The sequence below is a fragment of the Daucus carota genome, chromosome 3 (assembly GCF_001625215.2).
Source record: "Daucus carota subsp. sativus chromosome 3, DH1 v3.0, whole genome shotgun sequence".
In the NCBI taxonomy this organism is placed as follows: Eukaryota; Viridiplantae; Streptophyta; class Magnoliopsida; order Apiales; family Apiaceae; genus Daucus; species Daucus carota.
The window spans coordinates 44,567,423-44,855,780 of NC_030383.2; the positions used below are offsets into that span (position 1 = coordinate 44,567,423).

A 288,358-nucleotide genomic window follows, 5' to 3' on the forward strand; every position below is an offset into this window, starting at 1 on the left:
CCTCAGTCGAATACCTTTACAAAAAAACTCAACAAACCCAATTTCGAATCATAAAAAAGATTCAAACTTTAACATCAAAAAAATGTGGAGGGGGGACAGACAAATGAAAGTTGAGAAGAGCCATTGAAGTCCAAGAACAAAACTATGTCCAGGTCAAACACCGACTCATGGGATATAAGATCACGAAGAAGTTTGTGCCTTTTCCCGCCATTTCTCACGGTTGACTATTTCTTAGAGCTTTCAAGTAAGTTAAACCAAAAGGTACGTAACCACGAAACTAAGAACGAGTTTCACATACGTAGCAGCCGCCTCCCTCTTCTCCTCTCACCTAGGGTTTCTCCGTTTTCAAGTAAATCAAGAGGCTTCCACTGGTTTTCTTCGGGCGAAAGCCCCAACCCCTTCATTTATCCTTTGTTCTTGTTAATTTCCTTCCAATGAAACCCAAACTTTTGGGTTTTTCTGTGTCTCTCCTTTTTGAGTCTCCTTTTTGAGTGTGTGTTTTGTCTCTGCTTTTGGAGTGTTTTGTTATGTTTTTGTCTAGTTGTGATTGGGTTTATTTGGTGTTGGATCTGTTGAGAACGAGTTTATTGATATTTTTTGTGATCTGCAAAGACTGTATCGATTCTGGGACGATGGTGATTATTGCAAGAGCTCACCTTTCACAATCAAAGATTGTTCATCCTTCACGGATTTACACTTTCGGCATGTCTATAGCTGGTATCCGGCATGTAGATAGTTGGGGTGCCTTCGGCATGTCTATAATTGGTGTCCGGCATGTAGATAGCTGGGATTCCGTTTCTCCAATCTCAATTTATGCGATTGGTGTTTTTGAACATTGGGATTTGGGCTAACAATGGTTTTTACGTAATATGGTCAATTGCGATGTTACTATTTCCAGAGATGTTGGTGCAAGTTGGATCGCTTGGGATGTCTTTGATTTCGTTTTTAACTTCAAGAATTTTTAAATTTTATGTGTTAAACGATCAGGAAACAAATCATCTAATTGTTTTTAGTATGTTATTTGTTTTACCACCCAGTTGTATCGACAGTTGAGGATTTGTCCCGGCTGTACTATATTCAAGTTAATGAAATCTTCTTGCCTTTGTCAAAAAAAACCAAAAGGTATGTAACCGATAATAATTAATAAAATGGGTAAACAAAAAGAGTTAATTAGTACTAAATAAAAGAAAAAAAAATAGGAAATCAGAGAATTAATAAGAAAATAGGAAATTTAGATAGGAGAGATTTGAGAGATACCCCGTCATCCCGGTCAGATCTGGAATATAATAAGCAGTGGCATCTAGGGGAAGAAATTCAGGTTGTATTCGTGAACATGTCAATATTGTGCTACAGTTTAATGAAAAAATATATATACAAGTTCAAGGGAAAAATAAATTGATAAATAGTAATCTTGTGTCATATTCAGTTTGATATGATAAATGTCATAGGATTTTCATTATGTAAAAATATTATTCATGCAATTAAATTGTTATATTGTTTTTTTTAATTTTCAGTTGATTTTTATTATTTCTTGTACTTTGTGAGGACTTTTTTTAGATTTTACAACTCTGACTGCACAAGTCATATAAGCTCTTCTACTTTCATTCACGGCCTCCATCAATATCGAGTAGGATTGTAAATCATGCCGAGTCAGTTGAATTTCGAGCAGGGCGCAATTTGAGTTGAGGGTAATCAAGTCGGGTTAGCCGACTCGTTTAACTTAATCAAGCTAAAATCTCTGTTGAACTCGACTCGTTTAATTTCACGAGTCTAGCCGAACCGGCTCGTTTAGCTAAAGGAGTCGGTTTGAACGAGTCGGTCGAGCCGACTTATTTAATTTTACACTTAATCGAGTTTAAACCTCTACACAAACTCGACTCGTTTAATTTCACGAATCGAGTCGAACCAGCTTGTTTAATTAAACATATATGAAATTTTTTTTGAACTCGACTAGTATACGTGCTCGAACTGGGTCAGGTCTAATTAAACGAGTTCGGGCGCTAAAACTGATGACGAGCGGTCCGACTCGAATTACAAGTCTAATATCCATTTGAGTTCCTTCAAGCTCTCCTCTCCTTTTTCTTTTTTCGGATCTTAATCGAAAGCACACAAATGAAAGACTTTAATGGCACCACCACTTCAGGTCTGACTCAAACAAGGTCCCAAAATACTTCACAAATTCAACAACCTGAAAAATACGATAATTTTCCAAGACAAATATACTATCATTTTAATATTTAATATATCATGACAAATCAACATAGTGAGATTAATTTACCCAATTTCATTAAAGAGCCGGGAAAATCAATAGACACATCCATGAACTATTCATGTTTTATTATCTAAGTATATCCTTGTATTTCGAGTCATTTATGTTTATAACCTTTTTAGCTCAGATCCTTCCGTCAAAAAGATTCTGATGTCCGTTGACTCTTGCTGATGCTCCGTTACTTTTATACGTTAGTAACTGACTTACAAAATTTTTTTAATACCCATTATTAACATACCAATACACACATATACACACATTATTATATTTATATATATCATATGAGTGTTTATGATACAAATTTGGGATTTTTTAAATCAGATGAAATGGACAATGAATGCCTGATAAAACCCCATAACTTCTGATTGATTTGGGAAGAAATTAGAGGAATTTATGGGTTTGTAACTCAAAAATGAAGAGATAGGTATAGCCGACATTAGGGGGAGCGCGGACGGATGGTTCGGTTTTAGCCCGAAACCGAAACCACGTATTCTTGATTTTTAAAATCGAAAACTGAAACCGCAATCGTAACCGTAATTGATGATACAATTTTGGATTAAAAAACCATGGTTCGGTTATCGTTAGATCGGTTTCGATTTTAAAACCACATCAAACAAAAAAAATCACAATATAAACGTTGCAGTAGATTTTAGAAGAAAATATGTAAATACATTACATGTTAGGCATGGAAAATTTCCTTTTACTAATACACTCACGCTTAGAAAGAAAGGACAGCCAAAACCACACTAATGCTGAGTACACTAAGTGGTTTCTGGATATGAAATAAGAAAGTATGGTTTATCCGGTTCAAAAAGAATATGGAACCAGGTTTTAAAATAAATTCAGTGCACAAACAATATAGTGAACCAAAAGAACTTAAATCAAAGAAACTTGCTCTGACATCGGGAAAGTGCAGTGTAACTTATAACTTATAATAAATATTTATATTCCTTTTTGTAATCGAGTTCGGTTATTAACTTTCCGGTTTCGGTTCGGATTTGGATGGTTCGGTTTTTATCGGTTTTGAGCGGTTTCAGATTCGATTTCAGATTTTTTCAGTTTTTTCCTCACCCCTAGCCGACATGACTGAATTCCGATTATCGAATTCCGATCACTGTCACAGACAAAGATGGTTACAGTGGATAAATGGAAAAGAAGAAGATCATGTGTATGTATATATATATGATATGTATAATATTTAAAAACAAAATTAAAGTTTTATTTTTATTACAGTTTGTTCCACGTCAAAAAGATACTAACATCTGTTAAAATATATTTTGACGGAACGACCTGAACTAGAAATTTCAAAAACCAAATGATTTTAAATGCACACAATATTTTAATGATTAAATGTCCTTTTAACTCTCAATGTTTGGGGATGGGTGTGTACCGATACGGTCTCAATATTTTAACTCGGCCGATCCAACCCTCTAAGTATTCGATATGTTCCGGTTAGCCCTCATACCAAAAAACGGTTTATAAAGGATGAACAGCCGTGACATATCACACTCGTGAGGGTTAAAAGGACATTAAATACTTATGTTGTTTTTGGTTGGAGTGAATGGAATGGAATGAGTAAAAATAAAAGAAAATAATAGAGTGTAGGAGGGAGGATTTTGAAAAAAAAATGAATGAGAGCAAATTTTGTATGATAAGATTTGGGTAGAAAATAGGTATGATAAGAAATGGACCATTCCTTCACAAAATGGAGGGTTTGAGCTAAGGGTGACATGAATGGAATGGTGTAAGGAATGAAATTATTATACATTCAACTAAATTATAGTTCAAATCTCATTCCATTCCCTCCATTTTTATTCACCCCAACCAAACACAACATTAGGGTTAAAAGGTACGTCTAATGTATTCCAATGCATTGTTTGATAGTTAAAAGGAACGTCTAATGCATTCTTTAAGGGTTAGAAGAAACGAACAATTTTACCTTTAATAGTAATTGTCAAGTTTACCCTCCGTTATATACCGTTTATTGGCTTTACATCGGTATAAGGGCTAATCGGAACATATCAAATACTTGGAGGGTTGAATCAGCCGAGTTAAAATACTGAGGGAGTATCGGCACACACCCCTAGATATTAAAGGTTAGAAGGATATTAACCCTATTTTAATCAGGAACTCGGAGAATAAGCACGGACAGTGTTTCATAATTTTCCTTTAAAGAGCCTAATATTGTTTGAGCTTGTTTGACTAGCCCGGTTTTTAACAAAGGAATGCTCGACTCATTTTCAACCACATAAGAAGAGTTGATACATGGATATTAAGTGAGTGTAGTTTGTTAATGTGTGATTGTAATAATCTTAAAAAGATATTATAAATAAAAGGTTCATTTTTTTAAAGAAAAGTGGTCAAAATAAAATGAGACTGAGAGGAGTGGATACACAGAAATGGATACAGAATTCTCTACAGAATGAGGTGGCTAGTCTGATGTGTAAAACCCACTAACCTAAGTCTCTTCATCAAATGGCATGGCTGATGTGTAAAGTTTGTACGCCACTAAACTAATCTCCCCTCTTATATTTCATTTTTATTTTTATTGTTCCTTATTTATGAACCTCTTTTTCATGCTTTTCAAAATTTATCTAATTATTAATTTCTCTTTTTCTTACTACATTTTATTGTGAGTTTTTAATCTCATTCGTATTATTTTTCAATATCCATTCACTATCTACTCTCTCATTTTGTTTGTCATCAATTTTTTCCTAAAACTTATGTTAGATATAATTGATGATTACTAATGTTCTTAAAGTTTGTTTTAGAACATGAGTGATCAGAGTTTAAGCTGGAAGCTGATCAGAGTTTGATGAAGCTGATCAGAGTTTAGTAAAGTCTGACCAGAGTTTGATAAAGTCTGATCAGAGTTTACATAGTCAAGACTCGTCAGAGTTTACACGTGGAAAGAGCTCAGAAGCGGATATACTTCAAGGAAGGATAGAAGCGGAGGAGTGATTTGCTGACTATGGAAACTAAACAGAAAACTGTAGCAATCTTTGATTGATAGAATACATAGCTGATTTATAGGATATCAAATCAGAGATTGATTTTGTAACTGTGTCTATATAAACACAGAATAGGGTTACTCTATATGAGTTGAGTTATCGAGTACATTGTTAAGAACCCTAGCAGCTCTTAGTGATAATATATAAATCACTGAGAGAGTTTTTGTAACTATTCAAGCTTTGTGAATAAGAGTTTATTGTTTTCAATCTCTTATATTGTCATACTGTGTTACAGATTGTGATCACTATATCATCTTATATAGTGAGTTTATAGGACCTAACAAGTGGTATCAGAGCCAGCTCTGTTAAGATTACTACAGTGAGATCTTAATCACAATCATGTCTGAAAAATCACAAGCTTCATCCTTTAGAGTTCCAATCCTTAAGGCATCTGAATATCCAGTCTGAAAAGAGAGAATGATCATATTCTTAGACTCTGTTGATCCAGAATACCTAGACAGGATCTATGATGGACCACATATGCCCACCAAGCTCTCTGTTGGACTTGCAGATGAACCTCAGAAGATGGTTCCAAAAGAAAAGAAAGATTATACCCCTGAGGACATCCTGTCAATTGGTAAAGACTCCAAGGTGAAACACCTTCTGCACAGTGCCCTTGATAATGCAATGTCTAATAGGGTGATTGGGTGCAAAACTGCTAAACAAATCTGGGATGCTCTGGAAACCAGATGTCAGGGAACTCAGGCCATAAAGAAAAATTGAAAAACAATCCTTACACAGGAGTATGAGCACTTTGACTCAAAGTCTGGTGAGTCCTTGACAGATCTGTATGACAGATTTGTCAAACTGCTGAATGACTTATCTCTGGTGAACAAGGAATATGATCTTGAAGACTCAAACCTCAAATTCCTTCTGGCTCTTCCTGAAAAGTGGGATTTGAAAGTCACCACAATAAGAGACAATCTTGATCTTGGAGAAATGTCTCTTGATGATGTTTTTGGAAGACTGAAGACCCATGAACTTGAGATGGAGCAAAGAAGCAAACGTCATGGAGGCAAATCAAAGTCTGTTGCTCTGAAAGTTCAAGAGGAAGCTGCTAAGAGCAAAGAAAAAGCTCATGTCACAAAGTCTGACATTGAGTCATCAAACTCTGATGACTCAAACTCTGATGTCTCAGACTCTGATGACAGTGATGGTGAAATGATGCAGTTAGCAGCATTGATGGTGAAAAGCTTCAAGAAGTTGGCCTACAAAAAGTTCAACAAAGGCAAAAGTTTTTCAAGGAAAGACAGAAACTCTGACAGAGTTTATGATAAGAAGAACTTCAAGAAGAATGAGGGCAAGGAAGGGAAAGATGGAAAAGCTGACAAGTATACCTGTTTCAACTGTGGTGAAAAGGGTCACTTTGCATCTGAATGCAAGAAAGCCAAGAAGGAAAAAGAAAAAGCCTTTATCACCAAGAAAGGAAACTGGACAGATACATCTGATTCAGAAGAAGAAGTCAATTATGCTCTGATGGCAAACACTGACAACAACTCTGAATCTACTGCAAAGGTACCTCATTCTACTCTTGCCTTTGATACTGAAGATATAACTGAGTTAAGATTGTTTCTTAAAACTTTGCATATCAGCTTTAGAGATCAGACTTTAGAAAATGAAAGTTTAAAATCTGAAACTCTAAGTGTAAAGAAAAGGAATGATTATCTAGAAAAAGAATTAGTTCAGATGTTAGAAGTTCAGAAAGAAAGAGATGATGCTGTCATTGTCAAAGATGAATTATTAAAAAGGTATGCATCTCTTCAATCAGAACTTGCTAAGGAAAGGGAGATCATTAAGACATGGACTAATTCAGGCAAAACTACTCAGGATATCTTAGGTAGTGGAAACTGGAAGAAGGGACTAGGTTACACTGATAACTCAGAAGCTGAGTCATCAAAAACAGAGTTTGTTAAAACTCAAAAACCTAAGGTTAAACCTGTTAAATTTGTTGCTGAATCCTCTAAGTCTAAACAGAGTAGACCAGAATCAGAGATTAACAACAATTTAAAAACTGTTAAGCCCAAACAGGTTAACATAGGACTGATGACTCAGAAACAGCTTAAGCATAAGCTTAAAGAGGTAAAGTCTGATAGCAAAGACAAGAAGCCTAGGAAGAATAGAAATGGCAAGGTTGGAATAGACAAGAGTAATAACTACATGCCTGTTCCAAATGCACCTAGGAAGACATGCCATAACTGTGGAAATACTAATCATCTTGCTAATTTTTGCAGGAAGAACAAAGACATTAACTCCTTACCTACAAAGTCTGGAGTTAGAAAAAGTAGTATTAGATATAAACCACAAGATCCATGTTTTCATTGTGGTAGTTTATGGCATTCTATTTATACTTGCAAAGAATATCATAGTTTGTATTATGATTATTATCAATTGAAACCTTCTTTGAGAAAAGGTTAATAAAAACTCTGCAAGTACAAACTCTGTTTCAAGTACAAACTCTGATCCAAAGTCTGTTAGCTCAAACTCTGATAAAAATAATTCCGCTGCAAAAGCTAACAAACTTAATAAGGCCAAAGGATCCAAGCAAGTCTGGGTCCTTAAAACTAACAATTAGTGGTCTTTGTGATTGCAGGGCAACAGGAAGAATATTCTAGTCTTGGACAGTGGATGTTCAGGACACATGACTGGAAATAAGGCCCTGCTGTCAGAGTTTGTGGAGAAAGCTGGCCCAAGTGTTTCTTATGGAGATGGCAACATAGGAAGGACTCTGGGATATGGCAACATCAATCTTGGAAATGTCATCATATCAAATGTAGCTCTTGTTCAAGGGCTAAAGCACAATTTACTCTCTGTCAGTCAGATCTGTGACAGAGGATATCATGTTGATTTCTATGAAGAACACAGTGAGATAGTAAGCAAGTCAACAGGCAAGGTGGCAGTGATTGCTCACAGACATGGAAATATTTATGAAATCCACTTGCCTACAAACTCTGAAGGAAAAGCAATTTGTTTATCTACAAGAATCTCTGCAGAAGAAAGTTGGAAGTGGCATAAGAAGCTCTCACACCTGAATTTCAACTCCATAAATGAGCTTATAAAGAAAAAGCTTGTGAGAGGACTCCCTGAATCACTACTCACATCTGATGGATTATGTGATTCATGTCAAAAGGCCAAGCAGAGAAAGACATCCTTCAAGAGTAAGATTGAATTCTCAATAAAGAAACCATATCATCTTCTACATGTTGATCTATTTGGACCAGTTAATGTACCATCCATTGCAAGGAAGAAATATGCTCTTGTCATTGTTGATGAGTATACCAGATACAATTGGGTATATTTTCTTCACTCTAAAGATGAAACAGCCTTGCATCTGATGGATCATGTGAAACAACTGGATCATGGATCTGAAGACAAAGTGAAGATCATTAGAAGTGATAATGGAACTGAGTTCAGAAATTCAACAATGGAAGAGTTCTGCAAAGAAAGAGGTGTAGTGCAACAATTTTCTGCACCTGGTACACCACAACAAAATGGTGTAGTTGAGAGGAAAAACAGGACTCTTATAGAAGCTGCCAGAACTATGCTTGATGAGGCTAAATTGCCTACTTATTTCTGGGCAGAAGCTGTTCAAACAGCTTGTTTCACTCAAAATGCAACACTGATTAATAAGCATGGCAAAATCCCATATGAGATGGTGAAGAAAAAGAAGCCAAATCTGAAGTACTTTCATATATTTGGGTGCAAATTCTTTGTATTGAAGACTCATCCAGAACAGCTTACCAAGTTTGATTTAAAAGCTGATGAAGGCATTTTTGTAGGTTATCCTCTGATAACAAAGGCCTTCAGAGTCTACAATCTAAGAACCAAGGTGATCATGGAATCCATACATGTGTCATTTGATGACAAAAGAATTATGGGTTTAGCAGATATGAATGATCATGAAAAACTGCATTTTGAAAATGAAGAAATATTCTCTGATTCAACAAACTCTGATGAACAGTCAAACTCTGACTGTGAGCAAAATTCAGCAAACTCTGGTGAAAACTTACAGGTTCATGATGATGAAGCAAATGTTGAGGGGGAGCATCAGAATGTTTCAGACTCTAGCTCATCAGAGAATGCTGACTTAAACTCATCAGAGAATACTGATTCAAACTCTGATAGCACAAATTCAGGTGGAGCTACAGAGAATGATCAACAGAATCAAGAGAGCATGGATCAAGGGGGAGGATCCAATAATGAGAATGGCCAACTTCCACATGCTAGGAAATGGACAAAATCTCATACACCTGATTTAATAATTGGAGATCCAGAAGCAGGTGTGCAAACAAGGACAGCTACAGCAAATGAGTGTTTACATCATTGCTTTCTGTCACAAACAGAACCTAAGAAAGTGGAGGAAGCTCTTCAAGATGCTGACTGGATTCAAGCAATGCAAGAAGAGCTGAATGAGTTTGAGAGAAACAAAGTGTGGACCCTAGTACCAAGACCTAAAGATAGATCCATAGTTGGTACAAAATGGGTTTTCAGAAACAAAACTGACAGTGAGGGTGTCATAACAAGGAATAAAGCAAGGCTTGTGGCAAAAGGGTATTCACAACAGGAAGGTATTGATTATGATGAGACATTTGCTCCAGTTGCAAGATTGGAGGCAATTAGAATCTTTCTGGCCTATGCTGCTCACAAGAAATTCAAGGTATTTCAGATGGATGTCAAAAGTGCTTTTCTAAATGGGAAACTGGATGAGGAGGTATATGTTGAACAACCTCCAGGCTTTGTGGATCCAAAGCATCCAGACTATGTCTATAGATTGGACAAGGCACTTTATGGACTAAAGCAGGCTCCAAGGGCATGGTATGAAACTCTGGCTCAATTTCTTCTTGAAAGTGGATTTACTAGAGGTACCATAGATAAAACCCTGTTCTATTTGAATCATGGTAATGATCTGCTTTTAGTTCAAATCTATGTTGATGACATTATTTTTGGCTCCACTAATGCTAAACTCTGTCAAAGATTTACCAAGCTCATGCAGTCTAGGTACCAAATGAGCATGATGGGGGAACTCGGTTATTTTATGGGTTTACAAGTTAAACAGACTGAAGATGGGATTTTTATCAATCAAGCCAAGTATACCAGAAATCTCTTGAAGAAATTTGGTATGCAAGACAGTTCAGCTGCAACTACTCCTATGGCAACAGCAACCAAACTAGACAAAGATACTGGTGCATCAGTGGATATCACAAACTATAGAGGAATGATTGGATCCTTGCTTTATCTGACTGCAAGTAGACCAGACATCATGTATGCCACATGTCTATGTGCAAGATTTCAGGCAGATCCAAGAGAGCCTCATCTGATTGCAGTAAAGAGGATATTCAGATATCTCAAGGGAACCACATCATTGGGATTATGGTATCCTAGAGAATCAGATTTTAGTCTAATTGGATACTCTGATGCAGATTTTGCAGGTTGCAAAATTGACAGGAAAAGCACAAGTGGGAGTTGTCAATTTCTGGGTGGAAGACTTGTTTCTTGGTACAGCAAGAAGCAGAAGTCCATTTCAACATCAACAGCAGAGTCAGAGTATATAGCTGCAGGCAGCTGCTGTGCTCAAATTCTTTGGATGAAGAATCAACTGTTGGACTATGGGTTATCCTTTTCTAAAATTCCTATTTATTGTGATAACCAAAGTGCTATTGCTATGACAGGAAACCCAGTTCAACATTCTCTGACAAAGCACATCAGTATAAGATATCATTTTATAAGGGAGCATGTGGAGGAAGGAACCATTGAACTTCATTTTGTTCCCACAGAACAGCAGCTAGCAGACATATTCACCAAACCACTAAGTGAAGCAACCTTTACTAGGCTGGTGAATGAGCTAGGAATGATATCAGGAACTGAGTAAACATAATGGTCAGATCTTTCAAATTTAAATTGTCAAATTACCATATGTATTGCTCACACATCTGCTATGATATACTCTGATTGTTAAACTCTGATGACATTCTCTGATGATATACTCTGTTTGTTATACTCTGATTGACATTCTCTGACGTCATTCTCTGACGATATTCTCTGATGTTTGTAAACTCTGAATCTTGATAAATTATCTCATTTCTATTTCTCTGAGACAAACAACCTGTGAAGATACTATGAAGCATGATCTGAATTAGTAATCATGAATCTCAGTTAAGTTCTTTAATCCTGATCTCAATTTTGTGCTGCAATTTGACACTATATGCATGTTAATGTCATTGAGACTCTATTACTTCACATATCTTAATTATAAGTGAGACTGATTAATTTGAATTTTCTCTCATCAATTAGACAGTAATTATAAACTCTGATGTTTTTGTTACCTATACACACCCCTGCAAATAAGCATGGTACTCCTTTGAGATCTTAGATGTCTATATGACAGTGACTGGGAAGACCCAAACATTTACTGGTATTAAGTAATTGCCAAGATTTTATAATCTATGGTGACTAGTCACAATCTCTGATTACTGGAGAAATACTGTTGCAAAAATATATTTAAAGGTCGTGATTCATTTACACTGAAAAGCGTCCTTGAAAAAAAAAAAGGGGGGGGGGGTTAGTTTATTTTATATATTTCTCCATCAGAGTATGTCTGTTGTCTATGCCTTGAGAGTTTAAATAAATTATTCTTGTCTACCTTATAATTACGAAATTGTGAAATTCTTTAGTCTCTGATCTCATATGTTAAATCACACACATTATTTCACAAGCACATTATTGAGCTATGGATTTTATGACAAACTCTGATTTTTCGATGAATTTTCTATAAATTATGTCTTTATTCTGAGGTATTAAGAATTAATTTTCTTTGATGTAAATCTCAGAGTTTAAAATTCGAGAGATTTGATCTTGATTTTTTTTAAATCTTGTAAATTTCAGGAGTTCAAATATTCAGAGAATGTGAAGAGAGTATTCCAAACGGATGTATTGTTAGTGGGTTTACATGAAAAACATTTTAATAGGAGAACGTGTAATCAGCATTTATAACTGCACATGTTTTACTGCGCTCATGATTATTACTCTCTTTTCTCCATGCCACTAACTCTCATCTACCAGTTAAAATCTGACAGGTGTCCAAGTGAACAAAGAGCCATGCGTGTACAGCTAAACAAAATCTGAAGAGTTTATCACATCAGATTTTATTGCTTATTATTCACTTATACACTTAATCTTTACACACACTCTCTTCACAAACTCTTACTCTCTTCTCTCTGAAATTCAAATATTCTCTCACACACCTTCTCAAACACCTTCCTTCACAAACTCTGTTCTAATGGCCACTACAGCTTTTACCTTTGCAGGTGTGGAATTTGTTACCAACAACCATGCTGCCATTCTAAACACTGCCGACGCTCCAAGGGATTATCATCCCATGCAGCAATTTCTGGCACAGAGTGCCCTTGCTACTGCCCTTACCGCTCCTGCCAGACTCTCAGGAAGCCAAATCATCAATTTTTGGAGGACGGGTCAATACGACAATGGTGGTGCAGATGGATCACCATCAATTGTGTTTTCATATGAAGGGGAGGAGTATTCTGTTACTCCAGCCACAGTCAGAGCAGCATTCAATTTGCCAGAGCATACTGCTTACATCACTAATGGAGATGCAAATCTTCGAACAATGATGACTGATTTGGGCTACAGTGAATCACTTGACAAATTGGGACAATTGAAGCGTCCAGGGCTCAGAAGGGAATGGAGTTTCTTCTTCGACTGTATCACCAGGGCCTTTCAAAAGAAGTCTACAAACTGGGATGCCATACCAATGGACATGCTGCAGATTGGGTATTCTCTGATCTACTCTACTAATTTTGATTTTGGTAGATTAGTTCTTAGAAATATTGGTGAAAGAATGCATGAGAATAGACAAGTCATATATTTCTCAAGATTCTGTCAATTATTGTTTAATGCCACTGTTGGTGAGGTGGATTTTGATGTTGATGATGAGATCAAGCCATTCAGGCTTCATAAAAGGGTGTTTAAGGACCTCATCTCCAAAGATGAGAAGTATCCAATTCAGAGACCCCTTCTAATTCCAGCTCAGGTTAGAGTCAGGATGGATATGCCCCCAGTACAACAACAACAACAACAACAACCACAACCACAACAGCCTCAACCTCCAGTCTCTCCTACAATCCCCAAACAACCCAGAACTTCTGCATCCAGGTCTAAAAGGGCTACAGACTCTGAAGAAAACCCCTCTACTAAGAAGACCAGAACCTCTGTTGCTACACAAGTTCTGAAGACAAAGTCTGATAAACCAGCAAACTCTGATGCTGTAAACTCTGATGCTGTAAACACTGATCCTGTAAACTCTGCAGCTGCTTCTCCTCAAAAGCAGAAAAGAAGGAGACTGGTTGCTGCCTATGATTATGATGATCTTGAACCTTCTCCTACAACAAACTCTGAACATCTACAGACCAGTCCTCAGCCAAAGACAGCTAGATTCAAAAGAAGGGCTAACAAGCCTAAGAGGGCAAAGGTACCCATCACAGAGATCACAGATTTTACAGTTGAGGAAGAGCAAGCACCATCCACTACAACTCCTGATGATCTATCTCAAGCTCTGATGGTGCATCCTATTCAAGCTGTTCCACTCTCAACTGCTACTGCATCTTCTACTTCATCTGAAGTAGATGAGGAAATTATATGCAAGGAACAAGCTACAGCTGAAGCTGGAGCAACAATGTCTGATTCTCAAATCCCAGTATCTGATCATGGACCTTCCACTCCAATTCCTCTTTCTCCAATGAAAATTCCTGAGGGTGCCATTGTTCATGATACAGCTCCAGAAAACTACAAGTCAGATGTTGTAGTTGAGGAATCTGATAAAGTAGCATTGGAAGCACTGGAGTCCCTTGCTAAGGCTGGTGAAGAGCCTAGCAAATCAAAAGCTGATGCTCAAGAAAAATCTGTTCAAGATCCTGTTGAGAAAGTTGCTAATCCTGCATCTGATAATGATGAGGATGATGACAGTTCAGATGATGACAATGATAAAAATGATGATGAAGTCCCTCTGTCACATCTACAACAAAAGTGGGAGTCTACGAGCCAATATAATGCCAGGCTGCAAACTCTGGACACAAACTCTGAGCCACTTCCCAGGGATCTTCAGGTTGATCCACCAAGTGAAGTATGGGATAAACTTTGGCTGAGCCACCAGCATTCTCTGGAGCCAACTAAAGCTGAAGAATTCTTATCTATGGCAGAGAATAAAATCTCAAACTCTGATGTCATGTCAAGCCTCAAGGCTATAGTTCTTTATCTAAAGACATTTCATCCTGCTCAAGCTCAGACATCTAAGTCTATAGATGGTCTCAGAACAGAGGTAGCCAGTCTCAAGGAAACTCACACTATGGAGAAGAAAAGGACTCTACTACCTCTGAAAGATGATGTTAAGAAGCTGGTGTCTGCAAATGAATCTCTGGAAAAGAGGATGACCACCATTGAGTCTACTCAAGAGAAAATGTCCAAGCAGCTGGAAGCCATCCAATCTTCACTTTCTCTGATCACATCAATTCTGATTCCTGATGAGGATGATGTCAAAAAGGGGGAGAGAGTAGCTAAAGTCAAATGCAAGACTACTTCTCAAACTCTGAAGAGAAAGAAGAAGGATGATGATGATGATGTGGATGACTTCACAAAGCACAAGAGATTTCAAGCAGGAACTGGTGGAAGAGTTTCAAACTCTGACAGTTCAAAATCTAAGCAAAAGTCTGTTCCAGTGCCAACACATAATGTCACATCTGGATCAAAGCACAGACCAGTGGCTGGATCAGATAGACCATTGACTGATGAAGAACTTGCTAGATTGATCTTTGAACAAGAAAATCCAGAAGCCAAATTGGATTTGGAGTTGATTGCTGCAGAGGAAGCTGAGCTGAAGAAAGAACATGTTGAAGCTATAAACTCTGGAAAGATTCAAAAGCCTGCAAAATCAACTACCAAGCCAAAAGAAAAAGGGATATTGATTAAGGAAGCTACTGTTGCTGATCAGAGTTTACCAGTCAAAAAGGTATACTCTGAAGATGAGTATACATCCAAGGGAAAAAGCAAAGTAGATGAACACCTTGAAAAAGGATTAATTAAGAAGAAGCCTACAACCTCTGACAAGGCTCAAGTTGTAAAGGAAAAGAAATCAGAAGCTGCAATCTCTGACAAAGCTCATGTTGCAGAATCACAAAAAGGAAGATTAACCTCTGACATAGCTCAAGTTAATAAGGAAGCAAAGAAAGACACAACCTCTGATAAAGCTCAAGCTGTGTTCAAACCAACAACTACTCCACTGGCAGGATTTGCAAAGCCTAGTCTGATGACTGAGATAAACTTTGAAAAGGGCTCAATTCAACCAATCTCTCGTCAAAAAGCAGGAAGAGATAAAGGAGGGCTGGGATCTAAATATGAAAAATTTGATCAGAGTATAGGATCAATGTCAACAGACCCCTCATCTCTCTGTGCTCCCAAGACTGGAGCATTGCAAGAAAAAATGGACAAACTTGATTCAGTCCAGCTGGTGAAGAATGACAGAGGAGATAACATTCTTATCTACTTCATGTCTGATGGAACAGTGTTTAGAGTAATTGAAGCTGATCTGTATGCTAAACACTGGGAGGAATTGAGATATGTCTCACACATATTTCAAGTAAAGAACAAGTCATGTCAACACATCTCCAATCTGCTCAAAGATCAAATCAGAAGAAAGATGGGTATTACAGGAAACAAAAATGCTGGACCTTTCATTCCTAAATACTCTAATCATCAAGGAAAGCTGGTTGAGATGAAGAAAAATTCAGCAAAAATAGTAACAATAGCTGGAATCAGAACTCTTGCATTTAATGAAGAGTCTGATAAAGCTTACAATATCAGGCTGGATAGAGACTTGAGAAGAAATAAGATATATGATCTCAGAGCTGCAATTTACCAAACTGGAGTTTCAGATCCAGAGCTGAGAGAGATCAAGAGACAGATGATTACAGTACTTGAAGAAGCTGAAAGAGAACTCCTCAGAGGATATCTAAAGACAGCAAATGGTGTCTATGAAGCTAAGGAGTAAAGTATCTGTAAGTTTTAAAAGTTTTCTGTTATATAGTTAAACTCTGTTGCATTTGACTTAACTGTTTTGACATCATCAATTATCTGTTAACTTGCACATAACATATTTATGCACAAGTTGGGGGAGATTGTTAGATATAATTGATGATTACTAATGTTCTTAAAGTTTGTTTTAGAACAGGAGTGATCAGAGTTTAAGCTGGAAGCTGATCAGAGTTTGATGAAGCTGATCAGAGTTTAGTAAAGTCTGACCAGAGTTTGATAAAGTCTGATCAGAGTTTACATAGTCAAGACTCGTCAGAGTTTACACGTGGAAAGAGCTCAGAAGCGGATATACTTCAAGGAAGGATAGAAGCGGAGGAGTGATTTGCTGACTATGGAAACTAAACAGAAAACTGTAGCAATCTTTGATTGATAGAATACATAGCTGATTTATAGGATATCAAATCAGAGATTGATTTTGTAACTGTGTCTATATAAACACAGAATAGGGTTACTCTATATGAGTTGAGTTATCGAGTACATTGTTAAGAACCCTAGCAGCTCTTAGTGATAATATATAAATCACTGAGAGAGTTTTTGTAACTATTCAAGCTTTGTGAATAAGAGTTTATTGTTTTCAATCTCTTATATTGTCATACTGTGTTACAGATTGTGATCACTATATCATCTTATATAGTGAGTTTATAGGACCTAACAACTTATTTTTATTTATTTATTTTGTTGTAAAAATTTATCAAATTCGAATAATTTTATATAACTTAGTTTACGTTAAATTAATAAGTAAGAAGTCACTTATATTTAAAAATTAAAAAAATCTAGTGTAAAATGAATTGTACTTGTATTTAAAAATAATTTTAAAATTTCATACCAAATAATGTTAGAATACTTTTTATGTTAAACATTTTTCAAAAAGAATTATGCACGCTAATATTTTTTTTTGGGTGCGTTTCCTAAATAATGTTCGTTTTTTATAATTTTTTAAATGTGGTTTGTCATTATTTATGTTTAAGATTAACTAAGTATATGACATTATATCCACTTTGAATAATAATATATTTAACATATATTCGTAATTAACAAAAATAATAAAATTCTTGATTTAAATACCAAAATAGAAATGTCAAACAATTTTTGCTATAGGGGAGAACTACTATAAAGATTTTCAAATTTCAACATTATTTAAATCTTTATTTGACATTAGCATGAGTTAAATAATATTGAAATTTTAATATCTTTATTTGAGTTCTCCCATGTAGCAAAAATTGTGATAATTCAGTTTTGCTACTTAAATCAAGAATTTTATTATATTTGTCAATTTTGAATATATGTTAAGTATATTTGATTTAAAGTGGATATCGTATCGTATAGTTAGTTACTCTTAAACATAAATAATGACAAACACATTTTAAAAAAAATCATAACAAAAAATTATAAATATTTTTTTGTCATAGACATTATTTAGGAAACACACACAAAAAAATAAATTAGCGTGCATAATTTTTTTTAAACATATTTAACATAAAAAGTACTCTAAGATAACTTTAACGTAAACTAAGTAATATAAAATGATTTGAATTTGATAAATATTTATAACAAAATAAATATAAAATATATGTTTTGTGAAAAAATTGATGACAAACAAAATGAGAGAGTAGATATTGAATGGATATTAAAAAAATAATATGAGTGAGATTAAATAACTAACAACAAAAAAAGTAGTAAAAAATAAGAGAAATTATTATTAAACAAATTGTAAAAAGCAGGAAAAAAAGGTTCCATATAAATAAAAAACAAAGTAACAAAAATGAAATAAGAGGGGAGATTAGTTTAGTGGCTGACAAACTTTACACATCAGTGAGACCATTTGATGAGGAGATTAAGTTTGTGGCAGACAAGTTTTACACATCAGACTAGCCACCTCATTCCCTAAAGAATTCTGTATACATTTATATGCACGTAGCATTTTTTCGAGAGTAATACACCAAAATAAGGAGAGGGGAAGTTGATGTTTTGGCTGCTAAACAAGGACACGCAAAAATACTTGGTGTATTACCCTCTGTCCAAAGGCCAAAGTAAGGTGACGTGGCAGCAAAGAAGTGCAAAGTAAGGTGACATGGCAGCAAAACAGAGAAAATCGCAGGGACAAAACTGAAGAATCAATCAGTTATCAGAGCAAGTTCTATTATTACATTGATGAGTTTATTGCATCACACAGGCACTCCGCGTCCTCAACACAGCATACTATTATACCATCAATTATCATAATATGTGATCATACTCTCATTTCATTCCAATGCTACTAATAAGTGTGTATATATATAGTATGCTCCCACTCTAAACATACTAACATTCAAGTTTAAATAGTCCCACTCTCATATATACAAACAAGTCTTTAATTTATATTATTGACCCACCTGCCCTCCTCTGTTTTCTCACACCACTACTTATCACTTAGCAATCTATATTGATGGATCATTTTTTCTCGTCCTCCACCTCATCTTACTCTGCCCCACAACATCCATATCACTCCTCCTCAGCTCATTCCCAGTCTGAAAACACAGGCAATGGCAATGCGAGTGCAGAGCCTATTTACATCTCGGACGAGGAAGTGCTGCTGGCTTCGAGTAATCCAAAGAAACGCGGTGGCAGGAAGAAATTCCAGGAGACACGCCACCCTGTTTACCGAGGAGTGAGGCGGAGGAATCACGACAAGTGGGTTTCTGAGGCGAGGGAGCCGAACAAGAAGTCCAGAATCTGGCTGGGAACCTTTCCAACAGCTGAAATGGCGGCTCGGGCTCATGATGTCGCAGCCATTGCACTGAGAGGCCGAAATGCGTGCCTTAACTTTGCGGACTCTGCATGGAGGCTGCCGGTTCCTGCTTCTTCCGATCCCCAGGACATTCAGAGAGCTGCAGCCGAGGCAGCAGAGACCTTCAGGCCTTCTGAGAATGAGCATGCAGTGCAGAGAACGAGTCCAGAGCAGAGCCTGATGATATCGCAGCAGCAAAGTGAGGTGTCATACGTGGATGAAGAGGAGTTGTTTGGAATGCCGGAATATATTAATGATATGGCTCAAGGAATGATGCTCCCTCCGCCTCAATTTGGTCCGAGTGACGTGTATTATGGGACGGAAGACGACATGGAAGGCACAACCGACCTGTCCTTGTGGAACTACTCATTCTGAAGTACCCAACTATGCTACTACTACTGCTCGATATCATCTTGCACTGTTCCATCCTCAAAATAAATTTCTTTTATAAAAAATATGAATGATGTGTAACCTACGAGTGTAATAATTAGCTGCAGACGTGTGTAATGTATTTTCGCTACATGTTTATGTCCGTACTCGTACTTTTCCTCGATCCAAATTTGGAATGTTAACATAATATTATAACATGGTGTGTTTTTCCTTGGAATGAGAATTGAAGATAGGTTCCTTGGAATGACCCCATAGGCCATGGAACCTATCTTCAATAGAATGTGTTAGAACATTCAAATCCATCACTAGAGGACAAGACAATTAGTAGGGGCGCTCAAATTTGTAGCCACAACTCAACTCAACAACAGCTATACCAATGATAATACAATGATACATATAATAGCTACACTAATGATAATTCATCATTCACTAGCCATTCCCCATTTATATTGTTCAGAATACTTTCATATCTTTACACTGATCATGATTTAAGCTTGGTCATCTAACCCATGAAGTGGAATCAGAACCTTCCCAACTTAACTATTTCATCATCCTCTTCTTTGTACAAAAAATACATTACTCTTAAAAGGACAACAGGGATGTAACTGCGACAAATACAGTGCTGTGTCACTCATTTCAACCAAAACCGAAACATGTTTAGTATTCAGTGTCTCAGCTCTTACCATCAGCATCCTAAAATCATATTCTTTTTCCCCTTTCAACTTGAATCGATACCCTTGTCTACAGTCATTTCTACTACTAGAGTTTATGAAGAATTATTGACTGTAATCTCTTTTCTCTTTTCCTGCTATCTCATTCTTGTCCCATTGTGAAACGCCATAGATACAACACTTGGGGCAGCTTTCTGATTTGTTTATATGACACAAAACTCTCATCATATATTAGTTTGCTACTAGTGATTGAATTTTTAATTTCTTCGATTAACTGAGGTGGAGCAGCAGCAACGTGGAGACAGCAATATCTGTATTTTTAGAGACTCTTGGTTAAAAGAGATATGAGGACCCTGATGGTAAGAGTTATATTCTGCTAGCAAAACTGTTATTTACAAGCTAAAACCTGGTCTATTTGTCAATTTCCACTATCATTTGCACTTCAAGTTATAGATATTACCAGTGAAAGACCAAATATAAAGAGGAGATGAACTTAGGATGCAGAAAGTAAAAGAAGATCATCTACAGTTTACAAATTGCTGATCAAACCCTGTATAATTTGTTTTATTAAATTTTACGAGGTGTTGGGTTCAGTGTTGCAAATTTTAAAAACGATCAAAATTAGGATATGGTGTAGTAAAATTAAGTCGCACAATAAGATGGTCATATGCAATCTCAATTTATAGATTTATACTCTGTGCAGGCGCCACTTTGACAAATCATCAGCAGAACCTCATATTGGATCTTCCTGAGAATTGTGGTAATAATTTTTCATTGGTATAGGCACCATGAGTTAGTAGTTCTATTTTTTCATTCGTTACTGACTACATGAGTTGGATGTTTCAATTGCAATACAGGGTCTGTGGTAAGAGGATTCGTACGCATATTTCTTAGTACCTACTTCATTACAATTTTCTAATCCTACTTTCAAATATTTATAACACACTATTCTATAACACAGTTATAAATTTTATAATTATTTTGTAAATTCAAATTTCCTAGTCTAATTACAATCATATCTTAGTATAATCATTGGGTTCACTGCTAGAATTCCTATTCCATATGGGAAATATATTCTTATTCAATTTGAGTTGAATATCTATCATCTGTGAAAATAATTTTCCTCTTCGATTTTAGCTGATATAGTAGTGGATTTGGCAAAACTAACCAAAAATGTTTCATTACTCAAATGTGCATTAATTGGAATTCCATTTACATTGAAGTTCAAGAGCAACCTATTTTGTATCCAGTACATGTAGTTCTACATACATCATGTTTTGTGTAATTTTGGAGACTAGCATTTCTATATAACTGGAATTTTGTCAGATGGGGGCATCAATTCACAAGTCATGCGCACATTGATCCTACATTTGAGCTTCTTGATGACTGTTTAGATTTATTTTTATCTCTCTCCGCCACTGTGACAATAAATCCTGTTCTCTTATTTGCTGGAGCTGGTTGCTCGTTGAAGGTCAAAGACGATGGTATCTTTACCTCAGAATTGAATCGAGCATTATTTCCCTAACTCCAGCTCTGTTTTCTCGATATGACTACTCTGTCACAACTCTTGTTCTCAGCAAAAGCCTAAACGACGAAGCCTTGAATTTGATCTCCATTAAGTGCCCGACTCTTGAACACCTCAGACACTACGGATTTTTCAGCAAGGTGACAGAAGTTGGCATTGCTGCTTTAGCCATGCAAGCAACACGTTTGAAAAAATTGTTGTGTCAAATCTCATGTTTAAGGCTAAAAAATTAAATGATTTGGTAAAGAACGGTTTGTCACGAAGTGCTCATATTTGGCTATTGGTACTGAGTTGATTGGTCTTCCTTAAAATCTATATGCTTGAAGGATTTCTATCACCCTCCGTGGTGCCTAAAACACTTTCCAGCACTTATAATTGAGTCAATAAATCTGAGGTCAATGAGATTGGTGCACTGCTCTGGTGATTGGGATAGAGTGACAGTCACTGATTCTGGCCTTTCAACTCTATGTAATTGTTCAAAATTGGAGGATTGACATATCAGTAGAACTCCCAAGTGCACAAAGAGGCGGAACTTTATCACTTGTGAAGCACTGCAAGTTATTAAGGAAGCTTTGTGTTGAGGTGAAGTACACAACAAAATATAAGAGAAGATATCCTTGTTGCCATTGGTATAATTAGTACTCTACAGGTTTCTGAATTCCCGAGAGAGATCATAGTTTTTGGCGTGCTGAAAACGATTGCCAGATGTCACTCATCTGAGGATGGGGCGTGGAGATGGCTAGCTGATCTTTGGTGTTAGTTGCAAAGTATATCTAGTTATATATTAGGAATATCTAGCTAGTTTCTGTTTAGTATTTTCCACACACTTTTATCTTTGTTCAGCCTACCTATGCTGTGTTTGATTTGGTTTTCGGCACTATGAATGGAGCCCTCAAACTTGTTGGTACAATATAGGTGACCGATGTTGGCATGGTCTCTTTAGGCAGGATTGCCACCCATTTGAAAAAGTTCTTGTGTCGAACTTGTTGGTTTGGAGCTAAAGCATTGAATGTTTTGCTCTCTCAGTCCTCTTCTCCCGAGATAATCACTGTCCAAAAACTCTATGGTATGGTATATTGATTCCACTTCAGTTCTCGAGGTAATCTCTGTCCGCAAACTCAATGATATATATGATTCTGAGGTGATATATCCTTCCTGGTGCAGCGGCTTCTTCGTTAAAATCAATATACTTGAATAATATCCATGACCCTGCCTGGCCTCGATGCTTTCCACTACTTATAACTGGATCATGGAATCTTATATTACTAAGATTGTTCTGATGCTAGGGTGATCGGGCAACATGTTGAATATGCTTGCAAATCGAGGTAACAGTTTGTCTGGATATGGTGCTAGCCAGTGATGCAGTACTATCAAATTTATTGTATTGTTTGAAACTTGCTTAAATTAAGTGAGATCCACATTGCAGGGTGGAACTGAAGGAACATGGTTTTGTTGAAATTCCTAAGCATAATCAATGTTAAAGTTGGAGACTTTATGGTTGTCAAATACCAGAAAGATGTTACTCTTGTTGGGAAGATTTGCTGATGGACTAGCTGTAAAGAAATTGTGTTAAATCCAGGCATTACCTGGTTCTCGGCACTAGCATGATCTAATGAAAATGAGGGTGAACAAGTGTAGAGCAGTGCTGATCTGAGTAGAGTAATTTAATTGTTGTGGTAGAAACTATAATTACATCCCAAATCACATGAGCACTGCATTATAATTAGTTGAGACATGAGACTAAAAGTACTGTAATTTGCATTCGTGCTTTTATTCCTTTTGTTTCAAGTTTCACTCTTGGTCACACTATTGCTGGATATTCTTAGGAGGAGGTGCATAACGGTATTGTTTGGCGATTTATAAAGTAAACAAAAGGTAAAAAAATCTCAATATCAAAAAAGGGCGGTAATTTAATTTTTCACAGTAAATTCTTTAAACACTAATAATCTTTCGAGAAAATCAATTAGTGTTATAACTATAAGCACGATTGTATAAGTCGGAAATTGCAACTAACTAGTCTGCTGATAATAAAATTTATCAGGAATTTTTCTGATAAATTGATGATTTTAGTAAAATCATAATATAATCAATAAATTGATAAAAATACATTTTAAGAACTAACCGCAGATTTTTAAATAAATTAAATTAATTTAGAAAACTAGCAAGATAATCCTATACTATTTCTATTTCCATCAAAAGGGAAGAAAAATGGAACAGGGGATGTGTGTTCACTGTTCACAATTCTGACCCGGCCCATTATTGTCCCGGGCAGAAAACATAACCAAATACTTTGAGGTTTATTAAACCCAAAGCTCCGAAGTAGAAACCCTAAAACCCTTGGCTTCTTCACTAGCCACACACACAATGGAAGGGAAGCTCGAAGCTGCCGGAAAAGATGTAAGCTTTCTCCTCTTCTCTCTATACCTTTCTTCGTGCATATACTTGCATTTTTTACAGCTATATTTGCAAATTGTGATATATTAATTTGTTTCTGTATTTAGATTAACTAGCCAACTATCATTTTTACATAACAACAACTTTTCTTTTACTTCTCAATAGATGCCAATTTTGTATATCAGTACATATTCAGCTGCTCGTATTTTTCGATACTCAATTGAACATTAGAATGTGTAGGATATGGAATTTTGATATTCGACTTTGTTAGGTTCTTGTTGATATTGTCAAGTTGGCTCAAAAGAGAGGAATGGAAGGTAGTAAAGGTGGGTGGAAGCAGTTTTTGAGTTCGTACGATAAGCAACTTGGGTCTAGTTTAAGTGATCCTTCGAGGAGGAAACCTGAAGTGTTGCTTGCTTTCCTCAATACGTTTACTAAGGAGGAGGATTTGAAGGTAATTATGTTAAGAAAGGACGTAGTTTGCCATTAAAATTTTGAAATTTGACGTGTTGGTGAGATGATTGGCAATGACGTTGCATCTATTTTGCAGTACCTTGAAAAATTATTGGATTGCCATGCTAATCGTGACAATGTGTTGAAAGACTTGAAGAAATCGGCTGGTGCTGAATCTCCGGAACAGGTCTGGTTTTCCTTGTTTATCACAAGTTTTTTAGTTATTGGGATCCCTCTGTATAAAATTTGCTTCTGGATACTTCGGCCATTTTGATTATGCTATTGTCACATTAATTCCTTAGAAGTATAAAGTGTAAGGCTCTGTCTGTTTGCCAAAAAATAATTTGATTATGAAATATTTGTCCAGAAAATGAAATCATTTTCCGGAAAACAATTTGTGGCAAAATATTTTTCCTGGTTGAATTTTGTTTTGATCTGTTTGACTGTCTTAAATTTGAAAAATGTTTACTTTTTGAAAGGGGAAGGCCTTTTTTTTACAATCTTAACTTTTTTCAGAGGACCTTTGCTCCCTTGTAATTTTTTATTATCTCTCCGAAATTATCTTATGAGCTATATATCACCGGGCAAGTTTGCAATCGAGTACAATTAATCTAGTGGTTTAATATCAAGCACATTGGGGGTGAGGGAGGGGGAGAGGAATATGTTAGTGGCTTCACACAAGTTTATTTTTTTTAAAACCAAAGGACACTGATTTTATGGTTTTTGACCTTTTTCTATATAAGATGTTAAGCCTTGAGACACAAATCTCCTATAATTATCAGGCATTAGGAACAGATGAAATTAACAGTTAAGCTATAACTTAAATATAACAGTATACAAGTATGACTATAAATACTAATATGATGCTATCTGTCATTTTGTATTGGTTTGTAAGCTGTAAAGGACCTTTGTATTCAGTTATTCACTGATAGGCGAAGTTGTACAACTGTTTTAAATCCTTATAGAATGTATGTTGGCTAGTGCAGAAATTGGTCCGGCTAACTCTGGAACACCCTCACTACCCATCCAGTTATTCATTTCCATCACACGAGGAGGTTTGGCTATAAATCCTTTCTTACTTCTATAAATCCAATAACTATGCTCAAGTTAGTCACTGGGAGTCAACTGTAAATTCTAACATTCATGTCTTCACATGGTCAATTTTAGGCTCTACTCTCTTCTATCTTCGGGACTTAATATACTATATACAGATAGTGCATTAAAAGCTTTATAATATAATTGTTAGTAATCTGCGTGTCATAAAGCAATGCATCTGAAGTTTATATGTTGAATAGTTTCTACTAATAAATGGGGCAGGGTTGGGAGGTTACAAAGAAAATCAAGAAGTCCAAGGCAATGAGATCAACTGATATGATATCTGTTGACTGTGAGATGGTTCTTTGTGAAGACGGTACTGAAGCTTTGGTGAGGGTTTGTGTTGTGGATCGCAATTTAGAGGTATTTTAGCTGCAGATATTTATTGGCGATATGAAGCAACACCAACTGGTGGTTCCTCGTAAATTAGTATATTGTTTAAAATTTTCTACCTTTAATGTGCCTATGGTTTTACTTTGGTTTTATTCAGGTAAAACTTGATAAGCTTGTAAAACCTGATAAAGCAGTTGCAGATTACAGAAGTGATATAACTGGTATAACTGCAGAAGATTTAGTAGGCGAGACTTGTTCGTTGCTATACGTGCAGGTCATAACCAATATTTGGTGGGTAATACGTATCGGATACCTGTATATGTGCCATTCTGATCATTTCTTTTGCATTTTGCAGAAATCATTAAAGAACCTATTAAAAAACGGAACAATATTGGTAGGCCACAGTTTGAATAATGATCTGAAAGGTTAGAACATCAATTTAATTACCTAAATAAATATTTTAATTCTAATTTTTATGTGATTCAATTATGTATACATGGTTTTGCTAAACATATATACCATGCTTTCTAACTTTGATGTTACAGGTTATAACTATACGCCAATACGCCATGTTCTATATTTCTTTCAACATATTAATACGTTTTTCTTTGGCTTTTTCTTACATTTGCAGCACTAAAGCTAGATCATGCAAGGGTTATTGATACTGCCCTTGTCTTTAGATATGCTAATGGATCTAATTTCAGAAGACCTTCTCTGAGTGACTTGTGTAAGGTAAACCTTAAGAATGTCCATATATATAAATATTTGGAATATTAAGTTTGTTTGGGCAAGTGTGAATGCTATATATAACAATGTCCTAAATCTTTTGGTTGATTTGACTTGCACACAAATACCGTTTTTTTTTTAAAAACTTTTCTCTTATATGGACTGTTATACTCTTGGAAGTGCATTCATATACAATTGCCAAATGAATACTTGGGTTAGTTACTTAAAATGAGGATGCCTTCTCATGCCAATAATCATCATTTTGAAGCAATTAAAGGATTTTTTTTTAATAATTTAGTATACATACTTATTGAGAAAAGGAAATCAACTTTTTCATTTTTTAATCAAGGTAACTTAGCTATACAGAGAATAAAGAAGTTTAAGTGAGGCCGAGATGGATATATATAGGAATGGGATCAAACAAAAACTTTTTAAGTAGCTAACTTACAAACTTTATTTTTATTTTTCCTACATGTTAATCATTAGTTATATAAAGTATCCATGTTGAAAATTATTGGAAAAACATCACCATATTTAAATATAACGCATAAATAAATTGTGCTTTCAACACATTTATAATTAGGGTTCAACGACGTTTGTTGAAGAATAACTATTATTGTGTTGAATAAATTTATTTTAATATTTAAAGTATTCTTCTTGGGTTCACCAATACCAAACTAAGGTATAACACATGAAATTATTGATTGTATAATATATTTACCTTAGTTCTACCAATGGAAAATTAGTTTATGTATTTTTTTAAAGCAAGTTAACAGATGTTCAACAAAATATGTTAGAAAATGTTGAACCCAAGTTATATATGTGTTGAATGCACAATTTGTTTATTTTATGATGAAATGCTGGTGTTTTTCTAAATACTTTCAACATGCATATTTATATAACTTATGATTAAGACATAGGATGATTAAAAAAAAGTTTGTAAAGTTTTGTAACTTAAAAAAAAATTATCGGAACCCTCACCTATTTACAGTAAACTTACCATTGCAGCCTATGCATTTACTCAAGAGAGGTATTGTGGAATCAAAATATATAAAAGGAAACTTTGACATATTTCTGGGACAACTTAAAATGGAAACTCAGCCAAAAAAATTGGGCAGGGGGAGTAATTGGTACTCCGTATAATATTGTAAGCATGCTATCAGTTCATACTTTGTCAAATCATCTTCTGGGTGAACAATTATGTTTTTGGTCTAAACTCAACTTTAAATTTCTGTAGAATAATATGTCCCCATCCTCGCCATTTGAAGATTTAGTTTGTATTAGTCAAGTCACGCTTCTGTATTTTTAATTCTAGAAAGTTTTATTCCAAGAACTAAAATCCTTGTTACATATGTCCTGTTTTTTGTTGTTTTGTTTTCATAGTTAGTGTTGGGATTTGAACTTCGGGAAAAGGGTGCCCCACACAATTGTCTAGATGATGCCAGTGCTGCAATGAAACTCGTTCTTGCTCAGATAGAAGCTGGTGTGGAGAATCTTGTACGGCTACCTGAAAAAGACGTAAGTTGAATATTTTTTGATTTTTGAATTATATTAATTTTTAGTTTCTTGACCCTTCTTTGTTAAATTTAGGTGGCTGAAAAAGATATGGCAAAGTTACTTGTACACCGTATATCAACCAGTTTACCTGAAGAAGAGTTGCATAATATTATTTCTGGGGAGTTTACAATCGAAGTGAAGGTTTTTCAATAGATTTTGTTCCTATACAATTCATGTCAACTTCTTGTATAAATTCCTTCTGTTTAAAAAGTGAATAATCCAAGTACCTATTTATGAGCCTCCATAGGAATTTTAGAAAAACTAGCAGTTTGTATTTGATTGTCAAGTACTCAAATTGAATGACTAAATTAGCAAGTGTTCAAACAGTATATGGCCTGTAAGGAAAGGGCTATGTAGGAAATTACGACTAATGAACATGTAGAGAGGTCGGAACTGCTGAAATTGAAAGGGGTGCAAGCTAGAGCGTTTATGCAAAAACATTTTACTTTAAAATGGTGGCAAACGCATTGCAAATTAAGCAATTAGTGCTTGTTAATAGTACGGGCTCTGCTGTGCCACGAGGAACCTTACTGTTTTACTTGCTCTTGACCCATATGTTTAATTTATGGTTTTTTTAGAAAACACTCTTGATAAACAAGATAGTTCCCAACATAGAGCAATCTGTCGTGTCATCTTGTTTAAGGGTGACCAGAATGTTATTGAAGTATGACTGGCTTCTAGTCTCAGAAGCTCTATTTTTATTTAATATATCTCTTTAATTGTGTCTTGTTTTCATGACTTGCAATGTACTCACAGACTGGTAATAAAGCTGGAGGGGGGGTTTATTCGGCTTTCATTATCTTTGGGAATCAACAGCTGGCAAATGAAGCGTATGAAAACCTTGACGGGAAACAAGAGCAGGTACAATGTTTACAGTTATATACATTATGCATTTTCTATACCTACTCAACAACTAATATCTGTTATAGTTTTTTTAATCTTTGACATGAATCCCTATCCGAAACAGTTAACATAAGCTTCTGGCAAATTTAGATGAAGTTTGTTCTGCAGAGAGTTGTTCTATGGTTTAGGGTTAAAACAAACAATAGTATTTCACTTGGGTTTTGATGTAACTTAGAAACAGAGAGATACTCCCCGTGTTGATATATATATTCTGTTAGAAACTATGATTCAGTAATTTATAAATTTTTTTTAAAATTCAGGATTCATCTGGGCGACCACAGAAGTTGGTTTCGTATAAACTCACAACTGGTGTAACTCATAGCTTATATGTATGTAAGATAGTTCATGACAGTCAAATTGGCCAAACTGTGTCAAAGAGGTCATTAGAAGGCGAGGTGCCAGTTAAGTCTAAGAAGAAGTCAAAACCAGACCCAGTAGTTCAAGAGCCAGAGCAAAACCAGGTAGATTCGGAGATTGAAAAATTGAAGCTACAACTTAGCCTCAGAGACCAGGAAATTTCGAATTTGAATAAAATAATTGCTAAGCTAACAAGGAAACAAAGACGGTGATCAGGTCATCAGATGTTGACAACGAGAAGTTTTAGCCTGCAATTTCATGTTTGTGCTTCATCTCAAATTATACGCTTCCCTTCAGAAGCTGGTAGTCCCTTCTAATTTTAGGGAAGCTACTACTGAAAATTGAAGTAGATAATTAAGCTACAGTCACGAGATGGAATTTCGTCTGTGCTATAGAAGTTCAGACAAATGAAGAAAGCAAATTGTATCAGTAGAATATTGTAATTTTGTATTCAATACAACAAAGTAATGCAACTTTTCCCATATTTTATTTATTTTAGTTAATTGTTTTTTATTTACCATATCAAATTCATTCTAGATTTTCACTCCTTCCTGGTATCAGATGTAAAATCTTGGGCTTGCATCATCCATTTCGGTGGTTATAACGTCTTGAAGAGCTTGTAAGTCTTAGGGAAGTGTCATGATATTTTCCTCACTTGTCAGGGTCTTGTTTTTAATGTTATGGAAGCACTTATACGGCTATTCAGTTGAAGATAATATATCATTCGTTATTTCCTCAAATATGATCATTTATCAATCAATATATCAATATATATATATAAAGGAGGATGCGGGCGTCTCTAGGATTGTTCGATTCAGTCTTCTGATTTTTCTTGAATTTCGGAGATAAAATATATTTATAATTCAAAAAATCAGGTCCAAGAATTCTAAAAGTAATACAATTCTTTTCTTATTTAATTCTAAAGATGATACAGTTCTTTTCTTATTTTGTATTTCTTATTAAATTCTAAAGATGATACAATAGTATTTCTTATTGAATTTTAAAGATGATACAATTTTTTTCTTATTTAGTAATTCTAAAAGAAATAGGATTATATTTATTCAAACTAATAATAATAGATAAAATACAATTTATATTTAAGATATGTAAAGTAATATATACAATTCTTATTTTCGATAAGATATATTGAAGATATATATAAAGGAGGATGCGGGCGTCTCTAGAATTTTCGATTCAGTTTTTTGATTTTTCTTAAATTTCGGATAGAAAATACAATTATAATTTAAAAATCAAGTTCAAGAATTCTAAAGATAATACAATTCTTTTCTTATTGAATTCTAAAGATGATACAATTCTTTTCTTATTTAGTATTTCTTATTGAATTCTAAAGATGATACAATTCTTTTCTTCTTTAGTAATTCCAAAATAAATAGGATTATATTTATTCAAACTAACAATAATAGATAAAATATAATTTATATTTAAGATTTGTAAGGTAATATGTGCAATTCTTATTTTCGATAAGATATATAGAAGATGTAATTGAATTTTACATTATAAAATTTATTTTCAATGAGATATATAGAAGAATAATCTAATATTAGGTCCGTAATCAAAATTGTGTTTAAGAGTCTAAATAATAGACACAGATAATAAATTAGAGAACACGATATGTTCGAATCATAGAATTATTGAATTTAGTCTTATAATTTTCTTAATTAAATTTCAAATTGAAAATAAATTATAACCTAAAAATTAGGTTAAAAAATACCATTCTTATTTTCAAGAGTTAAAAAACTTATAGTCTTATTTTATTAAAAATTTTCAAATCATATATCTAACAAATAATTTTCTTAAATTTTGAATAGAAAATAAAATTCAAATCTAAAAATGAGGTTCAAGGGTTCCAAAGGTAATACAATTTTTTTTTCCATTCAAGAATAGTAAAAGGAGTATGATTTTATTTATTGAATATAACAATCATTGAAAAAATATAATAAAAAACATAATTCTTATTTTCGAAAGTTATAAAATTATAGTCTTATTTTATTAATTATTTTATATATATATATATATATATATATATATATATATAATAATTTTCTTAAATTTAGAGTAGAAAATAAAATTAAGAATATTGAAAATAAAAATATAATCTAAAAATCAGGTTCAAGTATTGTATAGATAAAAGGATTGCAAAAATATTACAATTCTTTTACTTATTTAGGAATCATAAAAGAGTAGGGCTATAGTTATTCAAATAACAGTTATAAACAAATATAATTCTTATTTTCAAAAGTTATAAAATTTATAATCTTATTTTATTAGTTTTTCTCAAATTATATATCTAAAAAAATAAAAAGCAGTATCTTCCGGAATATCAAATTGTAGGTTCGTAGCCCTAAACTCACGTCATTCCATAATATCTAAAGATAGCATCTCTGACATGAAAACATCTTTGAGATGTGCGCAACCTCATACAAATAGTATGCATGAACTTACAACCGATCTCGATATTAGTTCGATTCAGTCTTATAATTTTCTTGAATTTCAAATAGAAAATAAAATTATAATTCAAAAAAATTAAGTTCAAGGATTTTAAGTAATACAATTCTTTTTTTTATTAAATTTTAAAAATAACAAAATTCTTTTCTTATAATTTTCTTAAATTTCGGATAGAATATATAATTATAATTTAAAAAATCAAGTTTAAGGATTCCAAAATTTAATACAATTCTTTTCTTTTTGGATTTCAAAAGTTAATACAATTCTTTTCTTTTTGGATTCTAAAAATAATACAATTCTTTTTTTTATTTAGGTTTCCAAAAAGTAATAGGATTATATTTATTTAAACTAACAATCATAGATAAAATACAATTTATATTTAAGATTTGTAAGGTAATACGTACAATTTTTACTTTTTATTTAGTCTTATAGTATTCTTAAATTTTGAATTTAAAATAAAGGATTGTAACGATAATAATCATTAAAAAAACTAATAGCAAAAAAATTAGAACATAAAAGAATAATAATTTTTAACAAATAAATACGAATCATAAAATAAAAATAATCAACAAATAAAATAAGATATATAAAATAGGAATTATATATTGATTTTATGACAATGTAAATGATTCTTGATTAGTATTGTGTTTGACGGGCACGGGAGGCGGCCCAAACCAATTTTTATGTAAATAATAATAAATCTTCTATTAGTATTATGTTTGACGGGAAAGTGGCTAAAATAATTTTTTATCTATGTTATAATATATTCTTTAGTTAAAATGGAACCACGGTTCAAAATAATTTTTATCCAATTATAATCATTAATTTATCATAATTAGAATAATTTTTATTAGTATTGTGTTTGACAAGACAATACTAAGGCGACTCAAACTAATATCTAAATTATAATGTTTTGCTATTAGTTATGTGTTTGACAAGGGAACGACTCAAACTAATTTTGATCTAAATTATAATATTTAATTTTATCATAAAAGTAATAATTATGGATTAATATTATCTTGACAGGAGGGGGGTTCGAACTAATTTTATTATTAGTATTGTGTTCGACAGTATGGCCACACAAACAAATTTTTATACTAATTATAATATTTTTTTTAATTTATGATATGTTTAACGGGAAGATGACTCAAAATAATTTTTATGATATTATAATATTGATTCATATCAAATTTTATAACGCCGCCGCGAAGCGCGGCTTTATCAACTAGTTTTAATATAATGCAGAAAAAATAAACTAGAGAGATTTTGCAGCTAATTTCTGCTCTATTTTATGAACTTGACGTGAAGCTAATACAGTAGCAACAAATGACGTGATAAACTTACAACAAAAAAACTAACAAGTTTCTGTTTAACGTTACAATCACATACGCTTTAGGTATTTCTCCATTTTTAGCTGCTGAGAAAATATTTGATGAATTCATAGTTCTCGGAATACATTTATTACTCACTTTCATAATCTTCCTCATCTCCAAATGAGAACACTGAAGCATCAGCAGCAATTGCCTTGATATCACCAGAATTAAGGTTCGGAATTCGTGAAGACTCTGTTTTCTTCGTGTCTGCTTTCTCGTCATCTGAAGCCTTGCCATGCCTCGAACCATCGCTATACGTAGAAGGTTGTTTGGTCCTTTGTGTTACAGTTTGCTGTTCGGTGGTGGCTGAATCTTGAGGTTTAGCAGCAGCCCCTGTCCCAGAGGTGCCTCCAGATGCTGCTGCCTCCTCTCCGTCACTATCTGAAAACACATCGTCGTTCTCAAATGCTTTGCTTTGGTTCGAAGGGGTTGCATCCTTGTTACTCGAGGTTCCATCAGATTTACTGGTTTTGTACCGTGCTGGGAGTGTGCCATCGTAATCTATCATTACAATCTCAACCTGGAATCCTGGAATGGGTACTTTCCGCTGAACAAGAAATATGCATAAGAACAATGTCTAAATCACTACAGAAATAATGATGAAAGACACTTTAGCAGAAGAAATTGATGAGGGCAAACACAATAACTTGTAAATACAATATAATGCAGAAGATAAAACGATACCTTGTCGAACCCATCAAGATCTTCAGGATTAAGAAATTCTCGGTTTTTCATCATTGTTGTATTTAGCCAACTGGTTGCAAAAGCATCAAACATGTATTAAATGAAATGATTGCTTCGTTGTTATACAAAAGAATGTCGTATTTCTGAGAGAGGACTTATAGTATGAGCAGAATGATGATTTAAATTATATGCAGCCTCAAATACTAATATAGGAATCTCAATAATATAATGCAGACCCTGTAACTCTATCAGAAGCTTGGCTGAAGCTGAATTATCAAGTGCTCAGCTCAAGCTCAATTGTCGGAAACTCGGGTTGGCTTAACTGAAGGGTCCTATGATTTTGAGATGCAAACTATACTTAATGAAGCCAAGGTAAGAGTTACAGACCAGGAGAAATCTCCATGGCTGTCTTGGAAATGGATCTTGAAGTCTCCTGTCAGTTCTGTTAGCCCGGGTTCACCTGGTAGAGCAAAAACGACAACTCCCTTGGATGTTGCACGAATCCAGAAATCATCTGGCTGCAAAAAGCAAATACACATTCTAGGACTTTGAATATGCAAAACATGAAACAGATAGCATCAACAATAAAGTCCTATAATATAACCATCAGTTTGGAGAAGATTACCATGAGGTCTTTGGTCTTGGGATGCTTTTTTGTTGAAAATAAAATTCCTGTGGATAAAATCCAGACATCAATCACCTTTATAGAAACATGTGTAGTTTTGTAGAAAACTTCATAGAAACATTATCTGCCTCGCGAGAAGAAAACAAAAATTTACCGGTATGATCGGATATTGTAATGGAAGGCCTGACCCAGTAAGGGCACTGGTGAAACCGGAATCCTCTTAGCATGCACCTGCAGAAAAATCAATCTGTAACTTGTTGATTATATGAACACTTCTTCTTCAAAGTGAATAAGAGGAAGTATAGTACTATACCTACGTCCAGGTGGGGTTTCGCCGTCAAAGTCTTTTAAGATTCTCTCAAAATACTTTACATATCTCTAGAGCAAGAAGAACACAAAGAGTTTAGTAAAGGATGAAATAGAGATCCAGAACATCACTATCCAAAAAATATGACTCACAATCTGGCTCGGTTTTATCAGACCCTTGCCGTCCACGACTCTTTTCTGGTTATAAAGATCAATGCATTCCTCAGCTGTTGCAAACAACTGCAGAAAAATATTACATGGTATAATTAGAGTCCTGTGGTTAACATGATATAGCTAGTTTAAGATGCTGCAGTTTCACCCGTGGATTCGAGGTCTTGGACACAGTGAAGTAAGGAAGCAGTCGATAAGTTTACCTTTAAGTAAAGAAGAAGGCTACAGATCATCAATCCTGTTCTTGCCCTGCCAGCTTTACAATGAACAACCACCACGTTCAAAATATCCTCCTTCAACCATGAGTAAGCACTTTGACAGAACAATAATATGAGGTGAATAGGAGGGCAATTATGATCATCAAATGGGAAACATGCAACCTGGTCAGTGGTTAAATCAGATCAGTTGAATACTCAAGTTGAACAAGATCAGTTATAGAGCTAAATTATGTGCAAGCTGAGAAATTTATAACATAAAATTGAAATGATGGCATAGAAACAAGTCCCTGGCATAAGATACAGATCCTATATTGAATTCCATGTTAAAAATAGATGTACACCTTTCCGCCAAATAGTGCTGCATCGTATAGCCTCTCTGTGCAGAGATTAAATACTTTATACTTCCCCTGCACAAGAGTGGCCGTTACAGATGGATTATCAGACACGGGACAAACATACTGATTGAAAAAATGACAAATATCAATATAAAAGATTTCTAGAACCCAATCAGCCAGAAAAAGACACACATAAACTGGCTCTATGAACCATCTTAAGGGTTCTCCAGGTTGCAGTTTAGATATAGATTACATAGTTACCTTGTGATGAGTTTCGAAAAACTTGATAACTTCTTCCATGTGATTTCGATAAAACCCCTATGTGTCACATTATAATACGTGGTTGAGGAAATGATATATACATGGTTGAACTTGACAGACTTATCCCAGTATGCAACCTGACAAACTACTTACCTCAACAAAGCCAAAGAAGCCAGAACTCATATCACCAGCAGGAAAACCCATTGCAATTATATTGTCAGTGATGTAACTCAAATCCAAATCAAATTCTCCCTCCTGAACCATGAATAAATCAGTATTATGCAGGTAACTGACAGAATCATGACTCGAGAAAAGCATGTTCAAATTCTTTGGCATGGGAAAAAGAAGAGAATACTCAAACATGAATGAGATTCTTGCATTCTAAGTAAATGAGGATGAATATCTTCAAACTGCATAAATTTCTTAATGTGATATATATTTGATCTGTGATATCAAACAGCAATACCCTGATCAGGTCAACTACAGTTGTGCTTGAAGCTCAAGTTGTTTATAATAGCCTTCTTATAACAAAGGTTATGTAGTGCATAATTTAGCAACGCTGATCATGTATCGTGTGAGGATTTCACCCTAGTAATGCCAATCCTTCAAAATAGACATCTGATTCTCTACCTTGTCTCTTCTACACATTGGTTAGCCATAGCATCTAAATTTGTAAGTAAGGCATCCCTGCCATAACTTAACGATTATGCTGGATATAAACCGACCCTAATAAATACTCCAGCTAAAATGAACGACCTCTGTCAGGACTCATTAACATTAGCAACAAAGAAACCGTCTGACATTTGGGAGGAAAATGAAAGAGGAGCTCTAACTGAGACTAACATGACAAAAAGATTATACTGGGATACTAAATTGGCATGCAATTAACAACTCCAAAGCAGCAGCTGGAGAGATATAATATACCTGGTATCTTCGCTTGTTTTGAGAGACAATACGACGCGCCTTAAGCTGAACTGCCCTCACTGCACTCCAAGATGAATCAACTAAACCTTTTGTGAAAGAACCAAAGATACTTGTTTGAGTGACCGATGTACCATCTGCACTTTCATTGGGGTCAGATTTTTTTGCTGCATTTTCAGTTTCTGATTCTTCCTGAGCTGGCCTTTTGCTTACACTTTGTTCAGGGTTTGTAGAAGAAGGTAACACAATATCAGGAGTTTCAGCAGGATTTGCAGATCCTTTGTTATCAGATTCTGCATCCATTCTGTCAACAAAACAGAAAGGTCCATAAGTGGAGGCATGAAATCCTAATCGTCAATTACACAGCAAGAATCACATGAAATAAGACAATGCTCATGTAATATATTATAGTACTCCATACAAATCCAATAAACAGATCTTTTTCCTGGATAAGACAAGGTACATAGCAAATCTTATTGCATTGATAAGACAATGTTCAAATTCAATATGTAACTTATATATATAGATCAACAGGCAAAGATTGACACATACTTACATTCTTGTCGGGAATTAAGATAGTGCAATCGGCTCGTGTTACATTTCCTTAATATCGTTATTAATGTTCAGTAAATCACTGGCTCATTATAACAGAGAGGTGAGCACATGATAAGGGGAAATATATATAGTAACATCAGAATGTGCTTATGTAAATGTAATGAATGTATCTGCCGGGAGATCTGTATCAGCTCAGATGAGGGAAATGAGGATACAAGAAGGGCCTTTTTGTTTGATGGTTATATGTCACACATTGTAATATTTTCCGGTCAAATTACTCCGGCCTAGTAATATAAGCAACCATACCGAAGAGTTATAATGATATTAATATTCACACAAAAAAATATATAAATGCCAAATTTGTTTCTGTTAGTAACATTTGTAACAAATTTTGTTTCTAAATGATTTAATGAAAAAATATGGGCTCCTTAAAATAAAGTTTAAGCTGTTCATAAAATTTATAACAACAAAATAACAGAAACCATTTAGGCAATCAAAGAAACTTCAACTGTAAATCTTGTAATGACACAAACTGCAGATGTGCTCTCAGCCTCTCAGATGAAAGATGGTAGCAAGTCATATACAAGTCACTGGTTACAACCCATTTTTCGAGCAAATAACATACAGAGTTGCATTCATCACTAGTACTGCAGAATAATTAGATAGTTACAAAAATGCTTACACACATCCAAACAACAAAAGAATAGCCTAATGGAAAGGTAAACACCAATAACCTGTACAGAGGTACTTATAAGAACACCTTGTAGTTTCTACTTGCTCGAGTAACGGTTTAACTTTGTGATTCAATGGCTGACAAGAACAGAGGCTTGCTAGTCTCAGTTACTCGGATTGTAAAAACCAAACACACCGTAGATGGTCTGGGCGAAAGTAAGAATTAGCAGAACCACAGCTGCAATAAATGAGATGATTGCCCAGGGATTGTTAAAGTAGGTATGCTTCAAGGTTGCCTGCCAGGTGTTCCACCTGTGGTCATGAAATTTGTTTATCTCTGCTGACAGACGCGAATGGTAACTGTGATTGATATCGAAAACGACCTCTTGACAGAGCTTATTAAAGAGTTGAGCAACTTCATGATCACTACCAAGCCAATGCTCAATGATCCCACAGTAATGGAGGTAACCTACATCAGCAGTCGTGTTAATCATATTGTTCATAAAGATCACGTATGATGTTATTTCATTGCCACAGTCCAGATGACTCTGCTCGTATGCTATGAGGTTGAGAAAGAGTGACTTGGTACCATCATGGATCAAGAGCCTAGGAATCTCAAGGAGGCCATTACTGAATGTGATATCCCAGAAGCGATCCGTCTTCCTTTTCTTGAACATGACTCCAGACTCTCTTAGGTCTGTTACGCAGTGTGTCAACTGTTGCCTGCGCTTGTCTGCAACACGACAAACATGTGACCATTGCTTCTTCCAGACCCGTGGCTTAGGGGAAGCCCCTTTACGCAGCAAACTGTGCCTGAAAACGTCCAGGCAATGAAGTCCTTGACCTGATAAAGAGTCAAGGGTATTTGTAGATCCTCTTGATGACTCTAGTTTGTCCCGGCTACTCTTTGTCAATGGCTCATCCGTTGGCATTAATGGATCAAAAAAGCCAAGGGCCAGCCTTGCCACAAGCCCTACCTGATCAGGATAACCTAACTGAAGGCCTAATAACCGATCAAGAACGAAAAGGGGAATCTGATTTTCAAGCATAATCATGTCACGCTGAATAGAATGTATCGATCCACGCATAGCAAACACAGGATCATTTGGAGAGTAGCCAATCTGCTGGAATCCCTCTGCAGCGCCACGAAACAGGTCAAGAATGAAGCATCCATCAAGCACCATCATTTCCACAAACTCATTGCTACTAAGATTAATCTTCCCTTCATAACAAGCCCGAGTTCTCTCTTCAAGTTCCTTCATAGAATCAAGATAGAATTTAACATCCTGATTAGTACGCTTCAAGACCTGGTACAAAGACCGCCACTTGTGGCGATCCATGTTCCTATGACGCCTCCTGCCATGGTGATAAGGCCCCAATGACACAATTTGAGGAATATAAGCCTTATTATCACCTCCCTTCAAATACTGAGGGACTTTGTAAATGGAAACTTTCCCCCAGGAACTACCCAAATCTTCTTGCCTAGCTTGTTCAAGCTTTTCACCGATATTGATCACCCATTCAGAGACCTCTGGCCTAGGCCCTGGTTCAAAAACAACAGCCTCCCGTGTGGCCGATGTCTCGACGTGATGTTCGAGAAGGTATGCTTGCTCTGATCGGTACAGCGCTGAAGCTTGTGGCGTAGAAACTCCAGATTCTACAGTTTCTTTGAGTTTCAGAGTGAGTAGGTACCAGCTTAAGAGTTCTTTGTTGAAAACTGCCACCATTTTTATTTTTTTTTGAAAGCTTTAATGCAGGGGGGCTCTCAGGTCTGGTTGGTTAATTGCAGCTGGTTGTGGTGAAGCAACTGAAAAACCGTAAAAGAATTTATAAAATTTGCAAGCATGCAAACAAAGAATTTGTGGCCAAGCAAGGGGTAGTTGAAATGGACCTCAAATAATTTGTGATTGGACAGTATATATAACCAACTGTATAGGAGTATCATTTTCACATGTAGCCGACTGTGTCTGAGCTAAGCTTCTCAGAAATGCATGGTCTCTCTTTTATGCACATACTGAATTATGGAAGAACCGACTTCTCACTGAACATAAAACAGTACGGCTTCACATGTTATGATTTACGACTCTTAACAGATAAGATGTGTTTCTGACTAACCAATTACTTATGTCAAATATTATATGATATTTATTATATGATATAAAAGCTTATGACAGCCAAGTTTCATTTTGACTTCGGCTATTTGTTCTTGCGACTGGTTATTAGTGTCAAATATTGCGGACAAATAAAATTGCAATGAATCCATTCTGGATTGTACAACTTGACCCACGATACCCAACTTCACATTCTAATTTTTACTCATCTTTTTCACTCTCTCATCTTATTTTATTCTCTCTCCCAACCTATCTCCTAAATTTCTATTCAAAACAAATTTATTTTTTTAGAAAAGAATAATTTATTAAATAGAAAAAATATCCGAATACAAAGACTCTAACACATCCCGAGGAGGAGGAGAGGTAAAAATTATAATGTTTTTTTTTTTGAAAAGCAGGACTTTTATTAGTAAAACCCAACTCCAACAAGAGAAGGGAGTGGACCTTGAGAAACAAAAAATTATAATGTGTGATGTTTATATTTCATAACAATATTATTTTATTTTTAAAATATAGTTACTATAATTATATTATTATTTCAAGTTTTTATTTTATATTTTAAAATTACTTAATTAATTTAAATTTCCATATGGACATCTCAATAATTTTTAAAAAGTTTTAAATTTAATGATTAAAACAATATTAATAACTTATTTTTGAATTTATAAATAAAGATTTTTAATTTATTGTTTTTTTTTTGAAGATATTTTTAAATTATTGTTATTACATTAATTTCTAGTGAACCATCAAATGCGATTTTTGAGTGAGTAGCTTCTCAGTAGTTAGTCAATTTCAAACATTTTTTCAAAAAATCCATTAGCTTTTCAGTGTATTATCACTTCAAACTGATTTATTTTCTACAATCCAATTAATTATTTTTATCTATTTTCTAAACTGATATAATAGGAGTAATCTTTAACATCTGGTATAATTACATTATCTTAATCGGTTTTTCTATGGTGTGTCCATGGGCACATGCTAAGCGCAGAAATTTTTGTGCTTAGATCATTTTGATTGGCTCCTACTTCTTAATAATGGTGGACCCCCTGCAAATGCACCAACCACACCAATCAAAATGCTTCAAATGCAAAAATTTTCGCGCTTAGCATGTGCCCATGGGCAGACAAACCCTGTCTCAGTACATGCCAAAATCTCTCATGGATAAATTAGTTTCAATTACCTATTTCCATTGTGGGTCCGTTTGGCTTGGTCAAACAGCATCACACCCCTACAAATTCGTGGCTATGGGTTTTTTCATTCTTAATCGGATGTCCCCCAAGGGACCTTTGTGGCTGTTGTTGCGACTGCAATGCAAGCAGCACCAGTCATTTTTAAGGATCCGTGGTAGCCGTTAATTAAAAATGACATGTGAAATTTATACTCATACAGTCATATATAGCGAGAATCTTTAGAATGGAAAACGGGCATATCGGCAGATTCCCTGTCGCGCCTCAACCTTTACCATCATTCCCTCTTCTCTTTTTGGACAATTCTTGCAAATCTATAATGAAACAAGACTTTTGAGCCAACAATGAAAAAGCTATGCCTCGGTGGCTCAAATCGGCAGGCTATAAGAGGAATTTGTGTAGGATTCCACTAACAAAGGGACTGATTTTTCCCCCCTCCCGACATATTTGGTAATAATACAACTCAACAACTATCATCTATAATTTCTGTTAATTATATAATTATGAATTTTAGAGTTTGTATGATTTTAATGTTTTTTTTTTCGAAAATTTTTTGAACATACGTTGTAACTATAATAAAATCAAATACAATTGTTTGAAAAGATAATTATTTTTTACTGGTTTAGACTCTAAATTTTTGAGTTCAATTTTGACTCGGATTATTTTATGTTTATGATATCTGCAAGAACACCATCTTATCTAAAATTATTTGAATAATAATTTTTCTTTAAATTGCATTTGTGATTGTCATTTCCAGCAACTTATATACAGTTGCAAAAGCTGTATAGAGTAATTTATGAAAAATGTTTAAAAAATAATACTTTTGTAATTCTTATACAATTTATATTTTTTGCAAATTTTTATAAAGTTACAATATTTTTACAAAACCATTTCCGGATTTAGATATTTGTGAACAAATCCCATTATATAAATATTCGTTGTGTTTTAAAAACTATTATGTATTTATTCAATTTATATACGGACTAATATTTGTCCACATAAATTTTAATAAATAATAATAATAATAATAAATAGTAATAGTAATCAATTTGAAGATAGAAATTAATATTTATTGTCTTCTAAAATTATTCTACCTTTACTCAATTTAAGCCTGAATGAATATATTTGTCCATGTGACTTTTGAAATATAAATGCCAACGCTAAATAGTCTAATCAATTTTGAGTATTTTTTCAATTTTAATATATATCTCTCAATCTCAATATATTATTAATATAGTATTAGATACAACCTATTTTAACCTTTGAAAAGTCAAAAGATAATTCATATCAACAATTTAGGATTCTCGACAAAAAAAATTGAAATTTAATTGTACATACATATCCTACTCGACTACAATCGTTAAAATAAAATAAAGTTTTGAAAACACATCTTCAGAATTTAACTATGATGCTCAACTATAAACGTTAAAATAAAACCAAATTTTGAAACACATTTCACAATTTAACCATGGGTGCTATATGTGTAATTGTAGCCAATGTGTAAAATATTACTCATATTTGACGTAGAAAGAGCATCTTTAAAAGATTAAAAATCGTTAATTTAAGTGTCATTTCAAAAGTTATCTACATTAGTTTTCTTTTTTTGATAACATGTAAAAGGGATTGTACTCCAACCATCATCTATTAACAATTATATTTTATAATTATAATCTATTTAGATAAACATTGAAGCTCATAAATTATGTGGGTGTTTGGGAGAGTGGTTTATGGGCTTAAAAACCTGTAAAACCTACTTCTGCTTTTGCTCCGTCCGATTGACAAATCTCACGAAGCGCTTTATTAAGCGAAAAAAAGCCCAGAAAAAAAAAGTTAGGAAATCTAATTTTTTTTCAAGACTCAACTTGTGCTTCTTTCTTTTTGACAGAAAACGACTTCAGCGGCGACTTTTCTTTCAACGGCGACAACGAGCTATTACCCTGTCTCTTCTTCTCGTAGCTGTTTTTCAAGTAACAAAATCACTGATGGTAATCGATTCAGCTTTCCTTCCCATCCAAACAACGGTAATGAATTGCTACACACTCTTTGTCGATCTGCAGCTTCAATTCTAGACATTTTTTGATTCAATCTGTATGTATATACTTGTAAATGTCGGGATCGTTTGAGTGGACGGAAGAAATTCACACCCTTTTTGTTGAGCTATGCGCCAGTGAAGTCGTTAAGGAAAATCGGGTTGGGATTACCCTAAACAAAGAAGGCTGGAGCAATGTTGAGCAAGGACTCCACACACAATTGAAAGTGGTGTGTACATAAACAGATGAAGAATCACTGGGAGAAAATGAAAGGGGATTTTGAGATCTTCAAAAAACTCAAATTCGGTGAAAGTGGCCTTGGATGGAATGAGATGAAGAAGACGATTGAAGCACCTGAATCATGGTGGACACATGTTATGTAGATTTGCAATTAATTTTTTGTGTGTTGGTTGGGTTTTTTGTTGTGATTTATTTCTACATCCAATCGGAAATAAATATTATCTTGTTGATGCAGGTTATGCACATAAAAAAAGATATATGACTTCGTAAAAGGGTACAAAAATAAGATACTATCATTTACAAGATTTTCGTCGCGTTAATAGTACTACACCTGAACCGTGAAACGCAAAAAAGAAATATAATCATTTACATTCATTGTGGAGAATGGTTATCAAACAGACATTCGGAGTGTGGAAAGCTACATTTGTTATTTTAGCAAATATGCCAATTTATACAATAAATACGCAAACAGATATCGTTCTGGCTACAATGACAGTTCATAATTATATCAGGAAATCAAATGTTGCAGATAACTATTTTCAAACTGCTGAACAAGAAACTTATATGCCGGAAAATTGAATTTCAAGCACCAATATTAATCGTGGAGAATCCAGCAACGAAAGCAATAACGATGAAATTTGAAATGCAAAACGTGATGAAATTGCCGGTGTTATTAAATAAATGATGCACCTTTTTACTTGTATTATTTGCAGTTGCTAATTTTTTTCTTTTATTGCAAGAGTGAAAATTTTACACTTGTAAAATATTTCATGTATTAACAATAAAAGATTTTTTATAATTATAATTTATTTTTTTTAAAAAAATAAATTATTATATTACAAAATTACCAAACTAATACCAACTTATAAGTTAAGTATCCAAACACTTGAAAACTTCCGATATCTTATAAGTCACGGTATCCAAACAATTATGGTAGCTTATAAGTCCAAACCAACTTCTTACTTTTAATCTATTTTTTTATTTTAAACAATAAGTTATTTCTTTTAAATTCAGCCAAACGGTCCCTATATCACCCTTCGATATGCTCAAAGTCAATTATAATGCATTTCTGAGTTTATCCTATATTTGAATGTAAGGGAAACTATTCAATTGAATAGTAAGGCCTTTTTTACTGTAGTATTTTCCGAATACAGACAAATACATATTCATACAATTATATTATTGCTCGAGTGAAAGAAATTTAACTTCTCCGTGAGATTTTTAAATCTATGGAAATTTTTGTTCCTTAAATCTGTTTGCGGCATGGGTGTCGTGTTATTGAAGTAGAAGACGAAACCATTCCATTAAACTTACAAAGGTGAAAACCCCACCATTTATATATTATATAATTTTATTAAAAAGTGACCAATATTTTTCTCTAATTTGGTGGATTTATTTAATTTTCTTTGCTGGAGTTGAGCGTTGACCCACTCTCTGATTGGCAATTCGGAAGGCCATATTATGACATTTTTCATTTTTCTGGTTTAACCTATGAAGGCCATATTCGAAAGTAGGTGAATATAAAGTGAAGACTTTGCCATGTCTGTTTTCATTGTAACGCTACACAAATGCTTAGATAACTGCTAACAGAAAACATGAAAAGTAATTTCAAGTTTGAATCACAGTTGATCAACAACAAGTTAGACAGTGCAAGCATACTAAGCTCATATCACCGACGAAAGCTTGCATTCATTACTACAGAATGTGGAGTAAGGGTCCACGCTAAAACTAGGTCCATTTTATAAGAGCAAGTAACTTAGAGGAAGTGTTCACTATTAGATTGCTGCAAAACCAATTAGACAAATCAGCTTGTAAAGTAACCTTCCAAGTAACCAATGCAATACACATACAGTCTAATAAACGTTCAAACCATTCAACATCTTTACATTTCATACTCACTAAACACATTCAACATAGAAATAGCTCCAGTGATATGTTTATTTGTGGCTCAAAAGGCGAAAATAACAGGGTTGCTGGTTTCAACTTGGATGGTAATAACCGAACACGCCATAGATGGTTTGTGCAAACGTAAGAATCAGCAGAACCACGGCTGCAACAAATGAGATGATTGCCCAGGGATTGTTAAAATAGTTGTGCTTTAAGGTTGCCTGCCAGGCGTTCCACCTGTGGTCATGATACTTGTTGATCTCCGCTGACAAGCGCGAATGATAACTGTCATTGATGTCGAAAACGACCTCTTGACACAGCTTGTTAAAGAGTTCAGCAACTTCGTGATCACTACCAAGCCAATGCTCAATGATCCCACAATAATGAAGGTAACCTACATCTTCGGTCGAGTTGATCATATTGTTCATGAAGATCACATATGATGTTATTTCATTGCCACAATCCAGATGACACTGCTCGAATGCTATGAGGTTGAGAAAAAGTGACTTGGTACCATCATGAATCAAGAGCCTGGGAATCTGAAGCAGCCCATTACTGAATGTTATATCCCAGAAGCGATCTGTCTTCTTCTTCTTAAACTTGACTCCAGATTCTCTCAGCTCTGTTACACAATGTGTCAACTGCTGCCTGCGTTTATCTGCGACTCGACAAACATGAGACCATTGCTTCTTCCAAACCTGTGGAAGTGGTGAAGGCCCTCTACGCAGCAAACTCTGCCTGAAAACATCCAGACAGTGAAGGCCTTGATCAGATAAAGGGTCAAATGTGTTTGTATATCCTACTGAATGTTCCATTTTGTTCCTATTACTCTTTGTCAAAGGCTCATCCGTCGGCATTAGTGGATCGAAAAAACTAAGGGCGAGCCTGGCAACAAGCCCTTTCTGATCAGGATGACCCAACTGAAGGCCTAATAACCGATCAAGAACGAAAAGGGGAATCTGATTTTCAAGCATAATCATATCGCGCTGAATTGAATGCATTGATCCACGCATAGCAAACACAGGGTCATTTCGAGAGTACCCAATCTGCTGGAATCCCTCTGAAGCGCCACGAAACAGGTCAAGAATGAAGCATCCATCAAGCACCATCATTTCCACAAACTCATTGCTACTAAGATTAATCTTCCCTTCATAACAAGCCCGAGTCCTCTCTTCAAGTTCCTTCATAGAATCCAAATACAGTTTTAAATCCTGATTAGTACGCTTCAAGATCTGGTAAAAAGACCGCCACTTGTGGCGGTCCATGTTTCTATGACGCTTCTTGCCATGATGATAAGGCCCTAATGACACAATTTGAGGAATATAAGCCTTATTATCACCTCCTTTCAAGTACTGAGGGACTCTGTAGATGGACACTCTGCCCCAAGAACCAGCCAAGTCTTCTTGCCGAGCTTGTTCAAGCTTTGCATTGATATTGATCACCCATTCAGAGATCGCTGGTCTAGGCCCTGATCCGAAAGCATCAATTTCGCGTATAGAGGAGGACTCTTCATGATGTTCCAGGAGGTATGTTTGTTCTGATCGATATAATGCTGAAGCTTGTTGAGTTGAAACTCCAGCTTCTACAGTTTCTTTGAGTTTGAGGGTGAGCAAGTACCAACTTAAAAGCTCTTTGTTGAAAACTGCCACCATTTTTTGGTGTCAAAGCTAATCTCTGGTTGGTTTAGTTGCAGCAGCTGGTTGTGGTGAAGCAACTTTTATTTATTAAGATTTATATAATAATTTATGACAAGCAATGACCGTTGGTATAGCTGCAGCTGGCTGTGGTGAAGCAACTCAAGTTTAATTAGGACTAATATAATTGCAACAGGACAGGCAATGAGCGAGCAAGCAAAAACAAAGAAATTTTGGGCAAGCATGGGCCGGGTGATTAGGATGATATATCTACTTTTGGCTATGAAAACGAGATACAAGTTGGTGGGGGCGGTGGGGCAGTTGAAATTATTTGAGATTAGAAACATTTGTAGTACATCATTATCACTGGTTGGAGTGTGTTTTCAATGGCTATTAATGGCTAATCTTGATTTAAAAATGCATCTTTTGAGTGGTTTCACTTGTGTGTTTTATTCAAGTATTCAGCTCGTATCATGCTGGCGTCTGACTTGTTTCTGAACAAAGATTGTACAACTCCGCAAGTTGCGGTTCACGAGCACAATAGCGAGACCATATCATGAAATATTGGAATTCAATGATGGATAAAACACTACTGTATCACTTTTTTTACCAAGTAAAGATCAATTTAACATTGATGAGATATGAAATTTTGTTTTTTCTTTAGGAAAATGGTCAACCTTTAAAAGTTTTGTTTCTCATGATGTATTTTATTCGTCTTTTGTTTTTTCTGAAATGCAAATAGCTTTGACCAACAAATCTAGCATAAATGAGTAGAAATTTTTATGATACAAAATTGTTATGTTCGAACTAAATCAGCCCCGTCAGATGCAGGTAAGGTCCAATTTCCAAACACTACGATTGTTTCTTCTCTTATCTTCTAAAGACATGTGAATGAAAATCAGTTTTATAATCAGATTCTTACGTTTTGAGATTTGTCCCGGTCTAAGTGGCGAAATGCTAAGTGGGAGACATTGACATTTCCATCGGAGAGTGGGGTCATTACGAGTTAGGAGAGGTCTCCACCGTCCGATGAGACTGCAAGGACGAGTCTCACTTTATTTTCATCCTACGGAAACCGAGGACCCGATTGGTCTCCAGCGCCACCGCATTACATTTTATTATTCATCATAATTTATTTGACTTGTAGAGATTTCTATCAAGATTGTGTTTTTTATATTTTAAAACTTGACATAACTCATTACTTGACATAACTGATTACAAGCATACTGTTGTTTGTTGGAAATTCCCACGAATTTATATACTACTTCCACTGTTTATTTGATTTTTTAATATATATTTCAAAGTTTTTTTTATTGTGTAATTAAAATTATTATTTTAATTGTTTTCCTACAAAAATATATAACTAATACTATTATAATTTAGGAAAATATTTTTTTTAGAAAAAACAGTATTTTCTATCATACAATTTAAAATTTTAAAATGTGTGCTTAAAAATTAAACAATATAATATTAATTATCTGTACTTGGTGAAACCAGAACCAAGCATTTGGATTTTGGATGTGGCAGAGGATGAAGATGGTATCAACTTCTAGAAATGAAATTTAACAACAAATCCAACTAGGTGGGGGTAGTTTTATATTCTAAATATAGCATAGACCTCAATTATTTCATTACAAAACGTTTGCATATCTTTTTTTAACTTGGAAGGATTGTGTTTGTTGCTTGCTTCCTCCTTAAGTCTAATCTTCTACTATGTCTTATAATGCATCTTTAACATGATATCGTTATGATTCAAGTTCACTCCAGTATGATAAAATTGACTTGTCACACAGCATGAAGCGCACAGTTTCACAGGTTGAAACAGGACATAATACAGTACAGTAACTGGACAGTTCGGAGAATCCAATGGGAACCTAGTAGGGTCTGTTTGGCTTCGTGAGTTGGTCAATCTTACACCCAACACCTTTGCACCACGGTTCAGACGCGAGTTGTTGACAGTTATGACTGTTATGAGATGACTGCGAAGCAAGCAGAGCCAGTCTTTGCAGGAATGCATGATGGCCATGAATTATCAGAGGCGTGTGAATTGTACAACAAAAATTGTTTGTGAGTTTGGCAAATCAACATCAGCCAATCAGATTCATATCCAGAATTCTTATTCCATTTTTTATATATCTCTTCCGCCCATTTTCTGCACAATTTGTTTTTTTTATCCAAACGATTCTTTTACTACTGTGAGGTAACAATTCATAAATTAGTACATTTTTTTTGCTATTTAATTACACACGCACACGCTAGGAGTTGAACTCTGATCTCCCGCAAGGGGATCAAGAGTTCAACCACTGCACCAACCTTTTTTGCTATAATATACAACATCTCTATATTTATGTCAAAAATTTGGTCTTAATATCTTTAGCTGAGAAAACAAATGTCGATGATATGCTGCAACAATTGTTTATCACCTCTCCTCGTGTTTAAAGAGTCCATCGCGACTAATTGAACAAAATAGCCCATATATCAAAGTTGTATTACATATCAGAATTGGTTTTTGACAGAGAGCCCATGTATCAAAGTTGTTCTGATTTTTCTTATGGGTGGTTCAGTGAAGGCTAAATTTTTTAAAGACTTGCCATCCAGTGGCATTCCATATGCCCACGAAATGCTTAATAACTAGAAAACTGCTGATACAAAATTTAGTACATGTTAACTTGCGAGTCTGCACAAGATCAATAACATAAAAGCCCATTTCGATGATATCAGAATCACAATTATTTTTCAGTCACAAATCGTTCGACAATTGGAAGATTATGTATGCTAAATTGATTATCCGAATGATATCAATAACAAACATGTTCATCAAACAATAAATGCAGATCACCCAGGAAAGTTTACATGTACTAAATGAAAAGCATAGGAAGAATATTGTTGTATTGTTCCTTTGATTGGTAAGAGCTGCTTATAACTTGTCCTAGTCTTATTTCACCCCTGGCCTGGCCTTGAGCTTCGGCTTTCTTGGTCGGGTAAGAAGGCTGCATCGCAATTCCACACTTGCCGGCGGATGTATCAGCCACATTACGCTCCATTTTGAAGTATCCGTTTTCGCCCCAATGGGTGCCCCAGGAGTTCCTCACCAGCCAGTAATCTTTTCCATCTTCTCTACCATAACCAACCACAACTACTCCGTGATCTAATGCAGTACCGCATGTTCCACTAAATATTCCCTGAGGAGATACTTAACAATGTTAGACTACAAGTTGTTGGACTAAAGACACTAAACATATGACAGATACTATGAAGAGCATAGTTACAGAGGTATAGAGTTGTAGTCCTCTGCCCGCGGCTTCTATAGCAACGCTAACAGGTTGATGTGCCACGGCCTTTTTCAATGCTTTCTCGTTATTGACTGGAACATCTTCATATCCATCTATGCTTACAACCTTTGAATTCTTCTGCAACATTTCAAAGTTAAATATTAGTAACCATTTCCATTTGAGACAATCTGATTAAGGTTGAGGCTAATAGTTGCATGTAAGTTTGGTTGAATTTGTTGAGGTACAATACTGACCCGGGCAGGATCACACTTCAAATCAACACCACGGTAAGGGTAGTCATCTTCAGTATCCATGCCACCATTAGAAACGATGAACTCAAAAGCATAGTCCATCAAACCTCCACTGCATCCAAGGTTATAGGATTTGTCACAATCCACCAGCTCTTGCTCAGATAATGAAATAAGCTCTCCTGTCACTATTTTGTTAATTCCTTCCACTGCTGCCACTGTCGAAAATGCCCAGCAACTCCCTGTTTCATATATCTAGTTAATTTTTATGGCTGCCTGTATAGTTAGACATGTTCATTTTATACTAATTTGGGTTCCATCTACAATATTATGCAGTAATGCAGTATCTCATTTCATGAAAGCAAAACTGATCGATTATTATCATAGTCAAATTTACGTGAAGTAGAACTAGGACATACGCTAGTATCCTCACAATTATTAACAGATCCATTGATATTAAAGAGCCCGTTTGACTGAAATTATGACTTATGACTCAACGTGACTTGTGACTTAACATGACTTATGTGAAAGGGAAAAAAAATTACCGCAGCTTCCTTGATCTTTAATAGGAGTGACAGCACCCCTCTTCCTCCAATCCACAGATTCAGGCAACATGCCATCCTCACCAATCTTGACAGCATAACGGTTGCTGATCGCGCCATTTTGAGACTTTGCAAACCTACGTTTAGCATCCGTCCTGGTGCCCAGATAAATGGACCTGTACTCCTCATTACTCAGATCAGCAAACTTGTTCAAACCCACCCTATAACTATGATTACCCGAGTTGTGTTCATCAATAAACTTTAAATTATCCTTAAAAATCTCGAACCTCCTCTTCTTTTCTATTTCCAAACCATTACTACTGTATGTTTTTCCATGCTTTTTCATCCACCATTCGAATATGTCCTTAACCTCCTCTTCACGCCTCCATTTCGATTTTCGAATTATCCTATCTTCTTCGAATTTGATGATGGAGACCTTAGCTGCATGGGATAGAGAAGCAAACAGCAAGAGCAAAAGAATGGTGCTTGTTGTGGCTTTAGACATGGTTGATGTATCAAATTAAAATAAAATAATGTGCAAACAAATTAAACTTGTATAGTTATGAAAGTATATGTGTGTGTGAAGTAAAGGCAAAAAGAGGAGGAAGAAAGCTTGAGAAAGTTGCAGAGGGAAGAGACATCTCATGTGCCTATATATAGCGAGTATTTGTGAGAGATCATAATTTTCTAATTGAGAAAAAAAATAAAAAGTGTCCAAGTAGTTTAGTTGTGCAACGGAGAGATAAATTAATGAATGGCATGCAATATAGGTAGATATCCAGGGAAAGAGCATGAGAATCGGGGAAGACACTGGCCTAGTGCCTCGTCATTGTTCGGTCAATAAAAATAGTGTTATTAAAACTAAACCTTCAAGTTTAAGCTTGTTAGTAGTATGATCAGAGAGTTACATTAACCCAATAACCCCCAATAGTTGTCATCATAACAATTCCTGGAAATGTTTTATACGATGTCCTAATTTATAATTTAAGTGTGTTTGATGGAAAAGTCTAACAATAATTTATTATACATACTCTTTCTCTTTCTATTTATATTATAATTAAAAGAGAAAAAGGAATATCAGATTAACATGATGATTCTTATATCAGGTTAAACCATGTTTGGCTTTCATTTGCATGATACAAGAAGTGTACATTTTGATCCCTCTTAATATCATAAAAGTATTCTTGTATTTACAGGAGTATATAATGATTAGCCATATTTGTATTAACATGGGCCTCGTAATGCTAAAATGAAAAGATGATATCTTCTTTCATATCAAACGAAAGGTAAAGAAAAAAATGAGATTGAAAGATCTGAATGAGTGCGAAAGTGGACAACGTAAATTTGATTTATACCCGTAAAGGAGTAAAATGCTGCAGTCTAGCCTGATACAAGTCTAATAGTGGTATTAGATTACTCTGACATTTCTTTTACTCTAATTAAAATACTAATTTGCTAATGTTTGGACACACTAATATCATTTGGGACTTTTATTATCTCCAATTTCATAATAATGACAATTATTGTGTAAACACACACACATATGTATATGTTATACTCCCTCTGTTTTTTTTTATATGACGCTTTGACTTTTGGCACACATTTTTAAGTGTTTTGACCGGGTAGTTAAAAATATTATTTTTAAAATTTTTTTTTCTGAATAAAAATTTTGATTATATATTATTATTCAGAAAAAGAAAATTTAAAAAATAATATTTTTAACTACCCGGTCAAAGCACTTAAAAGTGTGTGCCAAAAGTCAAAGCGTCATATAAAAAAAACAGAGGGAGTAGTAAATTTTTATTTGGCAGAAAAACCCTTTAAAATGCTAACAATTGCATAACTAGTACTCGTATCGACCTATGAGCATTGTAAGCGGGTTGTGCATGAGCTATGTAAGTGGATCTTTGACATGTTGGAAATAAGTTAACTCTAAAATTTGAGTTACTTTGTTTAATAACTTTAATTTAAATAACACATAATCAAGGAGTTGGTACATGTATACAGTTGGAAAGCCGAAGTAGCGGTACATCATCAGTAACTTGAAATCATAGTATATGCACACATCTCGTGATTTGAAATTACTGATGATATGTACTCCCTCCATCCCATTTTAAGTGTCCACTTTACCAAAAAAAAATCCCAAAATATGTGTCATACTCTTTAACCCATGCAATTTTTTACTAGTTTCAATATAGCATTAAATACAACCAACTAGTTCCAATATGAAGAAAGGTCATATACACACTAGGAGTGATGCTATACGTAATTAATATTTATAAAAATCAAGGTGAATAGGTGTGTGAAGATAATGATAAAACATTACATTAATTGTTTTTTAATATGTGTGAAATTTGCAAAGTAGACACTTAAAATGGGATGGAGGGAGTATTAAATAAAGTACATAAGTGACATGATTTGTCGAATACATGAAGAATATTTTAAATAACTACGCTGGTGATTTCAAGTCGCCGATTAGTGATCACAAGTCACTGACATTTCGCCAAAAGTTAAAATAACAGTATTGTCTCTCGCATCTTTAATGACATGAGATCAGATCGTTAATATCTCTCACCATCATCATGAAAGTGTAGGTTAAGCGTACCAAACAGCCTATAAGTATACAACCGACCTATACTTGGTCATACTGAAATTACGAAAGTTGTCCAAGTCTTGTTAACTTGACCACTAAGAGACGTTTAAAGGGGACCCGTTTCTTGGTTATGGTATCGGCCTATCGGGGAGGAGACTGGGGAGGGATTGTGTTGAATCCATAAAACTCTCAGTAGTCGGTGATGTCATTAGCATTAATGAAAGCCATGTATTTATATAGCTAGGTCACTGAATCATAACCGAAAAGAAATCCCATTAGGCCACGCCTCTCTTATGACGGTCCAGGCCTTGAATCTTAACCACAGTCTGATGCATGCAGTTTGAACGGCCATCCAGAGATAATATACATGAAATTTCCGTCCATGTACATTGATACCTTGTATGATTCCTAGGCTGCTCCCCCTTAACATATTCAAATGAGACCGGCGCCGATTACCATAGTATAATAAGTGAACATCAAATCGTAATTCTAATACTACATCACCAGTTTCTGAATGTTTATATATATATAAATCAATACTGTATTACTTTTCACCGCAGATACTATATACTATATTGGGGTTAATTATCAAGTTGGTCACTGAATTGAGTTTAATTTATCAAATTGGTCACTAAACTGAAAATGGTATTAAGATGATCACTGAAATCACGATAAATATCAAACAAGTACCTCGAAATATGAGTTCAAGTATCAAAAATACGATTTCTAGAGTTTTACACATTATTTTTAAATGTTACCACAACCAACCAAAAGGTTATGACTTCTAGTATGATGATAATATATTTAGATTTTATAAAGTTTATTTATTATCTATTTTTATTATATAGTTATTTTTTTGGTTTTAATTAAAAATAAATTATAAATGAGCTTAAAAAAGTACTCCTCTGTTACTCTATGTTAGTCGTTTTGATTTTGTGTACGTATTTTGAGTTGTACAAATAACTTACTTTTACATATTATTTTTCAAAATTTCTTTTTCTGAATAAAAGTTTAATATCTATAATTTTATTCAGAAAAAAATTGAAAAATAATGTGTGGAAAGACTTTTTTTTATACCTCAAAATACGTCTAAAAAATTAGAACGGAAGAGGTATATCATCATTTATCATCACGCACATGCATGCATGAGCTGATCTTACAAGAGACTGGCCTATTTACCGAGACTTAAAACCAGGATTTTAAGTTATCTCTGATTTTAAACTAAAAAATGTTTTTTGTGATAATTAGGAAATTGGCTTAACGTCAGAAATATGTCAGAAGCTGATTTAATGTCAGAAATTAGTTTGAGCTAATTTTGTCAATGACTATTTTTTTAGAACTTTTTTTGATAAAAATCACTCTTAAATCATAAATTACTCATAAATCACTTTTATTATTATTATATTTTTAATAACTCATAAGTTATTAATAAGTTAAAATTATCCAAACAAACATTTTAAACTCTCAACTTATAAAAAAAATTATGCTAAACTATAAATCCCGTTAAGTCATAAATCATAATCTCAACCAAACGCGCTCTTTGAGGACTAACCATTGGGCAATGGGCTACATATACACTTGTTTAAAATGTAGTGTGGTGTGTTTATTTTGTTTTTGTTTTAGATCAATACATTGGTTCATTTGGTTTGCAGCTTATTACGTAAACTCTAGGAGTTTATCCGATGCGCATTCAAAAGGGTACGATTGCGGTTCCTACATTAAGAAAAAAAGGGTCATTCAATTTTCCTCATTTTGATCTTAGGTGTATATATTAAATTTGAATATTTATTTAATAAAGTACGTAAAATTATTAACATTCAGTAACAAGAAGTCTTGTTCGGTCCATAAATTTCACAGTATGAATAATTTAAAATTTAAGTTTGCATTAACTCATAAAATATCTGAATAACTCACCTTCATCTAACGGAAAAGCATGCAAAGATATCTCCGGATATTTAGATAATAATACCTTTAATAGCAATAAGAAAATACTCATTTAAATCTCTACAAGAATCCTAAAAAAACAGACGAAATAAGAAGAATATAAATATATATATATATATATTATATAAATTATAAAAAAGTATAAAGGATAATATATGCAATGAAAATTATTTTAAAAAGTGTGGGTATATATCCTAAAAAATAAAATAAAAAATAAAGTATAAACCAAAGAAGGAACTTTGCTTACACACTAAAGTAATTAAAATTAAAATTAAAATACATTTAATTATTTTTTACAAGCCAAAATATACATCACTCCTACCCATAAATGGTATAAATTAGCTGAGACACAGTTAATCAATTAATACAATTTAAGAAGTTCAATGCTACTATTTAATATCCTCGAAATAAAGGTTTGGAACTTCGAAGTGCACGGGCTGGGCCGTTGAGATACTAACCATACATACGAATGCCCGGGACTAGTTTACATATCCATGTTGGGCTATCATGCTAGAGTTATTTTGTGGTAAAATGATAATCTTTTCTTATTTAATGAAAATCTGCAAGCAGATATTATTATAATTAAATTGCTAATTTACCATATCTACTCCAGATTATAAAGCATTACTATATATTTTCAGAAGTTATAGTCAAACTTAATTACATATGTAAAATTTACTTTATTGCATATACTAGCCTATAACCCGTGCGAAGCACGGGCTACCATATTATTTTAATTTTATTATTTACAAAGTTAATATCATTTTATTAATATTTTATTATTAATTAAACAAAATGGTATTACAATCAATAACGTGTGGATGTGTTGAAAAATAAATTTTGCATTAGTTGTGTAAGTATTTTTATGACACAATATATAAAAACCGCGCCAAATATTATAAATGTTTTAAGACTCAATTTTTTTTTTTGAAAATTAGGATTATATATACATATATAATATATCACATGTGGTTAATTTTTATTTAAAATTTGGTCATGAATATATTTAATACAATTTTTTTTTGAAATTAAATACTTTATGAATCAGAATTATCTGACATTTGGAAAATTTGAAATCAGATATTCTTGAAAAAAAATAATGGTTCAATAAAAAATTATGAAAAATAAATTTGAAATAAGTAATATGACTTTTCTTTCTTCTAATAGAAATTATGAAAATACTTTTAAAACAATTAATTAAAAAAAGCCAACACTCCTTGTAAATAATTCATTTATCCATAAAACATTGAAAGTTTTCTAACAACGTTGCACGACAAGAACTTGTAAAATTAAATTGTAGTTGGAGATAAAAAAAAAACATCTCTTTTCATCAGGCCTTAATAAACCTATTCACACTACAATTTTCTTTATAAATCACACATTACATCTTGCAAGAGGTTGTCAAAATGACCAACGGCCATATGCACAACCATAGCATTAAGCAACTGCACTTAGGAACTAGATGGATGATCCCGGGTACCCACATGAAAGAATTGCAGCCTTAGGTGTCAACTTTATCCCTGAGATGGTCAAAAGATAGCATGCTTGTCTAAATTTCTCAAACCCATGCTTCTTGTAAGCAGCCTCCGAAAATCAAACTTAATATGGCTGCATCGATGTTACCTTTGTAGCAATGGTATCATGGTTGTAACCATTCTACATAGGAAAGCTTTCCCTTACCGGTTGATTTTCTTTTGTCCCAATCACCCTCATAATCTGTTCCGCCTGACCAAGCGTATTTACGACTTTCATGAGGGAGCATCCCTTTTAGTCTGCCTAAATAGACATCTCCATTAAGAAATATGTATTCCGTAGTCCTGAAAGGGGGAAAGATAAATAAATTAAACATCGTTGATCACATGAAATCAATAAAGCCATCAAAAAAGTAAGGTTGTAAAACAAAGAATAACAGTTAATACTAAAACGCAGAAGTATATTCTCCATCACGGATGACAAAATGACCTAGGGCTTTAAAATGCCATTAGCTGGCTGACGATACCTTAAACTAAAATTGTTTTGAAGACCACTCTCCCAATCTGAACAAATAGTAAAAGTATCAATCCATTCAAACAGGTGCTTATTCTGGATAATCGGAATTTCCATAAGCACAAATGTACTTAATAGTGAACTAATTATTCCAAGGATTAGACTGATTCAACCGGAAATAATAGTTATATCATAATCATACCTCATTTTTTGTTAAGCATAATCAAACTTTTTCACATCAACAAATCAATATTTGTCATTCCTGTTGCTCCTTAACTCCAATTTAGTCTTTCTTCTCCAGCTTCTTAATAAAACAAAAGCTTTATAAAAGAACACCCGAGATTGCATAAACTTCAAAGTAACTTAGATATGCTCTATAAATTAGCAAAAAAATAAACTTTCAATATTCTTTACATACTTTGTGCATAAACAGAAACAATTTATGGTCTTTCACTACCCTAATAAAAAAGAATCTTATAGTTCACAAACCTTTTGAGGGAAAATTAAAAGTCTATTTTGTTCCCCAATTTATATCCTTTTATGGATGAAAAATTAAAAAGCAGATTTCACAATTCAAATCAAACAATTTTAACTGTAAAAGCATGCTATAGTTAGGAATTTTTCACATTTCACTACCATTTACCAAGTATAAAAGCAGAGAAATATTTCACAATATTGCGGATTCAACAACCTAACTAAACCATAAGTAAAATATGCATATAAATATACATGCCTGTATACGTGCCTGTACTCCAGTTGCAACCGTGGAGAGTTATTCAAAGTATTTTAGCATTTCTCGTATATATAAAGAAAAAGACGATGTGCTAACAACGCAATAATAACCAAAATATTAAAATATCAATAGAAAACATACATCAATTAAGTTCTAACATACATGTGGATCTACAAACTGACCGGATAACTCACTTGTCATCTATATATACTTGTCATCGAATTTGTAGTTTGCTTGTTCACTTTTAGCTTAAATTAAGATTAACATGTTAACACTTACAGTTTCTTGCCATTGTTATATGTTCTGCAGGACCAAGAAAAGTTGCACTGTATTATGATAATAAACGATTTTTTATGTGCTTTATCAAATATACTTTTATTCATTTGAACTACTTGCTCAAGGGCTTCGAATTCATGTGCTTGTAAACTGTAATTACTCTGTCTTGTCCTTGGATCTCCAATGGAGAAACTATGTTGTATGCTGATGAGTCTGGAGTGCATATAGATCAGAGGGAAGTAAAGTCTGGAGTGCATATAAATCCAGGGGGAAGTAAAGCATTATAAGTAATGGATTAGAATCTAAATCAAGAAAAAGATTGGCCGTGCCTCTAAGGGGTTTCGGGGAAGATTTGCCCCTACCAAGACCTTCCTATAGAATTTGCCCCTGCATAGAAGAAAAACGTAAGGGCTGTTACAAACCTATTTTCTCCTACAATAAAATTCCAATTTAGGTTTCTTATATTTTTAATTAGTTGTTGTAACGACCGCAAAATTCTAAATACGTAATTACGTGATTATTTAAACTCTTATAGGGAGGTTTGATTATTTAATTATCTTATAAAATGATTTCGGATTTCAAAAGTCGGAAATATTAGTTGAGAATTAGTTAGTACGATAATTTTTGAAGATACAAATTAGTTGCTGACAATTTATTTTAGTGCACGTTGCTATTAGACTTCGTTTAACGCGAACATTACAAAGACGCGAATTTTTATTGATAGATAATTCGTGACTAAACATATATATAAAAATAATGTTTATTAGTCGTATCTATTATCAGTATTATTATTAGTTATCAATGCGGGATTTGATCGAAGAATATTTATTAAGTCCAGAAATATTCGCAACGATTAAATTAGATTCACGAAAATAGAATTTTACGGGTTATCGGATTAAACATTTCTTTAAGCCCAAATATTGTAGCTTGGTGGCCAAGTAACGAGACTTGGTGCCCAAGTAATGTTACTTGGTGCCCAAGTAACGATTAGGACTAAGCAATGTAATGATTGGTTGTTAAACAAATAGTTAGCCATAATGACAATTAAAAGGAGTGCTATATAAATAAAAATGTTGGCTTACTTAAAAAGTTTAGTTGGAGCAGAGGAGAAAATTGTGGAGATTATGAAGAGAAGAGTAAAGAGGAGGAAGCAATTAAAGAGTTTGAGAATGAACAATTTTCTACACTTAAGGTAAGATTATTCAATTAATCTCTTAGATTTTATGAGTTGTTAATTTAAATATTACATGAAGGACCCAATTGAGCTTACATTGATGTGGTCCCAATTCTTTAGATTTTTCTACTGTATCATTTTCTTGGAAGATGCTTGTTTTAGTAAGAAAAATGCAAGTCCATACTCCATATACATATATATACACATGAGAATTGGGGATTTTTGTTAACATAGTTATAAAATTAGGGATTTTGTCATTTGGGGTTTGAAACTTGACTTTTGCTTGATGTGATGAGGGTTTGAATTGATTGAGGGGTTGGATCGTTTCCGGGTCCGGGTAATAGGATGGTGGTGGTCGGCCGGAGCTCCAATCGGCGTTGCCGACGGAGCCTCGCGGCGGAGATGAGCAGAGGGGAGGAGCGGCAAGCGAGAGAGGGAGAGATAGCAGGGGAGAGGAAGGAAAAGCAAGGGAGAAGAAGGAGAGAGAGAGAGAGAGAGAGAGATCGGAGAGGGGAGGAGGAACAATGGCGGCTCGCCGCCGGAGTTTACTCCGGCCGGCAGTGGTGGTGATTGGTTAAAGAAGAGGGAGGAGGGAAGATGAGGGAGATGAGTGTAGGTAGTTTAGTGATTTAATTTAAGAAAAGAAAATCTGATAAATAATTCGTTGTGCATAAATTTGATGTCGAATTGTAAAATAAATTACGTATTTGGATTCCTTGTGAAAAAAATACATGGAAAGGGCTCTTTAATCAAGTGATTTGAGTGAAAAATGAGAGAGTTATAGATGGTCAAAGTTAGCCATGGATGTTGACTTCGAGGAGAGAGAAAACTTGATTGGTGTGTTGGAGAAGATGATGATGTGGCAGTTTCTGATTGGTTAGAATATTAAAGATTAGTATTTAATTAATTTGAGTGATTAAATGATGGAATTAGTAAAAGTGTAAAATATGAAAGTTTAAGTAAATGATTTTTCAGATTTAATGGTGAAGTTTAATTTTGGGTTCGAGATATATTAAATAAATTTATATTTTGGATGATTTAATAGGTAATATTTGAATTTATGGATGTGGTCAATAATTGGTTAAGGAGACCATTTAGAATAAGTGAGAAATCGGGAAATCGATATAATTATAAGAGTGGAACAAATTAGGGATATTTGTGAATTATTTGTAAGTAGAGATTTATAATTCTAGATTTAAAGATTGGATTAGCAAATAATTCAAGTGGATTTCTTAGATTAATAAAAAAAGAGATAATTATTTAATTAAAGTCCATTATTTGAGGATTTAAGGGATAATAGAAAAACAATTTAAATATTATCAAAACGAGGAACTATAAATTATGAATTTATAGTAGATTATTCGAGATTATTTAAAGTAAAGACTACTAAATTCACTATTTTGTGTGACATAGAATATCTACTATCTGGAAAGGCGAGCTCAATTTGAGACAAGAATATTTTATATAAATATCAAAGGACACCAGGCAAGTTCACTTAATCCTTTCTTTGATGTGCCCATGATGTGCAAATATTTGTCGAACATGATTTCATTTGATATTTAAATCTGTGTTTGAATCCCGATATTTTGACACGTATTTAAATATTTGAGAAAATCGGGAAGAGACGGATACTAGAAGATTTGACATTCGTTCAGAATATTATTCAAACAGTTTTCTACATTGCTGAGTCCACCTATTGTTCAGGATGACTCATTATTTTGTAAAATCACAAATATCGTCAATTTTCAAATCTTTAACCTATCACTCCTTTTGAGATGATTACCCTATTTTGCAATCTTTATTTCGTTACAGAAATTCATATTCGATATTTAATTCTAACCTTGCTCATATTCGAGAAGTCTTGTTTATATCTTTGAGTTATTATATCAATGCAAGAATAACTCAGTTGAATTCTCTCTAAACCTTGATTGTTCGCTAACATCGACATTTTAATTGTCGAGACCCCGAACTTTGATTCGTATTTCTTGTGAATTTTATGCTTTTGATGTTTTCTTCAGATAACTGATTATTCTTTCTATATACTTTAAAGGGGATAATTTGCTTGATTATTGAGTTCCCCTCCTCGTTTCTTATTCTCGTTCAATCTGTTAAACTTCTACTCTTTAATTAGAACTATGATTAATCGATTTTATACAATGATCGTTAACCATGTTCGCTTCTATGTTATTGTTCTTGGGATGTTGTGATCGGATTACTGTTTCTTTGTAATTCGGCTGAAAAGTATTTAATTCTGAATTGTGAGGATGCATTTGTTCGAATTCTTGTGAGAAAGGGGAAGATTTATTCAATATGAAGTGAGCCAATTTGTACTCGGGGAATGAATTTCATAAACTGGTCAACACGAATGATTTGCATTCGTGGAAGAGTGGAAATGTCTGTTGGCCCTATGTGTGGGACAACTTTAAGGGTTGAAAGTGATAACCCTTATGCTAGCAAATAAACGGGGGAAACTGTGTGCCGCCATTCGAAAGTCGCGATCAGACTGCGAAGGTGACACGGGGTGGTATCTACTTAGTGGCGGTGATCGAGCCATATGGTGGAACCATCAAGGATGGAGACCAGTATTATTATTATTCTTTGATTTCTTGAGTTCAATATGTGATTATCTGCAGCTCTCATTTTGAATCTGCTTAATTGTTATATCTGCTTAAATTCCTTTACCTAATCTATGATGTTTGCACTTGAACTGTGAACTTGCTGAGCATTAAATTGCTCATACTTGCAACTCTTTATTTCCTTTAACAGTAAAGACAGAAAATGACACAAATGAGAAGGGTAATTCGGAAGCATATAACAGCAAAAATCAAGGGCAAAGCCTGAGGCGGTGGCACGAAGGGTGCGAAGACTTGTTCCTGTAACGAGAATGTTTTAGGATTATAATAATGGTAGATTGTACTTTTGAACTTATCATTGTAATATTATAATAGATTGCGTGGAAGTGTAAGTTCGACCCTGGACTTGTGGGGCGAGCTATGTATTGGAAGTCAGGTATGCTATAATAATGTGACGGCCTAGATCCGGGATATATGGATCTGGGGGCGTTACAAATGTATCTAAGTTGTTCCAGACAGATTGAACTATAATATCATGTATCTATAAAGCTTCTGCTCAATTCATGGCAAGACCCTTAAAGTTTTGTGCTTGACTGTTTAATTAATATGCTATTGGATTTAACTGAAATGTCTATCAATTGAATATCAAGCACATCTACAAAGAGAAATGGCTACAGCCTACAGATTGCAAACCTGTGAGCCTGAGTGAAAAATTTTGGTGCACCTATCACCACCACCTCCTCCAGATGCAAGCAGATTTGTCTGACCTTGGTGTAATCTTGTAGTCTAAGCTCAAATGAACAAATTCACTTGGGTGAACAGGTTGTGCCTGAAAATTCAAAATCAAATAACTAAAACACTGGTAATTGCTACCTTTAACGCGAAGCTCCAAAAGCATCAGCAAAAAAGCTGAGGTCGTCGATAGGATCCATCTCAAATCCTGCTACTAAAGATCGTGCATAAGCCATTGCCTCTTCTTTCTAGAGCACAAATTTTTTAGATTGCTGGACATGCTTAAGATGATTCTGTCATTAGCAAGACAAATAGTTGCTCCAGAAGAACTTATAGCTTTCATATTGCAATAGGATAAACAGAAAGATGATCTTACCTAGAATTTTCATCTTGCATAGCATTATCAGCTTCATATGAACTACCACTACACTGAATCATATAAAAAAAACATAGGCAAAATTTTGTAAGCTTTCAGTTTTTTTACAATATTACATATGTAGTAATGTTTATATGCAATAATAATAAGAAGATCCCTTCGTGGATCCATTTGATACAGCAGAGTTTTAATCTGAGCAAACTCTTGCTCTAACGAAACGAATCTCTCAAGAGCCTCAGGCGTGCCAACAAAAGCATAATCATCCAAGTGATAGGTCTAAACAGTATCATTGTTCTGTAATATGATTTCCATAAATCCTCTATATGTGCAATTAATTAAACAAGTGTCAAATTCTCCATATATCTCCAACAGTAAGCCTGTCGAAATCATTTCGCATGCTAAGATAAGATCATCATATAAAATGTTTTATAGTAAAGATAAACACAAACTTTCATAGTAAAGGTAAACACAAACGAAAAGAAGATGCCAAATATGTAACATTTCTTGGCCCCTATTTAGTGGGTAAATTATAAAAATGAATTAGAGACAAAAAAACATTAACGGATCCCAAACCGAATTAGCTGTGAACTAAAAATTAACGTATGTCACTCAACTGAGCTATAAACTTCGAAAAACACGAATTACAAAACCAATTTTCCGAAAAATCGAATTGATGCAAAGAATCGATATAACACAAAACGACATATACACATATTAGAATTAAAAAGGGGGGGGGGGAAAGGAAAAGGTGAGTGTAATAGTAACTTTCTTCAGGCTGAAGCTCGATTAGTCTATATAATAGAAGAGAGCGATTAGATAATCTAGTTACATAAAAATATATAAATATGTGTTTCTGCATTCACGGAGAGAATTGGTACCTTTGCCTGAAGAACTCGAAGTCAGTACCTCTCATTTCCAGCCTTCACAAATATGTAACCGAAGTAGTAATATCAGTAATGATTAATGAATAATGAGACCTTTCGATTTCTGCAGGGCACCCTCTTTGAGTCTCTTTTCTCTGCCATCTTCATCCTTTAAAATTTGTTGAGCTTCATCTTGTGTAGTGTCTGATCCTTCGAAGTTTGGCAGGAAAAATGGGAGGTTAGTCCTCCACTCAACTCTTAGTCCCTACCCAATTGAAAAAAAGTGCAAGTCAAAATTTCAAAATAGAAAGTACACATTTAACTAAAAAAATTATTTCTTATTAAAATAGAGCTTTCCCACAGCACACTCACTCACAAAAATATTCAAAGTTCTAATTAAGGACCAAAAAATTGTTCATAGTTAAATTCATAATGTAACACCAATTATAACCGTCCCATTCAAAATCCTTTAAAAGCATTGAATTTTATAGAAGAATCATACAATCATGGTCAATACAAAAAACACAATTCCATACAAACATATACCTTATTAGAAGTGACTGGCACAACCTAAGAGTCTGTGTCTCCTTATCGAGAACCCCGAGTGCAACCACCTGGTATGTACTGTTCCTCTTCACATTCTGGTACATAGTAACCTCCGAATCCTCATCCACAGATGACGAACCTGAGCCCATTTTTAGATAGTGAAAGCATGAAAAAGTAGTGTATGTGCTGATATTTTTAATACATGGTTGTTCATGTATACTTATTAATAACCTGAGCCCATTTTTAGATAGCTGCACAGCCCCTGCACTGGTTAATATTCTCTGCAGTGAAATTATATAAAATCTAGATTATCATAAATCTCTCTAAAGGATGTGATTCTGCTGCAGCTCACACCTTTAGCAGGGCATTAAGATCGTCGTGAGGATGTGTATTTTTCATATCAAATTTGGCTGGCTCTTTCAGGTTTTTCTGGCCATTAAATCTACTCATTTTATCTTCTGAAGCATAGGGTGATACGTCAGGTTTCATATTTTTCTTCTGCGTTGGCTTCTTTGGCTCATAGCTAAACGGTGTAGAACTGCAGGCTAATGGATGGAACCAACTAAACACTTAAAAATAGATAGATAAATGTAGATTATACCATGTTAGATGTAAAGGTGTAATACGAAAGCGTTAGAAGTTTAAATATCTAAATCAACAGTACTTTGTTTACCAGAATCGATTGTACATTGCAACAATAATTATTTGAGCAGCTCTTAAGTGTATCTTGACCAACAATTGAAACTCAAAAAACCAAGCCAATTTTAGGTCTAAGGACATCCTAAGTGTGAATATGAGTAAGGTAATTAAGCTTACCTATTTTAATTATTTCTTCGCTTCTTTGTATTTGTGTTGTATGTCAAGCTACCAATCTCTCGCCGTACTACCTTTGCCTCTTCTCAGATGATTGCTGCATCTCTGTGTTCGTGCTCAAACTTTTAAGGTTGATTTTCATCAAAAGAAATTAAAAGGAAAAAATGTGCTAGGTAAATACTTCACCTTTCGGTTCGACTTCAGTGACCGCGCCTACTGGCTCTGGTTCAATAACCACAACAACCGTATTTGATTGGAATACAGCTCCCAGCTTTGATGCCACTACTTTACAGCTTAAACCACTTAAAATACAATTGTCGTTTCTCATAGAATTTCTGATGACATAGGTGAACATAAGCATAGGAGCAGGGCGATCTTATTTTGCCGAAAGAGATTGATATTCAAGAGTAGACGGTTAAAAAGCAAACCTTCTTTTATTATATCTAAAATAGTAAAATACAACCATATATGATAAATTACCTGTAAAGCTTCTTGCTCTGGTGAGGGGGACAAAACTGTCCTAAGAAGTTCAATACTGTTTCTTGCAATGCTCGGGAGAAAAGCTTATCACAGGAACCTCATTATACATTTTTTGTGCCAAGCTCGCATTTGGCTCCGGTGCTGTGGTCGAATGAGGAGGAGTGAATATAGGAGCCAAACTCTCACCATCACGACCAGGAAAGCGTATACCTCTGGACCTCAAGCTCTGAAAAAACCAAGGCCCCAAAAAGAACATATTTCCAAGGTGATAAGTTAAGTAAATAAAACTGAGGAAACAGTAAAGAACACAGAATCTGAAGCATTGAATTAAAGATTCTGCATGTTTCTGACACTAAGCAATCATTTTTGGCGGTACGAACATACCTTATACGTCTCCTCATAAACACGCAAATAGCGAAGCTCACTCCCGCCACGCTTCAATCAGAATCAAAGCCTTATTGCAGTTATTAACAATTGTCTGAGGATCATGATGAAACTTTCTACAGCCCAATCAAGCAAATACAAAAACAACATTCCAATCTAGCAAAATAAAGAACCAATCTTTACCATCATCCAGCAAAAACACAATCAAAGAAACTCAAGTATATCAAAGAACGGCTCAATCCTATCCTTCTTCCCACTGAAAACCCTTAAAATGACCAGAACCTTGACAAAACACTGTAAAAAATTCTCAATACACATAAATTTCAAATGGGTCTTTCAAGAATCACCAACAACAATAACCATTCATCTATAAACACCCAAATTAACTACCAATAATCACAATACATACACACAATATCTTAAACCCCATTGATTCAGTTTAGTATATGAGAAAATAAGATATAGATGTAAAATTGCTTACATAGAAGAGGATGATTTTAAAGAACCCAGATGGAATTGAGGGCCGGAAGGAGAGTAAATCAAACTTTGCTATTAGGTTTTGATCAACTCACTTCAAGAGGCAAGCTCGACTTGTGCGGGAGAGAGACCCCTTGTGAGACACGGTTTTTAAATACCAGCGCGACGAGACGAAACCAAAAAACATGAAGGAAAAGTGGGACTACAAATTATACACATGTTGGCTTTTTATAGTATAGTATAGATTTTATTAAAACTAGTATAATGATTTTAATAATTATATATACTATTATATTATTTTAGTTTATATATTTATGTCCCGATTAATCATTCGCTTAATCGCTGGACAGTAAACTCCATCAATTAGTTCCGATTTTCGAGGATGCGTTTATATATTTATATGAACTTTGTTCAAAAAAAGCATGCAATTACCGGGAAAATAGAAAACAAGATGGATTAAATATAACAGAGGTACATAAAACTCTCTTCATCTCATTTTAAGTGTTCACGATAAAATGTGATGGAGGGAGTACTACTTTCAGATATCTTCTCCTAGAAACGAATAAACTCAAATAATAACTCCATATGGATGGCAATAAGCTATTAAGGAAAAATGTGATATAGATGGACTCGGTTCAGCCACCGTGAACGAGGAACATGTGTCCGACTACAGTCTACATGGGTGTTTGAAGACCAGATTTGTCTGGCGAAATTAGATAGGGAGTAATCGAAGACGAATTAGTTTATGGTACACAGTAGTTCTACAAACTAAATTAAAAAAAAGACCTAATATAATCAATAATGATGTTAATAGATATTTGTTAGAAATTTTTACTAATTCCATAAACCTAGCACTAAATCGTTTTAACTTAATACTCCCTCCATCTCAAATTAGATGGCCCCGTTGACTTTGGACACACGATTTAAGGTTCATTGACCGCATAGATACGTGACTTATTTTAAAAATTTTATTTTTGCAAATAAAAATTAAAATATGAAATTTTCATTTACAAAAGAAAAAAAAAAAAAAAATTCGAAAGTAGACGGTTACGTGCCTAAAGTCAACGAGGACATCTAATTTGGGATGGAGGTAGTATTTTGAAATTTAAGTTCCATCTGTAAATGGATCAACGGCGCAGACGCTAAGAGACAAGGAGGCGGCATGTCACTATAGATTAGAATGCCCCCGATGTATATAACCGTAATCCAAGCTGAATCGGGTCATGAATCATCATCTGTCTGTTATATATCTTGTCAGATAGATTCTAGCCTCTGAGTACTTTTTCGGTCAAGAATGGAAGATCTAAATATGAACAATTTAGTTGAGGTGGATGAGATATTGTGGATCAGTGGCGGATCGCAGGCACGAGGTGGCTATTTACCTCGTTAGTTTATAAAACAGATTTTAGATACACAATTTGATAAATTTCTCTTATTTACTTAATAACAGTGAACACTGTGTATTCACAATAAACACATCAATCAAAAAATCCAAATTCATACTCCCTATGTCCCATTTAATTGTATACGTTTCTTTTCAACTGCTCGACACGCATTTCAATGCTCTTATAAAATATAGTTCCGTAACTTTAATTCAGAAAAAGAAAATCTTAAAAATAAATTACACAACTATACTTTACAGGAGCATTAAAGTTCGTGCCGCATCCCCGTCCCCCAATGTATACTACTCAGGCGGACGGAAAGAGTATACTTTAGTGTTTAGCATGTGTTCACACATGAGACAAATCCTTTGTACAATATTTGAAATGTAAAATATTACGATACAAAGAAAGATTCGTGTTAGACTGATTTTTCTCTAACCGGTCGATTTTAATAATATTATAATTTTAAAAAATATTTTATGATTTTTAAATATGATGATCACGAATCTTTAAATTGTTTAAGAAATATAATTTTCCATTCAAACATTACGTTTATATTCTCTATTTATATTCTTTTATTATGTTTTTAAAGATATTTTGATTATAAAATCAGAGATGTGTTTGGATTATTTTATTAACTTTAATTTTCACTAAAATTATCCAGACACTAATCTATGTTATATATTTATCATGTATTTATTATATTATTATAACTTACACAAGTGTTTTATCCGAATTACGTATCGAGTAGTTATTTTTTTGTATAAAATAATTTTATTAATATAAAATTGCAAATATGAATTAGGGCTTTTTTTTGGTACATAACCAAGTTTTAAAGAATTTTTGCGAAAATACTATCACCTTCTAAAACAAATTGTAAAAATACAATTTTTCTGAAAATATTTTCAAAAATACGGTGGTTGCATATGTGATCATATCCGTAACTGCTAGCAACCATATGCAACTTTGAGAAAAAGGTTAAAAATTATATTTGTTTGTATAATCAGTTGCAACCGGTTGCAAAGATTGAATAATAAATACCCCTACGGGGCCATACTAATATTACAAAAATAACCACAAAATAAAAATGAACAAGTATTGCAATCAAAAAATCAACTAAAAATCAACACAAAAAGCAACCAACTTAAAAGAGATAAGTGGGATGGTGTATAGTGGGCGGCTGTTGATGCCTGAATCGCCGACCTCAGGTGCAGCATAAAGAAGGTGAAGCTCGGTAGAATCAGGAGAAAGTTAGATTGGTGTTTTGTTTTAAAAGGATGCGATTGAACGGCGATTGCAAAGCCGTGTCTGGCTGATTAGAGATGGTAAAGACGGGAGTTGTTGAGCGACGGCATAACCGCGTTATTGATCGTCGATGGCCGATATCATGACTAAAACAACGGAGTGGCAAGTTAAAAGAGAGAAAGGGATGCAACATATTGTTGTAAAAGAATAGTTAATATATCATATATTTAATATTTGTAAATTATTTGAGCATACCGTATTTTCGTAAATAATTTCCAAAATTATGTATTTGAGAGAAATTCTTAATAAATTATTTGGATATCAATTATAAAATTTTATTCATGAATACACACACTCATATATATACTACACACACTATTTAAAATATCATATACTATAAGACTATAAATGTATCACAATTTTCATACTTGTTAATTGTCGTTGGGCATTTTTACAAAAAATACTCAAGTTGTAAATTTTTCAAAACCACACCGTATATTTATGTAACATCATTTGAAATCCTTTGTTGTGAAAATTAACCACTTTCAGCTAAGTTGGAATCTCATGTAGGACAACGTTTTTGGAATTATATAAAGTTGAAAATAGGAGTATATTTACAAAAAAATTTAAATCATATCCTTCTTTTCAATCACATATTATATATAAGAGCTTGTTTTTTTTAATTTTTTTCAAAATAATATATTTAGATAATTGAACAATTTTGAATTGAAATTTAGATAATTGAAATTCAATATTTTAATAATATTATGATAAATATATTCAGAAATTATTATGATGAGTAAATAAAATTTCCAGTTAAATTTTATCTATTCATGCATTTTAATAATCATATTATGACCATTTTTCACGTATCTAACCGTATGAATATAAAGATTGTACAAAAGTATATGGATATATAATTTTCTTAAATTATGTGCTATGAATATAAATATTTTAATATTTAAAATCTAATATATTTTAGAAACATAACTATAAATTTTATAAAATTCCAACCTTTATGTTATTATTAGAAATTGCCCTAAATCACTGTAAGTATGCAATCTACCTTCCTCTTATCCTCGTTCCATTCATAAATGAAACCAATTTTTATTCATTAGAAAGCAAGCTGAAAAAAAATTAGTATAGGTAAACAAAAAATTAAATGAATAATGGAATTCTGTCAATTATAAGTGTGAAAGGGGGAATGTACCAAACGCGGTGCTAACACAAATCTTGGATGGACAGAAGTCAAATTATGTATGCATAATCAAAAAAATAAATTAGTCGTGGTAGAGAACAATTTAGTCCTCCATATTTCAACGATTAATAAAATCAATCGGACGGCAGAGGTCTCTTCTTCCCTCCTGGACCCCACACATCACAGAAAAGGTCAATGTCTCCCACTCATACTTTCAGACCAGGACAAAACTTACAACATAAGAAATTGAGTAAAACTACTTACAAATGAATTTCCTTCACGTATCTCTAGAATGTGAGAGGAAACACTCATAGTGGTTGGATCTTTATTCGTACCTCTGTTTGACGGGGTTGATTTTTGCTAATCTAACTGCCTGTTACACAACTTGTGATTTAGTCAAATTATTTGGAAATTGATAAATAAGCTCCACATTTTACTATTTAAACTTCAATTCCATATTTTATACCACATTTACTCATGTTTTCTACACATGTTTCATCCATATTATGGTTGATTATGCTATTTGGGTAGAGGAAAAAATTGAAATGGAGCTTATTTATTAATTTCCAATTACTTTTACCCGTAAAGGAAACATTTTCCACCATGTTAGTAGTATTAACCACTGACCAAAGTTATGCAATTTGTCTTCTTAGACTATCTAGATGAAATGTGTTTATTACTTGTAATTAAAATTTATGATTATAATCTTTACGTAAAAAATAATTTATAACTAAAATATAATTAGACAGGTTTGGACCGGTTTCCACCATTAAACTTGCATATTTATTATTAATAATATTAGAAATTGCAGGTTTTACTTAATTAATTTGATTGTGTTTTATTTCATATATCGAATGTGTTTGCTTAGACATTACTCACTCTATACCCCTCAATTGTTTAATTGGGAGATGGAGGCTCTGCATTATTTTAATACTCTCATAAAATGTAGTTTAATAAATTATTTTAATTTTTTTTCTATTCTGAATAAAAATTTAATATATAAATTTTTATAAAAAAGATAGACATTTTGAAAATAAATTATGAAATTATATTTTATATGCGGTTTAAAATGCGTGTCGAGTAATGTAAAAAAGCCGTAAAAAATGAGAAGGATACGGGGAGTATATGTTTATTTGGATTTAAGACTACAAATTTATTTTCTTGAATTATAACTCTATCCGCAAATTTGATAAAAAAATTTCTTGAAACTAATATGTTTATAGCAGTCATCTTATTGAGCGAAAAGTCATAGACTTTTGCATAAAATATACAGTACATCAAATATTTTTATCTTAAAATTTAATAAATCACTCCATCTCTGCTCTTGCTCTTTTATATGCACATTTTAATTTATATGTGCATTTTAATTTTTATCAGTCAAATGACTATATTTTGATAAAAATTTACTTATATCATATAGTTAAAAAATGATAAAAATTATACCATTAAAAATATATGTAGTTTATTTAATATACAATTCTCGGATCTTAAAAATAATGAATAAATGAATTTCAATATCTAGTCAAAAATCGATCTATTTGACTTTATGAAAATTAAATTGGACATATAAAAAAAGAGAAATGAAGTATGATATTTTGTTACTGCTGGGTAATTTCTAAACAGCTTCATCACCCTTTCCTATGTCATGTAAAAGGAACATTAATTTTAAAACATTAAACCTTTAAAAGACCTTATATCAATAAATTTAAAAAGACATACCAGAGGTTTATATGACTAATAGTAATAGTTTCTCCTATTTGTTACCTACCGTCTATTTATCATTGTCTTAGTTAACCATCTCCACTGTCACCATTTTGACATATACACAAGACCTTTGTGCTTGTATATATACACACTCTCCTGTATGTATAAAAAAAACCGGCGACTCTTCTCCCACCTATTCTCTCCTCTCTGGTTTTCTTTCCCATGACACTTTTCTAATTTATCATGGCAGCCATTGAACTCATGCCTTTCGGCTATAACAACGGTAACAACAACTATATGGACGAGAAAACCGCGGTTCAAGAAGCAGCATCCGGTCTAGAAAGCGTGGGAAAACTCATTAAATTGCTGTCTCAACAGCAACAGCAACAAGGCCAAGTTGAAGAGAATGAAAGTAGCGATGATAAGAAGATTGAGATGGATTGTAGAGCGGTTGCTGATGTGGCGGTGACCAAGTTCAAGAAAGTTATTTCTTTACTAGACCGGACTCGAACCGGTCATGCCCGGTTCAGGAGGGCCCCGGTTTTTTCTAAACCGGTTCCTGTTTCGCCGGAGAATAAAGTGTATTGTCCGACGCCGATTCAGCAGATTCCGCCGCCAGGGAATTATCAGATGGATCAGAACAGTTATGGGGTTTCGAGGAATGGAGTGATTGATCGGAAAGAGTCGGCGTCGAAGACGATTAGCTTCTCGTACTCGCCGGCGATTTCACGAGCTAATTCTTTTATGTCGTCGTTGACCGGAGATACGAGTGAGAGTAAGCAACAAATGTCGTCATCTTCTGGGTTTCAGGTTGGGAAGCCGCCGCTTTCGGCTTGTTTGATGAAGAGGAAGTGTAGCTCGTCGGAGAATGGAGGTTCCGGCAAGTGTAGTGGGAGTTCCGGCCGGTGTCACTGCTCGAAAAGAAGGTAAAAATTGGTTATACATGTGTGTATGTATGTATGTCTTGTAATGGGTTGGTGTTGGTTTTTGTAAGTAGTTGTTATAATCTAATGTTTTAAATGAAATGTTGCACAGCAGGAAATTGAGGATGAAGAGGGTGATTAGGGTTCCGGCTATTAGTATGAAACTTTCCGATATTCCACCGGATGATTATTCGTGGAGGAAGTACGGACAAAAGCCGATCAAGGGGTCTCCACATCCGAGGTAATTTCAGCTGAATTAGTGCTTGATTAATAATAATTTATAAGGTTTTTGTAATTAAGAAATGGATTAGTTTTGGCTTATGTTTATGTGTTTGTCTTTGTGAATTGTATAGGGGATATTACAAGTGTAGTAGTGTAAGAGGATGCCCTGCTCGCAAACATGTGGAGAGAGCTTTGGATGATCCTAGTATGCTAATTGTTACTTATGAAGGCGATCACAACCATTCTCTTTCACTTCCGGATTCATCTCCGGCTCACATTTTAGAATCATCTTAATTTACTTTCGAGATCATGTCATCGGAGAATAGATGAAACTTCCCATCACCTTGCTAAGTGCGGAGATGGTAAACAATCAATGTAGACTTGTTAGTTATATTACTACTACTATTATCTTTATTTCTTTCTTTTTTAGTGATTATGGATTTGTAGCATTAGAAACAATCATTTGTATGTTTAAGATCTCATGGGGGTGTGAACTTGTTATGGATGATTGGTTAATTAATTGGTTTCATGTAAATTGCTAAACTTTTTCACCTCTTTTCCTTTCTAAAATCATCATAATTGTGTGTTTTTACTTGTCAACTTTCACAAGTTTAGCATCCTAGGAAAAGAGAAAGGGAAAGAAAGTGGTGTGTCTCCCTCCATTTGTTGATTGCTTTACTCTTGGTCTTTGGTCTATTATGATCTAGTGCGTTGTCTTTTTTGTATTCTTTTGATGACTATAGTGTCATCACCTAGAGCCCTTCTTTTCTGTTCAAAGGAGTGAAATAATCGCAAAACAAACAAAGAAAAATACAGGGAGGGAGAAAAAAGGGAGAGATGGAATGGTCAAAAATGATGGGTGCGTTTGTGGACCCAATGGTACTAGATAGTCTTTAGGGCTGTTGACCAAAATCAAAATAAAGACAGAAAGGGTAAGCTGAACAGTTGAGTTGGGGACGGCTTATTTATTCTTGATGCTGATGTATGATGGGGCTTGTCATTTCATGTAATGCAAGTCTTGTGAGTGTTTTTTGAAGATGGGACTCAAAGCAATGTTTATTTTAAGTTTGTTTGGTTTGATTTTGTAGAAATATATGTAGGTGGGGGTTGGGTTGTACTACTATGTTACATGAACTGAATTAGGTATGCATGTTGGTCTAGAGTCTAGACTAATCAGCTATGTAATAAAAGTAATTTTTCTCTTAACCATATTACAAGTTATTGTTTTAGAATACTTATATGAAATAATTTTTCTGAATGGAAAATAACTCACGTATGAAATTATGGACAACAATAATTTGGGAAAACAAATATTTATTTTAGAGAAAATAATAAATATACACGAGGAGGATAGCAAAGTCAAAAGAGACGGATTTGAGATGTATAAAAAGGAGACTTGTAGTGTCCGCTGCCAATTGCCTTTACTTAACGTCAACCCTCCTCCACTCAATTCTCGCGTTTTCTTGCTTGTTTTTTTTAATGTCTAAAGTACTTCGTTTATTTATTAAGTAGAAAAAAAGTACTACTTCGTTTATTTATTTTATTATTATATCTATCATATGGAAAATACTAGATGTTAACGGAGGAATCTGGTGATAACAAGATTCGGGGAGGGTTGCTGGAACTTGTGGCGGACGACGGGGTATGGGTGTTGTTTTTGGGTTTGGCTGAGATCGTTCAGGGAATCAGGGTTTTCTCACAAGAGCGAAGGAGTATTCGTTCTTGCAAGGGTTGTCACTTATCCCCAAACGATGTGCCTACGTACCTTATTTATAGGGATCAAGCCAGACGTAGTTCTTGGGGAACAAGTAACCTAATCAGAATAGGTTTCTTATTCCCTGGTTCCAGCTATGGGCCACCGCCTCAGATCAGACGGATATGGGCTTCTGGAGCCCAGCCTCCTCCGAGGAGCATGGAACTAGGTGGGCTGACCAGCACTAGCCCACGTGGACCTCCTCAGACTCAGCTGTTTGGGCCAGCCCTCCGTCCTCTCTTAGGGCGAGGCTGATGGTGGGCCTGGGCCCTAGATTAAACAACAATAACCAGGCCTGAGACCCAGGTGTATTAGGCCCTTTTCAGTATTGGGCGAGGAAGGTAAGCAGTGGGCGAGGTCCTTCAACAATGGGCGAGGACTCTCTCTTGAAGACCTGGGCCGCTAGTCAATGGGCCGTGTAGCCTGATACATGCCTAGGACGAGGGTCCATACTGGGCGAGGACAATAACTGGGCGAGGACCGTCCCGTTGACCTGGGTCCATATGTTACTGGGTCCTCACTTCTTGGGCTACATAGATGGCGAGGACTATATAATGGGCGAGGACAATCTCGGAGATTGGTTCCTTCCGTGAATTGAGGCGAGGTTTACGCAATCATCTGCCGAGTTGATATTTAGCCATAACACTAGAGGCATAGAATTGGATAAAAAAACTTTCACATAATGAGTATGTGTCAATTTTTGGTTGAAATGGCCTCGTATATGTATTAATAGTACCAATTAAAACTTTCCACCTCAGTTGCCACATCATTTTGTACAAAATTTTGTTTCTAATTTTGTGCATGTAGCACTACTCTAGTCTATATTATATATTGTTGTACCAATTAAGTCAAAATATGAACATTGTAACAGACTTTGTCGCTGTTTTATGTTCTCTCTTATCATCTCACGTGATGCAGCTTCTATCCTCTGCTCCAAAAAAATCGTTCGAATCCCCTGTTGCTATATACACTTGTGAAGTTGTGATTTACATATAATTGAAGTATTTCAGATCAGTAAAAGCAGGGGATAAGTATTTTATGTGACATCCCGAGTCTTTTTTCCAAAGATCGGATCAAGTCATGAATTCCAAATCCGAAAATAAGTCGAAATAAACTGGTCTAATTGCAGCAAATTAGGTACTCCACAAGCCCACAACAGGCTCTCGAAAGATCATGATTTGTTGGTGCAATTGGTAGTAGTACTTATGCTTATAAACTGGACAAATGTCTCCGCTCTTTTCGATGTGTGACTGAGGTGTTACAAATTACCCCACTTAAATTCCTGACGTCCTCGTCAGGCCGTAACGGATAGCCCAGATCGAATCTCTCTAGCCATTGTGGGATAATACTGGCTGGCTTCGTGTCCCCGCCTCCGGATCTCTGTCCATTGCAGGATAATACCACCAGCCTTTGTGTCCCCACCTCCGGCAACTTAACGAATCAAGCTTTCGAGAGCCTTGCTCGGATATCATATGTGACAACCCGGGTCAAATCCTGAGTCTTTTTTCGAAAATCGGGTCAAGTCCCAAATTCCGAATCCGAAAAATAAGCCGAAATAAACTGGCCTAATTGCAGCAACTTGGATACTCAAAAAGCCCACAACAGGCTCCCAAAAAATCATGATTTGTTGGTGCAATTGGTAGTAGTGCTTATGCTTATAAACTGAACAAATGTCTCCATTTTTCTCGATGTGGTACTGGAGTGTTACATTTTAGATCTCATGAGTCGAGTCGAGTCTAAAAATAATCGAAATTAAAATGTATGTTTGAGCTCGACTCATGGAATGTACGAGTAGAGTTTGAGGCATTTGAGATTTTTTTGAATTTTTTTGAATCTTTTTCAAGATTTTTGAACTTAACGATTTCTTTTCAAGTTTATCGATTTTTTTTAGTTTCGGGTATATAGAGTTTTTGAGATTATCAAGTGCTTATCGAGCCAATCGAGAATATGAGCCTTATCTTCGAATTTATACATTCTATGGAAACCACTTTTTTTTGGAGACCGTGTAGACCACTTATGTCCTACAAGTAAAAATTGCATAAAAACAATTCAATACTCATAAGTTTACAAATCATGTTGTACATAGATCACCGTATCATTTAAAATCTTAAATATCATATATGTTTTGCATGTAGAATATTACAAAATATGTTATCCTAAAAATATGTTTAGTTTGCAGAATATTTATTCAAGTTGCAAAACATACACATTCCACTTATTAAACATAAATTAATGAATTAGTGATATTTATAAAACATACTTCACAAAATAATATATTTTATAACATTTTAATTTTCAAAATTATGAGTTTTGCCATGTTTTTATGCAAAATTTTACTTGCTGAACATAAATGGTCTTCATGGTCAAAAAAAATGGTCTCCATAAAATTTTTCTCTGCTAAAATTATTTATACATACTATCTAATTAATTATTGTATAAATATTTAAAATATACGTCAAATTTAAAATATACATCGAATCATCACTTGTCACATGTTAGCAATTGAACGAAATCGTGGGAGTAGCAAGGAAAAAAGGTTCATGTGCTTGCACGCTTGGGACACCATCTGTGCAGGGGATGTTTAAACTAATATCGTCGATCACGTTGGACCCTTGTATATCACACAATATTCTGTTCAATTGTTTTCTCAGTTCATCAAAATACTTATGTAATTTATACGAATCATGTCAAGACTCAGACGGAACAAAGTTTATTATATACTATTTGAAAAACCGCGCGTTGCGACGGCCTACAAAAATTATATTAATAATTTAATATTAATATTTGTAAGATAAAATAATTTTGTGGCTGTCTATAAAAAGTATATTAATAATTCAAAATTAATATTTGTCGGATAAAATAAATTTAATATTATTAAAATCTTGATGTAATACCAATAATAATATATAAAATTGCAAAACTGGACTATCATTCATGGTGAAAAAATGAAAATAAATTTATACACGTAATTAACAATTTAAAGTACGACGAATCTTAATTTTATTTGTGTTTTTTAAAAAGTAATGATGTTCTTACATCGTCACCTTCCTCCAATTTTTTTGGATTGATTGTGCACAAATACATCTAACTTAAATCCGTGAGATAGTGGTTTATAACTACCCTTACTTGTAACAATCTTTATTTTTTAATACTGTATAAACAACCTTCACTTAAAAGTTGCTTGAACAGAGCAAACAGATAATGCATGAATATTTTTTCCTGTATACAAATTTTCATATAAAAATTAACAATAACAAACATGTCTGATGAACAAAACATATATTATAAAAGAATAACTAATATAAAAAAAAACCAACAAACATACATCACTAATAATTAACTCATTGATATCATCCATCAATATCATGTCAAGATTATATTCTTTCCTCATGTTTAGATTTGTCGACTCCCACATAGCGGAGAGAGGCAGGGTTGTGATATTGAGAGAGAGGAGGTTGTGTTTAGATGATCCAAAAACCTACAATTTATAAGGGTATTTATAGGTGCAGAGAGACTTGTGTGCTACTCTTTCCCATAATTAAATAATTTGAAACAAAATCAGATTAAAATTTTCAACCTACTATATTCCATAAATAATCTGAAACAAAATCAGATTCTAACACTTGCTTCCAATATACTCAAAATTAAAAAAGGCGGTTCTAATTTTTTGATATTTTTCATCTAAAAATTCCAGAAAATTAGAAAAATAGAACGGAGCGATGTGAGAGTCATACACGCCCCTCGCTTCTCCTTTATATAAATATATTGACTTTTCCGAAGTCTCGGTTTTTATATCATTTTTTTCAACCAATTTATAGCACTAGCTATTTTGGTTGAAAGTTGAAATTTTTAAAGGAAGTTGTTGTTAGTATTGGTGTCCTAGAGACAATGCTATTGTGTTCTATTGTAGACATTTATGGATTATGTTATATTGATTATTGAATAAATATTTATTATGTCTTTATTTACTGCGTAATAAATTGAAAGCATAATAAATGTCCTTGGAATATTATATGTAATTCTATATCTCTAAGTACGTGACTTAGAAATGAGATTATGAGAATAATATCAATATTCCTAAATGTCCCTAGTCGAGTATCATTGTTAAGGGACAATAATGATGCATTAAGACTAGTATGTTTGTTGACTGATGATCACATCTCATTGATCATAGGTATAGTGATGCTAAAGTCAAGAACATAAGTGAATGTATCGACACATGGCACTGGAATGACCCACCGTGAGATTTTACATGTTAATAAGTGTCATTGGAAATTCTCACTGTGATAATGATGTAATGATCCTCTGACTTGATATCATTATATTTCTATATGAGAATTAATATACTTTGGTTGCACTAAAAGTTACCTTTGACCGGGTGATGATGAAATGTACATTGGGTATATTATGAATCGTATGAGAAATATGAATGATCTAGAAAGGATTTAACCCTCCTATTTTAGGAGTGATATTATTGGCCTCTTGATTGAGTGGGACTATAAAATGCATGGCCGTGCTCAAATATTGATTTGTTTAATAGTCTACTCATTGATCAAGGAAATTCGGATTAGACGATGAAGAGGATGACACAATACATGCCTTGAGTCTGATCTATAATATAAGGTTAAAGGGATTATATTACATTGTACATTATTCACAAAAGGTTTAATTGAATCACCAATTATTATTATTACTTGGGTAGCAATGATGTATTACTAGATACCGCTCATTGTTTATAATTTTATTATTGGATATTAAAATTATTGCCAACGTAATAATAACCTAAAGGGTCACACACTTTGAACGTTTAAAGGAGTTTTAATTTAAATTCTGAATTTAAATTAAATGATTAATTCGAAATAAATTATTTAATTGAGCCGGTCTTAATTAAGTCATTAGAATTTCGAATTTAATATTAAAACCAAAATCGGATTAGGTTTGGAGAAGCCCAAATCCGATTAGGGTTTGGCCCATCTATCTCTCTTCCCTATAAATACATAATGATGTATTGTTTTAGGGTTAAGTGTCAAAAATCGTTTTATTAAAAACCCTAGCAGCTCCAGATCAGGAGAGGCTAGAGAGAGAGAGAGAGGCTGCATCGGCTAGTACCGGCTCCGGTGATCTTTGGCGTGATCCTTAGACCGAGGGCTGCGTGGTGATTGCTCGTTCCGGAACTCCATCTTTCGCTAACGTAAAGCTTCAACAAGGTATTACTTCGTATCTCCATGATCAGCCGTACTTTATAGATGGATCCTCGGGTTAGGGTTTCGGAATTTTTGATTTTACGTCGATTATCCGCTGCGTTTGTTGCCCCGAAACCCAACAGTTGTATCGTGAATTGATGATCAAAATATACAGACCTCGTCTCAAATTTCGATTTGGTTACTCATACTCTTAAAACGGACACCGACAAAATGATCAAAAAGTTGTTTAATCTCCAAAAACTCAAGAACACAAATAAAAAATACGGATATCAATTGTATTTTATATATTTTTTTAAAAAAATTACGAAATAAATACGGCCAACTAACATTTTTAACGTTTTGATGGACGAGATGATAGTATCGTTAACAGATCATAAACTGAGTGTAAGTCAAAAACACGAAATGATACCATTTAGATAATCCAATTACAATGGTATCATTCATAATTTCCCAAAAATATTTAATTCAGATGATTAATTTTGAATTTGTACATTCAACAACCACATGATATTAATGTGTTCCATCCCATTTTAATAAATGCTTGAACTTTTGGTACTTATATTAAAATGTGAAAATAATATTCAATAAAAAATCAATTTTTTTAACAAATTAAACTTGAGATTGTAAATTTCTATTTAGATTTATATATGGAAAATAATTATATATGTTTTTTTGAAAAATAATTATATTTAGATATGATATTTTAAGTACTTAAAACATGTCAAAAAAATCAAATATAAATTAAAATCAGATAGGAGAAGCAACCAAATAATATTTCTTGTACACTGGGCAAGTACAGGACCATAGCAAGATTTAGAGCTTGCTAATCTCAATTTTAATTAAAGAATTTAAAGTTACATAGGAAAAACTTTAAATCACGGAAAAAATCCTAAACTAATTTCTCATTTTAACTCCTTTTTATAACGTATTTTTAATTTCAAATTAATTTATAACTTATTATACAAACAAATATTTTTTAATTAAAAATTAATTTTATGTGTTAAAAGAAACAGATCATCTAATTATTTTTAATTTTTAGTATATTATTTATTTTACCACGTGCTTATATCAGTGGTGGGTTTGTCCCTACTATATTACATTCAAGCCTGCATTTGTCAAAAAAAATTATTTGTAATAAAGAATTTATACCCATACCAAAAGGCTCAATTCAAGCGATATCTTATTAATCTCAGTCATATCGCTCTGGAGTCTTGACACCGAAGCGTCAAGGCTTTACAAAGGCCCAAGGACTCGCACTTTGCTAAACCTTTAACCCCCTCCTCCACCAATCATCACTTTAACTAGTATAATCTTAAGTCTCTGTAACTATACCTATGAAATTTAAACCATTCTTTACTAATCTCTCCTTTAATATTTTTATCAAACACAATAATTCTCTTTATATCAAACATAAAAACCCCACCTTTCTGCTATCCCAAAACCCCCGTTTTTTCATGGCTCAATCTGCTACTCTTTGTGATAACGTCGCCTCCGTTGAGGAGGATGATAATCTTTGTGCAAACCCCACCAATAATCTTGGCTTAAAGATTGAAAAAGATGAAATCTTGGAAGTGGGTAGTCCAAGATTAGGCCCAAACTTGAGCGGGGAATCAAGAATTGAGAGGGCTTGGGCTCATTGGAAGAAATTGGGGGAACCCAAGCTGATTGTGGCTCCAATGGTTGATAATTCTGAGCTCCCTTTTCGATTGTTGTGTAGGAAGTATGGTGCTACTGCTGCTTATACACCTATGCTTCATTCTCGTATTTTTACCGAGAATGAAAAGTATAGGCTTCAAGAATTTACCACTTGCAAGGTATATCAATAGTATAATATTTTTTTTATATGCCTAACTTGTTGCTCTGTCAATCATATATTTAACTAACTATATGCAAAAGACGAAATAATGTACTATACTACTATACAATAGCTGAGTTTGTATGCCATATTGATAGCAAATGCTTATGTTGACTTTGTTCGGGGAAAATGGGATGGAATGACTCTAAATGTATGAAAATAATAGAGGCAGGAGAGAAGTTTTGAAAAAAATTGATGAGTGCAAAATTGTTAGAATGAGATTTGAGAAGAAATTGAGTATAGGAGGGAATGTCTCAAATTAGCGGTGTGATCCTAGTAAGGAATGGAATGGAGGAAGGAATGAAATTTATAAACAATTGCTTGTAAGATAGTTCAGATTTCATTCCAGACCATTTCTTGCAAATTCATCCACCCTGACCAAACACAACATTAATTTGTCGAATAATGAATGTTTTCTACTGTCGCTTTTTTTGTGTGTGTCTATATAAGTAGATGCTAAGGAGATGATAATGTTGTGGTGAATGTGTTTGTTGCTTGATTTTTTTTGACACTAGTTGTACACAGGGCTCCTATCACCTGAACTATTAAGTAGATTTCTTGGACTATTAACTATTAAGTAGATTCAGGTGATAGTAGCCCTCTACAAATATGGAGTATTCAATTAAGCTATGAAATTGTGTTTGTCAACTTAGTTTGTCGTACTCTTACTTTGCTTAAAGTATCAATGTGTTTGTTCTCGAAAAATGGGGGGCTATTTAGTTACTCAAATTTCTAACTAATAAGTAGATTTCTTGGACTTTTTTTTAATGTCGTGACATAACTTCATTCATTTCACACTGTATCTACTTAACAATTCAAACATCTCCTCTACTTAGGCTATTACTGGTTGCTAGGATTGTAATTCATTTTGTTTTTTAGAATTTGCACTCATTCCATCATATGCTTAATCTGTTAGAATTAATGGACCATCTCTTTTTTTAACACTTGCTAGTTCTTTTCAGGAGGGCTAATAGGTTGCACCTCTCTTAGGCATAAGTAACCTTTTTATAATGAACTTAAAAAATCATTTAAAACTAAAGCAATGGACAATTTATAGACCTAATGTAGCGTAAAGCTATACTGTGGGGCCGTTTGACTAAGCTTAAAATAAGTTACTTATTGCCCAAAGTAAAAAAAATGGATTACAAGTAATAAGTAGATTATGATTTATGAGTTATTAAAGTGTTTGGATAATGTGATTTATAAGTTATTTAAGTGTTTGGATAATTTTGATTAAAATCTTCTCTAATTTTAAGAAGTAGAGTGTTATCAAGAACTAGAAATTGTAAAATAGAAATTAGGTTTTTCAACTTCCTACTTCTCTCTCACGAGCTTCCTAGAAGTGCTTCTCCTTCTTTACACAAATGAGTCAAGAAAAACACAAACCCACCTTTTAAAAGAAGTCTGACTTCTTGCCGACCAAGCATGCACATTATATATCTCCCCCTTTATCCTTCACAATAATTTACAATTTCGCACCCTTTTTAGTGCCTTTGAAGCAACCAATGTTAAATAAATGAGAAATCTAGTTAAATCTTCCAGGAAGTATGTAATTGCAAATTGATGCCACATTGATAATTTTGTGGCCTATGTATGTCGAAAATTGGGCTTTTAAACACGACAAGAAACATTTATTTGTAAAAATACGTTGACCATTACTTTTCAGCTATACGGATGGCTTAGACCCTTGTCATTCTTTTGCCTTCTATTTTACCTCTTCAATAAAAACCATCATCTGCACTATATCTCCCTTATCACCATCTTGTTGTCAACTTTTCTTTTATCAAAATTACTTCCCGAGGTACATCTTTTCATTAGTATCAATTTTAAATCTCTTGGAGATTAAGTAAACGAGTTCAGCACCAATAACAAATTAGAGCCTTGTAAAAAAAAAATCTGAACTTTGAGTTGAGTGATAAAATTTGAAAAATGATAAGTATATGAATAAGGGTGCATCAACAATCCAACACTTATCATTTTGATTAGGCTAAATTGTTTTTAAATGATTGTTTTAGTCATCTTAGTTCAATGAGATGCACCAAAATATGTATAGATATTTAGCAAATTAAATAACATATATACATACATATATATATATATATATAGAGTCCCACTCTAATACAAACCAAATCAGCCTAAAAACTAAAAACCAGTTTCTGGACAGTTTTTTATCATTATTTTTAACTACAGAAATCACTAATTTGTACATAACATATCACTAATTTATATATAGCATATCTTGCAAATATAAATATATATATACACTTATATGACCATCATCTTCACCCAAATCGTAATAATGGACCTCGTACCACCATTACCAAACGTTTCTATGACTTGCCACCATTGTCTATCATCACCAATAGTCACATACACTTTCCATCATAACTTACAAAACTAACGACTACTTACCATCATCATACAACTTCTCTTGCGGCTTCCTACCACCAAGAACCTTCCTACAGATGAAATTAATCATCTATAATCAATTATCAATAATTTAGATAAGTAGATTTTCTCAATTTTGATAATAAAAATCGTTGTTTACATACTGTATAAAAACAGTGATTAGTGCAGTATAAATTAGTGATACCCGTAGTTATAAATAGTGGTAGGGAAACTGGTTTCTAGTTTTTATTTTAAGAGTGGTTTCTATTTGATCATGAGCATATATATATATATATATATATATATATATATATATATATATATATATGGGTGAGTTCTTGTACAAACTTACAAACTTACAAACTTTTTGCGTTCAACACATATATAATTTGAGTTCAATATTTTTTTAACATATTTTGTTGAACATCGATTAAAATTGTGTTGAAGAAGTACACAAACTAATTTTTGAATGTAAGAACTAAGTTAAACGTATTATATAACTAATATTTATGTTTCTAAACCCCACCCAAACCCTAGAGGTATAGTTTAAGCATCTTTATAGATATATTCAACATAATGATAATTAGTGTTCTACACCCGATGTTGAACCCCAGTTACAAATGTGTTGAATGAGCGATTTATTTATGCGATATTTTTTAAAATTGTGATGTTTTTTTAAGAATTTTCAACATAGATACTTTCTATAACTAAGGATCAACACGATGGGAGAATAAAAAAAAGTTTGTAAGTTTATAACTTAAAAAAGTTTTTATTTGATCCTATCCCTATATATATATATATATATATTAGTCATGTTCCAGAGAGAACCATTAGGGAGAGAACCCTTAGAACAACCACCTTATTTCTAGTATTAGTTAGGGTTCTGCAGCAGAACTGCACATGAAAAAAATGTCTTATCAATGTATTATATTTTGAAATTACTTTTGAACACACACAACGATGCAAAAAAAAAACACGTATTTAGATTTAGCTCCTGAAAATCAATGAAAAATATAGGGTCTGCAGCAGAACCTTAGTGGTTTTATGGTTCTATTTTAAGCATTTCTCTCTTGAGCGCGACCCTATATATATATATATATATAATATATATATATATATATATATATATGTCCAATAATATCTACACTTACATAGTTTTGTTACTTTAACACAGTTCTTAAAGTATAAAAACATGTCCTTTATAGACTATATCAATTGGTATACTTACTTTTTATGTTATGTCATATTCTTTTAAGGCTGCATGTTTATGAATTATATGTATGTGTGTGTGTGTGTGTGTACTAATTGAAATAAAATTTAAGAACTACAACATTTTAGTACTCTTTCCGTCCCAACCAATTGTGTACATTTTCTATTTTTGGATGTCCCTCTTAGTTTTATAAAAGTAATGAATTTTTGTGATATGAAAATCTCACAATACTTTTATGATTTGACTAAAGACATATATGGAAATGGTCATTATTAATGGGCACGTGAATATAACATTATGGGAAAGAACATGCCCAATCCTAAAGAGGATTACCTTCCGTAAAAGGTGAGAATTTAATAGAGGCCTTATCCTGAAGAGGCGCGTCCTCACCTTCAAAAGACTTGCCCTTACCCCGAAGGGGTGTGCCCTTGCCTTCAACCTTCAAGGACTAGCCTTTACCTTCAAGAGTTTAGTGCTTATCTAAGGTGAGCGGAAGAGACTAACATGTACCTTCAAGAGGCTAGCTGTAACACCCCCATCTTAAATTAAGACGAGAGGTTACCCACAAATCCAAAACCTGCAAACAGAGCACTAATATATATTCCAAACGATGATAAACAGTTCTAATAAGTTTTAGAATGATATAAATCCTCCAAATTAATTTAATCCGAATGATGCAAATAAATAGAATCTCTAAACAATAAAATCCGAATAAATGCTAGAAGTCCATAAAGTCCTAAACAATGAAAAGAAAAGGGCTGCTCTCCATCACACAGTCCCGAATCCCCCTAAGAACCTGCCAGAAGAAGAATACGGCATGAGCCAAATGCCCAGTACGGATTGGAAACATTTATAAAACAAGAAACATTTAAAATATTTTGACAGTACCGAGATCAAATCAGAACATATACAGATACACACATCATAGGGTACCTAATGTGTGCAACAACCCGGATGAATAGAAAATGAAGAACTATGAGCCTCTGTCAATATTGCCTCACGAATTGTCGAATCTGAAGGAACACAAAGTTTACTACCCAACCATACCACACCCTCGTCATCAACACGAAAATCGGTTTGCTTCCCATTCACCAGCTCCAATCTAATAGCATCCAACTCCGAATCATTCTTTTGAGCATCCTTAATCTTCGAAATAAGATTAGGTTCCACCTTTAAGCTTGCTACACTGCCATCTGACCCTCTAACATACAACTCCACATCTAAGCGCTCTAAATCTGAAATAAGGTGCGGCTGAGTAACAAGAGATGCCACACTCCCGAAGTTCTTCCTACTAAGAGCATCCGCCACCACATTAGCTTTTCCCGGATGGTACTGAATCTTAGCATCATAATCCTTAAGAAGTTCAAGCCACCTCCTCTGCCTCATGTTCAACTCCTTCTGCGTAAAAATGTACTTAAGACTCTTGTGATCAGTGAAGATATCACAAGTCTCTCCATATAGATAATGTCTCCAAATCTTCAATGCAAATACCACTGCTGCTAACTCCAAGTCATGGGTCGGATAATTCACCTCATAGGGCTTAAGCTGTCTAGAGGCGTAAGAAATCACCTTCCCATGCTGCATAAGAACACACCCCAAACCTCTCTTAGAAGCATCACTGTAAACCTGATATCCCCCATTGCCTGATGGTAAAACAAGAATAGGAGCTGATACCAACCTCGTCTTTAGCTCTTGGAAACTCTTCTCACGATCATCATTCCACTCGAACTTAGCACCCTTCCTCATTAGTTGAGTCATTGGCAAAGCTATGGACGAAAACCCCTCAACAAACCGCCTGTAGTAGCCTGCCAAACCCAAGAAACTCCTCACCTCTGTAAGGTTGCTAGGTCTTGGCCAATTAGTGATAGCCTCGACTTTCGCAGGATCCAACTCAATCCCCTTACCAGACACAATATGCCCCAGAAATGCAACCTGCTCCAACCAAAACTCACACTTTGAAAATTTGGCAAACAATTTCTTCTCTCTCAAAATTCCCAACACGATGCGCAAATGCTCCTCATGCTCCTCCTTACTCCTAGAGTATATCAAAATATCATCAATGAAGACCACAACAAACTTATCAAGGTAATCATGAAAGATCCGGTTCATCAAGTCCATAAACACGGCTGGTGCATTCGTCAACCCAAAAGACATCACAAGAAACTCATAGTGACCATATCGAGTGCGAAAAGCTGTCTTAGGAATATCCTCATCTCTTACCCGTAACTGGTGGTAACCCGATCTCAAATCAATCTTTGAAAAATACTTCGCCCCTTGCAACTGATCGAACAAATCATCAATACGTGGCAATGGATACCTGTTCCTAACAGTCACCTTATTCAACTCCCTATAGTCAATACACAATCTCATAGACCCATCCTTCTTCTTCATAAACAACACCGGAGCACCCCACGGAGACACACTAGGCCTGATAAATCCCCTATCCAACAACTCTTGCAACTGCTCTTTCAACTCATGCAACTCTAGTGGTGCCATCCTGTACGGCGTCTTAGAAATAGGCTCTGCACCTGGAACAAGTTCAATACTAAACTCCACTTCTCGATGCGGTGGCAAACCTGGTAACTCATCGGGAAACACATCTGCATATTCACTCACAACTGCATAATCCTCTATACGAGACTCAACCCTGGATGTATCCTTTACAAAAGCAAGATAACCATCACAACCCTTAGACAAGAGCTTCTTCGCCTTAAGAGCTGAAATCAACTTAACCTCCCCTTTTGGCTGAGACCCCTGGTATACATACTCTGGCTTATTCACATCCCCAAAGATAACCCGTTTCTCCTCACAATTAATCGTCGCCCTATACTTACTCAACCAATCCATACCCAAAATAATGTCAAAGTCATGCATCATCATCGGAAGCAAGTTGACCTTATAATTTCTATCCCCCACAACTATCAAACACTCTCGGTACACATCAGATATAATAACAGAAGTCCCCATAGGGGTAGCAATAGACATATGCGGAGATAATAATGAAGGTAAGACACCAAGATAACGAACATATGATAGGGATACCACAGAATGAGTCGAACCAGTATCAAATAACACATAAGCATCACGTGTACCCACAAAGACCGTTCCAGAAACAGTACCTGGATTAGTTGCTGCCTGAGAAGAAGTCAATGCGAAGACTCTACCTGTAGGATTCTGCTGATTCGGCTGACCTCCACTGCCACTACCTCCATCACCATTATTACGTGGACAGTCCTTTAACCTATGATCCATCGAACCACACGAGAAACATGCCCCAGTCTGTTTATAACAAGCTCTGCCCGGATGGTGTCTACCACATGTAGCACAAGGAGCCACCGGAATCATATTGGGGTTACCCCCATACGCTGGATAACGTCCCTGTCCCCTTTGACAAGAAACATTTATAAAACAAGAAACATTTAAAATATTTTGACAGTAATATAAATCAGTTATTTTAAAATAATAGGCTGAAGCAACAAGGGGTTAGGATATTTCATACCGAGATCAAATCAGAACATATACAGATACACACATCATAGGGTACCTAATGTGTGCAACAAATCGGATAACGTGTACGGCATATACAACGTCACCGTCAAATCACAAATCATATCAAAACTGAACTGGGTGCACCCACGTATCCTGAACATATAATCAAAATGGCCAAAGCTCCTCCCAAGAGCTAACAGAAGGATACGCCGTGACGAATCACACTGTCACGGAAGTGTCATGTCAATGGTGCCGCAAAGACATGGCTGTAGTACCCCTACAGCTGGGTAACTCGGTATACCCTATATCTCTCTAAGGGTTCAAACAAAACAATTTTCACAACTTTAAAATCACATGGTACATATATTTCAAATAAACTGAACATATCATATTTTGTAAAATCTTTGAAAACCGCATAACAAATATTTCAAAACAGATTTTTAAAATATTTTTCGGAAATCAAAACAGTCAATGAATAGCACAGAACAAACTTAGCAAGTCGGACAGATCAAAAGAGGACAAATCAAAATCATTTATTATCGAAAGGAGTAGCGCTGAATAAAAGGAATAGAATCCGTACCTCGAAAATGGCTAATCGAACACTCACGAAATTCCGCAAATAATTCGCTAAACTCCCGGCTCCGCACCTAAATATAAAATTATAATTTATTATCTCTGCATACGTTGACCAGCAAGCATATTAGCCATAAATAAATATATCCATTAAATATATTAACTCTTATCGTTGGTTAAGCTATTATTTAAATAATATTAGTTACGCGACCAAAACCAGAAGCACACTACACGTGAACATAAAACTTAATCAAACTAATAACCTGGTCAGGCACTACATCTAATTAGGTGAAATCAGAATAGATTATAATGGTCCATGACCTCCGCTCCAGTCCTGAATATTATTACTTTTCATGCGCACTTGGCTACTAAGTTTTACAATTCCATCACATTATACTATCCACCAAATCATGCAAACGGAGAGGGTTCTTGTAGTCACCTAAAATAATAACATAAATCTATATACAGAACAGACCCGACTGCAGGCTCATGTACGAGAGATAAAACGCGAACACAGTACATAAGTCACACTTATTAATCCTTTGGCGCACACATATAACACACAACAATTAGTCAATTACCTCCTCTTTTGCGACCTACAATTAACGCTCCGAAAGTGACAGCTGTTATGCGCCTCTGTTTTCACCCCTTTTCCTTCACTCTGCTTTTCACCCTTTTCCTTCACTCTGCTTTTCACCCTTTTCCTTTACTCTGCGGCTGCTTCTCTTATTTAGGGTTATTAATAACTGATATGTTTTTATATATAGGCATCTAAGTATCCTATAACTAATATAACTCTAATTATTAATGTTAACCTATTGTATAATCTAATTACTAATTCTATTTTAAATCAAAATACTAAACTAATATTAATAATTCTATTCTAATTCAGATTTATTATTATTAAATAATTAAATAAATAAATAATACGAATATTACATATATACTCCTTTAAAAAGGATTCCGTCCCTGGAATCTAACGAAACTAAGACTCGTACCTGAATCGAATAAGTGCGGATATCTCTCACGAATAGATTCCTCTAATTCAGATTTATTATTATTAAATAATTAAATAAATAAATAATACGAATATTACATATATACTCCCTTAAAAAGGATTCCGTCCCCGGAATCTAACGAAACTAAGACTCGTACCTGAATCGAATAAGTGCGGATATCTCTCACGAATAGATTCCTCTAATTCCCAAGTAGCCTCTCGCTCCGAATGATTCTTCCACAAAACTTTGACAAACACAATATTTTTCTTCCTCATCACTCGCTCCTCTCGATCTAGAATAGCTTCCGCTTCTTCCTCACAAGATAAATCCTCCCTAATCTTATGTAATGGATACTGAACCACGTGAAACGGATGATACTTATAGCCCTTCAGAACAGACACGTGAAACACATTATGCACATGAGATAACTGTGGTGGCAAAGCAACTCTATATGCCACCTCACCCACTCTCTCTATAACATCAAAAGGACCCACATATCTCGGACTAAGCTTTCCCTTATACCAAAACGCTTAACACCCTTACAAGGAGACACCTTCAAAAACACATGATCACCGGGTTCAAATCCACCAAACTTTCTCTTCTGATCTGCATAAATCTTTTGACGTGATTGAGCCTTCTGTAAATTTTTTCTAGCCTGCGCCACCTTCTCATTAGTCACTCTAACCAACTCCGGCCCTTCAATATCTCTCTCTCCAACCTCATCCCAACAAGTCGGTGCTCTACACCTCCTACCATACAAAGCCTCAAATGGTGGCATGCCAATACTTGCGTGCCAGCTGTTATTATATGCAAACTCAACAAGATACAAATACTTATCCCAATCGCCTGTCCACTCTAAGGCACAAGCTCTCAACATGTCCTCCAATGTCTGAATCGTCCTCTCTGACTGTCCATCTGTCTGCGGATGAAAGGCCGTACTAAAGTTAAGTTTTGTTCCCCAAGCTCGCTGAAATCCCTTCCAAAAGTGTGATGTGAACCTCGTATCTCTGTCAGAAACTATAGACACAGGCATACCATGAAGTCTAACAATATCCCTCTGAAAAATCTCCGCCAACTCATGAACAGGAGTAGTCTCTCGAATAGGCAAGAAATGAGCAGATTTAGTAAGTCTATCAACTACCACCCATATGACATCATTCTTCCTAAAAGTCCTTGGTAAACCAGTCACAAAATCCATGGTTATGTTTTCCCACTTCCAAATCGGAATATCTAACTGTTGTAACAATCCACTAGGTCTCTGATGTTCAATCTTCACCTGCTGACATGTAAGACACTTTCCCACAAACTCCGCTATATCTTGCTTCATTCCATTCCACCAAAAATGCATCTTCAAGTCCCTATACATCTTAGTAGAACCCGGATGAATAGAAAATGAAGAACTATGAGCCTCTGTCAATATTGCCTCACGAATTGTCGAATCTGAAGGAACACAAAGTTTACTACCCAACCATACCACACCCTCGTCATCAACACGAAAATCGGTTTGCTTCCCATTCACCAGCTCCAATCTAATAGCATCCAACTCCGAATCATTCTTTTGAGCATCCTTAATCTTCGAAATAAGATTAGGTTCCACCTTTAAGCTTGCTACACTGCCATCTGACCCTCTAACATACAACTCCACATCTAAGCGCTCTAAATCTGAAATAAGGTGCGGCTGAGTAACAAGAGATGCCACACTCCCGAAGTTCTTCCTACTAGGAGCATCCGCCACCACATTAGCTTTTCCCGGATGGTACTGAATCTTAGCATCATAATCCTTAAGAAGTTCAAGCCACCTCCTCTGCCTCATGTTCAACTCCTTCTGCGTAAAAATGTACTTAAGACTCTTGTGATCAGTGAAGATATCACAAGTCTCTCCATATAGATAATGTCTCCAAATCTTCAATGCAAATACCACTGCTGCTAACTCCAAGTCATGGGTCGGATAATTCACCTCATAGGGCTTAAGCTGTCTAGAGGCGTAAGAAATCACCTTCCCATGCTGCATAAGAACACACCCCAAACCTCTCTTAGAAGCATCACTGTAAACCTGATATCCCCCATTGCCTGATGGTAAAACAAGAATAGGAGCTGATACCAACCTCGTCTTTAGCTCTTGGAAACTCTTCTCACGATCATCATTCCACTCGAACTTAGCACCCTTCCTCATTAGTTGAGTCATTGGCAAAGCTATGGACGAAAACCCCTCAACAAACCGCCTGTAGTAGCCTGCCAAACCCAAGAAACTCCTCACCTCTGTAAGGTTGCTAGGTCTTGGCCAATTAGTGATAGCCTCGACTTTCGCAGGATCCAACTCAATCCCCTTACCAGACACAATATGCCCCAGAAATGCAACCTGCTCCAACCAAAACTCACACTTTGAAAATTTGGCAAACAATTTCTTCTCTCTCAAAATTCCCAACACGATGCGCAAATGCTCCTCATGCTCCTCCTTACTCCTAGAGTATATCAAAATATCATCAATGAAGACCACAACAAACTTATCAAGGTAATCATGAAAGATCCGGTTCATCAAGTCCATAAACACGGCTGGTGCATTCGTCAACCCAAAAGACATCACAAGAAACTCATAGTGACCATATCGAGTGCGAAAAGCTGTCTTAGGAATATCCTCATCTCTTACCCGTAACTGGTGGTAACCCGATCTCAAATCAATCTTTGAAAAATACTTCGCCCCTTGCAACTGATCGAACAAATCATCAATACGTGGCAATGGATACCTGTTCCTAACAGTCACCTTATTCAACTCCCTATAGTCAATACACAATCTCATAGACCCATCCTTCTTCTTCATAAACAACACCGGAGCACCCCACGGAGACACACTAGGCCTGATAAATCCCCTATCCAACAACTCTTGCAACTGCTCTTTCAACTCATGCAACTCTAGTGGTGCCATCCTGTACGGCGTCTTAGAAATAGGCTCTGCACCTGGAACAAGTTCAATACTAAACTCCACTTCTCGATGCGGTGGCAAACCTGGTAACTCATCGGGAAACACATCTGCATATTCACTCACAACTGCATAATCCTCTATACGAGACTCAACCCTGGATGTATCCTTTACAAAAGCAAGATAACCATCACAACCCTTAGACAAGAGCTTCTTCGCCTTAAGAGCTGAAATCAACTTAACCTCCCCTTTTGGCTGAGACCCCTGGTATACATACTCTGGCTTATTCACATCCCCAAAGATAACCCGTTTCTCCTCACAATTAATCGTCGCCCTATACTTACTCAACCAATCCATACCCAAAATAATGTCAAAGTCATGCATCATCATCGGAAGCAAGTTGACCTTATAATTTCTATCCCCCACAACTATCAAACACTCTCGGTACACATCAGATATAATAACAGAAGTCCCCATAGGGGTAGCAATAGACATATGCGGAGATAATAATGAAGGTAAGACACCAAGATAACGAACATATGATAGGGATACCACAGAATGAGTCGAACCAGTATCAAATAACACATAAGCATCACGTGTACCCACAAAGACCGTTCCAGAAACAGTACCTGGATTAGTTGCTGCCTGAGAAGAAGTCAATGCGAAGACTCTACCTGTAGGATTCTGCTGATTCGGCTGACCTCCACTGCCACTACCTCCATCACCATTATTACGTGGACAGTCCTTTAACCTATGATCCATCGAACCACACGAGAAACATGCCCCAGTCTGTTTATAACAAGCTCTGCCCGGATGGTGTCTACCACATGTAGCACAAGGAGCCACCGGAATCATATTGGGGTTACCCCCATACGCTGGATAACGTCCCTGTCCCCTTTGACAAGAAACATTTATAAAACAAGAAACATTTAAAATATTTTGACAGTAATATAAATCAGTTATTTTAAAATAATAGGCTGAAGCAACAAGGGGTTAGGATATTTCATACCGAGATCAAATCAGAACATATACAGATACACACATCATAGGGTACCTAATGTGTGCAACAAATCGGATAACGTGTACGGCATATACAACGTCACCGTCAAATCACAAATCATATCAAAACTGAACTGGGTGCACCCACGTATCCTGAACATATAATCAAAATGGCCAAAGCTCCTCCCAAGAGCTAACAGAAGGATACGCCGTGACGAATCACACTGTCACGGAAGTGTCATGTCAATGGTGCCGCAAAGACATGGCTGTAGTACCCCTACAGCTGGGTAACTCGGTATACCCTATATCTCTCTAAGGGTTCAAACAAAACAATTTTCACAACTTTAAAATCACATGGTACATATATTTCAAATAAACTGAACATATCATATTTTGTAAAATCTTTGAAAACCGCATAACAAATATTTCAAAACAGATTTTTAAAATATTTTTCGGAAATCAAAACAGTCAATGAATAGCACAGAACAAACTTAGCAAGTCGGACAGATCAAAAGAGGACAAATCAAAATCATTTATTATCGAAAGGAGTAGCGCTGAATAAAAGGAATAGAATCCGTACCTCGAAAATGGCTAATCGAACACTCACGAAATTCCGCAAATAATTCGCTAAACTCCCGGCTCCGCACCTAAATATAAAATTATAATTTATTATCTCTGCATACGTTGACCAGCAAGCATATTAGCCATAAATAAATATATCCATTAAATATATTAACTCTTATCGTTGGTTAAGCTATTATTTAAATAATATTAGTTACGCGACCAAAACCAGAAGCACACTACACGTGAACATAAAACTTAATCAAACTAATAACCTGGTCAGGCACTACATCTAATTAGGTGAAATCAGAATAGATTATAATGGTCCATGACCTCCGCTCCAGTCCTGAATATTATTACTTTTCATGCGCACTTGGCTACTAAGTTTTACAATTCCATCACATTATACTATCCACCAAATCATGCAAACGGAGAGGGTTCTTGTAGTCACCTAAAATAATAACATAAATCTATATACAGAACAGACCCGACTGCAGGCTCATGTACGAGAGATAAAACGCGAACACAGTACATAAGTCACACTTATTAATCCTTTGGCGCACACATATAACACACAACAATTAGTCAATTACCTCCTCTTTTGCGACCTACAATTAACGCTCCGAAAGTGACAGCTGTTATGCGCCTCTGTTTTCACCCCTTTTCCTTCACTCTGCTTTTCACCCTTTTCCTTTACTCTGCGGCTGCTTCTCTTATTTAGGGTTATTAATAACTGATATGTTTTTATATATAGGCATCTAAGTATCCTATAACTAATATAACTCTAATTATTAATGTTAACCTATTGTATAATCTAATTACTAATTCTATTTTAAATCAAAATACTAAACTAATATTAATAATTCTATTCTAATTCAGATTTATTATTATTAAATTATTAAATAAATAAATAATACGAATATTACACTAGCCATTGCCTTTAAGGGGCTAGACCTTACTTTGAAGGGGAGTAGGGCGCAACCTCATATCGCAAGTCATAACTGTGCTAGATTGTTGCTTTATGGGCCTGATGTTATTGACAACTTTGGTAGTTGTGATAAATAATGAATGAGAATAAAGGAGTCAACTTCCACAACAGAATGGCCAGACCCTGATGGAGTGGGTTCTCCTTCCGAACTTGTCGGAACCGCCCCAGTAAAAGACTCCTGAGGACTCTAAAAGACTCGTTTGGACCATGGGCCACCGCCTTGGCCATGGTTCATCCACGAGAGATCTACATCTAATTGATATAGGTTTATTGGCTTTCAAGAATTACATATAGCTTGATTCCTACAAATACAGGGTATGTAGGCACATTGAAGGGATCAAAACTTGAAAGCAAGAAAACAACATGTAATCCTTTTGATCTCAGCCACCAATTATACACAGCCACCACATTCAGACAGATTCTCCGTCGATAAACCATCATCTCATATCTTGATTCGAGCGACAAACCTCGTTTTGTTGGTTACCAAATTTCTGCACAGGTCCCTCCAGCCTCCATTATATTTTCTTTTCCACTACTTTATACATTTTTCATTTTTCTTAACCTCCGTGCCCAATTCAAATGTAAGTGAATGGGAGGGGTGGAAGGAATATTAGAATAGAAAATGAATAAATATTTAAATATGATTTGTCATATATCCAAATTAATTTTAATAGTGTTCCTTGTTTGAGGGCAGATGATTCACACCACCCTAACTTTCTTAATAATTGATATATAGTGCTCCCACTCAAATATATTCCTAGATTATCATTTATATAAGTGTTAATATAAGGATATAATGGTTGTGTGTATTACACATATGACTTCCGTTTAAATTTGTAAAATATATATTCATGTAAGTATGCACATGTACAAGTACAACGTTGAATTGTTGTTCATTCTGATGAGTATTGTTGATTTGTTTTTGGTAATATCCGATATGTTTTTTAATCATATCTGTGCCTTACTTTCTTCTATTTTAATTTTTGGATTGTGTACCAACACTTCGATACCCCTCGATCCCAAATTGCTAGTCATTTTGGTTTTCCGCATGTATGTTATTTTGATGTGCATAGAATAGATAGCTCTGGTAGTATTTACTTTTTTGCAAAGAAAAAGAAAATTTAAAAAATGACTATAGAAATACCGAGTGTCTAGAATATTTACTAGTCTTGTTCTTGCACCTTAGAATACATGTAGAAAGTCCCAGGGACTACTGATATAAAACAGAGTGAGTTTCATGCTACTAAAAAATATACACTGCGTGTTGTTCATTTTGCTTTGTTATGAAGTGGCATAGGGTTTATTTTAGCTTCTTATGAAGTCGCATTTGGTTGGTTATGGTAAGAACCTGAATCAACTTAAAAAATTGCAGCAACTAATAAAATCAACTTCTTATATAAAATGAATTTGAAGTTGCATGGTTGCAAATCATTTTATATATGAATTTTTTATTTTGTTATAAAAAAATTAAAACTATATTTTTTGTAGTTTTTTGTTTATAAAAATAAATGTTACTAAAAAAAGCCCTCTAATTTTGATTTTTTTAAAAATACTATGAGTTTTTTCTGGTTTGATAAATTAATATACTGAGTTTGTTGCCTCTATTTTGACAACAATGACAGGAAGATCGACCTCTATTTGTTCAGTTCTGTGCCAATGATCCAGATACGTTACTGGAAGCAGCTCAAAGAGTGGCACCTTATTGTGATTATGTGGACATTAATCTTGGGTAACATCTATCTCTCACACTCATAGTTTATTTACTTTGGGATTGTCAAATATACATACTTATAAGTTATAAAGCTTTTTGCTTAAATTTTTACATTTTCATATCCACTGATTCTGATATCGACAATCACATATGCATCAGTATTACAGTCCCGTCAAGTCATCCAGTTTTTAGTTGGAAATACATCAAAATTGTTTGTTTTATTTAAGTAATAAGTCTCAATTCATTGACTTGTAAACGCACTTTTATGGACTGGCTTCAAAATATTCATGAATAATTGAATATCTATTAGATTAAGAAAGAATAAGATTTTACACATGTCTGGATTTATGTGTTCGATATTTATGTGTCATCATTTATATGCTTTCAACATATTTTTTTGTTCTTTCTAAATCACAAATACAAGCTGCTTGTTCCGATTAAGAAATAGCTGCATTCAGAAACAGATACTGATTTATTGGTAATTATTTCGATATACAATCTACACTCTCCGCAGATGTCCGCAGAGAATAGCTAGGCGAGGAAACTATGGAGCATTTCTTATGAACAATCTTCCTCTTGTTAAGTCATTGGTAGAAAAATTGGCATCGAACTTGAGTACTCCTGTGTCTTGCAAGATCCGCGTCTTCCCAGATTTAGAAGACACTTTAAATTATGCTAAGATGCTGGAGGATGCAGGTTGTGCTCTACTAGCAGTACATGGTCGCACAAGAGATGAAAAAGATGGGAAAAAAGTTCGAGCCAACTGGAATGCCATTAGGGCTGTGAAAAATGCTGTCAGGATCCCGGTACTCGCTAATGGGAACGTCAGGCACATGGATGATGTCCAGAGTTGTTTGGAAGAGACGGGGGCGGATGGGGTGCTTTCAGCTGAATCACTCCTTGAAAACCCCGCTCTCTTCGCTGGATTTCGTACAGCTGAGTGGGCAGTGAACTCTTCTGATCGAAATGAAAATGGAAAAATAGACCAGGGTACTTTGTTGGAAGAATATTTGAAGCTGTGTGAGGAATATCCTGTGCCGTGGAGAATGATCCGTGCACATGTGCACAAGATGTTGGGCGAGTGGTTTAGGATTCATCCACACGTGAGGGAGGATTTTAATGGACAAACCAAACTTACTTTTGAGTATCTTTATGATATGATCAATCGGCTTAGAGAGCTTGGTGTTGAGAAACCACTTTATGTGAAGAGACTAGCTTAAGCAAAACATCTGAGAAAAAAGTTGGTGTATGGACATGATGATTCCAAATTAGCGGTAAGAGGTAACAAACTACGTAATTTTAAGCTGTGGCGAGGTGTTTTGCATGGAATATAAAGTCAATTAACGGAACCACATGGAGCCTAGCTCCGTCACTTAATGAAGTCTTTTTTCTAGAGAGTGCATGGTTTTAAAAAAACAGGCACTGTATTTTTCTTTTCTTTTTATTCAATGGTTGTCCTGTTACACCTGATACATATATTTAGTTAGACACAATTATATGTACCATCTCCTGCTTAAGGATTGAGTAATTTTTTACCTCGATTCAGGAGTTATAAATCCTCGCATTGTAATCTGTAGCTATCTATGACAATCACTTTATTATTCTGTGGTAGTTGATTATGTGTCTTAACATTATCATAAGAGCTAATTTGTGTGGTGGATGAGAGAAGGAAGGATGCTGAGCGAGAAAATGAGCCGAATTACAGGAAAGAGTAATCTGATGCAAAAATGTTTTGGCTATAAGCATATAGAACATCAATTTAAAAGTTCAGTAACTTGTGGATAACTTTGCTAAGGATTATTACTTCTGTGTAGTTGGTGATATATTTTTTTGGAAATAGTCGTATATCTTCCTTGTGTGAAGTTGATTTTGGAGAAGTTATATATGGTTTTTACTGATTTGGAGTATTGAACTTCCCATTGAGGGCCTAACAAGCGGGTATGTTGTAGCATTTGTATATGGAGGTCTAGCAATGGAGGTCGAAGCCAGCCTCTATGAGATTGCTGGAGCTAACAGGAAAACGATGGTTTGGTGACTGGTGAGTCTCGTTTTAAATTGATGCATGGTCACAATGTCCTTAGAATCGTTGAATAGTCCTTCAGAGAAAGTCCTTCACATCTCATAGGACGAAGACAAAAACTTATAGGCGATATTTTCCTTTAGTGTTGATGGAAGACGATGGTTGGTTTGGAACACTTACCTTAAATGCCCCACTTACACATGCATATAGGAGTATCTTTGAATAATCATCCCCGCTTAAGTCCAGTGGCCTTCCTATCAAGTTCAGGGCCCTAGGATTAAAGCATTCTTTGTCTCTGCCTGAACTTTCTTTTCCTAATGAAAGCATGGAGACAAAACAAAGCTCGGGAAAGAAATTAATAAAAATGCTACGTATAATGTATGATCATGTTGGTCATGTTCAGTGAAACGATTGAATGTATTCGTCGTCCGATGAATAAAGCAAATGTAGGAAGCATATAATCAGGTCCTTCAAATTTTCTTGTATATGTTACTAGTACCAAGAAGCTGAATGTTTTGTTGTGTTGAGAGTGGAGTCATGAATTGAGCTCGACTAGTTTGCTCAATTGTATTTTAAACATGATGTAGAGAAAATCTTAATTATGAATAGACTAGTTTGCAAGAGAACAAATGTTTTGAAGATTTATAGTACTGGGAGCCAGTAGCCACAGAGTTGGAGGGAGACTTTTGATCAAAGTCTTTGCGTTTTTGTCCCATGTAAAATTCCAGCTATATGATGAGTAAAAACAAGGTTAATAATTAGCTTTCCTTCGTAAGGGGGGGGTTTGAGTAGCCACAGATAATTCGACTCCACACAATTTTGATTAGCCATCTTCTCATCTCCTCTTGCTTATCTCTACGACAAGACACTATGAATCCACTACCATTTCTCCTGCCACTTTATATTTTCGACAAACAACTTGATTCCTTTTTCATCTCCTGTTACTTGCTTAAGGACGAAACGCTTATTTAAAAAATAAAATCCAATAAATAAATAATGCATTTTTGCACATCATGGAAATATAACACATTTTCAACTTGCTTTTTTCTAGGGGCACAATTCTTACTTGAATTTTAAGAAATATGTATACAACATTTATCTACATAGACACCATGAATGCGCTAAAATAAGTTAATTTATTTTCAGTAGGCTTAAGTTTTTTTTATAACAATGAATAGTTCGGTTTAAAGTATCTTTAATTAGGTTGGCTAAATTGCAACAGAATAAGTATGTTTGAGTTTGACTAAATCATGAATGTGCTAGAACAGACCACAGACCACAGACCGGTTAAATTATTTTCAGCAGGCCAAAGTTTTTTCGTAATAGTATTTATTATTATTATTATCATCATCTTCTTTTATCAAAACGGTGAATTGTAAACACTTACCTCTCTATATACACGACTTTTCAACAGCATGAATATGTTTGGGTGTCTGTAATGTTGTGTTTGGTTGGGTTGAATGAAAATGGAGGGAATGGAATGAGATTTGAACTATAATTTAGTTGAATGTATAATAATTTTATTCTTTCCACCATTCCATTCTTATCACTTTTAACTAGAGTTCAAACCTTCCATTTTGTGAAGGAATGCTCCATTCTTTATCATACCTATTTTTTACCCGAATCCTAATATCCTATCATACAAAATTTGCACTCACTCATTTTTTTCCAAAGTCCTCCCTCCTACACTCTATTTACTTCTTTTATTTATACTCATTGCATTCCATTCCATCCATTCTCCCCAACCAAACACAACATAAATTATTTGGGTCTCTATAAAAGGGTTAGTTCAAGTGACTCATAATCGCAAAGACATGACGACCAACCTCAGTTTCTCCACGGCAATATTACTTGTCATAGTTTCACAATCATTCTTTCACAACTCACTCACTTGCTACGCATTTTCCCATGACAAGACCAGAGAGGCTCTGGAAATTATCATCGGAGGTGGAGGTTATGCAAGCCCTGCTCAACCTCCCGAATGCCCTCCACCCCCTCCCCCTCCCTGTTTACCCCCCGCTTCCCCAGCAGTACAAATAAAACCACCACCGCCGCCACTTCCACCTTCACAGCCACCAAAACCAAAATATACTCCACCATCAACCCGTCCTTCCCCTGGTATAGAAGATCCCTCTGGAATTAAGTCTATGAAATATTTTGCAACGGTAATCAGAGGAGTAGGAAAAAAAATCGGGTATGACCCACAGCACATCACAGATAGCTGGACAGGTGACAACCCATGTACCTTCAAAGGCGTCGTCTGCCACCAGTTTATGAACCGGAGCGCTGTCGTTGGCGTCGACTTTAATGGCAATCACTTTAATGGATATGGAGGCCAACCAGTAGACCTCAATATATTTCTCACCCAGGACCAGGATCTCATGTTCTTCCATGCCAACAGTAACAACTTCACAAATCTTCCCAACAACATTTCCAAACTTCACTACTTGTTCGAGCTGGATTTGAGCAACAACCAACTCAATGGCTCATTCCCAAAAGATGTCTTGAAATCACCTTCGCTCACATTTTTGGACCTGAGGTACAACAAATTGCAGGGAGCGGTGCCACCTGAAGCCTTCACAATATACCTCGACGTTCTCTTCCTCAACAACAACAACTTCAGCGGAAACTTACCAGACAATTTTGGTAAACTTCGAGCACTTTACCTCACCTTCGCCAACAATTTCTTCACTGGCGGCATCCCTAGTAGTATTGGCAACTGCTCCGAGACACTGGTTGAAGTGCTTTTCTTGAACAACAGCCTCTCCGGATGCCTGCCTTACGAGATAGGGAAGTTGAAACACATGACGGTCTTTGATACGAGCATAAACAAGTTTACAGGTCCGATTCCACATTCTTTCGGATGCCTGAAAAATCTGCAGTTGCTGAACATGTCGCATAACTACTTTTATGGACCGGTGCCAGAGATGGTCTGCAAGCTAGGTAATTTGGAACGGCTTACGTTGAACAATAACTATTTTACGCAGGTTGGTCCAGAATGCAGGAAACTGATTATGAGTAACAAGCTTAACGTGAAAATGAACTGCATATTAGATCTTCACGACCAGCGAACTCCCTCTGAGTGTGCGACTTTCTTCTCACAGCACAGGACTTGTCCTAATGAGCGTTCACTACAACACATACCTTGCACAATAGAAAATGCAGAGACGACATCAATGGAAGACGTACTCAGACCAGCAATGGCTCCGTCTCCTACTTATGCTGCTCTCGGAATCCACCATTAGTGTACCAACAAGTACATAATCTGGCAAAGATGCTGCTGGTGTATATTTTTCATGTATTAATGTTGTAAGGTCTAGATGCAGCAGTGTCATAATATAAGTATATAATTTATCTTCTAGTTGCAAGTATAAAACTCTGACTACATCAGTAGATGCTGATGATTAGAGTCTTATCAAGATTTCCATTTCCATAAGCAGGTGGGCAAGTGCAATATGTACTAGACTTTCCTCAGTTACAATATATGTACCTGGTGTTCATTCTTGACTTGGACTTATAATTTTACCAACTGCCTTTGTTTCTGCTTTGAGAAAACGTATAAAACTTACAAGAATATCCCACATTCATCCCATCTATTCCAATACTAACAGGCACAACAAACTTCCAATAGAACAGGAACTTTGTTAGCATGTCCGAGGTTCGAGAATCATGAAAGAAAATCAGGAGAGGTGGTGATCTGTTCTTGCTTACTGAAAAGCTTGTGAACCAGAACCACCCATTCAAGCCAGATATCGGACAATGAGTCAACTAGAAAACAGACTGAAAGCTACCGGAAATTAGAACATATCACTACAATTCCTGAATCTGTTATCTGTGCCTTAGACATGAAACGACGGTGTTCATACTACGGGAAGCATATGTTATCAGAGCTGAGACATGCTTTGTTCTGCTCTTCCGTCCAAAAATAAATTCTCAAGTGACAGGGAGTATTTAAATATAATAATAAGCATGGCAAATATTCTTTCCTAAACATTTCAAAACTTTAGGTCAACTGATCATATATCATGTCGTCAAAACATTGATCATCCCAAAAAGCTTACCAAGACAAGACCCGTGAATATACAAAGTAATTTTCTCAGTGATATAAAGGTACTTAGTACTTGCTACCAAAAGATGGGTGGGTCTGCAGAAGTTCGGCAAACTATGTCCACACAACACAATGTAATACCGTATAAAATCATGAAGAACCTGGTGATGAAAACTTATCGTACCACAAATTTTATTCACTGAGCTATGATGGAATGATGGTATTATCAGCTTTTAGCATTTGATTGCAAAATATATTTTTAAGTGCAACCAGTTATACATAAAATTTGAATTAAAATACAAAAATACTTTGCTTCACACTTCATTCGAAACACAGGCGTGGAGCAAGACTTTCATTTTCCTCCTTATTACAAACTAAAAAGTATTTAAAAAAAATAATCCCCATTTGACCAATTCTCTATGCTAATACATGAGAACAGTATTAAGATTCACATCAATAACGGGGAAAAAAGGAAGAAAAGAAAACAAAGATTCACATCATTACATCACAAAGTTGGTTAGGACTTTACTAACAAGATGCTTCCCAAAAACAGCTGGCTCATATTTCTTAGTTCCACCAGCGTCATTCGTGCATATATCCAGGGGTTCAATGGCAGCGTCGAAGTTTGGCTGAAGAAATAAAGCGTTATGCAAAACAATCACTAAAGAAAGGAAATTTTTTATAAATAAAACAGGAAAAAGAACGGAAAATATGAAAAACAATACAGGGTAAGAGAACAACCTCGTAAAAATAAGCGACACAAACTCGATATTTTGGAGAGCTATTCACAACCCGATGCAAAGTTGACTCGTATATTCCATTTGATAGAATCTGGATTTAAATTAGGGTTAAAAATAATATTTTTTATACAGTCGGGTGTACTATATGTAGCAGCCTTTCTTGCAAATCGATAGTACCTTCAGCATATCACTTATGTTGCAGACAAATGTACCCGGGATAGGAACTGCTGATATCCACTCACCAGACAGGTTCCTCACCTTCAGAAGAACAAATATTATAAGGGACACACATTAATTACTAAAGTCCAGAAGCAACGCACCAGCATATATTATAGTTCTTGTACTATTTGAAACAGGACTGTCAAATTTGCTTATTAAGCTCGCTTCTGGAGCTTTGCGCGAACAAGAATGAAAGAAGTAAAGGCAGTTTAGTCAGAGCAAACTCCCAAATCTAATCGTATGATAGCACAATTATAGATGAAGCTTAATATTATGAGTAGTAACTATTGACTGTGCATGTGGGAAAAGTATCACAAAAAATTTTAATTACCAACCTCGGATTCTAGCTTTTACTTTTTATATAAAACCAAAATGTAGTACTCCTATTAATTAAATTACTAGCAGCTTACTGGATAATGGTGCAGACCAATGCCTACAAAAGAACAAAGCCCTTCATTTACCAGAAACCTTTCAGAAAAAAGAAAGAAAGAAAAAGAGTACCTAAATCAAGTTCCAAAAGCAAATTTTACTACAAAACACAAGGGGCACAATGGATCCTGATACACTTGTAATGCGAGAAGGGAATCATGTTCAGAAAAAATTACCATGAGGGGATTTTCCTATTGATTTCCAAGTTGGAGTCTTTTGCACCTTCCTATTTGTACTAGTTAAATGGTAAAATTCAACAGATTCTAGTGCTTTCTCTACCTTCACCTTGTAAGAAGCCTATAACATCTCACATCTTCATCCTTTTCACCATCCTCACTGGCAGATAAGTCTTTAATTATCTTAGATATAGATGTCCCTTTAGACATGAAGCATGCCGAGGAGGATGCAACACACACGTACATATGCCACTTCAGGACCTTTTGTGCAGAACCAGGCAGTCACTTTTCTCCTCTACACACTCACAGGTCTGGCAACAGCCAACAAGCCTATAGCACAATAACTCAGATCTACTGTAACAAATTCTCTGTAGGTAATCACCCAGATAATTAAGCCACCCTCAAAGGTGTCCCCACCTTACAAATGCTTTTCTTGTACTAGCTAACCCCGTCATCATAAATCATTAGCCAACGGAAACCCGCTACAATGCTTTCTTTATTTGATTATTTCCCATGTAAGTATAGTCATCTATTCCTTCCTTTCTACCTGCTGACAAAATTTTGTAAATAATCTCTTTTATTTTTTGGTTTTTATACTACTATTTTAGATTTTTAGTTAAAACATTTCCTTATTATGTTCTATTTTTCACGTTGTCATAATGAGTTTATTTTTAGCTTGCACAACATAGAAGGGATGAACATGTAAAAATGAAGAAGTATCAATATTACAAGACCATTAAGGTGTTGAAAGTAAGCAGAGCTTACAATTGATCACCACTCTTATTTACTAAATTTGTATTATTATTTTAACAGTAGGTGGTTGCAGAAGCACAATTAGCTTACGAATAATAATATTTTTTGTTTGTTGGTTTAACTTTGTTAATTCAACAATAGACATAGTTGGTATATGTATCACGATAAGGTTATCAAAGATATAAATGCACGCAGACACCAGCAAGCAAGCAAAGAAGTTTTTCAAAGAGAAATTTACACAAAACAGATAGAGATGGCACCTGTAATGCAGTGATATCATCATCCTGATTAACCAATGTCAACAAACCTGTGCCGCAGAAGACAACTAGAATTAACAAACAAGATATTCAAACTATTTACTACATGGGCAACTAGCGATCTTACCATAGTCTGTATGAGCTCCACTGAGTCCATATTACCAATGCACAAAAGGGAAGTGTAAGCTATAAAGACAATAGAAAGAAACGTATAACTTAGTGAGTAGCTTTACTGTTTACCAGCCAACGTCATTATTAGGCCCGTGTAGCCCATCTATACTGGATACACCAGGGTAACCAATAATACGTAACACCCAAAATGGATCTCCAGCTCTTTCACCCTCTAATTCATTCAAAGATGCACCCAAGGCTAGAGCAATCCCTCGCATTATTTTCCTAGACAAGGCTGTTGGCATTAACTACCAATGGGTTAGAACTTGCACCATTCAAATTACCGATATAAAAAGAATATCCGCATAGAAACTGAAACAGTTTAGTACATAAAAAAAACCTGTGCATAGGCTGATATATTCCTCCATTACTTCTTTAAAACTTGGAGGATCAACTGGCCTGCACAAGGAATGAACGATACAGAACATTAATATCTTTACATCCGTATTCCAACTGTGGTATATATTTTAATGGAAAAGGTTCAATGGAGCCTCAACTTTAATTGGAGGCTCGGAGACTGAATAGAATCCTTTAAATCAATATAAAATTGATAGTCTAGATTTCACAAAATTTTCATCTCTCTTCCTTATTATATACAGACATAAATACACGACCTCATATTTACTCATAAATGTTTATACACATACACAAGTTTGTTACAAAACTTAATGCTACATATTAATTTGAATCCTAAATTACTCCCTCCGTTTCAATTTACATGTCCACTCTTGAAAAAAAAATTTGTTTCAAATTAGTTGTCCACTTCAACTTTCAATGCAAAATCATATTTCCAAAGTCAATTCCACTCCACATATCTCTTATTTATATTTCCTAGATCAACCTAATACCACACATTTGGGTCATTTAATGCAGTTAATTTGTAAACAACTACTTTTCTTAAACTGTGTGATTTTTTTAAAGTGGACATGTAATTTGAAACGGAGGGAGTATTATTTTTGATGCGATATAAACATTTAATAGGAGCGATAAAGTGAAAGATGACTAGAGTTAAAAGAACTTAAAATTTTGCTTCATTTTTGCAGCTAGAAAGTATTTGTTGTGCACTACTGTGTTCGTAAATTTTGTAGTACCTTTGTTCTGCAATTGAATACTCTCTTTTCTGAAGTTATAAAATACCTTGTTCCATAGTTGAACATAGTGTTCTAACAAGCAGAACATTCTTATTTTGATTTTTGATATGTTGTTCTATAGCAGAATACATTTTGAGATATCATATTCATTTTGACAATATATTTTTGAAGAGGTATTGCATTAGTTGCGGAACATTGTACGAAAAACTGGTAGAATTATGAAATTATCCGATAAAAGCTCGACAACAAATTACAAATAAACAGATACACATCATATTTATAGTACAAAATTTTATAATAGTATATAAAAACATAGATATGCATTACTCCAATATTAATATAAACTATACAGAGTAATATATCATAAATATAGGAAAATCTTAAGGTCTCCATAGACCCAATACAATATTTATATATAAACTTGGATATAATTGCCAATTGGACAAATAAAGCTTCTTCTGGTTATTATCATAGAAAATTGCATGATCTTGTTATGAACTTAAACTCGGTAAATGACGGAGGAGTCTTCTTGAATATATTCACATTTAAGGTATTCTCTCGTTAGTTTTGAAACTTTTACACCTCTATGTTAATTTTAAGTCCAGCTTCTACAATGCATTAGAATATACAGTATACCTGGTGGGTATATAAGATAATAAGATAAGTAAAGCATTACTGATTACCCCATAAACGGTAGGGACCTAGTGTGTGTGTGTAGATAAAGAGAATTCAATATTTATTAGATAAGTGGATATTTTGATTTTCTTATTCAAGTTCAGTTAAACATTTTTAATATTATGTAAATTATGTTTGCTAGCATATGAGTAGTTTTCTTATTCTAGTCGATCATTTTCTTTTTGTTTTTGAAACAAAAAATTCCCTCTGAGGACTATGGACAAACAAATCTCTCACACCAATTATACATGGCATATAATTAGCAAATCTAAAATAAAAAAAAATCACTAGTTCAAAAAACATATGCCATTGTTTCCATAACAAAATTAGATTTTATATAAATGATAAGGCACAACTAAAATATTTTTTGGTGCTTTGATGTAATTTATTGGGATGAATAAGATTTAAAGGGGTGTATTTAATTCAGATTTTAATTGATTAATTATAATATATGAATTTTAAAAGATTTTAGTTGATTTTATTATACACTGATTTGGCAGAGTTGGTGGAATCTTGTAGAGTGTCGCATTTTCAGCACAGATCCTTTAAAATCTCATGAGGGATTTCTAAAAGCACAAAAACCTTAATCAGCCTATCGCAATCCACCATTTTACAATATAACAAAAGTTAGTTTTAAATACTACTATATTTTATGAAATTTAAAAATTCTTAACTGAATACCTCCAGATTTTCAAAGATAATCTTAAGTTCTTGTTAAAACCACTATATTTTAATAGATTAGTGTATAATTTTAAATGAATATCATGTTTAATAGATATTTTTTAGATCATAATTGAATACACATGGACTCTTAGAATTAAAAAAAGAAGTTTGAGATTGAATTCAACCCTGTACACTGTAAGTTATATTTTTCTTAAACCAAGTGATGTATTTCTAAATATGAATGTAGTTCTATCACATATAAGCTTATATGAGTAAGACGTACAAATTTCAATTACTCTTTATGCCATCGAAATATAATATACAGTACTAATGTCTAAACACAATTCGAGTGCTCGTGATCATTACTCATATTTTTCGATATAATTGTGTCAATGTTTTTTGGTGATACTTAACTTATTCAGTATTTAAATTAAAATTATATCATTTAATATTAATCTATTAAAATTATAAAGCCTACTGCATATTTTGGTATGAAAAGTCCAGTTTGTCCCTTTGTTTTTTCTGTATCTTCAGTACTTTGCCACTGTATACAGGCGTATTATACCGTATAGACAGGTGGCTGTCTCTAAGCCACACAATCTGTCATGTATGTACAGAGGCCATGTACACACCAGTACCTCCTTCCAAAATTCAAAAACACCGTGCCCTAACCTCTCCCGCCTCAGATCCAATTATTTCCGTCCCCCTTTTACGAGATTTGGGAGCTCTTTCGTTTTCTTTTTCTCCGACATGGAAGAGGTTCGCTCTATGTACTTTCTTACATTCTTACATTTCGATTCGATGTCTTCCTGTATTATTACATGTATGTATCAATTTGACATTTGTTCATTTACTATGCATTTTAATGGTGTTCAGTTTTCCGACAAAGATACTGTCTTAAATTCCTCCTCGCCTAACAACTGTTCCCCGTTTGATGTCTGTAAGTATTTCAAACCTCCCCATCTTCGCATATATAATCTCTAAGCTATGTAATCTTAATAGATTTGTATCGACCCTTTTTCAGTTGATTATGATTCATGGTTGAGGAGGGAGAGGATGAGAAACCACGAATCAACTTTTGGAGCTGCCCAGTGTACATGTCTCCATCTTTCTTTCATTTTCTGGATTTTTGTTAGATAAAAAGTGTTCTGTTTTTTGTAAATTTGTTAGATATTTTTGTTACATGAAATTTGTTATAATCAGCTTTTGGAGATGCCCAGTGCACATGTCTCTATCTTTGTTTCATTTTTTGGTTTTTTGTTACATAAAATGTGTTCTTTTTTTTGTAAATTTGTTAGATAATTTTGTTACATAAAATTTGTTATAAAATTTGTTATTTTCAGTAGTTTAAATGTGTTAGATAAAATGTGTTCTGAGGTTATGTTTCTAAACAATGTTGGCTTCAGTTCCACACATTGGTCATCTTTGTCCTGCCGAACAAACCAGCCCCAAAAATGTGTTGGATGACAATGTGTCATCTTCTTATTCTGATGTGATGTGGAACAATGTTTTCAATTATTCATGGATGCAGATGGTATTGAGACTTGCCTCAGCCACACAACACAGGGGACATGTGGACTGTCTACCGAGGTTACAAAAAGGAAAAGAAAAACTGGAAATCGTGATTGTAAGTATTTTTTGTTGTCAGTGATTATATTGTCGAGTCAATCACTATGCCCTGCTTTACTGATTTCTGATTGGACTAATTTTCTTATACAGCACATTCAAACAAAGAGAACGTAGGATCCTCGCATTTAAACATGTGGCAGTCCCCCCCCTTCAAGAAAGTCATGGATGATTCATCCACACTGCATTCACCACTGTCTCCGATGAGTGTGAAAGGCATATGTTCAGCCTATTTGTATTTAAAGAGGTACAACTCAACTCAGATGAGAAAGCTCAGTAAATAGCAAGTCATGGGAATCCGTACGAAGAACGTCAAATGATTTATGGGAATTATATGTCAGATAAATTCCAGGATGCTGCTGCACACCACTGAAAGAAGTTCATTAATATGTTCAAGCCTCAGTGCACAAATAATCTTTTGTGGCACGTCCAGGAGTTCAGAAGATATAAAGTTTCTATACTTTATTTTATCAGAAGATTCCATTTAATGAAGAAGTACTTACAAGACGAAGACTCGACGAACAAATCAATTTCTTAATGTTTATTTGACAAAGAATATTTGATTTAACTAGATACAGATGAACCAGACAGTACATCTGTGTATCAGTTATTCAAATTAAATATTTGAAGTCAAGCAGAGTTGGTGGTTCGTTCGTTCGACTGATCAAGACGGAGTTATTAATGTTTAGAGAAAACGGGAAGCAATTCTACTGCTGAATGGGTGATTAAATATTTAATAGATAATTATTTCACTTGTCAAATAATTAAATTAATTATGTAATTTATTTGTTAAATTAATTCACTCTCGAATTAATTTAATTTATGAATTTATATGATTAAATTAATTAAGTGGATAATTTTCTATTTAAATATAATCTACAAATTACATTTCAATCCCCTACACTTAAGCAACAAGACAATCTGATTTGTCTTGTTAATTTGTAAAGGATTCGGCAAGACAATCTCTTTAGATTGTCTTACCGAATGTTATGAAACTTACAAGACAATCTCAGTTGTCTTACTGGGTTCCTGAAACACTGCCAAGACAATCCCTTATGGATTGTCTTACCGAAGAAAAACCAAGGTCTGCAAGACAATGTGAATTGTCCTACCGATTACTTGGTATTGCTGCAAGACAATGTCAAGTGGATGCCTTTAGACAATTAATTTGTCTTACCGAATGAAACTAGCCTGCCAAGGCAATTGTCAATTGTCTGGCCGAGTTTAGAATTGTCTTACGGGCTTTTAGATTGTCTTTCTGCTATGTAAATGGCTTTGTAAGACATTTAAATTGTCTTTCCTTCCTAGATTGTCTTGTCTTTCAATTGTCTTACAAGTACAAATGCTTTGCCTATAAATATGGCATTGCATCCTTCATTTTTAGTGTTCATTCACTTTGTAAATCAAGGCATTTGTAAAGCTTTCAAGTTGTTCGTAACTTGCTTGATCGTTATATCCACAGTTTTCTGTGCTTTGATAACCCGGTTGTTTTAATCACTAAATCTAGAATATACCCTGTCAAATTTATTCTACGAACTTTAGTGGACATTAAAACTGAACCATTTTAATTATATAACGACGTCAAACATTGTTATATTAATTAATTATAATCTGATTAACAAATCATATTCAATCAGATTCACTTCCGCGACGATTTGGTACTGATTGTATTCAACCCCCCCCTTCTACAATCATATCTGGACCTAACAATTGGCATCAGAGCGGTTGATACCATTTTTCCGTATCAGATCCTATACACACTCTGTAACGTTCAAATATTTTTTATTCGAATTAATTTTATTCCAAAAATTAATTTTGATTAAAAATATTTTTCTTTCAAAAATCTAAATCTCTCCAAACACTATTCATTTCAAATCCTTAAACATGAGTACACAAAAGATCAGTAGCATCAAAATCCCACCGTTCAGCCAGGAACACTTTGGCCTATGGAAGAGGCACATGTTCCTATTCCTCCGCACTGCGAACAGAAAATACATTGGGATTTTAGACAAGGGTGTTACTACTCCGATGAAGGTCATATTAGCACACGAAGAGGATGGTGTGTTGATACCTCATCAGGTCATTCCGAAAGAACTTTCTGAGTACACAGATGAAGAGAGTGATCAGATGAACTTAGATGATGCTCTTCAACTAATCTTGGTTGAATCTCTAAATCCAGTGATGTACAATGCTGTTGTAAATTGTACGAACGCCAAGCAAATCTGGGATACATTAGAGATTATCAATGAAGGCTCAGAGGAAGTTAGGGAAAACAAGAAAGAGATACTGATGGCTCAGTATGAACAGTTTGGTTCCCATCCTGGTGAAGGGATTTCAGAAGTATTTATCAGACTTAATAATTTGATAAATAATTTAAATCTGAATGGGAAATTCTACGACAAGAAAGAGGTCAACATGAAGTTTCTCTTAACCCTTCCTGAACATCTGGAACACAGAATCACTGCCATCAGGGAAAGCAGAGATCTGAATGAGATTTCTCTGGAAAGACTCTACGGAGTTTTGAAAACTTATGAACTGGAGCAAGTTCAGAGTAAACAGAGATATGGCTGGGGTAAAACACAGAACCATTCGAGAGCTCTAGTTGTTGAGTCACCTGTACTGGAAGAAAAGAAGAAGGATGTTGTTGTTCCTTCTAAGACTACTCAGGAATTTGTTGTACCTGAGATGGGTCAGACTGCTTCTACCAGTGGTGACGAAGAGTTCTATACAATGGAAGAGCTTGAACAGTTAGAAGATCAATCCCTATCACTGTTTGCCAAGAAGTTTGGAAACATGAGATTCCGGAAGAACCCTTCCTATAAATACAAACCTACTGTTAGTAAGTTTCAGAAGGGAGGCTATTCATCTTCTACAAGCAAAGGAGGATACAAGACTGGGATGGTGGACAGAAGCAAGTTCAAATGCTTCAATTGTGGTGAACCTGGACACTTTGCAACTGAATGCAAACAGCCCAAGGTTCAAGGAAAAAGAAAAGATTCGTATGATGAGCTGAAGCAGAAGTATGATGCACTGGTTAGAAAGCATCATGGTACTTCTAGAAGTCAAGGTTTCAAAAGCAAGTCTTATCTGGCAGAAGGCAAAAGCTGGGATGATACAGATAGTGATGAAGAGGAGCAGCTAGGGAATGTTGCTTTCATGGCTACTACTGGATCATCTTCACCCCCTCCTGCTGGAAGCTTTCAGGTAGATCCTACATGCCCTAAACTGTTTATGCAATTAGGACTTGAAAGAGATGATGCTATTAAAAGGATGAAAGCTGCTAATCTTAAAATTGATACTTTAGTCTTAGAAATTCATGCTTTTAAAATGAATGAGATGAAAGTATTAAAACCTAAAATAGAACAATTGACTATGGACTTAGGATTACAATGTGCTAAAGTCAAAGTTCTAGAGAAAGGTGAGATTGCCTTAAGACTTCAGCTAGACGAAGAGAAAGTGAAATGTAAAGCCTTTAAGGATGCCTCCTTGATAGTCAAAGAACTTAATGATAAACAAGAGATCAAGAGAACTGTTGGAATAGGCTTTGACTATAACAAATCTGTAGGTAAGGCTAGTAACATTACTCCTTTTAAGAAGAGTGCTGAAGAGAGAGGGATTCCTTTTGTTTTGAAAGATTCCCTTAAACCTTTGTTTAAAACCTCAGAAGCTGAACCTCTTTTAGAGACTCCTGTTGTCATTAGATATGAACTAAAACAGGAAGACCTTAAAATGAAAGAGAGTAATGAGATGAGAGATGAGATTCTGACAAACCTGAAACCAATTAAAGTGAAAGGCAATGTTAGGTTGCCTAAAGCTGGTTTGGGTGTCAACTCTGAGAGAACTAAATTCAACAAGCCCAATAATTTTGTTAATAGTAAGAACAAGAACAATAGGTGTCATTCTACTGAGAACTTTAAATCTGATAACAAGGTTAGAGTAGAATCTATTGATGTTCCTACTACTATGACTGATACTTCTGATGTTCCTGCTTTTGATGCATGTCATAAATCTTGTAGTGTTGATAATTGTATGACTTGTGCTTTCAATTTGATGTCTGCTTATTTTAAAAATTTGCATGCCAAAAATGAAAACACATCACCTAGACAACACACAAACAACAAGCATGCTAGATCAAAGACTGCTAGTCCTACTCATGTTAGGAAGGAGACTTATGTTCCAAAGTCTAAAACTAAGGTTTATAAGGCTGTTGTTAAGGAAGTAAGTTCAGTCAAGTCTGAACCAAGTATCAGTCCAAGAGGCTCTGTTGTATTACCTAATAGAAATCAGTTCTTTAAGACTGCAGGACCCAATCAAATGTGGGTCCCAAAGACTGTCTAATCAAGTTGTCTTTTGCAGGGTGCCAGTGGAGTTGTTCGTGTTCCTGGGTGCTTGACAGTGGAGCGTCAATGCACATGACTGGCAATAGATCCCTGCTGGAGGACATAAGAGAAGGAGCTGGCCCTACAGTCAGTTTTGCTGATAATAGCAAAGGTCGTACTGTGGGATATGGCAAGTACAAAATTGGAAGGATCATCATAGAAGATATTGCAATAGTTGAAGGACTTCAACATAATCTCCTGAGTGTCAGTCAGTTCTGTGACAAAGGTTATTATGTTCATTTTGAAAAAGAGATATGTATCATTAAACATATCAAGGATAAGCGTCCTTCACTATGTGGCATAAGGAAAGGCAATATATTCGTAGCTGATTTGTCTTCAGGCCCAGGAAACGAAGTTCACTGTTTCTACGCCAAAGCGTCAGCTGAAGATAGTTGGTTATGGCATAAGAAGCTCTCACACCTCAACTTCAAAACCATGAACTCTCTTGTCAAGAGAGATCTAGTGAGAGGTTTGCCTTCCCTGGAATTCTCAACTGATGATCTTTGTGAAGCTTGTCAGAAAGGAAAAGCGAAGAGAGCATCTCACAAAGGCAAAACCATCAATACCATTACAGATCCACTTCATTTGTTGCATATGAATTTGTTTGGCCCCGTGAATGTTGCATCTATTGATGGAGGAAGATATGCCTTAGTCATTGTGGATGACTTCTCGAAATTTACTTGGGTTTACTTCCTGTCTTCCAAGGATGAAACTCCCCTGACAGTAATTGATCATATCAAGTTGGTTGAGTTGGAAAAAGGTGTTCCTGTAAAAGCTGTAAGATCAGACAATGGAACTGAGTTTAAAAATCAAACTCTAATCAACTTTTACTCTGAAAAGGGAATAGGAAGGCAGTATTCAGCACCAAGGACTCCTCAGCAGAATGGAGTCGTCGAAAGAAAGAATCGTACACTGATCGAAGCTGCAAGGACTATGATTGCTGAAGCAAAGCTTCCTCTGTACTTTTGGGCTGAAGCTGTGTCTACTGCCTGCTATACCCAGAATAGAACTTTGATCAACAAGGATCATATGAAAACTCCTTTTCATCTGTATAACAACAAGAAACCTTATGTCAAACATCTTCATGTCTTTGGAGCCAAGTGTTATGTTCTCAAGGATGGTGAAGAGAACTTGAACAAGTTTGAGCCAAAGGCTTCTGAAGCAATTTTTGTTGGTTATACAAATAATGCTTATAGAGTTTTTATAATTGATACTCTGTCAGTGAAAATTAGTGTCAATGTTACATTTGATGACACTAAACTTCCAAGTATACAATCTGCTGATCCATCTGAGTCTCTGAAGTTTGACAACTATCCAGACTCTGATTCAGATGATGATATTCCACCTGAGGTTGCAACAGGAGATGACAACAATGATAATGATCCAGGCAATGGTGGAGGAAATGGCAATAATGCTGGAGATTCCACTGATGCCAGTGGTGGATCATCAAGTCAACCTGGCAACAACTCAGGGGGAGCTGATGGATCAACTAGTCACACACTTCAGCTTAATGATAATACTGCTGAATCATCAAGGACACATCTTCCAAGGGAAAGGATTTGGAGCAGAGATCATCCCTTTGATCTGATTATTGGTGATCCTGATGTTGGTGTAAGGACTAGAAGTGCTACAACAAATAAATGCCTATTCTCTGGGTTTCTATCTCAACAAGAACCAAAGAAAATAGAAGAAGCACTTGCTGATCCTGATTGGGTTCTTGCCATGCAAGAAGAACTCAATCAATTTGAGAGACAAGAAGTCTGGGCCCTGGTTCCAAGACCAAAAGGAAAATCTACAATTGGAGCTAGATGGGTCTTCCGTAACAAGTTAGATGGTGATGGCATTGTTGTAAGGAACAAAGCCAGACTGGTTGCAAAAGGTTATTCACAGGAAGAAGGAATTGATTATGATGAAACCTATGCTCCAGTTGCTCGTCTTGAAGCCATCAGAATATTTCTTGCATTTGCTGCACACTCCAACTTCAAGGTTTATCAGATGGATGTGAAAAGTGCATTTCTGAATGGAAAGCTGGAAGAAGAAGTATATCTGGAACAGCCCCCTGGCTTTGAAAATCCAGAGTTTGCTGATTTTGTATACTTCCTATTCAAAGCTGTCTATGGACTCAAGCAGTCACCAAGGACATGGTATGACACTCTCTCTGAATTTTTAATTGAAAACAATTTTACTAGAGGTGTCATAGACAAAACTCTCTTTTACAAATTGCATGATAAAGATATGATATTTGTACAAATATATGTTGATGATATTATATTTGGTTCTACTAACGATAACTTGTGCAAGAGATTTGCTAAGTTAATGCAGAGTAATTATGAGATGAGTATGATGGGTGAGCTGTCCTACTTCCTTGGTCTTCAAGTAAGCCAAAAGGAAGATGGAATATTCATTTGCCAATCCAAGTATGTCAGAGATCTCCTTCGAAAGTTCAATCTAGAAGACTCTTCACCGGCAAAGACACCCATGGCCACTGCCACAAAGCTTGACCAGGATAAATCTGGTAAGAAAGTTGATATCACAAGCTATCGAGGTATGATTGGCTCTCTACTTTATCTTACTGCAAGTAGACCAGATATCATGTTTGCAACATGTTTGTGTGCTAGGTTCCAAGCTGATCCTAAGGAATCACATCTTATAGCCGTCAAAAGAATCTTTAGATATCTTAAGGGTACACCTGGATTAGGTATTTGGTACCCTAAGAATACTGGTTTTGACTTAACCGGCTATACAGATTCCGATTATGCAGGATGCAGGATTGATAGGAAGAGTACGTCTGGAAGCTGTCAATTTCTAGGACGTCGGTTGGTTTCCTGGTATAGCAAGAAGCAGCACTCAGTATCTACCTCTACTGCTGAAGCTGAGTATATAGCTGCTGGTAGCTGCTGTGCTCAGATTTTGTGGATCAAGAACCAACTGAATGATTATGGTGTTGTAGTAAACAAAATTCCCATATTTTGTGATAATACAAGTGCCATAGCCATTTCCAACAATCCGGTTCAACATTCTAGAACCAAGCACATTGATATCAGGTATCATTTCATTCGAGAACATGTCATGAATGGTACAGTGGTGTTACATTTTGTACCCACGACTGAGCAAATTGCTGACATCTTCACTAAACCACTGGATGAATCCACTTTCTCTAAGCTGGTTTGTGAATTAGGGATGTTAAATATGACATAGTTCTCTTGTATATATTTTTCATATGCATTATATGTTTTTGTATATTTTTGTGAATTTTCTGTATAATTATATCTATTTTATTAGATTTTATATGATTTTCTGTATGTTATCTGATAATATTCTGAGTAATTATGCATGTTTGTATATTAGTCTGTAATTTTCTAAGTGCTCATACACTCCCCTGTAATATTCCCTAAGCATTTAGATAATTATTTGTAATTATTTTGTATTTTTCAAAATTAATTAAGCATAAATATTTGATTTTAAGTTAATTCATCTTCTTGAATTAAAGATAAAGTCATAAGTATTTATATTTAATTAAAGTTGAAATTTACAAAATATTGGTGTAATTTATAGTATTGTTTTTATTATAGATTTTTGATTTTAATTGCAAAACGTTTTATCTTTTAAATTAATCAAAAAAAAAATCATGTTATTATTATTTGTTTTTCTGATTGGACAATTACATTGTCTACTGATTGGCTCGGCAAGACAATTAAATTGTCTTGCTGAACCGGTTTTTCCGTATTAGTTTCAAACAACTCGGCAAGACAATTAGATTGTCTTACCGAGCATGCATTGTAACCGCCTCTTGTATCAGTAAGACAATTGACATTGTCTTACTGACACCTGGTTTATCTACCTGGTATCAAATCTCGGCAAGACAATTCAAAATTGTCTTACCGAGACTTTAATACTCTTGTAAGACAATTCCCGATTGTCTTTTCTTTTAAACCCACTTCAAACCCACAAGACAATTTTAGTTTGTCTTGCCTCTTCACTTCATCTTCTTCACTGCATATATACATACACGATCGCATATATACACTCTCGGTTGCCTTCGTTTTTCAAGTTTAATCGATAAAAACTTGCTTTGATCACGTTTTCAAGCTTAAACGCTTGCTGTGTTACTCCAAATCACTCGATTTAAGCCGGAACTCTGCCGGTTTTTGATCGGAATTTTCGCACCTCGACTGTACTTGCTTGGAACTTCTTAACTTCGCTTGTTGTGGCTGTTTGTGACTCGTTACCGAGTTTGTTTGCTTGGATTTTGGGTTTGAAATCTAATTAGGGTTCTTTGGCTAAGGCTGCGTTTGGATTGAAGATATTTGATTTTGGGGGTTTGTTTTTTGTTTGGACTACTAGTTCTTGGATTAATTGATTAAGTGCCATTTAAGTTAATTAACTTTTAATTCGATTTTACTCTAACATTTCGAATTATTAATTAATTAATTAAGCTTTAATTAATAGTTGAAATTTGCGAGACATTTGAGAATTCACATTTAATTTGAAAAATTCTCGCTTAATTCAATTTTTAATTATTAAAAATGGCCGGAGAATTCGTGGTTGCTGAGACTAACTACTGTGCCAGTCTCAACCCTGATGATTGCTCTGATAGATTCCGGACTTGGGTCAGATTCCTTTCGAGACAGAGTTTAGTCAGTACGGCAATGACTGCAGATATTCCGATTAAGCTGCAACCTCTTTTTGACTTCTACTCAAATGCTGTCAATTCTACAACCCTGGAAAACTACAAGATAATAGGGGATCTACCTAACCGGAAGAGGATTGTAATAACTGTAGATGATGTGAACCGGATCTTAGGACTTCCAAGGGACAATTTTGAGCCAGATCCCTCGGAGGATGAATTGAGACAGTTCTTTCAAGATATTCACTATCAAGGTCAGATTTTTCTCCCGAAGATGTCAAAGGGAAATCTGAAAGCTGAATGGGATGTGTTCTTCGACACCCTTGCCAAGGTGTTTGCTCCCACTAATCGAAAGAACTTTGGGAATATATCTTCAATGCTGCAAATCTTTGGATTCAGCATAGCTTATAACCGTCGAATCAATTTTGGGAAGATATTGCTGAGAGAGATCATAAGGAAGATGGGGTCTGTTTCACAGAGATCAATTCAGAGGAATGACAAAGTTGAATGCTTCTACCCCAGATTCCTGATGTTGTTTATGAATGATAAGATGAATGCTGATGATAGGCACATGTACGTCGATTCTCCTGTTGTTCCTATTCAGAGGACATGTGCCAAGATCCAAACTAGGCTGGTCAACAAGAAAAAGCATGATAATGTACCACTTGTGGTGACTCCATTCATGCTCGAGCAATTCAGCGTTCCTTTTCAGCCTGTACAAGTTCCAGAACCACTACAACAGCAACAATATCAACAACAACAACAACAACAACAAGCAGCTAATCCAGAACAACAACAATCACCTCCACGTATCAATCAACCACTTCAACTCCTCCAAGACTACCAATCATCCAGCCAATCCTCACATTACTCTCCCTACAACCCTCCTTACAATTCACCACAACAATCACCTCACCAATCAGATTACAATTCTCCTCACCAATCTCAACATCAATCCCCTCCACAATACAACTTCTTCCCAGACCAACAAGCCTCCATTCTTCCCTCTCAATCTGAACCAATACCTTCACCTACACATACACATGCCATTCCTCAACCACAATCCACTTCTCAGCCTCTGCCTGCTGATTCTGCTATCAATCCAGAGCTACAGGACTTCAGGACAGATTTACAGGTAGCTCAGGTACTTTCTAATCTCACTGATACCTTTAATATTGATATTGCAGATTTTGATTGTGATATTGGATTTGATTTCCAGACTCCCAGCATTGAACCTGAAAACACCCAGGTTCATATCCAAGCTGATGTTTCCGCTTCAACTACTGATTCTTCTTCAAACACTTCAAACAACACTACTTTAACCCCTGTTGTTAGAAAGGTAGCCCGGAAACGGAGTGGGAGTGCACTTTTACGAGATCCCGCAGCTCTGTCTCATAAGAAGCAAAGGGTGGCAGAACCAGAGACAACTGCAGCTGCATCCATTTCCTCCCAAAAGGATTTGGACTCTGAAACGGTAAATATACAGTCTCTAGATTCATTCTCTCCACAGAATGCATTTATTGAAATTGGCCGTCCGACCGCGGTATCCTGTAAAGAGTCAAGCACACAACTAGCACTCACGCTAGTACACACTGAACCTGTGTCTTTTGATTCTTCACTTAGAGAGAGCACAGAATTTCAAAACATGTTATATGAAAATCTTTCTGATCACTCTTTCTTTTTGGATCAGGATCTACTTGGCAACCTGCAAGTACATCCGCCTTCACAGGCATTCGGAGGACAATTTGTTCCTTCACAACCTACAGTTCCATCTCAGGGAACTATGGTTGTATATACAGGTACTGGTGACGGTGTGACAAACACGAGTGAAATCAGGCAAACACCGAGCGAAACACATGCACGAGAGGATAGTGAAAAATCTTTGAGTGTTCGTGAGGTGAGTGCACACACCAACACAGATCTGTTACAGGAACAAATGGCTGCTCTCAGGGCTGAGATAGAAAGGTTGAATGCTGAGAATGCCAGATTCAGAAGTGGAGAGTTGGTGACTCTACAAGAAAAGGTTGTTGATCCTTCATTTTCTTCCCTCAAACAGGAATTAGATGCTCATGTCAAGGGTATTCACTCTCGGATGGACAAATTTGATACAACTCAGGAGCTCTGTCTGACGAAGCTAGACAACTTGGAGCAAACTTTGGCTCAAGTTGTTCAACACTTAAAGATCAATCCGTCAACATCTCAGTCTACTCCAGAGGATCCCTCAACTAAGGGGGAGAAGGATAAGGATGACAAAGATAAGGATGACAGCAATGCTGGTGGTGGTGGCAATGGTGGTGACAAGGGTGGTGATACTGATAGAAGTGATAAGGGTGGAGAAGGAGCAAGTGAAAAAGACTCTTCTGCAGCTAGCAAATCTAAAGGCAAAATGCCTGAAACTGAGAACATCTTCACTAATCAGGATTATGACAACATTCCTGAGGATGTTGATGATGATGATGCTTTTGACTCTGCTTATTTTGAAGCTGAGGAAGAAGGTCGTTTCGAGGAAGGCTTTCTTTTCAATGAAGATCAGTCTGTAGATCCTGAGCACATGGAAAAGGTCAAGATGTTCAAAGCTCAACATGAAGCTAGCAAAGCAAAGCTTCAGGAACTGCAGAAACTGGTAGATGAAAAGAGGACAACTGATGAGTTGGTTAAGCTGGAGAAACAGAAACTGTGGGATGCTAAGTGCAAGGAAAAGAGAGAGGATATCTCCAGAAAAGTTGGTGAAAGCTGGGATATTGCAAGGCAAATCCTCTCTGGACCTCAAAGGGAACCTTTCAATGATGGTAAATTCAAATCCTTCATTTATGACCTGAGAGAGGCTAACCCTAATGAAGATATGTTTATGCGTGCTCTTGCTCTCGAGTTAGAATATATAACTATTGGTGTCAAGAATCTTCTCAATGAATGGGAGATCATTATTTCTACTCAGAGAAACGGAACATTCAGGGTTTCAATTGATTTATTCATGTTTCTATCTCTAACTGAAATCTGGGTGATTCGTAACAAGATCAGACGCAGTTCAAATCTGAATGAACTCCTTCGTGACAGACTTATGGATTGTGCTATTCATAACAGTCCACAAGTTGTCAGAAAGCCTTACTGTGTCAAGTTCATTCACGAGAGAAAATTTGGAACCTTCTACCTGGACCACCAACATCTTCTTAAGTATGATGTAAGTCAGTTGGTTCTTGTATCAACAATTCTACGTACCAAGGGCTTTGCTACTAAGGCCAAAGCTGATGCTGATACTGAGATTGTGAACTACTGCACAAGGAGAAATATTCATCAATACTTCAGGAAGATGAAGTATATCAACCAATCTCAGCCAGCAGATTTCATCGAAGACCCTGTGGATATTGAGGTTCAATATTATCTCTCATTGGCTCGTGAAAGAAAGAAGCGTGGAGAATCCACTGCAGCTGAAGAGCCTACTCAGAATGAGCCTTCTACTCCAATTATTCACTGTTCAGATGCTGAAGAAGGAGAAGTCACTCGTTCTGAGTGAATAGATTGATTAGGATATTTTGTTAGATATGTTCAAGGAACATCCTTTTGTAATCTATTATGAATATAGTTTAATGTTCAATGCAAGCCATAAACTTTTGCTATTTACATTCCTTTGTTTAAATCTTTGTCTTATCTGTTAGTTGAGTTATCCTCTAGGAAATTTGCATGTTATGTTAACAAACAAATAGGGGGAGATTGAAAGGCATATGTTCAGCCTATTTGTATTTAAATAGGTACAACTCAACTCAGATGAGAAAGCTCAGTAAATAGCAAGTCATGGGAATCCGTACGAAGAACGTCAAATGATTTATGGGAATTATATGTCAGATAAATTCCAGGATGCTGCTGCACACCACTGAAAGAAGTTCATTAATATGTTCAAGCCTCAGTGCACAAATAATCTTTTGTGGCACGTCCAGGAGTTCAGAAGATATAAAGTTTCTATACTTTATTTTATCAGAAGATTCCATTTAATGAAGAAGTACTTACAAGACGAAGACTCGACGAACAAATCAATTTCTTAATGTTTATTTGACAAAGAATATTTGATTTAACTAGATACAGATGAACCAGACAGTACATCTGTGTATCAGTTATTCAAATTAAATATTTGAAGTCAAGCAGAGTTGGTGGTTCGTTCGTTCGACTGATCAAGACGGAGTTATTAATGTTTAGAGAAAACGGGAAGCAATTCTACTGCTGAATGGGTGATTAAATATTTAATAGATAATTATTTCACTTGTCAAATAATTAAATTAATTATGTAATTTATTTGTTAAATTAATTCACTCTCGAATTAATTTAATTTATGAATTTATATGATTAAATTAATTAAGTGGATAATTTTCTATTTAAATATAATCTACAAATTACATTTCAATCCCCTACACTTAAGCAACAAGACAATCTGATTTGTCTTGTTAATTTGTAAAGGATTCGGCAAGACAATCTCTTTAGATTGTCTTACCGAATGTTATGAAACTTACAAGACAATCTCAGTTGTCTTACTGGGTTCCTGAAACACTGCCAAGACAATCCCTTATGGATTGTCTTACCGAAGAAAAACCAAGGTCTGCAAGACAATGTGAATTGTCCTACCGATTACTTGGTATTGCTGCAAGACAATGTCAAGTGGATGCCTTTAGACAATTAATTTGTCTTACCGAATGAAACTAGCCTGCCAAGGCAATTGTCAATTGTCTGGCCGAGTTTAGAATTGTCTTACGGGCTTTTAGATTGTCTTTCTGCTATGTAAATGGCTTTGTAAGACATTTAAATTGTCTTTCCTTCCTAGATTGTCTTGTCTTTCAATTGTCTTACAAGTACAAATGCTTTGCCTATAAATATGGCATTGCATCCTTCATTTTTAGTGTTCATTCACTTTGTAAATCAAGGCATTTGTAAAGCTTTCAAGTTGTTCGTAACTTGCTTGATCGTTATATCCACAGTTTTCTGTGCTTTGATAACCCGGTTGTTTTAATCACTAAATCTAGAATATACCCTGTCAAATTTATTCTACGAACTTTAGTGGACATTAAAACTGAACCATTTTAATTATATAACGACGTCAAACATTGTTATATTAATTAATTATAATCTGATTAACAAATCATATTCAATCAGATTCACTTCCGCGACGATTTGGTACTGATTGTATTCAACCCCCCCCCTTCTACAATCATATCTGGACCTAACAGAGTGGTAGCCGTTTTGCTGCAGTTTGTAAGTTGTTTTTGTATACTAATTACTAATTACATTCTTTGTTGTTTTTCAGAGAATATCATTAACAGCAAAACCCCGGGAATATTTGAATCTGCATATGACCTTACGAAAAAGAAGAGAAAGTCTGCATATCGTCATATTTACGCCAATGCCGAAAAGGATAACAAAGGTTTGCAATTTTGCATAACTGATTTATGAGAGTATTTTCTTTCTAGGATTGTTCAGTGGGTAACATATGTCAATTGTTTTTATTCTCTTTCCAGGCCTGTTCAAAGAACAAGATCCTACAAGTCATAGTAGGCCTAACAGTAAATCTGTTTGCACAGATGAGACTCCTGTTTCCACATTGTGCGATATATGTATGTTATTCATATTTTTCATCTGATGAAGCTTTGGACATAAGTTTTTCAATTTTTTTTCTTCTATTTTTCAATAAATAATTGTTTCCATGTTTTGAATTAGTTAATTCAAGTTGCAGAGAATCCAACAATGGTAAGAAAAATCTGAAAGATATCTTAGAGGTTCCCTCCCCTGTTGCTTTGGATTTTGAGATGAAAGATTCCACGGATGAAAATCTAAACAGCATAGAAGAAGCAGGTTTGTATACTTTAACGGAGGTTAAAATATTCTAAATATATATGAGAGTAATTTGTTTAATGTAGTGTTTGTTTGATTTTTTAGAGTTCTGTCGTGTTACGAATGTACTCGATGACCACGATGAATCTGATATATATGAGCATGATGGTAAGTGACATGTTTTAGGATGTATGTTGCCAATAAAAAAGTCACCCTCTGTGATTAATTTGTCATCAATGAACCATGCAGAGACCCCAGAGACAGAAGATTGCTTTTCATTTCAGAATTTGAGAGAAGCTGAGTCTCGAAAAAGTAAAATTTTTCATTCCCTTTTTTGCACTTACTGATTAATTTAAGCTGTTCATGACACAACCATCAATTTTGCAGTTCCTGCTGAGTATGACAGTTTGGGACCTCCCAATGTCAAGTGCACGAAATGCCAAGCTTGGATGTGGAAGGAGGAGCGTACAAACAAACACAACAAAAAAGGGATACCCCTGTTTAATTTGTGCTGTGCTGATGGTCACATTAAGCTGCCTAAGGAGAAACCGACTCCATCATATCTGTGGCAGCTTTTTAATGACAAAGTAAAGGGACCTAGATTTAAGGATTCCATTCGTGTATACAATAGCCTCTTTGCTTTCACATCTACCGGTGGAAGAGTTGACCATTCTATCAACTGTGGTGGAGCACCATATATTTATAGGTTAAACGGGGTAAACCATCATCTATTTGGTTCTCTTATCCCTGATACAGGGGAAGACCCCAAATTCTGCCAGCTTTACATTTATGATACCCAGAATGAAGTACAAAATAGGATGAAATGGGTTAATGTGAAAGATGGTAGTGCTGTACATGCTGAAATTGTTGAAGGTCTGATGAAAATGTTGGATGATACAAATGAGTTGGTACAAGAATTTAGAAGTCACCGTGATCGTTTTGAGCAAGATAGAGTAGCCGAACTAGAAATCACACTGAAAATATCTAGGGCCGAGAATGGTCGCGAGAATCATGTTTCAAATGCAGATGATGTTGCTGGTATTATGGCTGGTGACCTTGATGACAATTGTCAATATCGGGACATAGTGCTTCACTCCAAAAAAGAAGGCTTGGAAAGGATAATTGATATCCATCCTAAACTAATGGCTCTTCAGTATCCTCTGTTGTTTCCTCATGGTGATGATGGTTTCCACATACACCTGAGTTACGGTAGTGAAGACGGGAAAAAAAAAGAGGAACAGAGCTTTAGTTTCTCAGAAAGAATACTACTCATATAAGTTTCAAGTTCGACATAATGAAGGTATTTCCTGTAAATCCGGCTTATATTTTTTATTATTTGGACCAGTCTGCAATAATCTGATGATTCACAGTCCAGGTGTTTTTGATAATTTATATTAGGGGTGTGCATTCGGTTCGGTTAACCGAAAACCGAACCGAAAAACCGAAAATATTTCGGTTCGGTTAACCGAAATATAAATTTCGGTTCGGTTTTCGGTAGCCAAATTTTGAATTTTCGGTTTTTCGGTTATTCGGTTTTTAAAACTCGGTTAACCGAAAACCGAATGGTTAATCGATATTTTTTATATATTTTATAAAAAAATAGTATAGTATTTTAATTAATAACAGAGATATTCTTATAAGCGTGTGTATCTATCTAGTATCTACTGTGACCTAAAGAGTAAAGAGTAAACCTAAATACCAAATTAGACCAGTTCATTAAATATCTCAAACCCATCGCTGCGCTGCTACCCTCCCTAACTGCTTCCATCGGCCCATCGCTAGTCTGCTACGGCGAGTCGGCGAGTCGGCGACCAACCCAATCTCATCCAGGCTCAAGCAATCCGACCCAATCTCATCCAGGCTCAAGGTCAGTTTTGTTTCTTGAATCGAACTCTGGCCAATTGGGGGATTTTATGCTTGTGTTGTGTGTTTAAGTGTATTTCAGTTTCGTGTGTATATGTTACATATGTGTGTGTATCGTTGTATTAGTATTTAGTATACACAGCAGTTGCCAGTAGCCACTAGCTATTACTCAGTAGGCAGTAGACAACTAGACATCCACACAGTGACTTATATGAGTTGTTTGTTGTATTTGTAGATGGAAAACGAAGGAGATTATCAAGATGAACTCGAAACTCCAACTGAAACCGTAGCCAAGAAACACATGTATTTTGTTTTTAACTAGTTTGGCAGTAATATCCAGATTTTCATACACTATTTAGAAATTTCGGTTTTATAAAATCGGTTTTCGGTTTTAACCGAAATTTAAAATTCGGTTCGGTTACAAACCGAAATAATTTCGGTTCGGTTTTCGGTAGAGTTTTTTCATGAAATTCGGTTTCGGTTAACCGAAAAAAATTTCGGTTTCGGTTTCGGTTAACCGAATACTCACCCCTAATTTATATACATGTTTGTAGGTATGACTCCCCGCCTTGGTGGACGTTTATATCAACAATATGTTGTGGATGCATTTTCAACAATTGAGCAAGCACGTCTTTGGTACCTACGTACTCACCAGACCACCTTGCGTAATGAGCTCTATTCACAAATATGTGATTCTCTAAAAAATGGCAATGATGATGCATCCAAAGTTGGGAAAGGTATCATACTCCCTGCTGGTTTTATTGGTTCTCGGAGATATATGCAGCAGAATTTTCAGGACGCTCTAGCAGTATGCCGCTATATTGGACATCCAGATATTTTTCTTACCATGACCACAAATCCACTTTGGGATGAAATCATTCAGATGATGAAACTACTACCACATTGTCTTCCGCAGAATTCACCGGACATCATTGCTAGAGTTTTTAAATTAAAGCTTGAACAATTGATTGATGAAATAAAGAACAAGTCCTTCTTTGGAGAATGTCTTGGAGGTATGAAATCTAAATTAATATAGAATTCAGACGTTCCTCTATTTTCTTAATTTCCTGTGATGTGTGGTCTATGTTGTAGGTTATTTATCTTTCTTTATTTTTTTTTCTGTAACAGTCATGTACGTTGTTGAATTCCAAAAGCGTGGACTCCCTCATGTCCACATGCTTATATGGTTAGCAGCTGATGCGAAACACCATCTACAGAAGAACATTGACCAATATGTTTCTGCCGAGATTCCCGATCCAGATGTTGATCCTTCTGGATACGAAGCTGTGAAAGCTTTCATGATCCATGGTCCATGTGGTCCGGATAATCCAAAATCTCCCTGCATGAAAGATGGCAAGTGTATACGGCACTTTCCTAAGAAGTAAGTATTCTAATCCATGCTTTAGTTTCACTAATATGACTCCACACCCATTAAAACCAACACTGTGGTTTAATATTACATAATAACTTATCAAATAGGTACTGTGCAAGCACCACATTTGATGAATCTGGATTCCCCATTTACCGTAGACGGAAAACTAATGTCACCGTTACAAAAGGGAAACATCAATTGGACAATAAATGGGTTGTTCCTTATAACAGAGATTTATTGGTAAAATTTCAATGCCATATCAATGTTGAAATCTGCTGTCATGCAAGAAGTATCAAATACCTTTTTAAGTACTGTTTAAAGGGTCATGATCGAGCAACGGTTGAAATTCGAGGACGAAACAAAGAGAGAACAGATGTGGATATTGATAAGCCTGTTGATGAGATAAAGCAGTATTTTGATGGGAGGTATATATGTGCCTGTGAAGCAGCTTATCGTATATTTGGATTCAACATTCATTACCGAACCACATCCGTGCAACGATTGTCTTTTCACCTGCCTGGGGAACGCAACTGTACATTCAAAGAAAGTGAACCTCTGCCCAAAGTAGTCAGAAGAGAGAAGCACAAGCGTAGCCAATTAGAAGCATTTTTCCAACTGAATCAGACTGATGTTGAAGCTAGGAAATACACATTTGATGAAATCCCAAAGCATTATGTTTGGAATGAGGCCGAAACAGTTTGGAACATGCGTAAAAGAGGCACACAAATTGGCAGACTATTTTATACTCATCATTCAACTGGTGAGCTTTGGTACTTACGTCTGTTGCTTACGAAGGTGCGTGGACCATTGTCATTTATACATTTGAGGACAGTGAATGGTAGAGTCTTCCCCACCTTTCAAGATGCATGCAAGGAGTATGGCCTTCTCGATGATGATAATGAATGGCATCAAGTCTTGAGCCAGTCTGCAAGTTGTGGTTTTGCACCACAGATTCGTCAGCTCTTCGTCCACATAATTGTAAATTGCAGAGTCAGTGATGTTAATAAGCTGTGGAATGATCACAGTAATAATATGACTGATGACATTCTGATGATGCGCAGGAAAATTTCTCAGAATCCTCATTTAATTTTGAATGATAAGCAATTAGAGTACTATGCACTTGCAGGTAATCATATTCTTTTCATCTAATTTAGTAATAACAATACTTGAATCCACATATGTACTGTTATTAATTTCTTTAAACTTTCTGCAGAAATCCACGCATTGCTGAAATCAATTGGGAAATCCATCAAAGATTTTAAGCAACTGCCACAGCCTCCTGCAATGTATCTTGACTTTGCTGATAATAATCTGATCATCGAGGAAACCAGCTATGACACCCAAGAAATGGCGGAGCTACATAAATCTCTAATTTCAAGCTGTACTGATGAACAACTGGACATCTACAACACCATCATGAAGTCCGTTGAAAACGACGAAGGCCGTCTTTTTTTTGTTCACGGCAGTGGAGGTTGTGGCAAGACTTTTCTCTGGAAGACACTAATTTCTAAAGTCCGTTCTGAGAGTAAGATAGTTCTGCCAGTTGCAAGTTCAGGCATTGCAGCCACTCTCATGCCTGGAGGTAGAACGGCTCACTCAAGGTTTAAAATTCCTATTGTGTTGGATGAGTATTCAATGTGTAACATATCACAGCAGTCTGATATAGCCAAGCTTATCCAACAAACAAGCCTCATAATATGGGATGAAGCACCAATGCAACATCGTTATGCCTTCGAGTGTCTTGATCGTTCTTTACGTGATTTAATGAAATCAGTGGATGCCAAACGTTTTCAAATGCCTTTTGGAGGAATTACTGTTGTTTTGGGTGGGGATTTTAGACAGATACTACCAGTGATTCCCAAAGCTTCGCAGGCTGAGGTGTTGGCAGCATGTATAATACGATCAAAGTTGTGGACTAATGTCCACTTACACAGTCTCACCAAAAATATGCGCATACATAAAGGTACAAGTCCAGATGAGGCAAAGCGTATGAAAGAATTTAGTGAATGGGTTTTGAAAGTTGGTGATGGGAAAATAGAGCGAGCTCCTGAAGCCGAATGTGAAGATGATATTGTCATTCCACCTGAGTTCTGTAAGATCACTGAAGACAGTTGTATAGACGAGATGATCAGGACCACGTTTCCAGATCTGGGAACTCGGTACAAGGACCCGAAATACCTCAGCGAAAGGGCAATACTCACTCCAATGAATTGCACTGTAAGTCATGTAAATTCTGTGATTGTTGATCAAATACCTGGAGATAGCGTATCCTATTTTAGTGTGGATCATGGAGAAGACTTCCCTGGAACAAAGTCTGAGCTACAACATAGCTTCCCCCCAGAGTATTTAAACTCCCTGAATGTTCCCGGATTGCCCAGCCATGAACTTAAACTTAAAGAAGGTGTAGTTGTCATGTTAATGCGTAACCTAAATCAAACTTTAGGTTTATGCAATGGTACAAGGATGATGGTCACTAAGCTGCTTCCACATTGTGTCCAATGCGAGGTGATTTCTGGTAGTTATGTTGGTACAAGGCATTTCATTCCACGAATGGAACTGTTCCCCACTGATTCCACACTTCCTTTCAAGCTTCTAAGGAAACAGATGCCTTTACAGATATGCTATGCCATGACAATAAATAAATCGCAAGGTCAATCCCTTGAAACAGTTGGTTTGTTCCTCCCTAAACCTGTCTTCACTCATGGACAGTTATACGTCGCAGTAAGTCGTGTAACTTCCCCTGACGGCTTGCGCATATACATTGAGTCACCCAAAGGCGGAACAACGAATATCACCCAGAATGTTGTCTACCATGAAGTTTTTGAACGACTGCCCAGGGCTTAGTTTGTGTTGCATTCTTTTTTTGTTTGATCAGTATGTGACGCAACCTGAGCACTTTGTTTTATGTTCAGGATGTCTTTTCAGTTTGTTATGCTCAGCAAGATCAATTCTGAATTGGTGCACCAACTTGACATTCTCACAGAGTCTATTGTTGGAAGCTAATATATATTATGTCTTCACTGTGAAATTTTTTGACATTCACTTACAATGAGAGAGCTTCACTGTTCTTGATTTAAAGTTAAATATAATTCATTTATATTCATCGAAAAATATGGAGTATAATAGATAATTTAAACATTAGTAAGTAGTGCCATATATCCATCCGAATATCCATGATGAGTCTTAGAAAAACTATCATCCTAATAAAACCAACTGCAACTATTATCACAAATAAAAGTTATTTCAAAAGAAAAAGGAAACAATAAAACTAATAACAAAAACAAGTCAGGAATATCAAACTTAAAGTACGCAATCAATGCTCCTGCATACTCAACAGTAGTGAAAACCACACTTAACACAGTTCTTAAGATCAGGTACAGAACAACGCAAAGAGTCATAGTTCTTGGTTAAAAATACATGTCAGAATAAATTTGTCCCCCACATTGTCAAATGCTGAAAACAACCAGAATCACATTTTACTCTTCATCATTAGCCCTTGCCACAAGAATCTGGAATTGGTCATAACATTGGCGTGGGCATCGGAAAATACAAACATTCCCAACATTTAATCTCAAATCATCACGGAGTCTTTGCCACCCATCTTCAATAGTATAGCAATAGTGGTTTTCCCTTTTGCGGATTAGAAGCCTCCAACAGCCATTTCCTGAATAAACATTAATACATTGGAAGGCTTCCCACTGCAGACACAAGTCTGAGAACTCATTCGAGATTTCCTAAAGCCAGGAAGAAACAAACTAATTCAGCATAGAATCTGAGATAAAGGTAATGTCACAAACTACAAGTTAATGCCTCAATGCACTTACAACCATGAAGGAGTCATCAAACATATGTTTACTTTCGACAGTGATTCTAAACCATTTGCCAATGATAGGATAGGATCCATCTGCATCTGTAGAAGTAAGATATTTAGCAGAAAGGATGTCAAATTACCATATAATTCAGTTTATTACGAAATATGCACTATCAAATTTATGACTTTCTTTACCCATACAAACTGGTGTCCCAGGGAAGACAATCTCAGCATTTTCACAATCAAATGCACATATTGAAACAAATTTGGTACCGTCATAGGTAAATAAAAAACTTTTCACAGCATTCAAATCATCTTTTCCTATTATCTGAAGCATAGAACTGAAACCACTTAGCCGTCCGGTGTCTGAATTATATGCTCCAACAAATCTCTTTCCATTACAGAGAACAAATATGATACCCTCTGGCAAAGCAAAACCGCAACGAGCAATGAAGGCAGCAGGAGGATCCTACATAAAAGAATAGTTACATATATATATATGTATATTCTCCCAAAAAGAATAACTACTCATAACTAGCCATAACTCACAATTTCATCGATGATTGGGTCTACCTCAGAACGACCAATGACAAAACGCCACCCAGCATCACCAATTGTAACTACGATACAGAAACCAGTTAAATAACAAGTTTGTAAGTTTTGACGGACGAAGTCCAAATCTTTAAGAAAAGGACATAATCACCTATTGCAGGTAAACCTCCAGCTATTTCTGGGTATTGAATCTCCGACCCATTACTACCAATTATGTAAACGTTGAACTTCGAACGTCCAAAGTACTCAAACAGAATTAATTCCCCACCTCTCAACTCTAAATGCTTGAAAAAACATTTAACGCCCCTCATCTGGCTATTCACTAAATCAATCTCAACAGGTAAGGTATAGCCATTACGCAATTTCAGTTCCATATCCTTATGTAACAGATTACTGTACTTTGACGAGAATTTTGTAGGAATATTCTGAAACATATTCAGACACAAATTTAAGAATTCAGACAGTAGCGATGTAAGAAGACGACATCAAAAATAAAACATAATGATTTACATATTTTACCAAACTATTCGACAAAGTTTCTTCATAAGCTAGGAGAACGGCGAACTTATCCGCCACAAGACCGGTACATTCCATAGATCTGGAGAAAGGAAAATACAAAAAACAAAAATACATGAATAAGCAAGTGTGCCAAACACCACATGATATATCTACATCTGAACCAATACTCACCGCATAGCTCTGTTCAGTAAGTAAATTGCTGTACACTTCCGAGATTCTGCACTTCCGAGATTCTGCACTGTGAAACTAGATTGCTCTTAGTCTTAGACTTAGTTACTTACAAACTGAAGAAATGATAATAATTATATGTCTGGACAACACTTGAACATATAAGAAGACCATGTCCAGACCAGAACACCGTACTGAAAATTATTGGGCTTAAATGTCCTCAAATAAATGTTCGCGAAAAGAAAACTATTATTAAATAATTTATATTTATTTTGGAAAACAAATTCTTTGGGACATTCTATTTTCCCAGTTAAAAAATCATTATTTTCGTATTTGTTGCTTATATTGCCGGACATATTATGAGTTTCATACAGAATTTATGAACACGGTATTGGATAAAGTGGCTTACTCCTAACCTTAAAGACCCTCTTTTACCAAAAAAACTTTTTAACGTAATTACCAACAATATATTAAAAATGCACAACAATCCCGTTTCATGTAGACAATTATTTAATCCTGTGCATACATAATACATAGACAACTTTTTTGATATAAAGCAGGATTATCTTTTTATTACGCATTTCTAAATGTTCAAGACATTCTATTTTCCCACTTTAAAATTCATTATTTTCGTATCTGTTGCTTATATTGCCGGACATATTATGAGTTTCATATAAAAATTATGAACACGGTATTTGATATAGTGGCTTACTCCTAACGTTAAAGACCCTCTTTTACAGAAAAAACCTTTTTAACGCAATTACCAACAATATATAAGACATGCACAACAATCATGTTTCATGTAGACAATTATTTAATCCTGTGGACACATAATACATAGAAAAGTTATTTGATATAAAGCAGGATTATCTTTTCATTACGCATTTCTAAATGTTCAAGACATTCTATTTTCCCAGTTTAAAATTCATTATTTTTGTATCTGTTGCTTATAGTGCCGGACATATTATGAGTTTCATACATAAATTATGAACATGGTATTTGATATAGTGGCTTACTCCTAACTTTAAAGACCCTCTTTTACAGAAAAAGGCTTTTTAACGCAATTACCAACAATATATAAAAGATGCACAACAATCCCGTTTCATGTACACAATTATTTAATCCTGGGCATACATAATACATAATACAGGATTATCTTTTCATTACGCATTAATGGTGCAGGACATATTATGAGTTTCGTATAATAATATTAACACAGTGATTAGTATAGTGGCTTATTGCTGACATTAAAGATCGTATTTTACATTAAACGTCTTTTTAACGGAATTACGAATAATATATAAAAAATGTACAACAATCCCCTTTCATGTAGACAATAATTTAATTTTCTTCATACATAACACATACACAGGTCATTTCATCTAAATTAGACTTATATTCTCATATTAGTCACTTATGTCGAACATATTACGAGTTCTTTATAATAAAATGAACACAGTATTCCATACAGTGCCTTACTGGTATCTTATATAAACAATACCGTTTGATCTATACAATTCCTGAATTATTTGCATACATAACACATAGAGAAGTTATTTGATATAAAATAGGTTTCTTCTTAATTTAAAACTTTTAACAAACTAAGCATGTTTTTTGTAAGCTTTTATTTTTAAATTATATTATGAGAGCATCATATTTAAAGTAAGACCATCTACTCAAGAATATTCTTAGAAATATAAACTAATTATATTTAGACTAAGACCATCTACTCAAGAATATTCTGAGAAATTATTATTTTTTAATTATAATATGACAGATTATTTTTTTTAAAAATTAAAATAGGAAAATCTCTGAATTAAATCAATGAATGATCGATGTCCCGCCCAACAACTTGAAAAATATACATTGTACTCCCGCCGATTGCTAACTACAGACAGAGGAACACACTACTATTATCCTAAAATATTATATTCCTGCTTTGTGTACACTTCGGACAGCTGTTTAGATCTGAATTCATATACATAGGATCCCCTTTCAACCTAACCTTCATTTTCCCCTGTTCATCATCTGCAGCCTACTATCATCCAAAGGGTAAGTGTGGATTAACTATATGTGAGCCTTTTTTCGTTCGCTCCATAATTAATTTGTTTCATTTATTATCCTCAGAAGAGAACATGTCTTTCAATCAGCATTCACCTCTGTCCGAGTTACATCCTTCAAGGTATGACTGGAGCATCCGAGTACGAGCGCAATCAATATGGGAAAGCAGAAGCAAAGAAAAAAATGAGTTTCGGGGCTTTAATGTCATCTTGATTGATGATTCTGTAAGTACTACAAAACATTTTTTTGGATTAACACCATCGGTCATGTTACCCTTTCAGTATCTTTATATTTATTGTTGCTGTAGAATGTTAGGATACATGCCTTCATTGCTTCAAACATCTCCCACAACTATAAGGACTCTCTTCAAGAAGGAGCTCTTTACAGAGTTTATAATTTCTCTGTCAAAAGATACAATGGAGATGAAACTTACCGTGCAGTGCGGAATTCAAAGCACATTTATTTCAACAATGATACAAAACTTATTAAAGATAATGGGACTGGACTAAGAATTCATCCACAGAGTTTTGATTTCTTTGCCTTGGAGGATGTTCAAAAAATGAAGAAGGATAATCGGTTCTTGATAGGTACAAAATGTTTCCAACAAATCAAATAATATCAAAACTGTAAGCTTATACTGTTTAAGCATTGTTAAGAACTAATCATAACCTAATGCTGTTTATTAGATGTTGTTGGAGTGATTGATGTGTTACCGAAGAAATCACTTTATCAAAAGGACAATGCTGAGAAGTTTAATGTGAAGTGTACTATAACAGATGGGAGGTATGTCAATACTTATATTTCCACACTGTTAAATAGTAAGTAGATTGACAGGTAATACACTGCTTTGTAGGTCATATGTGAACGTAACATTTTTTGGTCAAATTGGAGAGAGTCTACTTGATGCTATGAATACTAAATCAGATGAACCAGTCATCATGATCATAGCAAGTGCAAAAATTCATGAATGGAAGGGTACTCATATCATCCTCATATTATAAATCCATTCTGTAACTTATTTGATAATCATATTTATGAACCTGTTTGTTATTACACACAGATGAAGTTAGTCTAACTAATTTTCCAGCTACCCGTGTCTATTTGAATAGCTCACACCACAGTGTGCGCTCAATACGGAAAAGGTAAGTAACAAATATTATTAAACAGCACTGTAATATTGAAACGTCCATTGTTCAGCTCCTGCCTAACATGACACGGTCAAAATTCCAGCCTTCAAGATGGGACATTTTATAAAACAGAAATGGAAATTGAGGATGGAGCTGGATTACCCAAGTTCACTGTGAAAGAGATACTCAGCTTGAAGGAAGATTATATCGACGTATGTGATTGCCACCTTAATGTTTTTAATGTTTAGTAGTGCACTTTTAACGTACTGTTTTATCCTGTAGAAAAAAGTCCAATGCAAGCTCACTGTGAAAAAAGTTGATCAAAGGTGAAATGGTTTGCCGAATATTGTATCGCCTGCGATGTTGATCTAGAATTGAGTGGGAACAAATTCAAATGTCCTAATTGTGGGAAGATGAAACCATACCCTGATAAAAGGTATAAATTAGTTTACCTGTTACAACCATGATAAATATAATGTGTGATATCTGATTTTAGACAAATTGTATTCATTAGGTATCAGCTAATCACTTTATGTTCCGACGAAAGTGGAACTATACTTGTCATGTGGAGTGATGATGAAGTTACGCGTCTTACTGGAAAGACCGTCTATGACTTTCTCGCTGATGATGTTCAGGTGGCAAATGCAGGAAATTTATTTATTCTCTCATTGTTTCGTTTCAATTATTTTATTTTTAAAAGGGATGAATTGCAGGATGGTGAGTCGGCTTACTTCCCATTGCCTCTGAAGGCTTTTGAAAAAATCTCATGTACATTTACCCTTATCTTGAAGAAGGAAAATGTAGTAGAAGGATCCAATGTTTACAATGCTGAGAGTGTCGAACTGATTAATGACAAAGCAGACATGGTTTTAGAGACAACCCTGTGTGAAGATAAAAGTGAAGAAAAACGCATTGAGACATCTGCAACGCATTCACCTGTCAAGAACACTACCCTTTCAGTGAAAGCTACTGAATTAACAATTGTGAGCTTTACACTTAAACAACTTTATTTTCAAAGAAAAACGTGTACTAATCATTCTTTTTCTCAGGAGAGTAATATTCACGATAAGAGTCCACCAACTGGCAAATCTTCAAACAAAACAAGATCAAGGAAGACAACAGAGACAATTGACTATGATTTGGAGCATGCGATACCGCTTGGCAAGCGAAAATCCATCAAGAATGAGAAATACAAGGTAGTAGCCTGTTATCCCATGCAATGGATTTTACCTACATATGCGTACTTGAAATTCTGACTTGAGATTTATTGTTTGCATCTGCAGAATTGATCTTGCAGGAAGACAAAATTTGAATTCTATGTAACTTTTGGTCCTCGAACATTAATTGCAACTTATGTCAGGCGTTTGAACTGCACCATTGTCACCTTTTGTAACTAATATGCTTATTGTAGCTCCTTCCACAATGTGCTTTCTAAGATATATTGCAGTATTAACTACACTGTATTGAATGACACGAATTTATCTCCAACTGTAATAGTGTCGTATTAAAGTTTACAGCTTCCTATCAAATCAACAGCAAATGTTAATCTTCCTAATGCTATTAAGTTGCACCCAACAGTTTCTTTGAAGCTATTCATTTTAACCACCATTGGTACTGTTCTTAAGCATTTCTCAAGAAATGAGCTCCCAAAACTGTGATTTTCTCAGTAAATGCCACCAAGGTAGAACTGATTGGAAAGTAAAAGTTCGCATAGTAAGAGAGTGGACAGGGCACAAGATTTCAGGGGGAAATATCAATGGCTATAATATCATACTACTTGATGCACGAGTAAGTTCAAAATGGATATATTTTTTTGGCTATGTTAACATTTTACGATTACGTCTTCAAATGCTAATTGACATTCACTGTGATAGAACGTCAGAATGCATGCATTTGTGCCAGTGTTTCTCATGGACAAAATGCAGAAAATGCTGCACCTTGGCCGAATGTACTGCATCTCTAACTTCCAGGTTAAACCCTTGACTGCTGAGGACAAGTGGAGAAGTATAAACATTGATCGGCAAATTCTTTTTACAAATCAGACCAAGGCAAAAGAAATCGAAGAGAAAGATTATTTCATTGCAAAGAATAGTTTTGATTTCTACGATCTTGCTGACATGAAGGAACTATCAAAACAAACTACTCTACTTGCAGGTATCAAATTTTACTACATAAGTTTGAGGACATCGTACATTACATATGTTTGTTTCATTTTTACTATCTCATTTTACATACCAGATGTTGTTGGTGTTGTGACAAAGAGAGATGCTCTAAGAAAAATAAACAATAGACATGGAAAAGAGCAACTACAAGTCAAAATGATGATTTCCGATGGAAAGTAAGTGTTTGTTTAAATAATTTAGTACCTCATTGAAATAGGTTCTGGCAGATGTTGCCTTATATCATAAAACTGTTTTGCAGATCAACTCTGAATGTTGTGCTTTGGGACAAAATGGCTGAGGATTTTACAAGAGATATTCACAAGAACAAGTATGAAGAGCCTTTCATCCTAATCATTGCAAGTGGTAAAGTTGGCATGTTTAGAGGTATTCCACGAACCCATACTCTCTTAACTCAGTGCAATTTCAGAATTATATGTACTGCTCCGACAAAATATTCTAAACTGTGGTTATTCATCAGAGGAACTGGACATTTGCAACTTCTCACCTACAGCCTATTACATCAACTACAACCACCACAGTGTGGTGCAACTGCGTAAAATGTACATCTACAAATGCCACATTTCATCTTATACGTTACTCTTCTTTTTTTAATATATTTCAACATGTTATAGTGCTAATGATATACTGAAGAAAAGCAACAATGATTCTTCGATAGAGAAAAAGAGTTTGAGGTTGATGACAGTTGAAGATATAAAGAAAGTCAGAGAGGATTACATACAGGTTTTCCCCGTTAATATCAAAATAACTTACATTCTGCTTTATCATACTATTTCTTACTAACATCAAGACATGTGCCTTTCACTCAGCAAGAGGTGGTATGCCAAGTTGAAATAAAACATGTTGAGGTTTGTGATGCATGGTACTATTTAGTCTGCACATCATGCTACAAGCAGATTGACGAAGAAGGTGGTCGTTTAATTTGTAAAAATTGCAACAACAGATTTGTGCCACATCCAGAAAAGAGGTAAGTATGGCATGCAACTAAACACTTTACCCACTTCAACTATTACACTGTAAGAGTAATATATTTTCACTGGAAAACAGGTTTGGAATTTGTGTACTTGGTAAGGACAACACGGGGGAGATAAATTTATTACTCATGGACAGAGCAATACGGAGTTTATTTCACAAGGATGTGTTCGAGTTGGAGGAAGAGATATATTCAATATTCAACTCTTAAACATTAGATTATAATTCAACTAATCAACACTAACACATGCTATAGTACAATGGTAAATTCCCATCTGTTTTCAAAAAAATGGAAGGTGGGAACTATACTGTTAAACTAGAAGTTGCAAGTTTCAATATCCAAGACACCGACGAAATGTATATTGCAAATGACATACATGAAGGATTTGATTTCCAAGAGCCAATGGAGGCTGAGGAATATCTGCAACAGCCAACCGAGTTCTCTACCGGGGAGGTAATGAGAACTAAACCATATGTTCTTTACATAATGCTCAGCTACAGTTTCAGAATCTAACGTTGATAATTACAATTCTATTGCTTAGACATCTATAACCACTGGAAGCAACATACACTTGGACAACATAAGCACCATTGGAGAAGGAACCAGTTGAACAAGTTCCCTAATATAAGATTTCTTATATATAGTATGGTTATGAGCTTTTGCCAAAACAATTTATGATTTGTAATATTAAGTCCAACTGCAACTCTGTTTTAATATTTTTTAAGTTAATATTTATTGTCCTCTGTTTAGGCATCCCCATAAAATATCATATTCCACAACTGCACAGCATAAAATATGCCAACTCTTATTCTTATGTCACAGCTACTTAAACTTAATACATACCAAGCCATAGCAGAAATGCAGAGAACTTAATACATGTTAATAAAAGGGAAACGAAAAACATAACAATAAAAGCATAAACCAAAGTAAATAACCAAGGTTGAACCAAAAGTAATGACCAGCCTTAATTTACTACTCCCTAATAGAGTATATTCAGTTGCACACAAAAGGGGCCAACGTTAATAATCCAGCAAGTCTACCAGTTTGGTAATATAAGTACGTGAGAAGAGGATGACCCATTGGAAATATCGTCAGTGCATAATAACAAATAAACCAACTCTATGCACCATCATTCTTGACAACATGAAGAGCAAAATGATTACCACAAAAGTGGGCACACTCTAAGACCACAATATCACCTTCGACCAATCCCAAATCCTCCCGAAGCTGGATCCATCCATTGTTGATTGTTGAACGCCGGTTTTTGACACCTCGACACTTGACCTGCACCTTCCATGACCTTTCTCCTGAGTGGAGGTTGATGTAGTCTGTCTTCTTCCAGAAAGCGGTAATCGAGTTATGCACTGTTGACACATCCTACATTGAACATGTGTGATGAACAACAGTAAAATCTAATGCCCAAACAATGTTCAAAGGTCATAACTCAAAAAATTACCACTCCGTAGCTGTATTGGTACATGTGACAAGGCTTCACGACAATCTCAATACGTCCAGTAGCTGTGGGATTCTCTGAGTTTTGACCTATAAACCAAGCACATATCAATGCTATAAAAATGTCTTCAGCAACGTATATAAACATAACAACTCACAGGTTAGAAATGAAATGTATAAACTACTATACCAATAGGACAATGGCGTTCCAGGGAATAGTACTTCAACAAAGTGATCATCAAAAAAAGCTACAGAACTCATCCCATGTTCCTCATAAGGGAACAGCACCAAGTTAAACTGGCTAAAATTCTCAAGGCCTAAAATGGAGCAAAATTTGCTCAGGCCTTTAAATTTACCACTTTCATTATTATAAACCCGTCAATCTTCTTCCCATTACTAAAAATATAGTTCTGATAACCAGGCAAAAAACGAAATGATCTTTTAAACGATGCCGGAGGCTCCTGCCAAAAAACAGTAATGTCATGCACGTAGATGAAGCAAAGAAAACATTTAAGAATGCAAAGTGCAAAACCCAACTTACTAATTCATCATAAAGGGGGCGACTCCTCTTTGACAAAATAAACAAATTTTCAAGCCACCTCTTTTCACAGAACTATGATACAGATAAACAACAAGAGAGGGTATAAATTTAGGCCAATACTCGATATTTGAAGATATAACAAAAGATAACATGAACATTACAAATACTACAGTTAGAGGACAATTTTACCAACACGAGGATGCCACTCTGTGTATGATGAAGAACTGGAGGGTACTCAACCTCTGTAAGATCAGTGTCGATGACATAAACATTGAAATCACAAGAACCATCAAACTCAAACACTAGCATCTGACCCACTTCAAAGAGAAAGTCCTCATACATAGTAGACAGTCCACTGAATGTTCCGGTTTCATGGTTGAAGACAGTGGCTATTTCGTAACCATTACGAAATTTCAACAGGGAATTTGTTTTAAGCCGATTACATATTTCTTAACAAACTTAGGCGGCAATCGCTGCAATTATAAAAACATACCAAGCCCATTTCACATAATATACATAGACTTAGATACATATGGCATGCAATGAACAAAAAAAACACAAACCATCTCATCTGAGTCCAGATCAGCATTGGTCAATACTTTAACCCACTTCTCTACAATGACGCCTGCAAACTCCATTGCTCTGCAAGGTTTACAAATCCCTTTAGACAACATACGAACAAAACAAAAAAGGACAAAAAGAACTGAAGTGGGAGAATGAAATACCTTACCTGGAGAAAGACAAAATCGGAAGATAATTCCCTCAAATCAGAACTGTAAACAAGAAGAATAAGAATTATCAGAATATCCTACATCAAAAGGAGAAGTAAGTAGTAACGTTGAGGAGTAGTAAATAAATGGCAGTTAATGACTATTAGGTGGGAGTTACATACATTTACACAGGCATACTAAGAGTAACTCCCGGGCTGTTTATGATAGAGTTCAAATCTAAACGGATCTGTGGCTTGTTTTTATTTTTTTTACATATTGCATTCTTTTTCCATAGCTTCATTATTAACCGTACAATTTAAGGAATATTGTTATTTTGTTTTTAAATAACAAATGTTCTTTTTAATTTTTTTTAATTTGCACTATTCTTTCATGCTTCATTAAGAATACGTATTTTCTTCAAAATACGTATTACGTTGTTTTTAATAGTAAATGTTATTCTCATTTTTTGTAATATATTACACAAAATTCTTCAAAACTCAATACCAATAGTAGAAAATTCAGTAATTTTGTTATGTGCTTTTTAATAATACATGTTATCAATTAATAAATAATGCAACCGTTAATATTCACTTCATTAAAAGATATTTTTTAAATTATAATTAACTTCAGACAAAAAAAAAACAATTAAAAAAACAAAAAAATAAAATTAACCATTCAAATACATTTTTAAGCGAGCATAATTTTATAAAAACATTATTTTTTAGGCCCATGCGGAGCGGGCAAACATACTAGTATAAAATATTAGTCTGATATAGCCACTTTATCCAACAAACCGCCTCATAATATGGGATGAAGCACCAATGCAACATCGTTTGCCTTCGAGTGTCTTGATCGTTCTTTACGTGATTTATGAAATCAGTGGATGCCAAACGTTTTCAAAGCCTTTTGGAGGAATTCTGTTGTTTTGGGTGGGGATTTTAGACAATCTACCAGTGATTCCCAAACCTTCGCAGGCTGAGGTTTGGCCAGCATGTTAATACGATCAAGTTGGGACTAATGTCCACTTACACCAGTTCTCACCAAAAATATGCGCCTACATAAAGGTACAAGTCCAGATGAGGCAAAGCGTATGAAAGAATTTAGTGAATGGGTTTTGAAAGTTGGTGATGGAAAATAGAGCGAGCTCCTGAAGCCGAATGTGAAGATGATATTGTCATTCACCTGGTTCTGTAAGATCACTGAAGACAGTTGTATAGACGAGATGATCAGGACCACGTTTCCAGATCTGGGAACTCGTACAAGGACCCGAAATACCTCAGCGAAAAGGGCAATACTCACTCCAATGATTGCACTGTAAGTCATGTAAATTCTGTGATTGTTGATCATACTGGAGATAGCGTATCCTATTTTAGTGTGGATCATGGGAGAAGACTTCCCTGGAAACAAAGTCTGAGCTACAACATAGCTTCCCCCCAGAGTATTTGAACTCCCTGAATGTTCCCGGATTGCCCAGCCATGAACTTAAACTTAAAGAAGGTGTGTTGTCATGTTAAGCGTAACCTAAATCAAAACTTTAGGTTTATGCATGGTACACGGATGATGGTCACTAAGCTGCTTCCACATTGTGTCCAATGCGAGGTGATTTCTGGTAGTTTATTTGGACAAGGCATTTCATTCCACGAATGGAACTGTTCCCACTGATTCCACACTTCCTTTCAAGCTTCTAAGGAAACAGATGCCTTTACAGATATGCTATGCCATGACAATAAATAAATCGCAAGGTCAATCCCTTGAACAGTTGGTTTGTTCCTCCTAAACAACCTGTCTTCACTCATGGACCGTTATACGTCGCAGTAGTCGTGTAACTTCCCCTGACGGCTTGCGCATATACATTGAGTCACCCAAGGCGGAACAACGAATCACCCAGAATGTTGTCTACCATGAAGTTTGAACGACTGCCAGGGCTTAGTTTGTGTTGCATTTTTTTGTTTGATCAGTATTGTGACGCAACCTGAGCATTTGTTTTATGTTCAGGATGTCTTTTCAGTTTGTTTGCTCAGCAAGTCAATTCTGAATTGGTGCACCAACTTGACATTCTCACAGAGTCTATTGTTGGAAGCTAATATATATTATGTTCTTCACTGTGAAATTTTTTGACACTTCACTTACAATGAGAGAGCTTCACGTTCTTGATTTAAAGTTAAATATATTCTTTATATTCATCGAAAATATGGAGTATAATAGATAATTTAAACATTAGTAAGTAGTGCCATATATCCATCCGAATATCCATGATGAGTCTTAGAAAAACTATCCTTCCTAATAAAACCACGCTTCAACTATTATCACAAATAAAGTTATTTCAAAAAGAAAAGGAACAATAAAACTAATAACAAAACAAGTCAGGAATATCAAACTTAAAGTACGCAATCAATGCTCCTGCATACTCACAGTAGGAAAACCACACTCACACACAGTTCTTAGATCAGGGGACAGAACAACGCAAAGAGTCCTAGTTCTTGGTTAAAAATACATGTCAGAAAATAATTTTCCCCCACCATGTCAAATGCTGTGAAAACAACCAGAATCACATTTTACTCTTAGTCCTTCGCCTTGCCACAAGAATCTGGAATTGGTCTATAACATTGCGTGGGCATGGGAAAATACAAACTTCCCAACATTTAATCTCAAATCATCACGGAGCTTTGCACCCATCTTCAATAGTATAGCAATAGGGTTTTCCCTTTTGCGGATTAGAAGCCTCCAACAGCCATTTCCTGATAAACCTTAATACATTGGAAGGCTTCCCACTGCAGACACAAGTCGGAGAACTCATTCGGATTTCCTAAGCCAGGAAGAAACAAACAATAATCAGCATAGAATCTGAGATAAAGGTAATGTCACAAACTACAAGTTATGCCTCAATGCACTTACAACCATGAAGGAGTCATCAAACATATTGTTACTTTCGACAGTGATTCATAACCATTGCCAATGCTAGGATAGGATCCATCGATCTGTAGAAGTAAGATATTTAGCAGAAAGGATGTCAATTACCATATAATTCAGTTTATTACGAAATAGGCACTATCAAAATTTATGACTTTCTTTACCCATACAACTGGTGTCCCAGGGAAGCCAATCTCAGCATTTTCACACTCAAATGCACATATTGAAACAAATTTGGTACCGTCATAGGTAAATAAAAAAACTTTCACCGCATTTCAAATCATCTTTCTATTATCTGAAGCATAGAACTGAAACCACTTAGCCGTCCGGTGTTGAATTATTGCTCCAACAAATCTCTTTCCATTACAGAGAACAAAATTGATACCTCTGGCAAAGCAAAACCGCAACGAGCAATGAAGGCAGCAGGAGGATCCTACATAAAAGAATAGTTTACATATTATTATGTATTTCTCCCAAAAGAATACATACTCAACTAGCCATAACTCCACAATTTCATCGATGATGGGTCTACCTCAGACGACCAATGACAAAACGCCACCCAGCATCACCCATTGTAACTACGATACAGAAACCAGGTTAAATAACAAGTTTGTAAGTTTGACGGACGAAGTCCAAATCTTTAAGAAAAGGACTATCCCCTATTGCAGTAAACCTCCAGCTATTTCTGGGTATTGAATCTCCGCCCCATTACTTACCAATTATGTAAACGTTGAACTTCGAACGTGCCACAAGTACTACAACAGACTTAATTCCCCACCTCTCAACTCTAAATGCTTGAAAAAACATTTAACGCCCCTCATCTGGCTATTCACTAAATCATCTCAACAGGTAGGTTAGCCATTACCATTTCAGTTCCATATCCTTATGTAAACAGATTATGTACTTTGCGAGAATTTTGTAGGAATATTCTGAAAACATATTCAGACACAAATTTAAGAATTCAGACAGTAGCGTGTAAAGAAGACGACATCAAAATAAAAACATAATGATTTACATTATTTACCAAACTATTCGACAAAGTTTCTTCATAAGCTCGGGAGAACGGCGAACTTATCCGCCACAAGACCGGTACATCCATAGATTGGAGAAAGGAAAATACAAAAAACAAAATCATGAATAAGCACCGTGTGCCAAACACCACATGATATATCTACATCTGAACCAATACTCCCGCATAGCTCTGTTCAGTAAGTAAATTGCTGTACACTTCGAGACTTCTGCACTTCCGAGATTCTGCACTGGAAACTAGATTGCTCTTAGTCTTAGACTTAGTTACTCAAACTGAAGAATGATAATATTATATGTCGGACAACACTTGAACATATAAGAAGACCCTGTCCAGACCGAACACCGTACTGAAAATTATGGCTTTAATGTCCTCAAATAAATGTTCGCGAAAAGAAAAAACATTATTAAATAATTTATATTTATTTTGGAAAACAAATTCTTTGGGACATTCTATTTTCCCAGTTAAAAATCATTATTTTCTTATTTGTTGCTTATATTGCCGGACATATATGAGTTTCATACAGAATTTATGAACCCGGTATTGGATAAAGTGCTTACTCCTAACCTTAAAGACCCTCTTTTACCAAAAAAAATTTTTAACGTAATTACCAACAATATATTAAAATGCACAACCAATCCCGTTTCATGGTAGACAATTATTTAATCCTGTGCATACATAATACATAGACAACTTTTTGATATAAGCAGGATTATCTTTTTTTACGCATTTCTAAATGTTCAAGACATTCTATTTTCCCCACTTTAAATTCGCTTATTTTCGTATCTGTTGCTTATATTGCCGGACTATTATGAGTTTTATATAAAAATTATGAACACGGTATTGATATAGTGGCTTACTCCCTAACGTTAAGACCCTCTTTTACAGAAAAAACCTTTTTAACGCAATACCAACAAATATAAGAACATGCACAACACTATGGTTCATGTAGACAATTATTTAATCCTGTGGACACATAATCATAGAAAAGTTATTTGATATAAAGCAGGATTATCTTTTCATTACGCATTTCTAAATGTTCAAGACATTCTATTTTCCCAGTTTAAAATTCATTATTTTTGTATCTGTTGCTTATAGTGCCGGACATATTATGAGTTTCATACATAAATTATGAACATGTATTTGATATAGTGGCTTACTCCTAACTTAAAAGACCCTCTTTTACAGAAAAAGGCTTTTAACGCAATTACCAACAATATATAAAAGATGCACAACATCCCGTTTCATGTACACAATTATTTAATCCTGGGGCATACATAATACATACACGGCTTATTTCTTTTCATTACGCATTAATGGTGCAGGACATATTATGAGTTTCGTATAATAATATTAACACAGTGATTAGTATAGTGCTTATTGCTGACATTAGATCGTATTTTACATTAAACGTTCTTTTTAACGGAGATTACGAATATATAAAAAATGTACAACAATCCCCTTTCATGTAGACAATATATTAATTTTCTTCATACATAACACATACACAGTCATTTCATCTAAATTAGACTTATATTCTCATTATAGTGCACTTATGTCGAACATTTACGAGTTCTTTATAATAAATGAACACAGTATTCCATACAGTGCCTTACTGGTATCTTATATAAACAATACCGTTTGATCTATTACAATTCCTGAATTATTTGCTAACATAACACATAGAGAATTTATTGTTATATAAAATGGTTTCTTCTTAATTTAAAACTTTTAAACAAACTAAGCATGTTTTTTGTAAGCTTTTATTTTTAATATATTATGAGGCATCATATTAAAGTAAGACCATCTCCTCAAGAATATTCTTAGAAATATAAACTAATTATATTAGGACTAAGACCATCTACTCAAGAATATCTTGAGAAATTATTATTTTTTTAATTATAATATGACAGATTATTTTTTTTAAATTAAAATGGAAACTCTCTGGATTAAATCAATGAATGATCGATGTCCCGCCCAACAACTTGAAAAATATACATTGTACTCCCGCCGCTTGCTAACTACAGACAGAGGCACACATCTATTATCCTTAAAATATATATTCCTGCTTTGGTTACACTTCGTCGGACAGCTTGTTTAGATCTGAATCCTATCATAGGATCCCCTTCAAACCTAACCTTCATTTTCCCCTGTCATCATCTGTCCAGCCTACTATCATCCAAAGGGTAATGTGGATTAACTATATGTGAGCCTTTTTTCGTTCGCTCCCTAATTATTTGTTTCATTTATTATCCTCAGAAGAAGAGAACATGTCTTTCAATCAGCATTCACCTCTGTCGAGTTACATCCTTCAAGTATGACTGGAGCATGCCGAGTACCGAGCGCCAATCAATATGGGAAAGCAGAAGCAAAGAAAAAATGAGTTCGGGGCTTTTAATGTCATCTGATTGATGATTCTGTAAGTACTACAAAACATTTTTTGGATTAACACCATCGTCATGTCCCTTTCAGTATCTTTATATTTATTGTTGCTGTAGAATGTTAGGATACATGCCTTCATTGCTTCAAACATCTCCCACAACTATAAGGACTCTCTTCAAGAAGGAGCTCTTTACAGGTTTATAATTTCTCTGTCAAAAGATACAATGGAGATGAAAACTTCCGTGCACGTGCGGATTCAAAGCACATTTATTTCAACAATGATACAAACTTATTAAAGATAATGGGACTGGACTAAGATTCATTCCACAGAGTTTTGATTTCTTTGCCTTGGAGGATGTTCAAAAAATGAGAAGGATAATCGGTTCTTGATAGGTACAAAATGTTTCCAACAAATCATCATTCAAAACTTGTAAGCTTATACTGTTTAAGCATTGTAAGAACTAATCATAACCTAATGCTGTTTATTAGATGTTGTTGGAGTGATTGATGTGTTACCGAAGAAGAATCACTTTATCAAAAGGACATGCTGAGAGTTTAATGTGAAGTGTACTATACAGATGGGAGGTATGTCAATACTTATATTTCCACACTGTTAAATAGTAAGTAGGATTGACAGGTAATACACTGCTTTGTAGGTCATATGTGAACGTAACATTTTTTGGTCAAATTGGAGAGATCTACTTGATGCTAGATACTACATCAGATGAACATCATCATGATCATAGCAGTGCAAAAATTCATGAATGGAAGGGTACTCATATCATCCCATCTTTATAAATCCATTCTTAACTTATTTGATAATCATATTTGAAACCTGTTTGTTATTACACACAGATGAAGTTAGTCTAACTAATTTTCCAGCTAACCGTGTCTATTTGATAGCTCACCCCACAGTGTGCGCTCATACGGAAAAGGTAATAACAAATATATTTCAAGCACTGTAATATTGACGTCATTGTTCAGCTCTGCTCTAACCTGCACGGTCAAATTCCAGCCTTCAAGATGGGGACATTTTATAAACAGAAATGGAAATGAGGATGGCGTGGATTACCCAAGTTCACTGTGAAAGAGAATTACTCAGCTGAAGGAAGATTATATCGACGTATGTGATTGCCACCTTAATGTTTTTAATGTTTAGTAGTGCACTTTTCGTACTGTTTTCATCCTGTAGAAAAAAGTCCACTGCAAGCTCACTGTGAAAAAGTTGATCAAAAGGTGAACATGGTTTGCCGAAATATTGTATCGCCTGCGATGTTGATCTAGAATTGAGTGGGAACAACTTCAATGTCCTAATTGTGGGAAGATGAAACCATACCCTGATAAAAGGATAAATTCGTTTACCTGTTACAACCATGAGACTATAATGTGTGATATCTGTTTAGAAAAATTGTATTCATTAGTATCAGCTAATCACTTTATTTCCGACGAAAGTGGAGGACTATACTTGTCATTGGAGTGATGATGAAGTTACGCGTCTTCGGGAAAGACCGTCTATGACTTTCTCGCTGATGATGTTCAGGTGGCAAATGCAGGAAATTTATTTATTCTCTCATGTTTCGTTTTCAAATTATTTATTTTAAAAGGATGAATTGCGAGATGGTGATCGGCTTACTCCCATTGCCTCTGAGGCTTTGAAAAAATCTCATGTACATTACCTTATCTTGAAGAATGGAAAATGTAGTAGAAGGATCCATGTTTACATGCTGAGAGTGTCGTAACTGATTAATGACAAAGCAAGCATGGTTTAGAGACAACCCTGTGTGAAGATGAAAAGTGAGAAAACGCATTGAGACATCTGCAACGCATTCACCTGTCACGACACTACCCGTTCAGGAAACTACTGAATTAACAATTGTGAGTTTACACTTAAACAACTTTATTTTCAAAGAAAAACGTGTACTAATCCTTCTTTTCTCAGGAGAGTCAATATTCACGATAAGAGTCCACCAACTGGCAATCTTCAAAACAAACAAGATCAAGGAAGACAACAGAGACAATTGACTATGATTTGGAGCCTGCGATACGCGCTTGGCAAGCGAAAATCCATCAAGACTGAGAAATACAAGGTAGTTAGCCTGTTATCCATGCAATGGATTTTACCTACATATGCGTACTTGAAATTCTGACTTGAGATTTATTGTTTGCATCTGCAGAATTGATCTTGCAGGAAGAACAAAATTTGAATTCTATGTAACTTTTGGTCCCTCGAACATTAATTGCAACTTATGTCGGCGTTTAACTGGCACCATTGTCACCTTTTGTATACTATGCTATTGTAGCTCCTTCCACAATGTGCTTCTAAGTATATTGCAGTATTAACTACACTGTTATTGATGACACGAATTTATCTCCAACTGTAATAGTGTCGTATTAAAGTTTACATCTTCCTATCAAATCAACAGCAAATGTTAATCTTCCTATGCTATTAAGTTGCACCCAACATTTTTTGAAGCTATTCATTTTAACCAACCATTGGTATCTTTCTTAAGCATTTCTCAAGAAATGAGCTCCCAAACTGTGATTTTCTCAGTAAATGCCCCCAAGGTAGAACTGATTGGAAAGAAAGTTCGCCTAGTAAGAGAGTGGACAGGCACAAGATTTCAGGGGGAAATATCAATGGCTATAATATCATACTACTTGATGCACGGTAAGTTCAAATGGATATATTTTTTTGGCTCTGTTAACATTTCGATACGTCTTCAAATGCTAATTGACATTCACGTGATGTGAATAGCAACGTCAGACATGCATGCATTTGTGCCAGTGTTTCTCATGGAAAAATCAGAAAAGAAGAGAAAAATCTGCATGCCACCTTGCGAATGTACTGCATCTCTAACTTCCAGGTTAAACCCTTGACTGCTGAGGGAACAAGTGGAGAAGTTAAACATTGATCGGCAAATTCTTTTACAAATCAGACCAAGGCCAAAGAGAAATCGAAGGAAAGATTTATTTCATTGCAAAGTAGTTTGATTTCTCGCGATCTTGGTGACATGAAGGGAACTTCAAACCAACTACTCTACTTGCAGGTATCCAAATTTTACTACATTAAGTTTGAGGACATCGTACATTACATAGTTTGTTTCATTTTTACTATCCTCATTTTACCTACCAGATGTTGTTGGTGTTGTGACAAAGAGAGATGCTCTAAGAAAAATAAAACAATAGACCTGGAAAAGAGCAACTAACAGTCACAATGATGATTCCGATGAAAGTAAGTGTTTGTTTTAATAATTTCGTACCTATTAATTGAAATAGGTCTTATGGCAGATGTTGCCTTATTCATAAAACTGTTTTGCGATCAACTCTGAATGTTGTGCTTTGGACAAAATGGCTGAGGATTTTACAAGAGATATTCACAAGACAAGTATGAAGAGCCTTTCATCCTAATCATTGCAAGTGTAAAGTTGCATGTTTAGAGGTATTCCCCAAAACACCATACTCTCTTAACTCAGTGCATTTCAGAATTTATATTTACTGCTCCGACAAAAATGTTCTAAACTGTGGTTTATTCATCAGAGGAACTGGACATTTGTCAACTTCTCACCTACGCCTATTACATCAACTACAACCACCACAGTGTGTGCAACTGCGTGCGTAAAATGTACATCTACAAATGCACATTCTTCATCTTATTACGTTACTCTTCTTTTTTTAATATATTTCAACATGTTATAGTGCTAATGATATACTGAAGAAAAGCAACAATGATTCTTCGATAGAGAAAAAGAGTTGAGGTTGATGACGTTAAGATATAAAGAAAGTCAGAGGGATTACCTAAGGTTTTTTCCCGTTAATATCAAAACTAACTTACATTCTGCTTTATCCTACTATTTCTTACTACACTCAAGACATGTGCCTTTCACTCAGCAAGCAGGTGGTATGCCAAGTTGAAATAAAACATGTTGCGTGTTGTGATGCTGGTACTTATTTGTCTGCACCTCATGCCGACAAGCAGATTGACGAGAAGGTGGTCGTTTAATTTGTAAAAATTGCAACAACAGATTTGTGCCACCTCCAGGAAAAGAGGTAAGTATGGCATGCAACTAAACACTTTACCCACTTCAACTATACACTGTAAGAGTAATATATTTTCACTGGAAACAGGTTTGGAATTTGTGTACTTGGTAGGACCACACGGGGGAGTAAATTTATTACTCAGGACAGAGCAATACGGGAGTTTATTTCACAAGGATGTGTTTCGAGTTGGAGGAAGAGATATTTCAATATTCAACTCTTAAACATTAGATTTAATTCAACTATCAACACTAACAATGCTAGTAGTAAAATGGTAAATTCCCATTGTTTTCAAAAAAATGGAAGGTGGGAACTATACTGTTAACACAGAAGTTGCAAGTTTCATATACCAAGACACCGACGAAATGTATATTGCAATGATCTACATGAAGGATTTGATTTCCAAGAGCCATGGAGCGTGAGGAATATCTCGCAACAGCCAACCGAGTTCTCTTACCGGGGAGGTAATGAGAACTAAACCATATGTTCTTTACATAATGCTCAGCTACAGTTCAGATCTAACGTGATAATTACAATTCTATTGCTTAGACCTCTTAACCACTGGAAGCAACATACACTTGGACCACATAAAGCACCATTGGAGAAGGAACCAGTTGAACAAGTTCCCTAATATAAGATTTCTCTATATAGTAGGATCGTATGAGCTTTGCCAAACAATTATGTTGTATATTAAGTCCAACTTGAACTCTGTTTTAAAATTTTTTAAGTTAATATTTATTGTCCTCTGTTTAGGCATCCCCTAAAATCAATTCCACAACTGCCACAGCATAAAATATTGCCAACTCTTATTCTTATGTCACAGCTACTTAACGACTTAATACATACCCAAGCCATAGCAGACATGCAGGACACTAATAACATGTTAATAAAAGGGCAAACGAAAAACATAACAATAACAGCATAAACCAAACGTAAAATACCAAGGTTGAACCAAAAAGTAATGACCAGCCTTATACATGTTTGTAGGTATGACCCCCCGCGCTTGGTGGACGTTATATCAACAATATGTTTGTGGATGCATTTTCAAAATTGAGGCAAGCACGTCTCTTTGGTACCTACGTACTCACCAGACACTTGCGTAATGAGCTCTATTCACAATATGGTGATTCTCTAAAAAAGGGCAATGATGATGCATCCAAAGTTGGGAAAGGTATCATACTCCCTGCTGGTTTTATTGGTTCGCTCGGAGATATATGCAGCAGAATTTTCAGGACGCTCTAGCAGTATGCCGCTATATTGGACATCCAGATATTTTTCTTACCATGACCACAATCCACTTTGGGATGAAATCATTCAGATGATGAAACTACGACACACCACATTGTCTTCCGCAGAATTCACCGGACATCATTGCTAGAGTTTTTAAAATTAAAGCTTGAACAATTGATTGATGAAATAAAGAACAAGTCCTTCTTTGGAGAATGTCTTGGAGGTATGAAATCTAAATTAATATAGAATTCAGACGTTCCTCTATTTTCTTAATTTCCTGTGATGTGTGGTCTATGTTGTAGGTTTTTATCTTTCTTTATTTTTTCTGTAACAGTCATGTACGTTGTTGAATTCCAAAAGCGTGGACTCCCTCATGTCCACATGCTTATATGGTTAGCAGCTGATGCGAAACACCATCTACAGAAGAACATTGACCAATATGTTTCTGCCGAGATTCCCGATCCAGATGTTGATCCTTCTGGATACGAAGCTGTGAAAGCTTTCATGATCCATGGTCCATGTGGTCCGGATAATCCAAAATCTCCCTGCATGAAAGATGGCAAGTGTATACGGCACTTTCCTAAGAAGTAAGTATTCTAATCCATGCTTTATTTTCACTAATATGACTCCACACCCATTAAAACCAACACTGTGGTTTAATATTACATAATAACTTATCAAATAGGTACTGTGCAAGCACCACATTTGATGAATCTGGATTCCCCATTTACCGTAGACGGAAAACTAATGTCACCGTTACAAAAGGGAAACATCAATTGGACAATAAATGGGTTGTTCCTTATAACAGAGATTTATTGGTAAAATTTCAATGCCATATCAATGTTGAAATCTGCTGTCATGCAAGAAGTATCAAATACCTTTTTAAGTACTGTTTAAAGGGTCATGATCGAGCAACGGTTGAAATTCGAGGACGAAACAAAGAGAGAACAGATGTGGATATTGATAAGCCTGTTGATGAGATAAAGCAGTATTTTGATGGGAGGTATATATGTGCCTGTGAAGCAGCTTATCGTATATTTGGATTCAACATTCATTACCGAACCACATCCGTGCAACGATTGTCTTTTCACCTGCCTGGGGAACGCAACTGTACATTCAAAGAAAGTGAACCTCTGCCCAAAGTAGTCAGAAGAGGAAGCACAAGCGTAGCCAATTAGAAGCATTTTTCCAACTGAATCAGACTGATGTTGAAGCTAGGAAATACACATTTGATGAAATCCCAAAGCATTATGTTTGGAATGAGGCCGAAACAGTTGGAACATGCGTAAAAGAGGCACACAATTGGCAGACTATTTTATACTCATCATTCAACTGGTGAGCTTTGGTACTTACGTCTGTTGCTTACGAAGGTGCGTGGACCATTGTCATTTATACATTTGAGGACAGTGAATGGTAGAGTCTTCCCCACCTTTCAAGATGCATGCAAGGAGTATGGCCTTCTCGATGATGATAATGAATGGGCATCAAGTCTTGAGCCAGTCTGCAAGTTGTGGTTTTGCACCACAGATTCGTCAGCTCTTCGTCCACATAATTGTAAATTGCAGAGTCAGTGATGTTAATAAGCTGTGGAATGATCACAGTAATATATGACTGATGACATTCTGATGATGCGCAGGAAAATTTCTCAGAATCCTCATTTAATTTTGAATGATAAGCAATTAGAGTACTATGCACTTGCAGGTATCATATTCTTTTCATCTAATTTAGTAATAACAATACTTGAATCCACATATGTACTGTTATTAATTTCTTTAAACTTTCTGCAGAAATCCACGCATTGCTGAAATCAATTGGGAAATCCATCAAAGATTTTAAGCAACTGCCACAGCCTCCTGCAATGTATCTTGACTTTGCTGATAATAATCTGATCATCGAGGAAACCAGCTATGACACCCAAGAAATGGCGGAGCTACATAAATCTCTAATTTCAAGCTGTACTGATGAACAACTGGACATCTACAACACCATCATGAAGTCCGTTGAAAACGACGAAGGCCGTCTTTTTTTTGTTCACGGCAGTGGAGGTTGTGGCAAGACTTTTCTCTGGAAGACACTAATTTCTAAAGTCCGTTCTGAGAGTAAGATAGTTCTGCCAGTTGCAAGTTCAGGCATTGCAGCCACTCTCATGCCTGGAGGTAGAACGGCTCACTCAAGGTTTAAAATTCCTATTGTGTTGGATGAGTATTCAATGTGTAACATATCACAGCAGTCTGATATAGCCAAGCTTATCCAACAAACAAGCCTCATAATATGGGATGAAGCACCAATGCAACATCGTTATGCCTTCGAGTGTCTTGATCGTTCTTACGTGATTTAATGAAATCAGTGGATGCCAAACGTTTTCAAATGCCTTTTGGAGGAATTACTGTTGTTTTGGGTGGGGATTTTAGACAGATACTACCAGTGATTCCCAAAGCTTCGCAGGCTGAGGTGTTGGCAGCATGTATAATACGATCAAAGTTGTGGACTAATGTCCACTTACACAGTCTCACCAAAAATATGCGCATACATAAAGGTACAAGTCCAGATGAGGCAAAGCGTATGAAAGATTTAGTGAATGGGTTTTGAAAGTTGGTGATGGGAAATAGAGCGAGCTCCTGAAGCCGAATGTGAAGATGATATTGTCATTCCACCTGAGTTCTGTAAGATCACTGAAGACAGTTGTATAGACGAGATGATCAGGACCACGTTTCCAGATCTGGGAACTCGGTACAAGGACCCGAAATACCTCAGCGAAAGGGCAATACTCACTCCAATGAATTGCACTGTAAGTCATGTAAATTCTGTGATTGTTGATCAAATACCTGGAGATAGCGTATCCTATTTTAGTGTGGATCATGGAGAAGACTTCCCTGGAACAAAGTCTGAGCTACAACATAGCTTCCCCCCAGAGTATTTAAACTCCCTGAATGTTCCCGGATTGCCCAGCCATGAACTTAAACTTAAAGAAGGTGTAGTTGTCATGTTAATGCGTAACCTAAATCAAACTTTAGGTTTATGCAATGGTACAAGGATGATGGTCACTAAGCTGCTTCCACATTGTGTCCAATGCGAGGTGATTTCTGGTAGTTATGTTGGTACAAGGCATTTCATTCCACGAATGGAACTGTTCCCCACTGATTCCACACTTCCTTTCAAGCTTCTAAGGAAACAGATGCCTTTACAGATATGCTATGCCATGACAATAAATAATCGCAAGGTCAATCCCTTGAAACAGTTGGTTTGTTCCTCCCTAAACCTGTCTTCACTCATGGACAGTTATACGTCGCAGTAAGTCGTGTAACTTCCCCTGACGGCTTGCGCATATACATTGAGTCACCCAAAGGCGGAACAACGAATATCACCCAGAATGTTGTCTACCATGAAGTTTTTGAACGACTGCCCAGGGCTTAGTTTGTGTTGCATTCTTTTTTTGTTTGATCAGTATGTGACGCAACCTGAGCACTTTGTTTTATGTTCAGGATGTCTTTTCAGTTTGTTATGCTCAGCAAGATCAATTCTGAATTGGTGCACCAACTTGACATTCTCACAGAGTCTATTGTTGGAAGCTAATATATATTATGTCTTCACTGTGAAATTTTTTGACATTCACTTACAATGAGAGAGCTTCACTGTTCTTGATTTAAAGTTAAATATAATTCATTTATATTCATCGAAAAATATGGAGTATAATAGATAATTTAAACATTAGTAAGTAGTGCCATATATCCATCCGAATATCCATGATGAGTCTTAGAAAAACTATCATCCTAATAAAACCAACTGCAACTATTATCACAAATAAAAGTTATTTCAAAAGAAAAAGGAAACAATAAACTAATAACAAAAACAAGTCAGGAATATCAAACTTAAAGTACGCAATCAATGCTCCTGCATACTCAACAGTAGTGAAAACCACACTTAACACAGTTCTTAAGATCAGGTACAGAACAACGCAAAGAGTCATAGTTCTTGGTTAAAAATACATGTCAGAATAAATTTGTCCCCCACATTGTCAAATGCTGAAAACAACCAGAATCACATTTTACTCTTCATCATTAGCCCTTGCCACAAGAATCTGGAATTGGTCATAACATTGGCGTGGGCATCGGAAAATACAAACATTCCCAACATTTAATCTCAAATCATCACGGAGTCTTTGCCACCCATCTTCAATAGTATAGCAATAGTGGTTTTCCCTTTTGCGGATTAGAAGCCTCCAACAGCCATTTCCTGAATAAACATTAATACATTGGAAGGCTTCCCACTGCAGACACAAGTCTGAGAACTCATTCGAGATTTCCTAAGCCAGGAAGAAACAAACTAATTCAGCATAGAATCTGAGATAAAGGTAATGTCACAAACTACAAGTTAATGCCTCAATGCACTTACAACCATGAAGGAGTCATCAAACATATGTTTACTTTCGACAGTGATTCTAAACCATTTGCCAATGATAGGATAGGATCCATCTGCATCTGTAGAAGTAAGATATTTAGCAGAAAGGATGTCAAATTACCATATAATTCAGTTTATTACGAAATATGCACTATCAAATTTATGACTTTCTTTACCCATACAAACTGGTGTCCCAGGGAAGACAATCTCAGCATTTTCACAATCAAATGCACATATTGAAACAAATTTGGTACCGTCATAGGTAAATAAAAAACTTTTCACAGCATTCAAATCATCTTTTCCTATTATCTGAAGCATAGAACTGAAACCACTTAGCCGTCCGGTGTCTGAATTATATGCTCCAACAAATCTCTTTCCATTACAGAGAACAAATATGATACCCTCTGGCAAAGCAAAACCGCAACGAGCAATGAAGGCAGCAGGAGGATCCTACATAAAAGAATAGTTACATATATATATATGTATATTCTCCCAAAAAGAATAACTACTCATAACTAGCCATAACTCACAATTTCATCGATGATTGGGTCTACCTCAGAACGACCAATGACAAAACGCCACCCAGCATCACCAATTGTAACTACGATACAGAAACCAGTTAAATAACAAGTTTGTAAGTTTGACGGACGAAGTCCAAATCTTTAAGAAAAGGACATAATCACCTATTGCAGGTAAACCTCCAGCTATTTCTGGGTATTGAATCTCCGACCCATTACTACCAATTATGTAAACGTTGAACTTCGAACGTCCAAAGTACTCAAACAGAATTAATTCCCCACCTCTCAACTCTAAATGCTTGAAAAAACATTTAACGCCCCTCATCTGGCTATTCACTAAATCAATCTCAACAGGTAAGGTATAGCCATTACGCAATTTCAGTTCCATATCCTTATGTAACAGATTACTGTACTTTGACGAGAATTTTGTAGGAATATTCTGAAACATATTCAGACACAAATTTAAGAATTCAGACAGTAGCGATGTAAGAAGACGACATCAAAAATAAAACATAATGATTTACATATTTTACCAAACTATTCGACAAAGTTTCTTCATAAGCTAGGAGAACGGCGAACTTATCCGCCACAAGACCGGTACATTCCATAGATCTGGAGAAAGGAAAATACAAAAAACAAAAATACATGAATAAGCAAGTGTGCCAAACACCACATGATATATCTACATCTGAACCAATACTCACCGCATAGCTCTGTTCAGTAAGTAAATTGCTGTACACTTCCGAGATTCTGCACTTCCGAGATTCTGCACTGTGAAACTAGATTGCTCTTAGTCTTAGACTTAGTTACTTACAAACTGAAGAAATGATAATAATTATATGTCTGGACAACACTTGAACATATAAGAAGACCATGTCCAGACCAGAACACCGTACTGAAAATTATTGGGCTTAAATGTCCTCAAATAAATGTTCGCGAAAAGAAAACTATTATTAAATAATTTATATTTATTTTGGAAAACAAATTCTTTGGGACATTCTATTTTCCCAGTTAAAAATCATTATTTTCGTATTTGTTGCTTATATTGCCGGACATATTATGAGTTTCATACAGAATTTATGAACACGGTATTGGATAAAGTGGCTTACTCCTAACCTTAAAGACCCTCTTTTACCAAAAAAACTTTTTAACGTAATTACCAACAATATATTAAAAATGCACAACAATCCCGTTTCATGTAGACAATTATTTAATCCTGTGCATACATAATACATAGACAACTTTTTTGATATAAAGCAGGATTATCTTTTTATTACGCATTTCTAAATGTTCAAGACATTCTATTTTCCCACTTTAAAATTCATTATTTTCGTATCTGTTGCTTATATTGCCGGACATATTATGAGTTTCATATAAAAATTATGAACACGGTATTTGATATAGTGGCTTACTCCTAACGTTAAAGACCCTCTTTTACAGAAAAAACCTTTTTAACGCAATTACCAACAATATATAAGACATGCACAACAATCATGTTTCATGTAGACAATTATTTAATCCTGTGGACACATAATACATAGAAAAGTTATTTGATATAAAGCAGGATTATCTTTTCATTACGCATTTCTAAATGTTCAAGACATTCTATTTTCCCAGTTTAAAATTCATTATTTTTGTATCTGTTGCTTATAGTGCCGGACATATTATGAGTTTCATACATAAATTATGAACATGGTATTTGATATAGTGGCTTACTCCTAACTTTAAAGACCCTCTTTTACAGAAAAAGGCTTTTTAACGCAATTACCAACAATATATAAAAGATGCACAACAATCCCGTTTCATGTACACAATTATTTAATCCTGGGCATACATAATACATAATACAGGATTATCTTTTCATTACGCATTAATGGTGCAGGACATATTATGAGTTTCGTATAATAATATTAACACAGTGATTAGTATAGTGGCTTATTGCTGACATTAAAGATCGTATTTTACATTAAACGTCTTTTTAACGGAATTACGAATAATATATAAAAAATGTACAACAATCCCCTTTCATGTAGACAATAATTTAATTTTCTTCATACATAACACATACACAGGTCATTTCATCTAAATTAGACTTATATTCTCATATTAGTCACTTATGTCGAACATATTACGAGTTCTTTATAATAAAATGAACACAGTATTCCATACAGTGCCTTACTGGTATCTTATATAAACAATACCGTTTGATCTATACAATTCCTGAATTATTTGCATACATAACACATAGAGAAGTTATTTGATATAAAATAGGTTTCTTCTTAATTTAAAACTTTTAACAAACTAAGCATGTTTTTTGTAAGCTTTTATTTTTAAATTATATTATGAGAGCATCATATTTAAAGTAAGACCATCTACTCAAGAATATTCTTAGAAATATAAACTAATTATATTTAGACTAAGACCATCTACTCAAGAATATTCTGAGAAATTATTATTTTTTTAATTATAATATGACAGATTATTTTTTTTAAAAATTAAAATAGGAAAATCTCTGAATTAAATCAATGAATGATCGATGTCCCGCCCAACAACTTGAAAAATATACATTGTACTCCCGCCGATTGCTAACTACAGACAGAGGAACACACTACTATTATCCTAAAATATTATATTCCTGCTTTGTGTACACTTCGGACAGCTGTTTAGATCTGAATTCATATACATAGGATCCCCTTTCAACCTAACCTTCATTTTCCCCTGTTCATCATCTGCAGCCTACTATCATCCAAAGGGTAAGTGTGGATTAACTATATGTGAGCCTTTTTTCGTTCGCTCCATAATTAATTTGTTTCATTTATTATCCTCAGAAGAGAACATGTCTTTCAATCAGCATTCACCTCTGTCCGAGTTACATCCTTCAAGGTATGACTGGAGCATCCGAGTACGAGCGCAATCAATATGGGAAAGCAGAAGCAAAGAAAAAAATGAGTTTCGGGGCTTTAATGTCATCTTGATTGATGATTCTGTAAGTACTACAAAACATTTTTTTGGATTAACACCATCGGTCATGTTACCCTTTCAGTATCTTTATATTTATTGTTGCTGTAGAATGTTAGGATACATGCCTTCATTGCTTCAAACATCTCCCACAACTATAAGGACTCTCTTCAAGAAGGAGCTCTTTACAGAGTTTATAATTTCTCTGTCAAAAGATACAATGGAGATGAAACTTACCGTGCAGTGCGGAATTCAAAGCACATTTATTTCAACAATGATACAAAACTTATTAAAGATAATGGGACTGGACTAAGAATTCATCCACAGAGTTTTGATTTCTTTGCCTTGGAGGATGTTCAAAAAATGAAGAAGGATAATCGGTTCTTGATAGGTACAAAATGTTTCCAACAAATCAAATAATATCAAAACTGTAAGCTTATACTGTTTAAGCATTGTTAAGAACTAATCATAACCTAATGCTGTTTATTAGATGTTGTTGGAGTGATTGATGTGTTACCGAAGAAATCACTTTATCAAAAGGACAATGCTGAGAAGTTTAATGTGAAGTGTACTATAACAGATGGGAGGTATGTCAATACTTATATTTCCACACTGTTAAATAGTAAGTAGATTGACAGGTAATACACTGCTTTGTAGGTCATATGTGAACGTAACATTTTTTGGTCAAATTGGAGAGAGTCTACTTGATGCTATGAATACTAAATCAGATGAACCAGTCATCATGATCATAGCAAGTGCAAAAATTCATGAATGGAAGGGTACTCATATCATCCTCATATTATAAATCCATTCTGTAACTTATTTGATAATCATATTTATGAACCTGTTTGTTATTACACACAGATGAAGTTAGTCTAACTAATTTTCCAGCTACCCGTGTCTATTTGAATAGCTCACACCACAGTGTGCGCTCAATACGGAAAAGGTAAGTAACAAATATTATTAAACAGCACTGTAATATTGAAACGTCCATTGTTCAGCTCCTGCCTAACATGACACGGTCAAAATTCCAGCCTTCAAGATGGGACATTTTATAAAACAGAAATGGAAATTGAGGATGGAGCTGGATTACCCAAGTTCACTGTGAAAGAGATACTCAGCTTGAAGGAAGATTATATCGACGTATGTGATTGCCACCTTAATGTTTTTAATGTTTAGTAGTGCACTTTTAACGTACTGTTTTATCCTGTAGAAAAAAGTCCAATGCAAGCTCACTGTGAAAAAAGTTGATCAAAAGGTGAAATGGTTTGCCGAATATTGTATCGCCTGCGATGTTGATCTAGAATTGAGTGGGAACAAATTCAAATGTCCTAATTGTGGGAAGATGAAACCATACCCTGATAAAAGGTATAAATTAGTTTACCTGTTACAACCATGATAAATATAATGTGTGATATCTGATTTTAGACAAATTGTATTCATTAGGTATCAGCTAATCACTTTATGTTCCGACGAAAGTGGAACTATACTTGTCATGTGGAGTGATGATGAAGTTACGCGTCTTACTGGAAAGACCGTCTATGACTTTCTCGCTGATGATGTTCAGGTGGCAAATGCAGGAAATTTATTTATTCTCTCATTGTTTCGTTTCAATTATTTTATTTTTAAAAGGGATGAATTGCAGGATGGTGAGTCGGCTTACTTCCCATTGCCTCTGAAGGCTTTTGAAAAAATCTCATGTACATTTACCCTTATCTTGAAGAAGGAAAATGTAGTAGAAGGATCCAATGTTTACAATGCTGAGAGTGTCGAACTGATTAATGACAAAGCAGACATGGTTTTAGAGACAACCCTGTGTGAAGATAAAAGTGAAGAAAAACGCATTGAGACATCTGCAACGCATTCACCTGTCAAGAACACTACCCTTTCAGTGAAAGCTACTGAATTAACAATTGTGAGCTTTACACTTAAACAACTTTATTTTCAAAGAAAAACGTGTACTAATCATTCTTTTTCTCAGGAGAGTAATATTCACGATAAGAGTCCACCAACTGGCAAATCTTCAAACAAAACAAGATCAAGGAAGACAACAGAGACAATTGACTATGATTTGGAGCATGCGATACCGCTTGGCAAGCGAAAATCCATCAAGAATGAGAAATACAAGGTAGTAGCCTGTTATCCCATGCAATGGATTTTACCTACATATGCGTACTTGAAATTCTGACTTGAGATTTATTGTTTGCATCTGCAGAATTGATCTTGCAGGAAGACAAAATTTGAATTCTATGTAACTTTTGGTCCTCGAACATTAATTGCAACTTATGTCAGGCGTTTGAACTGCACCATTGTCACCTTTTGTAACTAATATGCTTATTGTAGCTCCTTCCACAATGTGCTTTCTAAGATATATTGCAGTATTAACTACACTGTATTGAATGACACGAATTTATCTCCAACTGTAATAGTGTCGTATTAAAGTTTACAGCTTCCTATCAAATCAACAGCAAATGTTAATCTTCCTAATGCTATTAAGTTGCACCCAACAGTTTCTTTGAAGCTATTCATTTTAACCACCATTGGTACTGTTCTTAAGCATTTCTCAAGAAATGAGCTCCCAAAACTGTGATTTTCTCAGTAAATGCCACCAAGGTAGAACTGATTGGAAAGTAAAAGTTCGCATAGTAAGAGAGTGGACAGGGCACAAGATTTCAGGGGGAAATATCAATGGCTATAATATCATACTACTTGATGCACGAGTAAGTTCAAAATGGATATATTTTTTTGGCTATGTTAACATTTTACGATTACGTCTTCAAATGCTAATTGACATTCACTGTGATAGAACGTCAGAATGCATGCATTTGTGCCAGTGTTTCTCATGGACAAAATGCAGAAAATGCTGCACCTTGGCCGAATGTACTGCATCTCTAACTTCCAGGTTAAACCCTTGACTGCTGAGGACAAGTGGAGAAGTATAAACATTGATCGGCAAATTCTTTTTACAAATCAGACCAAGGCAAAAGAAATCGAAGAGAAAGATTATTTCATTGCAAAGAATAGTTTTGATTTCTACGATCTTGCTGACATGAAGGAACTATCAAAACAAACTACTCTACTTGCAGGTATCAAATTTTACTACATAAGTTTGAGGACATCGTACATTACATATGTTTGTTTCATTTTTACTATCTCATTTTACATACCAGATGTTGTTGGTGTTGTGACAAAGAGAGATGCTCTAAGAAAAATAAACAATAGACATGGAAAAGAGCAACTACAAGTCAAAATGATGATTTCCGATGGAAAGTAAGTGTTTGTTTAAATAATTTAGTACCTCATTGAAATAGGTTCTGGCAGATGTTGCCTTATATCATAAAACTGTTTTGCAGATCAACTCTGAATGTTGTGCTTTGGGACAAAATGGCTGAGGATTTTACAAGAGATATTCACAAGAACAAGTATGAAGAGCCTTTCATCCTAATCATTGCAAGTGGTAAAGTTGGCATGTTTAGAGGTATTCCACGAACCCATACTCTCTTAACTCAGTGCAATTTCAGAATTATATGTACTGCTCCGACAAAATATTCTAAACTGTGGTTATTCATCAGAGGAACTGGACATTTGCAACTTCTCACCTACAGCCTATTACATCAACTACAACCACCACAGTGTGGTGCAACTGCGTAAAATGTACATCTACAAATGCCACATTTTCATCTTATACGTTACTCTTCTTTTTTTAATATATTTCAACATGTTATAGTGCTAATGATATACTGAAGAAAAGCAACAATGATTCTTCGATAGAGAAAAAGAGTTTGAGGTTGATGACAGTTGAAGATATAAAGAAAGTCAGAGAGGATTACATACAGGTTTTCCCCGTTAATATCAAAATAACTTACATTCTGCTTTATCATACTATTTCTTACTAACATCAAGACATGTGCCTTTCACTCAGCAAGAGGTGGTATGCCAAGTTGAAATAAAACATGTTGAGGTTTGTGATGCATGGTACTATTTAGTCTGCACATCATGCTACAAGCAGATTGACGAAGAAGGTGGTCGTTTAATTTGTAAAAATTGCAACAACAGATTTGTGCCACATCCAGAAAAGAGGTAAGTATGGCATGCAACTAAACACTTTACCCACTTCAACTATTACACTGTAAGAGTAATATATTTTCACTGGAAAACAGGTTTGGAATTTGTGTACTTGGTAAGGACAACACGGGGGAGATAAATTTATTACTCATGGACAGAGCAATACGGAGTTTATTTCACAAGGATGTGTTCGAGTTGGAGGAAGAGATATATTCAATATTCAACTCTTAAACATTAGATTATAATTCAACTAATCAACACTAACACATGCTATAGTACAATGGTAAATTCCCATCTGTTTTCAAAAAAATGGAAGGTGGGAACTATACTGTTAAACTAGAAGTTGCAAGTTTCAATATCCAAGACACCGACGAAATGTATATTGCAAATGACATACATGAAGGATTTGATTTCCAAGAGCCAATGGAGGCTGAGGAATATCTGCAACAGCCAACCGAGTTCTCTACCGGGGAGGTAATGAGAACTAAACCATATGTTCTTTACATAATGCTCAGCTACAGTTTCAGAATCTAACGTTGATAATTACAATTCTATTGCTTAGACATCTATAACCACTGGAAGCAACATACACTTGGACAACATAAGCACCATTGGAGAAGGAACCAGTTGAACAAGTTCCCTAATATAAGATTTCTTATATATAGTATGGTTATGAGCTTTTGCCAAAACAATTTATGATTTGTAATATTAAGTCCAACTGCAACTCTGTTTTAATATTTTTTAAGTTAATATTTATTGTCCTCTGTTTAGGCATCCCCATAAAATATCATATTCCACAACTGCACAGCATAAAATATGCCAACTCTTATTCTTATGTCACAGCTACTTAAACTTAATACATACCAAGCCATAGCAGAAATGCAGAGAACTTAATACATGTTAATAAAAGGGAAACGAAAAACATAAACAATAAAAGCATAAACCAAAGTAAATAACCAAGGTTGAACCAAAAGTAATGACCAGCCTTAATTTTACTACTCCCTAATAGAGTATATTCAGTTGCACACAAAAGGGGCCAACGTTAATAATCCAGCAAAGTCTACCAGTTTGGTAAATATAAGTACGTGAGAAGAGGATGACCCATTGGAAATATCGTCAGTGCATAATAACAAATAAACCAACTCTATGCACCATCATTCTTGACAACATGAAGAGCAAAATGATTACCACAAAAGTGGGCACACTCTAAGACCACAATATCACCTTCGACCAATCCCAAATCCTCCCGAAGCTGGATCCATCCATTGTTGATTGTTGAACGCCGGTTTTTGACACCTCGACACTTGACCTGCACCTTCCATGACCTTTCTCCTGAGTGGAGGTTGATGTAGTCTGTCTTCTTCCAGAAAGCGGTAATCGAGTTATGCACTGTTGACACATCCTACATTGAACATGTGTGATGAACAACAGTAAAATCTAATGCCCAAACAATGTTCAAAAGGTCATAACTCAAAAAATTACCACTCCGTAGCTGTATTGGTACATGTGACAAGGCTTCACGACAATCTCAATACGTCCAGTAGCTGTGGGATTCTCTGAGTTTTGACCTATAAACCAAGCACATATCAATGCTATAAAAATGTCTTCAGCAACGTATATAAACATAACAACTCACAGGTTAGAAATGAAATGTATAAACTACTATACCAATAGACAATGGCGTTCCAGGGAATAGTACTTCAACAAAGTGATCATCAAAAAAAGCTACAGAACTCATCCCATGTTCCTCATAAGTGAACAGCACCAAGTTAAACTGGCTAAAATTCTCAAGGCCTAAAATGGAGCAAAATTTGCTCAGGCCTTTAAATTTACCACTTTCATTATTATAAACCCCGTCAATCTTCTTCCCATTACTAAAAATATAGTTCTGATAACCAGGCAAAAAACGAAATGATCTTTTAAACGATGCCGGAGGCTCCTGCCAAAAAACAGTAATGTCATGCACGTAGATGAAGCAAAGAAAACATTTAAGAATGCAAAGTGCAAAACCCAACTTACTAATTCATCATAAAGGGGCGACTCCTCTTTGACAAAATAAACAAATTTCAAGCCACCTCTTTTCACAGAAACTATGATACAGATAAACAACAGAGAGGGTATAAATTTAGGCCAATACTCGATATTTGAAGATATAACAAAAAGATAACATGAACATTACAAATACTACAGTTAGAGGACAATTTTACCAACACGAGGATGCCCACTCTGTGTATGATGAAGAACTGGAGGGTACTCAACCTCTGTAAGATCAGTGTCGATGACATAAACATTGAAATCACAAGAACCATCAAACTCAAACACTAGCATCTGACCCACTTCAAAGAGAAAGTCCTCATACATAGTAGACAGTCCACTGAATGTTCCGGTTTCATGGTTGAAGACAGTGGCTATTTCGTAACCATTACGAAATTTCAACAGGGAATTTGTTTTAAGCCGATTAACATATTTCTTAACAAACTTAGGCGGCAATCGCTGCAATTATAAAAACATACCAAGCCCATTTCACATAATATACATAGACTTAGATACATATGGCATGCAATGAACAAAAAAAACACAAACCATCTCATCTGAGTCCAGATCAGCATTGGTCAATACTTTAACCCACTTCTCTACAATGACGCCTGCAAACTCCATTGCTCTGCAAGGTTTACAAAATCCCTTTAGACAACATACGAACAAAACAAAAAAGGACAAAAAGAACTGAAGTGGGAGAATGAAATACCTTACCTGGAGAAAGACAAAATCGGAAGATAATTCCCTCAAATCAGAACTGTAAACAAGAAGAATAAGAATTATCAGAATATCCTACATCAAAAGGAGAAGTAAGTAACGGTTGAGGAGTAGTAAATAAATGGCAGTTAATGACTACTTAGGTGGGAGTTACATACATTTACACAGGCATACTAAGAGTAACTCCCGGGCTGTTTATGATAGAGTTCAAATCTAAACGGATCTGTGGCTTTGTTTTTTATTTTTTTTACATATTGCATTCTTTTTCCATAGCTTCATTATTAACCGTACAAATTTAAGGAATATTGTTATTTTGTTTTTAATAACAAATGTTCTTTTTAATTTTTTTTAATTTGCACTATTCTTTCATGGCTTCATTAAGAATACGTATTTTCTTCAAAATACGTATTACGTTGTTTTTAATAGTAAATGTTATTCTCATTTTTTGTAATATATTACACAAAATTCTTCAAAACTTCAATACCAATAGTAGAAAATTCAGTAATTTTGTTATGTGCTTTTTAATAATACATGTTATCAATTAATAAATAATGCAACCGTTAATATTCACTTCATTAAAAGAATATTTTTAAATTATAATTAACTTCAGACAAAAAAAAACAATTAAAAAAACAAAAAAATAAAATTAACCATTCAAATACATTTTTAAGCGAGCATAATTTTTATAAAAACATTATTTTTTTAGGCCCATGCGGAGCGGGCAAACATACTAGTATAAAATATTGTTGCCTCTCCCTTCCCCTCCCTCTCTGACTCACACATGTGCCCGCGCGCGCGCACACACACACTCTTCTTATACGTCAACAAGTATGTAATAAGAAAATCAAGACAACAAACAAGATCAGTTAATTACAAAACATTGACACCAAAAAAAACTTGTACAGAAGATAATTAAAGTTGCAAATTAACTAGCATGTAATGGAGCAAATACTACACCAATACATAAAGTGTTTGTGAATTATATGTAGGAGAAAAGAGTCCTTGAGTGCACGGTCAATTAACCCATATATATTGCTTTAGTAAAAGTGGAAGCAACACAAAACAGAGCAGGAAAAAAATTGCATACTTCTGGATCAAAAAACACAAAGTTAACTGTAAGAGGTCAAAACCAACAATTTATAGGTAAATAGCTGTTTTGATACTTAATTTATTCTTACATTGATTTAAATATAAGTCATAATACATACCATTGGTTACCACCTGCCAGTGGATCCCCTAGAGCTGCATACATCCCTTGTTCCAATTCTCTGTAACACTAAACCCCAAAAAAAGGTAAATAAATTCATTCATATCCCTTCCTACATAACAAGCCAATGTTTGCGATTTTAAGCTTCTTGACTCTGGATCGAGTTCTGGTTTAACTAGTATCTTCAAGCTTTACAAATTAAAGTTATTACTAAGTCAAGTTGTCCTAAAATTGTGAATTGGTTAAATAGGATAACAGCCCTTTATCTCCTATTCCATATCCGATCAATTGCAGGCTGAAATTAAATAGCAAATAATATATTTGATGATACTATGATCAACTAATGCAAACTCACATCAATAGCTTCATGCATATCTGGAATGCCTTTGGTCACATTTTCACCAACTCGCTGATATCCTCTGCACTTAAATGTACTTCATTTAGAGAGCAGAGATACAAGAACTAACTAAAGGTATGTAATCATTGGCATATCCAACCTGTATCCAGTTGCTGCGGTCATTTTAATATTCAACTTTTGCTCGTATGGTAGACTGAAAAATTTGTGGGCCAATTTTCTAACCTCTTTGACTAAAGAGATGGAAATACCATGGCCTGTCTGCCAAAGTGAAAATAATTAGTAGTTTTAAAAACATCATGGAAAGCCAAAATAACAATCCTGCCATCCCAATTCAACCTCTGGCATTCACAGTTTAGTTACTACAGAGTTCAACGGGAAACAGGTCTAGAACCACAGAAAAAATTATTTAATGACAACTTCTATTGCGAGTAAGTCACAAAAATATAAGAACCTTCTTACGTTTTTAACTTTCCTCATATTACATGTTCGACATTATTGAATTGCTTGCCTCATAGCTTTTTCCCCAACCTTATTTCTTCTCCCATTTTACCCGCACCTATCAATACCTTATTGCACACTTTTACTTGTTTCAAAATTGGGTCAACTTATAAGCATTTGACTATTTGAAAAGATTTTAACTTGTAATTTGAAAGTGCCAAACAATTTGACAACTTCAAGGATTCAATTGGGATTTTAAAGGATTATGAAATCCAGGTTTATTCAACTCGGATATTTAAAATTGTATTAGAATCTTTGGGTATTCAATCAGGATTATAAATTATCCTACAAAACCTGCTGGTATAGTGGTATTCAATCAAGATTTTAAATTATGCTTAAAAATCTGATGGTATGCAGTTAGAATTATTTAAAATCCATTAAAGTTTTATGGTCTTCAAATGCTGATGGATTTTTTTAGACTTCATAAAATGATGGATTTTATAGGATTGTTCAGTGTATTTTATGCTTTTTGAAATCCCTTCATAATCCATGTAATTTTGAAGCATTGTGCCTAAATCCTAAGGACTATTCATCAACTCTGTGACATTTTATCTAGAATCCAAATAAAATCAAAATCAAATACAATCCATTAAAATCCATAAATTATACATAATTTATCAAAATCCTAGTTGAACACACCCCCTAGGACGAGTGAACAATTTGGAAATTTATAAGAGCAACAGAACAGATCAATGAAATAGTATTACTAGTGGTCAAGCAATCCAGAATAAAAAGAAAGACTAGAAAAATCACCACATAGAAGAATCCAGCTTCTCTGCAAGCTTTATCGAGTTGTCGAACAACTTCCATCACTCCATCATCTTGTGTCATGTTCGAATCGTCCCATTTCTCCACAAGAGGACTAATATCTGCCTCAAAAACACATCGAATCAGCACATACACAACTTAATTTCAGTAAAACTTTGCTCATTTAGCTCAAAAATGCATTCACCTCATCAATAGAGTCAATTACAATAACAGATCATATTTAAATTAGAAAATGATTATAAAAACAGCGAGATGCCTATGTAATATGTAAACGTATATGCTTGTATAATGGATTACCGATAAGAGGGATGGATTGGAAGTCAGTGGACATGGCGTCGCAGCTTTGCTTCTACTGCTACTACTCAAGGGACTGTTGTGTTGATTACCGGATTCTTTTAGTACCGTCTCATTTAACGATCACTTCTTTTTAGATACTGCGGTAGATTTGTATCGATTGTAATTTGGAATGTAATTCGTGTCCGGAAAGCTGAATTTCAACACCAGTCTTCCGGCAAGTTTAATTGAGTTGATAATCGAGCTTAAACCCTTTCTCGAACTCGACTCGTTTAATTTTACGAGGCGAGACTCGTTTAGCTAATGAGCTGGTTTTAACGAGTCAAGCTAGTCGGCTCGTATAATTTTATACTTAATCAACGCTAAACCTCTTCCCGAACTCAGCTTTCACGAGTCGTCGAGTCGAGTCGAGCCGGCTCATTTAATTAAACGAGTTGGAACCTTTACCAGAATTCGGCTCGTTTCACATGTCGAGCCCAGTTAAACGAGCTCGAGTCGGCGAGCTCGCGAGTCACTCGACTCGAATTACAATTCTAACTGAACTGTAATATTTATTAATGATAGCTTTTCCACCAAAACAAAAAATAGTTGTTCACGAACACGTACTTGAAAAACTGTTATTATTATATAATTTTAACTATTTTTCAAGGGCTAATTTATATTTTAGAAGATAATAAAAATTGAGCAATATGAAGAATGTAGTTGGTTTTTAATAGGGAAATTCTCAATGGTACACTTCTAGAGGGGTGTATTGGATTGAGATTTTTTTTTTTGCATTCATGAATTCCGAGGGTATTCGATTGTGATTGTTTGAAATCCATTAAAATCTTGAGGTATTCAATTGAGATTTTAAATTATGCTACAAAATCCGGTGGTATTGAATTGAGATTTTAAATTATGCTTTAAAATCTGATGGTATTCAATTGCTGATGATTTTTTTGCATTTCATAAAATGATGGATTTTGAGCATTGTTTAGTGTATTTTAAGTTTTTTGAAATCCCATCAAAATCCATGGGATTTTGAAGCATTGTGCTTAAATCCTATAAACTCTGCAACATTTCATCAAGAATCCGCACAAAATCAAAATTACACACAATCCATTAAAATCCATAGACTAAAAATAATCCATTAAAATCCCAATCGAATACACCCCTGCTAGTTTTGACTTTTCCAAATGGTACGCAAAATGTTTTTGGCTTCTTATTGGTACACTTATACTATACTGACGTTCTGTGCCATACCCCTCCCATCAACATCTGTTAACCAAACGTTAACTTCTCCTCAATTAAACCTTATATAAAATTGAAAAAAACTTAAAACATTATCAACATCAGGCTTCTGGCCTACATCTCGAACCAAATCCTAAATTCCTCCACCAGAACCGGAGAACTCCGAGCCGTAACAACCGAGTCAACAGCCGAGTCAGGATCATCTTTCTTGTAACCGATCCGCAATCCAGCAGCTCGCTTCTTCTTCCTCGTATTCAAAACGTGTCAAGTAATCGACTTAGTAATAATCGGCGTAGTGGCAACAATCGGCGAAGGTTGCGTTAGGGTTTGCTGAATCTGCGGAGTAACAAGAGTGAGATCGGAGAATAAATTCTCATCGAGAGGTTGAGAAGCGAACTCCACCACTGGAGATTCGGCGGCCAGTGGCGGAGGATCCGTCGATCCGGTTGTTGATTCTGGTGGTGTTTGGAATCATGAGAATTGTTATCGATAGGAGTATATTGTTGAGTTGATGATGGTGGGAGTGAGGGTTGAGAAGGATCGAATAGCACCATTCCTTCGAACAATGAGTCCATGTTGTCCGACTTTTAACCCATATCGGCTGTAATTTCTTCTGTTTTTAAGCTTTTTTTAAAATTTAATTTAAGGTTTAATTGAGGGGAAGTTAACGTTTGGTTAACAGATGTTGACGAGAAGGGTATGGCACAGAATGTGAGAATAGTATAAGTGTACCAACCTGAAGCCAATAACATTTTGCGTACCATTTGGAAAAACCAAAACTAGAAGTGTACCATTAAAAATTTCCCTTTTTAATATTGCAAAGTGGATGGGAATCTTATGAATTTAGGTAAAAAAAAAAAAAAGTTTCAAGAATCCTTAAAGCCTTTACAGATTTTAACAGGACTTTAATTACAAAAAGAGATTGAAAATCTATCCGATTCCCCTATTTCAAAATTGGGTTTGTCTAGTGTGTGCCCATGGGTACATGGTAAGCACCAAATTCTATAATTTTGGTGGATTTTGATTGGTGTGGTCGGTGAATTTGCAGGGGGGTCCACCATTATAAAGAAGCATGAGCCAATCAAAAACCACCAAATTTATAAAATTTGGTGCTTAGTGTGTGTCCACACTAGAAAAACCGTTCAAAATGTAAAGGATACATCTGCACAAACTTCATAGACGAAAGGATGATTTATTGTGTTAAAAATAGTTGCGAGAATAGCTAGTGGAGTCGAGTCAAAATTCTTTTGATTCCTGGTGCAAATATGTGAAATGATATGTACAGTACAGCAAGGTTTAAAGAAAGTGAAACCAAACCAATAAGGCAATAATGGATCAGATAACTTAATGTCAAATATAGAATTTGGTACCCGTAACACTACCCTTTTTAACATTGTGATTATTGGGTGAAGCCTAGATACCATTTATGGCATCTTAATCACTATCTCTCATGTTCTTCCATGCCAACACTAACTTCTTCATAGATGTTCCCAGCAACGTTTCCAAACTTAACTACTTGCGGTGGCGGATCTGACTATAAAATTAAAGGGTCAATTTTTTTGTAAAAAAAATTAAGAGGGGTCACAAAAAAATTAAGAGGGTCAATTTCAATTTTACAACCTAAAAATATGTATAATATTAAAAAAAATAAAAATTTAAGATGGCAAGTCCCTATTAAGATCCGCCTCTGACCACTTGTTCGAGCTGGATTTGAGCAACAACAAACTCAATGACTCATTCCCAAAAGATGACTTGAAATCAGCTACGCTCACATTCTTAGACCTGAGGTACAACTATTTGCATGGAGCGGTGCCAGACTGCCACCTGAAGCCTTCACAATATACCTCGACGTTCTCTTCCTCAACAACAACTTCAGCGGAAATTTACCAGACAATTTTGGTAAACTTCGAGCACTTTACCTCACCTTCGCCAACAATTTCTTCACTGGCGGCATCCCTAGTAGTATTGGCAACTGCTCGGAGACACTGGTTGAAATACTTTTCCCGAACAACAGCCTCTCCGGATGCCTGCCTTACGAGATATGGAAGTTGAAACACATGACGGTCTTTGATACTTCGGATGCCTGAAAAAAATGGGAAATGTTGTATCCAGAGCAGTTTTTTAATTTCCAGAGCAATTTGCAGAAATTTGTACTGAAGTTGTATGACTTATGTGAATGTAAGGGGGAGAGAGAATTAAATTTGTTCTGGAAATAACATTTTCCAAAATCTGCAGTTGCTGAACATGTCGCATAACTACTTTTATGGACCAGTCCCGGAGATGGTCTGCAAGCTAGGTCAGTTGGAACTGGTTACGTTGAACAATAACTTTTTTACGCAGGTTGGTCCAGAATGCAGGAAACTGATTCACAAAGAAGCTTAACGTGAAAATGAATTGCATATTAGATCTTCCTAACCAGCGAGCTCCCTCTGAGCGTGCCGCTTCCTAATGAGCGTTCATTACAATACATACCTTGCACAATAGAAAATGCAGAGACGGCATCAATGGAAGACGTACCCAGACCAGCAATGGCTCCGTCTCCCTCTTATGCTGCTCTCGGAATCCACCATTAGTGTACCAACAAGTACATAATCTGGCAAAGATGCTGCTGATGTATATTTTTCATGTATTAATGTTGTAAGGTCTAGATGCAGCAGTGTCCTGATATAAGTATATAATTTATCTTCTAGTTGCAAGTATAAAACTCTGACTCTACATCAGTAGATGCTGATGATTAGAGTCTTATCAAGATTTCCATTTCCATAAGCGGGTAGCCAAGTGAAATATGTACTAGACTTTCCTCAGTAATAATATATGTACGACTTATATTTTACCAACCGCCTTCTTTTCTGCTTTGAGAAAACGTGAAAAAGTTACAGGAGTATCCCACATTCATCCCATCTATTCCAATACAAACTGGCACAACAAACTTACAATACAAAAGGAGCTTTGTCAGCATGTTTGAGGTTCGAGAATCATGAACGAAAATCAGGAGAGGTGGTGATCTGTTCTTGCTTACTGAAAAGCTTGTGAACCACCGATTCAAGCCAGATATCGGACAATGACTCAACTGGAAAACAGACTGAAAGCTGCCAGAAATTAGAACATATCCCTACAATTTCTGAACCTGTGCCTTAGACATGAGACGACGCTGTTCATACTACGGGAAGCATATGTTATCAGAGCTGAGACATGCTCTGTTCTGCTCTTCCGTCCAAAAATAAATTCTCAAGTGACAAGGAGTATTAATATATAATAATTGTAATATAAAAGAATGGCCTTACTAAGTAACAAGTGAGGAGTGTTAATAATTATAATTAAAAAATTGATTTTCAAATGAGATGAAGTGCTAGAAAATAATAATCATGACAAAAATTCTTTCCTAAACATTTTAAAATTTTAGGTTAACTGATCATATAACATGTCTGTCAAAACATTGATCATCCTAAAAAAGCTTACTATGACGAGGCCCGTGAATATACAAAGTAATTTTCTCTTTTCTTCGCAAGTGATATAAACTATAAAGGTACTTACTACCAAAAGATGGGTGGGTCTGCAGAAGTTCGGCAAACTATGTCCACACAACACAATGTAATACCGTATAATATCATGAACAACTTGGTGATGAAAACTTATCGTACCACAAATTTTATGGGATTACTCACTGAGCTATGATGGAATAATGCTATTATCAGCTTTTAGCATTTGATTGCAAAATATATTTTTAAGTGCAACCAGTTATACTTGAAATTTGAATTAAAATATAAATAAACTTGCTTCACACTTCATTCGAAACACGGGCGTGGAGGAAAACTTTCATTTTCCTCCTTATTACAAACTAAAAAAGTATTTAAAAAAAATAATCCCCATTTGACCAATTCTCTATGCTAATACTGAACAACAGTATTACGATTCACATCATTAATAGGAAAAAGGGAAGAGAAGAAAAGAAAGATTCACATCATTACATCACAAAGTTGGTTAGGACTTTACTAACAAGATGCTTCCCATAAACAGCTGGCTCATATTTCTTAGTTCCACCAGCGCCATTCGTGCATATATCCAGGGGTTCAATGGCAGCGTTGAAGTTTGGCTGATGAAATAAAGCGTTATGCAAAACAATCACTAAAGAAAGGAAATTTTTTTATAAATAAAACAGGAAGAAGAACAACCTCGTAAAAATAAGCGACACAAACTCGATATTTTGGAGAGCTATTCACAACCCGATGCAAAGTTGATTCGTATATTCCATTTGATAGAATCTGGATTTAAATCAGGATTAAAAATAATATTTTCCATACAGTGGGTGTACTGTAGCAGTCTTTCTTGCAAAACTATAGTACCTTCAGCATATCACCTATGTTGCAGACAAATGTACCCGGGATAGGAACTGCTGATATCCACTCACCAGACAGGTTCCTCACCTTCAGAAGAACAAATATTATACGGGACACACATTAATTACTAAAGTCCAGAAGCAGAGCACCAGCATATATTATAGTTCTTGTACAATAACAGGACCGTCAAATTTGCTTATTAAGCTCGCTTCTGGAGCTTTGCGCGAACAAGAATGAAAGAAGTAAAGGAAGTTTAGCCAGAGCAAACTCCCAAATCTACTCGTATGATAGCACAATTATAGATGAAGCTTAATATTATGAGTAGTAACTATTGACTGTGCATATGGAAAAAGTATCACAAAAACTTTAAATTACCAACCTCGGATTCTAGATTTTACTTTTTGTATATAACCCAAATGTAGTACTCCTATTACTTAAATTACTAGCAGCTTACTGGATAATGGTGCAGACCAATGCCTACAAACGAACAAAGCCCTTCATCTACCAGAAACCTTTCAGAAAAAAGAAAGAAATAAAAGAAGTACCTAAATCAAGTTCCAAAAGCAAATTTTACTACAAAACAGAAGGGGCACAATGGATCCTGATACACTTGTAATGCGAGAAGGGAATCATGTTCAGAAAAAATTACCATGAGGGGATTTTCCTATCGATTTCCAAGTTGGAGTCTTTTGCACCTTCCTAATTGTACTAGTTAAATGGTAAAATCCAACAGATTCCAGTGCTTTCTCTACCTTCACCTAAGAAGAAGCCTATACTATCTCATATCTTCATCCTTTTCACCATCCTCACTGGCAGATAAGTCTTTAATTATCTTAGATATAGATGTCCCTTTAGACATGAAGCATGCCGAGGAGGATGCAACACACACGTACTTATGCCACTTCAGCACCTTTTGTGCAGAACCAGGAGTCATTTTTCTCCTCTACACACTCACAGAACAGGCAACAACCAACAAGCCTATAGCACAATTACTCATATCTACTGTAACACATTCTCTGTAGGTAATCATCCAGATAATTAAGCCACCCCCAAAGGTGTCCCCGCCTTACAAATGCTTTTCTTGTACTAGCTAAACCATTATCATAGATCATTAGCCAGGAAACCCGCTACAATGCTTTCTTTATTTGATTATTTCCCATGAAGTATAGTCATCTATTCCTTCCTTCTACCTGCTGACAAAATTTTGTAAAAAAATTCTTTTCTTTTTTGTTTTTTATACTACTATTTTAGATTTTTAGTCTAAACGATTCCTTATTATGTTTTATTTTTCACGTTGTCATAACGAGTTTATTTTTAGCTTGCACAATATAGAAGGGATGAACATGTAAAAATGAAGAAGTATTTTTAACCAAATTTTTCCCTTCCGATATTACAAGACCATTAAGGTGTTGAAAGTCAGCAGAGCTTACAATTGATCACCACTCTTATTTACTAAATTTGTATTATTATGTTAACAGTAGGTGGTTGCAGAAGCACAATTAGCTTACGAATAATAATATTTTTTGTTTGTTGGTTTAACTTTGTGAATTTAACAATAGACGTAGTTGGTATATGTATCACGATAAGGTTATCAAAGATATAAATGCACACAGACACCAGCAAGCAAGCAAAGAAGTTTGTCAAAGAGAAATTTACACAAAACAGATAGCGATCGGACCTGTAATGCAGTGATATCATCATCTTGATTAACCAATGTCAACAAACCTGCGCAGCAGAAGACAACTAGAATTAACAAACAAGATATCCAAACCATTTACTACATGGGCAACTAGCGATCTTACCATAGTCTGTATGAGCTCCACTGAGTCCATATTACCAATGCACAAAAGAGAACTGTAAGCAATAAATACAATAGAAAGAAAAGTATAACTTAGTGACTAGCTTTACTGATTTACCAGCCAACGTCATTATTAGGCCCATGTAGCCCATCTATACTGGATACACCAGGGTAACCAATAATACGAAACACCCAAAATGGATCTCCAGCTCTTCCACCCTCTAATTCATCCAAAGATGCACCCAAGGCTAGAGCAATCCCTCGCATAATTTTCCTAGACAAGGCTGTTGGCATTAAACTACCAATGTGTTAGAACTTACACCATTCAAATTACCGATATAAAAAGAAAATCCGCATAGAAACTGAAACAGTTTACTACATAGAAAAAACCTGTGCATAGGCTGATATATTCCTCCATTACTTCTTTAAAACTTGGAGGATCAACTGGCCTGCACAAGGAATGAACAATACAGAACATTAATATCTTTATATCCGTATTCCAACTGTGTTATATATATAAATGGAAAAGGTACAATGGAGCCTCAACTTTAATTGGAGGCTCGGAGACCGAATAGAATCCTTTAAATCAATATAATATTGATAGTCTAGATTTCACCAAATTTTCATCTCTCTTCCGTATTATATACAGACATAAATACACGACCTCATAAATACTCATGAATGTTTATACATATACACAAGTTTGTTACAAAACTTAATGCTACATATTAATTTGAATCCTGAATTATTATTTTTGATGCGATATAAACATTTAATACTAGCGATAAAGTGGAAGATGACTAGAGTTAAAAGAACTTAAAATTTTGGTTTACTTTTGCAGCTAGAAACTATTTGTTGTGCACTACTGTGTTCGTGAATTTTGTAGTACCTTTGTTCTGCAATTGAATACTCTCTTTTTCTGAAGTTATAAAATACCTTGTTCCATAGTTGAACATAGTGTTTTAACAAGCAGAACATTTTTATTTTAATTTTTATTATGTTGTTCTGTAGCAGAATACATTTCGAGATATCATTATCATTTTGACAATATATTTTTGAATAGGTATTGCATTAGTTGAGGAACATTGTACGAAAAACTGGTAGAATTATCCGATAAAAGCTCCACAACAAATTACAAATAAACAAATACACATCATATTTATAGTACAAAAATTTAATATAATAGTATACAAACATAGATATGCATTACTCCAATATTAATATAAACTATAAAGAGTAATATATCATAAATATAGGAAGGTCTTAAGGTCTCCATATACCCAATACTATATATATACACACACACATATATATAATTGCCAATTGGACAAATAAAGCATCTTCTGGTTATTATCATTGAAAATTGCATGATCTTGTTATGAACTTAAGCTCGGTAAATGACGGAGAAGTCTTCTTAAATATATTCACATTTAAGGTATTCTCTCGTTAGTTTTGAAATTTTTACACCTTAATGTAAATTATAAGTCCAGCTTCTACAATGCATTAGAATATACTGTATACCTGGTGGGTATATAACATAATGAGATAAGTAAAACATTACTGATTACCCCATAAATGGTAGGGACCTAGTGTGTGTGGGTGTGTGTGTAGATAAAGAGAATTCAATACTTATTAGATAAGTGGATATTTTAATATTCTTATTCAAGTTAAGTTAAACATTTTTTATATTATGTAAATTATGTTTGCTAGCATATGACTAGTTTTCTTATTCTAGTCGATCATGATTCTTGTTGTTTTTGAAACAAAAAATTCCCTCTGAGGACCACGGACAAACAAGTCTCTCACACCAATTATACATGGCATATAATTGGCGATTCTAAAATAATAAAAATTCACTAGTTCAAAAAACATATGCCATTGTTTCCATAACAAAATTAGATTTTATATAAATGATAAGGCACAACTAAAATACTTTTTGGTGCTTTGATGTAATTTATTGGAATGAATAAGATTTAAAGGGGTGTATTCAATTCAAATTTTAATTGATTAATTATAATATATGGATTTTAATAGATTTTAGTTGATTTTATTTTACACTGATTTAGCAGACTTGGTGTGGAATCTTGTACAGTGTCGCATTTTCATCACAGATCTTTTAAAATCTCACGAGAGATTTCTAAAAGCACAAAAAACTTAATCAGCCTATCGCAATCCACCATTTACAAAATAAAAAAGGTCAGTTTTTTAATACTACTAGATTTTTATGAAATTTATTAATTCTTAACTGAATACCTCCAGATTTTCAAAGATAATAATCTTAAGTTCTTGTTAAAACCACTACATTTTATAGATAGTTTAAAATCCTAAATGTATATCATGTTTAATAGATTTTTTTAGATCATAATTGAATACATATGGACTCTTAAAATTATAAAAAAAAAAAGAAAAAAAAGAAGAAGTTTGAGAATATGGATTGAATTCAACCCTGTAAACTGTAGGTTATATTTTTCTTAAACCAAGTGATGTATTTCTAAATATGAATGTAGTTCCATCACATATAAGCTTATATGAGTAAGACGTACAAAATTCAATTACTCTTTATGCCATCGAAATATAATATACAGTACTAATGTCTAAACACAATTCGAGTGCTTGTCATCATTATTCATATTTTTCAATATAATTGTGTCAATGTATTTGGTGATACTTAACTTATTCCATATTTAAATTGAAATTATATCATTTAATATTAATATAAAACATTGTGGCCTCTCCCTTCCCCTCCCTCTTTTTAGGACCCTCAGCGCTAACCACTACACCAAAAGCAGCTACTTGTTGGAGATGGCGCAACTAAGTCTTTTAATTGTAGCAGCCAGCACCACGGTTCGAGCTCAACCGAGCTGAGGAGATGCTGGGCACCCCAACAATCCCCCCCCCCCAGCATCTGCCAGCACTAACACGGCTGCACAGCATGCCTTCCCGGGGAATCGAACCCGTGACCTGCTCTGATACCAACTTTTAGGACCCTCAGCGCTAACCACTACACCAAAAGCAGCTACTTGTTGGAGATGGCGCAACTAAGTCTTTTAATTGTAGCAGCCAGCACCACGGTTCGAGCTCAACCGAGCTGAGGAGATGCTGGGCACCCCAACACCTCTCTGACTCAGACATGCGTGCGCACACACACTCTTCTTATACATCAACAAGTATGTAATAAGAAAATCAAGACAACAAACAAGATCAGTTAATTACAAAACATTGACACCAAAAAAAACTTGTACGAAAGATAATTAAAGTTGCAAATTAACTAGCATGTAATGGAGCAAATACTACACTAATACATAAAGTGTTTGTGAATTATATGTAGGAGAAAAGAGTCCTTGAGTGCATGGTCAATTAACCCATATATATTGCTTTAGTAAAAGTGGAAGCAACACAAAACAGAGCAGGAAAAAAATTGCATACTTCTGGATCAAAAAACACAAAGTTAACTGTAAGAGGTCAAAACCAACAATTTATAGGTAAATAGCTGTTTTGATACTTAATATATTCTTACATTGATTTAAATACAAGTCATAATACATACCATTGGTTACCACCTGCCAGTGGATCCCCTAGAGCTGCATACATCCCTTGTTCCAATTCTCTGTAACACTAAACCCCAAAAAAAAGTAAATAAAATTCATTCATATCCCTTCCTGTCAATACAAAACTACATAACAAGCCAATGTTTGCGATTTTAAGCTTCTTGACTCTGGATCGAGTTCTGGTTTAACTAGTATCTTCAAGCTTTAAGTGAATGACTTACAAATTAAAGTTATTACTAAGTCAAGTTGTCCTAAAATTGTGAATTGGTTAAATAGGATAACAACCCTTTATCTCCTATTCCATAACCGATCAATTGCAGTCTGAAAATAAATAGCAAAAAATGTATTTAATTATATTATGATCAACTAAGGCAAACTCACATCAATAGCTTCATGCATATCTGGAATGCCTTTGGTCACATTTTCACCAACTCGCTGATATCCTCTGCACTTACATGTACTTCATTTAGAGAGCAGAGATGCAAGAACTAACTACAGGTATGTAATCATTGGCATATCCAACCTGTATCCAGTTGCTGCGGTCATTTTAATATTCAACTTTTGCTCGTATGGTAGACTGAAAAATTTGTGGGCCAATTTTCTCACCTCTTTGACTAAAGAGATGGAAATACCATGGCCTGTCTGCCAAGTGAAAATTAGCAGTTTTAAAAAACATCATGGAAGGCCAAAATAACAATCCTGCCATCCCAATTCAACCTTTGGCATTCACAGTTTAGTTACTACAGAGTTCAACGAGAAACCGGTCTAGAACCACAGAAAAAGTTATTTAATGACAACTTCTATCGCGAATAAGTCACAAAAATATAAGAAGCTTCTCAAGTTTTTAACTTTCCTCATATTACATGTTTGACATTGTTGAATTGCTTGCCTCGTAGCTCCCAAAACCTTATTTCTTCTCCCATTTTATCCGCATATCCTATCAATACCTTATTGCACACTTTTACTTGATTCAAAATTGTTTCAACTTAAAAGCATTTGACTAATTAAAAAGTTTTTAACTTGTAATTTGAAAGTGCCAAACATTTGACAACTTTAAGGATTCAATTGGGATTTTAAAGGATTCTGAAATCCAGGTTTATTCAGCTCGAATTTTAAAAATTGTATTAGAATCTTGGGGTATTCAATTAGGATTTTAAATTACCCTACAAAACCTGCTGGTATTTAATCAAGATTTTATATTATGCTTAAAAATCTGATGGTATTCAGTTTATGGTGTTCAAATGCTGATGGATAATTTAAAATATCCATCATTTTAAATGCTGATGGATATTTTAAATTATTTAAAATCCATTAAAAGTTTATGGTGTTCAAATGCTGATGGATATTTTTGGACTTCATAATATGATGGATTTTATAGGATTGTTCGTTGTATTTTATACTTTTTGAAATCCCTTCATAATCCATGTGATTTTGAAGCATTGTGCCTAAATCCTAAAGACTATTGATCAACAGTGTGACATTTTATCTAGAATCCACATAAAATCAAAATTAAATACAATCCATTAAAATCCATAAATTATATTAATCTATCAAAATTCTAGTTGAACACACCCCCTAAGACGAGTAAACAAATTGGAAATTTATAAGATCAACAGAACAGATCAATGAAATAGTATGAGAAAAATCACCACATAGAAGAATCCAGCTTCTCTGCAAGCTTTATCGAGTTGTCGAACAACTTCCATCACTCCATCATCTTGTGTCATGTTCGAATCGTCCCATTTCTCCACAAGAGGACTAATATCTGCATCAAAAACACTTCAAATTAGCACATACACAACTTAATTTCAGCAAAAACTTTGCTCATTCAGCTCAAAATTGCATTCACCTCATTAATAGAATCTAATTACAATAACAGATCATATTTAAATTAGAATATGATTATAAAAACAGCGAGATGCTTATGTAATATGTATACGTATACGATTGTATGTATGTATAATGGATTACCGATAAGAGGGATGGATTGGAAGTCAGTGGACATGGCGTCGGAGCTTTGCTTCTACTGCTACTACTCAACGGCGAATTTAGCGTCTCGGACCCGGTTCTTTTATCAATTTTTGTGGTCAATAAGTCAATTAATTAAATTTTGACTGAAATTTATATATAATAAATTATTGAAAAGAAATTATAAAAAATTCTCCTTTGAAATGTATATTTAGATTTTTAGGGATATAAGAATAATTATTAATCATGAGTCGAAGTTTGGTCCATTAAAAAGTGAAACAAGATAAAAGAATTGAGATGAATGAATTATGAAATACTATATTTTAGGGGATAATAAAAATTAACAATATTAAAAAATGTAGTTGATTTTAATTTTTAATATTGCAAAGTTGATGAGAATCTTATGAATTGAGGTAAAAAGTTTCAAGAATCCTCGAAGTCTTTACAGATATTAACAGGATTTTAATTACAAAAGGAGATTGAAAATCTATCAGATTCCTCTATTTCAAAATTTTGTTTTGTAAAGGATAAATCTGCACAAACTTTGTAGAGGAAAGGATGATTTATAGTGTTAAAAATAGTTGCGAAAATAGCTAGTCGAGTCGAGTCAAAATTTTTCTGATTCCTGGTGCAAATATGTGAAATGATAGGTACAGTACCGCAAGGTTTAAAGAAAGTGATACCAAACCAATAATGGCTCAGTTCACTTAATGTCAAATACAGAATTTGGTACCTGTAACACTACTCTTTTAAAGATTGCTATTATTGGGTGAAGCCTAGATACCATTTATGGCACCATTATATTGTTAATCACTACAGAATTAGGATGCCGTGATTTTGATGTGAACATTCTTGTTAGGTTTGGCAAAGGACAGTAGGGAAAATCAGCATCTGCTTCATGTGTTTTTTCGGTTGCACGTTTACATCCAAGTGCTGGCAATATGTTAATCTTTCATGCAATATGTGGACAGTCGAGGAAGCTCATGTTTGGCTCCTTGATTGAGCTCTCGGGTCAAGTGATATTTTAAGAAATATTGCCACTGTGCTATGGGGCGTCCGGTTTTTCATAAATGAAAAGTGTGAGAGAGCAAAGTTACATCAGCTAGTGCAGCCATGGACCGGAGCAGGAGAGGCTTCTGAAGAGCAGAATTCTGAGGGAATTGTCCGAGGTACCAAGTCTAATTGCTAGTACTCAGAACAACATTTAAATATGGAAAGGCCCTTTTCACGAAAGTTACAAGGTAAACGATGAAAGTTAAAAGGTCCCGTTGATACTTCTGTGGTTATAGAAGCCTTGTCTTTCTCAAAACTTATATGGTTGTCTGGAATGTTATGGAGGTTTTGTCTCTGAAAAGACTATGAGATTCAGTGATATAGTTTCAGTTTTTGAAGCTGATGCTATAGGTGTCAACGGGGCTCTTTCTTCAATTAATGATATGCCCGAACGTTGAGAATAAAACTGATGCTCTTTTCATGCTCAGATCTCTGAACAGACGTTCAGCTAATCAGTTAGAAACGTAAAGTTAGAGATACTTCTTAACTTCTAAAGATTTTCACTTCATCAAGAGATTAACTATTTTCAGGGTTTCATATTATATTCTCTCCCACACCCAATTCTGATATGCATTTAGAAGTCATTGACATTTAAATACACGCAATTACATTTCAACTATGACTTCAAGATTAATACAGAAAAATGATTATTTCCCACCATATGGCCCAAACAGAACTTTACAAAAAGGTCAAAAATTCATAAATAATCAAACCTGCAGTAGTACTAATCACAGAGCACTACTTATGATTGAGTTTGATCATCAGATTGACCAAATCACGAAGAAGACGATGAAGCTGCAGACTTTGTAGTATAATTATTCCTACAGAACTGAGTGCTACTGCCATCCATTCTTTCCAGCACAAAATGCCCCAGCAAATCCTTAGACTTGACCATATTCTCCCTACACAAAAACTCATCTGTACAAACTCTCTCCACCTCTCTGTTAAAATCATGCACCAACACATGTGTTTTATGGTTCCCCCCTTTTTTGCTTCTCGCCAACACACCAGCTGTGAATATTGCCGACATCCTGCCAGGTCCCTCGGGCCAATAGCCTCGCGGTCCATCGACTAGGATGACATCCCAGTCGAGTTCGTATAACTGATTAGGAAGATCATTAAGCCCGAGTTTACAATCCGAAAAGAGGAGGTTTTGTACAGGCCTGCACTCATTATGCACTTGTTGTCTCACTAGTGTGACAAGTTCTTTGAGCTCGCTTATTTTTGTCGAGTATTGAACATCATAAACCTCGATCTCGGGGAATTTCTCCTCCATGTAGGCAGCATAGTACCTGTTCTCATCGATGAAAACAGTACGGCCATTTTGGTTGAGAGCCTGCCATAGGAGAGTTTCGGGTGTGAGCCCGAAAATTAAAAAATTACAAGGCGACGGACATTGTCGTAACACGTCCGAAATTTGTTTAATATCGGTGTACGACATGCCATCCGTGTCATTAGACCGCGAGGCGTAGTGCACGAGTGCCTTGACTAGCGTTTTTGACAGCGGTGGAGACGAGACCGAGCTGGTGGAGACTGCTGTGACAACCGTTTTGGGAATTATAGAATGTTCTCGGGTGTAAATGAATGTCAACAGGAAGGCTGCGGTGAAAAATGAAATGAACGCGAGAAGCCATAGGCGATTGGAGCCGCCTTGTTTTTGGATGTAGGGATGGAGGAGAATGAGCTTTGTGTTTGTGTTGGTATTGATGGCGTTCTTCATTTTGTGAAAATTACAGAGACTTGAGGCTTTTTTGGTCCCTGATTAAAGCGATGGATTGAAAATGTGGAATATAAAGGAGAAGGTGGTAATGGAGGCGAGTGCAAGTAAAGAAATGGTTGAAGCAAGCTTATAAAACTAAAACGAGTGACGCGGGTGTGCTACCAGTAATTGAAAAAGATAAGTCAGCTGCATATATCTGGAAGCGAGTTAAATGTGACAACAGTATGACAGACCAGCTGGCAAAACATAATTAAGGAGAGCAAGTCAAATTGTGTCGTACCCGTTGATTAGGAAATGTTTATTGCTATTCTGACAGATACTTTCACCGGCATAATATGGCTCCTTCAAATTTATAACTACCCTGAACGTACTCTTAACAAAACTGACCACAAAAAATTTCGTTTTATAAATCTAACCACCCTAAATCATTGGGTGAAAGTCCATTATATCAGTTTTAGAAGTAAGGTTGTCCAAAATATCTGTTACCGCACACAGTGTCCAAAATAACATTTTGAATACGTCTTCTGCACATGCGTAGCCAGTACACGCATTCAGCATATGCGTAAGTTTTCATTATAATATCAAATAATTGCATGCATATTTATGGAATGCGGAAGGGAGGACAGCACACGCATCGTGAGCATGCGAAATACACATACAGTATATGTGTATGGTGTTGTATTTATTGCTCTTATAACTAAATGGTTCTTTCTTCAAGTATTGCACCCACCCACCTCCACACCTTCTCCACCTTTATTTATTTTCCTCTGATCAACTCTGCCGAGTTTGTTTAACAATCACTTGTAAGTTTTGGTTATTAGTATAATTAAAAAATTCTAAAACTGGAAGTCAAACAAAGGAGGGTTGGGTGCATTATATTATTATTTTATTGATTCAAGTTGGTATATATTGAATAGTGATGGAAGAAGACAAAACAAAAGCAAAGAATAATACATACAAGGAAATAAAAAAACAAGAGTTGTGTCAAGTGTAATGTATGAGGCTGTGAGCATTGAGCAGTCACAACTCACAAAGTCCATAGTCGATCGATATACGCATATGGAATATGCGAATTCAAATGGATATAAAGGGCACATTTGTGAATATGCGAATTCAAATGGATATAAAGGGCACATTTGTGAGAAACTGTTAGTTTGGACATCATCGGTTTAAAAAACTGTGAAAATGGGCATTTTCTCTAAATCATTCACCCCTGGGCGAACACAGAAAGCTTAAATGTTTTTCCGAAAACCCCACCCACAGGCGGACATAACAGGAAATATAGCTTCTTGTTCGCCCCACCCACGGGCGGACATAACACGGGCATACAACCAAGCTCCACCTTCACATTGTTTTTGAACTTTCCTTTTCCAAAGAAAACAGCCAGCTAAAACATTAAAACTAGGGCATCTTTTACAAGTCTTATAATATTAAATGAAAATAATATTATATAATATCAAATAATATTATTATCAAAGTACTATTATATATTTTGAGATTATAATATAATAATATTTTTTTTGAAAAGCAAAAGCAAAATATAAATAATATATTTTTGACAGTATAATAATATATTTTGATAACATAATATATAATAATATATTTTTATATTATAAATAATAATATATTTTGGTAATAGAATATAGAATATAATTTTTAATAGTATATTCTGATATTATATTATAATATCAAAAAATATTATTATATCATTATATATTATTATTTTGATATATTATATTTATAATATAATATTATTTGATATATTATATAATATTATAATATAATATTATTATAATATTATCTCGTAAAAGAAATTAGCCTTTAACAAATCATATCGCTCTTAATTTTTCAGCTTTTCTTTTCGGTTTGTACAATTTTTGAAGCTCACAAGACAACTCTCAAAATAATATTATTTGGTATTAATACATCAAATATTACATCATATTGTTATATTATATCACATTATCATATGATATTATATTATAATATTATATTATTATATCATAATATAATATACTATATCAAAATAATAATATAATAATATTATGATATTATAGTATAATATTATATTTTGATAATATAATGTAATATATTAAAAATATAATAATATAATAATATATTTTGATATTATAATATTATAATCACAATATAATAATATATTGTGATATTAATGAACTGATGTCAAATAATACTCCATTCGTCTCTCTTTGGTTGTCACTTTGACTTTTTGCACGTAATTTATAATGATTAAAAAACATATTTCCACTTATTAATTTTAAAATATAAACTATAAACTTTAATTTAGAAAAAAAAAATTTAGAAAAACAAGAGAAAGTAGAAAATACTAGTCAACTCAAAAGTAGAACTAAAAGGGAATTTAAGGGAGAACATGAATCTTAAAAAACTCAAAACTCCCGATATAATAAACTCAGTGTGTTCGCCCGAACCTGGGTCGGACACACTATCATTGCCCAAGTGTGTCCGCCCGGATGTGGAGCGTTATAAGTTTTTTTCTTGCCTTCTGTGTTCGCCCGAGAGGTAAATGATTTAGGGTGGTTAGATTTGTAAAACGAAATTTTGGGTGGTCAGTTTTGTAAAGAGTACGTTCAGGGTGGTTATAAATTTGAAGGAGCCGGCATAATATAGCCTCAAAGAGGTTAAATGATTTTAAGATACAAATTTTTGCGAGCATTTGAAATTTCAAGAACAAAATCAAATTTTATCCAACTTCTTACTCCCTCTGTTTCAAAATAGATGTCCACCTTAAAAAAATCACACAGTTTAAGAAAAGTGGATGTTGACAAATTAGATGCGTTAAATGACTATAACATGTGGAATGAGATTGATCTAAGAAATATAAATAAGAGATATGTGGATTAGAATTGACTTTGGAAATATAATTTTGCATTGAAAGTTGAAGTGGACAATTAATTTGAAACAATTTTTTTTTTTTTTAAATGGACATGTATATTGAAACGGAGGGAATATTATTTATGTATTTATTATAATGTAACGTTGATTTTGTAAATTTAGTTTTATATTATAACTATATAAATACTCCCTCCGTCCCGTCAGGGTCTTTACATTACTTTTTGGCACGCATTTTAAGACTCTTATAAATTATATTTTTATAATATTCGTTTTATAAAAAAATTTCTGAATAAAAATTTGATGTCTAAACTTTTATTCGCAAAAAATATAATTGAACTATCCTTCATTTTTTGATAAATTATTTTGGTTTATTTTCTTTTGAGAACTATACCGATTTTAATAATTAATTTTATTATTATTATTTTCTTGTTATTAATTGGATTGCATTTGTTTCAGGTAGCGTGGTTTTTCAAGCTGGGACGTTTTTCTTTTCGGACATTAAGTGTTATTGTCTAAACTTCTGGAGATATTTTCATGTATTTCGGTTAGATAATAAACTTTTTGAACGGAGAAAACTCCTCGGAGTATTGGTGTATCTCATTACGGGCAAGTGCAATTCTGTCAAAAAAAAAAAATGCGTGCAAACTAAATTAAGCGGTGGGATGTAGGGAGTAATTACAATTATGCATGGGACTTGCTCAAAGCTCTCGTGTGTAAGATTTGCTGAGTGTAAATATATTTTCAAAAGAAAACTTACTTCCCATTCTCTCTACTCAGAATTTCATTCTTCCCTCCCAAGTTTTACAAGTAAAAAAATCCACAATGTGAACATTATATGTAGACAGGTAGGGCCTAGGAGATGATTGGTGTAAAGGGATTTGATTAAGGGGAGACCCCGGTTGACGTGGTAGAGGGGTTGAAGATAAAACAACGGTGGTGGGTGAATGGAATGAGCTGAGGTGGTGGAAAGGGTATTCACGGGAGGAGGGCAGTTTGGGTTTAGGTAGAGGAATAGGTATGTATCAGATCAAAAGAGCGACCTTGCAACTAATTACAAGTCGCGGGTTGCTTTTCTCCGTTTCCTTTGTGTTTTTTACTCTAAACTCTAACTACAACACCCTTCCACTCTTTTCATGCTCTGACAATAACGTCTACCTCACGCCGTCACGCGGGTTGATTAATTAGCATTTCACAAACGATTTTGATGAGCATGGCAATTGGCACCGGCTCGGGCAATTTTTAAATATACTCCCTTCCTCTGTCGAGTTTACGTTCACTGTTTGCACTCAAACTCTTAAATTATAGTTTCATATTTTCTTTAAAAAATTTCATCTTTTGAATAAGAGTTTAAACATCCAACTTTTATCAAAAAAAAATATTTTTTAAAAATATATTATGAAACTGATAACTCCTTTTCTCGTCGGGGGTTCCAATGCACTGTTTCGGGAAGCTCAGGTCGCGACCTAACCCTCAAAACAACGCCGCACGGGGGGTGTCTCGTGAAGCGCCTCCGGCGTGATAATCAGTGATTGGAATGCTTGACAAGTAGGGTAATCAGAGAGCCGAAACTCTAAATGTGCGAGGTGTGATATGTGGTTTGTATGCTTTGAAGAGTGAATATTTGTGATAGTAGAGAGAGTGTATATTTTGCACGTTGTGAAAAAATGCTTGATGCTAGTGAGCTCTCCCTTTTACCTGTGAGAATGCATGTATTTATAGTACATCCATATGAGCACTATTGAGCAAGGAGTACAGTTACTATAGTTAAAGTCATGGCCTCATGTAGTGCACCTCCATGCTTCCTGTCAAGCTACAGTTGAGTCAATTAAAAGTACAATAGTTAAAGTGTTGTTGTCCTTGTGGCATGGGTGTATCACATGGGTGTGCCGTGTGGTGTTAGTCTTTGCATTTATTGCTCCCTAGCTTTGTATATAATTGTTTATCATATTTTGTCAACACTATAGATATTAAATGATAATTATGCACGATACTATCAGAAACCATACTATAAATGAGTCTTAAAAAGAGTGCCAAAAAGTAACGCAAAAAAATGAGAAGGACAGAGGGAGTATAATATAAATAATGTGATTTCTAGTAAGTTAGTATATTTTAAAAATATTAATTTTGATAAAAGTCTTCATCTTAAATTTTAATTTATTACTCCCTCTGTTCTTCTCGATAGTTTATCTTGTGGGACGAAGATTTGGCACGCAATCTAATACTCCTTGAAAACATAGTTTCGTAACTTACATTTTAAATTTTTTTTCTTTTGAATAAAAATTGGTGTTTGAATTTTTATACACGAAAAGAAAATCTCAAAAAAAGGTTAAAGAATTATGTTTTATAATAGTCTTAAAATGTGTGTCGACCAGTAAAAAAAATCGAAAAAAAATGATAGGGACGGAGGAGTAGCTTTTAACTCCTGCAATGTCGGTTGGTTTTAATATTTGTTATTTAATTTTATATATTTTAATATTTTATTTCTTATTGAAGATAAATTTATTTTAGAATAATATGTAATTTTTAATTAAAATATATTTTTAGTAATCAATAAACGTGTTTGGGATATAATTTTATTAGGTATGTTAAGTGTTTTTATTTGATATGTTATATAAGTTTTTTAATATTGAAGTCCATCAAAGATTAATTAAAAATTGATACAAAATAATATATTTTAATTTAATTAAGGGTGTGTAGCCGGATCAACCTGATCAAGATTCTTAATAATTGGATTATAATAATATGATATAGATTTTATTTTATTCATATTTTAAACTATTTCATTACAAAGATTAAAACTCAAACATATAATATTTTATTAATAAGAAAATTAGGATTCATTTGCTAGCTCTCACGATACAGGATATAAAAAGTGTTTTTAAGATTGCAAAGAGGGGCTAAGAATATCTTGAGACTCCCATATCCATGATTCTTCTTGTATTTTTAATTTAAGAGTATCTTTAAAAGACTCTTCGAGATGTTTCTAAGTCCAAATGAGCGCTTGAAGCATTTTTTTAGGACTAATTGGTTAAGATTCAAAAAATTTATCTATCGTTCATGTTATGCCCAAAAATCGACATCGGCCTCGGCATGCCTATCATCAGATATGGACCATCGAGATGGGCTCATCCGCCTATATTTATGAAGACTGTCTGTTTCTTTTGCCGGAAAAAGATTATGCCAAGGATACTGGGCTCAATTATCGTTTCAGACTGAGTCCTTTGGATTCATCATTCTAATAGGATGCCTCAGTGGTGAGCTCCCACTATTTATAAGATTTATGAAGACTTAAGGAAGACTCCATAGCGGTCATCATCCCTGGGAGTCATCATGAGGATAGCATAGTGAGCCTAGGGCCTCACTACCTTATGGTCTCATTATCCTTGGGGGCCATCATGTATGAAGACTATAAGCCTGGGGGCTTGGCCCCTTCACCCAATGGCTCACTCTTCAGCTCGGCCTCTAGGTCTCATCTTCTCAACTACAAAGTGGCCTCATCGGAGAGGTTACTTGTTGTATTCTACCAAGTCCTTTGGGCTCTCATTGTCAGGGCTACGCCATCCACCTCGGGTTACATCACCCCGCAAGATGATGAACGGGTTACATCACCCTATAAGATGATGAGCGGACTCTCTCGCCCCATAGAGGATGATGAAGACGTGAAGACTCGTGGCTAGACTCGCTGGGCCCACGAGTATGGATCTTGAGGTCTTTACCTCTATTTATTGGATCATAATCTATGTTCCGACCCGCTCCATGATAGCCTCTTGTCATATGGGCCTAGGCCATGCGAGTATGGGCCTCTTCTGACGGTGGCCGTCAAGGTCCTACGGACCTGGGCCCTGATGGACCGGACTGACACTTAGCACGTGCTAAGAAGTTTGGTCCGTAAGAATTACGTGGTAGTTTGAACCCCTATAAATAAGGGTAAGTAGGCCTCTTGTGCTCATAATCTGATTCTTGCTGAGAAACACCTGAGAATACTTTCTCTCTTTCTCTCGAGGATCAAACACAAGATCAGCTACATCATCCATCACTTCACGTCCCGTGTTCAACGCAGTTCCTTCCTACATTCACTTAAATACCCACATCTGTTACCAATTTCTCTAATTAACAGTTTATAATCAAGAAATTATTTTAAGCATTTTTTTCCGAAACAAAGGTGTTAATCTAATAACAAAAAGTCATATGGCATCTACTCCAATAATCGAGTCGAACAAACAGTAAATTGCAATCGCCTGTTCTCATGAAGAGACAATTAAACGATATTTTGAAGATGATGTATATACAAATACAAGTACCCGTTTCATGCATTCTCTTTGAGTTACCGGTACCCTCTTCATCATGCCCTGATGGAGCTATCATTTGAGCTATCGACCACAACTGTGATTCCATACAAATTTCATCACCAAACCAAGACCCCCGCTTACAATTAAGAAGCGAAAAACAAAATTCTCACCAGAGAGAGAAGACAACCTGAAAATACAAGTCGAAATTCTAAATAAAAGCAAACCAAAAACAGATCAAAATAAAAAGTTAGATCTAATAGTCGGAGCAACAAGATAGACGACTGACAAATAAAAGAGTCGAGGTTTTCCATCGATGAAACCGATGGAAGTCCTCTGATAAATAGCGACAGCTACTTCAAGGCTTCATAGGATTTTAGGGTTTTATTTTTAAGCATTTTTTTTATTTATGAGTTTGGATACATTTTTAATAATTATTATTTATTAAATATGAAATTTAGTATTACAATAATAATATATTATAAACTACCTTTTAAAGTGGTCATGTACATTTTTATGATATATTTGAAAATAAAACTAAAAATAGATCAATGAAAAAGGTTAAGGTTTTCGAATCCTGGAATTTCAACTTTAAAATCATAAATTATTTTGGGAATTGATAAATAAGCTCCAAACTTTACTATTTAAGCTCCATTTCAATTTTTTCCTTTACCCAAATAGCATAATCACCTATAATATGGATGAAACATGTGTAGAAAGTATGAGTAAATGTGGTATAAAATATGAAATTGGAGTTTACATAGTAAAATGTGGAGCTTATTTATCAATTCCCATTATTTTATACAAATTATTAAGCCATAAGTAAGAACATAAATAGAAACTTTGTCTGATTCATATATATCAGATTATATACTTCTAGAAATTGTTGATTTAAGATTAATCGTTACAATAAATTCTGTCGATTCAATTTTTTAAATCCAATTAATCACAATATATTTTTTAAAATTCATATAATAAATTGAATAATTTTTTTTGAAAGAATAAATTAAATATTATAATATTATTATAATAATACTAATTAATACCTCAATTAATTATTTGAATTCCGATGTGTGCTTTTATCCGGAGAGGGATAAGTAGGGCAAAAGAAGTTGACGGACGGGCCTTTAACTCCATACACATTGCGACCATTCTAAATATGCTGCTGAATAGATTGCCAAAGCCCAAAGCAAGCCCACGAGTACAAATTACGGGGGCTTACGCGGAGATTCACGTTTCAATATTTTATCTTGCGGCATTTGATGCATGGAAAATAAAATACAAAGACTTCAGCTAGAATCAAAATGTTCATAAAGTACACATGTTAAACCAAGAAATAATACAGTACAAAATACAGAACGGATGATTAAATTTTAATACTTCTTGCATCAATATCTCAAGCAAGCTGAGGCCCATTATTTATCGTTATTTATATGATATCATTCAACATGTTAATTGTTAAACAATTTATTAGAAATACAAGACAGTCAGTCACGATTCATGAATATCACAAATCTCCTGCACTTCACTTTGAGGATGTGCTCATCGTCAAGGAATATATATTAAAATATATGTGCGACTCGTTCAGATTATGAGTTGAGATTATGAGCTCGGATAAAAATAAAAAACTAAAATCTTTTCTAGTATCAGTTAGAGCATCTCCAAGGCTGAAGATGAAACGGTTAGTTAAAATTTCATTAGCTAAATTTTTTTTGAGTCTGTAAGGATTTTTGCTCCAGTGGGTATTAGCTAAAATCATTAGCTATATGCAAAATATTATTTTAAATGTTAATTATAAACAAACAATAAAATAATTTATTTAGTTTTTATTCTATATTATTGAAAACAAAATAATATCTTTAATAAATAATGATTAATTATAATATTTAACATTTTTATATTATTTTATTATAATTTTATAAAAATTTGATTGACAATAAAGTAACATTTCCACATAATATTACATAAAAATATTATTTATAAAAAAACATGAATAATACATATATACTTGCAATAATAATAATACCTTAAATATTTCAATTTAAATATTATAAAAATGATTTAAGGTAGAACGTTATATGCTACAAATAAAAAAAATAAAATTTAGAAGGGCAAGAATCAAAGTTAAAATGAAAGATTTTAAGCTAATTATCTTTTGATAAAAAGGGTTTGAAAGAATTAAAAATATAAAGTTGATTATTTTATTATTTAATATAAGTGAAAATAAAAAAATATAATTAATAAAAACATATACTAATTTTCTTTGTTAAAAATTCACAATTGACGTTAAATAACTATATAAGTTATTATATTATTCTTATTATATTATTAATTTTTTATAAATATTTTTACAGTTAACAATACTTAAAATTAAATTATAAAATTAAAAAGTTATACAAATATATATATAATAGAATTATAATATTATAATACATATATAATATAATATAATATAATATAGACACCTAGGTTGAATTCAGATTTAAATTTTCTTTAGGTTAAATTTTAAAAGAAAATGATGTGGATATGATATAGATGACAGACACTGAATCAACAAATGTAGCGTGCTGATTTCTCGGCATCTAAAAATATTGCTAAAAGGTCTCTGCGTTGGAGTTGTATTTTTTTTACATATTAGGTATATGGGACTGACACGTAGAATTTAAAGCTAATAGGTGACATGCGTTGGAGATGCTCTTATCAGTATTGAGGAATATCGTGATAGGATATAAGAGGAAAAAATACGTTCAATTCAATATAAAAACACTATATCTAATCGATTATGTATGAAATTTATGATTTCTATGGACACATCCAATCATCTCAATTTAAGATGAGAATAAATTCTCCATTAACAAAAAATGGTTTCCATTGAGCAGAGAAAATCCTACTTAAAAGTAAAAACTGAAATTTTAGGCTCTTCTTACAAGAATGGACTAAGATCATCTCCAACTACGGCTGAGCAAAAAACCGAAAAAAAACCGTAACCGAACTGAAACTGATAAAAACCGGTGAAAACCGAACCGAAAAAACCCGATCCGAAACCGAAACCGAAAAATAAAAAACCGAACCGATGTTATGGGTTCGGTTCCGGTTATTGGTTACAACCGAACCGGAAAAACCGAACCGAACCGATTATTTCAATAAATAAAAATAATATATATAATAAGAATAAAGTATCATTAATTTTTGATGATATAGGAATTTATATTGATCCAAGTATCAAATGTTACTTGAAGCAAGGGTTGCAGTATCGAGATATGCCTTGTGTTGTACAAGTCTTTTTTCTTTGTTATTTTATGATCCTGCTGCTGGTGTACTAGTAATGTGAATCTGGGCATAAGCTTGCTAGACTGGTGCTCCTCCTGCATGTTATTGCAGTAGTTGAGGAACCATAATATAAACCATGCCAGCTTTTATTTTTCTTCGGTCATATTCAAGTTGTATTAATTATTCGATCTTTCTAAAGTCTAGATTACGCGCATTAATATGTATCGTTCGTATTTTATTTTTCATTCTTATATTTGCCGGTTTTGTAACCGAAACCGAGCCGATTACAACCGAACCGGGGATTTTTAAACCGAAACCGAAACCGAATCCGAACCAGTGGTTGCGGTTTTCGATTTTAAAAACCGAAGATATATGATTGCGGTTCCGGTTTTACCCGGAAACCGAGCCGAACCGGGCCATGCTCTCCCCTATCTCCAACGGTGTTGGCTATAATCGTTGGCTAAATTGGACCTGTAAGACATTATGTAAAATTTGCTGAACCTGTAAGACATCTTGTTTCAATGGTACTGGCTATATTGGTTGGCTATAATTTAAAAATAATATGTTATTAATATTTTAAATTGTTAAAATAGAATATATCAGTTCAATATGGTAATAAATGATGTACAATCTTCCTACAGATTTTCTTACAGACCTGTAGAGGTTCGACAAATTTAGCCATCCATAAGAGGTTGGCTAAATTTATAGACAAGAGGTGAGCATGGTTGGAGTTGAGTTTTTGGAGCTGTTGGCTAAATTTTTTTATTTTAAGTAAGCCAACTCACCTTTTAGCCAAGGGTTTTAGATGGTTGGAGATGCTCTAACATGATTAGCTATCCAGCCAACTTTCATTATTAAATGTCATTACTAAGAGCATCTCCGAGGGCAATATGTATAAAGATTGACTATATTGATTGGCTATATGAATTATGTAAATTTTTTGCTAAAGGGACATGTATATGCTCCAACGAGATTATTTATAATTTCGCTTGTGTAAAATTATACCTAAGAGCATCTCCAATGGCATTGACTATAATCGTTGGCTAAATTGGATCTGTAAGACATTATGTAAAATTTGCCGAACCTGTAATACATTGTGATTCAATTGTATTGGCTATATTGGTTGACTATAATTTAAAAATAGTATTTTATTAATATTTAGATTGTTATAAATAGAATATATTAGTTTAATATGGTAATAAATAATATGTAATCAGTGGGAAGGAGGAAAATAAATTGCGGGAAATGACGTGGAATTCGCTACGTTGACAAATATAGCCATCCTTAGGGGGATGGCTATGATTATACACAAGGGGTTGCGTGGTTGGAGTTAACATTGGCTATAAAATTTAATTTTGGAAAGCCACATGGACTTTTAGCTAATGGCTTGCGAGGGTTGAAGATGCTCTAAGGGTTCACTTGGTTCGACAAATATAGCGAACCCAATACGGTTTACTATATTTTTTTGCTAATGAGTGGAGGGTTGGGGTTGTATAAATTTTACATAATCTCTGTAAGTGTCATCTAGATGCCACCTATAATGCTCTAAGTAAATCTATATAAGTTATCAATAATATTGATAAAATGAAGTAGAGGCTCGTAGTACATTATAAAGAAAACCTCACCATTTAAAAACTAGCCCTTTAAATGTAGGAAACCACTATTTCTTTATCCATTTTATTTATTTATTTATTATATTATGATACCTTGATAATTCGAATTTTTTATTCCGAAGTGCAATGTCTCGAAAAATAAAAACAGTGATCGGAGTGTTATAATAATCAAAGTCATTAAAACTGTTAGTTTATATGTTTTTTTTTTGAAGGGAAAATGTTAGTTTATATGTTGAAAAATAACTTTGTTATTTTTTTTTTTTTTTGAAGCTAAAGCACTTGCATTACTTAAACCAAATCAAAATCCAGTACATCACTGATGAAGTCAGGGGCATTCCCCTGCCATTCATGAAAACCTGACATAGAAATAGAGGCTCTAGCTAGCGTATGAGCCACTACATTCGCAGATTTATAAGTAAACTGCACCCGAAAGTCATCAAGGCGCTTAAATTCTTCAACACACCCCGCTATAATGGAACAAAAGTTTGACCTGCCATACCTACCATTACACGCATCCACCACGATTTTTGAGTCGAGCTCGAAAATGCACTTCTTAAACCCCAGTGCCACTGTCCAGTCAACCGCGTCTCTGAGGCTCCTTGCTTCAGCCTCCTTAACACTCCATTCACCTGCAATATCCATGCACCTCGCATGCAGGAACCTCCCATCTTCATCCCTTATTACTGTTCCAGTTCCTATTTGATGAGTACCCGGTATGACTGCTGCGTCTGTATTGATCTTAACCCACCCCATGAATGGTTTCTGCCACACCTTACTACCCATACTTTGTTCTCGCCTCTGTGTACTCTCTTCTTGCTGGGCATTTTTCCAGTCCTCCAACACTTTTGTTGCTGATGCCTTAGTACCATACACTGACATATTAATACGATCCCAAACCCATTTGTTTCTACGATTCCATATATGCCAACAAAATAACGCCACTGCTGCTGCTTGATTTCTTGTACATTGTGTAAATATTCGCCGAAGCACATCAAACACATTTTCATTTGGTTCATACTGAATCAAATCAGACAAGCCAACAGCCTCCCAAACTGATCTCGCAAAAACACAATCAAAGAGCACATGAATACCATTTTCTTCATAATTATGGCACCATGAGCACATTGTTTCTATGTTCACATGCTTAGCTTTCAAATCCACAGCCGTAGGTAAACATAATCTGCACGCACGCCATATAAACTGAATAATTTTACCTGGTAACTTCAGCGACCATAGCTTTCTCCAGAAAGTTGCATTTATCATGTTCCTCGCCCCTCGAATCTGATTATAGCAACTCTTAACGCTGAATTCTCCCTTCTCATCAAAGAACCAGTACCACGAGTCCTCCATATCTCTCCTTGGCAGTGCAATTTTCATTATTAATAATCTGTCTCTCTCATTACATATGTCTTTTAGAACATCTTCATCCCACTGCCTCTCACCTGTTTTCATCAAGCTCGCAACTTTAATATTTGCTAATTGATCTGGCATATCAGTCGTAAGCATACCATTCTCCACTACTGGAAGCCAGGGAACTTTCCAAACAAACGTTTCTGTACCATTACCTATCTTCCTCCTGCATCCTTTTTTCACAATGTCTTGAGCTGCTAAGATACTTCGCCACATATAACTTGGATTAGTCCCCAATTCCGCCTTGAAAAAATCAGTTTTTGGGAAATATTTAGCTTTCATTATACTTGTAACAAACTTATTCTCTCCATTCACCAATCTCCATCCCTGTTTCGCAAGCATTGCGAGATTGAACTGCTGTAAATCTTTATACCCCAGGCCACCACTCTCTTTGGCTTCACACATCCTCCCCCACGCCATCCACTTTATACCCTTACTCTGCCCTCCACTACCCCACCAGAACTGATTCATTTGCCTCTGAATCACTTGACATATTTCAGCAGGGATAATCATTAAATTCATCCAGAAATTTGGCAACATTTGACACGATGTTTGCAGTAAAGTATGTTTTCCTGCCTTCGATATTTTCTTACTTTTCCAATTGTTCAGCTTTTGTTTCACCTTATCAGTAAGAAATCCGAACACTTCCTTCTTCTTTCGCCCAACCACCATTGGTATTCCCAAGTATCTACCTGGAATATCCACTTCATTCACTTCCAATGCTTCAGAAATTTGCCTCCTTTCTTCACCTGCTGTGTTTGGACTAAATGTGAGACTAGATTTGTTAAAATTTATAGCTTGTCCAGACACTTTCTCGTATCGCTTCAAGACATTTTTCATTGTAACAGCCTCTGTTATTGTTGCCTTAAAGAATAAATAGCAGTCATCTGCAAATAGAAGATGAGACACCCTTGGAGCTCCATTAGCAATTTTACACCCGTGGATCAATCCCACTTCCTCCTTCCTTCTTATCATCGAGCTCAGCCCTTCAGCACATAAAATGTACAAGTAAGGGGATATAGGATCCCCTTGCCTTATCCCTCGTTCTGGATTAAGCTGGCCAAACACCTCTCCCTTCTGTAAAAAACTGTATGTAACAGTTCGAATACATGTCATAACTCTGGAGATCCACATTTGATGAAATCCATACTTGCCCAGCATACCCTCAAGGAAGTTCCATTCAAGTCGATCATAGGCTTTTGAAATATCGATTTTTAATCCTGCATAGCCATAATTGCCTTGAGTTTTACGTCGAATATAATGATTAATTTCAAAGGCCACCAAAGCATTATCAGACAATAATCTTCCTTCAACAAACGCACTTTGATTTATTGAAATCAATGTAGGCAGACATCTCTTGAGCCTATTTGCTAAAACTTTCGACAAAGTTCGAACCAGAACGTTGCACAGAGAAATCGGACGTAAATCCATCACACCTTGTGGATTTTTTATCTTTGGAATAAGGCATACCACAGTCCGGTTTACTTCGTTCTGCATCACTCCTGTTTCAAAAAAATTTGCACAAAACTTATAGACATCATCACCAACTATATTCCAATACGTTTGATAAAAAGCAGGATTCAAACCATCTTCACCGGGAGATTTTTCTGGATGCATTGAAAAAATAGCTGCTTTCACTTCCTCTTTCAGAATAGGTTGTATCAACATCTCATTCTGTTCCTCGGTAACATGATTAACAACCTCTCTTTCAGTTAAACTTTCTGTACTTGTTATTAATACACTCGGAAAGGGAAAAAGAGTGACCGAAAGGAAGAAAATCTACTAAGTTATTCGTTAAAGTTCTAGTTATTCAATGACAAGAATTGGGCAGTGAAATGTGGCTTGGAGTCTAGAGGCGTGGAATAAAAATTTGTTTATTTGTATCAAGCTTTTGAGGAGCTCATTCAAGACTTACTCGAATAATTACTCAACAAAAAAAATAAAAGGTCTGATTTCGTCCTAGGACAAGGATAAGCAAAAACAAAATTTTCGCCATTCATAAATCACTCCAATAAACGCAGTAATTCGTGAAGTAGGAGTATCATATATAGAGACTAGAGTTATAGTAAGACTTTCACCAATTATTTTTAGCTAGCTTATTTAACAGATTTCCTTGCAGGAGTTTTGCAATTTGCTTAATCACTTTCCAGTTTATTAAATTCGCCTATCTTAACTAATTTAGTAACATTTAGTCACTCGGATCCGGCCTTAACAAAATGATCCATCATAAATCAGCTAAAAATATCAATCCATTTTCTCTTGTTGATTGTTCTCAGAGTCCCTCCATATATGCATCAATATCTCTCGGAAACAAAATATATCTCTGTAAAACAAAAGACTACTGATGTAATTAAAATTTACCTACCATCTTGCTCACGAATGACATCAGCATTATTCGATGTCAATTCTTTATGGGATAAATATCAAGTTGTCACTCGTTTCGTCCAAATGTATCAATTGAGTCAATGATTCCCAAATTGACTCAAATGAGACACTCATTAGATAAAATTTGTATCAAAAATATCAGTCTATCGTTAGTCGAAATTTTGAAAGTATTATATATTGAGTTTCGCACATTTTTTATGAATGGTATTACATCCAAATGAAAGATTTCGAGTTCTACTATTTTCACTAATATTTTAAGATTTTTAAAATTTTATCAACTATTTATTTTTAATTTTTTGATTGTTTTATTTGATTTAAATAAAAATAAATAGGAGATAAATTTTAAAAAATCTAAAAATATTATCTAAAATATTAGAAAAGAATATTTCATTTAGATGTAATACCATTCATAAAAAATGTGCGAAACTCAATATATAATACTTTCAAAATTTCAACTAACGATAGAGTGATATTTTTGATACAAATTTTTCTAATTAGTGTCTCATTTGAGTCAATTTGAGAATCAGTGACTCAATTGATATATTTGGACGAAACGAGTGACCTACATGATATTTATCCCAATTCTTTATTAACTCGTAATTTTTAAAACAATTATCCAATATAATTTTATCTTCTTTCGCTAATTCTCTCTCATCGTTTATGCTCTACTAATTCTCTCTTCTTTTTATTACCCATTTCTCTACCAAATCTCAATATTATAAATTTTCAATATCATTTAAACATATTAATTTATTTTATATTATTTAAAAAGTATTTATTTATTTATTATTAATATTTATACAATACTTCATATCCGTCATATAACTTAATTTTTGATTGCTTATTAAAATTTCTTAATCCGTAGTCAAACTAGTTATTTTTCTCATAAATATGATGTTAATTAAAATGTATGCCCTAAAATTATATTTATCCTAAATTCTGATAAAATATAATCAATATACCTATACGGAAAGGCGTTGAGCTGGCGATACAGTAGCTCGGATCTATTCCGGCAAGTAATCCAGTCAAACAATAAAACAAGCAACTAAACTGGGCGCAGTTCATAAAACAGAAAAAATAAGTTGCACACACCCATGAGCAAAACATGAGGAAAGTTAACTTTCTTGTGACTGACTCGCCCATGTGATCCAAATATTTAGATACTGCAAACTCCTGAAGTCCCAATACTTCCAAACTCCCAAAGCATTAAGGCATTAACCCACAACATAGCGTCCGTTTGGTTAGCAAATTCGGAGGAGGTGTTTCACTTCTATTTTTCTTGGGTCGTTTGTATAGATAAGTAGAAGTAAAAAAGAATACTAATTTTTTTTTCTAAAAGTTCTGTTTTTTTTTAACATTTTATTAACTTATTTACTTCTCATTTATACTCCAATTCTTCAATTTAAGTAATAAGTCACAGTATTTTAGGCTAATACAAACAGCTCCATAATAAGACATACAGCCAGCTGCTCCGCATCACACCCCCTAGTCTTCCCTTTTTCCCATTTCCACAGCAGTACTAAAACACTAGAGTACTACACTAAACCCAGTGAGCCCTCTGCTTATTCAAAACCAACTGTCACTCTGACACGCATCTTCAAATGACGCGCCACCGCATTTTCCTGCTCCTCCTCTTAGTCCCTCTCCTCACCGCCCAGTCACCACTGTCCAACGACGCCGACGCTCTTTTCGCTTTCAAAACCGCAGCCGACGCACACAACAAACTCAACTACACTCTCCGTGACTCCGTCAACTACTGCCAGTGGCGCGGCGTCAAATGCGCTCAAGGCCGAGTCGTTCGCTTGGTCCTCAACTCGTTCAAACTCGGCGGCACTTTCCCGCCAAACACATTGTCCAATCTTAACCAGCTCCGAGTCCTGAGTTTGCCGAACAACTCGCTCACCGGTCCGATTCCTCAACTCGCTCAACTCGTTAACCTCAAAACTCTCTTTCTTCATCACAACTCGTTTTCAGGTAACTTTCCGGTGAGTTTAGTCTCTCTTCACCGCCTCATTTTTCTCGACCTCTCGCATAACAACCTCTCCGGTTCACTTCCAGTGAACCTGACTTTGTTAGACCGGCTCTACTCGCTCCGGCTTAACTGGAACCGGTTCAACGGCTCTATTCCGCCGCTAAACCAGTCGTTACTCGACGTCTTTGATGTCTCCGGGAATAATCTCACCGGAGCTATTCCTGTTACGCCGACTCTCTCTAGATTTAGCAGGTCTTCGTTTTTGTTTAACCCTAACTTGTGCGGTAAGATTCTTAATAAGATTTGTCGGTCGACGAGTTCTCCGTTTTTCGATTCGGGTGGCGAGGGCGGAGATAATGCTTCTCCGCCTTCGCCTTTTCTACAAAATGAACAAGGAGTGATTTTGTCGCCTCCGTCTTCGAAAAAGCACAACAAAACAGGTGTTATTCTAGGGTTTGTTATTGGAGTGCTAATTCTAATTGCAGCGATTTTAAGTGCATTAGCTTACTTTAAAAATCAGAGACGACAGCAAGTCGAATGTAAATCAACAAGTTTTGAGGAGGTTGAGAATGAGAATGTGAATGCAGATTCGAGTGGCAGAACAAATGCAGTGCAGGTGATAGGTAGTGAGTTACAGGTTGTGCAAAAGAAAGTAGGAGTGGCAAGGCGCGAGAAGAGTGGGAATTTAATTTTTTGTGATGGAGAGACGCCATTTTGTAGTTTAGAGCAGCTAATGCGAGCTTCAGCTGAGTTGTTAGGGAGAGGTAGTATTGGAACTACTTATAAGGCTGTTATGGATAATCAGCTTACGGTGACTGTGAAGAGGCTAGATGCAGGGAAGACTGCGGTTACTAGTGGTGAGGTCTTTGAGAGGCACTTGGAGGCAGTGGGAGGGCTGCGACATCCCAATTTGGTGCCGGTCAGGGCTTATTTTCAGGCTAAGCAAGAGAGGTTGATTATCTATGATTACCAGCCGAATGGTAGTTTAAACAATCTCATTCATGGTAATTTCTGATTCTGATCTCAAGTCTTTGATTAGAAAAAAAATCAGTGTTATTGATATTAAGTCACTGAGTTACTCCATGCAAATAGTAATTAATAATGTGTACAACTTTTAATATTAGTTCACAATTCCACAGTACATTTTGGTTATGCATCTTGACTTTGTGAATAAACTTGGTAACTAAGCATTGAGCATTGGGTCTATTTGCAAATAGTAATGTGTCGTTGTGCGCGCAACTTTTAATATGGTTCCCAGTCCCCACTTCCACACTCAACGACAATCACAGTGTTGGATTCAATTCTTTTAACTTGGCCCCGTGAAAGTAAGAGATGCTTTCACCACATGGTTTGGCAAGCTTAGTGGACTTAAATCAGTTGGTGCAATATCTAGTAAGCATAGAAATAGTTCATCTATTAGTCATTTGCTTATGATTATTAGTGTATGGTTACTAGTTTGTGCTGACTTTTGTTTAAGGTTGATGGCTTTCTGCTCTCATAAAGTACTTTATCTAAGTCCTTTTGAATTTTTGATGCTGTAAAACACCAATCCTTGCTTTTGCTGTCTAGATTGGCCATTACAGCATTACGTATTGAAAGTTCGGATTCCATATGATAATTATGTGCTTGTTGATTTACTTTTGTGAACCTTTGATGATCACCACTTATTGACTATAGTATATCTATCCAATTGCCAATAAATATGGTCTATGACATTTTTGCAATGGATACTTAGTTAATTTCTCATGTACTTGATATGTCAAATATAGTTATACTTTTTGTAATATAGAAAGATATGACATTAAGCTGGTTTATTAAGAGCCATTATATAGTAAATTCATATATAAATAATAAACATCACAATATGTAGAATAATAAATTCACATCGCAATTGACACTACTAAATAATCAAACATAAGTAAGGATGTTTGCACCAATAGTTTTAATATCGTATGTCCTCTACTTTTTGTGAAGATGGACTTCTTGGATTGCATGTAGCACTGCCCTATGGCTACCAGTGGTTTTGGCATGTGGTCATGTGTTTACATGATTGTTAATACAAAAACTATTTATTTGTTTATCCGGTGCCAAAAGATAATTTGTTAGATCAGTTTGGAGTTGGTATGTGAATTATAATTCATATTAGCTACATTGCGGTAAATATGTAGTAATGTATATATCAGATGCCATTGCTTCAGTTAGGTCAAACTATTTGAATTGTTTGCTTTGATATTTTGCTACTGAGTTGCAACTAATTAGATTGTGGCTGTGGAATAGGTTCAAGATCATCAAGGGCCAAACCACTGCATTGGACATCCTGCTTAAAAATAGCAGAAGATGTTGCTCTGGGACTAGCCTACATCCACCAAGCATCAAGGCTCGTTCATGGCAATCTTAAGTCGTCCAATATCCTCCTTGGTTCAGATTTTGAAGCTTGTCTCACAGACTATTGTCTTTCCGTACTTGCGATTTCTGCACCAAGTGAAGATCTGAATTCTGATAGCTGTAAAGCTCCAGAGATACGCAAATCCAGCCGTCAAGCTACCACAAGCTCAGACGTATATTCATTTGGCATTCTCTTGCTGGAGCTATTGACAGGTAAACCTCCATCACAGCATCCATATCTCATGCCAGCTGATATGGCGAATTGGGTCAGGGCAATGAGAGAGGATGATGGGGGAGAAGATAAGTTGCTACAGATGCTTGTTGAGGTTGCCAGTATATGTAGTTTGACATCACCAGAACAGCGACCAACAATGAGGCAAGTGGTAAAAACGATACAGGAGATCAAGGAAAATGCACTGATAGAGGATACTGGAACAGAAGGCTATATAGAATATATATAGCGCTCTGATTAGGTCAAAACGAAATTAGGAATCTAGAAACAAATAGAATCGAGAATCGACTAACTGTACAGTTGCACATGTGTGGAATGTGCTGGGCATGAGGCTGATTGGTATTATTACAGTATTGTTAAGTTTATAATATTCCTAAGCCTGAGCACTTTTGGGGCCAAATGCTGGAGCTACTTGGACTGATATTTATGGCTACTGCTTGAGTTCTGTCGGTTACATATTGCAGAAGGGATACTCAGGTCTTCTACTTCCTATAGATCTTGGATGATGAAGTTAATATCTCTGTGATTTTGATGTGCTGAGAGAAGTCGAAGGAAAGGCTCCATGTTTGGGCCCATACGTATTAAGAACATGAACCACGTGTACTGCACAATTGAAAGGAAATTCATGTTTTTTGCCCTTCATGTATAGATCTTGAAATTAAATAGTATTTGTTGTGGGATGATGGCGTTCTGTTGCTTGGTAACCAGCTTTCTCTTTTGGTTCAGCTTGGTTCATGCTTGATGAATCAGATTGGTGAAAATTAAAACTTTTATGATTATCTATTATTATTGCCTGAACGAGCTTTTTGATTGATTGGGGCGGGACCATGTTTTCATTCCCATGTAGGCATGAACAAATCAAAGGGCAAAGATCATTTTTCGCCATATTTCTTGTCCTTTATCTTTTTCAATTTTTCTATATTTTCTTATGTGACCCCTTCCCAGGTTCAAGGCTTCGTCCAACTTTTGTTGAAGCACAAAACTTACTCCCACTGACCGGCCTCTTCTGGACCCTGCTCCTGGTGGCCTGGCCTCTATGTCAAACTTTGATCACTATATTCTGGACATGCAATAATGGCCAGATCCTTAAAATCTTTCACAAATTACTAAATTAGACGTTAATGAAGATATCTTTTGTGGCCAAAACGAAACCAAATTCAAAAGTTATATCCACTGTATATTATATTAGAAAAAATGAGAGTACCAAATTCAAAAGTTATATCCACTGTGTATTTAAAAAAAAGAAGTTATACCATTAGAAAAAACAATGAATTTACGTTTATCAGAACCTTTTACCTACTAAAATGGGTCCTTTCCTTATTTTACCTTGAGAAAGATTGAGAAGAGAGAAAATGAAAAGGAGGCATGGTACGGTGAGTAGGTGACATGCTGCACAGCAACCGGACTTGCAAATATTCCCCGCGTAATTTTTACGCCAAATAAAGTATTAAATAAAATAGTCTTATCTCCCAAACCAATTATAGCCTTAATCAAAATAATTATAAACAATTATATATATTTTTTAAAAAAACTAATTGCTAAAATTTAATAAACCCTTTATTCAATTTTAACTCCGGATACATTGCAGAATAATACTATATATACAGAACAGACGGCTGCTCCACTGTATTATTTCCCTTGAACACACAGACACAGAGTGAGCATGTCTGGTGGAATCGCTCGCGGTCGTCTTGCCGAGGAACGCAAATCGTGGCGGAAGAATCACCCTCATGTATGTTTTAGATTCACCCCTTTTCTTTCTTCTTTTCCTTCCTTTTTTCCCCCTCAAATTATTAGGGTTTTTAATTATTAGACTTGTGTGTGTGAAATTGACTGTGTGTTTTAAATTAGGGTTTTGTTGCAAAGCCAGAGGCACTCCCTGATGGTTCCATGAATTTGATGGTCTGGCACTGCACTATTCCTGGCAAGCCCGGGGTTTGTCTACTTGCTCATTTTTCAAACTGTTGTGTTTATGATATTGAGAAAATATTATAGTGATAATTATGATGTTGTATTAGGCGTTGAAAGTTTCTTGGTTCTTTTTACCCTATTGATGATTGCTGTGTTATTGGTTGTATGTTATGATTTAGTTCTCTCAGTGTTTGTTTTTATTGTTATGTTTTGTATGGAGGGCACTGGATATTAGCAAATGTGTGTCGTATGTTGGGCTTTCTGAATGAGTGATCGGATTGGAACGCGGACAGATTGAAGTCCTTTGTGTGGTGACTGTGTCGATGAGAGCTTCATTGAAGATGGATTTAGTGTTTCTATTAGAAATTACTCTTTAATTAAAAAAAATTGTAATTGAGAAATATTCTTGATCAATTGTAAGCTAAAGGAGTTACCTTTAAGAAAAGAATAGGATGCCTCAACTTGTAGAACCTGAGAAGGGGGGAGGGGGGAATAAAGTTCATTGCTGTAAGTTTATACGGGTTTCTCCAAAAAAATTTATTCTGAAAGCCTTACCTGTACTATAAAAGTGCATGGTTTTTTAATAGCATCTTGGCGTAGTGTGACAAGCCTATACCATATAACAAATCATGCAAGAGAAGATGGGTAATCACTTACAAACAAGTTTGGTCCAGCCGAAACTAATGAAGTTTTGTACAATTCATACAGCATATATTGAGGCTTTGGTTAAACAGAGGATCATTTTGATACTATGAAGCTGAGAATATTCTGTAAAATAACTAAAAATCAGTTTCGCATCATCAAAACTTATCGCAGTTGGTTTTTTTTCCTTTTCAGTGGTTTAGAACTAGAGTTCCTAGGTTCTTGTTATAAGTAGTGCTCCGGTCTCTACTGTATCATACTCTATATGTTAATATGACAATATGTCTATTTTATGGACATTAATGAGTACTCAGTAGACACCTCACACTTAAGAATTAAGCATATCTCATTACCACATCATTCTTTGTGCTGCTGTCTACATTTGCTTACCTGAGTTCCTTTTCTTCTATATTGTTATTTTTCAAGTAATGTAATTATTTGATACTTTATTTATTTGGTGATTGCTCTTTCATACTTCGTTTCTTTGATAATATTGTTTTTGATACTTCCTTTCTTCATTTCTTATCGTTCTGGATTTTGCTTTAATTTTTTTATACTTTGTTACGAGGTGGCAGATTTGTTTTTTGTTTTTTTTTGGTTCTAGGTTATATTTTGCAAATTATGTTATCAATGGGGGTCTTCTTACAGAAATTGTGTTGTTTTCGATAATAGTTTTCTGTGTGAGCGAGAGTTGAACCAAGGACCTTGGAAGCCCTTACCACTAGGTCTAAAACTACCCTTTTGTTTTACTTTGTTTATGATTTTGTTTGGCCTTTAGAGAACTGAAACATATATAATAGTACCCACCATTCCGATTGAGTTTGCTTTAAAATTTAGTCTGATGGTACCTGCTTTTGCTTGAAGAACAGATGTGGGGTATAGACAGTATCCCATTCGTGTAAAATTACTATCAGTTTATTTGAATTTGCCGTGATTGCTGTTGCAGCCTTGCTGTCCTGGTATGTTGCTTGCAGAAATCAGTAGATAGCTTATCTATTCATCTTAGCAATTTTTTATTTTTGTTTTAAATTTGGTTTATTCTCAAATCTAAATGGAGTGTCCAAACTTTTTCCCTTCCAAAAAGAATTGTAGTTTCGGTTTAAAACCGAACTGGCTGTTTGCTAATCCTAATCATTTCCTCCCTTCCTAGTCTCCTCAATTTATATCCTATTGGTCTCACCCTCATCCTTATCTCTTTAAAATTCTCCTCCCTTTATAAACATAACATGTTGACAGAGTTATACAGCTCTTGTCTCTTGGACCACTGAATCTATATACCACCGCAACTCCATTACTTTCAACAATCTTTATAAATCGACTTATTAAATTCACACATGGTGAGTGTTCTTCAACCATAACATCTTTACCCTTACCACAACCGTGACCCATACTTATTCAGAGTTGTATCTTGTATCAGATTGAAACTTTTTTTGGCCAACTAGCCCAGCCTTTTCTTGATGGGGAATGGAAATAAAGAATTTATGCATATGTTATTAATTAGTTTAAGTATATTTATTCTGCAGGTAAAAAATGTTTTTCTCTATATGTTTTATATGTGGGGTTAGGAATTAATTAAATAAGTGGTTTATTTAAAATAAAACCCAATTATTACAGGCAATAGTCCATCAGGTTTTATTAGTAGCGTCTTTATTCCCTATTTAAGCATTGTGAACCCCCACATTATCTTAGACTTGATTATTGGAATATTATTGAATATTGAATTAGGTCACTTTTCATGGGTTGTGATCCATAGTTTTATCTCCCTTTTGCAGTTGAGAAGCCCTGATATAGTGGGTGTTTTGCGGTTCATACATCCATGTTTATCTTTCGTATTGGTTTTAATTCACTAAATCTTCGATTTACAAGTTGTCCCACATTTCTGAGTTGCTTAATTTTGACAGAGTGACCACTCGATCCTGATTTAGAATGTTTTTCTGATCAAATGCTTAGAAAGCCGCCCTTTGAGTTGAGGTGTTGGCTTAGGCGCCCCCTTAGATCGATTTATCAATGCTCTATAGTATGAAATTGTGTCATAGTTATGAAGATTATAGCAGCTGACAGGAATGTTGTGGTTAGGGTAGGTATAATTTTTCTATCAACTCCATAACATCATTACAGTAAGACTTTGTAGTCTGCTTATTTACTGGAAGGCAGAATGAAAATCTTATTCCTATCCTGCTAGAGGGTGAGGTAAGCCGCATTGTGAACATTTATAAAGGGTTTCAAGCAGAATTTTACACTCATTGTGATATTCTGTATAGTGGCAATCTGGCTGATGAGTGAGCTAACAAAATGGCATGCAGGTAAGGAAATGGCTGGGCATATATGCTATAGAAGTAATGAGCTAAGATAAAGTTCACCTCTCCTCTGTCCTGAAGTCTAGGCAATATATACTCCGTGACATGTCACGTCAGTCTGTGTTTATAGGCATGCATTAGCTTAGATTGCATTCTCTTCTAACATAATGACATTAATTTCTGAAAATTATAGTCTAGGGTTATACTTCATTACTTTGTATATTACCACATATCGTAGCTTTTGTGCTTTGGGAATGAACAGAATTGTGGAATCACCATCCGTAAGTAAGATTATGAGTTGTAATATAATAGCATTGTGTGCATTGTTATGTAATATGGTAAAAAAAATTAAAAAAAAGTTCCTTCTGCACTGCAAGTTTATATAATTATATGAACATAACTAGAAATTTATTGATTCTACTGTGTTTTATTGCATTTTAATTGATAGTATCATTTTTAACTACTAATGGTTGCAGACTGACTGGGAGGGTGGTTTCTATCCTCTTACTCTCCTATTTAGTGAAGATTACCCCAGCAAACCTCCGAAATGTAAATTTCCCCAGGGATTTTTTCATCCTAATGTGTATCCATCTGGAACTGTATGCTTATCAATCCTCAATGAAGACAGTGTAAGTACATGTACCTTAACATATGCTAATCAAATTCGGAAGAGTGCTGTGATAACTAGAATTTGATTGATGTATTTGTGTGTAGGGATGGAGACCTGCTATTACCGTGAAGCAGATTTTGGTTGGAATTCAAGATTTGTTGGACCAACCCAATCCTGCAGATCCTGCGCAGACTGAAGGATATCATCTATTTATTCAGGTAGGAGCCTAGTGTCTTATGTTACATATATTGTTTCATTAGGTCACGTCTTTTATTCATCGAAGTCTTAGATAGTTAGATACTGTTGGGTAGGAGTTGGTGCACTCTATGTAGTTTTATGATTAATTCTCTCTTGATACGGTCCACATACAGTTCATTAACCTACCCCCGTACCCTTTAATTCAGCAAGTTTACATAAGTATATATGCTGGGATGTGTTGTTAAATTAACTTTTAGTTTCAGTTATTTCCTTTTACTATTATACTACCAAGAGCAAGTCCAAGGGATGCCTTATATGATGTCCTAAGTTATAATTTAGGGCATTTGATAAGAAAAGTTGATCCAACAATGTCCTAGTGATGCCTTATATCACAAGGACAATCTATTCAAACCTTATGTTTTGTCACCTCTTGCTTTGCCCTATCTTATATTTTATAATAAATTATTATACACACTCTCTTTCTCTCTCTACTTTATATCATCCTTTAATGATGGAAGAAAACCTTTAATAATAGAATATTAAATATATAGTGAGGATAAAGCACATTGTTGGAGTTGAACTTGGTTAAATATATCCTAAATTACTAGTACATAAATTTTTATATTATATTTAAGGCTTGAACTAGAACATTGTTGGACTTGCTCTAATGGTCGCAAAACTTGTCAGCAGTATTAGAAAATCATACAGCTTCTTGTTTGAGTTTACATAATAGTTTTCAGTAATCAGTTTGTTGTGGGGTCCATCTATGCTTCCAGTCTGTTGGATCCACCATTGTCAAGGAAGTTAAAGCGGGGTACTGACCATCTACTATTAATATTACATGTAAGAAAGGGCAGTTGGTAGATATCTAGTAGAATGACTGGTTGGTGATATACATTGATATATATGTTTATAAAGTAGCAAAGAATCGGCACATAAAAAGATGCAGAAACACAGAATAGAAGAATTAAAGTGTAAATGTAAGACTTGTATGAAAATGGTTTTGGTTTTTAGAAAATAGAAAATGTTCTACATGCGGTGTTTACGTATAAAATCACTATGGGCTCTGAGGCTGAGTGAGTTATTTCAAAACTATCAGTCATGACTAATGGTGTTTTGAATCTGAGTTGATTTAATATGTACCGAGTCATGTCACCTGTGCAGGATACTGTGGAGTACAAAAAAAGGGTTCGCCAGCAAGCTAAACAGTATCCACCCATCGTCTAATCCTTGAACATGGTTCTGTGCTTGTTGATGGTTGATTGTGTGCAAAGGATGTAGCTGATGGAATTACTTTCAAGTTCAGATGTGAATTTATTATGTCTATATGTGACTAGTGCTGGTCTAATTTTGAACGATTGAAGTAATAGTGTGAGCCTTATCAATTTCAAATTAAATTGTTTTTGGTGGATTTAATCCTGTAGGCTTTACTTCAATTCCATAACTTGTGGAAGCTGATAAACTTTTATTGCTATCAAGATTGTGTAGTAGCTCTCATACTTTCCTTTTCACTTGCCTCTTTCGTTTATATAAGAAATGTAAGCAGAGCTGCGTAGTAAACTTTCTATCCTAGTTTCGGGGTTAATGAATTCAGGTCACATATGAGGTAGCATCTTTACTTCCTAGTTGCTAACCGGACACAGATTAGGAATGGTTGTATAATGTTAATCCAAAATTTCTGGGACGAAATGTGATTATACAGTTGAGTGAGGCTGAATTTATTACATTCTCTAGAGGCAGAGTGACTGACAGACTTTCACGAGTAATTATCAGGTGTGAACAAGCTTACTTGATTTTACTAATTTAGTCTTTAAAAGTCAAACGCCATTTACGACATGAAAGCCTATGACATTAGATTTTTGCTGTTTTATTTACCCGCATGATTAACGGAAGAGATTGTCGCATACAATGAATTCAATACACACTGGACTATCCCTTTCAACTTTTGTCGCCACCTAAATTTTGACTTTGTAGTTCTAACAACGGCTATTCGTAGTCCTAAAATCATACTACTTCATTTCTTTTACACTTTGTTTGATCTAATCATCCAGCTGCGCAGGTGTATCACGTATATACAGCACTACCACCTACAATTATTCAATAATAAAACAACGATTAGGACGTCTCCGGCCGTGTCCATCTCTGTGTCCATCTCTAAATACATAATGAGTATAATTTAACTAGTTCTTACTTCTAATATACTAAAAAATTTAAATTTGGAAATTAATGACTGTATTGAATAATAATTCCTATAATAACTTTTTTTTATATGTTTCCAGTTATTATTATAGTATTATTAAACTTGAAATCTATTCGCAAAAATAGTGCTAAAAAATGTGGGAAAGAGTATGCAAAGGTGGGAAATGAGAATGAATATTTAATCATAAAAAATTATAGAAGAAATGAGTTAGCCATTACCTATTTCTGAGGAACGAAAAGTGGATACTAAAAATCTGGAGAATGATTAGAACATTGCCAGAGTGGATTTTTTAACAATATTCCTCAAAATCATATATTTATGGTAGGGATGAGTATTCGGTCGATTCGATTCAAAATCGATCTGAACCAAATTGACCAAAAATTGAATTTTCATTTTTCGGGCCGAATCAGATGAAATATTGTATTTCAGTTCGATCCGATGTGGAAAAATTGAACTTTTTTTAGAAAATAAAAACTTATATTGTAAATTAATATTCACATATCAATTAATCATCGCCACTTCATCAAAGATAAATATAATTAAATTTAAAAATTAGATATTATAACTATAACTTACAATATATATATATATATATATATATATATATATATATATATATATATATATATATATATATAAAAGAGGGATTCTGGTACAAAGTTACAAATTTTTTATTTTTTTTATTTTTCGTATATGTTAATTATTAGTTATATAAAGTATTCATGTTGAATTGAAAATCATTGCTATTTTACTAAAAAAACATATAAATAAATTATGCGTTTAACACATATATAATTTGCCCTCAACATTTTTTAACATATTTTGTTGAACATCGGTTGAAATTGTGTTGTAGAAGTACATAAATTAATTTTTTAATGTAAAAATTAAGTTAAACGCATTATATAACCAATATTTATGATTGTAGACTATAATCAAATCCAAAGGTATAGTTTAGCATCTCTATAAATATATTCAACACAATGATAATTAGTGTTCAACGCTCGATGTTGAACCCCATTTATAAGTGTGTTGAATGCCCGATTTGTTTATGCGGTTATTTTAAAAATTGTGATTTTTTTCAATAATTTTCAACATGAATACTTTCTAAGGATTGACACGCTTAGAGAATAATAAAAACTCAAAAAAAAGTTTGCATGTTTGTAACTTAATTTTTTTTATTTGGTTCCTCTTCTTATATATATATACTAGCTTATAACCCGTGCAATGCACGGACGGTTATAATATTTTTTATTTTTCAGCCCAAAGTACCGATCGACCGACCGACCGACCAACCAAACCTCAATGTTTCAGCTTTAATAATTTAATAGATAATAAAAAAAATATTATAACATATTATGAATTTAAATACCAACCGGCTCACCAAACTCGAGAGACAGATCGACCGACCAACTGAACTTTTCTTGTCTCGGCTTTAATAATATGATAATGTATAGTATATCATGAATTGATAAATTACTTTTTAAAATAAGATCATCAGAGAATTTAAAAATAATGTTAATGTATTTTGGTTGAAAAATATCATCGGTTATTTATTAGTAATATATATAATAACATTATATTTTTATATATATGTTGCCCGTGTTAATTAGAAGATAGGTTTTTTTAGTTAGAAAATCTAAAAAAGATAATATGTTATAATTAAATTACTATATTGTTCGATGTTATTCTAGAAGATTGAGATTTTTTAGTTAGAAAATATAAAAAGATGATATATTTTAGTTAAAAGGATAATTGATTATATAGATAGGCCCATATTTCGGGCCAAGTACCGACCGACTAAACTTTCAATGTTTCGGCTTTAATAGTATAATAATATAGATATAGTATTTTTTTTAAGTTTTGACTTTAGTTTTGGTATAGTCAAATAGGTTTTATATTTGTTTTATGTTTTGATCGTATATTTGTTTTATGTTTTGATTTGTTTATATTTTATTTGAAGCCCACTAATTTTGTTTGAAGCCCGTTAATTATAAAAGTCCGTATAAAAGCCCGCGTACTGACTGACCAAACTTTTAATGTTTCGGCTTTAATAGTATAGTATAGAAGTATAGATGGGTTTTTTAGTTAAAAATTTGAAAAAGATAACGTGTTTTAGTTAAAAAAGATAATTGCTATGTTGTCCAATGTTATTTTAAAAAATTTAAATTTTTTAGTTAAAAAATATATAAAAGATAATAGTTTTAATGCCAAGTACCGGGGACAAAATTTTTAGTAATTGATTATATAAAAAGCCCATAAGGCCCAAGTACCGACCGACCAAACTTTTAATCTTTCGACTTTAATAGTATAGTATAGATATAGATATATATGCAATTGCTCAAATATAAACCAATAAAATACAAACTAAAGTATAAATCAAGAGTTTCTATATCTAAACGACATCATCTGTAACAACCGAAATATTTACCAGTACCAAAAGCGTAAAAATTATTTTATTTAATTTCCAATGTCAGAAATATTAAGTTAAACTCTAAAGTGTATTATTGTGCGGTACATAATATTTGATGTTGGCCAGTGATTTAATTAGATGCGTGCGTCAACAATATGAATATTCATGAATATGAGTAATAGACACGAAATTTTAATAAAATTTCATGACTCATTAATATTATACTCACTGGTACACAAAATAGTTGACAAGCTTAATTAATTATCGAGTAGAAAGAGCTACAATATTATTCTCTAATTTAATTTATAAAATATTAAAACATTGTAGTTGAGAAAAGATTTGAGAAAACACGAGGTGTTATATTGTGCGGGTCCGATATTTAGATTGAACACGAGAGTTTTGTTTATACAAGAATATAGTAGTCTCGGATATCTATTTATATACTGACCGGTGAATAATCTACATTCTAGTCGAAATAATTTATTTATATATATTTGGAATTTATCAGAAATATTAAAATAAATAATAGTTGATTTATTTATTCTTTTTGTAAAATATTTAAATATTTAAATATTTGTCGGACAAAAACCGAAACGAGAATAAACGAGCCAAGCCGTGGAATATTTTTAACGTAGCGGGACTTGAGCCCAAGTTTCGAAACTTGGAGCCCGAGGCTACTGAGTAACGCCCAAGAAAAATTGTGTAGCCTCCAAGTAAACAAATAAATTAAAAGTGATTAGTGGAGTATTAGCAAGTGCTAAAGTATGATTAAATACTAATGGTAATTAGTAAATGTTGTATAAATAGCAAGGAAATTAGTCAGTACTTCTTTTATCAAAACAAAAGCAATACGGAGGTATTGGCGATTTGACCAGAAGAGAATCAAATCTGCAAAATCTATTTTAAGGTATTAATCTCCCTTTTAGCTTAAATTAACCATTTATGAGATATAAATTCATTTTAATATCACATTTTCCTAACCCCACCTGCGATTACTATCCATTGACACATATATTCTAATATACATATATTAAATTAGGGCTCTTAATCAATTTGGGGGTTATATATGAAGTGTATTGAATTAATGGTTGTTGATTATTGGAATTGTGGTTGGCATCGGAGCAGTAAGTGTGCGGGGTGGCTGGCCGGAGCTCACGTCGGCGACACCGACGGAGGGTAACGGCGATGTTAAAACGGAGGGGAAGGTCGAGAAGAAGAGAGACAGCAGGGGAAAAGAGAGATTGAGGTGGGGGTTTTGTGTGTGTTGTGTGGGTGAGATGGGTGAGCCGTGTGTGTGTGGCGACGGAGAGAGGTCACCGATGGTGGCGTTGAGTGGTAGGAACCGAGGGAGACGCGGAAGAGGGGGGAGAGAGAGAGAGAGAGAGAGAAAAGAGTAGGATGAGGGATGAGGGAGAAAGGTGAGTTTGGGGAAGATGGGGATATTTTGGTAAATTGAAAAGTGAGAGTGCTAATAAGAACAAATAAAATTGATAAAATGTGGGAATTAAATATAAAAGGATGGATTTGAGTGAATTAAAAAGAAAATAATGGGAGAGAAATGATTGACTTATGATAATTGGGTTAATAAAAGGAAATAAATTATATAATAATTTGAATTTATAAAAGAATTTGGTTTTATATTAAAAGGAGAGATAAATAGGATAGATGGGAAGTTATTTTAGATTTATTATATTGAGCGATTAAAACGGAGCTAAAAAGAATGTTTAGAGGTATAATTAAAGAGAGAATAAGATTTGAGATTTAATAAATATCCTAATTGGTGTTTAAGAATTTAATAAGGAATGAGTTGAATTGTTTAGAAAGTGAAGAAATCTAATATTAGGGGAAGAATCATTCAAATGTCAGTGGAGACCGTGGTAATAAATAATAGAATTTTGCATATTAAAGGTTTAATTGGGGTTATTAGTTAAGAATAAAAGAAAGAGAATAAAAAGAAAGAGAATAAAAAGAAAGGGAATTGGGTATTATATAATTTTAATGTAACTACATTAGTCCAAATGTTATACCTGTGTAAAAGTGGGCAAAGTGATAGTATAACATTTTAGTGAAGTCTGTGCAATAAAAAGAATTAGATAATCAATTAAAAACTCAAGATATTATTTAAATAGAGAGCTATATAGATTTAAGTTAATAATGAGTCAAGATCATTATTTTTACGAGTATACTGAAATTATCATTTTGCGTGATATAGAATATTTATTGCCTGGAAAGGCGAAGCCTGATTATACGTGATAAATTGGAATATTATCAAGCTAAGGATGTCAGGCAAGTTCACTATCCTTGTCTCGACGTGAAATTTTTCGTGTCTATTTCATAATTTTGTGATAAGTGTTGATTGTGGAAATATTTCATTTCGTACCATTGTGAATTGAGAAAATGTCTCCGTTTCATTTTGAAGCCTTTAAAGATATTGTTCACATATGATCACTTTCTATAATTCGAGCCCTCCCATTGTTCGAGAATGAGCTAATCCTATAATGATAATATTCTGAATCTTTGAAACTCGAAGTGAATACATGGCAGCGATGATCTCACCACAATTAACTTACTCCCTTTTTGGAGATCATCTTATTCTTTGGAATTTAATTCTTTTAATTATTCTTCACTTCTACCTTCGGGTAATCTTTGTTGAAAGGGTGCATTGTTCGCACTTCTTTGGTAAAGATGAGTAGTGTTTGTTTGTGAGAATTTCCTTGTATTCGGAGGAATCTGTTCAAGCTGGTCAACACGAATTTCTTAAATTCGTGGTAGAGTTGAATTTACTATCTGGTAAGGCAGATAGTTTAGGGTTACAAATGTTAACCCTTATGCTAGCAAATGAGAGTGGTAGGTGTGTCTTGTGCGGTTACGATCAGACTGCAAAGGTCACACAGGAGAACGGTATTCACGAAATGGTGCTGATCGAGCCATGTAGTGTTACCGAAAGGTGGAAGACCAGCGTTTTCTTTACTTGAACTTGTGTTGTCATTTGACGGTAGCTGCTTTGTTGCTTTGACTTGAATTGTTTTTTATGCCTTACGTGCATATTCTGTTGATTGTTATTTTGTTCTATGTGGACTTGCTGAGCAATTTAATTGCTCATTCTTGCATCTATTTTATTCTTTTTGAGCAGTAAATAGTGAATATGGCACAACTCAAGAGAACCGCCCGGAAATGGGTTTTTGGCAAAGGCAGGGAAAAGGCGCATCACCCAAGCTGAGACTGCTAGACTACGCTGCTTGTTAGTACGAGCTATAGTTATTATAATGGTCTAAAATCAGACTTCCATTTATGTAATAAAGTTGGACTCGGTAGTAATGTTGTAAGACAAGCGACCCTGGACTTGTGGGGCAAGAGTTGGATTATGTAATATTAATATGTAATTCGAGTGTTGTTTTGAGCCAGATGTTTAGTGGCGGACCAGATCTGCGGGATGTGGATCTGGGGGCGTCACAGATTTGGTATCAGAGCTGTAGTTATATCCTTAGGATTTGAGAAACCCTAGGAATATGACGAGCGAGAATGATAAGAAGTTTAAGATGGATGCTTTAGTTAAACCAATCTCCGTATGTTATAGTATATACGTGCCAAGTAAACTTTTAGCAAAAGGGTTAGTAGACGCTATAGAAATATATATTTATATGTATGTATGTAGAAGAACATACGAACCAGTAGAGTCAATGGACTCTATAAAGTTATATGCTTATGTATAAACCCCGAGCAACTTTGAGTAATTTTTGTATATAATGTGTAGATGTCAGGTTATGAGGCTGATTCTGATTTTGATCCATTGACGAAGATTGAGATGATAGATATCGAGTATGAGAATTCTCCTATACAGATATTAGAGCCACTGGCACCTGAGATCATTAACTTAGTATCTGAGGAGATCAAGGATAGAGAATCTTTTGAGTTCACTAAGAGTGCTTGGATAAATATCTTTCTATCCTTACCTGAGATGACTTATGTTCCTACTTTGACCACTTCCTTTTCGATTAACACTTCTACTGTTCCTCCACCTATTTTTGAGAGTGAGGACCCCTCCATTTTAGACTTGCTTCAACATTTTGAGCTTACACCTCTTCCATATAGCCCTGTTACCACACATACTTCTGATCATTGTCATTTTGGGACTTTTATGCCATTTTTAATTTGAAATGCTTCTATAACACCTTTGAGTAGTCACACCCGTGTTTACACCATACCTGAACCTCGATTTTGAGTTACACTCCTTGTTACCACCATGTCAGAGACTTGTGTACCATTTACTTTTATATCCACTATTTCAGTTTCTGCACCTCGGGCCACTCTTTGTCAGATTAGACAATCTTTCTATGCACCAGTTTCTGTACCATCAGGTGGCAACCATGTGCCACTTTCTTTGATCCATTAGTACCAGCTGTTGAGAGAGTCTGCTTATGACTCTAGATTTGGGATTCCAGGATCTTACGATCCTATGTTTGCTCTGCGGGTTCAGGATTTCTGACCCGAGTGTTTTGTATGGAGATTGTGTATAAGAATTCTATTTATATATTAAAGGGACTCCGTACTGATATCAGTGAGATACCCTCCACCAGCTCATGATATGTAAATGTTAAACTTGTTACAATGCTGATAAATAGAGCCTTTTCTGAGTTCCAACATAGGGTCTCAGAGATATTTGGATGATAGATTTGTTTTTTTGACTTTTGAGAGATATATAGTCTGTATGTATCTCAGTTATAGTGTATGATGTATCTAGAGGATTTAAAGACACCATATAGTATCGGAATAGAGGATCATGCGCTTCTTTAGATACAAATGCTACAGTTTCGATCAGTAGATCATTTTGGCAGTAGAGATTTATATAAAGTGATCTTTTGTATAGTGATGTCCAGATTAGATTTGATGTAGTAGGGTGATGACCAGATCAGATATATTTCTATAACATGACTTGTACCCTAGAAGTTTCGGATATTATGACCATTTTGGGAAGGATGGTCAATCTTGTTGTCATATTGGTGTCTCTTTCTTTGTCTATACATTCCCTATGATTCTTGCAGTCGTCAACTACTTTTAACCTGTTTCATTTCTGTCACTATCTTGCATTTGCTACATCAATGGTCCAATGTGAAATCTTATAGGGAAAAAAAAAGGGTATGTGTTCAACCTTTATAGTTTTTAAATGTTTCTAAAAAGAGAAATGTTCAAGTTGCTGAAGTTTTGGAGTTTTCAAAAGAAAAGATGCAACCTTTAAAGTTTCTAAAAAAAAAAAAAAAAATTCCAAAAATATGCAGCTTGTCTTTTCAACCAAAATAGGCAACCTATTTTCAAAAGTTTTATACTGTGTATTTTTCAAAACTGCGCCTTGTTGTACCTTTAGGTAAACCCTGTATTTTGTATAATGATGAAACCTATTAAACTGTTTTGTCTACTCTTATAGATTAAGATGGATTCAAACCTGAATGACAATCCTGTTGATGAATCAATACCAAATGCTTCACCTGGATTTCAACCCAGACCCAATTCTGTTTAATCACTTGACAACATACCCGGAATTTTCAAAACAATCCTGAAAGAAGTTTTTTCGAGTCAACTTACGAAACCTACCTTTCCAATCAAATCTTTCAAATTTTTGCAACCCTAAGAGTTTAAAGGGATTATACATCCCGTTGAAGCCAAGATATGGCTAAGAGAAATAGAAAAGATTGTTGAAATAGTTGGTGTAAAAGATGATAAGGAAAACTATCTTTGCTACTTAATAAAGAGGCTAATTATCGGTGAGAAGCTAAGCAAGTTCTAGAAGAGTCTAGTGTGATATCATGGACTAGGTTTACAAAGTTATTCCTAGAGAAGTATATTTTTAAACAAGAGAGTCATATAGAGCTCAAATTTCAAGAAACTAAGCAAGGGAGTATGTTAATAGCTGAACATGAAGCTAAGTTTGAACTTTCGAAATTTATTCCACATCGAGTAAATACGGATGAAAAGAAAGCTAAACATTTACAGTCGGGCTTAAAGCCCTGGATTCAGAGTAGGGTTACCGTTCACAAGAAATCTAGCTATGCGACTAAGTGCACAAAACTTGTATAGTTGAGGCAATAATGAGTTGTTTAACAGAGAGATTGTCGATAGAAAACAAAAACCCTCGCAAAACAATCAAAATAGAAACTCCTGTAAAACAATCAAAATATATTAAAAAAAAAAAAAGGGAAACGTTAGACTCATGGGGTGAAGAAACCTTTTGTGAAATAAGAGACACCGCGAGCAGAAAATATAGGTGAAATAGAAGGAAATCAAAGATTTAGAACTTTGCAAACCGCGAACGCGTTACAAGGGAGATCCCCGTTTCCTGAGTAGAAGATCTGTAGAATACGCTATTTATGAATAATATTACATTTCACACTATTTCAACTCAAGTTGGCATCAACTCTCATCTTGAAAACTGAGAAGTTTATTCTTTATCTTGAGTCCTTCCTTTGTTCGGAAGTGACTGCTCCTAATAATCAATATTTCTTTGATGTTACAAAATCTTTTGTGATTCATGATTTAATATTCGAGAATTGGAATAAATATATACCACAATGATGATCTCAATCAATCTAATAATTCTAAGAGATCATCCCATATTTGATCTTATTTCCGATTTTATCCACTGAAAATCCTTGATTTGTGATTAAAGGATGCATTGCTCGCATTCCTTGAAAGAAGTATGTTGAGAAGTAATCATGGTAGATCAGGTTGGTCCAATTTATGAGATAACGATTCAAAAGCAAATCTTTGAGATAAATCTTCCTTGATATTTCTTCAATCTGATTGGGATGAACAACCCTAATTATAGGGGACACAAGGTATTCCTGTCTGTGTGATAGGAGTTGGATGGGACGCCATCACTTGTGTGTGTTGTAATTACAAGAAGGTTAACAACCTTTAGTAGTGTCTTAATTTGGACACGCAACACTTAGTTCATTTGATCAAATTATTCTCCCAGTCATTCCTTTAATTCGAATGAAAGCTAGTTTGAAAAATCATTGATCGATGATATACCACTGTGAAAGACTTCCAATATATCCAAGAAAGTTTTATAATTCTTATTTCTTTTGAGTTCTCTTCAAAATGCTCAGATTTCAAATTTTGTGATTTTGTTCTTTTCAAAAATACAATTTTCTTTTAAAAGTGTTTCAAGAAGGACTTATATGGAGACATCAAATCCAGACCCTCGAATTTGAGGATTGTTACATCGATTATCGAGAGTTAAATAAGTCGACCCTTTACCTAGGGTTGATGATTTGTTTAATCAATTAAAGAGAGCATCTTACTTTTTAAGATTAACTTGAGATCTGTATAGCATCAGCTAAAGAATTGGGTCTGAGAATGTACTAAGACGGCTTTTGGGACCTGATATGGACATTATGAGTTCTTAGTGATGTCATTTGGATTGGGTAATGCCCCTGAAACTTTTATAGATATTATGAATAGAATATTTAAGAAATATTTTGATAAAGTTCATTATTATTTATCAATGATGTTTTGATTTATTCAAAGACAAAAGAAGAGCATGTATCTTAGGATAACTTGGAAATTTTGAGGAAAGAAAAGTTATATGCAAAATTTTTGAAATTTTGATAAAGCAAGTACAGTAATTAGGGCATATAGTTTCCAAGAACGAAAAATTGGTAGACCCCGCAAAGATTGAGGCAAATATCAAATTGATAAAAAACTAAGGACCCAATAGAAGTGGGAAGTCTCTTGGATTAGCAGGATATTATAAAAGATTCGTAAAAGATTTCTCCAAGGTTGCGATTTATTTGACCAAGTTGACTAGGAAAGATAAGAAGTTTGAATGGACCTTAAGTGCAAAGAGAATTTTCAGGAATTAAAGAAGCGACTTAAATGGCCCTTATGTTAACTCTACCTGACGAGACATGAAATTTTATGATCTATAGTGATTTATCTCATAAGGGACTAGGATGTGTTCTTATGCAATATGGAAAAGGTGATAGCATATGCTTCAAGACAACTTATGGATTACAAGTTGAGATACCCTGCCCATGACCTAGAGTTAGGTACTATAGTATTTGCCTTAAAGATTTGGTGACATTACTTGTATGATAAGAAATGTGAGATATTCACGGATCATAAGAGTTAAAATACTTGTTTACTCAGAAAGAGCTGAATTTGAGACAAAAAGAAACGGTTAGAATTAATAAAAGAGTATGATTGTACGATTAACTATCACCTATGAAAAGCGAATGTAATTGCTGATGCATTAAGTTGGAAAGAAAAAAATTTAATATGATGTCTTTACCAAAAGAGTTGATTAAGGGATTGAAAGTTAAGGATCAAAGCATAAGGACGGAAGGATTTACGAGATGTTAGTACCACCAGAGTTACTAGAAAGGAAAAAAAAAGAGTCAAGAACTAATGACTGAAGAGAGATATTCTGAATTGACAGGCGATGAATACTTAAGTCTTAAAGATGAAAAAAGAATTAGGAGATTTGCTAATAGAATTTGGATTCCTAACATAATAGATCTTAAACGAGATATTTTGAGTGAAGCTCACGAGTCAAGGTATTCTATACACCCAGGAAGCACTAAGATGTACCAAGATTTGAAGAGAAACTATTGGTGGCCTAATATAAAAAAAAATGATTCGTTGATTGGGTAAGTAGATGTTTGACTTGTCAGAAAGTGAAAATTGAGCATCAATGACCTAATGGATTGTTGCAACCATTAGATATCCCAGAATGAAAATGTGAACACATCACCATGGATTTCATAGTAGCTTTACCAAGGACTAGAACTAATCAAGACACTATTTGGATAATCATGGATAGATTGACAAAATCTGCTTATTTTCTTCATATTAGTGAGAAATATATCCCTGAAAGATTAGTAAAATATATATATGAATGAAGTCGTGTTGAAACATGGAGTACTAGTATAAATTTTGTCGGATAGAGATGCAAGATTTACATCGAGAATTTTGGCAAGCATTTCAAGAATTAATGTTTTGGAACTAAGCCTAACCTGAGCACTGAGTATCACCCTCAGACTGATGGACAAAGTAAAAGAACTATTCAGACTATAGAAGATATGTTAAGAGCTTGTTCTTTGGATTTTAAAGGAAGTTGGGATGATTACTTACCTTTAGTAGAGTTTGCGACAACAATAGCTATCACTCTAGCATAGGAATGACACCTTATGAAGCATTATATGGCAGACAGTGTAGATCACCTCTTATGTGGGATGAAGTTGGAGATAAAAGATTATAGGGCCGGAACTAGTTCAACACACTAAACAATCAATTGAAAAGATACGAAAGAGACTAGTTGCAGCTCTGGATAGACAAAAGAAATATGCAAAGTTAGAAAGAGAAGAGAAAGAATTTGATATAGGAAAAAAAATGCTTTTAAAAGTGTCGCCTTGGAAAGGAGTAATTAGATTCGGGAAGAGAAGTAAGTTATATAGGGTCATTTGAAATATTAGAGAAAGTTAGAGCTGTTTCTTAATAATTAGCTTTACCCCCAGATTTACAACATATTCACGACGTATTGAGAGCTTACAAAACTGATAATTGTCATGTTCTGAATTGTGAGCCAATAAATATCCAATCGGACCGAACGTACGAAGCGAAACCAGTAGAGATTGTAGATTCAAAGATTCAAGAACTAAGAAATAAGAAAGTGAAGTTAGAAGAGGATGTCACATGGAGTGAGAAAACGAAATGAGAAAGAAATATTCGGAATTGTTTCAGCACCAAATATGATTCCGAGGTCGGAATCCTTTAAAGGAGGGAAGAATGTAACAACCGAAATATTTACCAGTACCAAAAGCGTAAAAATTATTTTATTTAATTTCCAATGTCAGAAATATTAAGTTAAACTCTAAAGTGTATTATTGTGCGGTACATAATATTTGATGTTGGCCAGTGATTTAATTAGATGCGTGCGTCAACAATATGAATATTCATGAATATGAGTAATAGACACGAAATTTTAATAAAATTTCATGACTCATTAATATTATACTCACTGGTACACAAAATAGTTGACAAGCTTAATTAATTATCGAGTAGAAAGAGCTACAATATTATTCTCTAATTTAATTTATAAAATATTAAAACATTGTAGTTGAGAAAAGATTTGAGAAAACACGAGGTGTTATATTGTGCGGGTCCGATATTTAGATTGAACACGAGAGTTTTGTTTATACAAGAATATAGTAGTCTCGGATATCTATTTATATACTGACCGGTGAATAATCTACATTCTAGTCGAAATAATTTATTTATATATATTTGGAATTTATCAGAAATATTAAAATAAATAATAGTTGATTTATTTATTCTTTTTGTAAAATATTTAAATATTTAAATATTTGTCGGACAAAAACCGAAACGAGAATAAACGAGCCAAGCCGTGGAATATTTTTAACGTAGCGGGACTTGAGCCCAAGTTTCGAAACTTGGAGCCCGAGGCTACTGAGTAACGCCCAAGAAAAATTGTGTAGCCTCCAAGTAAACAAATAAATTAAAAGTGATTAGTGGAGTATTAGCAAGTGCTAAAGTATGATTAAATACTAATGGTAATTAGTAAATGTTGTATAAATAGCAAGGAAATTAGTCAGTACTTCTTTTATCAAAACAAAAGCAATACGGAGGTATTGGCGATTTGACCAGAAGAGAATCAAATCTGCAAAATCTATTTTAAGGTATTAATCTCCCTTTTAGCTTAAATTAACCATTTATGAGATATAAATTCATTTTAATATCACATTTTCCTAACCCCACCTGCGATTACTATCCATTGACACATATATTCTAATATACATATATTAAATTAGGGCTCTTAATCAATTTGGGGGTTATATATGAAGTGTATTGAATTAATGGTTGTTGATTATTGGAATTGTGGTTGGCATCGGAGCAGTAAGTGTGCGGGGTGGCTGGCCGGAGCTCACGTCGGCGACACCGACGGAGGGTAACGGCGATGTTAAAACGGAGGGGAAGGTCGAGAAGAAGAGAGACAGCAGGGGAAAAGAGAGATTGAGGTGGGGGTTTTGTGTGTGTTGTGTGGGTGAGATGGGTGAGCCGTGTGTGTGTGGCGACGGAGAGAGGTCACCGATGGTGGCGTTGAGTGGTAGGAACCGAGGGAGACGCGGAAGAGGGGGGAGAGAGAGAGAGAGAGAGAGAAAAGAGTAGGATGAGGGATGAGGGAGAAAGGTGAGTTTGGGGAAGATGGGGATATTTTGGTAAATTGAAAAGTGAGAGTGCTAATAAGAACAAATAAAATTGATAAAATGTGGGAATTAAATATAAAAGGATGGATTTGAGTGAATTAAAAAGAAAATAATGGGAGAGAAATGATTGACTTATGATAATTGGGTTAATAAAAGGAAATAAATTATATAATAATTTGAATTTATAAAAGAATTTGGTTTTATATTAAAAGGAGAGATAAATAGGATAGATGGGAAGTTATTTTAGATTTATTATATTGAGCGATTAAAACGGAGCTAAAAAGAATGTTTAGAGGTATAATTAAAGAGAGAATAAGATTTGAGATTTAATAAATATCCTAATTGGTGTTTAAGAATTTAATAAGGAATGAGTTGAATTGTTTAGAAAGTGAAGAAATCTAATATTAGGGGAAGAATCATTCAAATGTCAGTGGAGACCGTGGTAATAAATAATAGAATTTTGCATATTAAAGGTTTAATTGGGGTTATTAGTTAAGAATAAAAGAAAGAGAATAAAAAGAAAGAGAATAAAAAGAAAGGGAATTGGGTATTATATAATTTTAATGTAACTACATTAGTCCAAATGTTATACCTGTGTAAAAGTGGGCAAAGTGATAGTATAACATTTTAGTGAAGTCTGTGCAATAAAAAGAATTAGATAATCAATTAAAAACTCAAGATATTATTTAAATAGAGAGCTATATAGATTTAAGTTAATAATGAGTCAAGATCATTATTTTTACGAGTATACTGAAATTATCATTTTGCGTGATATAGAATATTTATTGCCTGGAAAGGCGAAGCCTGATTATACGTGATAAATTGGAATATTATCAAGCTAAGGATGTCAGGCAAGTTCACTATCCTTGTCTCGACGTGAAATTTTTCGTGTCTATTTCATAATTTTGTGATAAGTGTTGATTGTGGAAATATTTCATTTCGTACCATTGTGAATTGAGAAAATGTCTCCGTTTCATTTTGAAGCCTTTAAAGATATTGTTCACATATGATCACTTTCTATAATTCGAGCCCTCCCATTGTTCGAGAATGAGCTAATCCTATAATGATAATATTCTGAATCTTTGAAACTCGAAGTGAATACATGGCAGCGATGATCTCACCACAATTAACTTACTCCCTTTTTGGAGATCATCTTATTCTTTGGAATTTAATTCTTTTAATTATTCTTCACTTCTACCTTCGGGTAATCTTTGTTGAAAGGGTGCATTGTTCGCACTTCTTTGGTAAAGATGAGTAGTGTTTGTTTGTGAGAATTTCCTTGTATTCGGAGGAATCTGTTCAAGCTGGTCAACACGAATTTCTTAAATTCGTGGTAGAGTTGAATTTACTATCTGGTAAGGCAGATAGTTTAGGGTTACAAATGTTAACCCTTATGCTAGCAAATGAGAGTGGTAGGTGTGTCTTGTGCGGTTACGATCAGACTGCAAAGGTCACACAGGAGAACGGTATTCACGAAATGGTGCTGATCGAGCCATGTAGTGTTACCGAAAGGTGGAAGACCAGCGTTTTCTTTACTTGAACTTGTGTTGTCATTTGACGGTAGCTGCTTTGTTGCTTTGACTTGAATTGTTTTTTATGCCTTACGTGCATATTCTGTTGATTGTTATTTTGTTCTATGTGGACTTGCTGAGCAATTTAATTGCTCATTCTTGCATCTATTTTATTCTTTTTGAGCAGTAAATAGTGAATATGGCACAACTCAAGAGAACCGCCCGGAAATGGGTTTTTGGCAAAGGCAGGGAAAAGGCGCATCACCCAAGCTGAGACTGCTAGACTACGCTGCTTGTTAGTACGAGCTATAGTTATTATAATGGTCTAAAATCAGACTTCCATTTATGTAATAAAGTTGGACTCGGTAGTAATGTTGTAAGACAAGCGACCCTGGACTTGTGGGGCAAGAGTTGGATTATGTAATATTAATATGTAATTCGAGTGTTGTTTTGAGCCAGATGTTTAGTGGCGGACCAGATCTGCGGGATGTGGATCTGGGGGCGTCACATCATCACCCATTATCTATATGGCATCAACCACCCTCTGTATGTCATCACTCACCTAAGTCTCACCCTCACTCCCACAAGATCTACCCTATCCCGCTAGAGCATCGCTAAGGCTCCGCACAGACCCTGCATGCACAGGCTCCTTAAGAGCCAAAACTTGGCTCCACCATGGTCCTACTAAGCCCACCCGACCCTATTAGATTCCACTTAGATCCATCTCAGGATCCATCCCCGGTTCAAAACTCGTCACAGTCTAATTAATCAGATCAATTTGTATTTTAGTTTATATTTGAGTGGTTTATATCGGAGTATGCCCATATATAATCATGCATAATCGTCAAAGCTATCACTTTCTATTCTTTCTGTTTACATATCGAATAAATTAATTTTGTTAGGACAAATAATTGTCCATGATCAGAGGGTATTGGTTTAAATAATACAGTATTCTTTTTTCATTAATAAAGCTTAAGCAATCAAGCTATGCTGCCACTTTCCATTAATCGTTGTCAAGGCCTCACATAGGTTCATATATATTATAGTGTGTTTAGGCAACCGACCACCTACAGTATCAGGCATTAATAATCTCCTTGCGTTTCATACCCATATATTCACACTAGACAAATCCTCCTGGTCCCGCCGTTTTATACTATCTCTGTTAGATGTTTATCTTGGACGGACGTTTTTAATGTTTATCATATTATAATTTTTTTTGTAGAATATAATTTTATAAAAACTGAATTTTTTTCCCAATAAAGATTAATATCTAAATATTTATAAAACGGATGACTCTAAAAATAAGTTATAAAATTATATTTAATATATAAATTACAATACGTGTTCAATAATATACAACTGTGTAGAAATGATAGGGATGGAAGGAATACTTTTTGGTTGCTTTGATTTTTATATTTTAAAATTTTCATATATATACATGATTCTTTCACATTATTTAATATTTATTTTTTATAATATAAAGAATTAGTCTAGGGGAGTATCGATAATGAATATAGGAACTATTTTAAAACTAGTTTTAATAAGAACAGGGAATTCCATAGAAGACAATACACTATCATTATCAAGAGAACAGACAATACACAACAATTTAAAATTCTAAATACTAGCCACTAAATGTTATGATTATTAAAGAGTAGATAACTACAATTATCATATCCCCTTGTTTACACAAAGATATTATTATAGTATAGTCGACAATGTGCCCCCACCATTTATGTAATACTTAAAGGATATCATGAAACTTGTAATGACAAAAGTAACCCCATGTTGTCCCTTGACAAAACAATAAAACAAAGCCACAACGAGGGCATAAAAGTCCATAAGTCCGGAGGATATGTGATGTATCCATCGACCCACCGACCACCGACCTAACCTCCACCTCCTTAAAAGAAAATTTAAGCACTTAATAGTATTTTACACCCAGACAAGCAATTATATCTGCAACCCTCTCTCCACTTTGCTTTTTCTTTCTCATCATCAATTCGTTGGAGCTCAGCTCAATTGGAAAAATACTACTCCTACGAGTGTACAAGATTAAAAGCCAAGGACCTTGTCGGTGGCTGCTCTTTCCAAGTCTATATGTAATAAATATGGTTAGTTCTGTTTTGTAAGTATATAGTTATATATGAGCATATCCTGTCAAATATCAAGAAAGAGAGAAATGGAGGGGGGTGGTGTGGGAATGAGAAAGAGGAAGAATCCTTACAAGGGGATTAGGATGAGGAAGTGGGGGAAGTGGGTGGCGGAGATTCGGCAGCCCAACAAGCGGTCTCGGATTTGGTTAGGCTCTTATTCATCGGCCAAGGCGGCGGCGAGAGCTTATGACACGGCGGTGTATTACCTCCGCGGGCCTTCCGCCAGACTCAACTTCCCGGAGCTGGTGGCCAGTGAGGATGCTGATCAGTTATTGTTAGCCGGGGCTCAGCTGTCGGCGGATGCGATAAGGGCCAAGGCTATTGAAGTGGGCTCACGAGTTGATGCTTTGGAGACCACTTCTGCTAATAATCTGAATAATAATTCTACTCATGATGAAGACGACGATGATGACGAGCTTGATTTGAACAAGATGCCTAAACCGGAACCGGCTGATGACTCGGACCAGCATCACCTTCAACATCAGTGGTGAAAATTAAAGCCATTTAAGTTCTAATCTTCCATGCAACCGGCGGCAAAAGCTAGCTGGTCATGCCTTGCTAGCAGAAATTAAAACACTAAGCTATTTAAGTTCTAATCTTCTGCACTTTAGGTTATTTCTTTTGCGTTTATAAATTTGGGATGAGTTTGGATAGAGCAGTTTTGTTTAATTAATCCTGTATTATTCAAAGAAAATAATTGTAAATACATGGTCTTGTAGTCTGTGACTCTGTTCTTTTGCTTTCATTACACCTGCATAACGCTGTCATGCATCACATGAACAAAATAAAGAACCAAATTTGATAATTACCATATAGTATAAATATTCAGTAAAATTTGATAATCCTAAATGATTGCGGAATAAAATTTTAGGGAGTGGAGTTTGTGGTGGAATGAGGAAACGGGGATGATGATAAGGATGAGGAGATGGTGGGGAAAAGGCTTACAGGGATTGAGGAGGACCTACAGCTACAGGGTTCATGCTTCCCAGTTCTTAGTTGTACAGCTGCCTACATATAATACTACTAGTAGTAATTTATATTAGTTCCAACCACTTCTGGTCCACTGATTAAACACCAAACACTTAAATTTTATCGTTGCCCAGTCGATAAATTCAACTTCGGGGAGTGATAAGATTTTGACTCTGAGAAGTTGAGTAATCTTCTGGTTTCATATGTTTGGTCTTTCATGTCCAGTTGAGGGCACCACCAGGCCCCATCTTTCTCTGTAAATGCATTACGATGTACTCCCTCGTCCCCTCAGTTTTTTACATTGGAGGGGACGCGGAGACCAAGATAATGTATAAAAAATGAGTAAAGTTAGATGAAAAATAGGTAAAGTAATGAGACTTATCAATATTTAATAATAGATTTGAGATAGTGGAGGAAAGTAGTAGGTGTAATAGTAGTTTTTATTGTTAAATGTATGAGATAGTAGGGAAAGATAGTGGATGTAATAATGAGAAAAACTTACTATTTATAGTGATGTATAAAAATGAGAGTGACATCCCAAAATAATAACCGTAAAGAAAGTAACTGTAAAGAAATAAGAGGAACAAAATAAGTATTTGTTTTCAGATGCTCAGTTTTCCGGTGTGGTAATGTTTACAGCATTCTACGGGGGTGCATACTATTCAAATTTTGCGCTATTCATTTCTTAAATAGATTCTACAAAGGAACGTTCATCCTTTTTGGAACATTTAAAAAAAATGAATTTATATAAAACGAATTTTCTAATATGTTTATGACATGAGCAGGTGGATTTCTGTTAGCTCTCATGTCATTGACAATAATGATATGATGCATTTGCGAAAATTTTCACTAATCAAAATCTCTCGCATAAGTAAAAAAAAAATTGTTAATGTGTGCTAGTGGCAACTCACTAGACGAGACTATATAAAATATAAAATGGATATTTGTGAAAGAAACCCTAGACTATATAATTTACTTTTAAATTTTTTGTTTGTGTTTTTTCTGTTATATTCCCTTCCGACAAATATTATTGTTACATCCGTATCCGTGGACCTAAAACTATAAAAAATAATGCTAGTTATAATTAAAATTTTCTAAGAATAATTTGAGTGCACGCATGTACATGCATGTAGAATCCCATGTTATTATTAAAAATGTTATCCTTCATACATGCCCCGGGAAATTTTTGAAATATTTCTGCCATACTTAAAATTTTTGACATCCTCCTAAAGGTGCGCGTTGTTACTGTTTCACAATTACATACTCTTTTTTCATGTTTGTAGATCATGATGGCTGGTATATATTACTGTACGTCTCTGTACTTGATCCTCTGTTTTAGTCGAAACCTGCCATGCATTTTATATAGTTGAAACTAGAACGCCTTGAGGATTCTTCTTAATGGCCCATCCCAAAGACTAATACCGACTACTGATATAGAATGATCTTTAATACTCCTTCCGTTTCAATTTATATGTCCACTTTTAAGAAATTTTTTTTGTTTCAAATTAGTTGTCCACTTCAACTTTCAATGCAAAATCATATTTCCAAAATCAATTCCACTCCACATATCTCTTATTTATATTTCCTATATCAATCTCACTCCACATATTTTGATCGTTTAATACAATTAATTGGTGAACATCCACTTTTCTTAAACGGTGTGATTTTCCAAAGTGGAAATCTAATTTGAAACGGAGGGAGTATATGTTGTGTAGTTCGGACATGTCCCAAAGCTCTGAAATAAGTGTCGTTTTAGTATGCACATGCAGAGTGACTAGGGCTGAGCATTCGGTCGGTTCGGTTCAGAACCGAACCGAACCGAAAAAACCGAAAACCGAATTAAAGTTTTTTTCGAAACCGAACCGAACCGAATTATCATTCTAAACCGAACCGAACCAACCGAATTATTTCGGTTCGGTTTCGGTTTCGGTTTTAAAAAACCGAAATTTCTGAACAGAAAATTATATTAAAAAATTTAATCAACCAACGAATCCAATCTATTCCATCTGTTAATTTGCATTACAAAAGTGCAACGAAACTCAAAAAGAAAGAAATCCAATCCCAGTAGTTTGAATCTGCCACTGCACCAAGTAATCAAAGAGCAGAGTAAATAAATCGAAAAGCAGAGTAAATCGAAGAGCAAACCCGAACAGTGGAGAGAAGAGTTTTAGTTGCTGATGAACCGATTGAATTAGTGTAGTTAATTGGTAGTGTTGATCTGTGGGTGGGGATTCAATCAGTAGTGTAATTGATAGAGAGGAGTCGCGATGCGCCGCTTCGAGCCAGGACTAGGGTTACTCAACAGAGTATAGTGTTTGGACGCCATTAAGCATGTAATAACTAATACTAACATATATATAATATATATTTTTTATTATATTTAATAAAATTTCGGTTATTTCGGTTTAAACCGAAATATTATATCAAAAACCGAACCGAACCGATATAAATTTCGGTTCAAACCGAAAAACCGAATTAACCGAAATTTTTAAAAAAATGAAACCGAACCGAACCGAAATTATACGGTTCGGTTCGGTTTTTCGGTTTCGGTTCGGTTTTGCTCACCCCTAAGAGTGACAACTATTTTTTGTCAAGGTGGAGGATTTTTATTAATCATTAATTTTGCGCATATGAGGGTCATGATTATAATGAGATTTTAGTCCATAGAAATTCTCCATCTACTCAAAAAGTGGTTGTTAATGGAGTATGTGTCTTCAAAACATACTAGAAAATCCGTTGGAGTAAACATTACTCCCTCTGTCCCCCTAGGTAGTTTACTTTGGGGGACGAGAGTTTCCCACGCGTTCTAATGCTCTTAGAAAACATAATTTCGTAACTTATTCTTTAATTTTTTTTCTTTTGAATAAAAGTTTGATGCTTGAATTTTTATCCACAAAATGAATATCTCAAAAATAAATTATGAAACTATATTTTTTAAAAGTTTTAAAATACGTGTCGAGCAGTGAAAAAAACAGTAAAGAAATGAGAGGGATGGAGGGAGTACTACTTAGGAATGTTTATTTTCTACCGACATGCTCCTATAGAATTCACAACCAGTCATGCTCCTATAGAATTCACAACCAGTCATGCTCCTAGATCATCAAGACTTATCAGCTGGTGATTATGGAAGTCATACTGACAGCGTGGAATGATCAAGGTAGTATAGCTCTATGTAGAGGTGAACAAAAGGACCGGCCTGCTAGGCCCAGGACCGGTCCTTAAAAAGCCCGGGCTTTTTTGACCAGGCTTTTTTAATAATCGGGCCGGGCCGGGTCTGATAAATTATGAAAAATGAAGGACCGCACGTAGCCCGATGGACTGGGCCGGTTAGACCGGGCTTTTACCCGGGCTTTTCTTTTATAAAATATATACGCTTAAACAAATTATACATACTACTTTCCTCGGCTCTAACCTCTACAACCGTGCTCAACTCCCTCTTCTCTAGGGTTTCATGTATCTTTTTGATTTTTTAGCTTAAGCTGATTGCATCTAAGATGATGTTGCCTGGATCATATCTCTTCTTTAATGTATTGTTGTTATATCACCATGAATTTTGTTTGTGATTGTGAATGTTTATTGAAATAAAAAGTTGGGGTGTTTTTTCTTCTTCTGTGTGCATTTGATGGTCTGGAATTGAGATTAAGGTGATGATATGATAGGATTTGGCCGTGAGTTGAAGAATGAAGGTGTACGCAATTAGGTATGCAAACTGCTATGTCAAATAATGGGGTAGATATTTTCTAATTAAGCTGCTTTGTTTCGCTACTCAATAATCTAGGCAAAGCAGTGGGTTTCGAGGAGTACAGATTGCCTGGCTTTGTCCAGGCTTTTGTCCGGGCTTTTAACTGGGCCGGGCTTTTTTTCGGGCCGGGCCGGGCCAGGTTTTTATTGCAAAACTTAGGCCTTGTAAGGACTTGCAGGCCGGTCCCGGATCGGTCCGGGCTTTTCTTATACAGGCTTTATCTGAGCTTTTTACTGTGCTTACCCAGATAGGCTTTTTAGGCCCGATCTTTTTGTTCAGCTCTAGCTCTATGACTTAGGGCAAATCCAACCGTGAAATTTAGGCCGGTGAACAGTACCGCCTAAATCTTTTTATTAATATAATAATAAACTTTTATCTTTTGTATATTTAGTTAATTAAATGATTATATGTTAATATAATTATTAAATAGTTATAGATTATATTTTACTTAAATAATTATATATATATATATAGAGTACTAATTATGAAATATTATAAAATTAAACAATTTAAAATAATTCAAATTTACAATACATTAAACATAAGATAAAGATTACATTAATAAAACTCAATTGCAAACACACCCTACACGAAAACATAATAATTAAAACTTCAAAAACATAATAAAAATTAAAAATAAAAAAGCTCATATTGCATTCTGAGATACATTGATTGAGCATTTGTGGAAACAATATATTAATTCGGTGTAGTATTGAATCTTTGCAATTTTTATTTTAGCTAATTAAGTAAAATGTTAAAATTTCTTTTATTTTCTTTGTTTAAATGTAATGTTTTTTAATTTAATGAATTTATTGAGTTTAATATTAATATAAAATCTTATATTATTGTTAAAAGAATAGAATAATAACATAAAGATAGTTATAAGAATAAAATATTGATATATGAATTTGGACCAAAATTAAGGCCAAATTGTTGGAATGGAAAAATGGTTCGGTCTAAATTTGGACCAAAATTTAGGCCAAAAAATGGTTCCACTTTTGGAGATGGCTTAACATTATTTTTCTTACATCTTTTTTATGTATATAATTTTTTTTCCGAACATTTTGAAATTTTAGAAGACTTGTTAGTTTAACACGGTATCATTTTAACAGTTTATATATCTATAAATTTTAAGGAATTGTATTTAATTTTGATTTTAGACGGATAAAATGTCGTAGAATTGATATAGAATCTATAGCATTTAAGCACAATATTTCAAAATCTCATTAATTTTGATGGAATTTTAGAAAACATAAAATACATAACAATTCCACAAAATCCATCATTCAATGAAGTTCAAAAAAATTAATCAGTATTTGAATGTAATCAGATTTTAATGGATTTTAAATAATCACAATCGAATATCATAAAATTTTTAAGCACAACTTAAAATCATAATTAAATACTATCAAGTGTTGTAACATAATTTAAATTTCTAATTGAATATCCCGGGATTATGACACATTTTTTTAAATTCGAGATAAATACACCCGGATTTCATAAATTAAAAAACCTTTAAAATTTCAATTGAATACACGTTATATTGTGTTTGTTACTTAAATTAATTTTCAAAAAAAAAAAAACTTAAATTGATACCGCTTTAAGAGTGAATGTTTGAGTATTGTTAAATATATTGTTTGATGTTTTACTTGGATTTTAAGGACATTGTATATAGGTTTTAATTTCTTTAGTTAGAATTTCCTTTACGACATTAAAGTTGATTCTTTTGTTTCAAGGAAATTATTTGAAATTGTTTGAAAATGTGTTGATTCTTGTTTAATCGGTTAATACGTTAAATATGCCTTTATTGATGGTTAATTTTATACCATTTATGGGTGGTCATGGGATGACATATTATTTGCCTATAAAAGGCAATTATGTCTCACCTTTCTGATCAATTATGTGCCACTTTGTTGCCTTGTTTTACTTCCTTTTTACTTCTTGAATGACATGCACGTGATTTTAATAATTATTAGTTATCGGATATTTTATCTTTTATTTTTTATAATATATATAATCTGTTATATATATCGACTTATATTCATTTTGTTTCCTTGGTTATATTTTGAGTATGCTTGGAAGAAACGAGTTTTTTCAATTCGGTCATTAAATTTTCCCGATCATCTTGCATGTCCGACGATTAGATGATAAGTTTTTTTGAATGAAAAATTATCACGCTAAATTGCTAATTCATATTTGTTGTGGTTCATTCTCATTGTCAAAAAAAATTATGATACGGATACGAGAATCATGATCCCTGCTTGAGCCCGCGCAACAATAAGCCTACTGTTTTGGTAATTCATTTTAGAGTAAATGACAAAATGGTGGCCGTTGTTTTTCAAAATTTACAAGATGTTGGCTGGGCTTTAAAAATTACAAAATGGTGGCCGGAGTTTACTTCCGCCTTTCAAAAAGGTGGCGGCCGTGAACCTCCGTTAACTTTAAAAAATAAAAAAGTAAACGACAAAGTGGTGGCCGTATTTTTCCAAATTTTACAAAATGTTGGCTGGATTTCCACCACTTTTTCATTTACTCTTTTATTTTTTGGAGTTAACGGAGGAAAATTAACATAGGTTCACGGCCGCCACCTTATTAAAAAGCGAAACTGAACTCCGGCCACCATAATGTAATTTTTAAAGTCCAACCAACATCTTGAAAAATTTAAAAAACTACCGCCACCATTTTATCATTTACTCTTCATTCACTAGTACAAAAATGACTTTCTGCATCGCCTCTTTAGCGTCGGTTAAAGACAGAACCGACGCTCTAGATACTCTTATGCGTCGGTCGGGCAAAACGCCGACGCTATAGGTTCACTTGTAGCGTCGGTCGGGAGAATGCCGACGCTATAGGTTCACTTGTAGCGTCGGTGGGGAGAATGCCGACACTATAGGTTCACTTGTAGCGTCGGTCAAGAGAATGCCGACGCTATAGGTTCACTTGTAGCGTCGGTCAAGAGAATGCCGACGCTATAGGTTCACTTGTAGCGTCGGTCAAGAGAATGCCGACGCTATAGGTTCACTTGTAGCGTCGGTCAAGAGAATGCCGACGCTATAGGTTCACTTGTAGCGTCGGTCAAGAGAATGCCGACGCTTTAGATGTTATATTTATTTAAAACTATATTATATAATTTTATAACTATAATTTAACATATGATTATATGTATAATATAGTTTTAATATTATATTTGAAATTATATCGTATAAGATGTAACTAAAAATTTGAAATATTTATTATTAAAATTATAATCATATAATTCAATTCAATCCAATTATATATTATAATTTAAGAATAATTTGTTATAATTTTAATATTCTATTGTATATAATATTATTTTAAAACTTAAATTTAATTATATATATATATATATATATATATATATATATATATATATATATATATATATATATATATATATATATATATATATATATATATATATATATATATATATCTTTAAAACCTTAGTGTGATCATATGAAATAAATGGTTTAAGATTGTTTCTTCTATGATGAAATTTTATGTTAAATCTCTGCATCATTCACAAAACTCTTCAGGTACTTCTATTTATATTACACTAGTGCATATTTTATCAATATATAACTATACCTTTATTCATAATTATAATATAATTTTAAAATATATAAATATAATATAATATTTATCATATATAATATTTTTTCTTAACAAGAACCTTCATATAGATCTTTTTAACTCTAATATGTTCTATTTCAATATAAACACGAATCATTATGTAACTTTTTCTAACTCTAATCTGTTACACGACAAATATCTTTTATCATACATATGAATATATACGAAGTAGGAAAAATCTGATTTAAAATTAATTGAATAACAAAGTATCACATATTATGATATTAATAACAAAAATATATTTATAAATAGATAATAAATTGTAAAGTTTTAATTGAATAAAAAATTATCACATATTAATAACAGAAAAATATTTATAAATTGATAATAAATTATAAAATTTAAATTTTCGCGAGAAAATATAATCAGTTGGTTAATATAATTTAATTAAAATTCAATTCATTAATATTAATATTAATAAAAAAGTGATGTTAAAAGTTAAATTATAAACAATAAATTACGAACTATATTCACACGGGTTAAAGGCTAGTTAAAATTATAACTAAATTATATCATATCATATATATAATATAAAAAAAACTAATATATAATATATAATATAATCATAAAAGTTAATTTTATTAAAGATGCAGCAGTTGATTAGCAGTTGAAATACAAGAAAGAAACAGAGCAGCATATAATACAGGGTCGTGAAATGAAAAGGGGAATTAGGGTTTGGGTAGCGGTGGCGATCGGTTTGTTTGGATAGTTGGACAGCAGCGATGATCGCCCGTGGCTGGGTCCAGAATGAGCGGTGTTGCAGGAGGGACGAAGGTCGTGGAGGGGTTTGGAGGCGTGGCTGTTGGGAGAAGGAAGCCTAATGTTGGCGGAGGATGTTGGTGGAGGATAATATTCTATGAGTTTGGGCGTTTAGGGTTGTTGACCATTAATTGAATCGATTGAATTGTTGTTCAAGAATCATCGGGTTCTTTTCTCTCTCTAGATTGCTGGGTTCTTGTGGAATTGCTCGGTTCTATGTTCTTTTCCGAATCCGCTGCTTCTCAATCTTGTTGGTACGTTTCTGCTATCTTCTTTTTTAATTTAACTTTAGTAGTATGTAATAGGGTGTTTAATAGTGTGTAATTAGCTGTTTACAATAATTTCACTAATTCTTGTTCAAGTAAAGCACTGATAGTCTAAATGGGTGAGATGATTCACATCACTAGTGTGTGACTGTGTAGTGTTATGAGTTCATGAATTCAGATTCTAAACGCCCAAACTCATAGAATATTATCCTCCACCAACATCAGCCAAAATAAACCATTCTGTTTTGCTCTTTTGGCCGCTGTTGGTTTCTTTACTGCCATCACCTCTGATCTGTTTAGGGATTTGATTGACTGGTTGAAGTTGGTACCGATGCCAAAAGGATTGAGGGACAAGCTTCTCATTTGGGCTTTTTTTATGTTCTTGTGCTGCTATGCGTGGGAAAGGTTTTTGAGATGGGCTTTCCTTGGTAAGATGCCAGTGTTGAAGAAGCGACAACGGTCAGGTACAACTGAACAAGAAAGAAAAAATTTGCTTTAAGTTATGCAGAATACACATGCTAATTCGAATGGTAGTTTTTTGTGTAATAATCTCCATTTCTGGTTTTTTGTAGATAAGTGATATGGTTGCAATAGCCAAAATAATGAATGCTACCCTGGTTATTCCTTCCTTGGATCACTCATCCTTTTGGACTGACCCAAGGTACCTCTGATTCTCGATCATACAATTCATACTGCATAATTTGTTTTTTTTTCCTAGATGATCTTTGCCACATACAAATAGGTATGCATTGATTACATGTTTATTTGAAGATAAAATTTCACTTCTTTGATTCTGCTTCGGTGGCGGTCCTAGTGGTCATCTGGTCTACTGCGTGCACAGTGCTCTGAAGTTCTTCCCATATGGCTTTGTATACCATTCTCTGCCTATTTACTGCAGATTGTCCCTCAAAAGTTGAAGCGATCACATCGATGCTGCAACAAGTAGAAAAGTACTTTGTAAACGAGTATTATGCAATTTAAAATACGGAGACTATGCTTTTGGAATACTATATCTAATATTTTGTCCTTTTAGAACTATATTTGGTGGCATAGTTTAGCTGTAATACTTTTCCTGTTTTCCATGCAAACACATATGGTCAGTGCCCGTGAGTGTTGTTGACAGGCTGGTGGTCATTTTATTAATGCAGGTGAAAACAGAAAAGTTTCAACTACTGCTAGATACAGAAAGGTATGTACCAGGACTACAATTCTACCATGTTATCACACTTTTGAGTTTCGACTTTTATATTTAGGTGTCATTAACTTTCGATTTATTAAGAGAAGTAAAATTTATAACAACATATGCCGGAAGCTCCTGGTTTATGGTGCTAGTTAGGTGATGAAATACCGGTTCTTGGTTCTCTTCACACTGTTGCCACATGTTAGTATGTACTTACAATTTTGATACCCCCTCCTTGATTTGATGGTGATGGTTCAATAAAGAAAAACAATAAACCTTTTACAGAAATAATATGACTTTCCGGCATGAATATATCTTGTTAAAATATTCTTACACTGTTAGAATATATCAGCAGAGGGCATCGTCTCTCCAGGCGCAGGCCTAGAACAATTGCTTAACTAACTATTATGCAGTTAGTTAGTTGTTTTCTGATAGCAGAGTTCCGGGAAATCTTCCGTCTTGGAGAGCATAATTGGAGGGACTTTCTTCCTAGAGGATCTGGTTAGGATTTTAAATTAGTTGAACCTCTTAGAAACTGAATATTTTTAATTTCACTATATCAGTTGGAATTAATTCTCAGGTTTATGCTTTTACTTATATATATGAAAAAGTTCTGTTTGGCATATATTCTTCTTGATTAATTGCTGACCTGCTTGTATATATTGTTATCTATATGTTTGCTTATTAATCATATAAATTTGACCAACCATCTGGCAGGTAAATACTCCCAGAGTTTTGCATGCGTGTGTTCTTGTTGGGTGCACATCATACAATGGTACTATATTGTTAATGATAATGGTTTAATATTTCCTGACTGTAGTTATACTGTGCTGCATACTTATTTACAATGTGACTTCTCTTATATGCAGAAGCTGCCTCAGTTCCCATTACCCACTCACAATGTTGTTGTGAGAGGACATTCTCCGCTGGAGTTTGAGGTATGTTTCTACTTGTGTAAACTCCTGTAGAATTTCAGGCTGCCTTTTTATTGGTTTTGGTTACTCAGTGATAAAAATATAAACTTGCGTCTTTTCAGTCCAACGTGCTTTTATGTTGCCATGTGTACTTTTTTAGTCTAGCTTGCTTTATGCAATAGTATTATGTTGGCTTGGAACTCACTAATGGTGTCAATTATATGTTGGAACAGTTTTGTCTTCTATGATCAAGGGAAAGAACGAAGAAGTGTCAGCATCTGAGCTGTCTGGTGGATCAAGAATTCATTATATATTCCAATGAAGAGTTTGGAGATGTTTTTAATGTAATAAAAAAATTCGTTATAGATTCCAATCAATATTTCTGAAGAGTTTGGAGATGTTTTTAATGTAATAAACAACTATATTTTTTATTATTAAGAAATAATTGTTTGTTAATTTTTCTCGTGTAATTTGAGCGCATTCTTATGATCGTGGTGAATTGTCCAAAGCTTTCAACAAAATAAAAATATTATTATTATTAAAAAGAACACTTTAAGCGTCGGCATTTTAGACAGCTGACACTATAGATAAGAGCTATAGCGTCGGCATTTTAGACAGCCGATGCTATAGATAAGAGCTATAGTGTCGGCGTTTAAGACAACCGACGCAGTAGATCAGGCTATAGCGTCGGCATTTCAGACAGCCGACGCTGTAGGTAGGGCTATAGCGTCGGCATTTCAGACCACCGACGCAATAGGTTGGGCTATAGCGTCGGCATTTCAAATAACCGACGCTATTATCAAGACAATAGCGTCGCCTACTTAACCGACGCTAAAGGCATATACCTATAGCGTCTCCTACATTTACTACGCCACTTAACCGACGCCTTAGGGGTTATTTGACCGACGCTGAAAGTCTATTTTGTACTAGTGATTTTATTGTCCAAAGACTACCACAGTGCACAGATGAGGGTGATAATTGAAGTCACTAGCGTGATTTCACACGCAAATGACCGATGTCATTAATTATATCGATAATTGAATTTATATCAATTTTCTCAGTAAACTGTTCTTTGTATACGGCTATAGGCTGGAGGGTTCACCTCTTGAGTTCTTGAGTAGCTAAATGATTATTAAGTTTGTAATTTTGTATGAATTGGACTTTAGATTCATAGCTGAGCTTATTACATATGTGATTTCTAAATGTAATATATACATAACTACGAACATATATAGTTTTATGAAAATCTTTCCGGACTTGTCACTTGAGCCCAGTGCACCCCTTAGGTACCTCCGTCTTATGTTGATAGAGGAATTTGGTAATCAACAAAGATGAGGTTCATGGCCGGAATCAAGATCTGTGACGGTGGTTTTGGTCGCCGGAGTGCGGTGGTTGTATGTTTAGGGGGTGGCTGAGATTAGGGTTTTGAGTTGGTCTCACGTGCTCTCAACTCATGATCCCCTAATGTGCCTACGTACCCCTATATTTATAGGGGATCAAGCCATACGTAGTTCTATTGAACCAAGACTCCTAGTTTGATCAAGACTAGGCCTCTTGGGGATAAGACCAACCTTAAGCCGGTGACTTATCACTTAGAGTTCTACTCCAGTTAGAATTAAGCCTTGAGGCCAACTACCTCAGACTCCTAGTCCAAGTACATCACGGATACGGCATCATCCCCACTACGAGAGATGACACTAGCCGCTACTTTTCATAGCATGGAGGAGACGTCTGGTAGAGCCGTGACCAAATCCTTGAGGTGTAGGGCGCGCCCTTCCCCCTTAGTGAAGGTTCTCACTAAGAGGTCAGACAAGTAAGGAGCCAAGTTACACGATCGTCTCAGTCCCCCAATGAGGGCTAACTCACCAGAATACAGGACCCAGACATATGATCGGCCTTCATGTCACCCCTGAGGGCCTTCAACAATCATGATCACCTCAAGCCCCCGCACGAGGACAACCCGGCAGATAGCAGGATTGAGGATTATAGATCACGCCCGGACGTAACCCGGGAACTACCAGATGAGCCTGATAACTACCAAATGAGCTTGGTAACTAGTCTTCATATCCCTCGGAAGGGTTGTCTTCAATATCCCCCGGAGGGGTTGTCTTCAATATCCCTCGGAAGGGTTGTCTTCAATATCCCCCGGAGGGGTTGTCTTCAATATCCCTCGGAAGGGTCGTCATTGAGACTCACTCATTCTCTCACACAATACATTTATACGTGGACGCGACCCCTGAGGGCGCGCCCTAGGTCTTCACTCTCCCGTTCCCCTAAATACTCGCTGCCAAGACAGCTCCGCATCCTAGGGCCGCGTCCTCGGAATCACTCCGAGGAGGGCGCGCCCTCTGTACGAACCATGTGGCCAAATTCGGCCATAACAAGTACTCCCCAGATTTGTTAGATATTAAAAATATCTAGGAAATCTTTAAAGAATTATAACAACTTTGGCAGCATCCTTCAAGAACTCTGCACAAAGGGCGTGCCCTATTCCTAAGGGCGCGGCCTCCATCAATTGAACAAAACCGCGGCTCCTCGTACCGAATTCGTAACGATCCAACCTCAATCCTCGTAAGGATTTCAAGGGAATTTTTATACCGTGCCACACACGTTTTTCTGAGGGCTCGTCCACGCATAGAGGCGCGACTTAAGCCGTGCATTATTCTTCGATATTTCGAGGTGCGGGCTGTGCACAGGCCTTGCAAACATATAATGTCAGTGTTTTTGGACATTTAGCAAATTGGCCAAGCATGAGGTTGGTGCGTCTTTATGATGCACTCATAAGTAATGAGCAATCTTTATGTAGATAAAAGAAAACAGGGGGCGCGACCTATCTGTCGTTGACAGTGGCGCAGCTTCGCTTATTTCTCCCAAAGGACACATTCAACTATAACATTCGCGCCAATGAACTTCAACAAAAGAAGGGCGCGCCTTCGCGGTGCGAAGTTTTGTGGCTGTTTTTAGCCTTAGCGTGTCCATGGTACCTAGGAATAGTAATATAAGGCGCGACTTACGGAATGGCGCCGCCTTGTTATAACATGACCCCTTTTTTATCTTTTTTTAAAGAATTGTCTAAGCAGAGGGCGTGGCCGATGGAGCTGCCTTACTTGCAATATTTCTTTTCTTCCGAGGACTGTATAAGTAGAGGGCGCAGCCTTACTTGTAATGTGGACTCTTTTGATCTTTTCCAAGGATTAAGTAGAGGGCGCGGCTTTTGGCGCAGCCTTACTTTTTCACGCGTGACTCACTTGCTTAAGAAAATCAAAAAGACCACTCCCCAGTCCATACATCATCCTGTATGGGGCATCACGAATTTTATCGTGGTTTATATAACTCCGGTGCATCGCACGGGTCCCAGAGCTTATGGCTCAACGGGGAATCAATAGTATAAAGTGTTATCCAGAGCATATCATGGATAGGTAAGATCCAGAGCGTATCATGGATGCGCAAGTATAATGTCCAGAGCATATCATGGATAATTAGGTAACCTTTGAAAAGCCTTAAGTGTATCATGATCAAAGACCTTGCAGGTATCATGCTACGTTCCTGTAGAACGGAGGGTGTGTCCTAATCAAGACAAACAGCTCCTCTAGAATGGACTTGACCTGCACACAATCATATATATATATATATATATATATATATATATATATATATATATGACTTCCTTAACAACAATAGTGATGGTCAGTGTTACCTCATGACGTGCCCTGTTAGGGGAAGGCGCGTCCTCCGAAAAATATCAACCCCAGAAACATGACTTTGGAACTTCGGACGCGACCTATTAGGAGAAGGTGCGTCTTCCAAGTATCTTTGTCTTTCACATTATACTCGTCCTGGGGGCGCGCCCAATTGGGTGAGCTGGGGCATGCATCGTGGGAAGCCGGTAGGCTCGTCCCTTAGAGAATCTGCATATCACTCTCAATGGCGCACCTTCAGGCACTTCCGCGAATGCGAGAGGGCGCGTTTGAAGAAGGGACGTGACCTTCACAAGACTATTGAGCCCCTTCCTGCGTATGTTTGTCCTCAAACACAATCATATTAAACAATCAATGCATCAGACATACCTGAGGGCGCGCCCTGTCAGAGGGAGGCGCGCAATTCGTTCTCTGATAGAATACTAGTTGGATATGGCGTACCCCTTTATGAGGGCGCGCCTTGTTAGAGGAAGGCGCGACTAATCCTCACGACGAAGAGGTGTATTCCTCATAAAAGTAACACCATATTACCTATGAATTTATACATGCAGTAGTCTTAGGGAACCAAATACTGAGGGGGTTTAGTATTTACCTGAGGGCGCGCCCGGTCAGGGGAAGGCGCGCATCCTTTATAACTTTTAAAGCTAGGTTCCATTTGAATAACTCCCCGCGCGTAACTTTTCCTTTCATATCACCACATGTGGTTAGGCCTTCAAGATGCGCCTCTTGCGAACCTTGAAGCATTTTTAGGGAAGGGCGCGCCACTTCTAGAAATTCTTTGAGACTTATAAAGTTGCGAACTCCTTCCTGCAAAAGGCTTAAACGGGACAAACTTGAAGATAATACCTTGTGAAAGTAATGTAAAAAGTTTACCTGGAGGCGCGCCCTGTCAGGGGGAGGCGCGCCTTTCGAGAGGATGAAGGGGCCTCGTGTCGTGTCTTGTTAGCGAGAGACACGTCCCATAAATATCTTAGTCATGTTCCCTTTGAATTATCTTCGTCCTGCACACATTTAATTAATTTTAAGGCAATTTATTAAATAAATATTACCTTATGATGCGTCTTGTTAGGCCTGCTTTCAACAATTCTTTCTGAGTGAGCACGTCTTCACTAATTTTCTCACCTCGGCTATACTACTGGCTAATCCATAAATTAATATTCATATTTTCTTCGACCTCCCCTGTCAACTTAAACATAAGTTAGTAATGATATATATGTGAAACTATTTCGACCCTGCGGCAAGAGCCATATACTAATATAATATCATGCAAGAATATTTATTTAAAAATATTAATATATTTAACAAGATTAAGATAAACATATGACTTAAGAAGTTATTTTAAACGATATATAATAAATATATACTAATGCATGCCAAATATATTTATACCCTTCTATATAAAATATTAATAAAAGAAAGAAAGTACATATATTATATTAAATAAATAAATAAAGGGAAAGAAAGTATGTACTATATATAAGAAATAAATAAAGGACATATATAAAATAATAAAAATAAATAAAATTTATATAATAAAATATACATATATAAAAATAAGAATATATATTATATAAAATAATAAAAACAAAAAAAAAAGTACATATTATATAAAATAATAAAAACAAAAAAAAAATGCATAAGGGGAGGAAAGCTTCTCTTCATTTTTGCAGACTACTTATGTCACCTCGACGTGCATCCATAATTGCCTCTGCTTTAATCATCATATGTAAACCTGAATGTGCAATAACAATTCTACGCATATCTAATTTTCAATCCTAAACCAACATATCAACGCAAAAAGTTAGTCAAGCATAATATGAATATTAAACTAATATCACAATAATTAAAATTATATATAATAATATAATATTATCTAACGAAAGAAAATATGAAAAACTTATCTTTTTTTTCCAGAGTCAATTCTGAGTCCATCAGCCTCTTTGTATCATGTTTTAGTTCTCCTTTCTCTCAAATATTCATGACTCCTTTCCGTGCAAATATTGACTCCTTTCTGTGCAAATCATGATAGAACAAAACCTTCCTATTGTAGCACATTCGCATCATCCATGTGCACTCAATTAACCTGCAACTTCCACTAATTCTCTCGTCCAAAAGAAATAATCATATAGCACAATAAACTCTAAAATTATATTAAAATGAATCGTTATATATAAATCATAAATGATACGCAAAAATTTATCATATATTAAGAACATATTTCATGCATCCTGACACATAAGAAATATATATAATGTTAACAAATAGATATAAATAAAAGAATAAGAGAGAACACTTATCTTTGTCCGGTTGAGTTTGGAGTCGACCACCATCCGTAGTCATATCTTTCACTTTCGTCTTCACAACCATCATCTTAAGATTAGTCCAAAAATACAACAACATACATGCATATAATAATCGCTATAATGTTGCTACTATGTACACCCTCCTAATTCTTCTAAAACATGTATATCATGCAATAAAATGAATACATAGAGTATGCATAAAATATTAATTTTAGACTACACACATCTTCTAAAAATATTAATTATATAATATAAGAATATTAATTTTGCATGATATATATTTTTAAAATAAAAGAAAATATAATATTTTTAAATATACACATAAAAATAAATATATAAAATAAAATAGAAAAGAAGAAGCTTATCTTTTTCGTTGGTTGTATCAGAAATTTCCGATGGCTTCGTCTCTTAGTTGAACTGCGTCAGCCAGATCCGTGTCAATTACACCGGCGGCGATGAGATTATCCGCTACTGCCTGTACATCATGTCTCGCCACTCCCAGTCTTATTAACTTGTTGCGTGCGCACCGCTAATCATAATTTCATGGATATATGTATCCAAAAAACAGCGACGGTGTTAATATACCAAATCTGTCACTCTTAAAGATTATCTGTCCTCCTCAGATAATAATCTAAAAACAGCCCCTCCTTCTAGCGCCAATTTGTTGATAGAGGAATTTGGTAATCAACAAAGATGAGGTTCATGGCCGGAATCAAGATCTGTGACGGTGGTTTTGGTCGCCGGAGTGCGGTGGTTGTATGTTTAGGGGGTGGCTGAGATTAGGGTTTTGAGTTGGTCTCACGTGCTCTCAACTCATGATCCCCTAATGTGCCTACGTACCCCTATATTTATAGGGGATCAAGCCATACGTAGTTCTATTGAACCAAGACTCCTAGTTTGATCAAGACTAGGCCTCTTGGGGATAAGACCAACCTTAAGCCGGTGACTTATCACTTAGAGTTCTACTCCAGTTAGAATTAAGCCTTGAGGCCAACTACCTCAGACTCCTAGTCCAAGTACATCACGGATACGGCATCATCCCCACTACGAGAGATGACACTAGCCGCTACTTTTCATAGCATGGAGGAGACGTCTGGTAGAGCCGTGACCAAATCCTTGAGGTGTAGGGCGCGCCCTTCCCCCTTAGTGAAGGTTCTCACTAAGAGGTCAGACAAGTAAGGAGCCAAGTTACACGATCGTCTCAGTCCCCCAATGAGGGCTAACTCACCAGAATACAGGACCCAGACATATGATCGGCCTTCATGTCACCCCTGAGGGCCTTCAACAATCATGATCACCTCAAGCCCCCGCACGAGGACAACCCGGCAGATAGCAGGATTGAGGATTATAGATCACGCCCGGACGTAACCCGGGAACTACCAGATGAGCCTGATAACTACCAAATGAGCTTGGTAACTAGTCTTCATATCCCTCGGAAGGGTTGTCTTCAATATCCCCCGGAGGGGTTGTCTTCAATATCCCTCGGAAGGGTTGTCTTCAATATCCCCCGGAGGGGTTGTCTTCAATATCCCTCGGAAGGGTCGTCATTGAGACTCACTCATTCTCTCACACAATACATTTATACGTGGACGCGACCCTTGAGGGCGCGCCCTAGGTCTTCACTCTCCCGTTCCCCTAAATACTCGCTGCCAAGACAGCTCCGCATCCTAGGGCCGCGTCCTCGGAATCACTCCGAGGAGGGCGCGCCCTCTGTACGAACCATGTGGCCAAATTCGGCCATAACAGTTATTACCCATAAAAACACACAATTTTACAATCGGAGATCCTCCCTTGTTAGTGGCACTATCAGGGTTAGGGGCGATTTAATTCTAGTGTAGATTCCAAATCCCGTTCTTTAAATTCAAAGTTGTAACTTAGACCGGAGGAAAATATATTGTGTTTCAGTTTTTAATGAGCATCGATAACAAATAGAGCGTTTGAGAAGGTATATTTCATTGCAAATGATGGATTTTGTTTGATATTATTTAAGTCGTCATTTCAAAATTTAAAATTTATACTAATATTTTAATTCTGGGGTTGAAATAAAATCTAAATCAATATTGACAAACAATTTATTCGTTAAAATTCAGAATTTTAAATAAAATTTAGTTTTCAAACAGAACATAAAATTTTTCACCCAGGAACTTTGATGGGCTATTGAGACTTCCGTACGGCTATGTATAATATAGTCCGGTGAGGCTTAATTGGGACCTCGGGCCACTCAAATTCGCCGGGCTATTTATTTGTAGCCCAAACGTTGAGGCAGTATCTGAGTTGCGTGCATGTTTCTATGTTGTGACCTGATGACCTCTGGGCTCTGTCGTGGTCCTCGTGGACTCGTGGAGTACAAGGTTACTTACGGTCACTTTAGGATAAAACTAAATAATAATTTATGATTTAATATGTGAAATTTTTAGTAAATACGTGTTAAGCAATTTATTTGAAATTTAAATATAGAAAATAGAAGATTGAAGCATTTTTCATATACATATAATATTGTTGATGATTTAGATATAATATTAAATTTTATCGTAAAATTTAAAAATTCAAAAATATTGTTTTAAAAAATATATGCTCTAAGTAGGGCTGTGAATTGATACTGACTATTCGGTGTCTCGGCTCATATCCAGCTCGAAAATATGATACATGTCTCATATCCGTTTTGAAGACGATCCAAATCTGGCGGAAAAATTAAACCCGTATAATATATGATCCTCATACGAGCACACCTATACCCGCTTAGATTCACTTCATATAATTTTTAATAATATGATCCTACCCGAATACCCGAATAGGATCTTCGGTTCATATTCGATTCAAACTCATATACATATTATATTTTAAATCCATCACATTCGTAAGTAAATAGTCATCATTTTATATAATTTTAATATCTTATTTAAGTTTATATCTTCAGAAAATATGATTTATTTAATGTGATCATGCTTATTATCTTCATATATATTTAATAAATAATATATACCAACATATAACTATAAGTTGTAATTTAAAATTATTATATTTTATAATATTATGTTTACTTAAACTAAATGACAGTTATTTGAATAACTAAAATAATAAAGATAAAAAGCTTAACACCTCCCATTTTTATTTCCTTTTCAATATGAAAAAGAAATAAATGAGAAATCAAAAGGTTGTCTTATTCAAAACCCCAATTATGACATCCCTCCTCTCCCACTTCACACCTCAGATGATATTTAATGTTAGTGGATCATATCCGGCTCATATTCGATGGATCATAAACTACTCGGTTAAAAAATAGAAAATACGATACATGATCATATTCGGTTCAGATCCGAATCTAAAATACCCGGGATCGGTTTATATCCCAATAAAATGATCCTGCACCCAAATCTGGACAAGCTAAAAATAATATGATCCTGTACTTGAGTAGAGGGGTACCCGGGATCACCCGAATCATTTTACAGCCCTAACTCTAAGTAAAGCTTTGACTTTGTTTTTAATTTCAAGTCATATTGTAATTTATTATAGAAAAAACCTTTTCATAATTTGAAATAAGGAAATGAATTAAGAATCTCGACTTCATGAGGAAAGTAGTGTGACACTAAAATCTTAAAATGAATACAAATTTTGACTTGGGATGGAAAGTAGCGTATCATTCAGATGTGTTTTTTTTATATTTTTATAAAAAATAATGCTAAGCAATCGAATTTTATATCAATTTTTTTCTAAAAGAAGTGATATAAATGATAGATTTTAATTGAATAATTTAAATATAATGATCGTTGCAAAATTGGAGAAAATGATCTAAATAACATTGATGGATCACAAATATGCAGCTACGACAATAAAATCACATGACTACGGCTTAATACTTCAACAACACAAGTTCGTAGCAAAGTAAAATTCGAAAGGAGCCCCTCAAATCTCCAGGTGCACCTAATACCCCCTCAGACCTACGGTTGTTTCATAACCCAAATTCTTCGGGATCGCGCCCCTTCAGGATATATCTTTACTAGCTCTCAGGATCAAATTCATATGGTCACATGCGCTTCTCGAAGATGACACCCAAATAATCCCTTCCCCAGAAACGAAACACGTGCCCTTTAGACACCTACACCGGTGGTCTATAAAGCACAGTCATCCCGGAAATTCCGGACTCGCTAGCTCACACCTGTCCTTGTAGCTCCATCTAGTCTCATATTCTACAAAAGGCTAAATAGAGGGAGAATAAAAGAAGAAAGGACATAAAACAAAGAGGAGAAAAAACCCCAAGGGTAGAAAAATATAAAAGAAAACATCCAACATAATCCACCATGATAGTTATGGTTACAACTTGCAATCCCTACAACCATCATTTGGCGCCGCCGTCGGGGACTGAGCATACTTACCTAATATTACTTGCCACTATATTATGACAACCCCACTGATATAAACTTGCAGGGCAGCAACGACGTTTTACTATGATTCCAAAGGCGATAAACAACACTAAAAAATCGTATAGAAATTGTTGGAACCTTTGAACCAGACGTTAAGGCATCTAATTTCTGTCAATAAGGAAAAATAGAAAAAGCATCTTATGAAAGCGGTCTTGAATATGTTCAGTATTAAAGTATGATATGGAGCTATAAACTTTACTACATGCCTGGTAAATATGAACCTCTAACGAAACTCACGCTGACATGGATATTCAACTCACTAATATTTAGTTTCTCAACGTCTCACCAGGTATTACTCTCCAACTCATCTATCTATCGCTTTCTAGTAGTACTTTCTTGCCTTGTCCATGATCACACGATCAAAAACCTCGAGACTGAAGCGTGCCTTTCTTTTCTTATATGTTTCACCACTTTTTTAACATAGTGACCTAAAAATTTCTGATTGTTTTTTATACACATTATTCGTTACTTGTCATCTTGCATGCTTATAGTTGCTTACTATGCTTCCTCCATTATCTCGTAGCGCTATTATCAATGCTGTGTTGTTATGTTTTTCTTACATGAATAACGTAAAGGTTCACATGCCACGTTTACTGTACTCATTTCGACTATTTTTGTGTATGCGTTAGTTTATGCTGTTACACGTTTGCACTTATGTCTATGCAAGTTTACTATTCTACATTTTATTTTATATATTTATTACTCGTTATTGTTAGCTACTCTATGCTTTATTTTGATATTTAATTTGTACATTGATACTATCATATGCTTTTTGGTATAAAGACTCCTCATATTTTATATTGCCTACATGAATTTTCTCACTACAAATTATGTTTTTTAAATAGTGTCACATTATTACACTATTTTTTATATTTTATTAAGTTGTGTTAACCTTTTGTACATTTGCACACGCACTCATATACGTCAACCACGTTAGAGCAGTTATTTCTTCAATACCTACTCCTATTTTTAGTTTTTATTTTATATGCATAGTTTTTCTTTTCTATTTTTTCTTGTTTGTTACTTGTTCTGTTTCAATTATTATTGTCAATTTTACTCTACTGACACTGTTTTACCAATAATATTTCATGATTTATATATATATATATATATATATATATATATATATATATATATATATATATATTTGTACTTGACAACTACGTGTGTACATGCTAAACGGTTGTGTGAAGAAAAACTGTTGATTATAACAACAAAAGCATTAATTTTGAACTGTTACTAAGTATATTGAGTTTATAAAGAGCAACATGAACACTCTTTGAAAACATCTGTTCAAATAGATAATTATCATTTATACTAGCTTCGAACTAGCTGGGTAGGTGATTGCCACATGCCTCATATTTATGATTTATGAGGCACATGTATATTATTTGAATATCATTTATTTTATTTGCATATCATCCAACATGTTTTCTTTATTATTTTTTAATATACACTTGTTTGTACGAATTATCCTGCAAACATTCTACGTCAATATATGTAGCACGAAGTACTACTATGGCTACGAATTGCTTAAAGTCTTATGACAATCCTAGCCAATATATGTAGCACGAAGTACTGTTACGGTTACGGATTGTTTAAATTCTTCTGACCATCCTACACCAATATATGTAGCACGAAGTACTGCTATGACTACGGATTGCTTAAAATTTTATGGCCTTATATACGCACTTGTATTTATACGTTTTATACTAAGTTTCATAACTTAAGCTATCATTTTACATCTACTGTTATGACATTTTTTAAGGTGCCTTCTTTTATTGGGCCAGCCTTCACAAGCTTTATGTATACCTCCAAATACACTTCTTTATTACTATACACACCACATTTATGTTTTTATCAGTAGTGTGTTACATAACACATAGTTATTTGCGACGCTCTAATTTTTCACTTCAGGATTCTTTGTACTCATACGTAACAACTCTTGTGTTATCAGTTTCTCTGCGCTCACATTATACAATTTGTTGTTTTGAGACTTACCTGTCATTCACATCTTATAGCTACTCACAAGTCGCATACTGACTGTCTTCTTGTTCCACGTCTATATCATATTTACATGTGAGAGACACTACTACACTTTCGTCTATACACAAATATTGATAGCTTATCTCTTTTTGTATTGACATTTCCTAATCTCTGCACCACAAATAAGTGCTATCAAAGCGTTATTTTTCACGTGTTTATTTTTATAGTGCATGATTTATACGTTGCACTCACATCTCCGCCCTACATACAAACATTTACATGTGCAAGATATTTTTAGCACAAAGAAAAAAAAAGGTTTATTTAAAACAAACCCCGAAAGTTGGCGACTTTCCACTCATTTACGTGTATGTTATCATTCATTACATATATTTATTATCTCCTTTCATATATATGCGAAATTAAATTGTTGATTGTGTTTGTTACATTGTTCATCCCTCGGATACTTGGTATTCTGAAGTTCATATAAATACTCTTGTTAACTTTAAAATTACACTGCACCTCGTAGCCATATTCAAAGCTCCTACGGCTCAACTAGCAATACATCTCATCATAAGAAACCATTCTCTCGTAGCCGAAATCATAATTTATATACCTACTACAAATAAAACATTAATCGTTTTCCAAAAATTTAATTAGCCTATTATAAGATATAAAATATAATGTGATAATACAGAAACAGAAGAAGCAACAAATAGTATTTGGTAACAAAGAAAGGTGGTGACAAAAAATTCATGATGCCATGTACAACCCTATACGTATAGTAAGAGGCAAATGAGCTACTCATCAACTTACGGATGAGGTAGGTGGATCTTCTAGTTTGAACGTATGTGGAGCCAGATGGACTTCCAGTATGAGTCTGGGGAGAGCCTGATCATATATCAGAGATAGTATTCGGCAGGTTTTAAACCCGATGTGTGATTAGGAGACTATTAGGAGTCATCCCCCATCTATTGTGAGAGGGGACTGATAACTGGTATATAAGAACCTAGATAACTTTAATAGTATGAGGCTTGTTGTGGGGAATCTAAAAACAAACCATCCAAGTTTCATACTAAATAGACATTATCGTATTATTACTCAAATTCGCTTACTAAGCACAATAAATTATCTTAGAGAGAGGTTATAATCACGCATAATAATCTTACACGGGGTCCACAATGATCTATGAGGAGGCAGGTGAGATAGCCTGGGATGGGTTTAAGGATGAGGCAAGTTGGTGTTCCAAGGCCCGGCAAAGTCAAATAACCAGATAAAATTCTAGTTTGGGTTTCGAGGGAATTAGACAGCTAGTTGGAATCTCAGTATAATTAAGGCTAATGGGAGTAAGATCATACACGGGGGAGGAAATTTCGACAGAAGTTGAGCCCAATGTGTGAAGGGAGATATGTTTAGGAGTTATTACATATCAGTTTTGGGAGGGGCACATATGCCTTGAATATAAAAATAACTCCATTAGATGAGATTTTTTGGGAGAAGTCAAAACATTAATTCTTGTTAACTCGGCTCAAGGCGCACAATATTATAATATAAATAAGTTAGACTCGATTAGCAGGTCCAATAACTGGTATTAGAGCAGATTATAACGATACATAACATCCTTAATTGGCCTCTAAATAGATTTAGAAAGGGGTACATGAGCAATCCAGGAATGAGTTGAGGATAGAGGCTGAACCAGAGCCGTTTCCGTATATAATTAAAAATAAATTCGTGCGATTTTGGTCAAAACCGGACAATATCATACTATTGTATAGTTTACGGTGTGAGTAAGCCTGATATATCTTTCTAGTAAAATAATATAACAAATTAAATGCTTTTACATTATTTTTATACATCTTATTAATATTTAATATTCTAATAAGTCATTATTTGATTAATCCATGAATGTATGGTAAAGGGGTGTTTGGCCGTCATTATGAGTGAGAAATAATTTATTCGTCTCATTTAAGTCAATTTTAATTTATAAGTTAAAATCTAAGAAGTGAAAATTTTAATTTACTAGTAAATTATTTTTATTTTTTAAATTTGATTTTATAAAAATGTAAAGGATAGATATACAAGTTAATTTTTAAACGATAATTTTAGTTATTATATTAATAATTTTAATACCCGATAAGTTGTAAATATCAAACAATTCATTCAAACACATAAACTAAAAGTTACTCCCTTCGTCCTCCTAAATTCTTTATAATTTTTAGGCTGTTATAAAGTACAGTTTCGTAAATTATTTCAAATCTTTTTCTTCCTCTGAATAAAAGTATACTGTTTAGATTTTTATTAAAAAGAAAATTTTAAATATAAGTAAAAAAATTATACTTTATAAAAATCTTAACATGCATGTCTAACGGGGGTGTATTCGATTGGGATTTTAATGGATTTTTTTTAGTCAATGGATTTTGATTTTGTGCGGATTCTTGATAAAATGTCGCAGAGTTTATAGGATTTAAGCACAATGCTTCAAAATCTCATTGATTTTGATGGGATTTCAAAAAACTTAAAATACACTGAAGAATGCCACAAAATCCATCATTTTATGAAATGCAAAAAAATCCATGAGCATTTGAATACCATCAGATTTTAATGGATTTTAAACAATCCCAATTGAATACCATCGGATTTTAAAGTATAATTTAAAATCCCAATTGAATACCACCGGATTTTGTAGCATAATTTGAAATCCCAATTGAATACCTCAAGATTTTAATAGATTTCAAACAATCCCAATCGAACATCCTCGGATTTCATGAATGCAAAAAAATGTTTTAAAATCCCAATCCAATACACCCCTCTAAGTAGTAGAAAGATATCGTAAAGAAATGAGAGGAGGGAGGAAATACTTTTTAATCATAAATATTTTCTCATTTATAAATAATAGACACTTATTTTAATTAAACTAATCGCGCCCTAAATTCAATCGCGGCTTTTTGCGTACCTAAATTCTTAGAAACAAAGTTTCACAGATCTTCTTGGAGTTATTGACCAAAAAACCCAATAAACTTATTATTTTTTTGCCAAAAACCTTTAAACTTCTGTTTTCTTTAACAACGCCAATAAACCTTATTAAAACTATATAAAAGAAATACAAAATAAACCATGGTTAAATCTACTGATCTGACTTGTCAAGTATCTTTTCCTGATCCGTATCTTTTTATACACGTGTGTGCCACATAATGCCTATATTAATAGTAATAATTTATTATATAATAATTTATAATTTAGGGAGAGTGTTTGTTTGGAGTTGCTCGGGACTGCTGGTTGGGAGTAGTGTTTGTTTGGAGTTGCTCGGGACTGCTGGTTGGGAGTATCTGGTTCAGTAATTTGTTTGTTTGTGTTTGGTGAATTGTTCGCGCTAAGTGGTGAAATTTTATCTTACTCAATTCAGAGTTTCCATTGTGCTGCTTGATGTGATGCACGGCTGCGCATGGAGCTTGGTTTATTGTTTATGCTCGAATAGCTAAATAAGTAAGGATTTCACACATTAATATACACCATAAGATACATTTTTTCTAAATACAAAATCAACCACGTAGAAACAAGGTGGATGAAATGCCTAGCCCGAGCCTTCAATCGGAAGAACTATGACGGCAGAGCAATTCGCAGCTTGTTCACTGTTGGGATGAGAGCCTGATAATTCTCTGTCTTAATGAGCTGCAGATCAACCATCTTAAAACTGATTTTAGTGGTGATATTTTTTTTATTTAGTTTTTTTACTATTTTTTGATAAATTGTAATCAATTTGTCACATAACATATGTGATGATTATGGTTAGTCCACGTCAGCTATAAGTAGCTTTAGTTAATTTTTTCAATGATTTAGTAAAGTTCAATGGGGTTTTTAGTGAAAAAAAAGTTTAAAGATTTTTTGGCAAGAAAATTACAAGTTGGTTGGATTTTTTGGTTAATAGCTCGATCTTCTAGCTATATAGCTATTGTAGTTAAACAAGTTGATAATCGGAAAACTGCATATATTTTTATAAACAAAAGGTGCCATCGCGATAAATTTATGATATTAAAATTCAAAATTTAACAATTTTATGCATGGAAATCAATTCGACTGAGTCATGCACGACCAGTCGACCACCCATAAGTAGAGTAACACCAATAAATGTCGCAACAAAAAGAATCACAAAGAACAAACAGATGGAAACTTTGATCCCACAATCTTATGCGAGAGGTTCGTTTATCATTGATTTTTCCGATCTAGAAGGTTAGAATAAGCCATAGATATCAAACAACGGTCACCTAAATATGTCACCTGTTTGAACAACTTTTTCATCTCCTATACTCTAAACTCTTTGAAATGCTAAATTTGAAGAAGCTGGAATTTTATTTTCTTTTGAAATAAGGGAAGCTGAAATTTAACTCACGTCTGAGATTTTTGAGTTATTATATTCTCAATTTGATGCACTTAACATTTACAAAATCATAATTTTCTATTAAGATACAGAACTTATATTAGTGGTGGACGGTAATTTAAAGTTCCAAATCAAGAGGCAAGTGCATAGGGTATTAGTGTCACTATATATTATATATTGTTATATAAGAATAATTATCACATGCAATTGGATGTTAGTAATCACCACTACTAAAGAAGTCAAACCAATAGGCTATTAGTGGGAATAAACTAGGTTAAAGGAAATATTAAAAAACTTTTGGTTTCCAGAATCATCTAAAGATTAAAATATTCAAGTATCTTCTAGGTTTCCACAGCATTCTTTGATTAAATTAAGGATCAAAAAATATGCAAGAGAACTAAATTATTAACAAGTACTTTATGGCTCCTTTATATTTTATTTAAAATAAGAAGAATATGCTGCTTTCTTCGCTCCGAATTTCACTAATCACTCGACTTTGTAAAACATAAAGATACGAAAGCTTTTTTCTATTATCTATAAGAATTCTTCTGCCTGGGCGATGGGAGAAATTTAAATAAGTATTTATAATTTTATACTATTAATAATTTTAAATTATTAAAAACATAATATAAAAATAAATTTAATAAATTATTTTTAAATGATGAAATTTACATTTATTCAAAAACTTACAGAAATAAAATCATGTTTAAACAATCACGTCTTGACAACAGCTAATTTTAAATTAGCTTATTCCTAAATCTAAATATTTCTGTTTTTTAAAGTTGAAAATGAACCCCGGCTGAACAGACGGAGCCACAGAGCCCAGAGGACTGACTAAAGATGAATTCTAATTTCAGATTAAATAATATATATATATATATATATATATATATATATATATATATGTATATTAACTATAAAGTATTAATTTATAATTAAATTGTACTTCCCCGTCCCCCTCATTTCTTTACCCTTTTTTTCACTGACACATATTAAAACTCTTATAAACATAGTTTAGTAAATTTTTTTGAGATTTTTTTTTGTGTGTAAAAATTCAAACATCAAATTTTTATTAAAAAGAAAAAAAATTAAAAACTATATTTTTAAATAGTAAATAATATAATTTAAAGTTACAGGGCTTTGTTTCAGTTATTTCTTCTTGCTAATTCTCTGATTCTCGGATACAGCCTCTCTTCTTTTGGAACTTTCTCGACCACTTCAACGACAATCACTGATTTATCAGGAATTACTTGTTTAGGTTATGATTCAGGGGGAACGTCTTGTTCTTCAGCTTGTTCGGGTCGATGTCACGAAGAGATCGGAAGAAATCTTGTCAAAATTTAATATAACCAGAAGTAATTCCAATTTAAATTGTATTTGATTCAAGATTGATCCAATTACCTTAATTATATGGTCTACTTTTAACTATTTGTGTAGTTCGATTAATCTGTAACTAGCCCCTTTCCCTATTAATGCCAATTTCTCATTTTTCTTACCATGCTTCGAGTGGGTCCTACAACTTGCCATTGCATAAACGGCTTTGAACATCTCGTGTAGGAAAATGCTTGGTGCACATAATTGTGTAAAAAACATGTACATAATGATATATGGTGGATTTTAATTGAATGGCCCCCTGCATTTACATCAACCCTAATTAAAATTCAGCACATCACTTGCCACATCATTATGTACAAATTTTATGTATACAATTATGTGCACCTAGCACTACTTTTTAGTGTATATTGTCAACATGCAGAAATATCGAGGTTAAATATCATCCACATAGAAAAAGATAAGGACGATATTTGTGTAGTACTAACGGGGCAAGCGGCCCACCTCACCACTTCTCTCTATACACGTACATGTCTTTTGATTGAAAGAGTGACCAGGATGAGGATCTTTGGAAGATACGAAATCAGCTTGTCCTCGCACAAAATGACAACCTCCCAAAACAAAAATGACTGTCACAGTTCCTTGCAAAGTTAAGGCAAATGCCTGCTATGTATAAACACTCCTGTTACGTTACATATGTTGGTCTATCTTGCTCTCTGGATTCTCTTACAAATGTTATTACATGGAGACAAGTAGCTTTTCCGGTGATCCTGTAACATCCATATCACTATATCAGCATTCCAGATTCTGAGTACAATGTGCATGCGTAAATATCGGCAGCATAGACTAGTTGGTTTTGTTTCAAGTGAAATATACATAATTATAAACTAATATTCACTTCAAATTTTGAAATATTCTCAATTGAGTCAGATCCGAATCAATTGGGGCCGTTTGGGTGAGTCTAAAATAAGCGTTTATTGCTTAAAATAAATAAGTGGAGTAAAAGTTAGAAGCAAGATAAGACTTATAAGTGATTAAAGTGTTTGGGAAATAAGTAGAAATTCTAAAACAAAAGCTAGCATTCCTAGCTTTTTATAAGTGCTTCTTGGCTTTTTACACAAACGGTACGAATAAGTGTTTCTAACTTATAAGCCGAGAAGTCCGACTTAAAATGAGTTGCCAAACACCCACAATATAAGATGATCTTATCACCCTCAAGTATTATGATTAGTGAAAAAAGTAAAAAGCAGGACAAACCATGCGAGACCTTCTCTTTTTTTTCGGTTTGTTTCGGATATATCTCTTCTTTCAGTTTGTTTTAACTATATGATAAATATTCTACATTCATTTCATAGGTTTCTCTCTCAGTTGTTTATTTCGTGGTATAGATTATTAGATAACAATATAACATACATATAACCTGAGAATTAAACAACATTTACACGAGTCTCTTTATTTTCGTTTTAGTTTACTTTGTCGAGTGTTAGGTGGACAAGTGAAAAAAATCTTTCTGAACAGTTTAACCAACACATAGAATAAGTGAAAATAATCACATAAAATAGGAATACATACGCTTGGGCTTGGATGTATGTAAGAAACCTGTGTAGTTTCGTTCAAAGAAATGAGAAAGTTGGTTCGGGTTGGGATAAGTGGTGAACTGGTGGGCATGATAAGTTGTGAAAGAGAGTGATGTGAAAGGAGAGAGGGAGGGAAAGCGAGCCCACGTTAAGGTACTATTTTTCCACATGAAGTAAACAATGTCATCAAATGTAGCCTCGTCCCACTTCCATTATTGGAATGGTGGGGATTTTTTGGAAACCACTGGAAACAGGTTGTTGTTAAGAGAACATGGTAATTTTATTATCGTATTTTGAGCGGTCGAGGTTTGCGCATTTTGTTTGCAGATTTTTGTGGTGTCTTGGATGCCTCATGAGTCATGACATTGCTGTGGTTTTGTATTTGGTTGCACTAAATTGATGGGAACGGATGAGATTTGCGAGGAATAATCGATTTTGAGAGTAAGACCCACAAAAGTCAGGAGTATATAAATTTGTTAGGATAGAAGTTGTGAATTAAAAAGTAAGTGTAGTAAAAGATGAATCATCTCTTACAAATTGAATATGAGAGTTATAGTCTAACTTGGTGGAATGAACGATAAGATAAAATAATTAACATGATCAGGAAATCGGCTTATAATAACAGTTAAAAATTGATCAGGAAAATGGCCTATAATAACAGTTAAAAATTGATGTCTGAAACTTTTTTAATCGATGCTTATGCGAGAGATGCTAAAAATATATAATTTAGACATCAATTTTTAAATGATGTCTATGTAGGACTTATAAATAATATCTGATGTCTATATACATGTGTGTGTGCAGGGACGAAGCCAAGGGGGGCCAGAGGGGGCCATGGCCCCCCTAGAGTTTCCATAATATTGAAATATGTGTTATATAATTGTGAAAAAATTGTATTTTATCTATATATTTATGTAAATATAAATATTTGGCCCCCCTAAAAAATAATGTTTGTTCGCCCATAAAAAATATTTAATATTATAAAATAAATTTTTAATTCTTAGATTTCTCTAGTTTATATGTTAGACCAAATTTAAAAATAAAAAAATAAAAATATGCATATATACAATTACATTGAATATTTTACTATGTTAAGTAAAATTTTTTGGCCCCCGTTATAGATGTTTGCCGGCTTCGTCCCTGTGTGTGTGTGTGTGTATGTATATCTGTGTGTGCGCGCGCGTGATATAATAGGTGTTTACACAGATCATTTTATGCAAGTGACTGATGTCTATTAAATAATTAAGAGAAATTCTGAATGGTAAACTTGTAGTTTTAGCTTTTCCAGATGGTACGCAAAATACTTTTGGCTTCCGGTTGGTAAACTTATATTATTGTAACATTATATATCATACTCCTCTCATCAAATTCTGTTAAACAAACGTTAACTAATCCTAATTTAACCCTAAAATAAAATTAAAAAACCCTAAAAACATAAAAAAATTACGATTGACATGGGTTAAAAATCAGGTTATGTAAAAATGGGGGTTTAGGTAAAAATTGAGTATAACGGTCGATAGTCATAACAAGAAGGGTTCGTATGATGAAGAGAGCGGTGTTTATCAATTAGGAGTGCAGTTTCGATTCTTCGTCTTCTCAATCTTCCATTCATCTTCAACTGAGGTATATATACCATTTTCTCCATCTTCAGCTTCACTTTTGTTTCGTTATTTGTATGTTTGTTTGGGTTTATTTGTGTGTATAATACCATGTAGGCATGTCACTAAAGCAACGTTGCATGCTAAAATTGATCCCCGCAAGGTAGTTAGCACATGTTATTCAGTGGAGACATATAAGAAGGTAGTGACGGAGCCAGAAAATTTTTCAAGAGGGGGCCGAAATATAAATACCATTTAAATTCAATAATATTATATATCATATTTCACCGTTGTATGTCAAATTGGGACAACAGAGTTTTTTCAAACCGTTGTGTAACGGATGTTGTCTGAGTCCATTTTTCTTGTAGTGATGAGAAAGCTCAATCGTTTCATTAAGAAAATTTAATTATTTAATTACCAAGCGGTCGAGGACGGAGATTTGAAAGAACGAGTTGCAACGAGAGAGACTCATAGACATGACATAAAAAAAGAAAAAGATATTGTCTAACATCCGAGTCTATATTATTAAAATTTATAATAAATGATATAATTCTATTTTATAAACTAAATAATACATATAATATAGTATTATATGTAATGCTACGCAAAATTGGATAGGAAATTTTGTACAAAATGATATGATAACTAAAGTGGAATATTTTAATTGGTGCTATTAATGCATATATACATTTGTTACAATCAAAACTTAACACATATGATTAATTTTGTACCTAATTTTGTGAATAAAATATTTTTCTAAAACTATATAAGTAAAAAAAATTAAAAATCTAGGAGGGGCCAGGGCTCCCTATGGAACCCCCTAGCTCCGTCTCTGTAAGCAAGCCTACAGTTAAATCTAGGAGGGGCCAGGGCCCCCTTTGGAACTCCCTTTGGAATCAGTCCTGTTCCTGACAAAGATCAATGGCCATCATACGAAGACCTTCCTAATAACCACCTACACTCAAAAGAGGTGTTGGGAGACCTTGTAGAAATAGTAAAAGAGAAGAAGGGAAGATCAAAAAGACAAGAGAGCAAAAACAGTGAAGTGCACTAAATATGACTGTTATGGTCATAATTCAAGGATCTGCAAAGGAGGCCTTATTGCTAAACAAAGGAAGGAAGCACAAGAAAAGGGCGAACCCGTGGTGATAAAAAATTGAAGAGTGAGAGACCATTTCAATATAGCTAAGACAACAGCTAAGGCAGCAAGAGAAACATCTAAATCATCACATGCTATTGAGATTAACATTTCTCAGCCGGCTTCATCTAATATTTAACAACATTCATGTCTTCCGTTTTTGGTTGATGTATGTTTAGAATGTTTATCAAGGGTACGTATTTTCAGACTTGCATCTTTTGGGTGTTTATTGCTTTTGGTGGATAATGTTGGAACCTGTTATTTTGTTGCATCTACTTGCATCTTTTGGGTGTTTATTGCTTTGGGCTTTTTTTACATTTGGTGTCATGTTTATGCTGTTTTCAGAGATTAGGTAACGCTTGTTTAACAAAACTTGACGGGAGGGGTATTGTATAGAATGTTACAATATTATAAGTGTACCAACCAGAAGCCAAAAGTATTTTCCGTGCCACCCGAAAAAGCCGAAACTACAAGTGTTCGGCTAGGGACATACTTATATTGAAGTCTAGAGGGTCTAGAGCTTGGGAGGGGATAAAGATGTCTATAAACAAAGGGTGGTGGAGACCCATATCCCGGTCCCAGTCTAGAAGCACGTCTCCCACAAGCTTGTCGAAGGTGTAAATGTACCTGCATGTCTCCATTCCAAACTTGGCAAGGAAGCGAGCAACCCTATTACGTGCTGGGTTAACATAGGACACCGCACATTTCCATGAATCATCATGGATCAACGTGTGTAGCTGATCAACTATGTCGAAGATTGGAGCTCGCACCCACATGGACATGTTTCATAGTCATATACGCATTATCATAATTATCAGTTTCCAATATCACGTTTTCATATTCTTGGACAGCACAGTGGCGCATACATTGTCCATAGTTGGTTTCCTAACGGAGTTAGGTCTTGAATCACCCTTGTGGTGAGAAGAGACATGTCACCACCATAATTTCGATAAATAGTACCGATGCTTGGAGCGTTGCCATTGCTCAAAGGGGAGGAGCTTGCATGTCCATGCACATTAATTTTGAGGGCTCCAGGAGGGGGGCACCCAATGCATTGCCATACTGTTAGCCATGAAACTCAGGTTTTGCAAGAAAATGATTACAAGATGAAGAAGTGAGATTGTGAAAAGATTAGTCTTACACACAGCAATATTTTACACTCCACCTTCTCAAATCTTATTAATGTATTCTAGTATATAGACTCCCGGTTAGTTTTTTGATTTAATTTCTTTTTGCCAATATTAGCATTTGGGCTTTCTATTTTATATTGTCCTCTTGATTTAAGTTTTTCTAACGTCTACATATTTTGTGTATTTGTTCATTTTCATTTATATGTAATCCTGGTGTTTATTAATTTGGATTTTGTTAGTGTGACTTGGAAAAAAAAATTATTAGGATAGTTGATCACAATTATTATTTTAATAAGTTACAATTCATATAATAATGGTATTAAGTGATCATAAAGCTTTTATATTTTTATAGGAGAGTTATTCTGACCATGTCTGAGTCGTGATAAGAATTATTATTTTTGGACAGTAAAGAAATACTCATTGAAAAAGATAGCATTCTTGCTTAGAATGAGAGTATGGTATAAATTGAAAATGTGTGAAGGCGTGAAATCTATTGATAGTTATTTTAGTAATGCTCAGAAAAAAGTGCATGATTTATTGATTGTATTGAAACTTTATTGATTTCGGAAGATTGAATGGCCTACTTATATCTTTAGGAGAAAAAAATAGAATCAAGTTTAAGACTTCTATGATCAACAAAATAGAAAATTGATGGGTTTTAAATGAATTTGTGAAAGAAAAATATGAGTCTAATTGGTACATTTATGAATTGAGGTTTCCGCGGTTATAGAAGATTTTGTGTAAAAAAGATTCAAGACTATTTTATGAATAATGAAATATATAATTATGTGTGCATTTTTGAAATGTGGGAGTTTGTTAGAATTATTATCAATATTTGTATGTGATTATCTGTTAGTAGAATATATATATATATATTGCTTAACGAGATTAAGCTGAAACTTAGTATGAATTTTAAGGTTGCAAATTTGGGTGTCATCGGATAAGGTCACTAATCAAATAAATGATGTGATTTGAATATTGAATTTGAACATGTAAAAATATTTTAGGTAAAAGCATATTTTAGAATGCAGAAGTATGGTCGGGCACAAACCCTATGATGAGTTATGTGAGAAATAATTATTACGAAAAAAAAATTTGTTGATATTTAAGTTTCGAAAATCGTAGAAAGTACGATGTAACTAATGCCATCAATGACTTGAATTGACACATACTCCCCCTGTCCCCCTGGTTTCTTAACATTACCTTTTAGCACAAAGACCAATGACTATTAATAAAATAAACAAGCTGAGTAAAGAAATTAATATTTAAACAGAACACTATACATGGTATTGACTTTACAGGAGATTAATTATGGAGGGAAAGCAGATTACTACATCCGCCTAAATCAATACTGATTGATTACAAAATTTTGGGTTTGCCTCCACTACACCCATTTACCATAAAAAAGCAACCTCATACCAAATTATTCTCCATATATACATTTCAAAAAAAAACAGAGCTAAAAATGGAAAGTGGGTCTATATTTCCAGATTTGAGAGAAGTTCAGAATGGTGAGCACTTCAACACTTCAACGTCATCATCTGGTGTGACCACTGCAAAAAAGAAAAGGTTGACAAATTTAGAAAAAAAAGATATTGTACACAGGCTATCACTAAACTTTTGCAATGGCAAACTCCAGAGAGGATCAATTAACACACTTGCCACTGATTTTGGAGTTAGCAGAATAACCATTTACACAATATGGAAAGATGTTCAACAAGCAATTAAAGATGGAAAGATGGAGTTACCCAGTGTTGACAGAAAATATAAAGCTGGCAACATGACATATGTTTTCGATTTAGAAAAGGTAACATCCATTCCTTTGCATCTAAGAACTAATATTAGGACACTAGCTTGCCAACTAAAGGCAGGTAAATCTACTGTGCATAGAATGATCCAAAAAGGTAGTATTAAATCTCATTCAAATGCTTTGAAGTCTTATCTGACACCTATAAACATGGGAGCTAGGGTGACATTTTGTTTAAAACATATTGAAAGCTCTACACTTCGTACAAACCCAACGTATATAGGAATGTTTTCTATAGTTCATATAGATGAGAAGTGGTTTTATATGACTAGATGTTCACAAAAGTACTACATATTGCCAAGTGAACAGGAACCACATAGAACTTCTAAGTCCAAAAAGTTTATAACCAAGGTTATGTTTATGAGTGCAGTGGCTAGGCCTAGGTTTGACAATGATGGAAATTGTAGTTTTGATGGAAAAATAGGCATATTCTCCTTCACTAAAGAAGAAGCAGCTGTTAGAACAAGTAAGAACCGAGCAAAGGGTGTTATGGAACTCAAACCTATTAAAAACATCACTAAAGTTGTGGTTAAACAATGTTTAGTAGAAAAAATCATCCCGGCTATTAAAGCCAAATGGCCACAAGACAACAACAAACATATCGTTATACAACAAGATAATGCTAGGCCTCATATAAATGGTGACGATGTAGAGTTTGTGGAAGTTGCAGAATCTGATGGGTTTAACATAACATTGGCTAATCAACCGGCCAATAGTCCAGATTTAAATATCAATGATTTGGGTTTCTTTAGAATCATACAAGGATTGCAACATGAGAAAGCTCCTAAAACAGTCCGTGAGCTAGTTGATGTAGTTATTCAAGCATATGAAGAATTGGAACCATCTACTTTAAATTATGTTTGGTTATCTCTACAAAATTGTATGACTGATATACTAAAGCAAGGTGACAACAACAATTACAAGCTCCCTCATATCGGGAAGAAAAGACTCGAGCGACTAGGAGAATTACCAACTCAGATGACAACTCCACTAGATGTTGTGGAGAAGGCATTAAACGGGACAATCTAAATCTTTTACGCTGGACAGGACTTTTGTAACCTACTGTAGTATGTAATTTTTGTTGTTTTGATCAACACTATGTAATTTTATGCAGACAAACGGTTAAGACAAGTGTTACTGACCTACTGCAGTATGTAACTTTTGTTTCATCTTTGAAGTTGCAAGATCTTCTGGTGGATTTTTTAAAGTATTTACACTGGTAGAATTTACATCACCATTAGTCTTACTCCCAAAATCACAGTTTTTGAAAACAAAATTGGTATGAAATGAGTTAGTATCAAAATTACATGATTCTCCTTTGCAACACATCAAACACAAACCACATATCATAGAAAAATCACAAAACACGGGAAAATCTTATTTGTACTCAATAAACACGGAACCCATAAACAAATTAGAAATCTTACACGATCTGTGGGAGATAAATTTGCAGCATTCCAGTTGGGTCCTCGAACTGCAATTTTTTCAGCTTTAATGTGTTGTTCTTAGGTTTCACATATTGCTCAATAATCCTGTCAGGCGTATCTTCAACTATTTCCTTCATGAATTGCTCTTTAAGATCACCCGGATTGGTTTCAACAAATTGGGATAAGTTAAGATCATCTTCCCAAATCAATTTTGTGAGATTTTTAGGAAGAAGGGGTGAAGAAGAGGGAGAAGGATAATTTTCGGAATAAATATCGAGATATGGGGCTGAATCGTTGAGAAGTTGAGACTCCATTTTAAAAGAAGATCATAATTTGGGACTCAATTAAAGTAGGGTAATGGATACAGGGGAAAGGAACTGGATAAAAAGAAGGTGTGATCAATGATGTACTAGAAAGAGGAAGAGGCATGTGGGTCTGTTTGACTTTGCAACTGTAGTTAACATTAATAAGTGATAATAAAGCACTAATAACACTGTTAATACGCTGTCAACTTGTAGTATGATAATAATATTTATACTTTTTTAATATATAAAAGTTTCTATTTAGGGTAATGTAAAGAATTGGTGGGACGGCCTAAAAAAGAAAATGTTAAGAAATGAAGGGGACGGAGGGAGTATTAATTAGTATTATAAGTGTCTTAGGCATCAAACCACTATAGGAAGGGGTTGAACATAATGGATGCACTCAAATTTGAATTATGAAACAACACATGTAAATAAAAACTCCGTTTTTATTAGATGATAAAAATTGTTACAACTAGGAATAACTCCCCTATCAAAGATCGAATATTAGCGAGAAATGCTAGGTTCCAAGAATGATATTACTAGGAATCGACATATAATGTAAATCTATCTGCACAGTTACAATCAATCGCATAATTGATATGCTTTAATTCAACTACATAAAATATATCAATTAGTAATACTGAATCAATCTACTAAATCTCCATAGAGTATAATTTTCTAGATTTAAAACCAATCCGCTTCTGAAAATCAATTTTGACAAACTCTGAAGAATATCCTTCGTCAGCAAACTTTTTTTTTTTAACGTAGGAACCCGCAGCCAAGGTAAACCTATGATCACAAATTCTACTCCCTTCGGGAGTCGAACCTGTGACCAAGAGGATACATGTCCTCTCTTTAACCAGTTGAACCAACCCTTGCGAGCATCCTCAGGATCTGACAAACTCTGATCTTCATCTCTTCATCTAATCTATGACATCAAACTCTGATTCTAAATTCTAATAACAATTCTGATATCATCAAATACATTTAAAAAATAGGTGATAATTAAAGAAATATTAATAAAACCTATTGGGAGGTATAGTGGCAAATAAGTACTTGAAAGACGTCTTTCACAATAAATTAAAATATTACGCACACGTGTCGGGCTATTATAGTTGTTATAGTGTAAATGTCGAATGTGATGTATCGGGAGTTAGACTTACAAAATTGTGACGGTCACAATAATATATATATCCACAGATGATTGAATTTGTGAATATGTTTCTCAAAGATAACAATTTATTGGCATCTAAAAATTGGGAGTGCTTAAATATGAAATGTCACTGATAACATATGTGAAATAATTATTTGAGTTATAGAATCTGAAAAATGTGGGAGTCATGAATAATATTTAATAAATAGGAATGTTGTATTTGACTTAATTTGTCAAATATAATAATAATGAATAATTTATTTAATTGAATTAATGATGTAGTTTAATGTCATTATACTTAAAGAATGACATTGATTATGACCGATATATGTATTGGACCGTTTTCACATATTATGGGATAGACTTATGTATCTACTATTGTAGTAAACATTTTTATCAAAATGCGTACGGACAATATTACAATGATATAATTTGGCTATATGAGCCTTTAGAACCCAGAGTTTTAAGTCGGTTGAAAATGTTTTTTCGAAATAGGTCAAAGGTCGGTTTAAAATTAAAAATAAGTAAGAAAATGACTTAAAGTTAGAAGTTAATTTGGGATACTTTTTTGACTGAATTAATTTTTTTAAACATTTTTTTTCTATAAAAATTACCCTTGAGGCATAAGCCATCCGCAAATCACTTTTATTTTTATTATTGTGTTTTTAATAAATTACAAGTTAATAATAAGTCAAAAGGATGGAAATTAAAATTTTAAGTTTCCAGCAACAGCTTCTATAAGTGATCGAGTTGCGTATTATCCGCTATTTCGTAAAATTGATTATCCAAGGTCTACGTGTTATAATTAAGCTGAATGAGAGTATACACGTTATACATCACATTATTTTTAATATTATTAGACATGTAATAAATTTATTATTAAATAGTAAATATTTATTGTTAATTAGTAAAGTTTTATAAATAATAAAATAATTATAAATGACATTTTTTTTATCTTAAATCATCCAAATGGATGGCATTATTTAAAAAAGTATAGACTTTACATGTTAGGTCGTCGGTCGACATAGAGGGGGGTATGAGGGTGGAGAGCATGCGTGAGAGGGCGAGTGTAGCTGAAAACATACGAGGTACACAAGGACTCAGAAAGAAGGAGGGTGATTGGTCGGAAGCAGAAACAAAAGAAGGAAAAGTGGGCCCATGTTCCCGTACTCTTGGATTCGACTTTTCTGGAAAGTTTTTCTTTATTTGCTATTATTTCCCCATTTCCTTTTCGGATATCAACCCCGTTTTCTTCACCCATGCGGTGACCCTCACACCTACAGGCTACAATAATTCCTTATCTTTTAAATATCCCAAATTAACCCTTTCTTCCTGACAAAAAATGAAAAAATAAAAAATTATTTATTTTATTATTATTTAATATGTTTTTGTTCCATTTTTTAGTTAATTCTTGATTTTGGGTTGACTTTTTGATTCTTTGAGATAAGTTTTTTTCAAATCAGGTTTTTGATTAAAATAATATCCTCTATATTAACTGTTTTTTATTTTTTAGACGTACTTAAAGATGTTAAAAATTAAATCTAAACGTAATTAAGTTTTTCAAATTTATAACAAACAAAAGTTGAGTGTAAATTTATGTTAAATATATGGATTAAGAGTTTTTGTTGAGCATAATTACAATTTTTAATAGTATGATATACATATTAGAAAATCCAAAAATCAAATATATAGGACGGCGTTTTCTTGATTTCACCGGTACAAATGTTACTTTTATTAACTGTCCTATGCAATCTATTATATATCTAATAGACCAATTATGAGTAATTTAAATCAAAATGACTAAACTACCCTTGCTCATTATACATAATTTAATTCAAAAAGACCAGACTACCCTTACTCACTATTAATATTTACTTTTAATACCAACCTATTTATTAGACATTAATGTCTCTTCATTAATATGCATTAATTACTTTATAATTAAAACTCTAATACATATAAGTATATAATAGTTATAGTTATGATTTAATAAATAAATAAATATCTAGTATTATAAAAAGCGAGAATAAAAATATCGACGATTAATCGAAATGGTTAACATGGTCATTATTTGATTAATTTAATATTATATATGTAAAACTAATATATATAATCATTTTTAAAATTTTAATTTCTCTTCACAAATTTTGTAAATTTTTATATTTTGCATGATTATCGACCCATTGTTCAAATTTCTGACCAATTAGACATCGATTAAACGGATTTTACCAAATCGGATCAAAATCCGTCCGACTATTGATTAATAGGTTAACTCGGCCAATTTTTAGAATGTTTAATTGTTATTGTTTAATAAAATTATATACATATGTATTAGAATAACTATAAATAATATATATAACTATATGACAAAACTCTAATTCGGTAAGAATCTCATTTTTCGTATTAAATTTTCAATAATTTTAGGTGAGTGGTAATTTAATTATATAATTTTATATAGTGTACTATATTTTTTGTATTTATATTTTAATAAATATCATAATAGTGAGGATATGTGTACATATATACATCAATATAGAGTGTATTTGGGTAAATCTTATGAAAAGTGACTTCCTTCTTAAAATAAAAAAAGTGGACTATTTGTGAGAAGTGAGTCAATACTTATAAGTGATTAAAGTGTTTGAAAAAAAATTGAAGTCCTAAAAAAAAGTTAGAATTTCAAGTTCCTATGCGTGCTTGTGACTTTTTACACAAACAGGTCAAAAAAAACATACGCGACTATTTTAGAAAAAAAAGCCAGAAGCAAGGACAGATATACACCTAATATGACTTAAAATACAAATAAATATTAAATTGAAATTAAATTTAAAAATAATCTCAATTTAAAAAAGATGAACAAAAAAAATATGAGATACATTAATTTAATTCAAAATGACCAATTTACCCTTTGCTCATTATACAATATTTATATATATAAAGGTTATTATTGACTTTTAACACTAATGTATTTATTAGACATTAATGTCTAATCATTGTAAATTAATTCGATATGACTAATATACCCTTCTCTTAATACACATATTTTAATATATATAAAAGTTATTATTGACTTTTAATACTAACGCATTTATTATACATTAATATCTAAGCAATGTATTTATTATACACATTAATTATAACATGATCATTATTTGAAATTATTTTAATATTATACATATAAATAATATATATCTAATCATTTTTAAAATTTTAAATTTTCTCCACAAATTTTGTAAATTTTAATATTCTACTTGATTTTTGACTGATTAATCCAATTTTGACCAATTAATCATCGATTTAATCGAATTTTACCAAATTGTATTAAAAATTCGTCTGTTATCGATTATTCGGTTAATCGGCCGATTTTTAGAATATTTAATTATTGTGATTTAATAAAATTATATATATGATTTAATAAAATCATATATATGATTTTTTAACTATACAACAAAGTCTCTGATTCGACAAGAATCTTATTTGTTTTTATCAAATTTTCAATAATTTTAGGTGAATGATAATTTAATTATAGAATAAAATTTTAAATAGTGTATATTTTTTATATTTACATTTTATTAAATATCATCATAGTAAGGATATATGTACATTTAGACATCAAGATAATAAGAATTAAAATACAAGTAAATATAAATTTAAATTATATATATGGAAATTCTTGATGGTACCCTCGTAGAAGTGGTTTTTTTCAATGGTACCATCGCATTTTTGACTTCTACCGATGGTACGTTCGTACTTTTAAATTACTCTCTATGGTACACTCGTATACTTTTTATTTACTCTCTATTGATTACAAACTTAAAACAAATTGTATATTTGAAATCCTTGCGAAAAGTTACATAAAATAGACCCTTAAATCATGTAAGAGCATCTCCAAGGGTGTTATGTATAATTATTAGCTATAATATGATATATGCATAATCATCTAAAATTATAGCTAAAAGATCCTAGATTCACTCCAATGGTGTTATGTATAATTATATTATCTAAAATTATACATAATATCTTTAGAGGTTTTATAAATGTAGCAACCCCATTTTTAGTTATCTATATTTTTTTGCTAAGAGTTAATGGTTGGAGTGCTTAACTTTTTACATAATATCTAAATAGTGCCACTAGATGCCAACTTGATGCCAACTAGATGGCATGTAGATAATTTAGCTAATGGTTTTAGTCCCTTGGAGATGCTCTAAAACAGTCAAAATGATGATATTCTTTCTGAGCAGTTTAATGTTCGATTGTAGATGAAGGTATACTCTTTTGTCATAGTCAAAACTCTAAGCTGACGATTGCTGCGCGGCTGCTGACATTTGCTGCGCGGCTGCTGACATAATGAGATGTTATATTTCCAATTGTGTTTAAACATCATGTAATATATACTGTAGTTGATGATAAAAGAAGCAGTTTGGCTGCTACATAATGAGATGTTATATTTCCAATTGTGTTTAAACATCATGTAATATATATTGTAGTTGATGATAAAAGAAGCAGTTTGGCTGCTGACATAATGAGATGTTATATTTCCAATTGTGTTTAAACATCATGTAATATATACCGTAGTTGATGATAAAAGAAGCAGTTTGGCCAAGCATCCAGGTACAGGGGCTAATGACCAGAAGCCTGAAACAGTGATTAGCCAATAACTATTTTTTTTAATTCTATATATTTAAGTATCTGACACATACTTGTAGCAGTAAAATCGAATCTTGATCAATTTAATCCAAAATGACTAAACTATCCTTTACTCAAAATACATTCAGTTTGTTCGACTCGATCATTGGTGTATATATAATGACCTCTCTATATATAAAAATATGTATTTTGATATTGCAGTCAATGGACTGGCTTGATGTATAATGTAGGAATTAAGTATCTATGGGGCTATGTTTGGCTACGAAAGTTAAGCCTTAATGTTTATTTGTTTTTATAAAAATGTATATTTTATAATTTTTTGGATATATCACATATAATTATGATTTAATAATAATTAAATAAATATCTAGTGTTGTAAAAAGCGGGAATCAGAAAATCAACGATTAATCAGAATGATTAATAGGATCATTATTCAGAATTAATTTAATATTATATATGTAAAAATAATATATATATATATATATAATCATTTTTAAAATTTAAAATTTTCCCCAAAATTTTTGTAAATTTTTAATATTCTACCTGATTTTCGACCCTATTAATCAAATTTTCGACCAATTAGTCATCGATTTAACCGAATTTTAATATATTTTTTGTATTTATATTTTTAATAAATATCATAAAAGTGAGGATATGTGTATATATAGACATCAACATATTATGATTTAAAATACAAATAAATATAAAAAAAGATAAATAACGAGATATAACATATATTGAAGAAAGTGATTTAAAGCAACCCGTGCTTTGCACGGGTTAAGAAGCTAGTTCAATTGAATTTCCTTACTTTCAATTCAATCCTTAGAAATATATTTATTATCCAGCCCAAATTATAACACTTCGGGGTCAAATTGGTTAATTTTTTATGAGTGCAAAATCAATTCAATGAAAAGTCAGACGCCATCTAAAAAACGTCACGTCGAACATATATAAAACAAAAACAATCGTTTATTAGTCTATTTTCATGAAATCACGTGATTTGTTGAAGATGAGATATGTACAAGCACTCTCTTATCTACATTCGGTTAGAGTTAATCATGTTTAAACTATCAACCATAATCGCAATCCTTTAACAGCAATCAAAAATCATACTCTCACAAACAAAGAAGAGAAAAATCAAAACTCTCACCGAGGAGGGAAACAACCTAACTCTCACCAAGAACAGACTACCCTAAACCAAAATAAAAACAAAAAATAAATAAACCTTAGATCTGAAGCGGAACAACAAAAACAAGAGAAATCGGACTGAAAATCCACCCGCTTGAAACAGAGAAGAAAGACAGCGAAATCTCCGACGGTTTTAGATCTGAAAATTTTCCCGAGAATAGATCCAGAGCAGAACCACAAGAACAAGAGAAATTGGGTTGAAACCCACTTGCTTGGAAGAGAGACAGCGAAATCTTCGATGATCTTAGATCTAAGTTTGCAAGAAGAAATTTTATTGAAAAACAAAAAAGAAAACAAACTAATTACTGATTTGGGGCTTTCCACCGGTGAAAACCGATATAAGCCCCAGACGTTACGACAACAGAGAGGCTAGAGAGAATGAGGGTTAAGAGAGAGGTCGGATAAAAGAGTGCTTGTTAGCTCAGCCTCTTGCAGTCCCTCGGGGGATCGTCCGTCCCCGGCTCGGGAGACCAACCCGGGAAAATTAAGAGAAACCAACATCACTCCTCAAGATTGAGAGGAGAATTCTTTCTTTGTTAGTTTCTTCAGAGTTTAAAGTCAGTTAATTTTTTCAGATTTATATAACGTATGTCTTAATTATTAAATATTCTTTTCATATAATACATAATCAACTAATTTTTTTTTTCATATAATATAAATACGATATCATATATGATAAATTTTATTTTATATTTTCTATGTTAAATAATTAACTAAATTTTTGAAAACATATTTTTAATATTGTTAAATTAAAAAACAAAAAACAATACTTAATTTATAACTAAGATTATATTCAAATATTAAAATATTTTTTATATAATATTTAATCTACTAAAATTAAATTTTTGTATAATGAATTTTTTTTCTGAAAAGAAAATGTATTGATATATGAAGAAATTCAACAGTACATTTGTGAGAAGCAATTATTACTAAATTTTTTGATAAAAAAACTATACATCCCGAAGGTAAATTTTTATGTAACAAAAAGAAATAAGTATATATAAAACTGACTTAAAATGTAATAATATTTTAATTATATATTAATAACTAGAACTAAAAGACTTTAAGCAGAGAAATCACGTCAAAGATAAAAAAAAATTGACCAATAAAACAAAAGGGACATATAAGGAGACACGGGAAGGGGATAGAGGATCCAAACTCTAGAGAAAATACGTTAAAGAAGTAGCAGTTGATAAGTTGACTAAAATGGGGTCAAATTGGTTACCTATTTACGTGATGAAATAGTAGAAGATGAAGTTGCTGACAAAATGGATATCAACCATAGTATAGAGGGTGATTTGAATAATGCTAAAGTAGCCGAAAATCAATCTGTGAATGATGAAAATGGGAATCAAAATGTAAATGAGAATGAGAATCAAAATCAAAATCAACTGTGATAGAGGATTATGGGGGAAGTGAGGAAGAGAAAGAAAACTTAGGTGATGGGGATACATTTTATTTTGTTGTTGACGATCCGGGATATTAGAGTAGGATTGAAAATAATAAGGTAGATTTTTTAGTTAAGAGGGGTCTGAAAAGAGTCAAATATGTAAGGTTTCTTTACGAATACTTCTAAGAGGAGTTTTTCTTCTGGACATTACATTAGAGATTTGTCAAATGGCGAAAAGCATGACATAAAGTGGTTAATATATTCAGTTTCCTTAGATAAAATTTTTCACTTTTATTGTAAATTATTTGTCCATAAAAATTTGGTGGGTCAGTTTGGTGAATAGGATATAAATGAGTAGCATAATATCTGCCAGCGTCTTAGAAGTCATGAACAAAATCCAAAAAACATTGAATCTATTGCACGTTGGATAAAATTAGAGAAAAAATTGATGTTAAATGTGATAATTGATTCAAATGTACAAGAAAAAAAAACAATTAAGAGAAGAAGCATTGGAAACAAGTATTAGAGAGAATTCTTGTTATTATGAAAAGGCTTGGGAGAATAATTTTTCATTTTGAGGTAATAGTGGAAAATATATGAAAATAATAATGGAATCATTTTACAAATGATAGAACTGCTTGATGAGTTTGATCATATTATGCAAGAACATGTTCGCCCTATATTACAAGGTGAGACACCTTATCATTATTTAAGCCACAAAATTCAAATTGAGATGATACAGCTACTAACATATGAAATAAAAAGTTTAATCATTGGTGGAGTTAAAGATGTAGAATATTTGTAAGTTATATTAAAATATTGTACTCCGAATGCAAGTAATGATGACCAAAAATCTTTAAAAAGCTGATTAGAGTTAAAAAATCCTTTATTCAATTTTTGCAGGTTTACGACACATCGGGACTTGGATTGTTTAATGAACTTATATAGACGTTAAATACTCATGGACTTGACATTTCTTATATTAGAGAGAAATGATAGGACAACGAGTATAATACGAAAGGAAATAATAAAGGTGCGCAAATTAGATTACACGAGAAAAAGCCGAGAGCCTTTGACACTCTTCTGCTTGTCATCCTTTAAATCTAATACTATATGATATGGCTCATTATCGTTCTGAGACTGTGTTTTTTTTATGGTTATGCAGCCAAAATACTCATTATTTTCAATATCTATAAAGAGATGAAATATTTTTACTGATCATGGGCAAGGTCCTACTATAAAGTCATTATTAAAAACATGTTGGGAAAAAGTCAGGTTGAGAGTTCTAAAGCAATAAGATATCAAGCTTCGCGGATTAAAGAAGCTTTATACTACTTGATGAATAGTAGTGAAGATCCCAAAACAAGAAGTGACGCTGAAACTTTGGCAACCTACAATCTTTAAAATTCTGAATTCTTGTTAGGCATGGTGATTTGATATCAATTGTTATTTACAGTTAATCATGTCAGCAAAAATTTTCAAAGTGAAGACATGTAAATTGATATTGCTATCAGAGAATTAAAATGTCTCCTTTCATTTCTTCAAAATTATAGAGAAGTTTGATTTCAGGAATGTATGGTTGAAGCTAATGAGATTGCTAATAAGATAGAAGTTGAACCAATATTTATGAAAACGAGTATAGTTCATATGTTATAAATGATGATTCAATAATTATCTGAATCTTAAAAGTCTATTTAAAAGTGCATGAACTTTATCCCAGGGAGTCTGCAAGCAATTGATGATTTGCCATTGATGTAAAAAATTGCTAAAAGCTTATATCATATATGTAATTAATTATTCGGACTAGCTTGCAAATGTCATCCTTGTCAAAAAGGTCCAATGAAAAACGATGAATGTGCAAATTGACTACAGAAATCTGAACTCAGCTTGTTCAAAATGCTCATATCCTTGCCTATAATTGATCAATTTGTTGAAGCAAATGCAAGACATATCATTCTCAGCTTCATGGATGTATTATCCAGATACAATCAAGTTAAGATAAATCTGGATGATATCACCATGATGGCGTTCAACACCCATAGAGTAGTCTAGTCTTTCAGGCTCATTAATGTCAGGGCAGTTTATCAAACAATGATGAATAAATTATTTAACAGCCAACTTGGAAAATATACGGAGTTGTATATTGACGACATGATATCAAAGTCAAAAATTATCCCGGATCATATCAAAGATCTAAAAGAGTGTTTTAAAAATCTTGGAAAGAACAATATGAAGTTCGAACCCATACAAGTGCACTTTCGTCATTTAAGTAGGAAAATTCACGGGCTTCATGGTAAGGTAAAGAGGTATTGAAGCTAACCCTAAAATAATTAAATAAATAATTGACGTGCAGGCATTCCGAGAGACATTTAAAATTTGGATGGTTACCTACCGACACTAAGAAGATTTTTAACAAACCTTTCAAAGGAATGTCTCCCTTCTTTGAGATTCTAAAAGGTGCACAAATAAAAGACGGTAAGAATAACCTCAGAATAAGATCCATGCTCTAGAAATTCAAAAGCCCGCGCCACATATGATTTTCATTCGTATATGGAATCTTGAGCTTTTTAGTCGTTCCAATGGCATTCAAGGTAGTTACAAGAGTCTCAATCTTATCCAAATGTGCTATATTTATAAAGAAATAAGATTAAACACCATGAATCCTGGAAAATGAGCTTATACTAATAAATGAACATCTAAGTAAAATGGCACAGTTAAAACATAAACATGCAAAGAAAATATTATGATAATAGCTAACACACTTACAATTAATCTCATAGAGCTTGCTTTTGTATAGAAGAGATCCATTGGGCATATAAAGCCCCACAAAAGTCATCTATCTTCTGAAGAGCCTCCCCGACTAAAACCATTCTCTTGAATCTTTTAATACTTCAGTTTGGAATATTGGAAAGTAAGTCAGGTCCAACCTATTAAAAAAAAGATAAAAACTTGGCACCACCTTTTAAATGAAGTAGGCAACAAGTTTAGATGACCCCCAAGAGGAAATTGCACTCCTCACTCGGAAACATTCACTCGTATAAGGGCGTAAGATTTGAAATCTTTAACCTAAAGAGATAGTGTAACAGTTTGAAAGTCAGAGATAAACCCTCACGCTGTAGCATCCAAGAAACCAATTAGTCCACCTAACAGACTCTAGAGACATCCGCACTATGGAAATCCAATATACATACTTATAAACTCCATAGAAAATAATAATACTCCGAGTGAAAATTTTCTTGGAAATGTTCTATGCAAAATACAACTAAATTCTCTTCAAGACGACGGTATATACATTCATGTGGCTTAGACCATCTTCAAACTAGAGTTTTATACATGTAAAAAATGTCCTGGATTGTCTTGTGGATCTGTTCATGAGACATATACTGAAATATGGGTTGCAATGGGGCACAATGGTACGAAGTACCACGAATTTTAACAAATCCATGTTCATCTTGGCATGGTTCTGATTGTCAAAGGCCCCATTCAGGTTGCGAAAATACAAATCATTGGAAATATCTAGATATTCCAAAAAGAGGTATTCATCTACGTTCCTCCAACGACAAAGTCATCGATTAAGATTTATCCTGGACAAAAATCTGAGGTTAATATACATATAATAGAGCTTTGATCTTATTTTGCCATGACGTTCAGGTTGAAAAACCTAGAAGCCTCATAAAAATAAATTCTGGCCTAAGACTTGGTACAACCATAACCTAACCTCGGGACCAAGACTCATTCCAAACTCAAATCCAAAATAATAAAAAATAATACATAATCAATCCCATAAGTAAAAACACAAATAAAAATAAAGTGACACATTGGATCTAGGAATAATACACATATTCCCGTACAAAGTTACATACATACACGAAGATTTATCACCAAAAAAAATATATCTACAACAAAAACTATCCCACAAAATAAAAAATCTAAAGAGGACAACTAATAACATCTTCAGTAAGTTACATATATATAGTCACCATTAAGAAGAAGCAATAACAAACAACGACATGCAAGCAAAGCGTGTTCATCTTCATTGAGATTCAGGTGACATAATAAGTAAAACAAAGGTTTGTGAAGTAAAGTGAGAAGAAAGTCAACTTACAAGTGTAAAAGTTTTGACGGAGACCAAGAAGATGGAAACCACTGAAAAAACTACTGTTAATACTCAGGACTTTTTGAGTAGCAAACTTAGGATACCAAATAAAAACGAAGAAAAGTAAAGGGCGTTTGAGTATTTATAGAAATAAAGTGTAAGGATGAAGAGACGTTCATGAAATGTGGCAAAAACCAATTAGCCTCGATTAGGCAAAAATGCTGCAAAATAATAATTATTGAACACCAGTTACTTCAAAGGCACACTTTTGAGCTTTGAAGAAAAAGCTGATAGAATTACATCAAGACACTACAAATTCAAAATCGATGCAGTTGTAGTCACTCCCTAGGAATATCATTGACACTTCCCAAAAATCGTGTCACATCTGAACTAAAAACAAATATTTGCTTAGTATTTCAAAATCGAGAATAAAATACCAAGTTCTATTCTAACCAAATCCAGAAGATGATTTTCGACTTGAGAAATAACTAAACACAATAAAAAGAACAATCAAGTAATAGCCCGAGATTTCATTAACATGCCACCCCGAACTAAGAGAAATCAAATCAAAGAAAAATATGAATTTTCTTTTGAATAATTTAGAAACCAAACGTTTTAGACTTGAGGAGAAAATCAAATTAAAATTTACTAACAAAGTCTACCCGAGATTATGTAATTAACATGTCACCCTAGTCTTGGGTGCACCAAAATCAATAAAAGATGTGAATTATACTTATAAGTAAATCAAGGAGCCTAATATTAAACTTGAAAAAAAAAAAATCAAATCAAATTGAACTAATCAAGTCAACCATACCGTCCTGATCTTGGGGCATGAGATCAAAAAAAATGTGAAATTTTCTTTTAAGTAAATCAGGAAACCTGATCTCGGACTTGAGAAGAAAATCCTTATCAAAATTGACTAACCAAGACTAAATCAACTCACGAAACCATTAACATGCCACCCCGGCTTTGAAAGGTATCAATTCAAGGAAAATATAAAAAATTTCCTCAGTTTACGCGGAAATCCGGTCCTAGACTGGAGAACAATATCTAATAGAAATTGACTAATCAAATCGATCTGAAAAATAAATGTGTTTTACATTCGGTGACTTAACAAAAAAAAATTTAGGGACTTCAAAAAGGTTCTCGAAGGAATTCATGTTACTTATATATATCCATACATAAGTGACGTGTTTCTTTCTAAAATATATATCCGCTTAATTTTTTTAGCTACATGCTTATATAAGGGACCTCATTTTTCAAAAAAAAATTACATCCAATTAATTTTTGTCGATATAAGGTTCGAAATTCATTTCGGAATCCCCAACATTTCTCTAAAAAGATATCGCTTTTTTATATAAAATTGTATTAAACAGAGTATAATATCTTAATCACGTGATTCCCAACTCAATTAATATGAATGGTAAATGATTTCCAAACTCATATGGATCGAAAATTCACAATACAAACTGCTTCTTCAATTTTCCATGTTAAGATGTGCCACGAGAGCTGAATTATAATTTTTTTCAACGTCCTGTCTAAAAGTAATTTTAAAAGATATGAAGGTACAGACAGATATGCATATAATAAAATATCAAATCAGATAGTCCCGGAAAAAAAAAAAAGAACGAAGAAGTTGAAATAAAAATACAAGTAGCAAAACAGGACCGGCAGAGTTTAGAAGTTTTGCGAGAGTTACTAAAAAAGGTAAAAGTTGCGAAAGGGAGAGGAGGAGAGGTGACATGTGAGCTGTGAATGAATAACGAAAGTTTAGTAAGTTGAATGATAGAGTGTAATTAGTTGCTAATAAAAGGTAATTGAGTAATTAGTCATCTTTTTGGTCTTGGTGCTGTCGATTTCCATTATTAGGTATTCTAGACAAACAAAATCGTATGTATCATGTGTGTATAAAATATCGATATATATTATCATGGGGAAGAAGAATGCTTTTCGATTTGGTTAACGTGGGAAAGTTGTGTAAGAAAGAGACTGTAAGAAAGAGACGGTTCTTTAGAGCAAGTCCAACAGTGTCTTAGCTCATTCCCTAAAATTATTTTAAAATAAGGAATCCTATTGAATTAGGGAACCAATTTTTGAGGTGAACTCCAACAGTAATTCCTATTCACATTCCCTATTATTAAAATAATAATAAATTTGAGTCTACCTTTTCATTTGAATTTCAATTGTGGACATAAACACTTCTATGAACAAACACTTCTACTGCCGGCATATCAACGTCTCTATTTCAACGGGCTTTTATTTGAACAGGTTAAAATTTGTGGCTTCTGTATATACAATTCCTGTGTGTGTCTAATTAGAATCAAACTTTCAATTTCTTTGATATTCCTGATGGATCCCCATGATATTGTAATGTATTTACTAAACGAAGAGGAGGAGGAGGAGGAGGAAACAGCCGCTGTTCTAGCCATGTATGCAAACGCAAATCACTTGATGCAGAATCCAAGTCGTCATGTCGGGTCAGTTCTCAATCATCGAACTATTAATCGTGATAGAGCATTTGGTCATCAATGTATTTATAGAGATTATTTTAGTGACAATCCTACATATCCTGATCATATCTTTCGTAGAAGATTTCGTATGAGGAAAAGTTTGTTCTTGCGAATTCAAACAGCTATTGAGTCTCACGATTCATATTTTGTGCAAAAGTTTAATGCCGCCGGAGTACCCGGACTATCATCTCTCCAAAAAATAACTGCTGCGATGAGAATTATTGCATACGGTATATCTGCAGATGGTGTGGACGATTACATTCGAATTGCTAAAAGCACTGCCATAGAAAGTGTTAGAAAATTTGTTGTAGCAATTGTTCAAATATTTGGTGAGCAATATTTAAGAAGCCCAAATGATGTCGATATTCAGCGATTAATGAAAGTGGCTGAGCAAAGAGGATTTCCAGGGATGTTAGGTAGCATAGATTGTATGCATTGGAGGTGGAAGAACTGCCCAACTGCTTGGCATGGGGTTTTTTCAGGCCGTTATCACGAGCCAACTATCATTCTTGAAGCCATAGCTTCACACGATCTCTGGATATGGCACGCTTATTTTGGATTACCGGGATCACTGAACGATATAAATGTGTTG

General features: G+C 34.5%; 19 protein-coding genes and 8 long non-coding RNA genes across 36 annotated transcripts in view; 17 read left to right on the forward strand and 10 right to left on the reverse strand.

The window, feature by feature from the left end:
* The first annotated feature begins 18,679 nt into the window (after positions 1 to 18,679).
* On the forward strand, positions 18,680 to 19,676 carry LOC108213453 (dehydration-responsive element-binding protein 1B). Its single transcript, XM_017385248.2, has one exon. It carries the CDS (start codon positions 18,803 to 18,805, stop codon positions 19,517 to 19,519), a length of 717 nt encoding a protein of 238 aa, XP_017240737.1. The 5' UTR covers positions 18,680 to 18,802; the 3' UTR covers positions 19,520 to 19,676.
* A 283-nt stretch (positions 19,677 to 19,959) lies between these two features.
* Positions 19,960 to 23,549, forward strand: LOC108211742 (uncharacterized). 3 transcript variants are annotated; one of them, XR_010289816.1, is made up of 5 exons: positions 19,960 to 20,564; positions 20,909 to 20,965; positions 21,532 to 22,796; positions 22,895 to 23,055; positions 23,157 to 23,549. It is a non-coding gene; the product is annotated as an uncharacterized LOC108211742 (long non-coding RNA). The 3 variants fall into 3 exon arrangements; XR_010289817.1 differs by having other exon boundaries at positions 20,909 to 21,070; positions 21,532 to 23,055; XR_001805107.2 differs by having other exon boundaries at positions 21,532 to 23,055.
* Positions 23,550 to 23,952: 403 nt separating this feature from the next.
* LOC108210597 (small RNA degrading nuclease 1) lies at positions 23,953 to 30,068 on the forward strand. The gene is made up of 12 exons (XM_017381952.2): positions 23,953 to 24,127; positions 24,396 to 24,578; positions 24,675 to 24,764; positions 25,564 to 25,632; positions 25,895 to 26,035; positions 26,163 to 26,279; positions 26,361 to 26,430; positions 26,637 to 26,737; positions 28,115 to 28,249; positions 28,322 to 28,429; positions 29,045 to 29,149; positions 29,452 to 30,068. Exons 1-12 carry the CDS (start codon positions 24,095 to 24,097, stop codon positions 29,758 to 29,760), a joined length of 1,461 nt encoding a protein of 486 aa, XP_017237441.1. The 5' UTR covers positions 23,953 to 24,094; the 3' UTR covers positions 29,761 to 30,068.
* A 3,216-nt stretch (positions 30,069 to 33,284) lies between these two features.
* On the reverse strand, positions 33,285 to 37,211 carry LOC108211545 (phosphatidylinositol 3,4,5-trisphosphate 3-phosphatase and protein-tyrosine-phosphatase PTEN2A). The gene is made up of 12 exons (XM_017383175.2): positions 36,912 to 37,211; positions 36,141 to 36,242; positions 35,988 to 36,044; positions 35,733 to 35,798; positions 35,377 to 35,553; positions 35,156 to 35,242; positions 35,010 to 35,074; positions 34,851 to 34,927; positions 34,697 to 34,743; positions 34,459 to 34,589; positions 34,072 to 34,141; positions 33,285 to 33,934 (listed from the first exon to the last, which is right to left on the reverse strand). Exons 1-12 carry the CDS (start codon positions 37,209 to 37,211, stop codon positions 33,476 to 33,478), a joined length of 1,638 nt encoding a protein of 545 aa, XP_017238664.1. The 3' UTR covers positions 33,285 to 33,475.
* A 736-nt stretch (positions 37,212 to 37,947) lies between these two features.
* LOC108211546 (UPF0481 protein At3g47200) lies at positions 37,948 to 40,142 on the reverse strand. Its single transcript, XM_017383176.2, has one exon. The coding sequence runs from the start codon at positions 39,860 to 39,862 to the stop codon at positions 38,300 to 38,302; it is 1,563 nt and encodes a 520-aa protein (XP_017238665.1). The 5' UTR covers positions 39,863 to 40,142; the 3' UTR covers positions 37,948 to 38,299.
* Positions 40,143 to 45,459: 5,317 nt separating this feature from the next.
* Positions 45,460 to 47,455, reverse strand: LOC108210414 (UPF0481 protein At3g47200). The gene has a single exon (XM_017381682.2). The coding sequence runs from the start codon at positions 47,240 to 47,242 to the stop codon at positions 45,683 to 45,685; it is 1,560 nt and encodes a 519-aa protein (XP_017237171.1). The 5' UTR covers positions 47,243 to 47,455; the 3' UTR covers positions 45,460 to 45,682.
* Positions 47,456 to 49,917: 2,462 nt separating this feature from the next.
* Positions 49,918 to 52,011, reverse strand: LOC108211815 (cysteine proteinase COT44). Its single transcript, XM_017383509.2, has 4 exons — positions 51,290 to 52,011; positions 50,751 to 50,986; positions 50,494 to 50,634; positions 49,918 to 50,406 (listed from the first exon to the last, which is right to left on the reverse strand). Exons 1-4 carry the CDS (start codon positions 51,789 to 51,791, stop codon positions 50,083 to 50,085), a joined length of 1,203 nt encoding a protein of 400 aa, XP_017238998.1. The 5' UTR covers positions 51,792 to 52,011; the 3' UTR covers positions 49,918 to 50,082.
* Positions 52,012 to 57,022: 5,011 nt separating this feature from the next.
* On the reverse strand, positions 57,023 to 69,165 carry LOC108210958 (uncharacterized). Of its 2 annotated transcripts, XR_001804951.2 has the most exons (11): positions 67,241 to 69,165; positions 66,760 to 66,915; positions 66,376 to 66,601; positions 66,082 to 66,230; positions 65,899 to 66,000; positions 65,083 to 65,221; positions 64,552 to 64,801; positions 63,674 to 63,726; positions 63,439 to 63,569; positions 63,259 to 63,351; positions 57,023 to 59,205 (listed from the first exon to the last, which is right to left on the reverse strand). It is a non-coding gene; the product is annotated as an uncharacterized LOC108210958 (long non-coding RNA). The 2 variants fall into 2 exon arrangements; XR_010289818.1 differs by lacking the exon at positions 67,241 to 69,165 and having other exon boundaries at positions 66,760 to 67,224.
* LOC108210959 (uncharacterized) lies at positions 59,850 to 63,135 on the forward strand. The gene is made up of 3 exons (XR_010289819.1): positions 59,850 to 60,010; positions 61,406 to 61,477; positions 62,759 to 63,135. It is a non-coding gene; the product is annotated as an uncharacterized LOC108210959 (long non-coding RNA).
* A 3,605-nt stretch (positions 69,166 to 72,770) lies between the features above and the next one.
* LOC108215357 (probable WRKY transcription factor 15) lies at positions 72,771 to 74,445 on the forward strand. 2 transcript variants are annotated; one of them, XM_017387826.2, is made up of 3 exons: positions 72,771 to 73,691; positions 73,801 to 73,929; positions 74,042 to 74,445. In XM_017387826.2, exons 1-3 carry the CDS (start codon positions 73,009 to 73,011, stop codon positions 74,202 to 74,204), a joined length of 975 nt encoding a protein of 324 aa, XP_017243315.1. In that variant the 5' UTR covers positions 72,771 to 73,008; the 3' UTR covers positions 74,205 to 74,445. The 2 variants fall into 2 exon arrangements, with proteins under 2 accessions (XP_017243315.1, XP_017243316.1); XM_017387827.2 differs by having other exon boundaries at positions 72,777 to 73,691; positions 73,804 to 73,929.
* A 7,590-nt stretch (positions 74,446 to 82,035) lies between these two features.
* LOC108214830 (uncharacterized) lies at positions 82,036 to 100,167 on the forward strand. The gene is made up of 3 exons (XM_017387042.2): positions 82,036 to 82,681; positions 98,468 to 98,574; positions 99,071 to 100,167. The coding sequence occupies exons 1-3, from the start codon at positions 82,202 to 82,204 to the stop codon at positions 99,774 to 99,776; spliced, it is 1,293 nt and encodes a 430-aa protein (XP_017242531.1). The 5' UTR covers positions 82,036 to 82,201; the 3' UTR covers positions 99,777 to 100,167.
* A 2,189-nt stretch (positions 100,168 to 102,356) lies between these two features.
* Positions 102,357 to 104,080, forward strand: LOC108211011 (leucine-rich repeat extensin-like protein 6). Its single transcript, XM_017382490.2, has one exon. The coding sequence runs from the start codon at positions 102,391 to 102,393 to the stop codon at positions 103,819 to 103,821; it is 1,431 nt and encodes a 476-aa protein (XP_017237979.1). The 5' UTR covers positions 102,357 to 102,390; the 3' UTR covers positions 103,822 to 104,080.
* Positions 104,081 to 104,880: 800 nt separating this feature from the next.
* On the reverse strand, positions 104,881 to 173,239 carry LOC108215138 (probable 2-oxoglutarate-dependent dioxygenase At3g50210). 6 transcript variants are annotated; one of them, XM_064089001.1, is made up of 12 exons: positions 172,976 to 173,238; positions 172,652 to 172,779; positions 171,552 to 171,670; positions 171,410 to 171,473; positions 171,056 to 171,123; positions 107,710 to 107,768; positions 107,439 to 107,604; positions 107,326 to 107,345; positions 107,202 to 107,248; positions 105,542 to 105,622; positions 105,366 to 105,455; positions 104,881 to 105,253 (listed from the first exon to the last, which is right to left on the reverse strand). In XM_064089001.1, the coding sequence occupies exons 1-12, from the start codon at positions 173,007 to 173,009 to the stop codon at positions 105,125 to 105,127; spliced, it is 1,005 nt and encodes a 334-aa protein (XP_063945071.1). In that variant the 5' UTR covers positions 173,010 to 173,238; the 3' UTR covers positions 104,881 to 105,124. The 6 variants fall into 6 exon arrangements, with proteins under 6 accessions (XP_063945071.1, XP_017242987.1, XP_017242985.1 ...); XM_017387498.2 differs by having other exon boundaries at positions 172,664 to 172,779; positions 172,976 to 173,235; XM_017387496.2 differs by lacking the exons at positions 104,881 to 105,253; positions 105,366 to 105,455; positions 105,542 to 105,622; ... (2 more) ...; positions 107,439 to 107,604; positions 107,710 to 107,768 and adding exons at positions 168,056 to 168,495; positions 168,576 to 168,661; positions 168,762 to 169,032; ... (2 more) ...; positions 169,677 to 169,755; positions 169,840 to 169,887 and having other exon boundaries at positions 171,552 to 171,666; positions 172,664 to 172,779; positions 172,976 to 173,239.
* On the forward strand, positions 110,260 to 127,518 carry LOC108215140 (uncharacterized). Its single transcript, XM_064090845.1, has 11 exons — positions 110,260 to 110,557; positions 110,675 to 110,738; positions 110,823 to 110,891; positions 111,330 to 111,425; positions 111,518 to 111,671; positions 125,641 to 125,834; positions 125,929 to 126,024; positions 126,128 to 126,262; positions 126,347 to 126,409; positions 126,491 to 126,553; positions 126,629 to 127,518. The coding sequence occupies exons 1-11, from the start codon at positions 110,408 to 110,410 to the stop codon at positions 127,516 to 127,518; spliced, it is 1,974 nt and encodes a 657-aa protein (XP_063946915.1). The 5' UTR covers positions 110,260 to 110,407.
* Positions 128,638 to 132,320, forward strand: LOC108219687 (uncharacterized). Its single transcript, XM_064090848.1, has 3 exons — positions 128,638 to 129,485; positions 129,584 to 130,602; positions 130,690 to 132,320. The coding sequence occupies exons 1-3, from the start codon at positions 129,235 to 129,237 to the stop codon at positions 132,318 to 132,320; spliced, it is 2,901 nt and encodes a 966-aa protein (XP_063946918.1). The 5' UTR covers positions 128,638 to 129,234.
* LOC135151215 (uncharacterized) lies at positions 137,297 to 137,926 on the forward strand. The gene is made up of 3 exons (XR_010289821.1): positions 137,297 to 137,562; positions 137,648 to 137,729; positions 137,818 to 137,926. It is a non-coding gene; the product is annotated as an uncharacterized LOC135151215 (long non-coding RNA).
* On the reverse strand, positions 143,302 to 143,671 carry LOC135151213 (uncharacterized). The gene is made up of 3 exons (XR_010289820.1): positions 143,586 to 143,671; positions 143,424 to 143,502; positions 143,302 to 143,333 (listed from the first exon to the last, which is right to left on the reverse strand). It is a non-coding gene; the product is annotated as an uncharacterized LOC135151213 (long non-coding RNA).
* On the forward strand, positions 156,768 to 157,709 carry LOC135151212 (uncharacterized). The gene is made up of 2 exons (XM_064089002.1): positions 156,768 to 156,855; positions 156,942 to 157,709. Exons 1-2 carry the CDS (start codon positions 156,780 to 156,782, stop codon positions 157,490 to 157,492), a joined length of 627 nt encoding a protein of 208 aa, XP_063945072.1. The 5' UTR covers positions 156,768 to 156,779; the 3' UTR covers positions 157,493 to 157,709.
* A 4,701-nt stretch (positions 173,240 to 177,940) lies between the features above and the next one.
* LOC108210441 (probable 2-oxoglutarate-dependent dioxygenase At3g50210) lies at positions 177,941 to 185,986 on the reverse strand. Its single transcript, XM_017381724.2, has 12 exons — positions 185,857 to 185,986; positions 185,535 to 185,650; positions 184,409 to 184,527; positions 184,267 to 184,330; positions 183,885 to 183,952; positions 180,728 to 180,786; positions 180,456 to 180,621; positions 180,342 to 180,361; positions 180,218 to 180,264; positions 178,546 to 178,626; positions 178,375 to 178,464; positions 177,941 to 178,295 (listed from the first exon to the last, which is right to left on the reverse strand). Exons 1-12 carry the CDS (start codon positions 185,888 to 185,890, stop codon positions 178,167 to 178,169), a joined length of 993 nt encoding a protein of 330 aa, XP_017237213.1. The 5' UTR covers positions 185,891 to 185,986; the 3' UTR covers positions 177,941 to 178,166.
* A 1,504-nt stretch (positions 185,987 to 187,490) lies between these two features.
* Positions 187,491 to 188,742, reverse strand: LOC108211748 (protein IRX15-LIKE). Its single transcript, XM_017383427.2, has one exon. The coding sequence runs from the start codon at positions 188,624 to 188,626 to the stop codon at positions 187,682 to 187,684; it is 945 nt and encodes a 314-aa protein (XP_017238916.1). The 5' UTR covers positions 188,627 to 188,742; the 3' UTR covers positions 187,491 to 187,681.
* A 17,186-nt stretch (positions 188,743 to 205,928) lies between these two features.
* Positions 205,929 to 209,864, forward strand: LOC108215180 (probable inactive receptor kinase At5g67200). Its single transcript, XM_017387563.2, has 2 exons — positions 205,929 to 207,437; positions 208,711 to 209,864. Exons 1-2 carry the CDS (start codon positions 206,063 to 206,065, stop codon positions 209,277 to 209,279), a joined length of 1,944 nt encoding a protein of 647 aa, XP_017243052.2. The 5' UTR covers positions 205,929 to 206,062; the 3' UTR covers positions 209,280 to 209,864.
* Positions 209,865 to 210,596: 732 nt separating this feature from the next.
* Positions 210,597 to 216,219, forward strand: LOC108214726 (SUMO-conjugating enzyme SCE1). The gene is made up of 5 exons (XM_017386886.2): positions 210,597 to 210,782; positions 210,902 to 210,985; positions 214,377 to 214,529; positions 214,615 to 214,728; positions 215,873 to 216,219. The coding sequence occupies exons 1-5, from the start codon at positions 210,714 to 210,716 to the stop codon at positions 215,933 to 215,935; spliced, it is 483 nt and encodes a 160-aa protein (XP_017242375.1). The 5' UTR covers positions 210,597 to 210,713; the 3' UTR covers positions 215,936 to 216,219.
* Positions 216,220 to 219,357: 3,138 nt separating this feature from the next.
* Positions 219,358 to 232,509, forward strand: LOC135151217 (uncharacterized). Its single transcript, XR_010289822.1, has 5 exons — positions 219,358 to 220,225; positions 221,531 to 221,604; positions 222,452 to 230,012; positions 231,318 to 231,391; positions 232,239 to 232,509. It is a non-coding gene; the product is annotated as an uncharacterized LOC135151217 (long non-coding RNA).
* A 1,724-nt stretch (positions 232,510 to 234,233) lies between these two features.
* Positions 234,234 to 234,698, forward strand: LOC108211325 (ethylene-responsive transcription factor ERF010). Its single transcript, XM_017382891.2, has one exon. The coding sequence runs from the start codon at positions 234,234 to 234,236 to the stop codon at positions 234,696 to 234,698; it is 465 nt and encodes a 154-aa protein (XP_017238380.2).
* An 8,511-nt stretch (positions 234,699 to 243,209) lies between these two features.
* On the forward strand, positions 243,210 to 246,147 carry LOC108210883 (uncharacterized). Its single transcript, XR_010289823.1, has 7 exons — positions 243,210 to 243,585; positions 243,898 to 244,061; positions 244,170 to 244,258; positions 244,746 to 244,786; positions 245,495 to 245,552; positions 245,647 to 245,715; positions 245,925 to 246,147. It is a non-coding gene; the product is annotated as an uncharacterized LOC108210883 (long non-coding RNA).
* A 24,345-nt stretch (positions 246,148 to 270,492) lies between these two features.
* LOC108213462 (uncharacterized) lies at positions 270,493 to 272,912 on the reverse strand. The gene is made up of 2 exons (XR_010290525.1): positions 272,481 to 272,912; positions 270,493 to 270,799 (listed from the first exon to the last, which is right to left on the reverse strand). It is a non-coding gene; the product is annotated as an uncharacterized LOC108213462 (long non-coding RNA).
* A 14,693-nt stretch (positions 272,913 to 287,605) lies between these two features.
* Positions 287,606 to 288,358, forward strand: part of LOC108212527 (uncharacterized) — a 1,281-nt gene continuing 528 nt past the window's right edge. The window contains exon 1 of the mRNA XM_017384253.2: positions 287,606 to 288,358. This exon is cut by the window's right edge and continues 528 nt beyond it. Coding sequence (XP_017239742.2) covers positions 287,606 to 288,358 — 753 coding nt within the window.

What these genes read in the sequence shown, in the direction of transcription:
- LOC108213453 (XM_017385248.2), top strand. Translation starts at nt 18,803, where the DNA reads ATGGATCATTTTTTCTCGTCCTCCACCTCATCTTACTCTGCCCCACAA.
- LOC108210597 (XM_017381952.2), top strand. Translation starts at nt 24,095, where the DNA reads ATGGAAGGGAAGCTCGAAGCTGCCGGAAAAGAT. An exon ending in GTGCTGAATCTCCGGAACAG is followed by an intron (nt 24,765 to 25,563) that starts GTCTGGTTTTCC and finishes TGGCTAGTGCAG; the next exon opens with AAATTGGTCCGGCTAACTCT. An exon ending in TACGGCTACCTGAAAAAGAC is followed by an intron (nt 28,250 to 28,321) that starts GTAAGTTGAATA and finishes TGTTAAATTTAG; the next exon opens with GTGGCTGAAAAAGATATGGC.
- LOC108211545 (XM_017383175.2), bottom strand. Translation starts at nt 37,211, where the DNA reads ATGGATGCAGAATCTGATAACAAAGGATCTGCAAATCCTGCTGAAACT. An exon ending in GAAACCCCACCTGGACGTAG is followed by an intron (nt 34,928 to 35,009) that starts GTATAGTACTAT and finishes ATTTTTCTGCAG; the next exon opens with GTGCATGCTAAGAGGATTCC. An exon ending in ATCTTGATGGGTTCGACAAG is followed by an intron (nt 33,935 to 34,071) that starts GTATCGTTTTAT and finishes TTTCTTGTTCAG; the next exon opens with CGGAAAGTACCCATTCCAGG.
- LOC108211546 (XM_017383176.2), bottom strand. Translation starts at nt 39,862, where the DNA reads ATGGTGGCAGTTTTCAACAAAGAACTCTTAAGCTGGTACCTACTCACT.
- LOC108210414 (XM_017381682.2), bottom strand. Translation starts at nt 47,242, where the DNA reads ATGGTGGCAGTTTTCAACAAAGAGCTTTTAAGTTGGTACTTGCTCACC.
- LOC108211815 (XM_017383509.2), bottom strand. Translation starts at nt 51,791, where the DNA reads ATGTCTAAAGCCACAACAAGCACCATTCTTTTGCTCTTGCTGTTTGCT. An exon ending in TAAAGATCAAGGAAGCTGCG is followed by an intron (nt 50,987 to 51,289) that starts GTAATTTTTTTT and finishes TATATGAAACAG; the next exon opens with GGAGTTGCTGGGCATTTTCG. An exon ending in TGAAGTGTGATCCTGCCCGG is followed by an intron (nt 50,635 to 50,750) that starts GTCAGTATTGTA and finishes GAAATGTTGCAG; the next exon opens with AAGAATTCAAAGGTTGTAAG.
- LOC108215357 (XM_017387826.2), top strand. Translation starts at nt 73,009, where the DNA reads ATGGCAGCCATTGAACTCATGCCTTTCGGCTATAACAACGGTAACAAC. An exon ending in TGTCACTGCTCGAAAAGAAG is followed by an intron (nt 73,692 to 73,800) that starts GTAAAAATTGGT and finishes AATGTTGCACAG; the next exon opens with CAGGAAATTGAGGATGAAGA. An exon ending in AAGGGGTCTCCACATCCGAG is followed by an intron (nt 73,930 to 74,041) that starts GTAATTTCAGCT and finishes TGAATTGTATAG; the next exon opens with GGGATATTACAAGTGTAGTA.
- LOC108214830 (XM_017387042.2), top strand. Translation starts at nt 82,202, where the DNA reads ATGAAATTTAAACCATTCTTTACTAATCTCTCCTTTAATATTTTTATC. An exon ending in AAGAATTTACCACTTGCAAG is followed by an intron (nt 82,682 to 98,467) that starts GTATATCAATAG and finishes CAACAATGACAG; the next exon opens with GAAGATCGACCTCTATTTGT. An exon ending in TATGTGGACATTAATCTTGG is followed by an intron (nt 98,575 to 99,070) that starts GTAACATCTATC and finishes CACTCTCCGCAG; the next exon opens with ATGTCCGCAGAGAATAGCTA.
- LOC108211011 (XM_017382490.2), top strand. Translation starts at nt 102,391, where the DNA reads ATGACGACCAACCTCAGTTTCTCCACGGCAATATTACTTGTCATAGTT.
- LOC108215140 (XM_064090845.1), top strand. Translation starts at nt 110,408, where the DNA reads ATGTACAGAGGCCATGTACACACCAGTACCTCCTTCCAAAATTCAAAA. An exon ending in TTTTCTCCGACATGGAAGAG is followed by an intron (nt 110,558 to 110,674) that starts GTTCGCTCTATG and finishes AATGGTGTTCAG; the next exon opens with TTTTCCGACAAAGATACTGT. An exon ending in AAAAACTGGAAATCGTGATT is followed by an intron (nt 111,426 to 111,517) that starts GTAAGTATTTTT and finishes TTTCTTATACAG; the next exon opens with CACATTCAAACAAAGAGAAC.
- LOC108219687 (XM_064090848.1), top strand. Translation starts at nt 129,235, where the DNA reads ATGTACGTTGTTGAATTCCAAAAGCGTGGACTCCCTCATGTCCACATG. An exon ending in ATACGGCACTTTCCTAAGAA is followed by an intron (nt 129,486 to 129,583) that starts GTAAGTATTCTA and finishes CTTATCAAATAG; the next exon opens with GTACTGTGCAAGCACCACAT. An exon ending in AGAGTACTATGCACTTGCAG is followed by an intron (nt 130,603 to 130,689) that starts GTAATCATATTC and finishes AACTTTCTGCAG; the next exon opens with AAATCCACGCATTGCTGAAA.
- LOC135151212 (XM_064089002.1), top strand. Translation starts at nt 156,780, where the DNA reads ATGATGCGCAGGAAAATTTCTCAGAATCCTCATTTAATTTTGAATGAT. An exon ending in AGAGTACTATGCACTTGCAG is followed by an intron (nt 156,856 to 156,941) that starts GTATCATATTCT and finishes AACTTTCTGCAG; the next exon opens with AAATCCACGCATTGCTGAAA.
- LOC108215138 (XM_064089000.1), bottom strand. Translation starts at nt 173,009, where the DNA reads ATGTCCACTGACTTCCAATCCATCCCTCTTATCG. An exon ending in TCTATGTGGTGATTTTTCTA is followed by an intron (nt 171,671 to 172,651) that starts GTCTTTCTTTTT and finishes TCACTTTGGCAG; the next exon opens with ACAGGCCATGGTATTTCCAT. An exon ending in ATATGCATGAAGCTATTGAT is followed by an intron (nt 171,124 to 171,409) that starts GTGAGTTTGCAT and finishes TTTGGGGTTTAG; the next exon opens with TGTTACAGAGAATTGGAACA.
- LOC108210441 (XM_017381724.2), bottom strand. Translation starts at nt 185,890, where the DNA reads ATGTCCACTGACTTCCAATCCATCCCTCTTATCG. An exon ending in CCTAATAATGACGTTGGCTG is followed by an intron (nt 180,362 to 180,455) that starts GTAAATCAGTAA and finishes ATATGGACTCAG; the next exon opens with TGGAGCTCATACAGACTATG. An exon ending in ATGATATCACTGCATTACAG is followed by an intron (nt 178,627 to 180,217) that starts GTCCGATCGCTA and finishes GTTCTTCTGAAG; the next exon opens with GTGAGGAACCTGTCTGGTGA.
- LOC108211748 (XM_017383427.2), bottom strand. Translation starts at nt 188,626, where the DNA reads ATGAAGAACGCCATCAATACCAACACAAACACAAAGCTCATTCTCCTC.
- LOC108215180 (XM_017387563.2), top strand. Translation starts at nt 206,063, where the DNA reads ATGACGCGCCACCGCATTTTCCTGCTCCTCCTCTTAGTCCCTCTCCTC. An exon ending in TTTAAACAATCTCATTCATG is followed by an intron (nt 207,438 to 208,710) that starts GTAATTTCTGAT and finishes GCTGTGGAATAG; the next exon opens with GTTCAAGATCATCAAGGGCC.
- LOC108214726 (XM_017386886.2), top strand. Translation starts at nt 210,714, where the DNA reads ATGTCTGGTGGAATCGCTCGCGGTCGTCTTGCCGAGGAACGCAAATCG. An exon ending in CAATCCTCAATGAAGACAGT is followed by an intron (nt 214,530 to 214,614) that starts GTAAGTACATGT and finishes ATTTGTGTGTAG; the next exon opens with GGATGGAGACCTGCTATTAC. An exon ending in GATATCATCTATTTATTCAG is followed by an intron (nt 214,729 to 215,872) that starts GTAGGAGCCTAG and finishes TCACCTGTGCAG; the next exon opens with GATACTGTGGAGTACAAAAA.
- LOC108211325 (XM_017382891.2), top strand. Translation starts at nt 234,234, where the DNA reads ATGGAGGGGGGTGGTGTGGGAATGAGAAAGAGGAAGAATCCTTACAAG.